Source organism: Marmota flaviventris, chromosome 19, assembly GCF_047511675.1.
Source record: "Marmota flaviventris isolate mMarFla1 chromosome 19, mMarFla1.hap1, whole genome shotgun sequence".
Taxonomy (NCBI): domain Eukaryota; kingdom Metazoa; phylum Chordata; class Mammalia; order Rodentia; family Sciuridae; genus Marmota; species Marmota flaviventris.
Genome location: NC_092516.1, coordinates 27,963,918 through 28,214,985, shown reverse-complemented (window position 1 = coordinate 28,214,985; position 251,068 = coordinate 27,963,918). Strand labels below are relative to the sequence as shown.

Sequence of the window (251,068 nt, the reverse complement as noted above, 5' to 3'; positions counted from 1 at the left end):
TCTCATGGAAAAGTGCACAGTAAACCATGACATAGACAAAGTACAGTTCACCTAACCAGTGACCTTTGAGATAGTGCTCTCTGGTGTTTTATTTCTAGGAACAGCACCATGATGAAGATCCCCACAAGTGCTGCTTTGCACAAGTCAAATATAGAGGGGAAAAAAAAGGGTAAGGATTCACACAATCATGCATTACCATATTAGCCTCCCACAGGCTAATTTATTTTCTCACCAACAAAATGAGCTGCCTGAGGGCTGGAGATGTGGCTCAAGGCAGAGTACTTGTCTGGCATGCTGAGGACCTGGATTCCATTCTTGGCACTGGGGGCGGGGGGCGGGGAAGCTGCCTATTCTATCCAGCCTCATCGGGCAATGTACTAAGAGATTTTATTTTGTGATTGAGGTTGAACATTTTATACAGTTGAATTTGCTTTCTCTACTGCTCATGTTGTCTGCCTGGGGGTTCAATACCTAGACACTGCTAAAGCCCTTCTATACTGAGAAGACTGCTTCTTTGTTTCTCGTGTTACAAATGCTTTATCCTATTGGGTTTTCTTGTTTGCTTTTTACCTTTTTTATGGTATTCTTCATGGAAATATAAATAATAATTTTACTGAGACATTTAATACTCATTATTTGTAACAAATTAGTAATTAAGCTGACATTTTTTATAAAACATTGTTTTAAGTTCAGTTGGGATACCTCTAGCCACAAATAACAGAAAATCCAACTCAACCTGGTTTAAAGGCAGGAAGGAGCTGTACAGAAGACTGGCTGTGAGAGGTGGATGGGCATCAGGCTTCTCATGGGGCTGCCTCCTCTCTGTTTGAGTGAAGAAGCAACACCACCCAAAACAGCCATGCTGATCTCTCCTACAGCAGCAAGGAAGCACTTCCCCAGAAACTTCCAGCATATGCTCCTGACTTTCAGTGGCCCACTCTAGGTCCCACATCCACTCCTGAACCAATCACCCACATGTGGGGATCATCTGAGCTGGGCTCACGTCAGCTTCTTTGACACCCTTGGCATTAAGGGCTGGGGATGGACTAAACAAAGCAGGGCTTGGTTTGGAAAAGGCTGTGGGACAGGCAACCCATGAAACCAACATGACCTGCAGAGGACTCCTGGGCTCTGACCAGGGGTGTGATGGGGTAGGCATCATGTTTCAGCCCATTACCCCAAACTGTCAGGACCTGCACTCTATCACCCACTGTATCACTACCTTTCCAGTTGGCCACCCACAATTTGATAAGCATGTGCCTACATCCTGACACCCTTTGGAGGGTGACATGTCACACAGCCCTTCTGCCTGGGCAATTTTTAAAATTTCCCATGCACTTTTTAAAATAAATATTTATTTTTTAGTTGTAGTTAGAAACAATATCTTTATTTATTTTTATGTGGTGCTGAGGATTGAACCCAGGGCCTCACACGAGCTAGGTGAGTGCTCTACCGCTGAGCCACAACCCCAGCCCCCCCCCCCCCCATGTACTTTTTTATTAGCTACAGAATGCTCAGCTCACTGTGAACCACAGCAATAAAAGAAGGGAAGATTCCAATATTTCCAGAAGTATTTTCAAAAAAAATATTGTGGAAATCTCGAATATACAGGAAAAATTATCATTGAGAATAGGTGGAAGGACTGGAGTGGACTGTGGTTAGCCTGTGTAAGACAATGAGTTCAATCCCCATATCAAAGGGCTCCTTGGAGGTGATGTCCGTGCCCTTGGAATGACCTGTCTGGTAAGACTGTGTTTGTTTGCCTGGGGGCCTTTGGCCACATGGGTCAGTCCAACAATGTGATTTACGATGTGGGCTTGGACCAGATGGCATCAGCTCGACCTCTGAAGGGACTGGAGATGAAATAAAGGTCAGCCATACAAGTGGCCACTGTGTCATATCTATGTGTCTATGTAATGGAGCCCCCAAACCCTCTGCATGGCAAGGCGTGGGTGAACTTCCCTGGTGATATTCCCCCGATGACACTCAGGGCATGTTGTCCTTGCTGGAGGAGGTGGTGCTGCCCCCCAGTCCACCGGAAGGGAAACCTAGAAATTCCGCATGGGGGACCCTCCTGCTCTCTGCCCCATGTATTTCTTCCCTGGGTTGATTTTAGTTTGTACCTTTGTCACCATAAGAAGCTGTCATCATGAATAAAGCAGCTTTTGGTGAATTCTGTGGGTGCTTCTAGAAATTTTTTTCAAAGCTGAGGATGGCCCTGGGGGGTCCCTTGAACTTTGCAGCGTCCATATATTTGTGCAGATTGCTCTCTGGAGATCAAGGAGGTCTATTTTCAGGTCCCCACCTCCCACACCCTTCCCTGACCTTGCAGTGTCCTTTGCCACTGTTATCAGCCCCTTTTATGTCACATTGCTCCTGGACTCTGATGACCTTGCAGCTGCTGGCCTCCCCTCTGCCTCCCGACTTGTCTCTTAAACTTCTCTTCCTGGCGTGTGCCTCTGATCTTTGCCCGCCTCAAAACTGACCACACTGAGCCGAGCTCCGATGCAGAGCCCTGTCACTGCCAATCCCTAGCTTGGTCCCCTACTGTGTTCTTGTGCCTTAGTTGTCCTGACCTGGATGAATTATTGAAGCCCAGGTAAACCGAGCACACGCGCCCTTGACCTGCGGGCTGCACACTGTGCAAACATTTCCTCCCAGCCTGTGGCTTGCTCCCTTCCCTGCCTGGGTCCTCATCTCTCAAATCCAGGCTCACAGGAGCTGCATCTGCCTCTCTAGGAGGGGGCTGCTCACTGATCTCTGCAGCTCTGAAGCCCAGATACATAGGAGTAATCATCTCTATTGTCATTCCACTCCCATCCTGAAACCAGTACTGGCATCCTGGACTATTCCCTTTAACGCCCTTTTCTAAGTTCATTCACATATAAAAACATATAGACAGGGCTGGGGCTGGGGCTCAGTGGTAGAGCGCTTGCCTAGCACATGAGAGGCACTGGGTTCAATTCTCAGCACCCCATATAAATAAATAAATAAATAAAGGCATTGTGTCCATCTGTAACTAAGAATATTAAAAAAGAAAGAAAGAAAGAAATGTCACTGTCATAAAAGAAGGAAAGACTGAGATTGGAGAAGATTAAGGAAAATTGATAATGACAACGTGGGCAGTTGGATTGGATCTTGGAACAGAACAGACATTAATTAGTACATGGTGAAATCCAAATGTTTAGTTAACAAAATTGTACCAATGTGAATTACTTGGCTTCAATAACTGTACCATGGTTTTGGAAAATGTTAACACTAGAAGAAGCTGGCTGAGGGGTAAATAGAAACTGTGTAGTGTCTTGTCTATTTCAAAATAAAAAGGTTTTAAAAGTGGGCAAAGGATTTGAATAAGCTCTTTACCAGAGAGAAGAGCAGATGTCCAAAAAAACTCAGCAGGCACAGCATGAGGTCCTGGGTTTAATCTCGGGCACCCAGAGCAAAACAAAACATCAAACCCACATCCTACAGGAGAAGGTAAGGACCAGAAAACAGGTGCTAAGGGGCCATGCTTCTCCAGATGTCTGGGGGATTAAACACAAATAGGACCCTACTTGTGAACAATTATAGATCTGTGTGTATATGAATAAATAAGAAAAAAGGGTAGAATTTGATCAATATTTGCCAACTCGTAGCAAGGTCCATGATAAACTGCGAAGTGAAAAAGAAGCAAGTTTATTAGTTTAAGTTAGCAAACTTAAACACCAAGAGACCCACTGCACATTCAGTAGGATGGCTAAATGACAAAGACTGACCACCGAAAGTGTTGAGGAGGAAGAGAGGCAACTGGAACTGTCACGTGCTGGAGGCAGAGATGTAAAACGGTGCGAGCATTTTGGAAAACAACTTGGCAGTTGCTTAAAAAGCTACATATGCATCTACTATACAACCCAGACATTATAATTTCAGGTATTTACCCAAAAGGAATGAAATCATGTGTTCCTAGAAAGACTACTTCGTGACTATTCAGAGCAGGTTTTTCAGGTAATTGTTAAAAACTGGGAACAGACAGGCCCACACCTGTAATCCCAGAAGTTTGGGAGTCTGAGGTAGGAAGATTGCAAGTTCAAGGCCAGCTTCAGCAATTTAGTGAGACCCTGTCTCAAAATAAAAAATAAAAAGAGCTGGAGATGTGGCACAGTGTTTGAGTGCCCCCGGGGTTCAATTCCCAGTACCAACACAAAAACAAAAAATGGGAAACAAGCCAACAGATCCTCATAGGTTAATAAATAAATTGTAGAATTTTCCTATGCTAGAATACTACTCAGCAAGGAAAAAAAAAGAATAAATAATGGATACACATGACTGCACAGATGAATTTCAAAAGAATTATGCTGGGACTAGGGATGTAGCTCAGTGGTAGAGCACTTGCCCAATATATGTGAGGCTCTGGGTTTGATTCCCAGGGGGGAAAAATCCTTAGTAAAAAAAAGTCAGAGAAAAAAGAACACATCATGTATGATTCTACGGTCAGGGGTTAGTTCAGTGCTAGAGTGCTTACTTAGCATGCACCAGAACCTGAGTCCAAGCCCCTAGCTAAACAGTAAAGAAAAAGAAAAACACAATTCTGGAAAATGCAAACTAATCACAGTGGCAGAAAGCAGATGGGTAGTTGTCTGGGCACAGAGGTTTGGGAGAGGGAGGGATGAATTACAGAAGAGCAAGAGGAAACCTTTGCGGGTGACGAACACGTTTGTCATCTTGATTGTGGTGATAGTTTCGTGTGCATGCATGTGTCCCGTGTGTGTATACATACCATATGTGTCAAAACTCATCCAACTGTATGCTTTGGATAAATGCAGCCTGATGTCTATCAATCATCTCATTAAAGCTTGTTCAAATGTACACTGGCTCCAGGAAATATAGAAATAGTGTGATCAGCTTATATATCCTCATTTAGCTGAATGCTGAACAAACCAGGCATGGAACAGGACATATTTCACCTGTTATTAAAGGGGAGTAATAAGATTTATGGGCTTCCCAAAGATTAGGAATTCATGTCCCCAAACAGGGCATCCCTGGAAGGCATGAGACAAATAGTTCCTACATTGCTGGAATTCAAAGTAGGAGCTGAGTGAGGCCCCAGAGACCTGCAGTGGGTTGGTCCCCTGGGGAGGGTTTCTCTCCATCCTTGGCAAGTGGGAGATCCTTGCTTTGAACTTGCTGAGTTTCAAGGAGGAGGTAGCTGGCTTGAGTTTTCCCTACAGGGTGCCTCCAAACCACAAATTCCTGGTTCCAGCTCTGGTTTATTCTAATAAGAATGAGGCTGATCCCTTAATCCCTGTTTGAAGGGCCAGTGTTTATTGATGCCATAAAATCTGGTCAAAGAGTCATAAATCATTCTTTATCTGGGTCTGGAGCATGGGCAGGGCTCAGAATGGGAACCTGGAGTTAAGAGGGATCGCATCTGTTTTCTCTGTTGTTCTTCCTTCAAAACACTCCCCTGTGTGGGGGACCTCTGTTTGCCCTGCAGGCCCAGCCTCCACTCTGCTCCTTGTGAAGGTGTGGGGGTAATGCCAGCTGCAACACCCTCACCCTTGATTTCCAGTTACCAGTGGCCATTGGGAGGCACTAGCAGGAAATCAGAGGACAGACTGGGGGTTCACCCCAAACCAAGCAGGCCAGACAACTGTCCCCAGTAACTGGCTTTCTACCCAAGGGAGGTGCTACTCTGCCTTGACAAGAGCCCCCAGCTGGTCCTAGGACAGCTCCCTCCTCTCCCTGTCCCTTTTGGGGTACAGACGTCCTTCCCTTCTGTCCCAACATTCCTCAGGGATTTACTTTCCCCGGTGGACTCCCTAAGCCCAGGTAACCTTTCCACAGTGCTCCTTAACTCATTACCCCTTTGAGTGTGAAATCCTCTCCCGCTACAACTCTAAAGGACCCAACTTCACAGCCCCTGAACACCACATGCAGGTATTATCTTCCAATAGGGTGCAATTTACAGACACATGTCCTCGGGGTCCCCTGGTACTGCTTTTCCCTCCTGCTCCTGGTTTGGGAGCTTGTATTCCTCCCATTCTTCTTCTTGGGTCCCTCTGTTTCCATCCATCCACCTGCACATCAGCCTTCACTATGAGGACATTGCTCTAAAATCAGTTTTCTCTTCTGAAACCAGCCATGGGGCTTCCCTTCCCCCAGTTAATGTCACCCATCTTTTTCTAGACTCCAAAGCTGGAACACGAGGTGACACAACCTCTCTCCAGAGAAACCCAAAGGGAGGTTACTCCCAACGCTCCCTCCCCCAGCGATTTACATAAAGGTGAAGACCGCCTTCCTGCTTGCCCCAGAGGCAGCCCGGAGGGAACCACCTTCCAGTCAACCAGCCGGCCTCCCTTCCCCCAGCCCCTACGCCCAAGCCTCAGTCACCTAACTTCCCCAGGGAACGAACTTTCTCTTCTCGTCTAGGCCTTCTACTGTCTCGCCTGCCGCTGGCGTTTGCCTCTTGATTCCGTTTTCTGTCCTGCAGCTGTAATCCAGTCCCCACAAGGCCAGCACCTCAAAGCACACATCTGAGCAAAAGAATTCAGCGGCTCCCTATTTCCTGCAAATGCCCACCCGCTTCTTCCCTTGTTTATTGAATGCTACCTTCCTGCGGGCTGGTAAGTGTGTCTGGTACCAGGGATCAAACCCTGAAGATCGAATGCAGGGTTTCGTGCATGCTACGCAAGAGCTCGGTCACACAGCCCCTGGAATGTGGATTTTATCAAAAACTCTTAATTAAAAAAAAAATATTGTCCAGCGTGCGCGAGGCCCTGGGTTCAATCCCCAGCACCATTAAGCTCGTAGGTAAGTAAGCATATAATAGTTCGCACCACCAAATTGCATATTGTTTAGTACTTAAAGGCGTCATGCATTCTTCTGGGCTTCAAAGATTTTATTTTATTTTTTGGTAACAGCCAAACTGGCACCGCGGGTGGGGGGACCTGTAACTCTGCTCCGCATCTTCGCCGAGGAGCACTCTCCCTCGCTAGCTGGTGCCCTCGCCGACGTCGGCACAGGACGCGCGGGGTGGCCCTCAGTTGCGTGGGCACACAGAGTCTACAGGGGCTTCTACCAACAAGTAAGCCCCGGCCGGGTTCAGACGATGCGGATCCGGGAAGAAGTCCCGGAGGTTCCCGTGGATCCAGCCCAGCGCCCCAGGACCGCGGCTCTGCGGTCACTGCAGGCCGGGTAGAGCGGGGGTCCTGCAGGGTCAGGATGCCGGAGAGAGCAAAGGCGGAGCGCGGCTGGGCACCGGCGGCCGGATGCAGCGGCCGCGGCCGCGGGTCGAGCCGGCGCGGGGCAGCGCTTCCCGGCGGTGCAGCCGTCCTTCCCGCGCTCCCGTCCCGGGCCGGAGGAGAGTAAACAAGCCTTGCCCGGGCCGGCCGGGACGCCCTGGGGAGGCCCGACTCCCCGGCGGCTACCCCGCCCACCACCGCGGTACTGCGGGGCAGCCCGGCGGGAGCAGGAGCCGCGGCGGCCTCGGAGCGCAGCGCGCCCGGGTAGCCGCTCGGCCGGCGGGGGAGGGGAGGCGCGCGCCGGGCGTGGAGGCGGGGCGAGCCGGGGCAGGTCAGGGCAACCCGCCCAGGCCCCGCCCCGCGGCGGGACCTCGGTGACGGACGGGCTTTCGGGCCAATCACGGCGCGCCTGCGGCCCCGAGGGGCCCGCCAGGCAGCGCGAGTCGAGCGACTCCGGAGGCGGGGGCGGGCGGGGAAGCCTCTCTGGAGGGGGCGGGGCTTCGGGGAGACGGACGGCGCTCCCAGCCAGTGGGAGGCGGGAGCCGTCCCGTTAGCGCCGGATCCCCGCGGGTTGGGAGGGGCGGGCGGCGCCGCGGGGATCCCGGGGCGGCCGAGGGCCCCTGACTCGGCTCCGCGCGGCGACATGGATCGGATGGCCAGCTCCATGAAGCAGGTGCCCAACCCGCTGCCCAAGGTGCTGAGCCGGCGCGGGGTGGGCGCGGGGCTGGAGGCGGCGGAGCGCGAGAGCTTCGAGCGGACTCAGGTGAGGACGGGGGACTCCGGGCATCGCTGGGACACCCCGAGAGACGCAGTGTCCGGGAGGGGCTCTGAAGGGAGCGGGGGTCCTGCAGGCCGGGTAGAGGATCGGGCAGGGCGCCCGGGAGAGGGCGCACGCTGCGCGCAGACCTGGGCGGTCCCCGGAGGTCGGGGACCCGGGCATCCCTGCTGGCCTGGGCAGCGGGCGGGAGGCGCGGGGCGGGCTCCGAGGAGCCGCGGGATTCGTGCGGCCGCGGGGAGCTGGACTCGGCGAGCGCCGCTCAGGGGGCACGGGGAGGCTCCAAAAGAGGTCGATGGAGGGCCCCTAGGCAGGGGCAGCGCACTGGGGCCACTTGGGTTCGCGATTGTGGGGGCGCTGGCCGGGGTGGGGAGGCGGGGGCCTTTCCTCCCCTCCTCCTATCGCGTCCTGGATGCGCTGGCTTCCCCCGCCCCTCAGACCCCTTCCTTGGAGCCCCTGCTTGGCTCCCGCCGGCCGCAGCTGTCGGCCTCCCGGGCCGGGCCGAAGGGGTCTGAGCAGTGGGAAGGAATGTAGGAAATGCGACGTGTGGCCGAGCCCGGCGACTGACCGGGGGCTGGGGCAGGCATGCCGGGCGGGCGCCTGGCGCTTAGCTGCTGGTCAGGGTGCGCTGCCCCACGGTGCCCGGATTCCTGACTTGGGATTGTGGGTCCCTCCCCCACCCCCCGCAAGATGTGCCTGACAGATCACCCTATTTGTCTGTCCTGACCGGGGCTGGGCGCCAAAATTCCTCAGTGTCAACAAAAAGCCACAACCCATTTTTAATGCGGGATGTATTGATGGGACTGAATAAAGCTCACACGTTCATGGTGTCCGTCCCTACGTCTGCATGTAAACCCATTTCAAAGAGTACAACCCCTCTCTGAATTCCAGTGCCAAAGTTGTACGGGCAGATTTCTTCTCCTCTTGCTCACAGAGAGGAAATCTTTGAAGATCCTCTTGGTCTCCCACTGCCAAAGGCTGGTTCCCCCGTCGTGTTCTGCAAGTAGAAAAGATAGAAAAGATATCGAGGGCCTGCCTGAGTGTTCTATAAATGGAATCTTCCAAAGAATAAAGCTTTTTACCCCAGGGACTTCATCCTCCTCTTATTCCTGAAACCTCTGGCCCCACCCACGGAAGCCTGGAGAGTGTGCAATAGGGTCATCCTCACCCAGGAGGGAGGGAGAGAGAGTCATCCACTCTGCCTCCCAGCCACCTGGGTTTGGGGCTTGTTCTCTGACTTTGGGAACTGGACTCTTGAGAAAAGGGAAGTTTTCTGTTGACCTTGGGCATTGCTGCCCTGACTGGCTACCTGGTCACGTGAGGCTTCTTCCTCCTCAAAACAGGGTGCATATATTCTTTTTTATTTTTATTTTTTTGGGTACTGGAAATTGAACCCAGGGTTCTTTACCACTGAATTACATCCCCAGATCTTTTTATTTTTTATTTTGAGACAGGGTCTTGCTAAGTTGCTGAGGTTGGCCCCCAAACGGGTCATCCTCCTGCCTCAGCCTCCTGAGTATCTGGGATTATAGGCATGTGCCACCATGACTGGCTTTTCTTTCTTTTATTTGAAAGAGGAAAAGAAACAGATGTTATTTTATAACAGCCCATTCCTTCTAAAGTCTCAGATAAGTCAAAATTGGAGCAATAGAGAAATGACACATAAGAGTTTGACTCATTATAGTGATAGAAATTAGGTTTGTGAAATTTCCAGCCATGACTGGCATGTCCCCTAGCTATCCAGGGACAGCCCAACAAGGAGAGTGTAGGTCAGTGTTTCCTGGTATTTTATATTCTGTGGTACACTTGTAATTGGCCAGATTGGCTGTGCATGCACGTGCATGTGTGTGTGTGTGTGTGTGTGTATAGGAGGTATAGACTGTAGCAAAAAGAGTTTTCTGTTGTCAACTCTTTAGGGGAATAGGAGAGTAACGCAAAAAACAAAACAAAAACAAACAAACCACATACAACAGTCTTAAAAGCTAGCATTAGTCAGTCTGCAAAATTTATTTATTTTTAATGGCTACCTATCAAATATATTAGAAGATACCAAAGTGAGTTAGAAAAAAATTTTAATGAGCTAAGAGACCAAGAGAATCATTCAAGGTATAATAATAATTGTAACTAATTATTAGTTTGGGCACCATTCCAAATATAGTACTTTATGGTATTCCTTTCTTTAATCTGGGAAAGAACTGGCGAGGTGGGTATCAGCCACATTTTGCTCTGCAGAAATGGAAGCATAGAGTGGTTAAGTGACTTGCCAGAGGTCACACAGCTGGAAGTAGTCCCAACCTTGAAGGGCTGCCTCTAAGCATGGGGCACATCATTGGCCTTGGCTAGAAGACACTGGGCATGTGTGATGTGGATGGGCTGTGACACCTCAGGCAAGTTGTCTAAACTTCCTAAGCCTCAGTATCCTTGTTGTAAAATAATAATAATAATAATAATATTTACCTTGTGGGCTTATGGTGGGGATTACATTAAATAACATGCAGAGGAGTTTGCAAAGTGGAGCATAATTCAGTGATTATTATAATCCGCCTGGGGAGATGAGGCACAAGAGAGGAAGCTGCAGCTCACTGTGCCAGTTGTGATGGTCACTTCTGGGGAGGGACAGGTAGCCGGGCAGTAACCCCAGCACAGGGATGAAGAGTGGCCTGTTGGGGGAGAGGGTGGTGCCCTCTGATATGCGACAGAGCGTGTCAGCAATGGGGAAGGCAGAAGAAGCAGCCGCAGGCAGAGAGATCCGAGTGGGCGCAGAGGAGGTTTGTGGGCTGAGACCGATGGTGAGGTGGAGAGAGGGCCGTGGTGGCCGGCCTCAGGACCCTGGACCGTCATTGTGTCTCTGTGTGGCCTACGGTAAACTCTGCCTCCCCTTGCAGGTCCCTGCATCCCAGGGCTCGAGGCTTTTGGAAAGTGGGTACTGGGCTGGGGGGTTGGGATTTTTGGTTAGCACCTGCAGGGCAGCCCTGGGCCCCCGCAGCCTCAGGAACTCGTGGGTGTTTTTTCCTACTGGCCCCAAGTTCCCTCCTGGTCAGCCTCTCAGCACCATCCTCCGACTTCATATGGCCACTGTCCCTGCCAGCATGGGGACCACCGGCCCTCCTGGTGGCTTAGTGGTTGCTGCAGCCCTGTCTCTGGCCAGCTGTCCCCTCCGCACATCACAGTCTGGGGCGCACATTCCAGTTTAGAAAGCAAGTTTTTAGCCATCACGGGGAGGGGGTGGTGGTGGCTGCATAATGGTTGGGTACGGTCATTGTCATTTTATAGAGGAGGATGTTGTGACTCAGGGCTTGGTGGCTTGCTCAGGTCATCCTATTGGTGGGTAAAAGGGTGGATCCAAGGCCAGGATTCGCGGGAGGCTCGAGTCACTGTCCTGTCCGCCACAGTGCCCTCCTGTCTGCTAGGAGGGCTCCTCTGGCAGCCAAACACCTGGCTGTGTGGACTGAGCCAGAAAGTGGTTGGCACATTCTTTCAGTGTTCATTTGGGGAGCACAGACCCTAGTGGGGACCCAGAGACAGATAAGGCATAGAGACTCTCAGGGCAGCTGAGAGTCCATAGGGAGGTGGGCTGGCCATGATGGGCACCTGTGAGGTCAGAGGACCCAAGGCCCTGAGGACTGAGTTTTGCTGCAGGGTGTTGGAACCAAGGCAGGACCCCAGGTCCACCCTGACCCACACGGGCTCAGCCTGCCTGTTAGCCAGACCCTGCAGCCTGCTGCTGCACACAGGTGAGTGCTTGGCAGGAGGAAAGGCCAGGGCTGCAGGGACATAGGACCCGGTGAGAGTCGCAGCCTCTTTGGGTAGAGCTTACCACAGAGTGAAGGGTCTTGATGCATCTATACCGGGAAACTAGGAGACTTGGAGTCTAGAGAAGAGAGAGAAGCAAGAGTTTTGTGAAGTCCTGCTGGGCACGAGGAACATGCCAGGGATTTTGATCCCTTATTCCATTTAGTAGTTCAGGTTCATATTCTTTGTGTTATTGTTATTTATCTTTATAGTTCAGGTACAGAGAAGCTAAATGACTTGTCCAAGATCACACAGCAAGTGAACAGAGAAGCCAGTTGGGCATGATGGCACACATCTGTAGTCCTAGCTACTTGGGAGGCTAAGGCAGGAGGATTGCTTGAGCCTAGGACTTTGAGGCCAGCCTGGGCAACATAGTGAGACCCCATTAAAAAAAGAAAAGAAAAAAAAGAAAGAAAGAAAAAGAAATCACCTGATCAGATGGCAAAGTCTTCTTCTTCCTGTATCAGTGGGGGTGTTTCTGCCAACCTGATCATGATCTGCAGTGGATGCCCAGCTTTAGATTCACCAGCTGTGAAGGTTTAGGCTAGGTCTAGAGGAATCCATGGCACACCTTAGAATCGTCTTGAAAGTTCTTCAAAACAAATACTATATTTCTGGGTCCTGCCTGCAGGGACTCTGTCACATAGGTCTGGGGCAATCGTTGGCCATTCTGAAAGTCCATGTAGTTCTCATGTAGAGCCAGAAAAGGTGACCGGTGGCCCTGGAACCCTGGGGGCCCTGGGTGAGAAACCAAGATGGCCCCAGGCCTGCTTTAAAACCGTGATCTTAGGTCTGCTCTCTGTCAGCACAAACACCCAGCACCAAGCTCCCTGTGCCTCCCTGACCAGGTGTGTGGCGTGCTCCGGCTCCCTGAGGCCTGGGCAGGCCCCTCCTTGCTGGGAGAGCTAAGCCTGAGTCCTGTTGCCCGTTTGCTTTACCATCAGAGGTGGCTTCTTATATTTAAGGCGCTGTTCTTCTCTGTCCCCTCCTGGTTCCATTGGTTGGGATTGGTACAGGAAGGAGGCTGTGAGCTTTCTTCGGGCCCCTGGCTTTTTCCTCTCCTGGTTTCTTGTCACTGGTGGGAAGGACGGTGCCAGCAGTTCCTGCCCGGGTGCAAGTGGTCCAGGCCTCCCGGGGGCTGAATTTTTCAATCTTTGCAGCAGATTCATGAGTTGCCCATGTTGAGTCGTACCTGAAAGGCTGGGGCCTAGACAGTTTGAAAGTTTGGACTCTGTGGTTTGTGTTTTGGATTTTGGAAATTTGCTGTGCACAATGACCGTCTTGGGGACGGGACCCCCATCTAAACACAAGCCCGTTGTTCTGTCTAACCTTGTACTCAGAGCGGGTGGGTGACTTTATGCTGCATTGTTGGTGCCGCTGTGTTGGACTGTCACCTGTGACACGAGGTCAGGTTCTGGTGGTGTTCCTGTCGAAGTTCAGAAAGTTTTCGATCTTGAATTTTTGGCCTAGGGGTGTTCATCCTGTGCTTTCTTCCTCCTCTGTCCCCCTGCTGCTGGGGACCCCTGGCAGGCTGTCCCCACCAGCTTCCCTTGGGCCTCCTCCACTCCCCTGCCCTCGCCTCTGACGGTGTCTGTTCTCACCTCTACGATGGTGCCAGTTCCCCACCTCTCCCTCCGGACTCCCTCACTCTGAACCGCTTCCCCAGATGTCTGCACCCGTCCCACCCGCCCTGCCCTTCTTCTCTCTGGTGTCAGTTCCCCTTCCCTCCGGTTGACTGGGACTTGGTCTGTCTCCTGCTTCTTTGCTCCCTGTCCTTCTCCAGGGACAGATCCTGCAGCCTGGTCGCAGCCAGACCCTGTATTCAAGTGATTTGGGGCCTTAGCCACGGTGTGGTGCCCATGTGTGGCTCCCCTTGCACGGGCAGCTCTGGGTCTCCGTGTGCAAGGGGGTGCTGGTGGGAGACAGGCCCCCATTTCTGTCTGCCAGATGGAGAAGCTGGGGGCGGGGTGCACACCTGTGCTCCTGGCCCTCGGGAAGCTAAGGCAGGAGGATCACTAGAGCCCAGGGGTTCAGGGTCCACCTGGCAACATAGTGAGACCTCATCTTGAAACAAAGAAGGGAAAAACCAAAACCAAACAAAACCCAAACCAAGGCGGGGTAACGAGCTGTCACAGGACTTCCGCTTTTCCTTTGCACGTTTTGAGATTCTCCCTCTGTCTCCTTTGGTGTCGCCAATGATGGCTCTACCAAGTGACCGGCCCGTGCCCGGGAAGCCCCTGAGCTAGGCTGGGGACATGCAGGAGAGTGTCTGCCTCTGGCGTCTAGAAGAAGACAAAGGGCCACTCCGCGAAGTGGGGCACCTCCTGAATATCCCGAAACGTGGGTTTGCTGCCAGGGCTTCCGTCTGATGAAGGCCCTGTCTGAGCTAGAAGGTCCTGCCAGGGAGGGAGATGGACTGGCCTCTTGTCCTGGGCCCCTGGATGTGGCTGATGGTAGCAGGGGGTGGAGGTCCTCAGGCCGAGCATCCCTAAATCTGGTCTGAAACGCTCCAAAATCCCAGACTTTTTAGGTACCAATAGGATGCTACGAGTGGAAAGTTCCACAGCATGAGACCTTTTTTGTGCCCCAAATGATGAAAACTATGGTGCGAAGCTGCCTTCAGGCCACATGTAGAGGCCTGCATGAAACATGACTGAATTTCGTGTTCAGCCAGAGTCCCATCCCCCACATAATTCATATGTACATGCAGCTATTCCAAGTTACCCGCCCCCAGATTCACAAAAACTAAGCCACCTCTGCCCCCAGATTCAAAATCAGTGTCTGTCCTGGTCCTGAGCACTTGGGATCGGAGCTCCCGAGGCTGGGGTCCTAGTGCACCCCGGAGAGCGAGGCCGTCTGAGTGTGCAGCCGGGTTTCTGGTTGCAAAATGAGAGGTTGGGCAAGATTCCGAAGGTCTTTCCAGCTCTCACATGTTTTAGCTCATAAACTCCCCTGAGCTGGCTTCCACACTGTGACAGGGACGTGTGTCCCCCCTGAGCTCCCATCGCTCCCTTAAGAGGAGCATCCAGCATGGGGAATGGATGACAGGGCTGTGGGACTCTCAGAAGCACCTTGGGAGGGGACGGGGACTGTGAGTGTGGCCCTGGAGAGCAGATGCCCAGCCCAGGTTGGGCAGGGGGCCTTCCTTGCCTGGCCTGCCTGCCAGGTGCTGCCGGGACCAAGTGGGTGCCCGTTACTGCAGCCCCAGGACCTGGTGTGGAGTGGCCTGGGCGTGGCGGGGCGCAGCCGTGCGCATGCAGGGAGCCAGTGGCCAGCCTGCTGCTGCATGAAGGAGCCTGGTGGCCTGGAGAGGGGCCCACTCCACCTCCCGCAGGGTGGAGGCTGCTTCCTGTTTTCCTGCCTGGGCAGGCAGGGAGGAGCCCGTTCCTGGCCCTGGGCAGCCCCGTCTGACGTTGGTGAGGGCAGAGGGACCGGCTCTGAAGGTGGCCGTGGCTCAGACTGCAAACCAGAGAAGGGCGTATTTCTTGGATTAGAAAGATTGCCGCCGCAGCCTCTGCGGAGGCCGCCAGGAGACAGCCTGAGAGACAGCCTGTCTGCACGGGCAGCAGCCAGTTTTGCTTCTGACTTAACAACCGCTACCCCTGTTTGTGGTCCCGGAGCGTGTTTATACATAAGCTCTTTGAAGCCACAGACAACCGTGCAATCCACAATTGTGTCAGCTTTCAGATATGGATACTGAGGCTCAGAGAGGTTAAGTGACTTGCCTAAGTGCACTCAGGAAGGGGCAGAACTGAGGTTTAAACCTGTGGTGTCTGATCCCAGATGTTCTGCTTTTCCCTTTAAAGCGGAAGCCTGGTCTGTGGCTGGTAACTTAGAAATGGTTTTGTTTCTAAGTCTTTTTCAATGGACTTACTTGGACATTTAAGATCCCTCCCAGAGGAAAATTTTTGTAACACGTAAGCCCATCAAAGGATCTGTATTCCCTTGGGCACAGGGGTACATGCCTGTAGTCCCTGCTACTCAGGAGGCTGATGCAGGACGATTTCTTGAGCGTAGACGTTGATGACTAGCCTGGGCAATGTAGTGAGATCATCTCAAAAAAGAAAAAAAAAAGGGGCTGTATAAAAACATAACACAACCTAATGAGGAAATAAATGATTTTTGCAGGAGATACTTCATGAAAGAGGACAAATGGCCAGGAGCATGCAGAAAGGTGTGCAGCTTCCTTAGTAATCAGGAAAGTGTGTATTGAGGTCACGGTGACATGCCCATCAGGATGGCTGAAACAAAAGTGGGGAAAAGCCCAAAGAACAATAAAACCACGAAAACCAGAGAGCATCAAGCATTTGCAAGGATTCAGAGTATGAGAATCCTCACGTCCTTGCTGATGGGGCCGGAAACGGGTGCCCGCGCCGTGCAGTAGAGCTAACATTGTCCTCAAATTGAAGAGACACACTCGATTCAGCAGGGACACTGCTACGTACATACCTAATGGAAGTGTTGTCCATGCACCAGAAGATACTTAGAAGAATATTTGTAATCATTTGTAATAGTTCTAACCTGGAAACAACCCCAAAGTCCATCCACAATAGATGGATACATAAATTGTGACATAACTGGTCATTGGAGTACTATGCACTCATGAAAATGAATAAACTCTGGTTGTACTCAACAGGATGGATGAACCTTAGAAACATACGTTAAGCGAAGAAAAGGCAGACACAAAAGGATACCTTCTGTATGCTTCCCTGTACGTTAGGTTCAAAAAACCAGGCAAAACAAAGCCAGTATTCACAATTAGTTGCTTAGATAGTAAGACTATAAAGAAAAAAGGAAGCCATTACCGTGAAAGTCCATTAAATCATTCTTGGGTTCAGGACAGGTTAGTGATGGGGTAGGGTGAGGTGGGGGGTGGAGCATTTGGACCCAGTCTGCAGGCTATTAGCCTGGCAGGAGTTTGTGATAATTCACTGTACTTTTTTTTTGTGTGTGTGTATATATATATTAGTGCTGGGGATTGAACCCAGGGCCTTCCTTGTGCATGGGAGGCAAGCACTCTACCAACTGAGCTACATCCCCAGTCCTTGTGCATATTATAATATTTCTATTATACTTTCAAAAGTTAAGAACAGAAGAAGTGCCTGGCATACTCCTGTAATTCCAGTGACTTGGGAGACTGAGGCAGGAGGATTACAATACACATTCGAGGCCAGCCTCAGTAACTTAGCGAGGCCCTAAGCAATGTAGCGAGACCCTGTCTCAGAATTAAAAAATAATACTACCAAGGGTTGGGGATGTGGCTCAGTGGTGAAGTGCCCCTGGGTCCAGTGCCCTGTACCAAAAAATAAAAGAGAGAGAGAGAGAGCACGAGAGAGCTCCTCCCAGGGCGTAGGAGCCAGTGTCTAGGAACCTGCTCTTATCTTCCCAAACCTCCTTTGAGGGCTCTTTCAGATGCAGCCTCCTGTTGGCAGTGCGCCCACCCTGGACGGGGAGCTTTGGTTTCTGTGCTGGTGCTGCTGTGACTTGTAGCCAAGCCGAGACCTGTCATTAGCCCCCCTCAGCGTGTGGCCTTGGCTCCCCTGTGTGTCCCTCGGCTGCCCTCCTTCCTCCCTCTGTAGTGTGACACCCCAGCACCTAGCGGAAGCCCCCCGCGGCCAGGACTGGGCATCTGTTCCATCAGGTGGAAAGTGCCCCGGGGAGGGCGAGGTTCCAAAGGTCCAGCTCCCGAGGCAAATGTTGGTGCCAGAAGGGCTGCAGGGAGCGGCCGGGAGCTGGGGTGTCATCAGGAACAGGGGTTCTTTGGGGTCTCTGGATGGTGGTGTCCCTGGCCCCCCCGCAGGGTGGTGGTTGGCGTGGAGGCGGCTGTGTGTGACTGCTGTGTGTGACCTGCTGTGTGTGACCTGCTGTGTGTGACCTGCTGCGCGCCTCCCCCGCCTGCCGCCCTGGGAGCAGGGCCTTCTGTGTGGCTTTCCCTGGGCGCGTCCAGTGGGCGCCATGCTTTTCCCACTTCAGAACCAGGCAACCGGCTCGAGCTCCCTGAGCAGAGTGACAGGTGGCTCAGGGACTCCACCTCTGTGCTTTTGGCTCATGTTGGGGGCTGGGGCGCAGCCCAGCAGGAGAGCATGTGTGGTGTGTGCGGGGACCTGGCTGCCGCCCCCCAGCAGTCCCCACACGTGTGCATGTGACTTTGTCACTTTGGGCCTTGAAGCTCACTATCTGGCCCCAAGCAACACTTGATAAGGGTCGTGGGACAAAGATAAAGTACTTTACATAAAGCTCTCAGTGAGCACCAGCCACTTTGGGTCCCAGTTCCGTGACCCCAACGAGCTAACCCTGAATCTGAAAGTGCGTGGAGGGTGCAGCCCCCGGAAGCCCCTGCCTGAGCCCCGCTCTCCGCCAGGCTGGGGTGTCTTCAGGGGCTTCCCGACCCCTGCTGGGGAGGGACTTGGTGATTCCAGGACGAGCCTGCTGGGCAGTCTAGACCCATCATGGTTCCTGAGGACAGTGCCTGTCCCCTGTCCCCTGAGCCTCCTGCCGCTGTACACCTGCTCCTCCCCCTCGGGCTCCGTTCTGGGGAGTCAGTTGGGGAAGCCTCCCTGGTCCTTGGAGCTGACCTCCTCCCAGGCGTCTTTTGACGAGGTGGGCTGGCCCTCCCCAGGGCCTGCTGTGCCCCTGAGCTTGCCCAGCTCAGCTGTCCCCTCCCTCTGTGGCTTCCCAGGTGGTGCCTCTTCATCCACCTGCCAGACTCTTCTTCACTCTGTAAGTCCTTCCTCAGGTCTACCTCCTCTTGGGAACCCCCCATGCCTACAGGCAGATTGACATGATTACAGATTGAGTGTCCCACCTGTACCTGGGGCCAGAGTGTTTGGGGTGGTGGAATGTTTGCATGTCCATAGGGACCTCTGGTGCCACTCGAATCTGAACAGGAGATTCACTTCCGTTTCCTATGCGCTCCACACACAGCCCCCAGGTAATTTTGTGGGATGTTTTACTGCCCCTGTATTCTGTGGTGTCACATGGGTCAGGGTAGAATTTCCCACTGTGGGTCATGTCATGATCAGAAAGTTTCCGATCCTGGAGCACTTTGGCTTTTGTAGCATTTCAGAGGAGGGCTGCCCAAGCTGCGTCTCGTACTGTGACAGTGGCTTTGTGGTCTGTGTTTGTCCGGGTCTCTGTCCCACAAGGGACTGTGGCCTTGGCTGAGCACTCGGGGACTTGGTAAACGTTTATTGAGTAAACTCATCTTGCCTGGTAGGGGCCTGATTGCATCGGATCGTTGCTATAACAAAATGCAAGAGGCCCAGTGTCCACTCTAAGGCAGGTGCCTGGCCCTTAGGTGGGCACATTTGGCCTCCTCCATGTCCAGCTGGCACAGAATTCTCAGTGGCACTGTGGGGTGAAGGCGAGTGCCTGTCATGTGGAGAACTCAGCGGGAGGGATCTTTTGAGGCGGCAGCGGCAACTTTTGTGTGTAGGCTCGCTGCCCTCAGAGCCAGTGGCCCTGGGCGCTGCTCCCGGGGTGTGTGCCACAGGGGGCTGGCGGGGGTCCCTCCGTGGCCTAGAAGTGTGGAATGGGGTGTTAAGTAGAATAACATTCCACTTCTAGCATATCCACACCCCAGTACTGTGACCTGTGAGCGTTATGTCATGTGGCAGAAGGGACACTGGATGGAGTAGGGAGAGGACCTTATCTAACCCAGTTGGGCCCAGGCTCAATACAAGGGCCTTTGAAGGCAGAGAGCCTTCTCCAGCTGCGAACACGACAGAAACTCTAAGCACGTGGACTCTTTCAGATGGCAGACTATTTGCATATACATGTGAGATTTTTTTGGAGATGGGACCCAAGTCTAAACACGAATTTCATATGTTTCACATGCACCTTACTCGTGGAGCTTGGAAATGGTTCACCACCATCGCTGCCTCTGAGATGCAGGACCCAGGTACAAGGATCAGAGAGAGGCCTCGAGTGGTGGGGGTGGCCGCTGGCCGGGAGGCAGCCAGCAGACAGGGACTTCAGGCCGAGGGCTGCAGGGAACGATGCCCCCACAGCCGACTCGGGACGTGGGTTATTCCTGGGCGTCCCCTGAGGAAGACGGCTTTGCTGCCCCTTGACCTTTGCCCACTGAGACCCTGGTGGCCTGCACCCCAGGACTGTGGGACCGATGGCATTGTTTCCGGCTGCAGAGCTGGTTTCACGCTGTTGTAACAGTGGCAGAAAAGGAATCCAGGGTGACAGGCGCCCCCGTGCTCCAGGTGAGAGGCTAAAGGACGCCGCGCCTGGCTGCGCCCACGGGCCACCCTCAGCCTGGAAGGGATCCTGCTATTTCATCTGTGCGCGGTGGCCGCAGAGCAGGACTGGCTTTCCGTCCCTGGCACTGGTTCACAGACGTTTTAGCCTGGAAGGGCAGCTCAGCAGCCTGTTCAAGACATTTTTCCTCTTGGGCCAGGGAATTCTTTGGTGTAATTCCAAGTTTGAGGATCACAGATATAATCTACTTAACCTTAAAAAAAAAAATCTTTTTTTTGATCAAGTGCTGTGCTGTTGAAAAAGGCAGATGGGAGAACTCTAATGATGGGGTGGTGACGACAGCCATGCAGGGGGGAGGAGTGGGCTGGAAGGCAGGAAGCAGAGGTGGGGTATGTGAGGGCTGTCCTCAGGCCTGGCCTCCTGGGTGGGGGGTCTGGGGCTTCCCAGTATTCCTGGGATTAGCTGCGGGGCCGCGGGGTGCTCCCAGAGCACTGGATTAAGATTTAGGAAGCCTTGCTCCTCCATGCTGTGTGTGGGTCAGCTTTCTGTTACTGTAACAAACACTGGAGATAGGAGCAATGTAAGAAGAGAAAAAGTTGATTTTGGCTCACAGTCTTAGAGGTTTCAGCCTCTGGTTGGTTGTCCCTGTTGCTTTGGGCCTGTGACTGTACAGTACATCATGTCGGGAGCATCTGGGAAGTAAAGCCACTCACCTGGTGGCCAGGAAGTGAAAAAGAGAAAGAGGAAGAGACTGGGGTCCCATAATCCCCCTTTGAGGGCTCATTCCCAGCGACATAAAGACCTCATCCTAGACCCCACTTCTTATAGTTTCCACCACCTTCCAGAAGCACCAAGCTGAGGACAGGCCTTTAACACATGGGCGTCTGGGGAACCGCGTACATCCTAAGCCAGCTCTGCGCTCTCTGTCCCCCGTGGCCCCACCCTGCGTAGGTCTTCAGCCTGGGACCCGAAGCATTGGGTGAGATTGCTCCGAAGGCTCAGGGAGTTCTCGTGCTGGAGTAGCCGTCTGTAGGAACATGGGCAGCACTAAGGGACCCTGCCCGTGTCCACTGCCTTTCCACAACTCCTGGCCCTTGTCACTCAGCTCTGCTCTCCTGGTTCCCAGCTCTGGACACTAGGTTCTGTTGGCTGTCCCTCCTCCGTGAGCCCCTTCCTGCTTCCTGCTGCGTCACCTTGGCCACACAAACCTCAGTGGGCATTTTCTTTTCCCTTCCCTGGTTCCATCCCCGGGGCCTTGTGTGTGCCAGGCCAGCGCTGCACCCTGAGCTATGTCCCCAGCCCCCTCCTTACATTTTAAAACCAAACCTGAGGGTGAGCTGCGGCCAGCGCATGGACAGTGGTTTGCCAGAGCCTCCCATTGTCTTCCACCAGCTCAGATTCATCGGCTGGCCTCCCCGTGCCCAGTGTTATCTGAGGTGTGGTCTCATTTCCTAAAGGAAATCGTGTGTCGGAAAAGGAAAACAACCCCCCCAGAGGTTGCACCTCACCTCAGAGCCTGGTCTGAGAGACCCAGACTTGGATCGAGGGTGGAGTCTGAGCCTGGCTTTGGATCCAGACGGCGCCCCTGCTGTGGGTCCCAGGCGGACTGGCTGACGGACAGGGTGGGCATGAGCGAGTTCAGTAGGCTTAGGAGAGCTCCCCTGACCACAGCCCAGGGACCAGAATGCCTGTCTCCTGGGTGTTGACAGGATTAAATGGCACAGAGCAGGCAGAGCGCTGGGCTTGGTGCCTCCTCCAGGGTGCTCAGAACACCAGCCTATTGCTGTTCTTCCTCCAGTGCTCCTGGCTCCTAAGTTTGGGGGATAGCATAGTCTTTGGCATGCAGTAGGTGCACAGATGTGGGCTGTGTGCACACATGGGCCTGGATTCCTGGTTTACTTGCTCCCTGGTTAGGCCTGAGTTAAAGGTCACAGAGACAGGTGTGCACTGGACGCCCCGAGTGTGCAGGTGCGCTGAGTCAGCTGGTGGCACCAGGACCCCGGGGGATTACCAGAGCTCCCAGGGCCCATGCGTGACCTCCTCATACAGGGCCTTGGGAGATGGCTTGCTGGGGGGGATCTGTGTGTTTCTGGATCAGTGGCCTCAGGAAGGGCCTCGTGGCTCAGAGGTGACGACTGGAAGGATGCAGAGTGCAGAGGAGCCACCGAGTCTGCTACGGGGGAGGCAGAAACTAGGTGCAGGGGACGAGGAACGTTGGCTCCAAGTCAGAAGTCTGGGGGTCAAGCCCAGCTGTGTCTGTTCCTAATTGCAAGGTCTTGATTTTTTGTTTTATGTTTTATTTTCATGAAAGTCAAACATGTATATAATCACATACTCAGATAGTCCTACAGGCTTGTTTTTTGAACCTAGAGGCACTTAACCACTGAGCCACATCCCGGCCCTTTTTTCTATTTTATTTAGAGACAGGGTCTCGCTGAGTTGCTTAGGGCGCTGAGTTGCTGAGGCTGACTTTGAACTCATGATCCTCCTGCCTCAGCCTCCAGAGCTGCTGGGATTACAGGCGTGTGCCACTGCGCCCAGCTCAATCCAGAGATGATTTAACAGTGACATGATGGAGCGTCTGAGCTGTCTAGGGTGTCCTGTGTCCTGGAGGACTTGGTCCTCTCTGACCCCCTCAGACCGCTTTTGGGAGCCTAGATAGAGATAGAACTGATCTGAGGGCATTAATCATGTTTCTGTGGGAAGAGAAAAAAATTCCTCTAAATCCCTAGAGAGACAATAACTATACCATAGGGTTGAGGGTGAGGACAAGGTCATCCCTTTGTCATCCTTTTGTCCCAGGAGCAGCCCAGAGCCTGAGAGTTTTGAAAATTAATTTCCATTTATTCTGAGTGCCATTTGAAGATATTTAGAATGTCTTTTGTTGTGGGAAAAATGGAAAATAAAAACCTAGTAATAAGAGTCTTAAAGGCCTGGAGGAGATTCCTGGCCATTGTTCTGCCTGGGGCCTCAGGGTTGGGTCAGGACTGATCAATGACTGCCTAGGGGACCCCCTAGCCTCAGTGTCTTCATGTACAAACAATATGGTGCACATTCCATCCTCCGAAATGCTGAAATACCCAAAGCCCTGAAAACCAAAAGTTCATTAGGAGCCAGACCTGCGGCTGTCTGGACCCTGCTTGGTCTTGATGGCATCCCAATCTTAGTGTGCTCGCACCACACTGCAAGGACATTACTCTCCTCCATTCAAGGGCCTTGCCCAGACCTCCAGGGTCTCACTTCTCAACACAGCCTGGTCCCCAGAATTTGAGATGAGACATTTGTTCTGGTGGTTTCTACTCCGTTGTGTTTTAGAAGGAGTTGAATGAGGCCCCTTATGTATACAAGAGGAAACACTGCTGCAGGCACATAATAGGTGCTTGATTACCACTGGCCATTGTCCTGACTTGTTGGGCTGGGGATGATCAGAGAGATGGCCCCTCTGAGTCCAGCCATCCCTGTTCAATCAAGGCCACGAGGACTGAACTAGGAAGAGTGGAGGTGGGAGCTGAGCATGCAGGAGAAAGCCCCAAGGACAGAACCGAGTTCCAGTTCTGACCGTGCCACTGCCACGGCCTTGGGCAGAGCCTTAACCTCTTTGCCTTGGTTTTCCCACTTGTATAATGGAGATAACACGTCTCATAGGGTCATCCCCTCCATCCACCGAGACCCAAGATGGTGCTGTGTTAAAATAAATGGCCCCGGGTGTGATGGCCTCAGTCAAGTTCATGGCCTCTGTGGTTTTCTTGCTGTGTCATGAGAAAAAGTCAGACAAACCCACTTTGAGGGGTGTTGCACAAAATACCTGACCACTACCCTTCAGGGAAAGGTTCAAGGTCACGAAAGCACTGGAAGGGTGAAGGAACAGGCTGGAGGGGGCCAAGCAGTTGGGCTGTGTCCTGGAGTGGCAACGTGGGAACATGGCAAGATGCAGAGTCGCTCTGTAGCAGAGCTAATAGTGGGACAACACGATGGCTTTCTCATTCTTGCGGCCTTGTCTGTGGTGACTAAGACCTGAGTTACCACGGAAGGGGGAGCTGGGCGAAGGGCGTGGGGGAACTCTGTGCTATTTTTGCAGTTCTTCTGAAGATCTAAAATTATCTCGAACCCAAAAGAAAGAAAGGATGGAGAATTCCCTGCAGACCCTTAGGGGGGAGTCAGCGTGACTCCCTGGCCCCCAAGAGGCCTTTCATCTCTGGGGACACCAGAGATCCCCACAGGTTGAGAGACCAGACAGGCACGTTCTGGGGAGGGAGATTCAGTTCCCCAGCTCTGACGGGGGCTGCCCCACCTGCCCTAGGTGAGACAGAAACGGAGGGATGGAGCTGGGGCTTTGCCTGCAGCCTGGCAGACGCTCCCGTCCCCTCCACCTGCCTCGATGGGCTAGGAGGCTCTGCAGCCAGGTGATCTTAACCCAGCTCCATTTTCCTCCATCATCCTCTGGCGCCCCGTGGAGAGCCCCTCAGAGCCCCTCGTACTCTGGGATGTTGTACTGACTTCTGGGCTCAGCGGGGGGTGGAGCAAGGGTTCAGAGCCGCAGCCATTGCTGGTTCCTCTTGTCCCTCCCCTCCTGGGGCCTCCCCATGCCTCCAGGAGAGGTGTCCTGGTTCCCCGGGGCACTCACTTTGTGCCCCTCCAAGGGCCCTTTCTGTGGTGGCCTCCCAGTCCCATGGTTGTGGGTCTCCTCCACCTTCTGACCTCGATCCCCTGCAGGACATTGGCCCCGAGGAGACAGATGTGCTGAGAGTGAATGAATGAATGAGTCGGCGATGGAGGAGAAACGTGAATGGGAGGGGGAGCCGCTGATGGAAGACGTTCGTCAGCGAGTGGGTGAGCCAGGAGTGCGGGGATGGCCGCCTGCCTCTGCCCAAGGATCGTTGGCTGATGGTTGGGTCTCCTTGTTCTCCAGGGTGACTTGGGAAATGCTCCCTTCCTCGCTCCCCCGCTGTCGTAGGTGCCAGCCCCCCATTTAGGAAAAGCAGCTGGGTCTTTTCGGACGCTGTTTGGACCCCTTGGCTCTGGGGCCATTAGTCTATGGGCAGAGTCCTCCTGGCCTCCCTCCTGGTGCTGAGAACTTCTTGCCACAGGAAATCAGGCTCATTTTGAGGGCCTAACAGTGGCTAAATATAGCCTCCCAGCACAGATATTTAAAGAGCTCTGCTGTGATGTTATGTCTGAACAGGGAGAGGGAGAAAGGAACTTTTTTCTCTTTTTTCTGTAAAGAAGAGAGTAGTTACACCAGGTTTTCTTGGGGCCCCTGCAGCAGGGCCACGGTTGGCATCAATGTTTCAATTATGGAAATGCCAGATGTTCTTGGGGCCTGCGGCAGGCAGCCTGGGCTTGGCGTTTAGATCCCTGTGGCCAGGCGGGCCTTTCTGGGTAATCCCTTCTTGTCTCTATTTAGAAATACCTCCTGTCCTGGAGACTGATGCCGGGCAGCGTCCTCCCTGCCAAGCCCTGCAGACTGTGCCCCAGCCCCAGGGCTAGCAGGGACAGGTGGGGAGCCACCCTCAGAAAGCCCCCAGCCCAGGGGTCACTGTCATTGGTGGAGAAGCAGCAGGTGACAAGGGCTGGGGCCCTGGGGTCTTTCCTGCAGATGCAGAGGCTGGGGAACAGTTCATGTCTCGGAGAGGTCTGCACGGGGGTCAGATCAGGTCCATCCCGACGGTGTCCCCTGCTCCCTCCCCTGGGCTCTGTCTTGGGCTCATGGGGTGGCCACTGTAAAACCTTTGGGGTGCTGATGTTTTTGTATCTCAAATGTCCCTTCTGGAAGTAGGATTCTCTCTCTCTCTCTGGTAGGAATTCTTCTGAACTTCCTTTGGGGCTGAACTTGTATCTCTTTGGGGAGAGAGAAACCAAGTATCTCTTTCTTAGAGAAGCTCAGGGCAGGAAGCTCTTAGCCTTTGGGTGTGACAGTATCAACATCTCACCCTCTTTTTTTTCCCTCTGTGATAATTAAGATTTTATAACTACGTTTTTTTGTGATCTGTATAGAAACATTATGAATAACTATGAATAACTAACCTAGTATTAAAAAGCCTAAGTGGTGTTAATTGAGATACTTTGCCAAAGAATCTCTTGAGTGATGTTCTAACTTAACATTTGGAGGAGTGCAAACCCTCAGAGGACATCAGAGCTCAGATGTTGAAAATGTTGCCAGCTTGTTAGTCTCTATGAGGAGTCAGCTGATAGTGCAGGATGTGCCCCATTACATCCAAACATTAACCATTTTGGGGAAATTCCAGACCTTTCCTAGCAGGATATTGCCATGGATGTACAATTCTGATAGGAAGACAAGAGACCATGTAGAAAACACAGAGACTAAAAAACAGAAGGAGGAGGAGGAGTAAAATCGTGTACTGGTTATTTAATTTCGGCAAAACTGGAAATTAGTGGGATATTTGATTTAAGGAGGTTTTATTGGATAGAAATATAACAGTCCCCTAGAATTCCTTAGACCTAGCCTGTAATCCCAGCTACTTGGGAGGCTGAGGCAGGAGGATTGCAAGTTCAAGGTCAACCTGGGCAAATTAATGAGACCCTGTCTCAAAATTAAAAAATAAAAAAAGGCTGGGGGTGAAGCTCAGTGATACTGCATCCCGAAACAAAATGAATTCCACCTACTTAAAGGGCATTACCAGAAAAAAAGGGGAAAAAAATATTCTCTAACATGATACATGACACAAATGACAGCATCCTAGCCAAACATTTTAAACTGCTCATCTGTCTTGTTTGTGTTGCCCACCTCTGCCAGCTCTGTTTAACATACTCTGGAAGTCCTGGCCAGAGCAGTTGGGCAAGAAAATAAATATAAGGCATCAGAATTGGAAAGGAAGAAGTAAAATTATCTCTGTTCACTAAAGATATGAACTTATGACATGATTCTAAAGATTCCACCAAAAAAAAAAAAAAAAAGTACTGTTGGAACCAGTACACAAATTCAGCAAAGTTGCAAGATACAAAGTCAACATATAAAAATCAGTTGCATTTCTATTTGAAATGAACAATTTGAGAAGGAAGTTAAGAAAATAATTATACTTCTGATAGCACCCCAAACTAGTAAACTACTTAAAAATTAAGTTAAACAAGAAGGTGAAAGGCTTGTACAGTGCTAATTACAAAGTAATTTTGAGGGCTGGAGATGTGGCTCAAGTGGTAACGTGCCTGCCTGGCATGCGTGAGGCACTGGGTTCGATCCTCAACACCACATAAAAAATAAAGATATTGTGTCCACCTAAAAACTAAAAAAAAAAAAAAATTAAAAAAAGTAATTTTGAAAGAAATAAAGACATAAATAAGTGGAAACACATCTTACGTTCATGAGTTGGAAAGCTTGCTGTTATCAAGGTGTCATTACTAACCAAAGAGCTCTATACAATTAATGCAATTGCTGTCAAAATCTCAGAAATAGAAAAGCCCATCCTAAGACTCCTTTGAAATCCCAAGGGACCCTCAGTAGCTAGAATAATACTGGGGATAAAAAAGAAAGAAAAAATAAAAAGGAAGGAAGGAAGGAAAGAAAGAAAAAAGAACAGAACAGAACAAAGCTGGGGACTCCCAATTTCAAAATTTACTACAGAGCTGCAGTAATAAAAAAAGCATGATCCTGCCATACAGACAGACAGACATACAGAGCAAGAAAATAGAATAAAACAAACCCTTATATATGGGATCAAATGATTTTCAACGAAGTGCCAAGACCATTCAATAGGAAAAGCCCAAACTTGTCAACAAATAATTCTGGGAAAACTGGATATATGCAAAAGAATGAAGTTAGATTTATTTATTATGATTTCTTGAAATCAACCCATAACCTCAATGTAGGACCTAAAACTATAAAACTCAGAAGAAAACAGGACAAAAGCTTCCTGACATTGGATTTTTCAGTGATTACTTGGAAATAACACCAAAGGCACAGGCAACAACAACAAACAGGAATGGACAAATTGGAGTTTTTGAAAACTAAAGATTTTGTGCATCAAAAGATGTGATCCACAGAGTCAAAACACAACAAACACAAAGAGGGAGAAAATATTTGTAACTCAAGAATCTGATACAGGATTTATATCCAGAATGCATAGCAAACTCTTAAAACTCAACAACAACCCTGTTCAAAATGAGTAAAGGACTTTAAGAGACGTTTCTCCAAGAAGATGTACCGATGGTCCGTAAGCGCATGAAGGATGCTCAGAATGACTACTTAGTGCAGTGTAAATCAAATCCACAACGAGACACGACTTTATAGCCATTAGGATTGCTTCTATTTAAAACACTAAACAAAAAATAAGTACTTGAGAAGATGTGAGAGATTGGAAGTCGTTTGCCATGTTGGTGGGAAAATAAAATGGAGTGTCTGTTGTGAAAAACGGTGTGGTGGTCTCTCAAAACGTTACAATGGAATTGCCACCTGATTCAGCAGTTTTTCTGGTTGTGTGCTCAGAAGAATTCAAGGCGGAGTGTCTGGGAGATATTCTGTCACGCCAGTGGTATTCACATCAGCTAAAACACAGAAGCCACCCAAATGTCCATCCATGGGACCAGAGAAGCAAAATGTGATTCAGCATATGTATACACAATGGAACATCATGGAGCTTTTAAAAGGAAGGGATTTGTATTGCCTGCTACAACATGGATCATCCTTGAGGACATTATGCTAAGTGAAACAAGCCAGTCATAAATAGACCAATACTGTATGATACAACATATATGAAGTACTCAGAGTTGTCAGGCACAGAGACAGACAGGAGACAGGTGGTTCTCATGGGCTGGGAGGAGGGGAAATGAGGAGTGTCATAGGATAGAGTTTCAGTTTTACCAAATGAAAAAGCTTCTGGAAATGGATGGTATTGATAGTTGTATGGTAACATGAATGCATGTAGTCACCAAACTGTATACTTAAGAATGGTTATGGTGCTAAATTTTATATTATGTGTGTTTTACCACAACTTTAAAAATTGGAAAAGAAAGAAAAAAGCCATTTGTTTTTATTTAAAGATGTATTAAAAACAGGGAGTACAATTTGCATTTCCAGAATATAGTTCATTAGGTGGCTTCTGAGCATCCGCAGGAGGGTGACCACCGCCTGAGCCTGCTGGGAGACTTGTCTGCTGGAGACTGATTTCCTGCTGCATTTGAGCCTGGAATGTTCTCATCTGAATACCCTGTTTCTGCTCCTGGTTTGCTTCAGTCCTTGCCTGATGACCCTCTTTGGTTCATTCTTTTGCTGTCCTTTCCTTTTGCCTTTTTTTGGGCAATGATTCCATTTTTTCAAGGTCACTTTCAGTGACTGCTTGCTGACCGGAAGGTGTTACTCCTTAGTACCTGTTCAGCAAAATGGACTTTCCTTTTCATTGTCTCAGCTGCAAGCGTTGGCTGTGGACACAGCTGTTGGATGGTGCCAGGCGCTCGTGGGTAACATGGTGAGAGCCTTCCCGGGGCCATGGCCTGGTCACCTGTCTCCTGCAGCCTGGGCTGCCGGGATACCAAATGCGGGTAGCAGATGAAATAGGTGCAGACGTTGCGGCTCTCTCTGCTGTGGCTCCCACATTCTGGTGCCGTTACTCCATGTCCTCGGGCATTTAATTAGCCTAGTTGTTGAACAATGACCTTTCCTCTTCCATAGCTTCTAAGAATCTTTTAATGTGGTATACTGTGGGCATCGAGTTTTTAAATTCATTAATCTTGGAACTTGGTTTAGCTTTTACTCCAATTCTGGAAATTTTTCCTTCTTTGTCTCTTCAATTATTGCTTCTGATTTTCCCCTTATTCTTCCTTTGGAACTCCTATTAAGTATGTTTTGGAACTTCTCATTCTCCTTTTTATTTTAATTTCTCTTTTCTGTCTCTTTTTCTTTCTCTGTTTTTCTTCTAGTCCATTTCCTTAGATTCAGTCTTCCTATTCACTGATTCTCTCTTTAGGTATTTCTGATTCTACTCTTTGATTTCTGGAATTTCTACCCTGTTCCTTTTAAAACCCACTTACTCTTTTTCTACAATGCCTTTGTTTTATTTTGTGGGTTGTGTTCCTTTATCTTTAATGTAAGAAATAAAGTATTATTAGTTTATTTGTTGCTTTTTTGGTACTGGGGATTGAACACAGAGGCACTGTGCCAACGAGCCACATCCCCAGCCCTTTTTATTTTTTACTTCAAGACAGGGTCTCCCTAAGTTGCTGAGTCTGGCCTTGAACTTGTGATTCTCCTGCCTCAGCCTCTCAAGTCACCGGAATTACAGGTGTGCGCCATCACACCTGGTTTATAAAGTATTATTTTTCAGATGTTTCTTACAGGAGACCGTGATTTCTTGTTCCTGGAATATAATTTCACTCTGTTGAATTTGCTCTTTGCACAGCATGTGATTTTTTCCCCTCTACCTTTTGTCATTTGGGCTATGGGTCATCTTGGTGGAGACTATGCCTTGGGGTCCTTGGGACCCTGAACTATGTCTCTTAGGACCATTTAGTACTTGTTTCTGCCGAGTCCTGCTGAGCTCACTGGTTCTAGGTCCAGTGTCAGTGGTTCTCCAGGGCAGGGCTTCTGTCTGTGCGGTGGTGGGGACCTGGCCCACCCGTGCACACCAGGCCTGGAGAGGCCCTCGCTTCTCTCCAGACTCCTGGGCCAGGTGGCTTTGGCTCCGTTCCTGGTCCGAGTCGCACACACGGGCGCTGGCCGAGGTTCCTCATGGCCCGTGTCCAGTCTGCTTATCCCAGGGTGTGTGTCTTCATGTCCCATTGGTTGTGGTGGCCTTCTGGCGCCTGGACGTGCCTCCGGCTCACCTGTGAGTTGATGCTGTTTTAAATGTTTCTGTCTCCTCCAGAAGCCCGAGCTTCCTACTGTTCCTCTGCAAAGCAGCCAGAGAGACCTTTACAAAGAAACAGATCAGGTCATTTCACTGTCCTGCCTGACCCTCTGGTGGCTTCCCGCTAGCGTAGAATGAAATGCCCTTCGTTGGGTGAGTGCCGAGGACGCCGCCCCAGCCTCGCCAGCCTCCTCTTGGACTGCACGCCTCGGCCTCCTCGGCCTTCCTGCCTCTCATTCTCATTCTAGAACCTTTGCGTCTGCTGCTTACTCAGCCTCTTTAAGGAGGTTTCCTGTGACTCCCAAAGGAGTCCCTCTGCCCTCCCCTCTGTCCCTGTACTGTCTTCATAGCATCCACCACCCGCTGGGGTCATGCTCTTTATTTTGGGGGGTGGGCAGGGTTTCTCACCATCTGCCTTCCTCCTGTCACCAGTGCCAGAGTGGGGGCTCCATGGGCCCCTTCAGAGTCTCTTACTTTGCTGGGCACAGAGGCGCATGGCCATAGTCCCAGAGACCCTGGAGGCTGAGGCAGGAAGATGGCAAGTTCGAGCCCAGCCTCAGCAACTTAGGGAGACCCTGTTTCAAAATAAACAAATGAGAAGAGCTGGTGGGGTCCCTGGCGAGGTCCCTGTGTCCAGTCCCCAGCTCCGCCAAAGGGCGGATTCTGGCTTCCTCACTGGAGTGGGCTCCGCCTCCGCCCCGGAGCAGTGCACAGACATCACTCCTGGGCTTCTCCTGTGCCTCTTCCCGGCCTGCAGCGGCAGGTGCCAGGAGCCAGGGTGAATCAGACTCAAGTTCAAGTTGTTCTAGACCCTCAGGAGTGGATGGGCCGGCTGGCCACTGCAGTGTGCCCTGCCAGCCCAGCAGCAGAAGACGAGGCCAAAAGGACGCAGAGAGCCCAGGAAGGTGGGCTGCACGGTGGCTGGCAGCCCTGGTCCCTCAGCCAAGGGGCAGAACAGAGGAGGAGCCAGGAAGGCCACCAGGGGTGTGAGGGGGGAGCGGAGCTGCCGGGCCTCCACTGTGGAGGTCGCGGCCGGGCCTTCCAGGGCCTGGATTCCTTCATGGGCTTGTTTTCTTTGGCCCGATTCATGGTTTTGAAAAACTAGAACTTCGTGTCTTTATATGGAGAACTCGCTGTGTCCCTCGCCACGGTCCCCTGCGCCCCACTGACTTCCCAGACCCGCCCTTGCTCATTTAGGGAACTAGCCCAGACCCTGCGCCGTCCAGTAAGACCCGAGAGAGTGCAGGGGAGAGTCCCAGAGGCCATGAGCAACAGAGAGCAGGGCCGCCCCGCAGGACCACCCAACTGCAGGGCCTGGGCCTCAGAGCTGGCACCCGCGGCCCCTTTCATCCCCAGCAGCATGCACACATGCTCCATGACAGCTACTGAGAATCGGCTGAGTGTTTTATTTTAAGTTTAAAATTTTATATGTATATATGTATGTAATTATTTCCACAGTGCTGGGGTGGATGTCAGGGCCTCCCTGTGCTAGGCTTGAGCTCTGACACTGAGCCATGCTCCCGGCCTTGTATTTAATTTTCCAGAACCATTCATGTGGCTCTAAAAAAAAAAAAAAAAAAGCAAGAAAAGAAAAGCCAGGTGCAGTAGCCCACACTGTAATTCCAGCAATTTAGGAGGCTGAGGCAGGAGGTTTGCAAGTTTGAGGCCAGCCTCAGCATCTTAGCAAGACCCTGTCTTAAAAAGAATGTGAAAAGGGCCGGGATGTAGCTCAGGGGTACAGTGCCCTTGGGTTCAATCCCTAGTACAAAAAAAAAAATCCACTCCCTTCCCTCCCTATCCCCCCACTGCCTCCCTTCTGCTCAATTCTATGAGAGAAAACCACCCAGTTACTGCCTCTTGTGTCCATTTAGTATTTGATTTTCACGTGCACGCAGAGAAGCATCTGCTGGAATTTCCCCCCGTAGATACAGTCATGGTTTAGCATCTTTTCCACTTGGCCAGGCATCTTGGTTGTGTCTTGACGTCAGCTCATAACAGGCCGCAGCATTCCTTTTTGCAGGTGAACAGTAAAGACACAGATTTTAGATAAGGGTTCTGGCCTCAGAGTAACACTGCCTGGGCCGGGAAGCCAGTTCTCCCTCAGTGATGAGGGCTGAGTGCTGACCTCTGTGCCTCAGTCTCTTGGTGCCTGAGGGGCCTGACAGGCGCCTTCTCCTGGTGGTCAGCATTTAGTGAGACAATGTTTAGAGAAGGGCTGGGGGCTGGCCTGGCGCCAGGGAGCCCCTGCCTCTCTGGTTCTTGTTGTGACCGTGAAGACTGTGAATGCAAAACTGTGTGTGATGGAGAAGACAAGCTTCACTGTCACAGACGTGGCAGGCGACTCAGCCCCCGGACAGGCTTTCCCCATTTAGAACTTTGGTTCTAAAATTTCTCTGGAAGAGTGATACTAATTTTTAAAAAATTGAAACAGATCATAGGGAGAGGAAACTTGCCCCACTCAGTATCCAGACACATTTTTAATGATTTAAACAGTGACCTCATTAATGGCTTAAAAAGAAACAGATCAGGAGAGAGAATAATAAATAGCCCAGACCCTTACCTTCCACACGTGTGAGTCAGGCGTCTGAATCCCCACCGTGTTGGATCCAGGGCCATCCCCCCCGGTGTGACCTCATCTCATCTCACATCTATCTGTGTGACCTACTTGTAAAGAAAGTCACCCGAGGAACTGGGGGTTACAGCTTCAGTCTGTCTTTTTGGAGGGGACATTATTCAGTTTGTATCAGGCTTCATCTGTCAAAGCACAGGACAGGACTGCAGTTCAAGTGTCAGACTGGCTCCACACCGTCATTTCCCAGGATTTGCCACAATCATAATAGTAACGAAATATGAACGATAAGGACCCAGAAGGAGCTGGCCTCGGTGACACACTCCTATGATCCCACTCACTCAGGAGGCTGAAGTAGGAGGATCACAAGTTCAAGCCAACCTGGGCACCTTAGGGAGACCCTGTCTCAAAAGATAAAAAGGGCTGGGGATGTGGCTCAGTGGTAGAGCACCCAGGGGTGTCCCTGGAGGAGTGAGCTGGAGGTGTCCTGCCTGGGCTCTGTCAGGTGGAGGGGACCCTGGAACCCTCCCCCGCCCTGCTGAATTCCAGCTGCAGGCGTTTACCTGCAGGTGTGGAGAGTGCTGGAGAAGACCCGCAGGAGCTGCTGACCCAGACGCCACATGGCAGAGGATTGCACGCAGCAGGTGCCCTGCAGCAGCAAGGGGATTAACTGGAAGTCTGGAACCTTCCCTCCATGCAGCTGAGCCAGTTCAAGTCACCCCAATCCACCTCCCAGGCGGGCAGGTCAGTAGAAGCTTCTCTGAGAAACCCAAGGCACCAGGAACCCCCCACCCCCACCCCACACACAGCCTGACATTTAGGGGGACCCCCCTCTGGGAGGACTGGGGGGGGGCCCCTGCTGTCCCTCAAACAGAGCTCCGGTGGATGAGCTCCCTCATGCAAGTGTGGAATTTCCAATTAACTTTTAAGAGCCTCACTGCTAATATAAACAGCTAACCAGGGATCAGCTGACCCGCCATGGAAGGCAGGAATCTGTAGGAACAAAAGAACTAAAATAAACAATCAGGAAAAACAGTCTGTAAGAAACAAAGACTTGCAAGTTCAGAAGAAAAAGGCAGAAGCTTAAATAGCGATCTCCGGCAGCTCAAGAGAGTAGCCATCATACAGCAAAATAGATGGTCATGGAAAGAACTCAGAATCTCCCCAGAATTTAGGGAAGATCAAGTCAAGGAAATCCCAGGAAGTAGGAAAAGCAAAAAGCCAAACAAAAAATCAGACAAGGAATTGGGAAGTTCAGAGACCAGATACAGGAAACAGAGTCAGTCCAGAAAGTTGAATATGAAAATGTTTGGAGTCAAGAAAGAGGAAACAGGCGACAGAGGTACAGAAAGAAAAGAAGTTATATGTAAGAAAATCTTCCAGGAGAAGCTGCAGACTACAAATGTCCAGCAAATAAATGACAAAAGGCATACCCAGGCACGGAACTGTGAAATTTTCAAATTCCAGGGATAATGAGAGAATTCTACAGGCTTCCAGAGAGGAGAAACAAACGTCAGAGAAGGGACAAGAATTGGCTGGTTCTGAAATCATCAAGAGCAATAGTGAGGGCGGGGTGTCCCCATTCATTTTCCATTGCTATAACAAAATAGGTGAGACTGGGTGACTTAAAAAGAAGAATAGATGTTTATTTTGGCCCATGGATCTGGAGGCTGGGTAGTCCAAGAGCATGGGACCTGCCTCTGCGAGGCCTCTGGTGAGGGGCTTCCTGCTGGATTATGACATAGCAGACCGCACCATGGCAAGACAGAGCAGGTGCACCCCAGAGAACGTGCTCTCTCTTGATGTCCTGTCAATCCATTAATGCACCAATGGAACCATTCACGAGGGCAGACCCTTAATGACCCAAACACTTCCCACAGGTCCCATCACCAAATACCATTCACATTTGGGGATTAAGTTTCCAATGTAAGATTTGGGGGGGGGGGGATGACACATTCAAATTGAAGCACTGAGTACCACGTGCCTCTAGCAACTTGGGGAAGTGACTTTCAATCTGTGGTTTCCTGTCCGGTCAGCAGCAGGTCAAGTGTGAACAAAGGTATGGCCAGAGGATGTGGGATGCATTCAGGCACTTCAGCTGGAGGAGGAAGAGGGGATCCAGGGAGAGTGGCAGAGGGCACCCAGGGGGCACCTCCCAGGAACAAGGCGCCCCACAGGGCATCTTGCACAATAGAGGGCTTGGAGAAAGAATGTGTGCGCACAAAGGACATTGTGCAGATAGAATAACAAAGGAGGTCTTGACTCCAAGAAAAACAAAAACAAAACAAAATGGAACAAGGACTCAGATGTGTTCCCCCCCCCCCCCCTGGTTTTCCACTTGGCTCTGGGTTGAGTGGCATTGGCACAGTCATCATCCAACACGGGTCATTTACTAGAATATTTGTATGACCATCGCAAAGATAGGGAAGGAGAGATGGCGAGGAGCCAAGAGAATCGGGTCTTATCCCTCACAATAGGAACCCATCAGGTGACATTAAAATTAGTGAAGAAACAGTCTGTTAATTGGAAACACTGAGTTTACTGCTTCCGGATGGAAGGAAAAGTGGTAGAAAGCAAGAGTGTGGGGTGGGGTGGGGGGCGGGGAGGATGGGGCAGGTGGGGTGCACGGTGGAGAGTGCAGGTTGCTATTAGAAACTATCCTTGACACTCAACTTCTTTTTAAAAATGGAGGTAAAATCTGTGTACCATAAAATGAATCATTAACTCTTTTAAAGGGTACAATGCTTAACTCTTTTAAAGGGTACAATTCAGTGGCATTGAATACCTTAACAGTGTCATGCAATCGTCACTTCTGTTTGGCTCTAAGACATTTTTATCCATCCAAAGGAAGCCACATGCCCACTAAGCAGTCACATCCCCCACCAACTTCTGTTTCCCCCTCTCCCTACTTTATGGCAACCGCTGGACTGGCTGGCTGTCACTGTGGATTTGCCCACTCTGGAAGTTTTATATAAACCAAGTTACTTTTTTTTTTTAATATTTATTTTTTAGTTCTCGGCGGACACAGCATCTTTGTTTGTATGTGGTGCTGAGGATCGAACCCGGGCCGCACGCATGCCAGGCGAGCGCTCTACCGCTTGAGCCACATCCCCAGCCCTATAAACCAAGTTACATAATAGCACCCTTCTGGGTTGTGATTTTTTCCCTGGGCATAGTGTTTTCAGGGTTTGTCCACATCGTAGCATGTATCAGAACTTCATCATTTTCCACAACTGAATAATATTTCATCATCACTGCAGGAGTAAGACCACCTTTGCTCATTCATTTATCAGTTGGTGGGCCTTTGGTCATTTCTGCTTCGTGGCTATTGTGAACAGTGTGACCATGAGCATTCCTGTACAAATATCAATTTGGATAACTGTTCTCAGTTCTTTGGGCACACGCTTAGCAGTGCAATTGGGGGATAGCATGGTGATGCTTGGTCTAACTCTCCGAGGAATTACCCAACTGTTTTCTCCTATAGCTACTCCGTCGCACATTCTCACCAGCTGTGTGCAGGGGTTCCAGTTTCTCTATACCCCTGCCATCACCTGTTATTTTTGCTATTTTAGAATGGTACCCGTCAGAGCAGGTGTGAAGCAGTGTCTCATTATGATTTGCATTTTCCTGGGAGCTTATGATACTGAGCATCTTCGAGTATGCTCGTTGGCCACTGGCTTACCTTTTTCAGAGAAATGTCTATTTAAGACCTTTACATATGTTTAAATTGAATTGCTTTTATTGTTGTTGATTTGCTAGAGTTCTTTTTATATTCTGGATACTAGACTCATGATTCACAAATAATTTTTCCATTCTGTAGATTTTCACTTGCTTGATAATGTCACTACTTGGTTTTTAAACTATATTCCTATATTATTTTGATAATTCTTATTAGATGATTTAAAATTATTAAGTGGCTAAAATCAGATACTAAAGAGGTAATATGTTTTAAAAAGTGATAAAAATTTTAGAATACAAAGAACTTACACCAACATCAAAAAAGATACAGATTCCAGTAGAAAACTGGACATGGATCAGTAACTCACAAAAGATGACAAGAATTCATAATCACAAGAAAAATGAGCAAGTAAAAAAATACAAATCAATATAAGATCATATTTAAAAATAAAACATCAAGATGCACAGACTAGGCATTTGTGGTAATGTTAGCACCAACAGGCGTGAGTGTGTGGAGAGCTATTTGGGCCATTGTGTCAGGATCCCTAACAATATTATTACTCAGCATTTCAACTTCCAAGACTTTCTCCTAAGAAAATAGCTTGAAAGACCCCAAACCCTCTTACTCACGAAGCCATTTGTCACCGTGTGGACGCCCTAGTGTTGTGAACAACCACAGGAGGAAGGAGGGGTAGTTTGGGATCCACCCACCTTCTGAGAGCCCTTCGGCTCGAGGGTTGGATGGACGCGCATGCTCAGGATGCAGCAGCCAACAGCCCCGGACCGCTGGTTCACGAAGCGTCTGGGTGAAGTGAAGTTCTTGATCTTTCAAGGGAGACAAGGTTAAAAATCTTATCGGGACTACAGTCTAACCACCTTCTTTTGGAAAAGTTTTATTTACTGGGACAGATAAAGGTGAAAAGAAATCAGGAAAAGGAAGGAAATGGATCAAAATGTTATGCATTATAATATAAAATATTATGTAGTAAAATAGAAAATAACCAAGAATATACTGTCCCCCCTGCTCACTCCGCCCAGCTCGGCTGGGACAGGTGTCCCTGGACTTCATGGATGGGAAGGAGAGACCAGCAGCAGGCGATGGCCACAGCTCCGCTGGCCCTTTGCTTTCCTGCCGGGTGACTTAAGCCCAGGTTGTGCCCGTCGGGCTGGGGGCATCCGGCTGCAGAGCCTGCTGCGAAGTGCAGGACGCGGGGAGTCTGTTCTCAAGCTCGTACTATTTTGCTCCAGGGATCCAGGACATGAGTACCAGAAACCTCTCTGAGTGCACATTCAAGGTCAAATACAATCCACCAGGCTGCACACCTGGAGCCGGGATGCGGGTCTCTGCACACGCTCATGGCAGAGGATGGTGCCCCCCACACTGGTGCGACCTCAGCTGACTTACCCACCCACAGCCAGGCCTGGCACACCCGCGTGCCTATGTCCACCCTCTCTTCTCCTGGTCTCGCTGTGGAGCTGACGTGGTCCCCAACAGTCCCCCATGGAGGTGCCCTGAGTGCCAAGGCACAGGCAGAGCTTGCACTTGTCTGCGTGTGCGTTTCTGTGTGTGTGTTTACGTGTGTGCATGTAGGCGTGTGTGCACCGCGCTCTGGGTGGGTCGGCGTTGCCCTTGTAATGAGAAGTCCAGAAGCTCAAGTTTGCGGCTATCCCTAGGCCCCCGCGCCCTTCCTTTCCCGTCTGGCTACCAGAGTTGTCTGCAGGCTGCAGAAGGCCCTGCGAGGGAGGGCAGGGCTCCTGAGCATGGCCCCAGTGTGGAGCCGAGCCAGGGACCTCGAGAGGACAAAAGGGGCCTTGAAGAAAGCCCTGGGCAGCTGGGCAGCGCACAACTCTGTTCCCCTGCTTGCCTTCCAAGTTAGGGACGCCCAGGTGCCACTGGGCCACTCACTGTGGCTGTTCCAGGGAGATTCCTGCAATCTGAAGGTTTCTGTGGGGAGCCGGAGCAGGGGGTCATGGTGAACCTCTGCCCACCTGTTGGTTGGTGCAGCTGTCCTGGGGAGTAGACCCAAGGCCACTGAGAAAGGGAGGGAGGGGAAGGCAGCTGCTGGTGGCAGGCACAGGGCCAGGCCCAGGACAGCGGGTGGAGGGTTTTTGCGGAGGGCCTGACAGGTGGGGCTTTGTGTCCCCGCTGCCCTCATCCGGAGGGGCAGCCACAGGCAGATCTCTCCTAACGCAGCTTCCTGTCATCTGGGCTGCTCTGGCTACCGTCCAGTCACTCACACTGAGTCCTCACACCTGCCCCTGTGGCTGCAGCCCCTGGGCTTCCCCCATCCTCGTGGCTGGGCTGCTCTGCTGGGCTGTGCGAGGGGGCTGGGGCCCTCCAGCCACATGAGGCAGTGGGTCTGGCTCCCCCCACTGCAAGCTCTGGACTGTGGCATGTACTAGGGCACTGGTGACGTGGGTAGGTCATAGTGGATCTGGGAGGAGACAGGAGACCTGTCTTTGCCCACAGTTTATTGGAAGAAAGACTCATAAATTACTAGAGGGAGTGACCTGGTGGAGGTGTGTAGGGAATGTTAAGGAGCCTCAGGGGGGACGCAGGGACTCTTTCTAGTTGGGAAAGAATCCTGCAGAGGGGACACCCTAGGGGCACAAGAAAGGAAACTCAGGGATGCAGACATCCCCAGCAAGGGCCCTGGTTCATCAGGGAGAGCCGAATTCTGCCCACAGTGAGAGATTTGGGACCTGGGTTGGGAAGACAGGAAGACGTGGGGACAAGAGGCCAGGGAGGGAGGCAGGGCCAGCCAGAGATTTTACAGGTGGACAGAGAGCCTGGTAAGGTCAGCATTGGATTTCAAAACAACAGGTTTTCCTAGCAGGGTAAAGAAGAGGTGGGGGCAGAGACAGGCCCGGAGATCATGCTGTTACTGTAGAAGATCTAGAGAAGTTGGCCCTGGGGGAAGTGGGCCAGGGGCAGAGCCAAGATGGGCTCCTGCTTCTGGGAAGGTGACTCCTGTCAGGAAGCTCAGGCGCCATGGTAATCCCAGCAGCTCAGGAGGCTGAGGCAGGAGGATTCCAAGTTCAAAGCCAGCCTCAGCAACTGTGAGGTGCTAAGCAACTCAGTGAGACCCTGTCTCTAAATAAAATACAAAATAGGGCTGGGGGTGTGGCTCAGTGGCTGAGTGCCCCTGGGTTCAATCCCCGGTAACCCCCTCCCCCAAAAAAAAAGCCCTTGAGAGATAAGGTTCTGCTTGGGACATGAACGGGAGGAGCCCGCGCAGAGACCGTGCCTCCGTCGTTCTCCATTTCTATATGGTGTGAGGTTTGGAGGCACGTTGGAGTCAATGTAAAAACACTCAGGACAGTAAACACCATATGCAGGACACTGTCACATTTGGAGAGTGAAGATCTGAGTGGGGCTGGGAGGATCCTCAGGGAGATAGCTCTGCTGTTGTGGCAGTGACACGCTGGGGACCTGGTGTCAGGTTGCAGTTTTGCATTTTAGGATGATTGGAATTAAAGGAAAAGAGGAAGATGTAGAGGCTGGAGCAAAGGCCAGGGCCGGAGGGGAGCAGGACCCGGGGAGCAACCAGCAGGCAGGGTTGAGAGCAGGTCCCCGGGGACCACACACAGGGGTAAGTAAGGTCAGTGGACCAAGAGAGGCTCTTGCAGGGGTTGGGGTGCGGAGGAGGGTCAATGGAGACAGGCAGTGTGTGGATGGGAGAGAAATTTGGGGGGAATCTTTTCTTGGGGGGTGGGGCAGTACTGGGGTGGACCCCAGGGCCAGCTCAGGTGGGGGACTCTTAAGCCTGAGAAGAGATCTTTGTACTTGGCAATGAGTTTTGGCAACCTGGGCGGCTTGGGCAGGGGGAGAGGGTGATCAGCAGAGGCAGAGGGTGGGAGGAGTGGACGGTACCAGAAACTTCTTGAAAGCAGGAAAGGAGTCCAGCAGCCAGGGAGGGCGGGGCTGGGGAAGCTGGAGCTGGCCAGTCCCCAGCGCAGACCCAAAAGCACAGAGCCTACCAGCACGGGCCTCTGCCCTCCAAGCCCCATCCAGAGCCCCGATCTGTGCATCTCTGTTCCCAGCGCTCCCAGAGACCAGGCCTGCTCAGGGGACCTAGGGCACCCGTGGTCATCGCATCCCATCCATCCTGAGTCACGTGACAACAGTGTCCCTGTAGTACTCTAGGGGCAGTGACATTGTAGCACCCAGCCATGAGGCTCCCAGGGCCTCAGTTTCCTGTAGTGATGCTGGCCCGGGTATCACGAGCTGAACAGAGATGGGGAGTGGCCACGGGGGTGGAGTGCCTCCTGCCACCGCACCCTGCAGGACACCTCTGCATTTGATTGACATGAGCTAGTTGGAGGCATCCCTAACCCTGATCTAGAGACTCAGAGTCAGAGAATGAAGTCGCCCGTTCGGTTGGCAGCCCTGGCTGGCGGTGGAGCGAGGGTGTGACCCCAGCTCCTCGGCCTCCCCCTTGGGAATCCGCTGTGACCTGCTGGGCAAACTGTCCAGGGCCGTGCCAGGGTTCGTTTGTTTCTGCTTCTTGCGTCCGAGACCAGGGCAGCCCCTCTCACAAATGGGGAGCATGGGTTCTTTTTTCCAAATGCCAGGGGGCGAGGATGGGGAGGGGCTGAGGTTCCCAGGTACCTGCGACCTCCCACCTCAGCAGGGGGCACCTCCAGACCCTAGAGTCTCCTCCTGGCCAGAGCAGGAGAGGCCCCGGTGGTCTCATTTTGAGCTGGATCTCCTCCTGCCCCCAGGTTCTTTGGGGAGCACACACGGACATGCGCACACCCCTGCCGACTGGAGGGGAAGGACTTTCCTTCCTGAAGGGCCACACCTCCTGCTGCATGTACTCAATGACCAATTCTCGCTCTTGCTTACACAGTCCCTGCCCAGAACCCCTGCGGGAAGCGTTCTGGGGTCAGGGGCGTCCCAGCCCATTTGGTCAAAAGGACCCTCGGGAGGCAGCTTTAATCCTTGCAGCGCCCCGGCCAGCATGCGACAGGCCTCACCAGGCTCCAGCGAGTGAGGACTGGCACCCTCCTGCAGGTAGTTTAGGTCCCACAGCCTTGCTCCCAAGTCCCTTGTGATGTCACGCCCTTGGCTGACAGCAGAGTGGATTAGCCAGCAGGCTGGGGACCCATGGGTAGAGCAGTGGCTGTGACCTAGTCAGAATCGTTTGCTCCTGTTCCTTGGAAGCAGCACCGTTTAATTGGAGACCTTCATGAAACGAAGGAACAACTGAGCAGAGGTCAGAGGAGAGCGCTTCTCAGGCACAGGAAGGACTATTGCAAAGGCTCTGAGGCTAGGATTAGCCTGTTTAGGAACCTGGAACAGAGCACGAGAGGCGCAGGGCAGGTGGAGTGGGGTTCGCAGCGGCCAGATCTTGCAGAACTGTGTTAACTTGACCTGCTTGACCTGCCCAGTGACTCCCTTGAAGGTCCCCCAATGGTCTTTCTTTTTCCCTCACTCAGCCTTCTCCAGCGCTGAATGCTTGTCTCCAGGGACACTGTTTGACTTTCATCTTCCTAAGACAGCTGCCTCAGGTGATGGGTGACAGAGGGACAAGCAATGGACTAACAAGGCTGCAAAGGGAAGGTTGGGGAGGGAGGTGTCTGCCCAAAGGGGACTTTGGAAAGCTCTAGATATATTCCTGGAATCCAGAAGGCTGCGTCTGTGTGTCGGCTATGTGCCAGGGAAGGAAGTGACTCCTCTACTCCGCCCGATCTTGGGACTCGGTGAGCGGAGCTCTAACTCTGCCTGGCTGGTGGAGGTGCCCAAGATTTATGCAGAGCTTCTCAGCAAAGGATGGGTGTTTATTGGTTCCAGAAGGATCTCTGTCCATCACCAGCTGACTAATAAGTTAACTGATTGAAGACTTTGGTGACCATACATGACATAGAATACAGTCTTTGCATAATAACCAGGAAAATCACTGCCCGAGTAGCCGCAGCAACAAACCCTAGAGAGGTGCAGAAGCCAGCTTCCAGAACCATCAGTTTTTATGATCTGAAATGTCCAGTTTAACAAAACTTATAAAATATGCATGCAAAAAAAGAATCCTTAGGGGGAAAAGGCGATCAATAGGAACTATCCCCAAGGAAGCTCCCTGATTGGAATTACTAGACAAATCAGCTATTCAAAATACATTCAAAGAACTAAAGAAAACCCTCCTGGACGAATGAATGGATTCTCAAGTAGAGATGATCCACAATGGGATAGAAGTTATAAAAAGGAAGCAAATGGAAAATTGTAAAGTTGAGAAGTACAATAACTAAAACAGAAAAAATATTCCCTGGGCAGCTGAACAGTGATTTGAGCAGGAGAAGCAATCTGTGACTTATTCCACTGAGACCATCCCAGCTGAGGCACAGAAACAGAAAGAAGGAGGATAAGTGGAGAGAGCGTCAGAGACCCCTGGGACACCATCAGCACCCCAACATACGCAAGCTGTCAGTTTCGGGGGAAGAAGAGACAGAGCAGAAGAATATTTGGAGAGAAAGGATGGAAACTGTGTCTAATTTAGTGAAAAACATTAGTCTACACATCAAAAAATCTCCATGAACCCCAAGAAGGATAAATTTAGAGATCTACACTAAGATATATAATCATCATAACATCCTAAGACAGAGCCGGGCATGCTGGCATTTCTATACACTAGCTTTAAAAAAAAATCCAAAATGAAATTTTAAAAGGAATAAAAAAAGGATAAAATACCTGGGAATAAATTTAAGCAAAGATGTGTAAGACCAGTGTATTGAAAACTACAAAACACTGTTGAAGGCAGAAATAGAAAGCCATCCTGTTCTTTGGTCACAAGCCTTAATGTGGTTGTGATGAAGCTATTTCCCTAGTTAATCTAGAGGCACTGTAATTTCAATGGCCTTTTTGCAGAAATAGACAAGCTGATACTAACATTTTTTTTATGGGAATTCAAAGGACTCCAAGCACCAAAATAATGTTGAAATAGAAGGACAAAGTTGGTGACTTCATACCTCCCCATTTTAAAACTTATTACAGGGGCTGGGGATGTGGCTCAAGCAGTAGCGCGCTCGCCTGGCATGCGTGCGGCCTGGGTTCGATCCTTAGCACCACATACAAACAAAGCTGTTGTGTCTGCCGAAAACTAAAAAATAAGTATTAAAAAATTCTGTCTCTCTCTCTCTCTCTTTAAAAAAAAAAAAAAAAAAACTTATTACAAAGCTGCCGTCATCGAGATGTGGTGCCCTGGCATGCAGGTAGGACCAGATCTGTGGGGTGGAACTGAATTTCCAGAAATAAACCCACAGGACTGTGGTCAACTCGTTTTTCGGCAAGTGCGCCAAGACTATGCAATGGGGAAGGAATGGTCTTCCATTTACACTGGACGCCCCTGTGTAAAAGAAAGAGGTTGGGCTGCTGTGTGCATCAGTTAACTCCAAACAGAACAAAGGCCAGCACGCAGAGCAAACCTTAGAACTCCTAAAAGGGAACAGGTGTAACTCTTTATAACTTGGATCAGGTGGTGGCTACTTGCACGCGATGTCAAAAGCATCAGCAACCAGAGAAAAAAATAAACTGCTTCATCAAAATTTAAAATGTGTGTGCTTCAAAGGACACTATAAAAAATGTGTGAAGACATATCAGAATGTGACAAAGTATTTCCAAGTCCCCTGATAAAGGAGTGATATCCAAAATAGAGAGCTCCTTTTTGTTTTATTTTTGGTTTTGTTTTGATGTAAGGCCTTGCTAAATAAGGCTGGCCTCAAACTCATGATCCTCCTGCCTCAGCCTCCAAAATAGCTGAATGTCACCACACCTAATGAGGATTCCTAAAAATAACAAAAGAGCAATAGATAAGTTAAAAAATGGGCAAAGGATTTTTTTTTTTTTTTGTACCAGGAATTGAACCACTGAGGCATTCCACCACTGAGCCACATCCCCAACCCTGTTTTGTATTTTCTTTAGAGACGGGGTCTCACTGAGGTGCTTAGAGCTTTGCCATTGCTGAGGCTGGCTTTGAACTCATGATCCTCCTGCCTCAGCCTCCCAAGCCACCAGGATTATGCGCCACTGAAAATCAAGACTCCAGGGAGATCTGATCACACCCCCTAGGATGGCTACAATCAACAAACAAACAAAAAAACGCGAAACACTGTTGCCGGTGTAGCGAAGTCGGAACTCTTGGCGCTGTTGGTGGGGATGTAAAGGGACTGCTGCTGTGGGAGATGGTGCAGGGTCCCTTAGCCACTCAAGTTCCCATTGCTGGGAATACATGCAGAAGAACTGGAAGCAAGTTTCAAAGAACTCTCTGAATTCTAATTTTCACGGCAGTGGTGCTCATGGTAGTGAAACATGGAAGTAGACTAGGCAGCACTGGCCGCTGAGTCGGGTGTGGCAGAATACAGCTACAATGGCAGGGGCGCCACCCAGCCTCGAGAGGGAGACATTGACAGGCTGAAGCGCAGCCTCACTGGAGGACGTCATGCTAAGTAAAATACGCCAGTCAAAGAGAGTGGTGCCACTTGGATGAGGTGCTTAGAGTAATTACAGCCATAGAGAAGAAAGTGCTGGGGTTGTCGTGGACTGGGGGTTACCCTTGAACAGGACGGTTTGGATGGTGGTGAGGTTGCACAGCAATGTGAGTGTCAATATCACTGAACTACACGCTTAAAAAGGGTCAAGATGCAGAGAGCTGGGGTGGGATATGGGGGCGGTGCCTGCTACCGACGTTTAAGTGCCTGGTTCTGCGCGGGAACGCCAACCTGCTCCAGAGTGAACGTGGCAGCAATTAACCGACGGCTCTACGCTAGTCTCAAGGCTTCAGTCTTTCTTTTAGTCAAGATGAGTGATAAACCAGACTTGTCTGAAGTGGAGAAGTTTGACAAATCAAAACTGAAGAAAACTAATACTGAAGAAAAAAATACTCTTCCCTCAAAGGAAACTATCCAGCAGGAGAAAGAGTGTGTCCAAACATCATAAAATGGGGATCTCCTCCCAAGAGCAAATTTCAACATTGATGGAGAGTCTTGGTTTTAGTAAACCCATGTATTCGTAGAAATTTTAGCATCTATGGCTTCTCACCTGTACTCTGTGGCTAAGAGGTCAACACTAGTCAATGTTCCCTTAAATTCATTTTTAAACTTCTCCTTGGTACATAAATAAATTCCTTAAAAAAAAGGGTCAAGATGCTAAATTTTATGTTAGGCATATTTTTACTACAATAAGAAGTAATAGAGCCAGGTGTGGTGGTGCACACCTGTAATCCCAGCAACTTGGGAGGCTGAGGCAGGAGGATCGCAAGTTCGAGGCCACCTCAGGAACTTATTGAGGCCATAAGCAACTTAGCAAGACACTAAGCAACTTAGTGAGACCCTGTCTCCAAATAAAACATACAAAGGGCTGTGGGTGTGGCTCAGTGGGTAAGTGCCCCTGGGTTCAATCCCCAGTACCGAAGAGAAAAAAAAGAAAAAATTATTTAAAAAAATGAATGCTAATACTACAAGTGACTGAACATCAAAACTTGTGAAAGAAGCCCGTCACAAATGGCCACATGTGCTTGCTTCCGTTTATATGTAACACTCAGAATAGGCGAATCCATGGAGGCAGAAGGTACATCAGCAGTTGCCAGGGCGTGGGAGGGTGGATAGGGAGTGAACATCTACAGGGGTTCTTTTTAGGATGATGAGAATATCCTGAAATTAGATAGTCGTGGTGAATTTTGTTTTGTTTTTGGTACCAGAGATTAAACCCAGGGTGCTCAACCACTGAGCCCCATCCCCAGCTCTTTTTTATATTTTATTTAGACACAGGGTCTCACTAAGTTCCTTAGGGCCTCACTTAATTGCTGAGGCTGGCTTTGAACTCACAATCTCCTGCCTCAGCCTCCCAAGCTGCTGGGAAGCAATGATGATCTCCATACAGCCTGTGAGTATACTAAAAACAACTGAAGTATACCTACTGGAATGGTGTCTGTTCTATCTTAATTTTTTTTTTTTTTTAAAGAATACATTATTCTGGCTGCTATAGTGGGAGGCTATAGGTGGCCAAGAGCGGAGCTGGGAGCTGGTGGCAGTGGTTGGGTTGGAGGCTGGCCTGAGCGGATGGTGGCCAGTAAGGTGGGCAGGCTCCATCAGGAATTGCGTGGGCAGCCCAGGCTCACAGAAGGGAGACACCTCCCATCCCCGAGGCAGGGAGGGCCAAGGGGATGTGGGAGCAGGGTCAGCATTTTAGAAAATCACCCCGACTCTCGGTCTGGTACCAGAAAGTTCATGAGCTTTCATGGGCAGAGGCCAGAGAGCTTCGGATGGTTGTGGGCTAGCTGGCAAGCCAAGACCATGACCTTGGCTCCTGGGAAGACCAGGAGCCTGGCCCCGTATGAAGGAAGCAGCCATCCTCAAAGCCCAGCAGTGACAGCTGTTTTTGAGTTGAAACGTGGGAGGAGTGGAGACACCCGTGTCCTTATCCAGGCTCAACAAGCAGTCTGAAGCCGATTTTGCATGTGGAAATGCCTCATTCTGGATTTGGAGTGTCTGCTTTCTTGAATCAAAGTGACCAATCAGTCAGGAACTGGCACTGTATTTTAAAAGCACTGTTTAATTTTGAGCTGGGTCTTTGCCCATTGTTATTGAAGGAGCAAAAGGCAAACTTAGTACTGTTGAACTCACATGGTTTAATGGCTTCTTAGGATTTTTTGGTTTGTGGTGGCTTCCTTGGTCTCTACAACGACTTTTTGAAGTGAGTTTTTTTGCTCTGAAGCTTGTGTTTGTGTAGGAACGGGAGGCTCAGGAGTTGACACTTTCTACGTGGCCTGAACCCAGGTCTGTAAGTCTCCCCTCTTCCCACAACTGCTCCTGAATTCAGCAGAGGACTGGGTGTTCATTCACATTCTCGGGGTATGTTGCCAAGACACCCTTTTCCAGAAAGTCTATTTTTATCGAATGCCTCTCACTTGCCCATTCCAGTGACTGTTTTAAATAGCATTTTTTCCTGTTAATCATATTAATGTTAATTTTAGAAAAACTACACAAATCATTTTTTAAAAAATCACCACTCATAACCACTGTTAACGTTTTATTTCATTTATTTCTGGTGTTGGCCTGTAAACACCCCGCCTGTAAGTGTGCACACAGATACACACACACATATTTATAATGTTGTCACGGAACTGTGCTCCTACTCCGTAGCTGGTTCTCGCTGGTGTGATGCTGTGAGAAGTGGCGTCAAGGTGGCGGTTACTTAGCCCCAGAGCCAGAATGCAGCCAGTTAGCTGTGTGCCCTTGTGGGTCACTTGACCTTTCTGTGCCTCAGTGTCTCACGCTGATCCCAGGGGATCTTGTCCCCGGGGTCAGTGGCTGTCTGTGCCTGAAGTGTATCTGCTTTCTCCCCACTGCCCAGTGGGGCCCTTGCCTTGTAAGCATCTTGTTTACATCCTCCAGTCCCTGGTCCTGTGACTTAGGTGACATCTGCCCTAACACGGGTCCACCCAGGTGCATCTGCTGGAGAAAACCACCCAGCGGCACGTGTGGGCGTGTCTGTTGACCGCGGGCTTCTTGTCCTTTTTCTTCCTTTGTAATTTTCCTTTGTTGGATTGGACTTATTTTTAAAATATGTAATGCATGTGTTTAAAAAAAAATCTACCACGTGGGAGGGTACTCGGGGAAGACTAAGCCGTCCTCTGTCCCGTGTCCCAGCCTCGAGCCCCCTTCCCGGGGCAGTCCCCTTCGGTCTCTGGCCCCTCCTGACACCGTCTGCACGTCACCCGGGGTGAGCCTTGGGCTCCGAGGCACTCAGCAGTACGTGGCCGGGATGTGTTCAGATCAGTGGCTGTGGCCTGCCTGGGTGTTTTGTTTGTTTGATCCAAACTGCCATTTAGGGGACGGCTTTGATGGTGTGCCATGGGAAAGGAAAAGATGTAAGTTTGACTTCGTAGAAACTAAAGGCTTCGCAGCAGAATCGATCATATAAGCAGAGTCAGAAGGCGAACGGCCTCCAGTCCCACGGGTCACCTGCATTGCTGGGTGGTCCCTGTTTGTGCCTGTCCCCTCTCTGGTGACTGTGGTAGTCCCACTGGCTGTTCTGTGTTCCAGGACATCCTAAAGGTGGCTGGGCCCTGCACGCGCTGTTCCTTCCCTGTGTGGAACCTCAGGTGCAGTTTAAGGTGTGAGTCCCGCAATGCCGCAGAGTAGCCATCGCTGATAACATTGGAACAATATGCTAGAGTAAAGCTCATTCAAAAATGTGTAAATTGTGTATTTCTGGAACTTTCCATGTACTATTTTCCGACCACCATTAACACAGGTAGTGGATGAGAGGGGGCTTCTGTGTTTCAGCCCTTCCTGCTCCAACTCGTGGCTCCTCGTCTTCTGCGTCACAGAGAAAACCCATGTCATCTGAAGGACCCGGCCTCCCCTGCTTCCGCCACAGACTTTGAGAGCACTTGAGTGGAAGCTGTCCCTTCCCGCCCGCCTGTTAACTCAGAGAGTGTCTCTCCCGTGTGCACCTGCCGCCACCTGGTGTTCTGACCCACTGTCTGGCCCCAGTGGGACCACGGCTGTCCTGATTGCCCGAGTCAGAAAGCTGGGCGTCATCGTGTGCCAGCAACCCTGACTCCCACCGCCCGTTCCTGCTGACCAGCTCCTGGCCTTGGCCTTCCCTTCCCCTGCTCAGGGAGGGCCTCTCTCCACACTGGGCTCCAGCAGCAGCCTCCCCGCGGCCCACCTGCAGCCTCACCACCTGGGGCTCTCCTCTGCACGTTGTCAGAGAGACACCTGAAGCCCAGGCCCAGCCACGTCCCCGCCAGACACCCTGAGCTGCCCTCGGCCCCCTGCATCAGTCACCAGGAGCAGCCAGTGTGCCCGGAAGCTGCCTGCTGGGGAGGGGCACCCAGGGTCTGGGAAAGCTTTCCCCTCGAGGCAGGGACTCTCAGCCTGGTCTCCCCACCCGGGGCCCTGTCCTCCGTGACTCTGCCTTGTCTGGCCCTGGTCACTCCCTGCTTGGGCCCTGTCCTGGCGATGCCAGCTCCTCCCGCACACACCCCACTCTGAGAACACACCTGCGGCCCCTTCCTTGGGGCAGCGGCCTTCCTGGCGCTTGCTGCCATGCTGAGACGATATTGGAATGACTCGCGTTGGCCTTTGCCTCCCGTCTACACCACTGGCGTCTGGAGAACAAGGCTCCGTCTGGCTCCCTTGGGTCTCCAGTGCCTTCCCCACACCTGGTCCTGCCCTCCGAGCAGCTGACCAGGAGGACTTGGCTTCTGCTGGCTGCGCTGAAGCCCTCTTGGTCACTGTGCCGAGGCAGACGACCCTCCAGGCCGTGGGACACTGATGCATGCGGATTTTCACAGTGGCCTCCGATTGTACCGGGCTTGTGGCGCAGCAGCTCCTCCCTGAGAAGGTGGAGATTTTCCCAGAGGAAGCCTGGTGGCCTGGCGAGTGGGGTGGCGGGTGGGGTGCACTGAGGCTGCAGCCTGCTGGGCTGAGACCTCGCCTTGGCATGGTGCCCATTCTCTGTCTGCTCAGCCTGTAGCATGCCCTCGTGCCCTCTAACCTTTTACCCTTTGACCCTTTGCCCATGTGCCCTCAACCCCTGAGAGCCTCTTTCCTGCCCTGCTCTTCCTGGGACCCCTCCCTCTGTGCCGTCTGGGGACAGGACTCGCTGCTCACCTCCCAGCGCCCGCTCTTATCATCGGAAACGCTTTTCCCCACCTTCGCTCCTGGGCACCGCTTTCTTTTGGGTCCTCCTTCCTCCCTTTCTTTTGGGCACCTGTCTACCTCTGGGACTGTCCACCGTGACATCGCTGGCTGCCTTCCTCTTCCCGAGGCTCTGACCTTTTTCAGGAGTTGCGGCTCCTGCTCCTCCCAGCCCTCCTGTCCAGTCCCACCTGCCGACCTTGCCCATTTCCCAGAGCTCTGCCTTCCGCATCTTGCTGCCTCCGGAGGAACCTCCTCCATCCCTCCCAAGGGACAGAGGAGTCATTTCCAGAGAGAAGGCCACCTCTCTGCTCCCCTGGTCGCTCAGCGCCGCCTGGGAGACCTGGGGGACCTTGCAGCACTGTTACTGAGTTATTTTTCTCCCTTTCTCCCCAGCTCTCGCCCTTGGGGCAGAACTTGACCTTGAGTAGCTGTGGTTCCCATTGGAGGTGTGGGCTCTCTCCTTGGCCCTTTCCCACCACCACAGTGAGCAGAGCTGGGCGTGGGAAGGCTGAGGACCAGGGGGTGGGTGCTTTGTGTTTTTTTGGTGGCATCGTTGAGTCCCTTGTCCTTGCTGTTTCGTTTGATTTGCTTTGTTTGGCAATGGCAGGAGGGAGGGTCCCTTAGGGCTCCTGGAAAGGGCAGGAAGGACGAGCCACATGGCTTTACTCCTCTGTGAGCCCCCGCAGACCTCCTCTTTGTGGTCTGGTGCTGATGGTACACTTGTCACCTGTCCCTGCTCTGAGCCTCTGCAGCATTCTGGTGACGCCGCTCTGACAGTCAGATCTCATCCTGTTCCTGGCCACGGTCCTAGTTCATTGTGTGACCTTGGGCACATCATTACTTACCTCATTATAGTAATTGTCACACAGTGTGGTAAGGATTAAAGACCACAATAGACCTCACAGGTGGGGGTTCCCTCCCTTCCTGAGCCGGAAGGAGCTAGAGGAAGGTGAGTGGTAAGCACCCCCCAGGGGACTCTAGGACATCCAGGATTTGGGGGTGAGCCATTAACAAGATTGCCCTTGTGGCAGACACAGGGTTCTTTTTGAGCAATCTATAATTCCAGCCCTGGGGCCAGCCAGGAGCAGGAGGCGGATTGATAGAACTGTCAGGGACTGCTGCTGTCACACCCAGGAAACTGGCCTGACTCTGGACTCTCTCTGCTTGTGTGGCTTGTGTGGCCCCTTTGACCTTCACATGGTCCTGCCCTAGCCTGCTTTCTGGCTGACTTAGGTTGTCGTGCCGTGTTCCTAGCCCCCTTCCCCCGGGACCTCATCACGTGCACACATGCCAGTTCCCGGACCCAGCTCCCTCCTGCGCCTTCCCCCTCAGAATGTAGCTGCCGGCAGGTTATCCAAGGGTGCTCCAGCCCTGACCTCAGTTCTGGCAGCTTCTCAAGTGGTCCCACAGCTGGGCAGATGTGCCTCCCACCTTCCAGAGTTCTTTCAAAAACGAGGAAGAGGCAGGCCAGCCAGCTCCCAAGACCTTTGGGAGTGACAAGGGTGTAGAGTTTTCTTCCTTTGGGGGAATTTTTTTCTTTCTGTGTTTTTATTGTGTATTTATTTATTTTTGTAGTTCTGGGATGGAACTCAGGTCCTCGTGCCTGCTGGGCAAGTGCTCCCTGCTCAGCTGCACCCCAGCCCTCTGCCTGCAGTTTTTGGTCTCCCACCTTTTTTTACCTACTGCATAGTACTCCCCAAGTGTTCTGGTTAGTTAGTTTCAGCAGTCTGCCATTGCTAGGGTATCTAAGTGATCTTCTCTTTTCCCTTGGAAACAGTGCTTCAGACAATGTCCTTAACCTTGGCCCTATGGGATGCCCCTATGGGAGCCTTTCCTTAGCTTTGATGCCCAGGGGTCAGGATGTCCTGTTCTTAGACTGTTCCCCCGTAGGAAAAATGTTTTTCTTTATGGCTTCATCATTTTATATCTTAACTAAGAGGGTCTTTTTTTTAGAATTTTAAGACAGGGTCCTGCTAAGTTGCCCAGCTGGACTTGAGCTTGGAAATCCTCCTGCCTCAGTTTCCCCAGTAGCTAGGATTACAGGTGCGCCACTGCGGCCAGCTCTAAGAAGATCTTTAAACCTTAGGTCTGCTGAAGTTGTAAACAGATTTTTCCTCTATGTTTCTGTGTTTGGTTCCTAAACTAGCTGGGATACTTCTCCCCCAGGGTGAGAACTTCTCCCCATTGGACTGGAGGCACCTGATCGGTCTGTCTTTCCCCTGCTGGTGAGAAATGCCACCTTTATCACCAGGAGGAGTCCCTTCAATACCCTGGTTTGTTTTCAGGTTTGCTGTTCTGTCTCACTGACCCACGCGCCTGCGTCTACGCCACCACTGTCCCGTGCTTCCCTTTTCCTCTGTCTCTTGTTTTTTTTTTTTTGGGGGGGGGGCAGGAATTGAACTCAGGGGCACTGGCCACTGAGCCACACCCCCGCCTCATTTTGGATTTTATTTAGAGACAGGGTCTCACTGAGCTGCTTAGTGCTTCGCTTTTGCTGAGGTTGGCTTCGAACGTGTGATCTCCTATCTCAGCCTCCCAAGCCTCTGGGATTATAGGCTGCACCACTGCACCCAGCCTGTCCCTTGTTTTGGCACTGGGGATTGAATCCAGGGTCTTGTGCACACAAGGCAAGAGCCCTACCACTGAGCTACACCCACATACAGCTAAGTGGGCCCCCAGCATCTGTCCCCTGTCTGACTTGTTTCATTGCCTAAGGTTCTCATTACATTGTGTCATTGTGATGTGACCCCCCCCCCACACACACACACATTTTGTCCTTGGTTCCTGGTCTGTGACTCCCTCTCCGAGGCAGGTCTCAGGAACTCTGATCTTCCCTGCCTTTCTGCCCTGAACCTGTCCGTAAGGAAGTCCTGTGATCTCCCCTGGTTGATAGCAGGTTGTAAGACCCTCCTTGTTCCAGAGGTCCTGCCCTCCCGCCTGGAGGGAAGGATGCTGTCTGGAGACGCCAGAAAGAACCAGAATAGACAGGCCCTGCTGGGCTCCCCGGCCCTGTCCATTAGTATTAGTGTGGACCTTCGTGTCCAGCCACCGTCCTCTAAGGTCGTCCAGGCAATGGAGTTTCTCGAAACCCAACAGGACTGGGTTTGGAGAGCTTCTGGTTAGTGACTCGCAGAGGTTCTTGGAAGTCAGTCCACCAGGAGAGGGCACAGGGCGCTCTTCCCCCTGGGCGCCTCTTCCTCGTCCTTTGTAATAGGTTTTATAATCAGCCAGGAAACAGGGTCCAGAGCTGGGTGAGTCAGTCCAGCTTATTAACAGGACCTGAGATGGGTCTCGCCCCAGACCAGAAGCACAGGCCTGCGTGTGGCATCTGAAGTTGGGGTGTGGTTCAGCATTGGGGACCAAGGCTGTGGGATCTGGTAGTGTCTCCAAGGGGTGGCATCAGGGCCAAACTGGCTTAGGGGACACCTTGCTGATGTCCACTGCTGCGCGGTCGCTCACTGGTGGGGAGAAATCCGCACACCCTCTGAGGTCGAGTTGATGGTGGAGGCTGAAGAGCAGAGGGAGGATGGACACTCGGTCTCTCCTGGGCACACAGCCGTGTATGGGAACTCCATTCCTTTCCACGGCTGAGTCTTGTGCCGCGTGCCCCTGGAGCACATTCTGTTTATCCATTCGCCTATCCAAGGACACTTGGTCGGTTCCCATCTTTGTGGCTGTGGTGGACGCTGCTGCATGAACGTGGGTGCCCACGTGTCCATTCGAGTCCCTGCTGTCAGTGCTTTTACCTGGACACCCAGGAGCAGCTTTGCCGGTCCTCTGGTGATCCCATCTGACTTTGAGGAGCCACCAGGCTGTTTCACACAGCCACAGAGGAAATGTTTGGTCCCCTTTTTAGAGGAAGCAGTCCCTGAGACCTGCTCTCACCTGGTTGCATTCACCGCCCCAAATGGTCCTTCCCTGGAGTCAAGCACAGGCTCGGCCCTTGGTGGTGCAGAGTGGAAGTCAGGTGGGCAGATGGACAAAAAAGCTCCGGACCACAGACCCTGGGTAGGACAGCAAGAAGCAATGTAGAGCCATCGAAAGGCCCTGCAGCTCTCACATTTGATGAGTGAGTCAGGCAAGAGACACGAGTCCCCTTTCTTAGGCCCCGAGGCAGGTGAATGAGTGGGAAGAGTGGGCTCAAGGCAGGTGGCCAGCCATGGGAATCTGCACCTCTCCTGGTGCCTCCCGTGCCCACTGAGCTGCCTTTGCTCCTCGTGGAACATCTTCATCTGTCACTTCCCCAGGGAGCTGCCCCTGGCCCCTGCCCCTGCCCCACCCACCCCAGCCCCCTCTCCGTGCTCCCTGGTGCAGGCCAAGAATGCTGTCTTCACAATCTGAGGCTAACCTGGTTGTCTGTCTTGGGAGTCACAGGATGACCCAGTGCCGTGCATACAGTAGACACTTAATAAAGGTTTACTGATGGAACTAGAAGGGAGAGGTCAATAAGTGCTTGTATATGGCGGGGCTTGAAGGGCACAGGAGCAGTCGGGGAGGCAGGCAGGTGTTGGGGAGGAAGGTCAGATTCTAGAGGGATGTGATCACCAGGTGTGTTAGGGTTCCCCAGAGAATGCACAGACAGATAGACAGAGGGAGGGACAGAGAGACAGGGAGAGGGAGGGAGGACAGGAGACAGAAGGAGGGAGTGAGGGACAAAGACAGATTAGAGTACAGGAATTGGCTCTGTCACTGTGGAGGCTGAGGTCCTACCATCTGCCACTGGCCGGCTGGAGACCGGGAGGAGCAGGTTTTAAACTCAGTCTGAGGCCTGAGATCCAGGGGAGCCCAGGTTGTAAGTCCCAGTTCAGGGGCAGGAGATGAGGTGTCCCTGCTTGGCAGTCAGGCAGAAACTGGAGGGCCCTGTTCCTCTACTCCCCATCTTTTGTCCCCTTCTGGCCCTCAGCCATTGGACGATGTCCACCCACACTGGAGAGCAGTCTGCTTTGTGAAGCCCACTCATTCAAATCTGATCCCTCCAGCAGGACCCCACAGACCCAGAAATAATGGTTCACCAAATATCTGGGTACCCATGGCCCAGTCACGTTGATGGAATTAACAGTCGCACCCGTATAGGTGATTTCAGAGTCCCCTGATGTCACCAGGTACCTCCTCTGAGCCATGCTGGGGATGTCCATTTGCACTTCCATTTTACCCCCCCCCCCCCCCCCGAGAAATGGGGATTACCTGTTTGTGGGGGAGAGATGGCATCTCTGCTACCATCCCGTCCACCCGTCCTTGGTGGTGCTGGTTCACAGGAACAACTTTATGTGCTTTCACCTCTGCTCTGCTCCAGGCCTTCTGTGGCTTTCCTCTTCAGAATCTACCCTACCCCAATACACCATTTTATTTATTTATCGCTCGTTTGTTTTGGAGACAGGGTCTTGCTGTGTTGCCCAGACTAGCCTCAAACTCCTGGGCTCAAATGATCCTCCTGCCATAGCCTCCCAAGCACCACAGGTGTGCACCACAGTGCTCAGTATTTTAAATGATTATTAGTGACATTAATAGTTAACATGCATTGTGCTTTAAGAAAAACGTAGCTAATCCTTCTGTAACACTAAGTATACTAAGCAGTGTTTTAAGTATTCTATTTCTTTATTTTTGGTACCAGGGATTGAACCTGGGGCACTTTACCACATCCCAGTCCTTTTTTTAAATTTTATTTTGAGACAGGATCTCACTAAGTTGCTGAGGCCAGCCTTGATCTTGCCATCCTCCTGCCTCAGCCTCCTGAGCTGCTGGGATTGCAGATGTGCACCCCTGCGCCCAGTCTCAGTACTTGACATATGCTAGTCCCTTCAGTCTCAGAGCAGCCCTTAGAGGTAGCTACTACTACCAGCCCTGTTTTGTAGATGGGGACACAGGCACAGAGAGGTGGAGTGAATTGTCCAAGGCCACACAGGGAGTAAGCATTAAAGCCCAGGATCTCTTCTGAGAGTCCAGAGAGCAAGAGCTGGACTTGGGGATTCCAGCTTACAAGCCGCTCTCTCTCCAGCTCCTGACTCTGCCCTTAGAATCCTGGGAGGTGTATCTTGCATGGAGGGTCCTTGAAGACCCCATCACCCTTCCTGTTCATGCAGACCAGGGGCTCACAGGTGCCCTTGTGCCATTCACCTGCACGAATAGCTGCCTCCTGCTAAAGGGATTTGTATAGAGCCCACATTGTGACTCTTAAAAAGAAATAAGTGGGATGAATGAATAAGCACCTAAAAATAACCCAGGATCAATTTTGAGGGGGAGGAGGCCATGTTTTCCTTTCTCCTCCTTCCACTCCCTCCCTCCTCTCCCAGGGCCTGGAAATTGCTGCTGGTTGACAGTTGGCCAGGCGGGCTTCCTGTAAGGCCAGAATAACATAGAATTAGGCTGGCTGCTGCCCACCCCAGGACGGGGATGCTGGCTCTTGGTCACTGTGTGCTGGCTCTTGCTCTCTGAGCCTCTCCTTCCAACCTTTGCTGGGCTCACACTTCTGGGACGCTTCTTTGCTTCAGAGATAACAGGGCAGCATCAGCCTGTGGATTTGTCCTCTTGGGCAGAAGCAGTGGCTGGCAGCGCCCACGCTGGCCCATCAAGGGTGCCCACAGCTGCTGCTCTCAGGGAGGAGCCGGCTGGGCAGGGCAGGGCAGGGGCTCCCGCAGTCTGGGCCCTGAGGCGAGATTTCCAGGCCTCTGCTGACTCAAGAGTTTGGCCAAGAGGTTCCCATTGGTCTCTGCACCTCTAACAGGCCCCCTGGTCCCTGCCAGCCACCTGCAGCCTGCCTGGGAAGACGTTGGGGATCCCCCAGAGCATTGCTGCCCAGAACTCATCTGCAAAAGTGTCATTGGGCCATGGGATGGAAAATTCCAGGTGGAAGCCTGGAAATTCCCGAGCAGGAGAGGCGGCCAGGGCGGGGCCAGCTTCCTTCCCCACCCCCACCCCTTGGCTGTGGGGGGTGGAGCCCAGCTGTGGTTGTTCACTTGTTCCCAGTCCTGGCTGCTTATCATGGTACCCTAGGGGGAGCTTTTAAGTCCTGATACCCAGGCTGCCCCCAGGCTGGTGACAATAGAGTCCCAAGTGACCTGGGCGGAGCCAGCTGGAGAACTCTGCTGGAAAGACAGCCCCGCTCCTCCACCCTCGTCTTGCTCCTTCACTTCTGATTCTCAAATCCAGACAGTGGCTTGGCTGCGCACAGTAGGTGCTTGGGCAGGGAAGTGGGGTGTCTCTGCCCCACTGTGCTGATGCTCCCTTGGGCCACACGCCAAGGGCTCAAGGCCACGGCAAAGTGCTTTTGCAGGATTTCATTTAAAATGTTCCTTAAAAGCCCTAAAGGGAAGGGATCTGTTTGGAAGTTGTACTTGCGGTCCTGGGGGTGACAGAGCCCCCCAGGGCTGAACAACCCCTCCTGGGCCTGCCTGAGTGGTTCGCATCCTGTCCAAGCTGCAGGGTGGCTTCTTTCACCTGGAGCATGTGAACAGGCCAGGCCCACTTAGGTGATAAGATCACATCTCTCTCTGACAGGGCCCCTGTCTGATTGCCCAGGATTCCTCTTAATGTTCCCACTGCCTCCCAGTGGGGTCAGTTCTGCAAGCCCGCCTGGCTCTGTCCCTCCTTCATCCCTGCAGTGGGTCCCATCTTGTCCCTCCCCAGGAAGCCATGGTCTGCACCGCAGCCTGAGTGCCCGAAGTTCCTAGCCCGGCCCCTCCAGAGCCTCGCAGGCCCCGTTGCCCACAGCTGGCCCCAAATGCTACTGGCCTGTGGATCTACAGGCTGGGGGGCCTGCAGGGGTTGTCCCCAGCCCCCTGTGCTCCTCAACTCCCAGTGAGGACCTCTCCAGCTGCCCCTATCAGCCTCTGCCCAAACCCCCAAAGCAGAGGCACCCAGTGCCGCTTGCCCCAAGCCTATTCTTGGCTGGCTCGTGGTGCACCCACAGGTGGCCTGGGCTGGAAAGCCCGGGAGGCCAGAGCTCCTGGGTCCTCCCCATGTATTCGCTCTGTGAAATGCTCTTGGCTTATGCCACTCTCTGGCCCGATCATCCCAGGCACGCTTCCCCTGACTGTCCCTAGCCGCTGGCCTCCCCTTCATAGTGCTATCCACCTGCTTTCCCGTGGGACCCTGCGGGATTAAGGTGGTGCCCGTGGTGCCTCCCTGAATGGGTGCCTGGCCAGCTGCCTGCTAAGACCACACAGGCCTGGAGCAGCCCACACACCCTGGACCCGTGCACCCCAGAACTGGAGTACTTCTGATACTCTCTGGACTTGAAACTGCCATCTGCCCACTCAGCTGGCCCAAAGTGTGTCCCTCCTCTGAAGGAAAGCACAGTTTCATGATGGCCCAGCAGCTCCCATAGCTTCAGTCCCAAGGCAGCCCCTGGGACTCAGGACTAGGGACAGATTCCTGGACTTAGAGGCTAGCAGATGCTAAAACCAAGGCCACGTTCCCCGGTTTGTGCACACTTTTGTAGGTGATGGGGACACTTGGGGCCTCTGCTCTTCCTCCTGGGAGACTCAACCCTGTCCAGAACCAGGAGGATTTACCTGGAGGCACCTCCTGTAGACTCCCGGGCTGCCGTGTGGGTCTCCCAGAGTGCCCTGGGTCCCCGCTGTGACACAGCGCTTGATCTTTCCTGGCTCTAAACAGCACATCAGGCCCCTTCTCATTTCTCATTTATGCCGCAGCTCTTGGGGTTCCCCAGGGACAGCTCTGATGTCCCCAGCTGGTGCCCAGAAAGTGCCCCGGCAGACATGTCCCAGCTGATGGCTTTGCTCGCGAAAGGCAGAGCAAAGAGCCCTTGCTGGGCTGAATCCGCACGAGGAAGGCGGCGGTGGACGTGGAGGCGAGGAAGGTGCCCAGGAATAGCCCTGCCTCTGGGAGCCTCTGGGAGTTGCGGCAAGGCCCTCCCTTCTCAGGCTCCTTGTGCACAGCCGCGAGTGTTGCTGGGAGACTGAGGACGGCACAGGCAGAGACTGCTCCCTGGCAGGTGGCACCGCCTATGGTGCAGGGCAGAGCAGGGCACAGGTGTTTACTGGGTGTGACGAAGGCTCAAGGTAGTCACTGTGCTCCTGCAACTGCGTCTTTTGCACAGGAATTGAACCTGGGCCCTTGACCGCCAAGCCACATCCCCAGCTCTGGCCCCTCCTTTTTTTTTTTTTTTTTGAGCCGGGGTCACTAGGTTACTTCCAGTCTCGCTAAATTGCTGAGGCTGGCTTCAAACCTGCGATCCTCCTGCCTCAGCCTCCCACAGCGCTGTGATTACAGGTGTGCGCCGCTGCACCTGGCTGACACTAGGTCTTTACTGGGCGCCTGGCCAGGACTTGGAAGTGCTGTGCTCAGTGCTGTCCACGGAGGGTTATGCAGATGACCACCCAGGTTCCTGTTGGGTCCCCTGTGTACACATCAACACAGGTGGGACTGGCTTAGCCAGGAGAGGAGGCTGGTCTGGTCAGCAGGGGCCTGAGGGTTCCTGCAGGCCCAGCACCTTCCTGCGGGGTCAGCAGTTTTCCTATACAAGGAGTTTTGCATCTGGAAAGAAAATTACTAGGATTCCATGTAAATCAGGAGTAAGGGAAGGCCTTCTGCTGAGCTCCTTCACCTCTAGCAGGACTGTGGGAGGGGGCGCTTGGTACCCACTCCGGTTCACTCTTCCTTCTAGCACTTTCTTAACCCTGGGTTCTCCCATCACCTTCTCTCCCTGCCTTTGCTTCACCCTGGTCCCCTTTGGTCGTGGGGTCTTCTCTGTCCTCCCCAGCATCTCGCTCATTGCTTCCTGCTGAAGCTGCACCATTTTCTTTCTACCTAGTTGGTTTTTAGTCTTTTCTGTTGTTTTGGGTACCATGGGTTGAACTCAGGGGCACTTGACCACTGAGCCCCGTCCCCAGCCCTATTTTGTATTTATTTAGAGCCAGGGGTCTCCCTGAGTTGCTTAGGGCCTCACTGTTGCTGAGGCTGGCCTTGAACTCGCGATCCTCCTGCCTCAGCCACAGCGACTGGCTGTTTTTAGTCTTTTCAATTTGTCCTTCAGATGGAGTCTCACAGTGTTGCCCAGGATGGTCTCAGACTCCTGGGCTCAAGCCATCCTCCGGCCTCCGCTTCATGAGTAGCTGCGGCTGCAGGTGTGGGCCACTGTGCTGGCTCCTGGGGCTCCTGGGGCTCCCAGGGGTAGGGATTTGGGATACCTGTGGCAATGCCAAGTGTGGGTGTGTCTGGTATTTAATGAAATCTGTGTTCAAACCACTGAAGGGAAGTCGACCACGGGCCATGAGGTGGAGCCTGTGGTACCAGGAGCAGAAGGTCAGGATGGGCCTCGCCTGTGCCCCTCCCTGGCCTTTCCACCTGCCTCAGTTTACCTTCTCCCAGGGCTGGTTCGCCTTGCTGTGGGACCTGGCGTCCAAGAACTCAGGGTCTCATCCTGTGCTGCTCCTTTTGGTCTTAGTGTGTGTGTGAGCACCCATGTGGCTGGCCCAGCCAGGAGGAGAGGTCCTGCTGGTCACTAAGGGGTCACCAAGGGGGCCAAGAGGCCAGCTAGCTGGCCCTACATTCGAATCAGGGGTTCCCTGTACCCAGCTGAGGGAATTCATGCAAATCAGGTAGGGAAAGGAGGGGAGGCGCCAACCTGCAGGGGCTCACGGGATCTCACAAGTGTTTAGAGTGAAGAAGGTCAACCCGTAAATAACAGTCCACACAATGCCACAGTCTCATGCCCGCTGCCCCTCAGGAGGGCATGTGAACCCAGAGTGGGGCCAGAGCTGGGCTCTGGAATAAGCTGCCTGTATTTCACCCTGGCTCACTGCTTATTAGCTATGGGACCCCTGCACAAGTCACTGAACCCCTCTGGGCCCCCGTTTCCTAATCTGTGAAGGAGAGGCGACAATAGCAACTCTTGCTCCATAGGGTGTTGTGGGGACTGAGACAGTTCTGGTGGAGCTCGTCATAGGGCTCGCCACCTGATATGCTGGTACGAGCTCCGTCAGTGTTATCAGTTGCTATTCTAGTCACAGTCACCCAGTGCCCTCTCCCCTGAATCCACCTTCCCCTTGCTAGGGGGCACTGCATCCAGTGTTCAGATGTATCCCCTAAGACTGGGAGCTCCTGCATTTCCTGAAGGGTTTCTTTTTCTCTTTTCCTTTTTTAACTTTAAAGTGTAACTATGCTCCCAGAAAGAGAGGAGTCACAGGGAAGGTCCTTTGACATTGAAAAAGCCACCCAAGGCAAGGCCAGGATACTCCACTGGATAGCTCCACCAGGATCACCACTCAGTCATCTGATTTTGTTACTGTAACAGACTACCTGAAGCTGAGTAACTTTGTAAAGTAAAAAGGTTGTCCAGCTTATAGTTTTTTTTTTAATTTGTTTTAATTAGTTACACATGACAGTAGAATGCATGTATGCACTTTGATATATCATAGATAGATGGGACATAATTTCTCATTTTTCTGAGTGTACATGTTGCAGAATCATATTGGTCATGCAGTCACATATATACATATATACATACAGTAGCTCATAGTTTTGGAGGCTGAAAGTCCAGACTGGGTGGCCCCAGTGGTTCATCCTCTGGTACAGAGTTAATGACGGATGGCAGCATGGCCGGAAGAGGAGAGAAATGATACAAGACAGGGAGCCAGCACAAGGGGCAGACTCCCTGCTTTTATAACAATCCTCTCCCGCAAGCTAACCAGGGGGCCCCAGGAGAATTTCCAAGACAGTGTCCTCTTGACCTCTCATGAGGTCAGCACCACCATATCAACAACTAAGGCCCCAGCACACCAACCCTCAGGGGACAAACTGTATCTGAGCCAATGCACAGGCCACGTTGGGACCTCCCTCACCCTGCCAAGGCCCTGCTGGTAGGAGTCCCCACAGGGAGAGGATTTGGAACCACCCAGCCAAGTGACCATCTGCCAGTGTCCTTTGCAGCTCTGCTCGGCATGGTCAGTGGCTCTGGGTCCTCTTTCCCCCAGATAAAACCTGCTCATTTACTGTCTTTAAATCAAAATGACTAGTTACCTCCATTTTTTGTCCTTTTTTTCTTATGATTTCAGATTTTTAAAAACATTACCTAGAACTTTTTGATAACTAGCACTTAGTAGATCAAGGGACCTGTATGTGCAGCTGGGCTTCCTGATGCACAGGGAATTCTCACGTCCACCTGGGAGGTGAAACATTTATTAGCCTGTTTTTCAGGCAAGAAAACTGAAATTCAGAGGTCGAGGAACTTAATCATATCTACAAAGTAATGGAGCCAGAATTCAACTTGAGATCTGACTCCGGGCTCCTATTTTCTTTTAATAACGACTGTTATTATGCAAGTGACATTTTATCATAGTTCCTTATAAAAATTAAAACATTGTAGGCAAAGTGAGAGACCCTCCGGCCGCCTTCCCTACGCCCAGGCTTTAGTATACATTTGTTGTTGAATATTTTTACAGTCCTTATGTGCCTTGGAATAATAGCCCTGCTTCTGCCTGGCCTGTTTTTTTTTTTTTTTAAGGGTCTAATGAGATAATGAATAAAAAGTCACTTTGTAAACATGACTGTCCTGCACCAGGTTATTTTTAGTAGCAGCAGAGTAACTTACATAATTACAGCCCTTTTGTAGAGAGTATTGTCTCATTTAAACCTTGTTACTGGTAATTACTGAAACTTAACTCCTTTGAAGTACAGTACTTTGTAATACGGCCCTGCTCAAGTGGTCATCCAGGGTCATCGTGTGGTATTTGTAGGGCCAGGCAACAGAATCCTGGTCACCAGTAGGTGTCAGCCTCCACCAGGGCACGGCCACTCATCTTCTGGATGTCAAGGAACTGGGAGCCTCTTGGGTCTTTTCTGTACTTTCTAGCTGATGTCAACTGAGGATGGGTGACGTGGACATGGCTGGAGGGAGCCCTGGAGCTGGGCCGAGTGCACGGCATGCAAAGGCCAAGCCTGAGTTTGCTCAGAGGTGAGCAGGGAGCCCAGGCCTCAGACCGTCCCGTCACAGGGAGATGCAGGCTGTGCCCAGGGGTGGTCCCTGGTGGGAAGGGACTCCCTGGTACTTGGCTGTGTCAGGATCTGAGATGGGTCCTGAAGGATGAGAAAGAATCTACCAAGATGAGGACCTGAGAATGGCTTCCAGGACCATCCTGTACAGGTTTTATGGAGTGGGAAGGGTGAGAGGACAGGAGAAGGTAGTGGGGAGTGGAGGCAGAGGAGGCCATAGTGTTGAGGGCCAAATAAACCACAAAAGGGATTAGGCTAGTGAGCAATTGCATTGAAATGTGGAGAATGAATTAGACAGGAAGAGACTAGAGGCAGGGAGGCCCGGAGGCTGTCACTGAGTCTTAGCCAGGGCAGGAGCGTCCACTCTGGGAGCAGACATACTTTGGAAGCTATTTGCAAGTAAACCAGTTAGCAGGGGGATGTCAGTGGGGAAATTAGGGCTGACTTAGAAGTTTCTAGCTTGAGAAGCTAAGTGAAGGTAGAAATGTTAGTTGACACAGAAAACACAGGAGGAAGAGAAATTTATCCATGGACTTGAGTCTGTGTGGGCCTATGGGGCTGGACCTCGCAGGAGATGTCCTGCAGTGGCATGGCAGCAGCTGGCAGGACTCTGGGTTCTGGACCTGCTGTCTCCTCTTTCTGCCTGTTCAATTTATTCGAAAGAGGCCCTGGGGCAGGGCGGCTCAAGCCTCAGTGATCTTGCGTGTTCCCCGGGAGCACCCGTGCGCTCTGTGCTCACTCACCAGGGGCTGCTGGCAGGACTCCCTCTGCATGGAGCAAGGGAGCATGCTGGCCTGCCCTTCTGTGTCACATGGGCAGCTTAGAGGACATCCCCCAGGTGGGCATCTGTCTGGAGCATTCATTGACCTTTGAGCAGCGAATCCATCTCCTGAGGCTGCTAAAACAAACTTGCCTGCAAACCCAGCTGCTAAGACGAGAATTATTTTCTGTCAGTTCTGGAGGCCAGAAGCCCCAAACCAGTGTCACTGGGCTGCATTCAATGCAGCAGATGCCACATTCTCTCCAGAGGCCCCAGGTGGGACGCCTTATCTCCTCTGAATTCAGGTGGCTGCAGGCACTCTGTGGCTTACGGCCACATCACTCTGTCTCTGTATTTAGGACTACACAGATAATCTTGGGATTCTTAACATATTTGCAGTCTAACATATAAAGCAGCATGTACAGGTGCCTGCGATCGGGTCCTCTTATCTTTGGGGGCCATTATTCAACCTCCTACAGGTAGGGCTTGGGAGGGTACTTTCTGTAAAGCAGAAAGGGCGCCACTGACCCAACATTTTCACTTGAATGTCACTGCCCACCTGGGTGGTGGGTGCCACTACCACCATTTTAGGCATGAGAAATGTTTTGGGTTTTTTTTGGCCAGGCAAGGTGCCAAGATGACATGGGAATCTTGATCTCTTGCTCAACCCCAGGCCTAAGCATTTTTTATAAAGATAAAACATAGCCACGCATATCCACATATCATATGGCAAACCCATGTAACACAGCAGCAGATAATCCCACACTCATTTGCACGTGGGCTGACAGCGGTGGGTTCACAGAGCCAGGGTGTCCCATGGCGGTGGCCCTGGAAGGTGAGGAAGCAGTGCATTGTCTTCTCTTGGCCCCCACTGCATCTGGGTCCCTCCCCACTTAGGGCCTGATCACTTGGCTCTGTGGGGGCGGGGCATGTGTCTCACCAGAAGAGACCAGAACAGCCCACCCGACTTGGCTGGCTGGGGCACAGCACATGTAGGGCCAGGCTGGCCAGCGGCAGCTCTAGGGTGGGGGCAGAAACAGCGAATCAGGCTGCAGCCCAAATTTGGGATTAGATAGAGACCTGGGCCCAGAGATCCCCTGCCTGAAGCCAAGGAACCCTTGTCTAGCCTCCAGACAGAGCCATAAAATGAAACTTGCCATCACCACAAAAGCCCCTGACATTCCTGTCCCCACTTCTGCACTCAGATAGCATCATGGTGGCCTCACATGCCCCAGGAGGCAGGAGAACCATCTCAATTTCATAGATTAGGACTCAGATCAGAAGGGGAGGGGGCTACTATCAGCCCAGCAGGCCCCCTGGATGGGGGATGGGGGTGGTCACCTGTTCATTTGAAAGAATCTTGAAAGCTGGAGGCTCCAACTGCAGAGCTGCTCCTGCCAGGTGTGTGAGCTGCGGCAGGTCACTCCTTCCCTGGGCCTCAGTTTCTTCCCTGTGTAAAGCAGTCGATCTCAGTGGACTCCGAGGATCCTGTGTCTCTCCTACATCTGACTTTTGGATGGGAGCCTTATTGAAATTACAGGTTTGGATGGTGAAGCTACTTCTGGGGACCTTTCTCCAAATGAGCATTTGCCGGGAGCCCTTTTCTGGCCATCAGCTGCAGTCTCCTGCAGACCGGAGGGCAGGTCTCACGTTTCTCTAAGGAGCGGAATTCCGGCTGGGGAGGAAGGAGCTCTGAGCTCAGAGCAGACATCATTCAAAAACCAGGGAGCCAATTTTCCCCACTCCAGGCAGGGCAGGCTGCAGCTCCCTTGGTGGGAAGGAGGGCCATTAGAGCCCTCCCGGGGATACCTGTGCCACTTCCTTCTCTTTGACCATCTGTTTGGAGACCCCAGACTCATTTGGGAGGCCCCTGGAGATTAGCCGCAGGAGGCAAACAACTGGCTCTGAATTCCCTCTTTGTCCGAGGAAGCCAAGTGGGGAGGGGCGGAGGGGACCCCCTGCCCCCGCTGGAATGTCTGATCCGGCGCCCCCACCGCTCCCCCGTCGCCTCCCCCGCGCACTTCCTGACTCCCACTGATCCCCCCACCACCGCACGCGCGCGCGCACACACGCGCACTCACACAACACTCGCTCTTCCCGGCGGGCAGGCGGCCTCCCTCCCTGGCTCGCCGGTCCCAGCGCCCGGGCTCGGGTGGAAGCGACCTTTTGTCATTCAAATCACACCCTCGCCGAGCGCCCGGAATCGGGCTGGGGAGCCCCCGCGCGCCTGGCCGCGCATCCCGGGGCTCGGCCGCGGGGCCGCGCCTCCCCCGCCCGGCGCGCGCGGCGACTCCCGCTCGGCCCCCTCCCCGCCTCCCCGCCCGCCCCGCCCCGCCCCGCCGTCATCGGGTCCTGCCGCGGTGTCGCCGCCGCGCGCCGCGGGGGCCCTGCCGGCCGCCCTGTCCGCAGCATGGCACCTCCGGGGTCGCAGTAGCCGGGAGCGGCGTTTGGGGGACGCAGGCGCTCCAGGGGCGGGGGGCACCCTGCAGCCTCGATAATGGATGTGAGCAAGATGGTAAGTGAGAGCGGGGCTCGTCCCGGCCTCCCCGCCCCCACCGGCTCGTGCCCCTCTGCCCCTCCCCGTCGGCGAGATCCATTGAAAGTTTCTGGATTGTTGATCCTGCCTGCTGGCCCCGACTCCGGGCGTGCCGGAGAGGGAGCCTGGCCAGGACGCTGAGGCGGCTGGCCCGCCGGGATGGCTCCCGGTTTCCCGCCGCGCTGCTGCCAGGGCTGCCCGGGAGAGCAGACTCCCCAGAGAGGGCGGGCGGGGGTTCGCCTTCCAGATTAGGAAGCCTGAGGGGTGGAGAGGGCATGACTGGGGACTCCTCCATTCCCCTCCAGATCTCCTGCCCGCTGGCCCTCTTGAGATCTGCAGGAAGGTTTTTGGGGCTGAGCCAGTGGCCAGGGAGGCACAGGTGGCCCTGGGAGGACTGAGGGGAAGTGAGGCTTTGGCCAAAGTGAAGGGACAGGAATGGAATCCTGGCATAGAAGGTGGAGGTGCTCGATGGGCCACTTGAGAGCCCCAGCTTCAGTGGCCTGGGGAGCAGCAGCCCCTCTGCCTGATCATCATCTACCTCCCAGTTCCTTTAGAGGTGGGCTTGGGGAGGGGGTCTGTGTCCTGCCCTGGAGCACCCTCCCTCTTCCATCTCAAACACTGGGAGCTGAAGGGGGCTTTTCATTGATTGAGACAGAGATACATCCCTCAGGAGGAGCTGGGTGTGATTTGGGGGATCTGAAGGAGCAGGGTCTCCTGAAGCACCCAAAAGCCTGGACACTGCAGATTTCCCAAGGATCTCCATTCTCGCCACTCTGAATGGAGACTAGAGGGTGCCTGTGAGGTCACTGCTACCCTGGATGGCTTTAGATCAGAGTACCCACGTCCAAGCCATGCAACCTTAAGCGCCTGTGTGTCAGGCTGGAGGAGCACCCCATGGTGGACCATGCTCCCAGGAGGGCTGTGGGGCATCAGGAGGAACCAGCTTGCCATGAGCCTGTGAGGGGATGCTGGGGAGGGGCCTGGGTCTGCCTGTAGCTTAGGAGTGAGAAGGAAATGAAATTTGGGGCTAGTTGACCCCAGCAGATGCCCTTTGGGGACAACCGTCCTCTTAGGGAAAGCAGGGGCATTCTTGGTCCTGCCTAGTTCTTGGCAGTCTTATCTTGGATAGGGGACAGTGGGATGGGCAGGTGACAGATAAGAGTGATCTCTTCTTCTGGCAGATCAGTCTCAAACTGATGGGGCAGTGCTCCGGGGTGAGGGCCGGGTGAATGTCCTCCTGGGCTTCTCTCTGTCTTTGTATGAGGAGACACCTGTCCATCGGCAGCTCCCTCTCAAAATAATCTTTCCTCCAGGTGAATGGGTGGCGATGTGGAAAACCAAGCGCTTCCTGGCCCTTTCCTACAGGTGTCTGAGCAAATACCAGAGTCACCTGTCTGGGCTTGGTTGGGGACCCAGTGGCTGCTGTACCAGATGGCCCCAGAGCTTCCTTTTGGCTTAGTACTCAGGATCCCTCAAAGTCCGGCCTGCCAGGACCGGCTCCCCCTCCTGTCTCTGTGTCCCTCGTTAATCCACAGTCTGTATTTGATTCCTACTATTTCTATATCAAGTGCTAGGTGGAGGACAGACCCCAATCAGAAGGCCACAACTCCGAGGGCCATGGGGGGCTGAGACTGGACTGTGGAGGTTGGATGGAGAACAGGATCAGGCCAGCTCTGGAAAGCCGAGTGGAATTGGCTCTGGGGGAGTAGTGACGGGCGTGGCCTGGGGGACAGTTGCTGGAAGAGGAGTGGACAGAGCCACTGAGTGAGACCATACCCACCTGGCAAAGATAACTTTGAGATCAAGAAATATCTAAATGGTTGGTTGGGGTTAGGCCAGGAAGCCTCCAGTGCTGGCCCAGAATGCTTGGACCCTGGCCTGTAGGCACTGGGTAACCTCCAGGGAATTCTGATCCAGGAAAGGTGCATTTATTGTTTCTTTCCCTTTTCAGCTTAGAGTCCAAACAAAAGTGATATTAGATTCTCATTAATCATTGAACAGCTAGGTGCCCAGCCCCGAAACCATTGTCCTCAGCTCTTTGTGAAGAGCACAGACCCTGGGGTATGTAGCAAGAGAACCTTCCCCACCTGGGGCATCGGCACCTGCTTCCTGTCCTGAAGAAGGCCCGTGGGACTGTCCGTTCTGATCATTGGGTCCCCATCTCTGATTTGAAGGCCTTGCTTAGGGGTCCTTTGGCTCCAGGGTTGACCCCAAACCCAGCATTGCAGTCACATCCTTGATAGCCCACATCAGCCTGAGGGTTTGTCCTGTTTGTCACTGAAGGAGAAAAGGCAGATTACAGTTCATCCGACTCCCTGTGTGACCTGCAGCCAGTGTCTTACCTAGCCTCTTAGCCTCTTCATACTGTAGTGTCCCAGCGAAGCCTGCAGATGATTCTTGTGAGGCAGGGGACCTGGAGCAGGGACTCCTCTGTTCAGAGTAGTTATTCTGACAGTGATGGCTTCCGAAGTCCCACCTGGCCCTGAGGTGACTGATTCTCCCACAGCCTCTAATTTGCTGATTGGCCTGAAGAGCTCAGCCTAGGTTGCACTTCTCCTGACTGCACAGGGCCGAGTCTCCCAGGTCTAGTGATCTTTCTAAACGTGGGTACAGATGACTGGAGACAGCGGATTCGCTAACTGCTACAGCTGATCAATGTTTGATGCCATCAGATACTTGCCCTCCGAAGAGCCCATTAACCCCACCCTCAGGAACACAGAGTAGCTGCCCCCTTGGGACTGATGATGGAGCCTGCCTTCCCTGTACTCAGAGAAGGCACAGGACCACAATTGGGGAATGGCGTCAATGCCATCAACCTTTACAAAAGAATGTATAGTTTACAGAACACTTCATATTTGCATCGATAGAACTTTACAGGGCACCACACCTGTCCTCACCACAGCTCAGAAAAGATCCGAGCTCAGAAAAGTTTAGCCCCGGGTCCTGTGTGCCAAGGGCAGAGCCTTGTACCCATTTCTCCTGATAACCAAACATACACCAGGTGAAGAAATAAATAGAAGGTAAAGGAAGAAAAGACAAAAGTGGGACCTTTCTAATCTCAGAAGATGAGCTGGGGATGGTGGCCTTTGGCCTCTGGGTCCTCTAGGGACCCAGAGGGTGGGGTGAGTATCTGTCTGTATGTGGTCTATGCACCTCAAATCATCTATAGCTATTTTTAAAACTTTGGGTTTCTTTATGAATCTCGTTTCTTTATGAATCCTCAGATGTGAGACTCCTGACTCACCCAGCGGGAGACTGGAGGGACACAGAAAAGGTGATTCAGATATTCTGAGTAAAGGATGATGATAGTGGTGGGCATGAAGGACTTCTGGTCCACCCACTGTCCCTGCTTGTGCATGTGTATTTGCTGGGTTGGAGGAGGGATGTGAGAAGCTGAATGGCCAGCTGGAGAGGTCCCAGTGCAGGACAATGCCAGGGACTCTGGGGCAGCCCACACTGGCCACGAGCTGCATGGAGAGGAGGCTGCCTTCCCTTCCAGGGTGTGAGCTGAGTGATTAGTTGAAGCAGTACAAACTCAGATGTATGCCTTCATAAGAAGGTAAGCATAGTCCCTCAGACTGGATTGGGTTGTATATCCAGGTGTACCCAGAAAGCCCCAGGAGGCCTTGCAAACATGCTTTTTTCCTGAGGTCATTTTTGTAATTTTTTCATGCTGCTGCAACAAAATAACCAAGACTAGGTAATTTATAAAGAACTGGAATTGATTTTTTGCAGTTCTGGAGACTGGTGAAGTCCAAGATCAGGGTGCCGGCAGGTTCAGTGTCTGGTGAGGGCTGCTCTCTGCTTCCAAGATGGCACCTTCCTGCTGTGTGCTCTGGAGGGGAGGAATGGCAGAGGGGCGGAAAGGCAAGAGGGTGCCCCCTTCCACCTGTAGCCCTTTTTATTTTTTTAATATTTATTTTTTTAGTTGTATATGGACCCAATACCTTTATTTTATTTATTTATTTTTATGTAGTGCTGAGGATCAAACCCAGGGCCTTGCACGTGCTAGGCGGGTACTCTGCTGCTGCGCCACAACCCCAGCCCCACCTGTAGCCCTTTTTAAACAGTGCTGATTTTGTTTATGAGGGCAGAGCCCTAGGACTTAATCCTGTTGTATTGGGGACTGAGTTTAATGTTGAATGTAAATGTTGAGGAGATGAAAACACTTAAATCATAGCAGTTGGAGTCCAAAGAAAATTTGTAGCCTTTCACCTAGAGAATGTCCAGAGGAGGGTGAGGACAGTGTCCAGAGGAGGGTGAGGACAGTGTCACCCTCGAAACATATAGTGCTTAAGCATGAGGAAGAGAAGGCCATACTGCCACCACACCCAGCTACTGCTGTCTTTTCTCGTCCTTGTCTCTGACTTGCTGAGGACTGTTGGGAGGAAGAGGTTGTGGGAGCTCCAGGTGGCCCCACAAGGTGGGATTTGTTGGGGGGGCAGTGGGGATTTCTACAGTCCTCTGGTAGAATGAACTCCCTGACCAAGGAGAGATCCTCTCCGGCCAGCTTGAGCTGCTTGGGGACCCTGGAGGAGGACGGCAATCCCAGCCTCCACTTCCTTGCACCTGGAGACTTTGGCTCAGCACACGGGCTTGGGAGCAGTTTCTAGAGACCTGTGGGTTCCATGGCTGAGGTCTAGTGTGGCTGGTAAAGGAGAATTTGGCCTCATGTGCAAAGGCAGCAGTTCCAGAGAAGCGAGTCCCAGTGTCCTGGCTGTTATCATGTTTTCGGAACACAGCTGGCATCACGACTAGGGGCTTGTCCAGAGTTGTAGATAACATTGGTCTCAACCAGGTGCCAGAGGAGAAGGAAGGAGATTCATTATTTATCTCCTTTAAGGATGCTTAGGAAAAATACTTTTATTAACCATATGACACCTATTATTTTATTTTGGCAGTACTGGAATTGAACCCAGGGGTGCTTTACCACTGAGCCCATCCCCAGCCCTTTTTATTTTTTATATTTTTTGAGGCAGGGTCTTGCTAGGTTGCTTATGTCCTCGATAAGTTGCTGAGGCTGGCTTCGAACCTGGGATCCTCTTGCCTCAGCCTCCTGAGCTGCTGGGATTACAGGCACCACCACGGCCACCAGGATCATTTTCTTGATGCACACATCTAGGGGTTGTTTCCTGTTCACCTTTGTCTCCTTTCTGGCCCAGAGAAGTCCCAGTCCAGTCATAGCCAGACAGGCACGTGGTCTGGCAACTGGCCCTGAGCCAGCGGATTCCAGCAGCCTGACAAAATTCACGTTGCCCTGGAGCCACAAAGAAATTAAGCCCTAGGTCTAAATTAAGGAAGGAAGGGGGGGAAATCCCAGCGCATCTCCTTCAGATTTCCTGGAGCCCTACTGCATCCTTCACGGAGGCGATTAAGTGGACCAGAGCACTTGGGGGTGGGAGCCCAGCTGGACATGCCCTGAGCATGAAGGATTAGGAAGCCTTTTCTGTGTCCTGAGAATATTCTAGATGCCAAGCTTGGGCCTCAGAGTCACAGGGCCAGAGGCTGAATCCTGTGGCCACCACCTTGAGGATTTATGGCAGCGCATTAGTCAGGTGACCTCGCTGTGCCTGGTCTCCTCAGCCCTCGGCCAAGTTGGTGGCTGCAGCCTCGCAGGGGTGGCAGGCTGTACTGCCCGTGGGGGGCTTAGTAAGCCATGTCTGTGGTTAGTAATGTTTTTGCTCATTAATTCAGGCAACAAATGAAATTGTTACACTAAAGGTAAAGGGTGGAGCACGGCTTCTTTCAGAATGATCCCTGCTGTCATTTGGATGTAGTCCAAGTGTCTCCCCAGGGTTCATGTGTTGAAGTTTAATTCCCATCATGAGACATTAGGAGGATAGAAACTCAGTGTGACCATAGTGTTAAGAGACGCCTTTGGGCTGGGCACAGCGCCACACACCTGTAATCGCAGCCGCTCCGGAGGCTGAGGCAGGAGGATTATGAATTCAAAACCAGTCTCAGCAGCTCAGTGAGGCCTTCAGCAACTCAGTGAGACTCTGTCTCTAAACAATATGTTAAAAAAGGGCTGGGATGTGGCTCGGAGGTAGAGTGCTTGCCTAGCCTGCGTTAAGCTGTGGGTTCAAGACTCAGTGGTGCCGAATTGAGGGTTGGGGAATGGCACACAGTAGGTGCCTAATGAGTGAGCAACTACATGACGAAAGGAGAAGACCTTCCTGTTGAAGTCAGAGCGGCCCTCCCTGGGGGTGGACGTGGAGTGGGTTTGCCAGGAGCGGGGGCTGGAGGAGTGGGCTAGGAGGAGTGGGCACAGGTGTGACCGCCCAGGTTAAAAATAACCGGCTCGCCTCTGGGAGAACCAGTAAGCGGCTGGGTTGTGCTATTCTGGCCGACAGGTCTCCCCCGCCTTCTGGTGCCAGTGCCTGGAGATGGTGGCCCTCGCTGGTACCCAGATCAGCGTGGGAATGGCCAACTGGGGGCTGAAGCAAAAGTTTTGTTTTTTTTTTTTAAACTGAACGCTTCTGTTGGTTTCTGTCATCATTTCTCTTTGGAGCCCTCAGTTCATCTCATTTTCTGGGACCTAAAATAGCTTTCTTTGCTGGGTTCCTCCTGGACTGAACAGACGTCTAGTAAGATCACAACCTCCACTCCTGCCAGCTACAGATGGCATCGCCAGCCCTGGCCCTTGGCACAGAGGCTCCTGTGGTGGCAGCTGGAGTCCTGGCCAGTACCTTTTGGCTCTTTAGATGTGCAGAAATTGACCCCTGAGCTGCAGATACTGAAGACCCGCCCTGGCCCTGTGCTAGCCGAGACTGTGCAAGAAGGTGCTGTGTGGGTGCTGTCACCTTCGGAGGTGGAGAAGACCGGTCATTGTGATCCAGTGTGATTAGTGCAATGGCAGAGATTTAAGGAAAGTCCCACAGCAGCTCAGAGGTGGAAATAGTTGACCCCGCTGTGGTACAATGGCTCGAGGAAGGAGACCTTTCTTTCATTTATTCTGAAAAGATTTACAGGGTGCCCTCCACATGCCGCCTGCTGTTCCAGGTCCTTGGGGTGCTTCGCAGAACCAGAGGCCCCTGTGTCCTGGAGCCGAGCTCTGTGTGCGTGTCGGTGGGAGGGGAGGCCAATGGCAATAAGTGCAAGTGAGCGTGATGTGTAGACTGAGGAAGGGGTCGGATTTCCTGGGAAGGGCTGGTGCAGAATGGCTGCGTTGCCCTGGGGGTGCTTGGGTGAAGGAGGGCGGAGGCCTTCCCTGGCTGCCCGCGTACCCAGGAGCCTGGCTCCCACCTCGTCTCCACCTGGCCCTCAGTCTGGCAGAGATCGTGGCCTCAGCCTTGGCCCCTGGCTCATTGCTGGGCTGCCAAGTCTGGACCTCGCCACCTCTCTGTGCTCTCTCCCTCCTCCTGGGGTCTGTTCGGTGGGGATCACACAGGGCGGTTCAGAGAGACCAAGAGCTTGTCCATGGGGCCAGCTTTCATAGCAGCTGGGGAGGCGCCGTGTGCCTTCTGGAGTCAGGGAGTCGAGTGTCACGTGGGCAGTTCTGTGCCGTGGCTCTGGTATGGGTTGAGGACCATCAGCAGGTCGGGAGACCTCTCAACTGGGCCCAGTAACCTCAGCCCATCCCAGGCTAGGGCGACAACACTTTGATCCCTGTCTCCTGCCATCCTACTCTCTTGTTCAAGTTGGAGACACTGAGGCTCCGGAAATGCAAATCTTCCGGGATTTCTCTTCCTGAGTTCTGGGCTCTGTCTGCGCAGCCTTCTTCCTTCACTGCTTCCCCAGCTCCTGGGGAGAGATGCCCCAAGTGCACTATCTGCCGATGCTGTATGGTGGGGGGCTGCACTGACCTGTGGTCGTTGGTGGGAATGGGGAGGAAACTGGTGTCTGCAGGAGACATTGAACTTTGGCTGTTTTTAGGAACTATGGAAAGGTGTCACGAAGCTAAGGATCAGGCAGTCTCCCACCATCTGACGTGGCTGCTGGTCCATACAGACTCAGTGCATTCCTGTGTGTGCACGCACATGTGAATATACCATAATGAACCCTATGAAAGTGCTACTTTTAGTGGTCAAAAACAGCCAAATTTTCATTTGATTCAACCAAGCTGGACACACAAACAAATGCAGTCATACTGTTAACAGAGCTTCGTATATTTGGGGTGAGGGTAGGGGCAGGTACTGGGATTGAACCCAGGGACACTCTACCACTGAGCCACATCCCCAGCCCTTTTTTTATTTTTTATTTTGAGGTAAGATCTCACTAAGTTGTTGAGGGCCTCATTAAATTGCTGAGGCTGGCCTTGAACTTGCGATCCTCCTGCCTCAGACTCCCAAGTCCCTAGGATTACAGGCATGCGCCACTACGCTTGGTGCTATATGCTTGTATTTTAGCTTTCACTGGGCTGTAGACTGAGAAACAGTATACCATGGTGGTCAAGGCCATGGGTCCTGGGGTTTAAAGTCTGTCTCCACTGTTTACTCACCTAGCAAGTTACCCAGAATCCCTGGGCCAAGGTTTTGCCTTTTGTGTTGTGAGATAGTCATGGAACCTTCTATGCAGGGCTTTGGGGGCTGTTGCAGTCACATGTTTGTGAAGTGCTTAGGTTAGTGCAAGCACTGGGTAAATTTAGTGAGTATCACTGTCTTTCCAATGAGTTCAGGTGACACGTCACCTCATCACGATCAGCCCTCTATTAATACCTTTCCCACTCCTGAGGTGAGATCCTTGTATAAATGTCTAAGACTATCATCACTTTCTGCCTTAAGGATGTAGGCGTTGAAGTGTTAGCTTTTAAGAATTCTTTTTCTGATGAGTTTTGAGCTGGGGAGTGAGTATAGGGGAAGGTTCTCTGGGCTGTTGGCCTGTAAACTAACTCACCAGTTAGTCTCAGCCTGTTCCTGCTGCTATAACAAAACAGTTTTGACTGCGTGATTCATTAACAGAAGAAATTTACTTCTCACCATTCTGGAGGCCGAGGAGCCTCTGATTGTGGGGCTGACAGGTTTGGTGTCTGGTGAGGACCTCTTCCATATGGGGTATGTTCTGTCAGCACGGAAGAGATGGAAGGCACAGGCTGCTGTCTGTGGCCTCTGTCTTGGAAGGCTCATCCTGCCCATAGGGCAGAGCCTCGGGGAGCACTTAGCCCCTCCTCAGAGGACCCCGCTGCAGGAATGACGCTTTAACTTGGATTCTGCCTTAAGGAACACAGACTTCAATCCATGGCACCCCCTTTGCTTTTCCACCCCCACAGTGACACTGGCAGCTTGGTAGTCCCTCACTTGGGGCATTGTTCACTTCCGAGCCTCGGCCCTGCTGTCCTGCTGGCTGATGTCCCTTGTGGCTCTTTTCCAGGCCAGCTCCTCTGGTGAGACAGCTCCTCCTCCAGGTGTCATTCCCATCCTTCAGCGCTGGCCACATGCCCAGCCTGTTGCCCTGTATGCTGCTCATGGGTGTTGCTCCTCTAAACATGCTGTGGACACCCTGCTGACGCCTGTCCAGCTAGACCTGGTCTTCGAAGCCAGCACTGTCTTCCCTACCTGCGAGCTGACCAGATCCAGCACTTGACACGTAGCTACCCTGTGTGTGTCGGGTGGTGGGATCTAATGAGTGAAGGAAACCAGGAGCGAGTGACCGACTGCTGGAACTCAAATCAGCGGAGGTGGTTGGAAGGGGGTGAGTCTAGGCTAGCCTCGATAGAAGGGTCAGATGATGCAGGACATGTCTGGAAAACATCCCTGAGGGACAGGAATGACCAGTAGGATTGAAAAGGCCAGCAGAAGCCAGTCCCCAAGCTTTGGTTGCCAGGACAGGAAGTAGAGCAGTTTCCCTGTATGTGGCTGTGAGCCTGGGTATCAGCCACCTTTCTGTTGCTGTAACAAGCACCAGAGTTGATCAGCCTAAAAAGAGGAAAGATTTATTTTGCTCACCATTTTGGAAGTTCCAGCCCATGATCGATCGGTTGTCTCGTGCCTCTTGTGCCTGTGGGAAGGCAGGGCCTCGTGGTAGGAGCACACGGTACAGGAAGCTGCTTGCCTCTTGGCCTCTGGGTAGAGAGAGACCCGGGGAGGCCTGAATCCTGATATCTCCTTCTAAAACGTGTCCAGTGACCCAACAACTTCCCACCAGGACCACTTTTAAAAGCTGTGCCACCTCTCAGTGGAGCCGTGAGCTGGGACCAGGTCTTCAGTGCATGGCCCTCTGGGGACAGATCAAACTGTACCATGTGGGTGGTTGGAGCCATGTTCTGTGGAAGGTGGTCTGGCAGCGTTGTGACCACCAGGAGCCGGGGACCCGCAGGCTGTCAGGCCTGGAGGCTTGATGGCGGCCACCTCTCACCCTCTGTGACCCCTCCGCTCACTCCCCTGAGGATGGTTCTTCTTTGCCCTCGAGAGACAGAGTGTGGTTCCCAGTAGCCTGGCTTTCTGGGGAGGTCATTTTGCAGCCACCGCGGAGATGCAGCCCACCTCCAGGGTCAGCAGCCTCCCTGGCCTGAGAAGGCTCTAGCAGGTCCTCTCCTGCCTGTGCTCCGGGGTCAGGGCAGGGAGGATGGAGGGCCCCTGCCTGATGGACATCCTGTGGCCTCCTGCGGGTGACCAGGCCCTGCATTGCTCACTTGCTGGCGAATTTATTTGGTTCTGACCCGTGTTCTTTCTCCGTTCCTGAAACCGAGGACTTGGCTTCGGCCTCTGTGGGTTTTTTTTGGTGGAAACGAGTCTGATCGTCCTCCTCAGGCCGGGAAAGAGGTGTCTGGGATGCATGCACTTGAACCTGCAGTGAGATCTGGGTTCAGATTCTGGCTCTGCTCCTCACCAGCTGTGTCGCCCAGTTAGCCAGGCATCGTGACTAGCTGGGCAGTTCCCTGAGCTATCCTATGCCTCAGTTTCCCCATGTGGTCAGCAGAGTTCGTCCCAGTGTTGTGATAAGGGCTCAGTGAATGATGGGAATGGATCTCGGATCTGTTATGGGCCAGGTGAGAGTGACCGACTGGGCTTCTGCCCAGTGGAGGGAAGGCTTCTCCACCTGTTTTTAGGAGGGAAATCGAGACCCATGGTGGGGAGGGAGGAAGTGAAAGACAAACCAGAGACTCTGAGCCTTTGTCCTTATGTTCCCCCCTCCTGTTGCCCAGGCCCTGCATCTTCCTCCCAGTCAGCCCATGGGTTCCCCCTCTCTTCCTGAAAGTTCTCCTTGAAGAACAAGAAGGACACCAGAGTGACCACATATGTCTGATCCCCCCGGGGTCCAGCCACTCTCCAAGCTGGACAGGCACCAGGAGGCACAGCGGGCTCCAGGGCTGGTGACCAGCACTGGGGGCAGGACTGGGGCTGGCTGCATGGTGGGGACAGCGGCCAGCTTCTTCCTCCGCGTGCACCTGCCCGCCATGTGCCTGCCGTGGCTTTGCCCGTGACCTTGCTTCCTCTTTTGCTCTGGAGAGGCTCAGTCCCTGGAAATCTTGGTTAGCTCACCCGTGGCCGCCTGTGGCTGAGCCCTGGCTGTGTAGCAGGAAAGTGCGCCTGACCAGGTCCCTGTCGCAGACACTTCCCCTCGTATACACAGAAATGCCACCATTTCTCCCATTGGCAGGGAAAGCCCTGGTCCCCTCCTTCGATGTGCTGCCCCTTTGCTCCCCCAAATGGCAGGTGCTGCAGCTGCTGGCTGCCTCCAGCTCCCTCTCTTTTCCTGGACCCCATCAGGGAGGGGGCTTCCATGTCTCCCACCAGACCCAAGCAGCCCTGCTAAAGGCCACGGCACCATCCAATCCAGCGGCCAGGTCTCGTCCCACCCGATCAGTCAGCAGTTACACGCTGATCACTGCCACCTGACTGTCCTGAATGTCGCTCTCCATGTGGCCCCCAGGGCACCCGCTGTGCTGGTTTCTCTTACCCCTGGGCTGTTCTGCATTTCCGTCCCAGGGTCCCTCCTCTCTGGGGTGTCCCAGACTCCCCATCGGCACTCACTCCTGGGGGGGGTCTTTCCAGTCCTACATCGAGTGCCCCAGGACAGAGGCTGCATAGCTGTCTGTCCCTTCCACCTCTGCCCCGTGAGACAGCATCCCTGCTCTGGGAGGGGCGCATCACCCAATTTATGAACCTAACCCAGAGCTCTCCTGAATCCCAGGCCTGGCCCAGTCTGCTGCTCCTGTGTGGCTCCGCCTGGAGTCTCCATGTACCCCGCCAGGAATGAGCCCCGACTCCCCACCCAAGCCCGCCCCACAATGGCCTCTCTGGCCCCTCAGTGGCAGTCCATCCTTCCTGTTGCTCTGGCCAAGAGTTGGTGTGTCCGCTGTGCCTCCTTCCTTCCTCCCAGCCCATGTCCATAGCCTCCCGCCATCGCATTCTGCGTCAGCAGACCTCATCGACTCTACCTTCAAAATAAGATCCAAATCCGACCGTACGCGTCACGGTCCGAGCCACGTCATCTCTGGCCTGCGTCACTACAGCAGCATCCTAACTGGGGTCCCTGGGTCCACACCTGGCACTGAGGTGTGTCTCAGCCAGAAGACTCCTTTAGCAAAGTGAGTCAGGCCATGGTAGCCCCGTGCTCAAAACCTCCATTTCCCTACCACCCCTGCCCTTGTGGCTCCTGTCATATTGGACCTCTTGCAGTCCTCATTCCACAACCTGCTCAGCATAGCGGTGGTAGTGCCGGGACAGGATAAGCCTTCAAGAAACACGTGTTGAACGGCTGCAGGCCTGCGATCACAAGTTTGAGGCCACCCTCCGCAACTTAGCAAGGACCTGTCTCAAAATAAAAAAAAATAAAAACGGCTATGGATGTGGCTCAGTGGAAAAGTGCCCCTGGGTTCAATCCCCAGTGCCAAAAAAGAAAGAAAAAGAAATATGTGTGGAAAAGGAAAAGAATTCCCAGCAGTTGTTCTGAGTTTGAAGACTAGAGATTTGGATGACCTCTAAGAAACTTAACCATGATTGGGGTGAAGCGTGGAACTGGGTGACAGAGCAAGACTGGGCCTCTCAGAGAGCGGGTGACCAACTGTACTGGACCAGCTCTATAGTTAGAGGCTTCATGGGAGGAGAGCTATTTTTTTTTTTTTTTGAGTTTTATGTAACAGATGTGGTTTTGTATAAATCACACTTCTGTAAACTGAATCCTATTTTAAATGTACTAGCGGAGATTGCTATTTAAAGGAATCTGATGCCATTTTCTTTCGTAAGATGAATAATCATCTCCTAATTTGTCCCCGGCGTCAATTCACATTTTCCATAAAGCTTTCACGTTGACTTGACTCCTGTGCCTGTCTGAGCTGTGGGACTCTCCCCGGCGCTGGGGATCCCACTGCCTCTACCACGCTGTCTCTGTGCTGTCGACTTCCCCTGTTCCGGACTCTCCATTAGCCGGGCTGTTTCCTGAGACTTGGACGTGGAGTGCTCTCCCGAGGTACGGGCGGGATCCAGGGCAGGACATGCAGCGGCCCTTGCCTAGACCAGAGAGTCCATTCTGGGGCATCTGTTCAGTGGGTCGTGCCTTCTGCCTGGGGTCACAGAATTAAGTTCTCAGGGATGTCCAGGTAGAGGCAGGTTTGGGGACCACTGAACACAGTGAAAACCCATGCTGCCTGCCGTTGGCCCATCCCAGTTGGAGAGCCGATGGAATGGGATGAGGGCTTTGCAGAAGGCAAGCTGGTGTTCCCATGGCCAGAGGCCATCCCAGAACTGGCCCATGTGTGGGCTGGAGTTCAGGGCTTGGGAATGTCTTCTCTCAGTCCCTCACTCTTGTCTCTGCTGATATCTGGGACAAGGTCAAGGTCCTGTGGCCACTCGATGGAGTCTTGTTCAGCTGCTTTCCATGGTCTGCCCACAAGGAACTTGGCTTTCACGGGCCCACTGTCCAGTCTCCCGCACACTCAAATGGGTCTGTCCGAGGGAGCGTCCTCCAGAGAGCACGTGGCTGTGCGGTAAGGCTGCATGAGCAACCCGGACTAGAATCGGCTTCCTGGAGGGTGGAAGGGAGACTTAGTTGGAGGTGGGCTGGACCTTAGGCAGGTGGCTGTCCCAGGCACCTGCTCTAGGTTTTCTGACAGACTTTCTCCTTTTGGTTCTCACTGGAACAAAAGGTTGTAATAGCTGGATGCTGTGGTACCCGCCTGTAATCCCAGCCGCTGGGGAGGCTGAAATAGGAGAATCCTGAGTTCAAAGCCAGCCTCAGCAACTTAGTGAGGCCCTAAGCAATTCAATAGATCCTGTCTCTAAATAAAATATAAAAAGGTTTGGGATGTGGCATAATGGTTAAGCACCCTGGGTTCGATCCCTGATACAAAAAAACAAACAAACAAAAATCAGTCATAGCATCTGCTAGGAGAAGGTTGAACTGTTTTGAAGATGCGAGAAATCCTCCTTTAAGGTACAAACGTGTTGAGGTCAGACAGAGGTCTGCTGAGCCAGGAGTTCAGCTCTAACCATCTGAATAATAGAACAGAGAACACGCAGCTCTAGAGAAAGGCTGTGGCCACCCCAGTGTGACTTGGCCACTGGAGCAGGCCCTGCCTCCCTTGCACGGGCTCTGCCTCAGAGGGCAGCAGATGCAGGCTCTAGGGAACAAACTGAGCAATGCTGTTGTCCTCGTCACCCAGCCAGCCTGGCATTCGTGGATCTGAATGAGCCAAACAGGTGAATGGAGAACGTTCAGCCAGAGCCAAGGAGATACCTTGGCGTCGCCATTGTGTGTGTGAAACGGGGTTTTGTGGACTTCTAGGCTGTGCTTCAGGAAAACTAGGTCACAGCTGTGTGCAGGCCACCATCTGAAGTGGGGACCAGGATCAAAAGGGGCCGTGGAGAGGGGCATTGCAGAGGCTGCATTTCTCGAGATTGGGCCCCGCTGTGGGTCGGAGCTGGGAGGGCCCTCGAGGACCTGCTCTTCCTGCTTCCTTGGGGGTCAGCGGGAGAGCACTCGCCTAACATGTGTGAGGTCCTGGGTTTCAGTAAAGGTATTGAGTCCATCTACAACTAAAACATAAATATTTTCTTAAAAAAAAAAAGAGCCCACAAGTCCCAAGTCTTGTTCTGTGGACACGACACATATTCAAATGTCATTTCAGAGTGGCCCTCTGGGGCATGTTTGTTGCTCAGGGTATGTTCTGTGGCTGTTCGTGTCTAGGACAATGGGTTCAGAGACAGAACTGGACAACGAGGGGTTCCCTGCTCCGGACCATCTGTCAGCCAGCGGCCACCCCCACCGCCTCGCGTCCTGATGGCCGGGCGACTTGCTGTGTGTTACTAAAAAAGGAGAGAAGGCGAACCCCGCCTTTGGACAGCTGGGCAGAGGAGGGAGGCGAGGAAGTTGGGCAACGCTGGTGGTTTAGGGGAGGACTCGGCCGGGTTGTCGGCTCCTGTGGACCAGCTGTCTCTCTGGAAGTTTCCCTGGAATCCTGCATGAGAAGCTCGTGAGCCCAGCTCAGAGAACACTGGGGCCAGGGTGTGTCTGAGGGCCGTCCCGAGGCCAGCTCCCCAGGCAGGTAACGCTCTGGAAGAGCGGCTGGGGTGATTGAGTCCTTTGGTGTGAGACCTGTGAACGTGACCTTGCAGTTTGGGGTGCTAGGGAAGTGGAACCAAGGTCTCTCTGTGACGAAAGCGGTGGCCTGTGGGTGGGGCTGGGGAGACGGGCCAGCTTCTCCTTTTCCCTAAGACATGGTGTCTGAGCATCTTACCCTGTGCCCTGCATTCTAGGCCTTCTGGTGGCCTAAGTGGGTACTCCACATTTGTCAGAAGTTCTGCCACAGGGAGAGAAGCAGCTGGCATTGGGGACAAGGAGTAGCTCTGAGACCCTCATGAAAACAGGTTGTTCTCCTCCCACCCCTTGCTGTCAATCTCGCTTTCCCGGCCACCGTGTGGGAGACCCCAGAGTCAGATGGTTCAGCCCACGGTCACCCAAGCACAGGGAGGGCCCTGCTCTGTGCTCATCCACCTGGAGAAGAGGGGACCAGGCCCCATTCTTTGTCACCGCCTCAGTTCTACCCCATCACCAGAGCCCCCTCTGCCTGTGTCCCATCGCAGCCCAAGGCAAGCATCACCCTGTTACCAGCAACCTTAAAGCCAGTGCCCGTGGCCTGGCCCAGGGGACGCACCTGGGTGGCCTCACCTAGTGGGAATGGCTGGGGCAGAGCCCACAGCAGGGGGAAGCAGAGGAGAGAAGCCAGGCTGCTCAGAGGTGCCGAGAGCCCCCAGGTCCTGTTCCCTGACCCCAGGTCACTAGGGCCATCTTGTCACTCTCAGTGTCCCTCCCACCCACTGGCTGCCCTTTTACAGCCTCTTTCAACTTGCAGTTGGGGTGCTAGGGAAGTGGAACCAAGCTCTGTGTGTCCCTGACTTGGTGGGAAGGTCCCTGAGCTCCATCTGGGCCTCTTGCGCTTTTTATTGACTGGCACTTCTGAAGTGATCTCATGCCGCTGGCTGGTGGCTTTGAACGCCACTACAAGCACCTTGGTAACCCCCAAGTCTGTCCAGCTTGACCCTCTCCCTGCCCTCCCAGCTGCCCGTCTGCCTGGATGCCGTCCTGTCCCATGCCGGGCTGTAACAAAACACCCCAGGCCGGGTTCATCTACGAGCAACGGGAGTTACGGAAGTTACTGCTCACATGCTGGAGGCTGGGAGTCCAGGGTCAAGGTTTCACAGGTTGAGTCTCGCTCTGTGTCATAGATGGTGCCTTGCCGTCATACCTCACAGGGTGGAGGGGACGAGCCCGCTGGTGACCCCACGGCCTCCCAGAGGCCCCGCCTCCTGATGCTCTTGCACTGGGGTTAGGGTGCAGCCCAGGGTCAGTGGGGGCACAGGCTCAGACTGCAGCAGGTGCTTATAGGCATCTCGAGCCTCCAGCCTCGTCACACGCAGACCCACACTCCAGGTCCTGCCACGAGCCGGAATCCTCCCCGGTGTCCTCTGTTCAGAAAATGCCAGTTCTACCCTCAGATGCCAGGACTTCTTGCTTCCATCTTTCTCTGCCACCGCCACACCAAAAACATCCGTAGACCCAACCGTGCTGCATTCAGGGAACACCCAGACCCTAGCTGTTGCTCTCCAGCTCCTGCCCCGCTGTCCTGGTCCAAGCCACCCGTGTGCCTGGCCCACATTATTATAATAGTCTCCTGTTTATCATCCCTGCTTCCTGTACTGTGTGTTCCCCACTCAGCAGCCAGAGAAGTCCTAAAACCAACGACAATAACAAACAGATCATTCCTCTGCCTTCAGTTCCTTCGTCTTGATCAGTTTTCTGTTGCTGTAACAGAGCTCCTGAGACAGGTTAATTTATAAGGAATAGAGGCTTGTGTTGGCTCGTGTTTCTGGAGGCTGGGAATTCCAGCAGGAAGGTTCTGGCACCTGCTCCACTTCTGGAGAGGCCACTTGCTGCTTCCACTTATGGGAGAAACTGAAGGGCGAGGGTGCAGGTATAGAAGGTGTGACACAGGAGGCCACCTGGCTTTGTAACAGTTCACTCCCATGTTCATTAACCCTGTCCCCATGAGAATTAACCCAGACCCCTGTGAAAGTCGTTGATCCCTCTTAACCTAATTGCCTCTTCAAGGTCCCACCGCCTTTCAACACCATGCCATTGGGGGTGAAATTTCAGCATGAGCTTTGGTGGCCACAGACCTCACCCAAGCCACAGGAAATGCTTTAGGAGCCTCACTCCATCCGGCTGCTTGCTGTGCTCATCCCTCTCTGCCCCAGTCCTGCCGTTCTCAAGACTTTGACTTGCTGTTCCCTCTGACATAAATGCTGTTCCCGGTGTCCTCACGGCTCCTCCTTCACTTCTTCCAGGGTGCTGCTCAAGGGGCCTCTGATCATGCAGATAAGGTGACACTCGTGTGGCGCCCACATTGCCACTGCCTGGTGCCCTTTTGGCCTCCTTTTTCTTTGCATGCTCATCTCCATCAGATCCGCGGGTTGCTTATTTAGGTTTGGGTCTCCCTCTTGCCACGGGGAAGCGTGTCCCAGGAGAGCTTCTGTCTGTCTTGCTCACTGCTGGACCCCTGTGCCCAGAACAGTGTCCAGTCCATTGCCAGCTGACAGGAAATGAAGTTGAATGAAGTTTAAGAGAAAGAGAAGCACATGATGAGGTCCCAGGATCTGGGATCAGAGGTCGCGGGGGCCTTAAGCTTTCCAGGACTGAGTACCTGAAGTCCGTGTAGTGGGGCGCCTTCCGAAGGCTCCCTGGCCACCTGTCACCAAACCTGGCTTCTCTGTTTGAATGCCAGGTCTATGGAAGTGTGATTTACATGCAGCAAAATGCACCTTGAGTTTTGGCACCAGAGCTGGGACCCTGGCTTCATCACCCCCAGACTTCTCCCCTGCCTCTTTGTGACCAGTCTCCCCCACTCCAGCCCCTGGCCCCTGATTTTTCCAGGACATGGTGTAAATGGTGTCCTAGTGCCTTTGAGATTCATCCCTCTCTGTGGGGGCATCAAGTTTGGGGGGGTTTTTTGATGTTGCCAAGTGGCGCCCTGTGGATGTCCGCCCTGCAGATGGTGTGTCCTCTGCCTGAGGGACACTGGAGTCACTTCCAGTGTGGAGAGGCCTGAGGAGAAGAGAACTGGTGTCTTTCGTGCTCACATGGGGTCCTGGTCTAGCCTGGGGGCCTTCCCTGCGCCTCACATGATGAACTGAGGTCTCTGAAGCTTTCTCTGCCCTTCTTCCCCATCACCCCTCCCCCAGCGTTTTCCTTGATTTCTCTCTCTGACCCTGAGTGGCTCGTCACCCCTGTTCGGGTCATTTGCCTATGTCCACCTTATCTGAACACACTCCCGCTGGCCCTCCGTATCCTGGGTTCCGCCTTGGCAGATTTAACCAACTGCACCTATACAACGCATGCCTAGATCTCTTTTTCTTGTTGTTGTTCCCTAAACAGAGCAGGAAAGAAACTGTTCACGTGGCATTTGCATTGTTAGGAATTGTAACTACTCTAGAGATGATTTGAAGATTTTGGGAGGGTACACCTAGGTTCTGTGCGAATGCTCCACAGGGACTTGGGCACACTCAGAGTGCGGTCTCTATGGTTTTGGAACACATCCCCTAAGGATACCGCGGGATTGCTGTATCTGGTGCCCGGCAACCTCTGGCATGTGGTGGGAGCAACCAGGACTGGCTCTTGTCCTAGGTATATAATTCAGTTCACATCACCCACAGTGAGCTGGCTTCCTAACTTTCCCCTTCCTGTGGTGGCCACATGAGTTTGCTGGCGGACGCACTGGAAGCTCTTTGTTCCACCTTGGCCCTTTCTCCCGATTCTGCTCTTCCATCATGTGCCCTTGGATGCTGGGCCCGGGAGGTCCTGTCCTCTGGTCGTCATCCACGGTCGTTCTCTTTCAGTATCCTCCAGATAAGTTGCTGTTCCTTCCAATCCATTAGCCCCATCTGTGCCCGGTACATGCTCTCCGTGGTGAGGTCAGGGAGGAGGGAACGGCCTGGGGCCAGCAGGCCTCGCCCCCATGGTCATTCTTGTCTTGGAGATGTGGTGGGAGACTTTGCCTTAGTGATGGATGGATAGTCGACACCACATCACATGAAACACTGGCTTAGAACCTAACAGGGAAGCAAGGACACTTTGACATCAGCTGCTCCATGGACACATGTTGGCTTTTTTCCTTTCAGGGATCTCTTTTATTTTATTTATTGGTTTATTTATTTTGCATTGCTGGATGGAACCCAGGGCCTCATGCATCTCCACTGTTCCCCGAGCCCCAGCCCCAGCCCTGTTTCTAGGATCCCCTGTGGTTGACGTGTGCAGTTCTATCACCTTCTCTCAGGCAAATCTTGACTGGTCTTTGGATACCACTCCCTCTCTCTACCACCCTGCCATGGTCCCTGGACTCTTTCTCCATGATCCTGCCATGATCCCCGGTCCCTTTCTCTATGACTCTGCCAGATCCCTGGTCCCTTTCTCCACCATACTCCCATGATCCCTGATCCCTTTCTCCATGACCCCACCATGATCCTTGGTCCCTTTCTCCATGACCTGCCTTGATCTCCGGTCCCTTTCTCTATCACTCTGCTATGATCTCTGGTCAATTTCTCCATGACCCTTGGTCCTTTTCTCCTTGACTCCCCATGACCCCCTGTTCTTTTCTCCACTATGTCGCCAGGCCCTGGAGGTGGGCGATGGGCTCCTCACCCTTGAGCTCCAGTTAACTGAGTCTCGGAAGCCTCTTGCTCCCTCCGCAATGTGGGCGGCCCCGTGGCCCCTTCCCTCGGCTCCACGGCCCCACCCCTCGGCCCCGCACTTCGGCCCCGCACTTCCGGTCAGTGCCTCTGCCTCAGTGATCAGTCCTACCAGATGCGAAGCAGGAGCTTGCTCAGCCGCTGGCCGAGGCCACGTGCCCGGCCTCGCCCGGCCTCTTTACTTTGTGCACACAGGAGCACTGCAGGTGTCCACTTGGGTACCCTCCGCGCGTCTGGAAGGCCCTGTCCTTCAGTGTCCCCTCCTGACTCTGCTTGTTACTCTGTACCACTCACAGACTCAGGGCAACTTGGACGCCCTTTCCAGTCTTCATGAAGTGCTTTGAGTTGCCCGGCCGGAGAAGGAAGGGGCAGGAGGAAGGCCGGCTTCCTCTCCCGTCAGCAGCCAGCCCTTTGAGGACGAGCTCCACTGGCTGGCAGCGCCTGGGAGGTCCCCGCATCCAGTTGTTCACTGTCCATCACAGCTGTCAAAGCCCCCCTGGGCTCGTGTGGCACAGTGTCTCACCAGCTGGGGGGTGGCCCTGCCCTGAATACCAAGGCCTTGTTTTTCAGTCGTAGGTGGACACAATAGCTTTATTTATACACGGTGCTGAGGGTGAGCCCAGGGCCTCACACCAAGGCAAACGCTCTGTCACTGAGCCACGGCCCCTGCGCCCCCACTTTTTCTAACCACAGTTTCTCAGTGACTCCACTGGGCTGTTCTCTGGGGAATTTACCCTATTTTAGCAACTCCCATTGTCCCCGTCCCCCAGCCCCTGGTAACCACTTTCTGACTCTCAAGAGTCCAACCACTCTAGGGACCTCTGTAACTGTCATTGTTCAGCCCTTGTCCTTTGGTGACTGGCTGATGTCACCTAGCATGGTGTCCTCGAGGTCCCTCTGTGTTGTGGCATGCAGCACAACATCCTTCTGTTTTAGAAATGACTAAGGATTCTGCGTCATGGACAGACACTTCTCACCTGTAGACAGACACAGCTCACTGTTGACGGACCCTGGTATGCTCCTCCCAGTGCCCACTTGTTTCTTTAGCTCTTTGGGGCACTGCACAGGCCTGGTCACCCTCCTCCAACCAAACACAGGTTTGCACATCTGTGGTTTCTTGGTCTTCTCCACTCTCCCAATCCACTGTCCAGATGGGGACATTACCAAACAGAGCCTGCCTGCCTTGCTTTTATTTATTTTTTTCTCTCTTTCACTGGGGATTGAACTCAGGGCACTTAACCACTGAGCCATGTCCCCAGCCCTTTTTAATTTTGATTTTGAGACAGGGTCTCATTGAGTTGTTGAGGACAGCCTTGAACTTGCAGTCCTCCTGCCTCAGCCTCCTGAGCTACTGAGATTTCAGGCATTCACCACTGAGCCTGGCTCAGCACTAACCTTTTGGGGATCTGCCTGACCCAGCTGTTCAGTTACTTATCACAAATCCAAAAGTCAGAGGATGTGCGGGCTTTAGCGAGGGAGATGGGAGACATGGTCCTAATTTTGGTAGTTCCCAGTTGATGCAGCAAGCGAAACCCTACAGTGGAGAAATGTTGTGTTAGCTGGGGGCCAAAAAAACATACCCTGGGCCAGGCCCTCGAGCAACAGATATTTATAGTCCGGGAAGCCCAAGATCAAAGTGCCAGCTGACCTGGTTTCACAGTGGGGACTGTCCTCCCAGCCTGTCAGGTGGCCATCTGCTTGCTGTGTCTCCTGACCTAGAGTCGCTTCCACAAGGGGACAGGAATCTGTGCTGCCAGGTTGTCCTGGATGGCTTCTCCAGAGGATCAGCTCCTGTTCTCCAGCCTGATCAGTACCTCAAACTGAGGGACCCACTTGCTTTTGCTTTCCACTGTGAGTTGAAGGAGCAAAAGGTCCTGGGGGACCAGGCAGCAGACTCGGGCCGGTTTGTGCTGGACCGCTGGGGGTTTCTGAGGGCAGCATGGTGCAGGTGGAGCTGGGTTTGAATTCTGGCCTCACTGGGGTTTTTGGTGCCGGGGTTGGAGGGTTCTCACGTGTGCAAAGCACAAGCTACACCGCCTGCAGCCCTGACCCTGCCTCTTGTTTTCTTTGCTACCTGGGGCGACTGGACTTGGATAATAGTGGGTCAGATTCCCTGTCCTCAAGAGCCCTGGGGGGAATCAGAAGCAAATCACAGCTGGGATGCCTAGTAGGGGGCAGAGGCCCAAGGGAGGGTCCCTGGCTGTGGACGCTGCTGCCACCACGGTCTCGTAACAGTGACAACTACAGACGGTCCCTGACGTAGAAGGGATCAACTTCAGGTGTCTCAGCTTCATGATGGCGTGAAAGTGAGCCTACGCAGGTGTCCCGCAGCGGTTCTGTAAATGACACCAGCCCTTCGGCACTTTTGTATGGAATAGGCTTTGTGTGGACCACCTGCCAGCAGAGGGCTAATGTAAGTGTTCTGAGCGTGTTGAAGTAGCCCAGGCCCAACCACGGTGTCCACTAGTGAGGGGTCGTAAATGCTTTGTGTGTGTCCGTGTGCCTGCGTGTGTGGAACTGGCATTGAGCAATCTGCAATCCCTTTTTATTTATTTATTGAAACCAGGGTCTTACTAAGTTGCTGAGGCTGGTCTCAAACTTGCGATCCTCCTGCCTCAGCCTCCCTCCTGCCAAGTAGCTGGATTACGGGCCTGCACCTCCACACCTGGCTTAATGCATTTTTGACTTAACAGGATTTCCAATGTACAGTGAGTTTTTTGGAACGTGATCCCATCATCATCCAAGGAGCCTCTGTACTCTTGTTAATTTTGACAATTTGAAAGAATTAGTCTCACTGATGCTGCAGACACCTCGCCGCCGAGTGCTGCCCAGCCTCCTCTCCCTTGCTTGTTCCCTCACTGTCACAGGTCCTCTGGCCTCGACATGGCCCCAGCCCTCTCTACCACCCCGGCTCAGGCCCGATGTCTCAGCTGTTCCCCGTGGCTGCCCACCTGTGCTGGCTGTGAGTCTCTCCCTTCCAGGCCTCACCCTGCCTTTCCCCATCGCCAGCCTTGTTACTCCCCGGGGGACTGAGGACCCCAAGGAGCCCGCTGAGCCCTGAATCTCAGGACCAGGCACCTGGGGGAGGATTTTGGTTCACGCAGCTCAGAACCAGTAGCAGGAATACGGGCTGGGCTGGGAGGAGGCTGAGAGCTGGACCAAGCCCCCTCTCCCAAGCTGTTTTCTGTAACTTTCCAAAACTAGTAAGATGAGCTGGCACCATGAGGCCCTGCTGGTTCCAGTCCCCAGTTGCCACCGTGGGCAGGCGTTGCTGAGGCCACTGGCCCTAGCCTTCCCCTGGGCAGATAAATGCTTGCTTCTCCCTCTGTCTTTGTCCATTTTCTGTTTGCTATAAGAGAACACCAGAGACTAGGTAATTTATAAAGTAAAAAAGTGTATGTAATGCACAGTTCTGGAGGCCAGGAAGTCCAAGAGCAAGGCCCTGGTGTCTGCTCAGTGCCTTTTGCTTCTTCAACTCACATTGGAAGGCAAAAGCAAGTGAGTGTGTATGAAGGAGGCTGGACACCATGGTGGAGCGCTGGCGGAGGCCGCTTGAGGCCCTGGGTTCAAGCACCAGCACCACACAGGGAATAAACCAAGGAGCTGGACAGAAGAGGCCGCCTCGCCTTGCTTTGTGGCGACCCGCTTTCCTGAGAACGAACCCACTCCAGAAAGGCATTGACCCCGTCCTTTCAGTCACCTCTCAAGGTCCCCCCTCCTAAAGACACCATGGCAGTTAGCCAATGGCAGTCGAATTTCGGCAAGTGGACCAACCAGATTCAAACGGAGGCTCCCTCCTGCTCTCTGCTGTCTCTTCCTTCCTTCCTCTTGCTTTCCCTCTTCCCTTCTGCCCTCAGGGCTGCACCCCCACCCGTGGTGCCACCCCCACCCGAGCACATCCTCCCGCCCTGCCATGAGCTGGGCTGGCCTTGGCAGCTCAAGGGCTGGGCTCCTGCCCAGAGCTGTGTGTGTGACCGGACAGGGCCCAGCTGGCCAGCCTAGGCCCCGCTTCCCACAGAAGTGAAGCCCCAAGGACACCCATTGGCCACAGCCTGACAGGGCCACCAGGCTGGGGAGGGGCAGGAGGGAGGCCGAGGCTTCGAGGGGAGGAGAGGGCCGCCCTTCCTGCGGTGCCTGCTGGTAATTGGCTCTCTGAGGCCAGCCTGCGACACCGGGGCCAGCGGGCAGGAAGTGGTGCACAATGCCGCTCTTTGAGGGGAGACTCGGCTGGTCTTAGGTCCTGTGTGACTCCAGGGAAATCTGGAGAACAGCCTGTTCCCAGAGGATGTTCTCTAGCCCAGAGCCCCCTCCAGAGGTGAGCCGCTGAGCCCCACTGCCCACCCTGTGCCCTGGAGCCCTGCCCCCACTGCCCTGGCCTGCAGGTAGGCCCCACCTCAGGCCAAGTGACGTCTTGCAGAGCCTGGGGCCGACAGGGATGGGAAGGACTTTGTCCTGTGTGGCCGTGAGCCACAGTGCATCCGCCACCCGCCACCCTCTGCCCTTTGGTCAGCAGTGGGCCTGTATAGAGGGACAAGGCTGCATCCCCTTTGTCCTTTATCCTGGTGGGGAGGAAAGGCAACATGTGTGTTGGCTACATTAAGAGAAACTAGAGTTCTTTTTAAAAAAAGAAGAAAGAAAAATAGGTGATTGGCCCCAGTAGCTTGGAAAGTTCTAGAAAATGGTAAAATGCGATCTTTGGTCTGAGACTAGGACAGGATTTAGAATGTTGGTAGTTGGGGTCGTGTGACATAGGAAGGATAGAGAGGTGGCGTCCCAGGCTTGAAGTGTTATTAAAGCAACGGAGCTGGGCCCCCAGGAACTTCTGCCTGGTGACCTCGAGGTAGCTGACATCCGAGGGTCCTGGAGGGCCTCAGGTTGACCACAAGGGCTCAGAAAGCTGAGCTCGGCCCTGCCTGGTGCCTCGGAGCCCTGAGCAGCCTGGCCATGGAAGCTGGGCCCCAGGCCTCCGTCCACAAGAAGGCCTCTGCCTTCGGGCCTTGCTGCAAGAGGAGGGCCGGGCATGCTCCTTGGATCTTTGGTTTAGTTGGCCCTAACCTAGGCCAGGCCCCATGGTGCAGTGGGCAAACATCCACACTCTCCCTGGTTAGAGCGCTGCAGAAGTCACTCCTGCTTCAGGAGGAGGAAGGGATATCTGTATCAAGTCCCCTGCTCGAGAACCTTCTGTGGGTCCCCACCCCAGGGCCTTGTGCATGTGAGGCAGGCACTCTGCCAACTGAGCCACATCCCCAGCCCCCACATCCCACTACTTCTTGCCCTGGTATCCAGGACCCTCCATCATCTGATGGCCTTTACTGTCTAGCCGTGGGAAGGGACCTAGAAGTCCCTAATCCAACTTGAGCCGGTTAAGTCTTTTTCACAGTCACCAGGAGTGGTGATTTACTGAGAAAGTGATACAGTGTCAGCCAGGAGCAGTGGTACATGCCTGTGATCCCAGGGACTCAGAAGGCTGAGGCAGGAGGATGGCAAGTTTGAGGCCAGCCTCAGCAACTTAGCAAGATCCTATCTCAAAAAGTAAAAAGGGCTGGGGATGTGGTTCAGTAGTTTGGTCCCCCTGGATTCAATCCCCAGGACCAAAAAAAAAAAAAACAGAAAATGATACAGAGTCTGGACTCTCCTTCAGAATAATCCCAGGACAGACTGGTCAGTGGCTGGTGGTATAGAATGGGGGAGGGGCAGCCTGCCAACTACAGCTGCAGGGCTGAAGCCAGCCACCACCTGGTTTTGAAAACAAAGCCTTATTGGGTGCAGCCATGATCATTTGTTTATGTATGTGTTTCTCAGAGGCAGCCTTGAGACTGATGGGGACCATGTGGCCCGCAAAGCTTAGAATATTTATTAACTAGTGCTTCCCAGAAAATGTCTGCTGACCCTGGCCCTTGGGAAGCCAGTGTGACCACACGTTTGTAAGGCTTGGTGTCAGGGCCCTAAGGCTGGTCTCTCTGTGTGTGTGTGTGTGTGTGTGTGTCTCCAGGCTTTTCCATAATGGGAGCTTACGACAGCACCTAAACCCAGGCACCCCAGTTCTCATAAGCCACCCTTGGAGACAGAAGCCTTGCTCCCTACAGGCACACGGAGGAGTGTTGACTGAGTAGCTGACCGTGGGGAGACTGGAAATGCACCGTCTCGGTGTTTCCACTCTCGGGCTGGGTCACTCAGGACACCAGCTCTGTGGAATGGCATCTCCAAAAATGAGCAACAGGTGTGCAGGGCACTCGGGGAGAGGTCCAGAAAATAGTTTCCCTGTGAGAAAAGCTAGATGTGGGAAAGTCTACAAGTGACCATCGCATGTTTAAAGCCTGCGGATGACAGCTTGGTGTGTTGTCCATGACTTAGGGGCAAATGACGTCCATGGAGGGAATGGAACAAAATTTTTTAAAAAGAAAAGATTTCTACTGAAGAAAAGTGCATCCGAGACATGATTCCTTTGAATGTGTTTGTGTCAGTGATATAGCGATGGATTTGTGCTCTGCAAAATGGAAAGAGACCAGGCCTGGCGTGGTGGTTCGGGCCTGTAATCCAAGCAGCTCTGGAGGCTGAGGCAGGAGGATCACAAGTTCAAAGCCAGCCTCAGCCACAGTGAGGCACTAAGCAACTCAGACCCTGTCTCTAAATAAAATACAAAATAGGGCTGGAGGTGGGGCTCAGTGGTAGTGTGACCCTGAGTTCAATCCCTGGTGTCCCCCAAATAAAAACAACTGGAAAGCGATATTTCTCATGTCCTCTGGATGTAATTAAGGAAAGAGAAGGGAATCTTCCGGGGGAGTTAGAAAATGCCCGAGAGAGGAAGGTGGGAGACCACAGTGGCCTGCCAGGGAAGTCCCCGTGGGAGGTTAGAGGGACTAGAGGTGATGGAGGGGCAGCAGGATGGGTTTGGGCCACGGTCACCATCCACCGGGCAGCAGCGCCCCTCCCTCCTGCTCCCTGAGGAATAATGTTTCCCTGGGGATGAAAAGCCTCCCTTTGTGCCGGCTTTAATTGCCACCTCCTTGTGCCAAGTGAGTGAGTGGCAGGCGGGCGCAGCAGCTGGGCACAGCCAATGCCAGGCAACTGAGTCCGCTCCCTTAGGACAGCCAGGCCAGCTGGTCTGGGAGCACTGCCCACCTTTGCCCCCAGCGTCCACCAAGGAGCCAGTGGCATTTTGGCAGGGGGTCAGCGGGCAGGGAGGCCATGGCGGGGGCAAGAGGGTCTCAGCCCCCCTCAGAGTCTCATTCATTTCACCCGCCTTTCCCCTCCCCCTCTTGTTTTGCAGACTGTCAGCATCAATAAGGCCATTAACACGCAGGAAGTGGCTGTGAAGGAAAAACATGCCAGAAATATCCTTTTGGATGTTGCTCCAGGCCGACCCTGGCGGGGTCAGATGGTGGGGACTGAGGTCAGGAGCAGCCAGGTTGGAGCAGCTCCCAGGGAGAGTTGGCTTCAGGGACCACGAGCCATCTGGGTGGACTGAGGCCTCCCGGGACCACCAGGTCAATGGACAGTGGCTTTCCTTTGAGAGGCCTCCTGCAGCTCAGAAGGATTATCACCTGTTTGCAAAGCCCTCCAGGGTCTCACTTGGCCCAGAGGGCCACACTGACCCCCTTAGGGGACACCACGGTCATTTCCCCTTTTCTGATCTTGAAACCAAAAAGAAAAAAAAGTCTCAGGTGCAGTTCAGCCGAGGCAGAGGCTCAGCACGGGAGTGAGAGCCATCCTTGTGAACAGGTGCAACAGATGCTGGACGAAAGTAGGAGTTCAGAATGGACCAGGGAACTGGTAACTCAAATGCCCCTCTCCAAGGTCCCCACCCCAAGCCCACCGACATGGCTCTATGGCTTGGTAGACAGGTGCAGGCCGACTTTAGCTAATGGATCCCTTGATCCATCCTGAGGGTAGAGTTTGGGAGTTTAATCCCTGAAAGCTGAAGGCAAGAGGCCCCCAGTGGGCTAAGCCTTGGCGATGTGTCCCAGGGCAGGGCAGGCAGAGTTCAGGCCTTGGATGGCCGGGGGAATCCCAGGTGCCTGGGCTCCTCTGAGTTGCTGTGCCCCAGCCACTCAGGCCCAAGGGCCTGTCCTGAGGTCAGGACAGGCCTCAGGGCCTGGGGAGGCCTTGCAGGTTCATGGCCAGGGGGCCCCAGCACCGATCAGTGAGCTTTATTGGTTGAAGTTAGGGCGGGGCTGGAGTGGGGAGCCCGGACCCACTGGGTGCCTCTAGCCGGGTCCTGCGTGAGCCCAGCCAGCTCTTGCCCATTTTCCCCAGAAGTGTTACTGAACACTTCTGATCCCTGGAAGGATGAGTTTTGCAGTTTGTTCACAAGGCAGCTGAGTGTGGAGCAGGGAGAACAGGTCTCAAATCCGCCCCTGGGGACAGGTCGTGCCGGGCGACTGGGGGTCAGAAGGGAAGTGAGGGTGATCTGCACATGGTAGTCAGTCATCAGGGCTCTGGTTGGAGGCACATTCAGAAAATGGTGGTGGTGTTGTGCTCTATGGGTGGAGTCTTAGGCCCTCTGAGTCAGAAGGTCACTCATGGACACTCTCATGGGCCCAGGTGAAGGGATTGGTGGCTTCAACCAGTTTGAGCTGCACAAGGCCACATCCAGATTCCTGAAAAACAACTTAGTGGTTAACCCTGGGGCCATCCCCAGAACTGTCCCCAGAGGGACAGCAAAACCCCTGGAGCCCAATACTTATCAGTTGGGTGGCTCCTAGAATCGCAGTGAAAGCCAGTCACTCTAGCAGTTGACGCTGGAGGGTCTGTTGGCTTTCCCCTCTGTTTGGAAAGGCCCAGGCCCCTTCTTTACTGTTCCACGCTTGATTCTTTCACCAGGATTAAAAATGTACCAAGGAAGGCCCTCGTTTTAAGTGGCCAGTTGATTCTCTCAGGGCTACTCTGTCCCCACCTCTGCCTGCAGAGAACCTGTGACCAGCCTGACATAGGGCGGGGTGTCATCATCAGGGTCTCTTCTGGGTGCCGGGGCTCTGCAGAGGGAGGCCAGGCCTGCTGTGGCAGGGCCACTCCATGCACGTCACGGCAGGCTACCTGGGGTTGGGCAGGCAGCCTCTGGAAGAGACTCCAACTCCCCTCTGGAGCTCCCCGGCCCACTCTGAGACCCAGTTAAACTAAAGAGCTGGCCAAAGATTCCAGAAGGTGAGTGTCCAGTGCTGTCATTCTGTGAATCTCTGATTGACGCTTTCTTAATGGTGGATAAATGTGGGAACCACCCATTCCCCTCAGCAGGGGTACACGGGCCTGGTGGAGGAGATGGAGACACATGTGTCTTTTATTAGCTGTCCTGGGTGCCACCTGAGTCAGCCTCAGGAATTGTGACTTCAGAAATGCTGTGAAGACAGTCATTTATCTTGGAACCTCAATGGGGAGCTAGTCGGTCCCCCTCGTGATGAGCCTGGACTGAGTCTTAGATTTTCTTTCTGTACCTGACTCAATCACGGACATAAAAAATGCCTATAAAACAAAAGAACGATAAAAGGTTCTCCTGGCTTCTTTCAAAGTCGGGTGCCCACTGGCCCGGTACCTGCTCTGGCTTCTGTTCGGGGAGACTACGCTCAGGTACTGTGACCACCACCCCCGTGCCAGGGGAGGGAGCCACCGGCTCTCCTTGTTGCTTCCTTCTCCTCTGAACAGAATCCCAAAGTTTCTATTCATAAACTATTTCAAAGATCACCCCAGCATCAAAAACAGCTCTCTGGTCCAGACCTGAAAGTACAGGAAGCCCACCCCCCTTGAGATGAAAATTTCATCCAGGACAGGGACACAATGGCACCTTCTAGCTCAGAAGCTCAGTGACCTGCATTCAGCATGAGTCATTGAGCCTGTGACCTGGGCACAGTGCCCTGCCCTAAGTAGCACTGCATTTTTTACCCAAGCCTGGATAAAGAGGGCCCACGTTCAGGGTCAAAAGCTGAACTTGGTTGAGGTGCTGGCCAGGAGAGCCGGTGGTGGCAGTTGGGCTCTGAGGGAATTCCTGAAGAGCTCACGTGGTGCGGCGTGTGCGTTCAAAAAATAAAGTTCATTCCTGCTTAATAAGTGGCTCGTGAATTGTGCCCAGCCAGACTGTGGCATTTGGTGGCCCGTATGGGGAAACAGCCCAATGAGCATTTCTGTAACTGGGGTGACTGGGCTAACTGTGATTGGTTAGGCTTCCCACCGCTTGATTGCACTCTCCCGCTTCTGTAACCTGGCTTGCTTACATTGTCTAGGCCCCCGAACATCACTTTTGCAGATTTCAGGCTTATAAGGAGTGCCCTTGCAATTGTTCAGGGCTGATCAGGGGAACAGCTTTATGTTCTGGTCAGTCGCCACCGATGTGCTTCGATAAAGGCTTGATTCGATTATTAAAAAAAAAAAAAAAGAGCTGAACTTAGGGTCAGTGGTGCCCAGTTCCTGGGTCTGTGATGCCACCCTGAACGTCACAGAAGACATGGGGAAGTCCTCTTCTGCCTCCGAAAGGGCCTGCTAATGACAGATCTGCAACACACGCTGAAAACCACCCAAGGCCAGGCCAGGTTGGTCTCCAGACTGTGGCAGGCAGCCTGCAGGCAATAGGTGCATTTGGAATTGGGTCCAGGGAGGAGCCACCCCAGGACTCCACATGCAGGAGTTTCAAGGTGTCCCAGGACCAGGGCACCCCTGAACAGGCCAGGAGGTCTGTGGAGGAGGTGGGGTGCCAGAGGCACTTGGAGTTTTAAGGAAGGGCATTTTAAACAAAACTTGCTCCTCCACCAGGCACGTGCACCCCTGCTGAGGAGAATGAGAGGTTTCCACATTTATCCACCATTAAGAAAGTTTTAATGCTTTTAGAGCATAACCTGTGAGGAGTTGGAACTACTTCCTAGAAGAGGACCCCAGAGAATCAGCCAATCAGGGTGCAGGGTTCCCTGCGTTAGCCACAGTTATTCCCCAAGGGCTCCACCACCCACTTGGCTTACTCAAGGAGTGCCACTAGGACCACTCATGGACTAGGGGATGATTTCTGCAAATTAGAAACTGACCCCTTCTCTCCAGACACATCCCTGGGGAAATTGCCTCATAAAATACCTCTTACCAGAACAAGGCGTTGTATTGGCAGATGAATGTCCAGGTCTGTGGGGGCTTAGCTGAGCAGTGTCCCCCAGGTGGAGAGGCCATGGCTGTGCGGCTGCCTGGCCCTCCATAGTGGCCAGCAGCCTCCGAGGCAGGACTCGTGCCTTTGTTTTCCATGACCCCTTCACCATGCATCCTGGGCACCCACCACGAGAAAGGCGCTCAGACCTTCTGGTCTGTGGTCAACCGGCTGCCTCTCTCCAGCAACGCCATGCTCTGCTGGAAGTTCTGCCATGTGTTCCACAAGGTCCTCCGCGATGGACACCCGAACGTGAGTCCTTGGGGCTGCAGGGGAGGCCGGGCACCCCATGGGTAAAGCGCCTGGGCCACAAGCTGGTCCACTGCCACACGGCTCCCTCCTCTCAGCCTTTGGTTACTGACGAGAGGTTGGTGGATGCCTCCCAGTGGGGCTCTACTCTTCTCCCAGGCCCAGTCTCAGCGTCCTCTGGCCGCCCCATCTGTTCGCTCATGGCTCTTCCTTTCCCTCCGCAGGTCCTGAAGGACTCTCTGAGATACAAAAGTGAATTGAGTGACATGAGCAGGATGTGGGTGAGTTTGGAGATGCATCTGGGGCCACCAGCTGCACCTGCTCCTTCCACAGAGGCTACAGAGCAAGGACCATGGGATGGACAGATTCAGGCTCTTTCAACTTGTTTAGGATTTCTTCCTGAATGTCAGGGAGGAGGTACAAGTGTCCCCAAATAGTACCACAATGTCCACTCTCTTGCCTGGGTACCAGGAAGCTGCAGAAAAGTTCCAAGGTCTGGGAGCCTCTCTTGCCAAGGGAACTCATGTCTTGAAGCTGTCCAGGTGTTGGCGTTCCTTAGCAGGGACATACCACGATTCCGACTTCTTTCCTTCTGTTGGGAATTAGCATTTTTAATTCTTAATTAATTTAATTTAATTTACTGCTAATGCCTTTTCTTTCCTGTCTGAGTGTTCTCAATGCGTTAGCATGACTGGGGAGGTAGGTGGCAATCTCAAAATCAACTGAAAGAGTGTTTGTAGCCAGGCACAGTGGCACACGCCTGTAATCCCACCTGCTCGGGAGGCAGGAGGATTTCGAGTTCAAAGCCAGCCCCAGCAACTTAGCAAGGCCCTGAGGAACTCAGTGAGACCCTGTCTCTAAATAAAATGTGAAGAAGGGCTGAGGATGTGGTTCAGTAGTTAAGAGCCCCTGAGTTCAATCCCTGGTACCAAAAAAAACCGGGTTTCTATACACACCCAGATCCCTCTGGATTCTGCTGATCAAAGGATATATGTGGGAGGGAGTCAGCATTTTGAAAAATCTCCCTGGTTGATTCTGATAAACGCTTTTACACCCACCAGTTGAGAACTACTATTTTAGCCTTTTGCTCAGCCTTATCTGTATCTCTCTGCATTCAGAAGATGTTAGTGATTGTACAGTCCAGCTTACCTATCTTAAGTGTAGGAATACAGGCTCAGAGAGGGAAGCCCCTTATCCAGAAGTCACAAGGGGAGTTACCTGAACAACCTGAGAGTGGCCCCCAGATCTCCCAAGTGCATATTGGGAAGCTCTCCCTATGGCATGTAAAGCTTAGATCCTTATCCTTTTTGGTAGAATTTGCCTGGCATATCTTTCCCCACCCTTTACTTTCAACTTTCCAATATTTTCATTTTCTTAGACTATCCTTTGTGCGTAGCATTCAGTTGGATTTTATTTTATTTTATTGGTAATAGGGTCTCACTGTGTTGCCCAGGCTAACCACAAAGGATTTTGGTGGTTTTTTTTTTTTTTTTTTGTTAATTCAAGTTGGCAATCTTTGTCTTTTAACTGGACATTTGGTACATTTACATTTATTGTAATATAAGATATAATTAGAATGGCATTTTCTAACTTTTTGTTGTTGATGTTTGGGGGTTTGGGGGATGGGGTCCATGCTGTGGACTGGACCCTGGGCTATGCTCAGGCTAAGCGTGCGCTTGGCCTCAGAGCTAAGTGTAGCTTAGCTTTCAGCCACTTCGTCTCCCAGCTTACTTTGTGCTTCCCTTTGTCCCATCTGTTCCTAGTCTGTTTTTCTCATTCATTGCTTTCTTAGGGATTGATTGGGGTTCTCTCATTACTAGTTGAGAGGTTAAAATTTTCCTCTACTTTTTAAATAATTCCGTATGTTCTTTAATAATTAAAAAATGCTTGTTTAGTTGATCGAGGTCTCAGTTTCATACCTGTACCTGTTTCCTGTGGAATACAAAGAATTTAAGACTATTTATTTTTTATTTAGTTATTGATGGACCTTTGTTTTATTTATATGTGGTGGTGAAAATTGAACCCAGTGCCTCCCACATGCTAGGCAAGTGCTCTGCCACTGAGCCACAACCCTGGCCTATTTTAATAAAATACACTCCTTTGACCCTTATGCTATTTTAGTTCTGGTTGTTTTTCTTTTTAAGCCCTATGCCATATTGTTTTACTTTGTTTCATTTTGTAACCCTCTGATCTTTCATCTGGGATCACTTTCTGCCTGAGTTACTTCTCTCAGAACTTTCTCTATCCGAGAGTCTGCTGGTGGCATACATTTTTGCTTTTTGAGAATGTCCTGACTCAGCATCATTCATGAAGATAACCTTCTTTGGGTTTGGGATTTTAGGGGGACAGTTATTTTCTCTCGGCACAGGAGAATGCTGTTCAAGCTACCCTTCCATGATTCTTGGCTTCCATTATTTTCTTGAAGTCGTCTGTGAAACTCACTGTTGCTTCTTCACAGCTAATCTGTAATTTTTCTCTGGCCATTTTTAAGACCTTAGAACGTGTTTAAGGGTGAATTTATTTTGGATTCTTTGGACCTCTTTAATCTTCAGATTAGCATCTTTCCTCAGTTATGAGACGTTCTCGATGTCGTTATAAACATTGCCCTTGCACTGTTCCGTCTTCCTCTGCGCCTCAGTTAGAACCTGTCAGTCTCTCTCCATGTCTCTGAGCTGCTGTTTTGAATTTATTTACCTATTTGTCTCTGCTGCATTCTGGATAATTCCATCCTCTGGATTTCAGTGCACTGTTCCCTCTTTAGCTGGGCTAATCTGTTAAACCTCTCCATAAGGTTTTCAGTTTTAGTGTGGTTTTTATTTCTTGAAATACTGTTTTCTTTTTAATCTGCTTGGGCAAGGTGCAGTGTCGCATGCCTGTAATCCCAGCCACTCGGGAAGCGAGGCAGGAGGATTGCAAGTTTAAGGCCAGACTCAGCAACTTATTGAGACCCTGATTCAGAGTGAAAAATGAACAGGGCTGGGGATTGGCTCAGTGTTAAGCACCCACTGGTTCAGGACTGGTTCAATCACCAGTGCTGGGAAAAACAAACAAATAAACAAAAACCCAGGAAAGCTCTGCTGGGTGCCCTTTACGGTCTCCCTTGCCCAGCGTGGACCCTCTTACTTCTTAGACATGTTAGGCGTGTTCATTTCATATCTCACATTTCATGATTCCGTTTTCTGAAGTCCTCAGAGATCTGTTCCTGCCAAATGGCATTTTTGGTGGATTTTGCGCATGACATATATTTTCTTAGTTATTTTCCACGGCGAAGTACTCATTTTCCTTGCAATCTTATTTGTGAAAATTCTTTGAAGTCAATAACAAAGGCAGCTTCCTCCAGAGAGAGCTGGTTATTTGCTCCCACTGAGATCACTGTAAATTCAATTCTCAGCTTCAGGTTTTGTGAGTTCTGGGAAGATCCCTTGAGGAATCCAATCCCCAGTAGTGGATTTTCCTTCCCTCTGATCACAGCAAGGCTTTGTCGGGGCCAGGGTTTTCTTAACAATTCACAGAGAGGACTGCCTCAGTGCTGGTCACCGGGTGTGTGTGTGTGTGTGTGTCCAGCTAACCCCCTTCCACCCCGGCTGTTTACCTTCAAAAAGAAGGTCTTCATATTTTGCCCATATTTTTGGTGGTTTTCAGTGAGAGGTCACCCTGGTACTTGGCTGCCTGGTTACCCAGCCTGGGATCCCTGAGGCCTTCTGTCATGCACTTCCATCTCTTCCCCTGAACTAAGAGCATCTGGAAGTTGGAACCAGCTTTACTTTCTGGTTCTTGTGCATTTTCATGTTAAAGCATCTCTGACAATGAGAATATTTTTGCTTCTTTTTCTACTTTCCAGTAATTTCCCATCTTTCCAAAATGAATAAACATTACATGAAAATTAATGAAATGTCTGGGCTGGGGCTCACAGGTAGAGCACCTGCCTGGTACGTGTGAGGCACTGGGTTTGATTCTCAGCACCACATAAAAATAAAATAAAGATCCAACAACAACTAAAAAGAAAAAGAAAACTTTTTTAAAAATTGAATTGATGAAGTGTGAAGTGTTCCTAGGAGATTAGGTCACGTAAGTGCTGCCATCTCTGTCATTGATGGTGACCTGTCACCTCCTCTGGGCCCTCCTGGCCCTTGGAGGCCCTTTCAGGTGCATTTCAGGGAAGGTCCTTTATTCTGAGCACCCTTGAAAGAAAATGTTGGAGTCGGAACTCATGCGGGGGCCACAGCTATTCAGCTTTAGTTTGCAGATAACCGGGAGTGGCCAACATCACTCTGCTAATTCAGCTTCTTCCCAGAGCAACTTTACTGTGCTCAGAAAGACTGAAGGAAAGAAATAGCCTATGGCTAGACTGCTGTGGGATTGCCAAGTGGAGACTTAAAATCCTTTCCTGAAAATCCTTATCCAGAATTTACCCAAAGGAAGTCCTCACATTTTGTATGGCAAACGGGGCCAGTGGTACACACCTCTTGGCCCAGCTGTTTGGGAGGCCAAGACCAGGAGGATTGCTTGAGACCACCCTGGGTGATGTCACCCCCCTCAAAAATAAATAAATAAAATGAGATCATACTGAAAAAAAAATGTTCACTGAAGCATAATTTATAACAGCACATATTTCAGCTCTTTTGAATTGGCTTCAAGTACTTCAAACATTGAGTTTGTTCAATAAATGATAGTACATGTGTATAATATACTAGGCAATCACTGAAAATGATCATACAGAAGAAAAACGGGGTGAAATCGCAGTATTATGTGAAAAAATAAATTGAGGCTGGGTGCAGTGGCACATACCAGTAATCCTAGTGACTCAGGAGGCTAAGACAGGAGGATTGCAAGTTGGAGACCATCCTCAGCAATTTAGTAATGCCCTAAGCAATCTAGTGAGACCCTGTCTGAACACAGAAAGAATGATAGGGACTAGGGATGTGGCTAAGTGGTAGGGCATCTCTGGGTTCAATTCCCTGAGTGGGAAAAAAAAAAAAAAAACAATTTGTATACGTGCTTTTCTATATTTTCCAAAATTTTCTGCCATAGACATCTGTTATTTTCATAGTCAGAGAAAGAGATTCTTTACCCTAGAAGCCCTAGCTGCGGGCTTCCCCCAGTGTGCCCGGTGCTAACCCTCTGCTCTCTTGCCTCTTCCTGGAAGGGCCACCTGAGCGAGGGCTATGGACAGCTCTGCAGCATCTACCTCAAACTGCTGAGAACCAAGATGGAGTTCCACACCAAGGTGAGTCCTGCTGGGCCTTCCTGCCACCTCAGGGAATGTTGTGGGCACAAGGGAGCGTGCATCCTGCCTCCACGCTGTGTGAGAGAAAGGTGGTCGATAGGGCCGCTACCGTCAGGCCCTGGGGTGTGACGGGACAAGGCACTGTGTGTGTCCTCTGCCCTCTTGTTCCCCGTTTTGCACAGGAGGAGGCCCGTCCATCAGCTTGCTTGTGAGATGTTAGGAAGCAGTGGTCCCACATTTCCCCACTGCAGGCTCCCTACAGAACCTTCTTAGGTGCAGAGCTGTGTGCAGAGGGTGCATCGTGGAAGCCAAGTCAGGTGCTCCTGAGGACCACAGGGGCCTGCGGAGGGCACCTGAAATAGGAAGCCACAGTGTGGGAGGGCGGGCCTTGGAGGCAGGCCTGGGGCAGACAGGTGGTGGGAGCAGAGTGGCTGCCAGGTAGGAGAGGAAGCAGCTGGGGAGCTGGAGAGTAAGGGGAACCTCCCCTGGTGCCTATCCCTGTGGTCCCCATGTGCTCGAGGGGCAGTGTCGACCCATGCATACTGTGCCATTCTCTAAAACCTGTCTGTGCGACACCCAGTCCCCACAGCAGCGTGATGGTGGGTGTGACCATGTCCTGGGGAGATGGAGCAGGAATGTGAACCAGGCCCATTGGACACCTCGGCCATGCTGTACCCAGGGGCTGCCATGGGCCAGAACAGGTCAGGCCCTGAAGAGAGAAGGGTGATGTCGTGTCCCACTTGTGCGAGTCTCCCAGTTTGCTAGGGCAGGTGACCGAGGTGGAGAAGGTGCGAGCAGTAAGACTAGAGGGGAGAGCAGCAGGAGGCAGCACCAGCGCATGGGGATGGGGACAGGGGACAGTGGCCGCGGGCAGTAAGCTGAGCTCTGTCTGGAGTGTTGGGTTCTCCACTATAGCACACGTCACCCCCTAGCTGTGTGGCTAGGCACAGCAGCAGCGGCTCCTTGACTCTAGTGTTCTCTGTGGTGAGGAATCCTGGGAGGACCTGGCTGGGTGCTTCTCTGCAGTCAATGCTGGTGAGGGCTGGTGGTGGGCGCTGCAGTGGGGCTGCTGGGGCTGGCCTGACCCCACCCTCCTGCAACAAAACTCCTCCCCCAAGACCCCAGTCTGCCACAGGCTGGGTACTGAGGTGACCCAGAGGAGAGCAGCCGGGTACTCGAGGCAGAGCGAGCCTGGAGACCCAGGGACGCAAGGCCTGAAACAACTTGGTGTCCCTGTGAACCTGCAGCAGACCTGTGTCAGGATGAAACGTGGGCAGGACAGCACAGGACCAGGGACCAGGCAGCTGCGGGAGGCCACCCCAGCCCCTGAGGCCTCGGCACCCTCCTGGGCAGTTCCTTGGACTTCTCCACACCCAGGGGAGACCTGGCTATAAAGGGCCATCTGCTCATTGTAGGGTGTCCTTCCTGGGGCCTTGTGCAAGGTGGACTTTAAAGAAAGACCCCAGCTGTCCACGTGGCTGCCGATGAGGACCAGAATTGGGACGTGGCCCCTAGAACTGACAGAGTGGCGGGGGCTGCCTGAAGATTGGGAGGGGGGCGGTGAGGAAGAGCTGGGTCACATGAAGAGAGGCCAGGCTGCAGGAGGGCAGAGGGGGAAAGTCAACAAGAGCAGGACCGGGCCAGGCGCTGGGGTTGCATGCCTGTAATCTCATCAGTTTGGGAGGCTGAGGCAGGAGGATCGTGAGTTCAAAGCCAGCCTCAGCAGTTTATCAAGGCCCTATCAACTCAGCGAGACCCTGTCTCTAAATAAAATACAACAAAGGGCTGGGGATGGGTTCAATCCCTGAAGTGAAAAAAACAGCAGAACCCGGGGGGGCTCTGGACTGGGGCTTCGTGGAGTGCAGAGGACAGGTGTCCACCTCCTGGAGTCCCCTGAGCTTCTGTCCCAGAACCGTGCCCAGTGAGACTTACTGAACGAGAGAGTGAACCAAAGCCTAGGTGGGATCTGACCCCATAGGAGGGGCCGGCCTAAGTGAGGAGAGGGTCTCTCCAAGTTGGTCCTAGTACACAGCATGTGAGGAGGGAACAGGGCTCCGGTCCTGATGTCTAGAGGGGGCCAGAGAGGCCAGGAGGAGAGCGAGCATGTCGGGGTGGGATGTCCCTGAGACAGAGCAGGAAGACCAGCTGGACATGAGGGCAGGAGAGGACAGCAGGGCCAGGACCCGGATGTTGCAGCCAGAGGGAGGGTCTGCGAGGGAGGAGTCGGTAGGGGGGCGGTTCTAGGTTATGGCTGGTCCTGACAGGTGGGTGGAGTCACAGGGATTGGAATTGAGGTGGTCAAGGGTCATATGGCAGCGTGCAGGACTCCGCACATGGGACGGCTCTGACCCAGGTGCCAGGGACTAGGGTGAGTACCGGGGTAATCGAAAACCAAGAGCCCTTTAGTGTGGAGTAGAGCCACCTGGGGACCTGGGAGGGCTGAGCACAGAGCCCAGCCCTGTTCAGTGGGGCTGAGGAAGGCACGGTGTCCTCGTGGACGGGGGCGGTTAAAGCGGAGGAGTCCCTGAAGTTCTAGGAGAGCAGCAGGTTGGGAGACAGACATGTGGGTAGCACCGTGGGAAAGGAGAGGCGACCAGCCTGAGAGCCCTGCGTACTGGCCCCCGCCATCGAGGATGGTGGCAGTGCCCCGAGGAGCCCTGGAAGCAAATCCAGGCCTGTCTCAGGGGCCTTGGCACTGCGTAGCCTGGAAGCCGAGGCCACAGTGGGGATTTCCTGGCAGGAGACGGCATATTGTGACTGTGCCACGGAACGCAGGGGGTAGGAGCCAGAGCCAGCGCTTGCGATCCAGCCCTGCTGTCCTGTCTGGCCCGGGCCTGCCCTGGCCCTTGGCAGCCCCGTCCTGCAGTGGCTGCAAGCTGGGTCTTTCTGGCAGGAGGGGAAAGATGGAAAGATGGAGAGTGGAGGTGTGGGGCACCCGCAGGCAAGCTGTCAAAAACAGTTGACGTGCTCTTCGGGGTTGGTTGGTTGTCATGGTGGGGATGGCACCCAGGGCTTCGCGCATGCCAGGCAAATGCCCAACCACTGAGCCCCTCCCAGCCCCAAGCTCAGGGTTTTAAGGTTAAGTGGGGCTGTGTTCCTGGCACAGTCAGGTGATTGCGTGGCTGAAATAGGGTCAGTTGTGAAGAAGTCCCCTGCCTGAGAGCGCCTGGACCCATAGAAACGGCAGCACTGAGCCTTCCCGGGGGACTCATGCTCTGGACTCTGTTCAGGTCTCTCTGAGACAAGACCCTGCACAAGCTCTGACTCTGCTCCCTGCCTGTACCTACAGCCCCGCCCACCTTGCTCGATCCCTGCCCTGTGTCCCCTGCACCCAGAGCAGCCCAGAGCTGACCTGGAGTGTATTAGTGGGGGCTTCTGCTCCTGGCCTAAGAGAATCCAGCTGAGTCCCGGTTTCCTCGGTTCTAAAACGGAAATCACTGTTTCTGCCTCGCAGGCCGTCGTGAAGACTGAGGAAGTTTATCCAGACCTCGTAGGGTCTGGCAGGTGGCTAGCCCCTTGCACCTCCAGGCCTCTCCCCACCTGTCACTCCCGCCCATTCAGTCACCTGAGGCTAAGGAAACACAGAGCACTGGCCTCGCCCCAGCCTCTCGGGTTCAGTAGGGGATGGGGCTGGGACCACACTAGGAGGATCGTTCCTGAGGTCTCTGAGATGAGAGAAGGCAAAAAGGACGGACTCCCAGCCCCACCTCCTTCATTTCAGGTCCGCATCTTAGCAGCCTGAAGTCTTGGCTCTGGAACTTAGAAGCTCCTTGGTGGGGTGGCCCCCCATCTCTCTGGCCTGTTCCCCTTGCTCTCCAGGTCCATCCACTCTAGACAGACCCCATGGTAGGAGAAGGATTTCTCTCAACTTTGGGGCTGCCTCTCATAGTTTATTTTACTGCCGTCAAGTTTATTTTACTACTGAGGGTTTTCAAAGGTGGGGAAGAGGATGCTGTACATCCCTGAACGGAGAGCAGCAACTCCAGGAAATGGCAAGGACAGCAGGAAGCCTGGCTTGGGGTCAGAAAGGACAGGGATGAATAAATACTCCTTCCCCGCAGATGGATGATTGACAGCAAGCGCTGTCACATTCAGGATTTCATGGGAGAGTGTGCATGGAATGTTCCAGAGCACAGATTGCAGGGAGGAGCCCTCCCCTCACTCAGGAGGGTGCAGTGGGTGCTCAGTGTCTCCGAGCCTGTCAAGGTGTCTGTGTATGGGGTCATATCCCAGAGGGGCTCCTTGATGCTGGCTCTGTTGGCCGTGGGGAGATGTCACCGCCCTCTGACTTGGTTCCCACCTCCCTCCCAGAACCCCAGGTTCCCGTGCAACCTTCAGATGAGCGACCGACAGCTGGACGAGGCTGGAGAAAGTGACGTCAACAACTTGTAAGGGGCAGTCCCCATGCCCTGGGCCCAGGAGGCGACCATATTTGTCTTTTATTACTTCCCGTTAGGGTCACAGAGGGCCTGATGGTAGGGGCAGAGGCTGGGGTGAGGTAAAGCCCCTGGGTGATGTCCTGATGGCCCCTTCCTCCCTCGTGCATCCAGAGCCACCAGCTGGCACCCCTCGCGGCCCCCTCTGCCTCACCCTCACATCCCAGCCCGGCGCGGCTCCCATCCTTCCCCTTCCCCACGTCACTGTGGACTCTCTGTCCTTCTTCGTCTTCAAATGACCTGAATGCCCATTTGGGCGAGAGCTGAGGTTGCAGCTGGGCGTGTGCGTGTGCGTGTGCATGTGCATGTGCACTGGTGTGTGCCTTGGGGTGGGGGCAGGAGCTGGGGGCGGGCAGGTCAAAGACTGGCCTTAGGGGCTGGGGTGTAGCTCAGCGGTGAAGCCTGTGCCCAGCACGCCCCAGGCCCTGGGCTCCTCCACACCCACAAAGATTGGAACCTAAGTTCTCTTTCTTCTTGGGTCAGTTTCCAGCTAACAGTAGAGATGTTTGACTACTTGGAGTGTGAACTGAACCTCTTCCAGACTGGTGAGTCTCTGCCCTTCAATCTGACCAGGCTCTCCGAGTGACCTGATTCCCAGCTTGGTTGCCCTCCTGGACCTGGGGCCAGCCCTTGTCTCCCTGTCTCATGTCACGTGTCTCTGTGCTCTTAATTCAGGGAGGGGCTGAAGTTCTTCTATGTATGTGAAGCCAGAGATGTCACATCAGAGCAGAAAAAAACATGCTGCTGGCCTCCCTCCTAAAGCCCAGGCCACCAAGACCCCAAAGACAGGTCTTACTCTCTGACAGCCAGTGGACTGTGGCCACAGCCCCGCTGTCCTTTGGCCCTATCCATCTGCCATCAAAGCTGGGCTGTGACCCAGGTGATTCCTTCCCAGGAGGAGGCCTTGTGTCTGCTGTTTAATTGGCAGCCATTGGGAAAACTGGGTCAAGCTAGGTTGTCACCCAGGACATCCTGCTCTGCTACTGGGGGCAGCTGACCACCTTGCCCAGAGTTCTGGGACCCCCAGACCCTCAGCTGCGAGCACCTCCCTCCTCTGGGTGTCTCTGTCCCCCTCACCTCCCAGCCGGGCTCCTTTCCCTGGGAGACAGAGGATGATGTACTAAAATTTGAGCTAGTTCTCAGCAGGTGACTGACAGAGGACAGGCATTCTCGCTTGGGCTTGGTAGCCTTCTCAGCCAGTGGGCATGTAGGACTTTGACTCACCTGAAGTCTGCTCCCTTCAGTGAGCTCATCTGTGCAGCATATGTGTCCCAGTGTCCTGTTGTGTCCCAGTGCTGGTCTAAGCCTGTGACGGGTCTGAGAGTCTGTGATGCTTTGACCAGTCAGCTCAGCACAGGATGTGGGCCGAGAAGCACCAGAGACGCTGGGGAGCTGGCTTTGGGGAAATGAAGGAACCAACCTCCTGGCAACGTATTTGAGCAGGGCCTTCTGTGAAGTGGGCAGAGGCCTAAAAACAAAACACCTACTAGGGAGTGTCATCCCCGCCCTAAGCCACTCCCAGTCAGGGAGGGAAGTGCTGTAGATGGACTCAGTCGTTTTTTTTTTTTAATATTCATTTTTTAGTTGTAGTTGGACACAATACCTTTTTATCTATCTATCTATCTATCTATTCATTTATTTATTATGTAGTGATGAGGATCGAATCCAGGGCCTCATACATGCTAGGCAAGCCCTCTACCTCTGAGCCACAAACCCAGCCCTCAGTAGTAATTTTTATATGCTCCATAACTATTTGCGTAAAGGTACATGAACAAGTATTAATTGCTGTGGCTAATGATTATTTAGCTTCAGGAGGGAAGGACCCAGACAGGTGATTCAAAACTCATTTACCTTTGGCTTTTGAATGTGCAAGATTTATTTTTTATTTTTATTTGTTTATTTATTTATTGTTTGGTTTTAGGGATTGAAGGGATTGAACCCAGAAGTGTTTAACCACTGAGCCACACCCCCAGCCCTCTTTAGTCTTTACTGTGAGAAATGGCCTCACTAAGTTGCTTCTGAGGCTGTCCTTGAACTTGTTTGTGATCCTCCTTCCTCAGCCTCCCAAGTGACCGGGATTACAGGCCACTGCACCAGGCTTTGAACATGCAAGATTTGAGTGTGGCTTTGTTAGTCAGCTTTTCTCCACTGTCACAAAATACCTGAAATTAACAGCTGTTCAATAAATTGCATGAGATATGCAGCACTTTCATATCAAATGGGCTCTGTATTAGATGATTTTGCCCAGCTGAGGCTCACGTGAGTGTCCCAAGCACTCCCGGCTACCTGGCTGAGCTGCGATGTTGATGGGTTGGGTGCAGCCACAGTGCCAACTTACTGTATTTTCAGCTGATCAGGAGGTAACCCCACCCTAAGCTGAGAAGCATCTGTATTTAAACTGGATACAGTTAAATAACATTTCAAAGTCAAGTCCTCAGTTTCCCAAGCCATATTTCAGGCATGTTTGGAGTGGCCATATGTGGCTGGCATATTGGACAGGGCAGCCAGAGCGTTTCTGTCATTGTGGAATTCTATCTGCCCCAGGGGTTCTGACACACCAGGCCAGCAGTCAGTTTTCAACCTTGGTCGCCTGTTAGATTCACCCAGGGGGCTTTTGAAAACTACCATTGCCCTGACCCTAGCCCAGACCAGCTGACACAGAATAGGGGCATGGGGACTTGCAGGCAGCGTCAAAGCCAAGAGCCGCTGCACATTACAAGACTCTGTGAGGCGTGCGCTTGGCATCGTTGGGCTTCACGGCGAAGCCTCTGGAGGCCCAAAGAGATTGAGCACTCGTCCTCATCCACACTTGCACTGCTGTGGTGGTGCTGGGCACCAAGGGCCATCTCAGGAGGCCTCAAGAAGGCAGCGGGCAGCCCCGGAGAGGGACCTGCTGTGGGTACTTGCCAGAGTGGAGCCTGAGGATGGTTTCCTTGCAGCGGCAGCTGCTTGTAATTTGTGTCAAGAAGAAAAGCTGCCTGCTAATTAGAACAGTTGGGGATTTTTTTTTTTTCCATTTGCCAAACTAACCCTGTTACCAGGGATTCGTGCAGTCGGAGGAGGAAGAGCACGCAGGGCTCTGGGCAGGGCCACGCTCCGTGGAGCTGCAGGGAAAGTCACGTCCGTTTCTGCCACGGCTAGCACCTGCAGGGACATGGGCAGCCTGGGCAGGAAGGAAGACCGCCAGGCCAGGGGACGAGCTGAGGACCTGGGTCAGGAACTTGGGCATAAATATGGAGGGATCTCTGGAACAAAAAGTGTGGGAGCAGCTTCCTCTCCAGAACTCGGGGGAGTCGAGGGCAGCACGTCTGCTGATGGCCCCCCATGACCCCGATGAGCCTTTGACCCCGTGGTCCATCCTGCCCCCAGACCCTTGCTTGGTGCATCTGTGTCCTCCAGTGTCTCCCTTTGAAATGGTCCAAGAACCCCTGAGGCGAGCCACTGGGAAGCCACAGCCGAAAGATTCCCTCCTTCACTTTTTGATTCCCGCTGGGCGCATTCTGCCCTTGCTGGCTACCGCCAGCCACCAGGCCTGCGGCACTTCTGATGGCCAGAGGTGTCGGGCCAAGTTCACATGCAAGCGGCTCGGCCTGATTGGTCAGCTCCTTTCGGGTTCTGAGGCCCCATGGACCCAAGAGCTCCCCGGCATAGTGACCCGTCTCCCCATTCGGCCTGACATGAGCTGAAATACTAGCTGTGCCTTTCTGATCTGACTTGGGGCAGAACTAGGAGGCTCCTCAGAGACGGGAAGAAGGGATTCCTGGGCGTCCCAGGAGCTCTCCAGGGTTGAGCAGATCTCGTCTTTCAGGGGTGTCACGGGGCTCTGCACAAAGCGGAGCCTGTTCATTGCACACCAGGCATCTTGGCCACCAGGGGCAGAGGCGCCTGGCCTAGCCGCAGGTGGCCACGTGGGCTCTCTGGTGCATGTTTAACTCTCAGCATGACACCTTGGCTTTCCAGCAATGGAGGTTCCCCTGAACGACAGGGACACCCTCTCTGTGCTGCAAGGGCTAAGTGAGTCAGCTGGAGTGATGCCCACACAGTCAGCCCTTGCTGCCTGCTGGGCCCTCCTCTGCCTCTCTGCCACCTGCCATTGCCTCACCCTGTTGCTTTCTCCCCCTTTTATTTCCAGTGTTCAATTCCCTGGACATGTCCCGCTCGGTGTCAGTGACCACTGCAGGGCAGTGCCGCCTCGCCCCGCTGATCCAGGTCATCCTGGACTGCAGCCACCTCTATGACTACACCGTCAAGCTCCTCTTCAAACTCCACTCCTGTGAGTACACCTGCAGGATCTTTCTCCATGAGCCTTGGGTGGGGAGGAGCCTCACCGCACGTCCCTTAGGGAGGTCCCTGGAGACCGCAGCCCGGCTGCATGCCCTTGGCTCCGCTTCTGTTTCAAAAGTGCCTGGAGCTCCTGGCCATCAAGAGAATGGAAGGCGCTGGGGATGTAGCTCAGTGGTAGGGTGCTTGCCCAGCACAGGAGAGTGCCGGGGTCCCATCCTCAGTACCACCAGAAAGAAAAAAAAAGAGAATGGAAGATGGAAGAACAGGGGTCTAAATTTTGGTGGGCCAAGTACAGCTCCTAACAAGCCATTGCTGTGTCCCAGGATGGTTCATCTCCATCTGTGCTGTGTCTCTATTCCTCAAGGACATCAGGTATTCTAGAACCCACACAAGGACCATATCTCTGCCCCGTATGAGCCAAGGCAGCGATGTCCAAACCATTAATGACATCATCCTTTGTACAGATGGAATTTTATGGAGAAATATGTAGAACAGAGCTGCTCACCTAAATGGAGGGCTGTCCCTCGCCTGCTGCAGATCCCTGGCGTGCCCTTGGCAGAGCATAGTTTGGAAGCTACTGTTCTTGTGACCTCCGTGCTTCTGTGTGCTGGTGGTGGTTTGCGGTGACGGGCATGGAACCCAGGGCCTCTCACATGCCGAGCTCTTGCTCCACCACCAAGCTGCACCCGGCCCTGTGTGTTTCTTGTTTGAAACTGTGTGTCTGTGCCAGGCTCAGTCTGCTTTAGGGGGTCTCCAACAGGGTTCAGTTCTGCACCGTTAAATGCAGGTCCCTATGTAACCCTGTGGCACTCGCGCCCCACTGCAGGGTGGCCACCATGAAGGATTGTATAAACAAAGTCTGTGCATGATGGAAAACCAAGAAAAGTCTCCACATGCACGGACACCAGCAAAGTGTCATGGGCCTGGGGTTTTATGTCACAGAAGGCCACATTTTAGAAGTATGGGACAAGGATGCTCCCTAACTGTGGTCATCAACAAGCACAGAGTCCAATTGTTAGGAAAAGGTCAGAGAATAGTAGCACGCGGAGGAACTCAGGGTGGTTTCCTGGGAGGGAGATTGAATTTGCACTTCTGGGATCAGAAAGGCTGTGGACCAAACCTGAAGGGAGCTCAGGGTCAATTAGATCCCAAGAGGTGAAGGGAGATGTTGCTTGGCAGCGCCGAGTGCCCGTGAGCTTGTAGTCGTCTCTGCGATGCTGTAAAACACGTCGCACAACACAGCCTCACAAGGTTCTTATAGAGCGGTGAGATAGGAGAACAGGCAAGTAATTATTGGGGTTCAAAGATCTTCTCTAAAGGCAGGGCAACGTGTGAGACCCACTTGGACGTGCAGGGGAACTGGGTGGCTGAGGAGAGAAGTAGGGACATGGGAAGACACAGGTCTTATACAGGTCTGTGTATAAGACACAGGTCTTATTCTTATACAGAATGCTCCATCCAGAAGTGTTTCAGGTTTCGGAATTTCTCGGATTTTGGAACATTGGCATGGACTACCAGCATCCTTGATCTGAGACCCGGCAGTCCTCAGAGGGCTGTGGATTTCAGGTCACTTCATTTTGGAAGTGTTTTGCATTTCTGATTTTCAACTTGCAGACACTTGACTTCTCTATACTTTAAGACATGTTTACTTAGAACTCTAGAAAAGTCATCAAGACAGTATAGAGGATTCCCGTTGACCTCATACCCAGCTTCCCCTGCTATCCCCATGTTAGCAGGATGCGCCTGTCACAACTCATGAACCACTATCAATACCTTATTAACTGAGGTCATGCTTTCTCAGATTTCCAGTTGGTACCCAGGGTCCCTCTCCTGGTCCAAACTCCCATCTAGGACACTACATAACACGGAGCCATCTAGTGTCTCGGGGCTTTTCTCAGCTGTGATAATTTCTCATCTCTCTGTCTTTGAGGACCTTGACAGTGTTTGAGTGCTAGTGAGATTTTTTGGAGACTGACCCTCAATTCCTTTTTATTTTATTTTTATTTTTATTTTCCCATGATGTGACTGGGGTCTTGGGACCAAGTGCTCTTGGGAAGAAGCCCATGGAGGCAGACTGGCTTTTCTATGCACTGTCCGCTTTGGTCCTCTTGATGGATCATGCCTGATATGTGCTCACACCTAGTGAATGTCCCACCCATTCAAAAATGACTAAAATTGATATTTTTAAAATAGACTGAAAACCAAGTTGTGGTCTGTAGCTGAATCACACAGACTCCCACAGTCTTGAAGGTGAAGGTAGCTTCGTGATGGGGAAGCTGTCCCTGAAAGGTGGCTGCTTGTACAGAATCACAGAGTTACACTGGTGGATCAAGTGTGTGCCATATCTGCCCTGGTCCACCCCGGGGCTTGGCCAGGTCAATGCTGCTTCTGTGGTCAGCCTCCTCACAATGGGCCTAGAATGGCTCATCCTTTCAGGACAAATTGGAAGTGGGAAGCTTTGGAGGATAAGGGTCCCCACACTCCTGTGGGACTCCCTTGGTCACAGACCAAAAGTGGCCCCAGGATGGCCACCCCTCCATCCGGAGCCCATGTGGCCTGCCTGCCCCCTTACAGTCCTTCCACTCTCCTCCAGGTCTCCCAGCTGACACTCTGCAGGGCCACCGAGACCGCTTCATGGAGCAGTTCACAAAGTAAGTGGCTCTAATAACAGGAGTGGAGGCAAATCAAAGTCCGCGATAAGATGGATCCAGGCCAAGCACGTGCACACTGTGAAATATGTGAGGGGCAGTGGGGCCTGCGTTCTAGGGAGATAAAATGACAGAAAATAGCTAGGACAGCAGCACACCTACCAGACCCTGGTAAATCCCCTGGAAGAGGGAGATTCACCTGCCCCATGCCAGGACTCCATCTCTCTGTCCTGTCCTTAGGTCACTTGGTCTGACCCCCTTTACTCAGACAGCTCCTAAATACATGTATCTTAGATCTAAATTCCAATCTCACATACTCAATGTGACACCTAGATACCAGATTTAAATCTTTAACTGAACTCAAGGTTTTCTCAAAAAACAAAAACAAAAACCTTCTTCCCAGGCTTTTCTGTCTCAGTAAACGCTGCTACTGTCCATTTAGCCCCCAAGACCTGGAACTCACGTGTCCTCACGTTGCCCCACTCCAGTCCACCGTTGGCTTCTGCTGACAGATAACTTCTAGCTCCATCCACAAGTGCATCCTTCAGGCACCAGGGCCTCCCGCCAGGACCCTCTGGCCTGACCAGACTCCCTCGACTCCACCCCCCTCTGTAACCCAGGCCTCGCCAGCAGATGGAACAGTATGTCCAATATCCCTCTTGCTCAAGAGCTCCCCATGGCTCTGCCTACATTAGAGTATAGCCTGAGTCCTTCTTTGTGGTCTGCAAGGCCGTGTGAGACCCAGCCCTGCCTGCCATCTTGGACCTCCACCCTGTTCCTCACGTGCTCCGGCCCCTCTGGGTCTACAGTCCTAGGGACACGCCCAGCTCCTAAGCCCATGAGGGCCTCTGTGCTTGCTTCCTCTCCTTGCAGAGCTCCTGGTCGTCTTTTGTCACCTCCTCAGGAAGGCCATCCCCAGTCCCCTCGTTCACTCCCAACTTTCCTCCCTATACCCTGTTTTTCCAGCCTCACCCCACCCCAAGTTCTCACCCTTTTGTTTCCCTCGAGTTCTTGGTGTGGCTTCCCTCCTTTTGGACCCTTTGCCCCAGTGCTCTGTCCCCAGTGCCTGACCAGCGCTGGACCGGGAAACAGTGTCTGAGTCAGCTTTGTCACTGCTGCGACCAAAAGACCTGAGGAGAACAAATAGAGGAAGAGGAGTCTATTTGGAGGCTCACGGTTTCAGAGGCCTCTGTCCACAGATGGCCAACGACATTCTTTGGGGCTTGAGGTGAGGTAGATGGTCGTGGCGGATGAGTGGTGAAGGAGAGCAGCTAGGGACGTGGCACTAGGAGGCAGAGAGAGAGAGAGAGAGAGAGAGAGAGCGCTCCCCTCACCACAGACAAAATATAACCCCAAAGGCCGGCCCCCCATGACCCATCTCCTCCAGACACAGCCTACCTGCCTACAGCCACCACTCCCCACCAAGGGACCAGCGCACTCTGAGGTCACAAGTCTCACGATCTAATCATTTCACCTCGGAACCTTCTTGCATTGTCTCACACATGAGCTTTTGGGGGACACCTTACATCTAATCCATAACAAGCACAGAGTATCGAGAAATCCTGGGGTGAATTTGCAAGCTAAGAAGCCAGATGCCTGAGCTGCCTGGTCTAGGGAAGGAGGAGCGTGTCTGGCTGAGGAGTAAATTACCCTGGTGCATTTGGGGGAGAAAATTGGTGACTAATGTAGTGGTACAGCTCATCCCTAACGTAATTATCCCAAGAAAAGGGGAAGAGGGGTCCAGAGGCAGGAGGACCCTGGAGTTGAGAAGGGTCCCCTGGCCTGGCACGGTCAATGCCAGTTCTCGCATTTTCTGGTTCACCTCTTCATCGGTGACCATGACTCCTGCATCCTGACACTGTGCTTCTCTTCCTGGCTCCCCAGGAGCAATTGAAGGCCAAGTGCAGGGCTGCAGTCACCTCTCGGCTCCCCTGTTCCACTGGGGAACACTGAGTACACATTCTGTAATGAACGACTTATGAAATCCTAGGAGACAGGCACCAGGGCCGAGTTCCTGGAATGTTAGATTCCGGTAGCTTGCAAAAGCAGTAGTCAGTATTACTGTTGGCTCCGGCCCAGGAAGACGGGGACATGGGTCAGGCCTCACTTCCTTCCGCTTTTTTCTAACTTATGACAACATCTCCCGTGCATAGACACCACGCCTCCTCTTCCACACACAGGCAGCAGCAATGTCACAGGAACACACCTAAGTCTTGGGGTCTGGAAGGCTGTCACGAGACTCCCAGGGCTTTCATCCATGAGGCTGAGCCAGGGAAAGAGTATTGCTGCTAGGTAGAGATGCTAGGATCCGAAATACCCTTTCCTCTCAGTATATATCATTCTCAGCTGTCAGGTTTCTCAGTCTTCAGTATTTAGATTCAAAATAGAGATTTGAGAATAAGGAAGAAGTCTTGGCTTCCAGTGCCAGGGCCGGAGCTCAGTGGTTGTGCGTGAGCTTGGCAGTTGCGAGGTCCCCAGTTGCACTCCAGCACTGCAAAAAATCATAAGTTGGTTTCTTCATGTTCGTGTTCTTCCAAGATTAGGGCTCTGTAAGGGCAGATCATTCTTTCTTCGCAACTTACATCCCTCTGTGCCTGGGACTTTGGTAAATGCAGCTCAGTAGGGATCAGCCCCTGCCCTCTAGAAGCTTCTGCTCTAATAGGGAGACAATGTTTAGCTCAAAAACAGGGTGCAGCTTCGTAGTAGCTTTCACTTCCCAGTAGCTTGTTGGTTTACCCTTCGAGAAAATCAGTTTATTTGTTTCTGGTACCAGAGATTGAACTCAGGGGCACTCGACCACTGAGCCACACCAGCCCTATTTTGTATTTTATTTAGAGACAGAGTCTCACTGAGTTGCTTAGCACCTCACTTTTGCTGATGTTGGCTTTGAACTCACGATGCTCCTGCCTCAGCCTCCTGAGCTGCTGGGATTATAGGCCAATTTCTTTGGATGTTACCCTTAGCCAGATATAAATCACTCTTTCCTCGCCACCAGATAACTGAGGACCGGCTGTAAATGACCCTTGTCCATAGCATCATAATTGACTCCTAGCACCACAGAGACCATCTCCTTGACAGCCTGTGCCCTTGGGCTGGGTAGGGGTAGGGAAGCTGGGGGCCGCTGCCCTGTCCCCTCCCCGGGGCTGGCAGGGACACCCAGTACCCCCTAAGGCCCTTTCCACCTCCAGGTTGAAAGATCTCTTCCACCGCTCCAGCAACCTCCAGTACTTCAAGCGGCTCATTCAGATCCCCCAGCTGCCAGAGGTGAGCACACCTGTCCATACCCTGGCACTGTGGGGTCCCCCGGTCCTGCCTGCAGCCGGCAGGGCCTGTCAGGTGAACGCAGGCTGAAAGTGTCTCTCCCTCTTCAGAACCCACCCAACTTCCTGCGAGCCTCAGCCCTGTCGGAACACATCAGCCCCGTGGTGGTCATCCCTGCAGAGGGCTCATCCCCTGATAGTGAACCCATCCTAGAGAAGGATGACCTCATGGACATGGATGCCTCCCAGCAGGTGAGGACCCTTGGGAGATAAGCTTGGCCCTTCCTGTTGCCCCCAAGTGTGGGGATGTGGGTGGGAGAGAACACTGGCTCTCACCACCCTGTTTATTTTTGAGATAGGTTGGAGGCCAACTCCTGGGCTCAAGAGATCCTCCTGCCTGGGCCTCCTGAGTAGCTGGGACTACAGGCAGAGGCTGATGTTCCCACCTTTGTTCAGCCTTCTCAGAATACAAGCAGGAGGCTAGCCTGCTCCATGGTTCCTGGGGAGGTCCCACAAAGGGAGCATTCCTGCACGTGACCATTGACCCACACGTGGGAGTCTCCTGGTCTCTGATTTCCCTCTCCCTTTTGGTCACCGCAGAATTTATTTGACAACAAGTTTGATGACATCTTTGGCAGCTCCTTCAGCAGCGATCCCTTCAATTTCAACAGCCAGAATGGCATGAGCAAGGATGAGAAGTGAGTCCCAGCCGCGTTCGGCTCATCGTGCGGGGACTAAGTTGAGCCATGCTGTATCCGCAGCACCCAACCCGAGGGATTCTTCACCCTTAGGCCTCTTAGAGAAAGAATGTCTTGACCCTTGAGGATCAGCCCCTTAATCCCAGAAGATCACTGACTGCACCTGTGGGCTTTACATTGGGCTAAGGTGACTCCTAGCATAATGCAGATACCAAGGTCCGCAGATGCGCAAGTCCCTTGTATAAATCGGGTGGTCATTGCGTAGGACCTACACATTTCCCCTGTGTGCTATAGATCCTCTCTGGATGACTTAAAATACCTGATACAATGTACGTGCTGGGGACATCACTGCCATACCATATTGTTTAGGGAAGAGTGAGAAGAGGAAGAAATCTGTACCTCTTCAGCACAGGTGGTTTTTTTTCCCCTCAAATGTTTCCAATCTGCAGTTGGTTGAATTCTTGGGATGAGCCCGCAGGTGCAGAAGGTCGACTGTGTGAGGGGCAGTGTTGAGGAAATGTTCCCGGATTAGCCCCAGCTTTTAACCCCTCCCCTCACACCAATCTCCAAGCTGGTGTTTTGGAAAGAGGGACAGAAGCACTGTCCTCCTTCTCTCCCCAGGGACCACCTGATCGAGGCCCTGTACAGGGAGATCAGCGGGCTGAAAGCACAGATGGAAAACGTGAAGGTAGAGGTAGGCACTGGGGCCTGATCACATGATGCATTGCAGTGTAAAGCTGTGTCCCCCGATACCAGTTGGACCACAGCCTAAGGCAGGTTAATTTGTAGAAATGCCAAAGCCAAAAGCACCTGGACGGCCCTATCTCCATGGCACGTGCCCTGAGGATAGCAGTTAAGCCAGGCACCAGGGTCCCCGTGAAACCCAGGGGTAGCCATGGTAACCACCTGGCTCCAGTTCCTCTCACATGGCCCAGGAAGAGCTTGGTTTGGGACTCTCGGTGCCTGTGTGTGGACCTGGTTTACAGCATTCCTGCCCCGAAGCTGGTTCAAGGGGACAGGCCCTGCATCTCCCTCCTCCTTCCAGGTCCTATGAGTGGAGCTGGTAATGGCAGGGGAATTCTGTCCTAGTTAGAGTGGCGGGGGTCAGCCCTGTTGGGCTCATGGTGACCAGAAGGCTCAATTCTCTTGAGACCTTGGGAGCCAGGTGCTCAAGGAAACCGAGGCCTCTGGGGTCCTCCCTCAGTATCCATGGCGCACTGGTTCCCAAGCACCAGAGAGCAGATACTAAGGCCTGTAGATGCTCAAATCCCTTATATGAAATGGTGTTGCTTTACATAAAACACGTGCATCCTCACCTATCCTTTAAGTCATTTCTTATTACTTATAATACATAATGCCGCATACTTGTTTTTTTAAGTAATTTTAGTTGTCGATGGACACAATACCTTCATTTTATTTATTATTTTATGTGGTGCTGAGGATCGAACCCAGTGCCTCACCTGTGCCAGGCAGGCGCTCCCACCGCGGAGCCCCAGCCCAGCCCCAGCATACGTGCTTCACAGAGTTATTAGGCTGCCTCGTTAGAGAATAATGACGAGAGAGGCCAGCTCGCATCAGTGCAGACGCTCGGCTGTTGGACACCATCCTCCCTCTGTGGTTGGTGGGAGCTGTGGGTGAGGAACCCACCATGCGGAGGCCCACCTGGTTTTCTCTGAGCTGGAAACTGCACGCCCGGCCGGTTGGAAGTGTGGTGACCAGATGGCCCACCGGGTCCCTCCCGCAGAGCCAACGGGCCATGCTGCAGCTGAAGGGCCGCGTCAGCGAGCTGGAGGCCGAGCTGGCCGAGCAGCAGCACTTGGGGCGACAGGCGGCTGACAACTGCGAGTTCCTGCGGACAGAGCTGGACGAGCTCAGGAAGCAGCGGGAGGACACGGAGAAGGCCCAGCGGAGCCTGACGGAGATCGAGAGTGAGCGACCATCCCGGCTGGGCCCCGGGTCGGGGTGGGGCGCACGGGGTCGAGGCCCACTGGGAACCAGGGTCCAGCAGAGGGCAGGTTCGGGGGCAGCAGGTGCCCCACAGGAGGCACCTCTGGGCCCACAGGACGGGGAATGCAGAAGAGGGGAGACAGGACAGGACCCCTGGTGATGTGGAGCCCAGGGACAGAAATACTGAGGAGGCGTGAATTTCTTTTGTTTTAAAGACAGCTTTCCAAAGAAGTTGATATAAGTAGGATTTTTTAAGGGAGAAGAAGGTCTATGCTCCTGGGGAAAAGGAGCCTCCTTGGGGCCCCCCAGGTTACTTGGAACAAGGGCAGAGGGCCCCAGCAGGGCAGTTGCCTCACCTCAGCCTTGACCCTGCAGGGAAGGCCCAGGCCAATGAGCAGCGGTATAGCAAGTTGAAGGAGAAGTACAGCGAGCTGGTTCAGAACCATGCCGACCTGCTGCGGAAGGTAGGACCCTCACCCCTCCAGCCACAGCCCACCCCATGGGGAGCCAGCAGCATAGGCCTCAGGCTCCTTCAGGCCCCGAGCTGCCTCCTCTGGGGAACCCCAGCCTTTCAAGGCCCCTCGCCTCTGTACCTTGAGCTCCATCTTGGGTGCCAGCCCCACATAGAATTACCCATTTCTGTTATTTTTGTAAACATTGGAGAGACAGAACCTGAAGGTGGTGGCTTGATTCTGACCCCCCCTCTGCCTGGGAAGGTGACACCCAGACCCAGCTCTCACGGTCCGAATGGGATTGTTGGTTCTGGATGCAAGATGTCCCATAGGCTCAGGAGACGCCAGTTCAGGACTCTGTTCTTCCCTTACAGAATGCAGAGGTGACCAAACAGGTGTCTGTGGCCAGACAAGCCCAGGTGGATTTGGAACGAGAGAAAAAAGAGCTAGAAGATTCCATGGAGCGTGTGAGCAGCCAGGCCAAACAGAAGGTGTGTGGAGGAGAGACGCCCGGGGGTGGGGTCACGGGGGCGGTTGGAGGGGAGGCCTCAGGCCCACCACAGATCAAAGCCATCTGTCATCCGCTCCATGGAGGCTCTGGGAGGGCCTTTGGAGACCTCACAGGACATCGGGGCACAGTCACCAGTGCACATGTGGTTTAGGAGCAGGAGGTAATGAAGGGACCCGAGTTGAATGGGGTTTCCCAGTAGAAGTTTCCCAAGGAGAGTTCCAGGGAGGGAAAGCAGGGGAGGAACGCACTCACAGATTTGCCAGCAAGAGAACTCCGTCGTGCTGGGGCTTGGGGTGGAGTAAGGTCACATGAGCAAAACTGGACACGGAGCCTTAGAGGACCCTGTGCATGAGTCTGTAATCCAAATCAAAAGAACACATCACCTAGAGGAAGAAGTGTCACCAAGCGATGCTCCCCTCACTATTTGATGACTTTGGGTATTTTCTCTTCTTTTTAAATCATTTTTTGAACATGTTAGTCATGAATTCCTACTAAAGTGCCAACTCTTTAAAAAACACCACTTAGAAAGAATTCCAGGGAAGGGGCGATTTGCGATGGCGAGATGCGCAGCCAGCTGTAGCAAGTGTTGGGATGTATCAATTTAAGGTCTGATTTTACTTTGATTAGTGTTGTGGATTCAAGTATGGCATTTGGAAATTATCCTCGGGAGGCCTCCCTTGAGGACTTAGCCAGAAGGGGTACAGTCTCAGGTGTCACCTCCCCTGCACTTTTTATCTTACATACAGTAGAGTAGCAGTCTGGCCTTGACAGCTCAGGGGACTTTCCTTACTGTGTTCCCTCCAGCGGTCACCCAGCCCAGAGACCTCCGGTTTGGCTTCTCTTTCAGACTCAAGAGCAGCAGGGCATTCTAGAGAGTTTGAAGCAAGAACTTACCACCAGCAGACAGGAGCTGCAGCTCCTCCACAGCAGCCTGGACACCTCTGCCGAGGTGAGCCCCCAGCGTCCTGCCCATGGCCACGCTGGCCTATCTGTGATTGGCGTGTATTCAGGGGGCAGTGAGCGTGAGGTGGAAGAGACCTCAATTCCTGCTCCTTGGGGCCAGGAGGTGGGTCTGGACCTGGGGAAAGGGCACGGTTTAATTTTCCCATGGTCTCCATTGCAGTCAGAAGCAAAATGGACAATGAAGGTCGCTGAACTGGAGGAGGAGCGGGTCAGCTTGGCCAACACAGTGGCTCTTCGGGAAGAGGAATTAGTAACCCTTCGAGAACAGCTGGAAGGCACACAGCTCAAACTGGCCAGTACACAGGCACGTCGTGGACACCCACCAGGGCTAAGCAACCACCAACTCACACCATGGGCCTCTGAGGAAGGGTCCAGAGGCTTTTGGTAGGCGCGGTGCCTGGTGCCAGCCAAAGAGCAAGCCCACAGTGCCCTCTGTCCTACGAGAAAGGACGCACTGGGCCTTCTCCCCCAGGAGTGGAGAGTGGGTCTCAGGGACCGCCCAGCAGTCTCCTGTGGCCATGGTTCAAGTGGTCTCTGTGTTGAGCCAACTGGCCTGGACCCCACTAGTGACCACCTGAACTGAGAGGCCAGGATCCCAGCAAGGTCCCAGGCAGATGATACTCGGGGCTCTCGTGGGGTCCATGGCTGACTCTCGCATCCCTGGGCCACTTGTAGGAATCTATGGGCCAGCTTGCTAAGGACCAGCAGAAGAGGCTCCTGGTGGGGTCTAGGAAGGCTGCGGATCTGGTGATCCAGGAGGCCCTGAGCCAGATGGAGGAGCCCGCGCTCATCAGCTGCGCTGGATCCGCAGGTACTCTTACCCCTACCCTGCCCACGGTGCCTGGTGCTACCTGTTGGCACCGAATCCCACGAGAAACGTAGCTCAGGGGTTCTCAGCCTAGCTGCACGTCAGAGTCTCTGGGGGATGCCCAGGCCCCATTCAGGTCAGTTAGGTCAGAAGCTCTGGGCATAGGGCATGGGCAGCAGTCAGTGTGTCACTCTGAGCAGATTGCTGAGACAATCAGGGTCGGGATTTGGGGGGAGGTGGAGGTCCAGGGATTGACCCAGGAGCACTCAACCACTGACCCACGTGCCCAACCCTTTTTTATATTCTATTTAGAGATGGTCTCACTAAATTACTGAGGCCAGCTTTGAACTTGTAATCCCTGTCTCAGCCTCCCACCGCTGTGTGTGTGCCAACGTACCCGGCTCCAGGGTTTTTGCTTTAAGGCATAAAAGGAGACGCAGCAGCCTGTGTCTCTAAAAAGAAAGCTGCTCATCATCTTGAAGGCTCCATGGGGGTGGGAGGGCCATGAAGCAGGCTGTGGCAGAGCATTAAAAATCCCAGCTGGGCACGGGGCACACCTGTAACCCCAGAGGCTCGGGAGGCTGAGGCAGAGGATCACAAGTTCAAAGCCATCCTCAGCAACTTAGTGAGACCATATCTCAAAAAACAAAACAACAACAACAACTACAACAAAATATATATATATAAGGCTGGGAGTGTTGCTCAGTGGTTAAGCACCCTGGATTTAATCCTTGGTACCAAAAGATAAAGAAAAATTAAAATCCATCATGATCCCAGAATGAACGGAGCCCACTGCACAGGTAGGTGAGTCCTGAGAACATGCAAGTTCAGCAGCGTCCCAAGCCTCAGGGGACTTCCCCTGGAGGACACAGGGGTTCTGTCCCTAGTAGGTGGAAGAGCCCCCAAGCACTGGAAATTTGTCAGACCACGGACGCAGCCAAGAATAGATCTCATTTTTAATCCAAAGGGACATGTTGGCAGACTGAGGAGGTCCTGAAGGACAGGCAGAGGAGGGCGGGAGCCGCTGGTGCTGGTTTGTCATCAGGTGGGAAGGCCCTGGCCGGTGACGCACAGGGCAGGAAGAGCTCACAGGAGATGCAGGAAACAGGCGACTGAGAGATGAGATGGGAGCTGGGGCTGGAAAGGAGAGACCTGGAGTAGTGGAGAGCAGCGGTGCAGGGACACAGTGCCGAGAGACCACTGGCCAGTTCTGGGCACTGCCTGTGCCAGGCCCCACTCAAAGCTCCAGCGAGCCTCCACTCAGCCTGGGTCCTAAGGGGCCCTGAGACCTCTTGTTCAGATGAGGCACCGACCAGCTGATGGGGGAGCAGGGTCAGGAGCCACACCTGGACATGTGAGAGAGCCACCGTTGTGCCTTTGAGCTGTGTGGTGTTCTGAGCTCTGTGGCCAGAGGTGCAGCTATGGGAATGACTGTGGGGTGCAGAGCAGGAAGGCAGAACCACCAGAAAGCCAAGGTCAGGCTCAACACCGCCAGATGCAGAGGTCCTTGAAGGACCTCACAGGAGAGCCCGGATGCCCATGGTGGGCCATGGAGAGGGGCGAGGTGGAGCCAGGCCGCAGTGGGGTGTCCTGGCTCTTGGCTGTGGAACCAGACAGGTTCAGAAGTGCAGCTCTTGAAGTGCAGGAGGAGGGCCACGTAGGTCACAGCAGAACCACAGAGCCACCACCTTCCTTCCCATGTCCTAGGGCAGTTCCTGCAGGACTGGGTCAGCCGTCCATTAGGTGCTCATGAAGCAGGATGTGGCTGCATGGGGACACTCCTCAGAATGCTGGTCCTGACTGCCCTGTCTTCCCTCTCACAGATCACCTTCTTGCCAAGGTCAAGTCCATGTTCAGCTGCATTGAGCAACTGGAAAAGAGCCAGGGCCAGTATCTGGCCTGCCCAGAAGGTAAGAAGGCCAAAGAATGGGCTCTGTCGTTAGGGGCAGCCAGGCTGGGCTCAGAGTGGTCAGACGTGGTGCTGTGTGACTCGAAAGCAGGGAGGGTGAATAAGAATTGTGATGCATTCCCCTGTCATATATAAATAAATTTTAAAAAGAAATAAGTCACAGGTTAAAAAAGAAAAGCAGGGAGGAAGCAGGTCTGAACAGGACACCTGGACCTGACTGAGGGACCCTCCTTCTCTCCTCTGCAGATATTGGTGGGCTTCTGCACTCAGTGACCCTGCTGGCCCACTTGACCAGTGAGACCCTGGCCCATGGCAGCACTACCAGCCTCAGGGCCCCGCCCGAGCCCGCTGACTGTGAGTACTGGGGAGGAGGGGCCACCCCTGGAAGAGGGCCATCAGGGGCCATGAGTCACTGTCCCTTGCCTCTCCAGCTCTCACTGAGGCCTGTAAGCAGTATGGCAGGGAGGCTCTTGCCTATCTGGCCTCCCTGGAGGAAGAGGAAGCCCTGGAGAAAGCAGACAGCACCACCATGAGGACCTGCCTCTTAAAGATCAAGGCCATCGGCGAGGTATCCTCAGCGTTACTGTCATGGAGAACGATTATCACTCGTAGGTGTGGAAGCTGTTGAGCTTCCAGGGGAGCCGTGACACTCCGGCCACGGCCAGTTCTTTCTGCACATACGAGTCAAGGCCAACCTCCCGAAGCACTTTCCAGCCATATTGAGCTCACTGGCTGCTCACTGAGAAGGCACTGTCATCGTCACCATGCCAGACAGTAGCACAGAAGGATAAGCAGTTTTGCTGTCTCTAAGGACTGTTATCTGGTTGGGCAGGTGACACCTACAGTGGAGACAAGAGCATATTTATACATTCAATAAAGATGGAGTTACTGAGTCCCACGTACCAGGCATTGGGTTAGGTGGAGTTACGTGGGGTCAAAAGCATGTGAACTGTATGGGAAGGAAAAGTAAGAAAAGTAGCCATTACTTTACAGTGTGGTAAGAGCTATAATAGAGATCTATGTGAAGAGTACAGTATCAGATAACATTTAATTAATTCCTAAAATGTGCCCTAAGATTAGGGAAAGAAGGGGTCGGGGCCAGAGCTCAGGGCTCCTCATCTCCCATTTGGACTCATGGTTTTGCATTTGTACCAGGGATTGAACCCAGGGGCGCTTTACCACTAAGCTATATCCTCAGCCCTTTTTATTTTATTTTGAGACAGGACCTCCCTAAGTTGCTAAGGCTGGGTTTGAACCCGAGATCCTCTTGCCTCAGCCTCCTGAGTAGCTGGGATCATAGGTGAGGGTACCACACCCTGTTTCTGTTTTTGTTCCTAGGTGGAACCAGGGTCTTGCCCGTGCTAGGCAAGCACTCCACCACTGACCACACTGACCTACATCCCCAGCCCCCACTGGGACTTTCCCTCTGATCATTTTCCTTGCCTCCTTCTTCTGCTCTCTTCCAAAAACAGAGTTTTGATGATAGCTCTTTGTTGATAACAAAAATCAAAGTATGCAGCCTGACATACAAGGATCTTATTCTCTGGCCTTTATCTCACCTTGCTGGGCCCTCTCCCCCTCCCCTTGCCCTCAGCACTGTCATGCATCTGCTTACCTTTCTGATGCTCTCCAGGTGAGTCCTCAGAGGTAGAGGCCTTGACTTTCTTAGCCTCCAGCATATCTGGCAGGTGGTAGAGACCTACAAGTGTTCTGTTGCTTGATGTCCACGTGAGGAGAGCAGACAGGGGAAGGTACGTGCTGAGAAAAGTGGGCACAAGACCCAGAGCCCTGGACTGCAGGTGGAGGGTGAAACAAACTGGCACAGGAGTGATTACGGGCACACCGAGGACAGAGGCATCAGCAGATTTATTGTCAGGCCCCTGACAGGCTGCTCTACCCAGAGAGGGAGAGAGAAAGAAGCAGCAAGCAAGGGAGAGTGGCAGGAGAGGGAGAGTGGCAGCAGCTCCCCCTTTGAGCATTACCTTTTATAGGCCAGAATCATGGCCGTCCGTTAGGGGCGGGTTTAGACCTTGTGACTGGCATAGCAAACATCACCTGATTTTGCAGATGGCAAGTTACTATTTCTTGGGAACAGAGATGGGCAACTTTTTATCTATCAAGGAGAGAACAGAGACCAGAAAGTTTCTGTCTCTTGAGAATAAGAACAGTGTGCATAAAGATGGCTGTAGTTAGGCCAACAGTCGGGAGCTGCTAGCTTCTTTCCCACCCAGATGGCATGATCACCTTGCTGCTTCAGCATTAAAATCATCTTATGGCAGTGATTAAGTGGGAGGTGGTGGCATAGGCAGCACTGGCAGAGCCTGCTGGAGAGCCTCCTCAGTGTGTTGCCCAGTTAGATAAACTTTAGGACTAAGTAAATATGGAGGACCCCATGAGGACATGAAAATTACATTAATGAAAGCAAAGAGAAGTGTGATAGAAGGTCACAGACTGGCTTCCTTTCTGGCAATAGATTGACCAGGTATTCAAATAATCTTTCCCAGGACATGGACAATGCTGGACAAACTTAAATTATTATTATTTTTTTTTTAATTGAGTGATCAAACTGGCTAAAAGCTAAGGAAGTCCTGAGGATTGCTAGAGTCAGCATTTGTCCTACAGACGTTGCCCCTCTCTGCTGACCTGGAGCTTGGATCAGCCACACATACGACACAGGAGAGAAGAAACAAGACTTAGGACTGAGTAGGCCAAAAGGTGGAGATGGAAATCCTGCCTCCCAAAAAAGGAATCCTAAATCGACCACACCTTGAGCAGTGGGGTCATCCTCAAGGCACGAATTCATGTGCCATACTTCAAAAAGCAATGAAAGTGTACCCAGAACCTGCCCTACAGAAGAGACTTCTCTCTTCCTTGGTTCTGAGAGAAGAAACAGGTCCCTAGAGAAATTTTAACCCCAAGCTACCATGGATATAAGGTCCAATTTCATACTATTTATATGGCCTGGAAAACCCCAAACAGAAAATTAACACTGTTGGGATGTGAGAGGCCTAGGTACCTGGCAAAAGATCCTAGCTATCAATAGAGGAATGTTCTTTGAATTTAGACCCCAAAGAAGGTTCACAGATAGATTTCCAAGGAATGTAAGTTTACAGTAAGTATGTTTGATGCATTTAAAGACATTTTTTAAAGGTAATAAACATGACAAAGGAATAAACTATTTTCAGAAGTACCAAGGAATATTTGGAAAAGAGCCATAGAACTTTTAGAAATGAAAAATATAATCATTGAAAGTGATAACTTGGGGGCTGGAGTTGTGGCTCAGTGGTAGAGTGCTTCCCTAGCATGCATGAGGCACTGGGTTTGATCCCCAGCACCACGTAAACAAACTAAACAAAAAAAAAAAAATCTGTAAACTAAATCATTATTAAAAAAAAAAAAAAGTGATAACTTGGTATCCAATTTCAGCAGTTGATTAAACAAAGCTAAAGAGAAGATTAGTGAACTGGATGATGGAAGTGAAAGAATTTCACAGTGTGGCAGTGGTTCTATAAATTGGAATGTAATTATTAAGAGGGAAAAAAGAATGCCTAATTAGCTTTCTAGAGGAGGATAATAGAAAAGATAATAGACCATGTCCTCTTTTTTTCTGCCTAAATAATATACCATTAGTTATAGACCTTCTATAAATGAAATCTTAACTAGGCGTGATGGCATAGGCCCATAATTCCAGATCTTGGGAGGCTTAGACAAGAGGATAGCAAGTTCAAGACCAGCCTCAGCAACTTAGCAAGACCTTGTCTCAGAATAAAAAATAAGCACTTAGGGTAAAGCACCCCTCAGTTCAATCTCTAATACCAAAAAAAAAAAAAAAGTGACCCCCCTCACCCTCCTGACCTCTGTTTATCTTGGAGTAGAGGGAGGAAGGGAGAAGAGAGAATCCAGGCAGCATACAAAGGGGATTTCAAAGGTAATGCATTTCCAAATGATAATGCTTCATAAACGAGTCCTTAAATTGAGTGGTGGGTAACATTGAGTATTTTTTCTTTTAAAAATGTATTTCTAAACTGATAACATAAAAATGTAAAAAATTGTACTTATCAATGGAATACGGAAGGTTTTCATATATGTGTACATCGCATAGTGTTTAGGAGTCCATTTTTACTCTTTAAACTATTCCTAGAATTGTGTGCTCTAGTATGGATCACACACGATGGTTCGGGCTTTGCAGCAGTTAGACATGCGATCAGACCCCTGCCTGCCCTTTGTCAGCAGTGTGACTGGTCTGGTGTTTCCCATCTGGACCTTGGCCTCCATTGTACAGCAGGAATAGGAACTGCCTCAGCGGGTTGCTGTGGAAGCAAGGGTCGGGCTTATTGGGGAACACTGTGTAAAGATACCAAGGTCTCCCATGCTGCAGGGACAGCTGTGTGTGTGAATATGAGCCTGAGGGCCCGAGCGGCTGCAGCTGAAGGAGCTTTGGAGTCAGACACTGGCTTCCTAGAAGGAGGGGTTCTGAGTGAGAGGAGAAGGGAAGGAACACGCAGTTCCAGATGGGGTCCATGACCTGTGGGGCCTCCTACCCTTTCTGTCTCAGAAGGTCTACAAAAGATCAGAGCAGAGGTCAAAGTGTCATTCTCTGTAATGCCATTCACAGGAGCTGTTGCCCATGGGCCTGGACATCAAACAGGAGGAGCTGGGGGACCTCGTGGACAAGGAGATGGCCGCCACTTCGGCCGCCATTGAAGCTGCCACAGCTCGGATAGAGGTAGGACGTGAGTGCAAGATCTTCTAAACAACACTTGCAGCTGCTTCTGGGCAACCTTGCCCCTTAGACGTGTCTTGGTCATTCACGAAGGCTACAAAGGCCCGTATAAAAGAAACCCAAACCCAAATCACTGCATCCGTGAGGGGCAGGAAACAAGAGGTCGTCACTTAAGGAAGGTGAGCAGATTCCTCACGGGTCAGGTGCCTTGGTGTCAGAATGTCCGGGGTTCAGGTTCAGGTTGCCGCTCATTAGGTTGCATGACTTGTGAGTTATGTCCACCTAGCCCAAACTCAGCCCCTTGTCTATAGAACGGCAGTGATAAGGACACCTACCCCAGAAGCATTAAGTGGCAGCCCTCATCCGTGGTAACAAATCTCACAAAAAGCTGAGTGGGCACCATTGCAAAGGTCACATATTGCCCCTTTGGTGGGAGACTCAAGCCACTTGCCCTGGTGGAAGCACCTGCCTTGAGGACCGGGAGCCAGCTCTGTGCACATCAGCCTGAGTGCCTGAAGGTCAAGACTCTTGCTGACCACAGAGCACCTGCTGCAGCTGCGCCCACCCCCACCCCCAGTAGATGAGAGGGCTGGGCTCTTTCCCCAAACCCCGCAAGGACACAAATGGGGACATCCAGATCCGGGATTCTGAGCTACCACAGCACGTGGGAGCAGGCACAGAAGGGCACTGTGGTCTCTCAGTACTCCAGAAGGAGGTGGCCCATGTGGAAACCAAGCTTCTTTTAACAGGAAATGCTCAGCAAATCTCGAGCAGGGGACACAGGAGTGAAGTTAGAGGTGAATGAAAGGTGAGTCCGAGCCACACAGCGGTGCCCAGGTGAGCAGAATCCAACTTCCTGGTGCCAGGTCATACCCTGTGTGCCCTCTAGGACTAGATCTGGGCTCCCACTGCAGCGTGGGGCCAGCAGACCCCCAAGAACCACAACCGGCTGCTCCTTACCAAATCCACAGCCAGGGGTTCTCACTCGACCTCGTCGGTGTCCCAGCAACCTCTGCTCATTCCCTGCTTCTCCTTCCCATTCCAAGTCGGCTGTAGCTTGGACTAACGAAGAGGAGAGTTTGTCTTGGCCTCTGTGTCTGACATGTTTGTTGTTCATTTTTCTCTTTTCAACAGGATCCTCGGTTCCTGCACCAGCCTGATGCAGGCCATCCAGGTCCTGATTGTGGCCTCGAAGGACCTACAGAGGGAGATCGTGGAGAGCGGCAGGGTGAGCATTGCTTGGAGCCCAGAGGCAGGCCTCATGGGCCTTGACCGTGGCTCCCCCACAGCCCCTGGAGTCCAGCTGAGCTGCGGGCCTGTCCTGTGTCCACAGCAGTCTTTTGATCTGGACAAGAGCAGGCACTAGGGGGCCTCCCCACTCACAAAAGGGCAGCCAGCCACAGCTTCCAGCTGCAGCTCGCACACCTCAGGTGGACTGGCTGTGGGAACCCCGTGCACACTGCACTCCAGGTCCTTTGAGGAGGAAGTGTGGAACCTGGGCGAACCCCAGGAGCAGGCCTGAGCCGTCACCCCTAGGTGTCTGTCGGGTATCAGGACCCTCCCCAATTCCAGAACCCTTGGGTGATCAGATCCCTTGTACCCCGTGGCACAGGGTTGGCGTGGAGTCTGCTCACACCCTCCTGCACGCTCTTGCCCTGCAGGTGACTGATGATACCTAGTGCAGCCCAGAGGCTGTGGAATAGCTGTCACACTGCATTGTTTAGGGATTAACGACAAGAAAAATATCCCTCCGTGTTTGTTCAGTACAGATGCAGTACTTTTTTAAATATTTTTTTTAGTTGTTGATGGACCTTTATTTTATTTCTTTCTTTATATGCAGTGCTGAGGGTCAAACCCAGTGCCTCCTCACACATGCTAGGCAAGCGCTCTGCTGCTCAGCCCCAGCCCCTGCCCAGACACAGTGTCTTGAAACTACTTTCCATCTGTGTTTGGCTGCACCTGCAGATAACGGAGGGCCAGCCATGCTCACCGTGCACAAGGGCGCAGCCGGCCTGCACCCAGTGGCAGAGTCAGCCCATGCTTGTGCCCCAGAGAGCCCATTGTCAGCCCCTGGCCCACATGTCCCTTGGGTTCCTTCCCACTCCTCTGCTGGGGCTGGCGCTGGCCTGTGGGCCCCTCATATGCTGTGACAGCTGCAGCTTGGGAAGCAGAGCGCTGTCTAGGGCAGGGACAGAGCCTGACTCGTCCCAGAGAGGAAGAGTCTCTCTGCCCCAGAGGTGCTGCTTCTAGCTCCGGGGTCTGTTCCTCCAGTAAAAAGATGCAGCCAACCAAGAGCCTCTGCACACTCTCAGACTCTTCCAAGGCATAAACCCCTTTTTAAAATCCAAGCAGAAATCATGTTTGAAAAGTGTTCCCTGTCTTCCATCCTCTTGGCAAATCATGGAGAGCCTGCAGACTCCCTCAGACCGCAACCACTCCTGTTACTCACAGAATGTACAGGCCCTCAGTGGACACAGCGAACTGCCAGGATCTTCCCGATGCAAAATCCAGGAACTCCAGGCTCACATATAAAATGGCACAGTGTTTGCCCATAACTATGCACATCTCCCATTTACTTTTTTTCAGGGAGTAGGTTCTGGGGGTTGAACCCAGAGGCACTTTACCACTGAGCCACACCCTCGGTCCTTTTTATTTTTTATTTTGAGATAGGGTCTCACTAAGTTGCTTAGGGCCTCACTATGTTGCTGAGGCTGGCCTCAAACTTGTGATCCTTCTGCCTCAGCCTCCAGAGCCACTGGGATAATAGACATGTGCCACCAACCCCAGTTTCCCATATACTTTAAAACATCTCTAGATAACTTATACATACTGATCTGATACCGGATTTGATATAATGTATTATAATTATGATTAGACTATAATATAATAATCTTACACCAATGTAATACCTGATTTGATAGAGTGTGAATGCTAGGGAATAATGACAAGAAAAGTCTGCACATGCTCAGTACAGATGCGGGGTTTTTATCCCAAATATTTTCAATCCCCAGCTGGTTGAATCCTTACGTGGACTCTGCAGGTACTGAGGGCCAACTACAGACACACAATGACGTTATAGAAATGCCACAGGCCTTGGTGTCAAGAAATCCCCATATTTACTTCCCCTTATTTCCTGGGTGACCTTGGGAAGAATACTTTTGCTTCCCTGCGTCTTAGTTCTCTTATCGTTGAAGTGGGAATAATGATGCTTGCTTCTCTGAGTTACAGTGAAGACCTGGTGGGACACCATAGGTAAAAGTCCCCAAAGCACAGTTATCTTTTGCTTCCACAGGGGACTGCATCCCCTAAAGAATTTTATGCCAAGAACTCTCGGTGGACAGAGGGACTCATCTCAGCCTCCAAAGCCGTGGGCTGGGGAGCCACCATCATGGTGTAAGTATGTGGGGCCAGGGCTCCTTCCCAACCCCCTTCCACTGACCCACCTCAGGGAACAGTGAAAGGAGATAGAAAGATCTGTCCCCTGATGAACGATTGATAGGACAGTGGGGCTACGAGTTTGAAAGGGACCTTGGGTCTCCTGGTGAACCCAGGTGTGGCAAAGGCAGAACCTGTCTGGCCAGGGACAGGGTTGGGCCGGCAGCGGGATTGTAGGGGTTTGGCCACGTGTGACCTTGTCTGTCCTCTCCTTCCTGACTGCCAGGGATGCTGCTGACCTGGTGGTACAAGGCAGAGGGAAGTTTGAGGAGTTGATGGTGTGTTCGCATGAAATTGCTGCTAGCACGGCCCAGCTGGTGGCGGCATCGAAGGTAGGACCCATGCTGGATTCTGCAGGACACTGAAGTAGGACTGACCCCAAGGACAGATGGGTTATACCTTCTGGGTCGGTTGAATCCCAAACAAAAATTCTGCCTCTAGAGGTCCCATACCCTACTCTTCTGAAGGCCTAAATCCAGCAAGGAGCCCTTTTTAGCTGGCCACAGGCTCTCCTGCAATCTCCTCACTCCTGTCAAGTGGCCTTAGAGGGTCCTAGCCTGGCCAGCTTCTGATTAGCAGTCCTGGCATTTAAGGAACCTCAGATAGGGAGCCAGTCAGCATAGTGATAAATCAGGTCACCTGGCGTGGCTCTGTGATTCCAAATAACCAAGTCTGCCTCTCCTCCTTGGTCTCCAGACTTGAACCCCTGCCCCAGCCAGTCCTCACACACAGCTCGTAACCAGAGCCCAGGGTCCCACTCAGTGACTGGTCTTCATTCATCCTTATTTCTTGCTGCCCAAATTGTTGGGTTCCCCCCCACCCACTTGATACCAGGAATTAAACCTACTGAGTTGCTTAGGGCCTCACTAAGTTGCTGAGGCTGGCTTTGAACTTGCGATCCTCCTGTCTAGGCCTCCTGAGCCGCTGGGATTACAGGTGTGTGTCACTGTGCCCAGCCCCAAATTGTTTTTCACAACTGGAAGAGTCGATCAATGAGCGAGAAAGCTAGAGTTTGGCCAGGAAGCCAGGAGTAATCGATTAGACTGGGGACGTACCAGGAACTGACCCCACAGACAGCAGTTTCAGAGAAGTTGATTGGCGACAACAGAGGGTCTCGAGCCCTCAGACCAGCTGTCTGATCCAGCCTTGCTGCTCCTGGTGTGGTGAGCCTAATCTGCCTTATCCTGGCAGGTGAAAGCTGACAAGGACAGTCCCAACCTCGCCCAGCTTCAGCAGGCCTCTCGGGGAGTGAACCAGGCCACCGCAGGGGTCGTGGCCTCCACCATTTCGGGCAAATCACAGATAGAGGAGACAGGTAGCCGTTCTCTACACCCCTCCTCACCGCCCTCCCACGGTTCTGTTGTAAGCTGTCATTTTCCGTCTCTGTCCCACCAGCTCACCTCCTCACCAGGTGGGGCACAGTACGAGGCTGCTTATGCTGCTGCAGCAACTGGCCCTTAAGTAGATTTCTATTCTGTCATTTCTCTGCTCTGAGTCTGGTGGCCCTGGAGAGGTCAGATCCCGGCTGCCCCACAATCTCTTCATCCTTCCTTTCCCCTTAATCCCTCCGTTACTTTCACACACATCTTGGCCAGTGGCCAGCCAGGCATTTCAGCAGAACACTGGTGTCACCACCTCTCAGGGGAGCGTCGGCCAGGGACACTGTGTGATAAGGCCTTCTTATTTCTGTCCTTGCAGACAATATGGATTTCTCAAGCATGACACTGACCCAGATCAAACGCCAGGAGATGGATTCCCAGGTGAGAGCAACCCCAGTCCTATCCCCTGGAGGAAAGCCAGAGAGACCCTTGGGCAGGGGATGAACACGGGTGCACTTTCAGCCTAAGATGGAAAATAAATGAGACTGCAGGAAGCTGGAGGCCGGGAGCAGTGGTTAGTAGATTCCAGAATTTTAACCCTTAGTGATCAGGGACCTTGGAGCAATCCACAAACTTAGTCCTACTATAGGCAGTTCTTTCAAAAACTGCTGATACAAATTAGAAATAAACTTTAAAGAAAAAAGTGGATCCACTGTAACTTCATCAAAGGTGATGCCGTTTCATTCTGTGGCTCAGTAAAGTTATGCAGCACAGCAATCAGTGGGGTCCTAGGAAAAAAATCTGACATCTTTCCACTGGTCTTGGGGTAAAATTCAGATTGGGATTATTGAAGTACTATAGATAGTCACTCAGCGTCTTACGTAGCCACATTGCCGTGTATATACTGAAAGACTTCTTGCTCAGTGGTTTTATTCCGTCCTTTTTGGCTTTAAATACCATCTTTGTTCTGAGGATTGGACCCAGGGATGCTCAACCACTGAGCACTTCCCCGCCTCGCTGGAGACAGGGTCTCGCTGAGTTGCTCAGAGACTCACTAAGTTGCTGAGGCTGGCTTGAACTCATAATCCTCCTGCCTCAGCCTCCTGAGCCGGTGGGATTACAGGTGTGTGCCACGACACCTGGCTAAACACCATCTTAACGCTGGTAAACACCAAATTCTCCTCAGCCTAGGTCTACTCTCTGCTCCCAGTTCCTGCTTGGTCTCCATTTGATGCCACATAAGTATCTCAACAGAGCCTGCAGAGCAGGTCCCCACTCCCACTGTCTCCTTCTCGGTGAATGCACTGCCACCAGCACCTGGGTGCTGACCCACAAAAGTAGGGGTCGTCCATGGTCCCTCTCTTCCCAGCCAGCAATCCTGTGACTCTGAGTCGTGAGAAACAACCTCACTCTTTGCACTGTCGCCCATCTCCCTCCCCTGGTCTCAGCCACCATCGTCTACCTGCGAGAGCAGCTGGCCCTGGCATTTATAAGTGTTTGTTTCAACATCGTCCAGTGCAGGGCCAGGTCGGGGGGCTGAGGCTGTCCGGCTGGGAGCGGAGAGTTGGTGGAGGTGGGCGGAAGGCACCGGCTGCCTCTGTCCTTCTGCATGCTTTACGTTGACTCTAATCAATTTTAATTGTAAAACAAGGAAGGAACCACTTGGCTGGCGCCAATGTGCTCCCACTCTGGACCTGCCACTGTCCACTCCTTCTCCATGTGATATTTTAAAAACACACAGGACCACAGGTCACCTCCCTGTTTAGAACCTTCCAGTGCCTTTGCTTTACACTAGGACAATATCCCGCCTGTGTCTCAGCCATCTCATGACCCTCTCCCTCTCTCGGGACCCACGCGGGGCTCTTTCCTCCTCTGGACCTTGGCCCCGCTCTCCCTTCTGCCTGGAATAGTCCTCCCTATATCTGAACCGCTGGGCTCTTCTGGCCGTGTAGGTTTCAGCTTTCGAGGGTGACCTTTGTGGGCCAAGTCGTCCTGTCATTGTGGTCCTGTCCAGTTGTTCACGGAGGACGGGGCTTCGGTCCAAACCAGACAGGTCTTGCAGAAGAAGAAAACCACTTCCCTTCCGACAGGTCCGGGTGCTCGAGCTGGAAAACGACCTCCAGAAGGAGCGACAGCGGCTGGGAGAGCTCCGCAAGAAGCACTATGAGCTGGCCGGCGTGGCCGAGGGCTGGGAGGAAGGTGAGCTGGCCCCCGTGAGACGGGGACCAGAGTCCGGGGTCCTCGCACCCGTGGGGTAACCTTCAAGTCTAAAGCGGGGTAACCCAGTGGGTGGGAAGCCCACGCTGCAGCCTGGACACTGACCAGGGACCTCATCCCGCACTCGCCCTCCCCGACGCCTTCCCAGGCCACTCGCCAGGTTGGACCCTGGGACTTTCATCTCCTCCCGGCATGGAGGCCATAGTGGATGAATAATGGTCAGGTTCTGACTGTCCACAGCCAGCAACAGGCCACGATGGCCGAGAGACGAGCTGAGGAGGAGAGACGGGGTGGGATGGGGTCTTACTTAGGCCTCCAGCCCGGAGACCACCCTCAGCCAGTGTCTCTGTGCTGCTTCTCCACACATCCAGAGTGGCCGCCGGATCTCACCAAGGCCTCTGGTTCCTGGTAGACTTGACCGACTCTGGGGACCATCTACACATACCTCCTGGGGTTTCCTAGACACTGAACTTGGGGACAGATGATTGCTCCATGGTTATGGTGGCAGTTGGGGTTGGTTCACAAGTGCCATGTTACAGATTATCACTGTCTTTTAGGAACAGAAGCGTCTCCATCTACACTGCAAGAAGCCGTCCCCGAGAAAGAGTAGAGCCAAACCCGCGCCCCAGACGTCAGAGTGTAAATGCTCGTCACCCTTCTGTGTTTGTGATGCCACAGACCCGGTCCCACACCTTCCCATTGACTAGAACCGGGGACCTGCATGACCCCCTCCTCAGGGACTCCCCGATTGAATCCATGATCTGTTGTCTCTCCCCACCTCTCAGTATCCAGGCTGGCCCACGCTGTCCACGTGCAAGCCCAGGTCCAAAGAGGCGGGGGGAGCTGGGCACTCCTGGGGAGGACACCAGCCGGTCCTGCGCTCTGCTCTACCTCCGTAGCAGCCGGTGTCCTCCTCAGAGGGACTGGGAGAGGACGAACTGATGCCTCTCCTTTTCTTTTTCCTTCTCAGTCTTTTCCGTTTCATCCTTTGCACAAACTTGCGAGCATTCAAGGGCCGGTGGATTCCAAACCAGGGCGCTGCCCGCGTCAGTGACTGGGATGGTGGGAGTATCCTGGCCGAGAAGGCCACCGTGGCGCCCCCCCTTCGGCAGTCCCGCGGATTCCCAGTGCTTCTCATGGTGGTCGTTTGGGTCTTTTGGTTTTATATTTTGAACGTTTCAGTCACTCAGCCAACTCTTCCAAAGGACACCCCTGGAGCCCCAAGCCACCGGGCCCCCGCCCCAGCAGCCTCAGCCCTGGTGCCACGCAGACTTTGCCTTGGTGCTCCAGCTCGGCCTCCTCGCTGAGTGTCCCGCTGAGCGAATGCCGGTCAGCAGAGGCCATTCACCAGGGGTGGGCCACAGCTCTCCTCAGGAGGCGGAAGCAGAGCGAGTGCCTTTCCTCCCTAAGGCTGGAGGCCAGCCGAGCACCTCTGTCCACCTTCGCAGGCAACAGGGCTCCGGGACGCCCTTCCTGGGAGCTCCCTGAAGGGGTTCACGCACCTGATCACATGCTTGAATGGAGCTGGTGTGCTAGCAACACTACTTCCCTAGAGAGGATGGCCTGTGCCATGCCGTGGCAGGCAGGCCACCTCCGGGAGACCAGGCAGGGCCCCGGGGGAGTGCAGGAGGGTTTCCAGTTCCTTCCTTCAGCGTCCTGCCTGGGCATCCTCTTGAACCTGAAGAAGAGAGTTCCACGTGCTACCTGATCGACATCTGGAAGATCAGACCTCCACTTGCTCCCATCAGGAAAGGACCCTTCGTATTTATTACTAACCTCCTTTAAGCAGCAGCGGTCCACAAAGAGATGCTTGGAGCAATCGCAGTCGCCAGTGTGGCTGAGGCGAGGCTTATCTGCTGCCCTCGACACCTGTCTGTCTTCAGAGATCACCCACAGGGCAAGGGACCATCCCTGGGCTGTTCCTGGCTTGGATCCCAAAGCAAGCAGGTTCCTCAGAGCATTCGGAGCAGGGACCGGGAGAAAGGGGGACCACTGGCTCTGGCTTCTTCCAGCTACACGTTCCCAGCCCTCGCTGCCCTGTGACAGGACCTGGACAGAGGGCACAGCCGCCTAGAGATGGGCAGCCTCACAGCACTTTTCCACTCCCGATGAACCCAGCATTAAGTGACCTTCTGATCTTGGAAACAACGGCGTCTTCCTTGCTTATCTGTAGCAGCTCATAGGTGGTCGCCAGCAGGCGCTTCCTCGGACCTGCCCCCAGGGGTGTCGGGAAGTCGGCCACATGACGGGTTGTGAGACTTCTGTTTGATCACTGTGAATCAACCCCCTTTTCCTTCCCACCCACCCCCCATGCCCTCTCCTTGCATTTTCTAAATGGGACACTCTAAAAATTGTCCCCCAGGAACTCTGATGACCGTTCTCAGGCGTGCAGCCTCTGTGCTGGGCTAAGGAGGTGTCTGTGGCAGCATCTGGGCCGTCCTGGGTTCAGTGCCTCTCTGTGCGAAATGTTTCTCCATCCCAAGACTCAGAAGGCGCCGCGTGCAGTGCCCTGGCCCACTTGTGCCAGTCAAGCTGATTGGTGCATTCCCAGTGTGGGTCAGCCTTTCCAGAGGTGGTGGACCAAGTCCTCGCTTCTGTGGTCTACATCATGCACACCCACATGTCCCAAATTAATCTATTCTGATATGCATATCAGAACAGATTAAAATTTCCTAAAATAACACTTGCTCTAAAAACAGTCATTTTAAAAACCCTCCTGAGCTCAGTCAGCCCAAGTAATAAAACAGTCAAGACGGCACTCGCCCCAGAGCACAGGCTGACCCAGTGTCACCACCTATCAGATGTCACTTAATCCCTTTTATAATAGCTCAGATGAGAAATTGTGCCATCCTCAAGCCCAAATCAAATTGTCTCTCTGGCTCTTCTAAAAAGGAGTGGGTGGGAAATACCTTGGATGAAAACAAAAATTCCATCTCAAAGCTGGAAATGAACCTCACAGCCTCTTCAATGAGTTCCTGACCTTCTTAGTAGCTGAAGTATCATGGGTGAATGCAGATGGTCCCCACACGCAGGCAGCCGCACAGTGATGGCTTAGGATTGGACAGCAGTTAACACGCACACCTGCACCTGGTATCTAATTTTGTAATTCAGTCCTCTAATACCTTTAGAGTTAGCATATTCGTGTACATAATCAACAGAAAGATAGAAAAGACCTGCTTTCGTGGGATTATTTGACATCCGAGCACAAAGTTAGGTAATAATTTAGATGACATGCTGATTCTGCTGCCCACAGCAGTATCCCTAAGATCCCACCTTGAATACAAGTCCCAGGGGCTGGAAGAACCAAACGGTCCAGAGCGTCCTCTCTTAGAGTTGTTTCCGCTACCAAATCAGACACCAAGGTTTATAACGGGCTCATAAGTACATGTCATTTTGGTCAGGCTGGTTTGCTTTGGCCTCTGGCCCCTGAGGAAGGGGGGTTCTCAGCTGGAGCCTGGGAAGTTCTCACTTCCTGGTTGGCTCCTTAGCATAGAGGGGTCTCCTGGCTCCATTTCATCCTGGTTTTTAACAGCTGGTAAGTGTCTTGCTAACTACCGCCTTTCCACGTCTCTGGAAATCCTCCCAAGGAAAGCCTTCCCAACATGGGCCTTCCAACCAGAGTGGCTTTGCCTTCTCTCTGCCATCTTGGTCCTGCAGAGACCGGACTTCCTGTAGCATAGGGATCCACCTATGGAGCCTGCCGGCCACCAGTGCAGCAAACCAAAGCAGCCATCAGCTGCTCTTTCCTTCATCTCCCAGGACCAGTGACACACAATGGTGGCACTGCCTCTCTTGTGCCCCCAGGAGCCAAAGCAATGGGAAATAATGGGTTAGATGCCATTGGATCCAATTCTGAGAGTAGATCTTTCCAGACATGTCTTTCAGGTGACCCTCAACTACCTCAGGTTTGAAAGCCCTAAAGCTGATTACCACTAACAGGGACAAACCGAGGGGGTTTGGTTAAATCTTGGTGATAACACAAATGTCTCAAACTTATAACAAACTTAACCTTTAGGTTTGCAGGGATGGGGTTGGGTCTGGTTTTCTTCTGTTTTTAACCTCTTCCCCAGTTCTCCATTAGAGTAGTCCCTATAAATAAATTTCATTTTTCACTGAGTGCCTACCTTCCCAGGGCAGGTAGCCACTGGCTTTTGTTTCCTTCCAACAATACTTTTATTATGGTATTAAGAACTTTCTTTGTATAATACATTGCATCTGTGTTTTCAATTTTTCAAATAAATATTTCAGCCTGGCAATGGAGAATACTGGTGATAACTGGCCAAGTGGCCCTGAGGTCTAGGCTTCAGTGAAAAGCCTGTCCCAAGGTCTGTGGGATCCACTTAGCTCTGCATCTTTGGGAATATGGCTTAGAAACGTGTTTCAGCTTCTTAAACATGTTCCATCCTCTGTACATGAATCTGTGGAAGGCACAAATGGAAAGGGCCAAAGGGGGCAAATGGTGATTTGGAAGGCTAGGTCTCTGCCTAAAATCTGAAGGCTCAGGCTTTGTCTGCTCCCTCCCAGACCTAGAAATGCTAAGATTGGATGTGACCACCATGTGTGATGGTACACACCTATAATCCCAGCTGCTCAGGAGGCTAAGGCAGGAAGATCATGCCTCAGCCACTTAGCATGGCCTTAAGAAACTCTGAGACCCTGTCTCTAAATAAAATACAAAAAAAGGTACCTGGGTTCAATCCCTAGCATAAAAAAAAAAAAAAAAAAGATTGGATATAGCTGGGCATTATGGCGCACACAATTCTAGCCATTCAGAGGCTAAGGCAGGAGGATTGTGAGTTCAAGGCCAGTTTGGGGAACTTAGTGAGACCCTGTCTCAAAATGGAAATGTCCAGCCAGGCATGGTAAGGCACGCCTGTAATCCCAGCAACTCAGGAGGCTGAGGCAGAAGAATTGCAAGTTCAAAAGCCAGTCTCAGCAATTTAGCAAGATCCTATAAAAAGGGCTGGGGATGTGTGGCTCAGTGGTTAAGCACCTCTGGGTTCAATCCCTGGTACAAAAAGAAAGAAAAGGGCTGGGGATATAGCTAAGTGGTAAAGAGCCCCAGAGTTCAATCCCCAGCACCAAAAAAGAAAAAAAAAATGATAGGATGTGACTAATTTAGTTGAGGGACAGAAGCTGCCAATGGAGAAGGGACAGTGAGCAAGCCAGTTGCAGCCATCAGAAGATTTGCAGAGAAGCTAATGATGGGGCTAGGCTGCAGCACAGTTCTGCCAGTGTGGACCCAAGGAGACGAGTAGGGGGGATTCGGGTTGGTGGCTGGAGGAGAATCCATAGTTGAGGAGCCCAGAGAACCAGGAAAAGGAGAACGTGTGGGAACTGCTCAGGGGAAGATGGTCCAGATAAACTTGGGAGATGGGGACTCTGACCCACAGCTGGGCTTCTCCGCCCCTTGACACAGAGTGCCAAGATCAGCCTGCCCCATCTGAAGCAGCTCTGACCTGATGGACAAGTCTTGGTCACAGAAGTCCTGCATGTCACCCCCAGAGCTCGTGTGTGAAGCTCAGGGTTCCAGAAAGCCAGGCGTCAGGGCTGCCTGGGGGAGCCCCATGCTTCAAAGTGGCTTCACTGAAATTGACTCAGTCCCCTTCAAGACCTGGGTGTGGCCTGGGCCAGCGGGACTGCCCAGGCAGAGCCTTTATCCCCTTCAGGTGCTCTCCAGCCAGGGACCCTCCCCCCACCCGCACATGGCCTTGATCTGGTGTCCTAGAGGCTGGAACTCATGCCCAAGGGGACACCACAGCTCCAGGAGGGTAGCTTGGCCAGCTGGTCACTCAGTCCAGCAGAAGATTCTTAGGAGAAATTGTGAGATCAGCCACTGAGTGATGGCTGGTGTGCCATTATACAGGCAGCGGTCAAAGTTGCCAGGGGACTTGGGGTGCTGCGAAAGTGGAAAGGAACAGACGGTGGAGATTGGCAGGTGGAAGAGGAGCCCAGAAGAAGGTGGAGTCAAGGCGTAGGGCCCAGGCTGCTGAGAACAGCTGTGAGAGAAGAAAGCCTTTGAGGTTTTTGTTGCTTTTCTTTATAGATATGTATACATGACAGCAGGATATATTGTGACATTTCATATATGAACATAGGAAAGTTCTGTCTGATTCATTCTACTGACTTTCCTGTTTTAATCCTGTTCCTCTTGGCCTTCTTCAGTCTCCAACCCAACATACGGCACCCGACGCGTGGTAGTCCTTGGGTCTGAGTGAATTCTCTTTTATGCTGTATTCTCGTTTGCCTTGCTCTGCTCTGCCTGAGCTCACAGGCTATTGAGAGAAACAAACAACATGATCCAATAACCGCAAAAAGGGCAACACTACCCTGAAGTAAGCAATAAGGATAGTGGTAGCAAGCTCCTAGAGCCTGGAAGGAGGAAGGAGGGAAAGCTCGCTCCCAGTAGGAGTTGCATGTGCAAAGGTTCTGTGGCAGGATGCTAGAGCAATTAGCTGGAGGCCAGAAGGGTAGAAAATTAATCTGGAAAAGAAGCAGTTGATCATTTAGACAATGGAAAATGGCTGGTAGACTTTAAGTAAAAGAGATGACAATATGAGATTTGCTTATTTATTTTATTTATTTTGTGGTACTGGGAATTAAACCCAGGGACTCATGCATGCTAGGTGATTTCTCTACCACTGAGCTACATCCTCAGGTCCCTTTAAAAAAAATATATTTTGACACAGGATCTCATTGAGTTGCCCAGGCTGGCCTTGAACTTGTGATCCTCCTGCTTTGGCCTCCTGAGTAGCTGGGATTACAGGCAGGCGCCACCCTGTCTAGCTCCATGCGATTTGCATTTTGAGAAGATCATTCTAGATGCAGCATGGAGGACAACCCCAACTAGAGCATGAGTAGATAGATGGGCAATCCAGGAAGGTGCTGTTGGAATAGTCCAGGCTGAGGATGCTGGGAGGTGAGACAAGATGGGGAGAGGCCATGAAGACACATGGAAGATCAAGGCAGGAGTCTGTTCATGTTGAGGAGCGCAGGAGAGGAGCTTCCGGGGAGGGCTCCCAGGTTTCTGGCATGTGGAGCCGGTAGTGCCGTCCACTGGAGGGATGCTGCAAGGGGGCCAGGCTGCACAGGGATCAGGTCTCAGTGAGATGCCCTCTGAGGCATCTGTGTGAAGATCCTAAGTGGGCCCCTGGACGATAAGAGAAGTCAGAGGGATGGCATTTAATGGTCTGGAACCACAGCCGGAAAAAAAAGGGCGGGTAGGAAGAAGGTCCAGAAGGGAGCCTGGAGGAGTTTCAGTGTTAAAAAAACCAAAGACAGGTGGCTATGTGCACCAAGAGCCTTAGAGAGGACAGCTTGAGAGGCAGGGGGACATCAGGAGAGTGGGGGATTTGGAAACCAAGGGGAAACAGTGTTGAGGGGAGCGGAACGCGTCAAGAAGTGCTGTTCCGACTGAATGGGACAAGGGGATGCTGCAGGAATGTTGGGATCATTCCCAGATGGAACATCAGGAAGGGCTGCTTTGGAACTGTCCCTAATCCTAAAAGGATAGATCTGACTTCGCCAAGTAAAGCAAGAGGATATGCCAGGTTGGGGGAAATGCCACAAAAGAAATGTTATATTTACATTATATTTATTATAATAACCTCGTCTTATGAGAACTCTTCCATTCCCAAGTAAATTAATCTAGTCTGTCAAGAAAGACATCAGAGGCTGGGCGAGGTGGTGCATGCCTGTAATCCCAGCGGCTCAGGAGGCTGAGACAGGAGGATTGTGAGTTCAAAGTCAGCCTCAGCAAAAGGGAGGCACTAAGCAACTCAGTGAGACCCTGTCTCTAAATAAAATACAAAATAGAGCTGAGGATGTGGCTCAGTGGTCCAGTGTCCCTTGAGTTCAATCCATGGTAATCCCCTGTTAGGTGCAGGAAGGTTGAACTAAGTTGTCTGCAGGGCAGGCTGAACGAATGTCAGCTGCAGGATAACCCATGTACTCAAATCCCTCTCTGTCTGGTCCTTTATCACCTGTTTGCATCAAATCTGAACACTCAACCTCACTCAAGGCTGAGCACTCGACCCCCACAGGTCTGGTGCGACAGAAACCTACATCTGACCCCTGCCCCTCTGCCTGAAGGCGGAAGATGACACTACTGTATGACCCAATCACTGTACGCCAACAAGGCAGCTTGCAGACCCAGAGACCCCATTAGATTTGGGCTATAAAAACTCCCTCCTGCCAGGCACCGCCCCCCTCTCTCTCCCTTTCTCTTTTTCTCCTCTTTTGCACTGCTGCAATAAAGATCTCTTGATCACTCCGAGTGTTGTGGTCACTTTCCTTCCACCACCCCCCCAACTCAAAAAAAGAAAAAAAGAAAAAGTAAGACATCCATCCCTCTTAAAGCCCCACCTCCAACACTACTCTCTTGTCAATCAAATTTCAACATGAGTTTTGCCAGAGACCAAACACATTCGAACAACAGCACTGGCTATAGGAAGTTTGGGGGGAAATCTGTAGGTCACAAGGATGTATACCAGAATTTCCAGTCCACACCAGGACCACAGTTCCATTAAAGCACATGGAGAGAGAATGCAGTTCCTTTCACCTGCTCTTTGGAAAATCTGAAGCTGGACTGGAGAAAACACAGCCTGGTTTAGCAGTGGGTGGAGATGGGCAAAAAGAGCAGAGTGAAAAATCACCAGCGTGAGTATGGAGATGAGTGGTCCTATGATCCAAGCCCATTTGGGGACTGAAGGGAAGCCCAGAGAGCTGCTGGGCTTTGGAACTGGAGAGAAGAGGGAAAATGCATTTTAAAGTGTCAAGGATTATAATTAAATATGGTAAGGAGGACATTTCAAGGAAGACTTTATTCACAATAGTAGAGCAACCACTATGATGGGGCATTAGTGCAGAAGAGAGAAAGAGAGAAAGATTGGGCTCGACTTCAAATACAGAACAGGCACGGAGAACTTGATAGCTAAGGAACGGAATGAGGAGTCCATAGATGGGAAATTACTAATAGAAAACCTCAGGGGTGAGGGGAATTTTTGCTTGAAACCAACCCAACAAGACTCTTGCGGAAGGCAGGCCAGGGCATCAGACATCTTCCGGGCGGGGATCGGAGGGATGGTGGAAGATGAGAAATGGGAAATACCTCTCCATTTAGATATTAAAGGTGATCAGATACCAGAACTGACCTCTTCACAGGACTTTTCCAAAATCAATTTGTGTGACTTCAGATGAGCCCGAGTAGAATCTGTTCAACTACAGAATCTCTTGTCAGAAGGAGAATTGGAGGAATGTGAACTATTCCCAATAAAATGAAGATGCAGGAGAGGTGACATGATTATCTTGCAGTAGAAGAGAGAAATTTCAGAGTTAGAAACCCACTCTAAATGCTCTTCTTTAATGCTCAGACTAGTAGAACTGGTTTTGTTGTAAGATTTGGGCCAGGGCTGGGGATGTGGCTCAAGCAGTAGCGCACTCGCCTGGCATTCGTGCAGCCCAGGTTCGATCCTCAGTACCACATACAAACGAAGATGTTGTTGTGTCCACCGAAAACTGAAAAATAAATTAAAAAAAAAAAAAAAGATTTTGGCCAGACCTGGGACAGATGATTGTGGGCAGGCCGGGGGAAATCTCCCCAACGTTTTTTTTTTTTTTTTTCTTTTCTCTCTCCTTCCTTTTCCTTCTCCTCTTCCTTTTCCTCCTCCTCTTCCTTTTCCTCCTTCTCCCTTTGAGGGATTGAATCCAGGGGTGCCACTGATGTACATCCCCACTCTTTTTGTGGGGGAAGTTCCGGGATTGAATTAAGGGGCACTCGACCCCTGAGCCACATCCCCAGCCCTATTTTGTGTTTTATTTAGAGAAGAGGTCACACTGAGTTGCTTAGCGCCTCCCTTTGGCTGAGGCTGGCTTTGAAATCGCGATTCTCCTGCCTCAGCCTCTCAAGCCCCGGAATTATAGGCCAGGGCCACAGCGCTCGGCTCCAATCCTTTTTATTTTGACACTGGGTCTCGCTAAATTGCAGACTAGCCTCGAATTTGTGATCCTCCTGCCTCAGTCTCTCAAATTGCTGGGATTATAGGCGTGGCCACCACACCTGGGTAGGCCAGGTATTTTTCTCTAGTTCTGCTACAGATATTCCAAACAGTGCTGGTGGAAAGCAAAGAGCCATGCTACGATCCCTTAACAAATGCATGCTTTTGGTTAAAAGCGGGGTGGGAGAAGAAGAAAAAAGCCAGCTGGAGTTGGCTTCAATGTAAATGTGCAGTTTTTCAGTCACTCTTTATAACGATGGGAATAATGTTCAAAGAACACGAAGGAAAACAACCCACCGTGTGACACTTCCAAGTGCGCGTGAGCTCTGTTCCTGGAAGCCCTCCCCAGCCTGACACCTGTCGGGGTCCAATCTGAGCGGAACTGGAGTGTTAAAGAAACGAAACTTTGCAGGAACTCACTACGCTGGGGGGGGGGGGGCTGCTTGGGACAGAAATAAATCCCCTTCCCGTAGAGGACAGCAGTTGGATTGGTCCTCCAGTCGGAGGTGAAGCGCCCAAACCACGTGCAGCTCTTCCAGTCCGTGGACCTCAGAGCCGCTGCTGGGAGCTGAGAGTTGACTGGCCTCGTTGCCCGGCAACTGGCCGCTTCAGCCCCTCTCGCGAGAGTTGCCCGCAGTGACGTCAGTCGCACGCAGTGCCTGTCGGGACCACGAGGCTTCCGCCTGCCCGCGTCCTTCGCGCCAGACGGAGCCTTAGGCTTCAGTGGCCTGGGAGTCTGGGACCGGCCCTCGCGGTCCGGACAGGCTCAAGTCGGGGCCTTTGGGGCGGCAGGCACCTGGCTACACTGTTGCTGTGGCTGTCACCGCGGCCACGCCGCCGCCCTCGGGGCCAGCCCGCACGGGCACGCTCGGGTAAGTGGGTGTCGTGCCCTAGCTGTCTCGACCTCGCCGTCCCCGGGTTCGACCCTCGCAGGCGGTCAGCCGTCGACGCAGGCCCTAGGTGGACTCCAGAGCCAAGCGCCTGGGCTTTGTGAGGAAGTACGTCCCAATGCAGAGGCCGAAGTGGGGGCGAAGTGGGCGTGGCCCCGCGGTGGCTCCTGGTTCCTGTGCCCTGGGTCCCTTGGGTCCCAGGATGCCAATCCTCGATGACACTTTCAGCTCTGCCCGGGCCCCCTGCCGTGGTTTCTGCTTCCTTAACTCAGCGCCGCGTCTCTGTTCCCCAGGGCTCCGTTTCTGTGCGTGGCACACTTTGAAAGGATCTTGATCATCAACAGCATCTCCTCCGCTACCACGTTTGGTTTGATGGCTTCTAGAAGCTCTTGTCTAAAGGACGTGTCTTTAGAGTTCAAGGAACAGCTTTATGGACTCTCATTCATTCCCCAGACTCTGTCTAAACCCAGTATTGGCTTTGTGTGCGGCTTTCCTCCTCGGGTGCTGCCTGGCCAAATTCACTGGTCCCTAAGGCCTGAGGCTCACAGATTTGACTCTTAACCACCTCTTCAGCCACATCATTCTGAGAAGTGCCAGATCCTGTACTGCAGGTCTCTCCATCATCCTGCTATCTCACGCCTCCCTCACTGGCTCGCCATCTGTGTCTTACTAACTTGCCTATAGCAGCATTCTCCGCTTCAGTCCTGCCTGCTATCATTCAGTCTACCCTTTGTGTGGATGGGTGGTGCTGGGAATTGAACCCACGGCCTCCTGCATGCTAGGCATAGCACTTGACCACTAAACCACATCCCTGGTCTACCCATTCATAAGAGGCTTATCTTCATAGAGCATAGATCTAAATACATCATTTATCCCCTCAAAAACTTTCAGCAGCTTTTAGTTATAGTCAGACTAGAAGACTAATATCAGACTGGGATCCAAGCCCTATAGATTTGTGGCTTTCAGGTTGGCCTTTGAGATGCTTCATGAGCTCAAACTGAATTGGGGATTTCTGGCTTTCCAGACCCTTGTCGATATTTGAGTATTGTGCTTCTCTTTGAAAAATGTTTGAAAACCATTGTAGTAAGTGGTTTAACCTGATCTATTTGGTGCCTTAACTCCCACCATGTACTGATCCCACAAAGTATTTCTTCCATATTTCCACCAGATCCTACCAGTTTCATTCAAAAGATATTTATTGATCACCAGCTGCATGCGTGCCTGGCACTGATGTGCTGTGAATAAAGCAGTAAGCAGTAAACTGAAGAACTTTAATGGCGTTTACACTTTATTGCCAGAAAAATGTGTGTGTGTGAAATGGTGACTGTTACTATGGGAGAAAAAGGAGTGCCTTGGAAGTAAGAAAAAATTTTTTTCCTTATGAAGTCAGAGAAGACCTCACTGGTAAGATACATGAGCACAGGGCCTAAGTTCAGTAAAAAAGTAAATGAGGCTTATTGAGGGTGAAAGTGAACTGCTTGCTTTCAAAGTAAGAACATTCCAGGTAGGAATGTGCACAGTGTGTTTAAAACAGCAAGAGAGCCGGCAGGGCTGGAGCAGAGTAGTCCAGGGAAAGAGGAGAAAGTCCCAGAGGGGACCGCAAGGTCTGTCTTATACTCTAAGATGGGGATCTTAGCAAGTTAAACAGAACTAACAAGAACTGACAGTGTTTTTAAAAACATGCTGGCTATGATGTTGACAATCGTCCATAGGAGGACTGTGGTAAAGACAGGACTAGTGTGAGGTAATGCTCCAGGCAAGAGAAGCCAGTGTTTTGATTGGAAGAGGTAGAAGTAGATAGCAGTCCTCACAGGCAGGGTGTGTTTTGAAAGCAGACCTGAGATTTGTAGACAGCTTGTACGTAGCATGTAAGAGAAAGAGGGGTCACAGATGGCTCCAGGATTTTTTGATGGATCAGCTCTAAAAATGGAGTTGCCATCTCTTGAGATGGGGAAGGAATCATTTGGTTCATAAGGAACCAATTTGGTGGGAGAATGGAAATTTGGGAATTTTGTTTTGGACATGGTGAGTTCAAGGCATTTGTTAGATAAAACCTCAAGTTGGTAGTTGAACATGTGGCTTAGACTTTGAGGAAGAGATTGGCATTGAAGATAGATATGAATTCCAGAGCCTATTGGAGATAATATTTAGAGCAATGAAACTGGATGAAGTCACCTTGGAGGGGACTCTGTGCTGTGTTTGTGAATCCAGTTTGTCGCCTCCTGTAGAGAGTAAGTTCTTTGAGAGGAGGGACTCCAATTGATTGATTCTGTCTCTGACAGATCCTGGCATAGTTCCTTGTACTGGTAAATACTCAGTGAGTGTTGATTGCACTAGGTAGGGACTTTATGATGCTTATGACTATATCCCCCTTACTTGGCCCAGAGTCATAGCCAGTAAGTAGTTGATGAATAAATATGTGTGTGTGTGACTAAAGTGAAAAAATGGCAACTGCCACCACACAGTGATTTCTTTTTATATTAAAGTAAAACATACTTTTTATGGTTTGAATATGAAATGTTGCCCAAAGGAGCATGTGTTACCCCAATGCAGACATGTTCAGAGGCGGGTCTTTTGGGAAATGTTTAGGTCATAAGGATTTTGGTTTTATCAGTGGATCAGTCCATCAGTAGGTTCATAATTGAATGACTGTTGGGAGGTGGTGGACACTGTAGATGGTGGGGCCTGCTTGGAGGAAGTCAGGTCAGTGGGCCATGTCCCTGAAGGTGTATGTTGTCCCTGGCTCCTCCCACCTTCTCTTTGCTTCCTGGCCATCATGAGGTGAGCAGCTCTGCTGTACCACGTGTTCCCCTTCTTGATGTTCTGCTTGCAAAAGGCCCAAAGTTACAGGGCTAAGAGACCATGGACTGAAACCTCAGAAGCTGTGAGCCCAAATTAGTCGTTCCTCCTTTTGTTTATGTCAGGTATTTTGTCACAGCAATAAAAAACTGTTATATTTGAGCACCAATTTTTCCTTCTATTTTTGAGCACCAAATTTTTATTCTCATCTCTACAGTTGTCATGGTGAAGTTGGTAATGTGGGGTGCAGCATTTCCTAAACTAACCAAGTGAGAACTATTTGACCAGTTTTCAGAATATTATAATATTCATCACCCCAAAACATACTGAGTCAGAATCTCAGGGTTTGGACCCTGAAACTATCTTTTAAAAGCTCACTAGGTGCTTCTGAGATAATCGTTAGGTGGTATTTGAGGCTCATAAGCATAGTGAAATGATTCTAGAATTGGGAATAATAAATGGACCTAAGGTCCCAGATGCTGCTTCATCACTGACTATGACTGTCATTTTGAGTGAGTCACTTAATTTCTGAGCCAAAACTGACCTATAAAAAATGAAATGGAAACTGTGCACCCAAATTTTTGGTTTGCTGTATTTTATTATTAAATAGATATGGGATCTGTGGAGATAGCTTCTCTTTTACTCCTGATTATGGTAATTTGCATCTTTTTTTTTCTAAATGGGGATTAAATCCAGGGGCACTTTGCCATTGAGCCATATCCCCAGTCCTTTTTTATTTTTTATTTTGAGACATGGTCTGGCAAAGTTGCCTGGGCTGGTCTCAAATTTGCAATCCTCCTGTCTCAGCCTCCTAATTTGCTGGTATTGCAAACAGGTACCATTGGAATCCTCATTTTTATTGATTTTTCCAAAGAACCAACTTTTGGTTTCTTTTTATTCTATTTTTGTTTTTAATTTCATTAATCTCTGCTCTCACTTTTTTTAAAATATATTTTCCTTCTTCCTGCTCTTTTACAGTTTCTTAAAATGAAAGCATAGTTTGAGATTTGATTCTTCTTGATTCTTCTCTAATGTAAACATTTAGTGCTATAAATTTTCCTATAAGCACTGCTTAGCTGCATCCCACAGATTCGGACATGTGTTTTACAAAATTGAGATCAAGACCATGTAACCATTTTATTTTATTTACTTTTTTTTTTTTTGGTACTGGGGAATGAACCTAGAGCATGTTACCACTGAGCTGTATTCCAACCCTCCCCCCTCTTTTTTTTTTTTTTTTTTTTCCAATTTTGAGACAGGATCTTGCTAAGTTGCTAGGGCAGGTCTTAACTTTAACTTGGGATCCTTCTGCCTCCGCCTCCCAAGTCACTGGGATTACAGCTGCATGCCACCATGCTTGACTCGAATAACCACTTTAATACACGTTTCAATGTTTTTTATTTAGTATATTCACAGTATCATGCAGTCACCACCCTCTACACCTCACTCTGGAAGATTTCTACCACCCCAGACACTCGTTCCAGTGCCCCATTCTTTCTCTGAAGAGGATGGTGCTCCCTTTCACTACTGTACAATTAAGTACCAGTTGCAGCTAGTCAACAGGGCTCCTGCCCACAGCCTCCCAATGCCTGGTGGGGAAGAGAGGGGTGCCACCTCTGCTTTGGGGAGGGTCTGTAGGGTTTTCCAGTTTTTGTTGCTCCTGGGAATGGGAGAATGATACTGTTTCTTTCACAGTGCTTTCCAGAGTAGGGTGGGTATAGGCAAGGATGCCATCCTACAGAGCTGCCCTTCTGACAGTCAATTGGCTAAAACTAAAACTCTCACTGGAACATTTGAAATAGGTGTAGCTCAGTAGTAGAGCTTAATGGGTATTTCCATGGGTATTTCCTGCTTGTAGACTGTTCTGACCATAAGTCTGGGTACAAAGGAAGGAAAATAAACCACCAAACCACCCGAAGAACTCACCACTCGGTCATTCCTTTGCTCTACCTTTCAAGCGTGTTTGTTTTCTGCAGTGCTGGGGATGGAACCCTGCTCTTTAGCTCTATGGCCCTTGTATGCCAGCTCACGAGACCTCCCCAGGTCTTCCTTATTTTGTCTTTTCTGTGGGCCTCCCCCATGTGACCAGCCTCAACCTTTTCACTTTCTGCTGGACTTGGAGTAGGATTATTGGGAGGAGTAAATAGACTGATGTAAGTTCAGCTTGTGGAAGGGCCTCTGGCACAGAATGAGCCCTTTTTGCACAGTGGTGATGGGTAGCCCTCAATTTTGACCTAGCCTCAGCCTCTGGTAAAAGATGACGCACGCTGTCTTGTTGACTTCCCCTGTTGCCAGGAAGCCTTATTCCTGGTAGCTTCATTTGAAGATCAACTCTTCTTCCTCATCCTTCATTCACCTACTTACCTTTAAGACAGCCTACTTGTCACTGCCTCTGGGAACCATCCCAGTCCTAAACACATGACCACTCTCACCCTGGTGTCCCCACTCTACCTTGTACAGATGATATTAATTATATCCAAATAAGCTCTGTCTAGTCTGGGGCTCTCTGAGGTGTGTGCTGTATTCCACAGCACTCACCTCTTCCCAGAGCACTTCCCAGTGCGCGCCAGGGCCTGCAGATAGACATGCAGACAAAAACCATGACCATGAGTCATGAATAAGTGTGGCAGGAAGCTCAGTGTCCACAGCCACTGCCATGTCTGCAGGGACTGAAGGTGTCTGCCTGGAGGAGCCGTGAGCCAGCCCTAATTGGCAAGGGCCTCCGTGGCTTATCTGCCCTTGACTCTCCAGTGTCGTTGTGTTTACGGTTTGGTCTGATGTGCTATGTCTACACCTGCACACGGATACTCACTATTGGTTTTTAATGACAAACCTCTTAGATCTGAACCTTGGGTCAGAACCAGCCACTCCGGATACATTTAATCCAAGGGATCAAATGGGAAAATCCACTCGCCCATAGATGGACAGCAGCACAGGGTGGCAGGCCCCTATTGAGCATCTTTGGTGCTCTGCCATGCACTGCTGGGCCTCCCCGCCTGCCCGGTGCCTTGCGCAGTCTCTCTTCACCCAGCCTGTTGGGCATCTCCAGGGAGCAGGCAGAGCAGGGGAGCTGTGGCCCAGTCCTTTTCTCCAGGCTTCCCTTGCTTTATCTGAATTCGATTGGGCAGATTCAGTTTCTTCTTCTATGCTGGGGTCACAGGAGCAGGTGGCACCTACACCCTATAACTTTTCCCCACCTTTACCAGTTGGGAAGTTGGCTGCCCCTGTCCCCTCCCACCTTCCTGCTCCTAAGACACTGGCTACTGGGGGCTGCTGCTGTTCCTAGTGGCCCAGCACAGAGGCCCAGAGCATGTGGCATCTTCCCACTCCCCTCATCACATCTCCTGGCCCTGTGTGTTTTTGTCACTTGAAACACATCATGCAAATGCCAGCCTGTTTGGGTCTACCCCTTAGCCTATTGGTGCTGTACCTGAAGCTCTTCCTATCTCTTTTAGACTCTGGCCCCTTAGCTGAAGATTTCACCTCCACCCAGAGGCCCAAGTTAAATCCCCTGTCCTGTGCTATCATGACAGCCTGTGGTACATTGTATTTTCTGAAGGTGGCCACATGGTTTTGACACATGACTTTGACACCTCTTTCACTGCATGGTAGAATATCTTTCTCTTCTCCTTAAATCTGTACAGATCTTTGTGATTTTCCTGACCAGTAAAGTAGGACAGAAACAATGTTAAGGGATTCCTAGTCTGGATCATTAAAAAGTGATGCCACCTTTTCCTGTGGGAATGCTTGCTCTTGGAACTAAGCCAGCAAGCCGAGATAGAGAGACTCATGGAGAGGCCAGGGGTATGTGTACAGCTCAGCTGAGGTTCTGGTTGACAAACAGCATCAACTACTAGTTATGTGACTCAGAAGGCCTCTAAATGATAGTCCCGGCCATCAATTGCTCCTAGCCTCTGAGTCTTCCCCCAAGAGGCCCAGAAACAGTAGAGCAGAAACAAGCCAGTTCTATTGCAGTCATAGAATCCCTGAAAGTAATAAAATGGTTGTTTTAAGCCACTGAGTTTTCAGATTGGTTTCTTGTTAAATTAGTAACTGAAACAACCTTTACTTCTCTGTAACATTCAGTACTCTTCTACCTACTTATTTAATATCTGGCTTCCCTATTAATGGTATGTTCCTGAAGGGCAGATATTGTGTCTTGTGGTGTATTGCCACACCCTATGAGGCACAAAGTAGATAGTAGGTGCACAGTGAATAGCAAATTAGTGGAAACAGTGTGTTTTCTTCTCTTTTAATTTGGGTGACAGGTGTCCATATGCAAGCAAGCATAAACCTGTTTCTTCTTCCAGGTCACCCCTGGCCTAAAATTCTGTGCCTACCAGCTTGACCCACCTCTCTCCAGGAATGCCCCTTTCCACAAATCTATTGATGAGAGACACCCCTGTTTGTTTCTGCCACATTTTTCCCTTTGGGAGGTACTGGTGATGGAACCCAGGACTGCACACATTCTAGGCAGGCGCTCAACAACTGAGCTGCATCCCCAGCCCTCCACCATGTTTTTTACTTAAAGCTGGTGCCTCTAATGGTTCACTGCACCTCTACAGGGAAAAGGGTAGGAAGGGGAAAGAAATGGGCTAGGAGTTCCAAACACAAACTTGACTCATTTTGTATAATTTTGTTAACAATAATCTGGAGAGAAGAAATGCAAATCTTAGCTTGGTCTCTTGTCTTTTAGAATAGCACTTCACTGGTGGCACTTTTGAGGGTAACAGATTCTACTGCCATTATGGACAAGCCTCAGGCTGCCCTCTAGTGGGAAGTGACACAGTAAAGTCCCACTGTATTACACCTGAGGCAACTTGGATTGCAGGAACCCAGGCACCAACTCTGGCTCCTTGACAAGACATACACACACACACACACACACACACACATATATATGTATATGTATGTGTATATATGTATATATACACACACACACAGGTACACACACATCTACATATGTGTGTACATGTATGATATCAGTGCTTACTGTTTCCTGGTATTTATTAGGAGCTCAACTAATTTTATGAACAAACTAACCAAGGTGCACTATCAGCACCGGCACATTTTCAAGAGTCTGCTGTGTTTGAGACATTAAGTCAAGGTCTATAGAGTACATAAATCAAGGATTGGGACTGGAGATGACATAAATCTGGTTGACAAGCTTTTTCTTAAAGGGCCAGGTAGTAAATATTTTGGTCTTAGAGGCCACATAGTCCTTAACACAACTACTCAACTCTGCTGGCACAGTGTAATGTGCCTGTGACCCATGATCTTATTTATAGAAGAAGGCAGCCAGCTTGCAAGCCATATGGCCCCTGGTACAAATAATAATAGGGAATTTTCTACTCAGATTCTTTAAAAAAAATTTTTTTATGATGAAGTATTTCAAATCTCCAGAGAGAATAATGAACACTCCTGTGTTTCTATCACCAGGATGTACCACATGTTTATATTTTGCTGTGTTTCAGATCTTATAAAACATTATAGCTTTAATTGAAATTCCTTGGTGTGTTCCCCATGGGTGGCATTCCTCTCCTTCTCCAGAGGTGGACATAAGTGAAGTGGTGTTTTCTTTCCTGGCTTGCTTTTGTATTTCTAATATGCTTGTAAATGTTCATTTTAGGTATATTAGTGATTAGTGTTCTTGAACTCAATGTGCATCATTAGGCTACTTTGCTTTCCTCACTCAACACTGTTTAGGAGGGATCTGACCACACAGATGTGTACATCAGTGGGTTTTTAAATAGTAAGTGCTTTTTGCATACTAAGAAATCTTTGCCTATCTCAAGGTCACAGAGATGGTCAATGTTTCCTCCTAGAGTTTTATTTTCAACTTTTACATATAATTCTATGATTCATTCTAAATTAATTTTTTGTATGTAGTGTGAGATAGAGGTTCATTTTTCCAAATGGATATGTAGTGTGGACATTTTATAATTGTCCAAAGAGTCTGTGATATTCTTCCCTTCAAAATATGGAGGCTCACTAAAGCACCCCTAAGTTCAATCCCTACTACCAAAAAAATAAAAATAAAAATGATTGAGCCTGATTCTTCCTCCTTGAGGTATGGAGTGAACATAAAAACTTGATTCAGAGAACAGAATGTGGTGGTAATGATGGCATATGACATCCAAGATTAAGGCATCAAAGTCATGGTGGCTTCTTTCCCTTGGACCACTCATCCTGGGGAAAGCCAACTGCCCTGAGGTGAAGACCTGCAAGTGTAGCTCCCTGAACTACAGCTGACAACTGGGACCTTCAGGCAGTAGCCAGCAAAGAAATGAGGCCTCCTCCTAACAGTCCTGTGAATGAGCCATCCTGGAGGCAGATCCTATGACTCAATCAAGCCTTAAGACATAGCCAGTACTATGACTGTAGCCCTGGCTAATGTCTTGATTGTCACTTCATGAAAAATCTCAAGCCTGAATCACCACCCAAATCACTCCCAAGTGCCTGACACACAGAGATAATAAATGTGTTTTACTTAAGCCAGTAGGCTTTTGGCAATTTGTTACAAGTATTAGGTAACCAACATATCCAATGTTCCAGCACCTTTCCCTACTGAACTAAGTAGTGCCTTTGTGGAGCATCAGTTGACCACATGGGTTAGTTGTTTTTAGGACTTTCTTTTATTTCCCATTGAATTATCTGTCTTTGTTGATGACAACATATTATCTTGATTGCTGTAACTTTTACTATAGTTCTAAAGTAAACTTTTATTATTTTTTCAAATTTGATTTGGCTATTCTGGATTATTTGCATATTCATATAAATTTTAAATCAACTTGTCAATTTCCACCGAAATAAGAAGTCTGCTTGGATATTGATTGGTATTACAATAAATCTATAGATCAAAATGAGAATGATGGCTGTCTTAACAATATTGAATGCTCCAATCCATGAACATGGTATATCTCTCCATTTATTTAGATCTTCATTTTCGTTCACGTGTCTACACATGATCTTACAGATCTTCCTATATTTTGTTAAATTTATCTCTAAATATTATATTTTATGTTTTATGCTATCATAACATTTTAAAATACAAAAATTAATTTGTTGCTAGATATAGAAGTACAGCAGATTTTTACATATTGACTACTCTCCTCCTCCTTTTGTTTGTACCAGGGATTGAACCCAGGGGTGCTTAATCATGGAGTCACATTCTGAGCCCTTTTTAATTTTTTATTTTGAGACAGAGTCTCATTAAGTTAATTAGGACCTCACTAAGTTGCTGAGGCTGGCCTTGAACTTGTGATCCTCCTTCCTTAGCTTCCATGCATGACCACACCCAGCTTGACTCTTTTCTTTCTGTTACCTTGCTGAACTCACTTATTGCTTCTAGCAAGTAGTTGTTTTTTTTGTTTTGTTTTGTTTGTTTGTTTGTTAAATCGCTTAGGATTTTCTGTAAACCATTATGTCATCTATAATAAAGACCATTATTATTTCTTTCTTTCTAATACCTATGTCATTTAATTTTTTCTTGCCTTTGTTGCCATGGTAACATTGAATAGAACTGATGCATGTGGACATCATTACCTTATCCCAATTAGTGTTTCTTCATTAAGTATAACGTTTGTTACAGGCTTCTTGTTTGTTTGTTTGGGGGGTTACAGGGGATTGAACTCAGGGGCACTCGACCACTGAGCCACATCCCCAGCCCTATTTTGTATTTTATTTAAAGGCAGAGTCTCACTGAGTTGCTTAACGCCTGCCGGTGAGGCTGACTTTGAATTTGCAGGCCTCCTGAGCTGCTGGGATTACAGGCGTGTGCTACCACGCCCAGCTGTTATAGGCTTTTGAACTTGCCTTTCATTAGGATAAGAAAGTTCACTTCTTTTCCTAGTTTGCTGAGAAATTTTTTACTCATGGGCGTTAAATTTTGTCAGATATGTTTTACTATATCCTCTTCCTTTTAAGTGGGCTTTTACAACTTTCCCTTTTACTGTGATTATTGACGTTATTAAGTTTGATTCTATCATGTTGCTATTTGTTTTGAATTTGTCCTATATGGCTTTTGTTTCTGTTACCCTTTTTTTCCTGCATTCTTCTGAATTAATTACTTTTTATTCTTCCACTGCATCTTTTGCTGCCTTTTTTGTTATTTTAGTGATTTTAGTTTATAGCGTCCCTCTCTAAGGCATCAGAGCCTACCTTCAAATAATAAATAGACATATAAAGTATAAGAACTTGATAATTTATACATTCACTTCTGTTTGCTACTGTTGTTTTTACTTTTATACATGATATAAACCCAACAACACATTGCTACTTTTTATTGTGGTTGAAACACAACATAAAATAAACATTTTTTTTTTTTTGTACTGAGGATCACTGAGCTACACTCTCAGCCCTTTTATTTGTTTGTTTGTTTGTTTATTTATCTAGAGACAGGGCTTTCCTAAGTTGCTGAGGCTGACTTTGAACTTAAGTTCCTCCCTCCTCAGGCTCCTGAGTCTCTGGGATTACAGGTGTGTGCCACTACACCTAGCCATTTTAACCATTTTAAAATGTTTATTTCAATAGTATTAGGATATTCTCATTTTTGTAAAACCAATCTCCAAAAATTTTTCATCTTGGGGAACTGAAGCTCTATACCTTTTAAACAACAGTTTCCCTTTTCCTCTCTCTGCAGCCACTGTTAGACACCATTCTGCTTCCGTTTCTATGAATTTGACTAGTATAGATACTTCATATGGGTAAAATCATGTAGTATTTGTCTTTTTTGTGACTGTCTTAATTTGCTTAATGCCCTTAAGATTCACCCATGTTGTAACATGAGACAGGCTCTCCTTCACTAGGAAGGTTGCATAGTATTGTATTGTAGGAAAGCACTGCATTTTGTCCATCCATCCATCCATCCATCAATGGCATTGGCTTGCTTCCCCCTCCTCACTATTGTGGAAGTGCTGTTATAAACATGGGCATACCAATATTTCTTCAAAATCCTGCTTTCAGTTCTTCCAGATATATACTCAGAAGTGGGTTTGCTGGATCATAGGTTTTTCTATTTTTAATTTTTGAGGAAAGTCTATCATATTTTCCTTAGTGGTTATACCATATTATAATTCCATCATCAATACACAAGGATTTCAATTTCCCTACAACCTTGCCAACTCTTGTTGTTTTCTGGCTTTTTAATAATAGATCTTAATGGGTACGAGATAGTTTCTCTAATGATTAATGATATTGACCATCTTTTCATATACTTGTTGACTAGTTCTGTGTCATCTTGGACAAATGTTTATTCAAGTCCTTTGCTCATTATTTGATTTTTTTGTTGAGTTTTTGGAGTTCTTTATAATAATTCTAGATGTTTATACCTTACCAGATACATGATTTGCAAATTTTTTCCCACCCTATGGGTTCCCTTATCACTCTGTTGTTTATGGTGTACTTTGATACACAAAAGTTTTTAAGTTTGATGTAATCCCATTTATTTATTTTTGTTGCCTGTGCTTTTGGTGTGTCTCATTCAAGAAATCTTTACCCTTTGGGAAAAATATCCTAGTTTGCTGTGTTGAGTTGGCATTGTACAGAAATTAACAGCATATTGGTCTGAAAATATAAAAATTATTTTTCCACTTGTACAAGGGGGGTAATGCAACTGTAATATGTAAAATCCTATCTATGTGGGTTTGATTATGGAAACTAATATTCTCTAAATAATGAAAAAAATGTTTGCCAAGTCAAATGTCATGAAGATTTTCCCCTGTATTTGTATACTTTTAGAACTTAAATGTAGACCTTTAATCCACTGTGAGTTAATTCTATACATGTGGCATTCTTTTGGGCTCATTCTTTTGCAGTAGATATTCAGTTTCCCCAACATTATTTCTTGAAGAGACTGTCCTTTTCCCCCACTGAGTGGCCTTGAAACTCTTGTCTCTTGCTGGAAATCATTTGACAGTATACACAAGGGTTTTGTTTGGAGTCTATTCTGAAGTTTCATTGGTCTACATATCTATCTTTATGCCAGTACCACACTATTTTGATTACCTTCGCTTGATCATGTTTTTTTCCCCCATTTTAAAAACAGAAGCATGATTATATGATTTGAGATTTGAAAGAATGAGCCTTCTTTTCTTTTTCAAAATAGTTTTGACTTTGTATCCATGCGAATTTTAGGATGGATTTTCCTATTTCAGGGGTGGGGGTTGGGGAGTTTGATGGGGATTGTGTTGAATCTGTAAGTCACTTTATCATCTTACTATTAAGTCCCCCAATCCATGAACACAAACTATCTTTCTGTTTATGTGACTTTTAAAATTTATTTCAGCAATGTTTTCTAGTTTTCAATGTTTAACTCTTTGGCCTCCTTATTTCATAGTGTTCTTGTTATTCTTTTAGATGCTATTGTACATAGGCAGTTTCCTTACTTTCCTTTTTGGATTATTCACTATTCATGTGTATAAATGCAACTAGTTTTTGCATGTTGATTTTGAATCCTACAACTTTTCTAAATTTGTTTATAAATTCCCTAAATATATAGTAAGGTCATGTCATCTACAAATAGAAATAATTTACATTCTTTCCAATTTGAATGCCCTTTAAAATTTTTTCTTACCTAATTGCTCTGGGTAGGACTTCCGAAACCACGCTGAATCTAAGGAGTGAGATGGGGCACAGCTGCCTTGTTCCTGATCTTAGAGGACAAACTTGCAATCTTAAACTTTTGAGTATGTTTTGAGTACAGACTTTTCATACAAGGCATTTATGATGTTGAAGCATAGGTATTATTTTATTAGACAATTATCTTTTTTCATAATTTCTACTGTGAAAAAATATGAATAACACAAATTTTTCCATTTTAACAATTTTGACCTTTAAGTGCTATTTGTTAAGAGATTCATACTCTTAGATTGAATGATGTGGCACCTTGTGCTAAGCCATAAATGAATGGGTTTATTCCTGGATATGCAATTCTTTTTCATAGGTCTCTGTATCTTGTGTGTGTGTGTGTGTGTGTGCGCGCGTGCACGCTCGTTTTGCTGGGGATTGAATCCAGGCCCTTGTGAATGCGAGGCAAATGCTCTGCTAACTGAGCTATATCCCCAGCCCTATAGGTCTATATATCTGTCTTTATGCTTGTACTATATTGTTCCAGTTGTTAAAGTTTTGTTTTGAGCTGGGTGCAATGGCACATGCCTGTAATCCCAGCGGCTGGGGCGGCAGAGGCAAGGAGGATCCTGAGTTCAAAGCCATCCTTAGCAACAGCAAGGCACTAAGCAACTCAGTTAGACCCTGTCCCTAAATAAAATACAAAATAGGGCTGGGGATGTGGCTCAGTGGTTGAGTGCCCCTGAGGGGAGGAAAAAAACTCCTTTGTTTTGAAATAAGGAAATGTGAGTTGTCCAACCTTGTTCTTTTTCTATATCATTATTTCAGTACATTAACAGTTATTCAAGCTTGTTTGATGTCCCGGGACTTGGTCGCTGTTGAACATCTTCCCATCACTTTCCTGTTTCACTATACCCCTTCTCCCGCCCCACCTAGCACTGCAGATGCCCCACTTCCTGCTTCCTCCTTGCAAATGTAGTAACCTTTCAATAGTAAGTCCACGTATCTTTCTCACACCTGAGCTTTGGTGGCATTTGTTACATCTTTTACTTCTATATTTGTTATAAACTTCACATCACATTATTCTGGTTTTAAAAAATAAGTTCTTTATATAAATCATGAGGAAACAATTTTTTTTTTTCTGCTTACCCTCATATTTACTGGGATGGTCTTCATCCTTTCTGTAGTTTCAAATTTCCATCTCCCATTACCTCCATTTGGTCTAACAGGCAACCTTTAAAACTCCTGGCAGTGTAGTTCTGAGTGATGGGCTCTGTCAAGTTGTTTTGTTTTTTCTTCATTTGGTACTAAGGATGGAACCCAACAGTGCTCTCCACTGAGATACTTCCCCAGCCCTATTTATTTCTTTATTTTTGAGACCAGGTCTCCCTTAGTTGCTAAGGCTGGCCTCAGACATGCAATCCTCCTGCCTCAGTCTCCCCAGTCACTGGGATTATAGGTGTATGCCACTATGCCTAACTATTCTTTTAATTTATCTATATTTTACTAAATGATTTGTACTTTTTATGTGTCCATGACTTTAACCTCTAAACACAAAGATGCCCCAGGGATCAGGACTTGGACCTTTCTGTTTGTTAATTCCCAGTAATCTTTCAATTTATGACATCTAGTACACTGATGACTTCATCATATATGATAATTTGAAGGACCCTTGCTGAGCTAGAGATTGTCTTCTTCCCTTATTCAGGTTTCTTGGGTGGGGAATCTGCAGTCACTGCCTCCATTCTTTATTTTGCATTGTCTGCCTATTGCTCCCAGCAAGCTGATATCTAACCCTCGGCCACACTAAAATGTCCAGAAGTCCAATCTGGTTTTTCCAGGGCGCTCCAACATTTATTTTCTATTTTGGGGACTCCTGCAGGCACTAAGCAATTCCATCTCTGGGCTTCTGCACAGTGCTTCTTCATCTGCCTTCGAGATGCACTCAACTCCAGAGGCACCTCCCCGACTACATTCCCCTTTATCATTACCTTTCTTTTTAAGCGAATATCATATTTATCAACACTGAAATGTAAATTTCTATTTACACAGCTTTCTTCCCTACTAAACTGGGAATTTGTACTGATCAGGGACCCTTTTCCTCCTTAATCTTTTTTTGGGGGGTGGGGTGGGGGTGGGTACTGGGGATTGAACTCAGGGCACTAGACCCACTGAGCCACATCCTCAGCCTATTTTTTTTTAATATTTATTTTTTAGTTGTAGTTGGATATCATGTTTATTTTAACGTGGTGCTAAGGCTCAAACCCAGGGCCTCATATGTGCTAGGCCAGCGCTCTACCGCTGAGCCACAACCCCAGCCCACCAGCTCTATTTTGTATTTTATTTAGTGTCTCACTGAGTTGCTTAGTTCCTCGATTTTGCTGGGGCTGGCTTTGAACTCTCTCAGCCTCCAGAGCCACTGGGATTACAGGTGTGGGAAAAAAAACAAAAGGAGATTAAGGAGAAGCCGGATGTGGTGGCCCACGCCTGTAATCTCAGCAGTGGCTTGGGTGCCACCACACCCAAGTCACTGGGATTACAGGCGTGGGCCACCACACCCGGCTTCTCCTTAATCTTTTTTTAAGAGAGAATTTTAATATTTATTTTTTAGTTTTCGGCAGACACAACATCTTTGTATGTGGTGCTGAGGATCGAATCCGGGCCCCACGCATGCCAGGTGAGCGCGCTACCGCTTGAGCCACATCCGCTGCCCCCTTTTTTTTTTTTTTTTTTTTTTTGGTGGTTCTGGGAATTGACCCCAGGGCCTTGTGCATGCAAGGCAAGCACTCTACCAACTGAGCTGTATCCCCAGCCTCTCCTTAATCTCTTACGTAAAATGACAGTTTAGCCCCAGGACTGCAAAGGCCCCAAAGGAAGGTTCTGTTTACAGAACCCAAAGGAAGAACTTAGAGGACTCAACAGAGAGGTTTTGGACATTTTATTGCTTACTCCTCCGTGGCCCAGGGCCAGGATGCAGTGGAGGGCAGCGCCAAGTTCCTTTACTTCACAACCATGGTCATTCATCCTGATCAAAGCACTGGAGGGGGGTGGCCAGCTCCCCCTGCCTTTCCCTCCTCACCACATTCTTTCCCGGAAACCACCTTTCGTCACTGGAAGCTTTCTGAGGCACTGTTAGCATTTAGCAGAACAAAAGAATGAGTTAAAGAATGAAGGCTGAAGAAGCTGAGCTAAACCAGTCTGGCCGGGCAGACTACCCGGGTAAAAGTTTTTAAGACATAATTCAGCAGCAATTTTTAAAATGTGGAGTTTTAAATGAGTCAGAAGTTAACAAAGTAAAGTCCAAAAAGATGTAACTCACATACCATGCGACTTTAACCCCCTCCCCAAGCCCGTGGCCCTCAGTGGCCCCCTCCACTCCACCCCGCGGCCCTGGGCACTACCAGTTTACCTCAGCCTAACAAACTTAACATTAAATTGACCACCAGGTCCTCAAAATCGACCCCTGAATCTGGACCCCACGTGCAGTTGGGGTCCCACATTAGCCACACAGAAATGCAAATTCGGGGCCTGACGCCGCAGCTTCCCGTTAGGTCCCTGTTTCATAAGGGTGGCTGGTTCGGCCCGCGATTCACCCTGCCGTGGAAGGTGCTCCTGGAGCTGCGTGTGAACGGGGTGCTCGGGCACTCAGCGGCCGGGGAGCGGTGGCGACAGGTGTCTGCTAACGGGCTTGGCTGGAGGCCGGTCAAGCACGGTTAAGAGTGCCGTGGGCAGGCAGGCGCCATTCTCCGAAGGCTGTCCTGTCTTGGCGGTGCAGAACGAGTGCGCTCCCTCTCGCGCCTCCGCGCTGAGTCGCGCGCGAGTGACGCACGCGGCGACGCGGCGCGTGGCGCGGTGCACGCTGGGATATTTAAGTCTTCTCCGCGGCGCGGAGCCGCGATGTCTCCGGCGGCTGCAGCGGCTGGAGGAGGCGAGCGGCGGCGGCCCCCCATAGCGAGCGCCCGGGACAGCCGGGGCCGGGCCCGGGGCTGCGGCGGGCCGGCGGGCGCGGCGCTGCTCGGCCTCGTGCTACTCGGCCTCGTTCTGTACCTGGTGCCCGCGGCGGCAGCGCTGGCCTGGCTGGCCGTGGGGGCTACCGCGGCCTGGTGGGGACTGAGCCGCGAGCCCCGAGGCCAGCGCGCCTTGCCGTCGTTCCCTCGCAGCGCGCGGAGGCAGCGAGCGCTGCTCGCCTCGCCCCCGGCCAAGTCGGCAGTAAACGGAAGCCTCCTAGAGCCTCGGACCCTGCTCGAAGGACCCGACCCCGCCGAACTGCTGCTCATGGGCAGCTACCTGGGCAAGCCCGGCCCGCCGCAGCCTGCCGCCGCGCAGGAGGGCGGGGACCCGCGGGAGCGGCCCGGCCGCCGCCTGCCCGCCAGCTCCTCGCCGCCCGCGGCCCTGCGCGCCCCGTACGCTCACCCGTCTCCCCCCACCCCTCTCCTGCGGCCCTCCCGGAGGCCGGCGCACAGGTAAGAGCACAGCGCGGAGCGTCGACCCCGACCCCCGCCTAATTCGGTGTAAGTCTCCTGCCCGCCTCTGCCTCGGGCGAACCGCGGTCTTAACACTCTTCCCCTCCCAGTTCCTAGGCTGCTGGACGGTAGTGCCTGTGGGCCTGGGAGAACGCGAGCCTCCGCAACGAGCCAAAATACTTCTTTGCGTTTAGTCACCGGAATGTTTGGCTGTTTTGTCTGGACCAGAGAAATGATACCAGGCTCAGGAAATGCCTCGTTGATAAAACCTGACTAAAAAAACATAGTGAAAGTGTTAAATTTTTAGAGTTTTGATAAATATATTTAGTTGAGAAAATGAACTAATGTGCATTTTTCTGATTAGCATAAACTGATCCAAAGAATACTGAAAAATTTCTCCCAGTGCAACCCAGTAGCATAGTGTACATGTGTAGACAAGGTTTTCAATTTCACTCTAAAATTGTTGAAGTCTGTGGTAGAGACAGCTGTTGAACAGCTGCCACTTTCTGCCCACAGATGGAAATTTGCCATAAAAATACTGTGTTCTGTATTGCTTGGAAAGAGATATAAACTCTCTGGAAAATGTCTGATGTTCTTTTAAGTTTCTCTGGTTCTATGGTGTGTCTCTCATTCTTCATAGGGATTGTGGGACTTTACCCAGTCGGTTTGTAATAACCCCTCGAAGACGCTATCCGATCCAGCAGGCCCAATATTCCTTGCTGGGGGTATTGCCCACAGTGTGCTGGAATGGTTGTCACAAGAAGGCTGTGCTCTCTTCTCGGAACTCAAAGATGGTGTGTAGCCCAGTGACTGTGAGGATTGCCCCTCCGGATAGCAAGCTAACTCGTTCTCCAGCGTGAGTATTATTGGAAGAGTGCTCTCCCTTTATGCCTGCTTTTTTCTTCTATAGTTGTTTCTCTGGCAAAACAATTATTAAAATGAAGAAGAAAGAAAGGAAAAGAAATGACTGCTTATTTAAATGAGAAACCCCAAGTTCTAATAAAAACCTTCGTTTATTTTTTGTCCCTGAGGGTAGCTTTCATTGTTCAGGACAGGTTCTGTGAATATATAAATGATATTTTTGCCAATTGGTTAGATTATGGTTTCCAGAGGCTTGGATCTAATGCTGTGTGGTATAGCAATTAAAATATCTTACAGCTGCTACAATCTTGTCTTTTGTTACAGACCAGAGCGGTTAATCAACTCAACACTGCCCTCACCATCGAGTAGTGTCCCAGACCCATGTGCAAAGGAGACCGTGTTGAACGCCCTCAAAGAGAGGAAGAAAAGGATTGTGGAGGAAGAAGACCAAGTGTTTGTTGATGGCCAAGAGAATAAGAGAAGGTAGCAGGCCCCACAGATGCTCAATGGGCTCCTGTGCGGATCCTGAGTGTTCAGTGAAATCTAGGTCATTCTTATAAAGGGACAGTAGCCAGCTTCAGTTTGTGAGTCTTTGAAGTCCCCTTCTCTCATGTCCTGGTAATAAGGACATTAATGTTATTCAGTTTGTAAAGACAGATTAGATAATTTTTATAGTTTTTTTCTTTCCATAAGTACTGTAGATTATCCACGTTGGGATCCTACTTCTGATATAAATATGTTAAATATTATTTGGGGAAGAGAATTCTCAAGTCTTCTCAATTTTATGTTCAATAACTTGGGTTTAAAATCATAACTACTTAAGGAAGTGCTTGTCAAAAGTGAACTAGAGTATGGTCTGTTTGTATGAAGATGAAACCAATTTCCTTATTTTGTTTATATGATTACTCAATAAATATGGAGTTAAAAACTTCCTAAGTACAGTGAGAGGAGAGGTAGTTAAGTGGCTCTTTGGGATACAGGACTATTTATGCTTACCAAGGAGTCACCTGAGGATTATTTTATTTATTTATTTATTTGTTTATTTTGTGTGTGTGTGTGTGCTGGGGATTGAACCCAGGGGCTCTCCACTTATTTTTGCAATTCAGCAAATATTTACTGAGCACCCATTGTAATGCCAGACCCTGTTCCAGGATCTATGGACAATAAACGAGACAGAATCCCAGCCCTCGTGGGACATTTTTGAGAGAGAGAGGCAGTTTTTATTTATTTATTTGTTTGTTTATTTGTTTTGTAGTTGTAGATGGGCAGTATGTCTTTATTTTATTAGTTTTGCTTTTATATGGTGCTGAGGATCAAATTTAGTGCCTCACACATGCAAGGCAAGCACTCTGCCACTGAGCTACCGCCCCAGCCCAAGACAGGCAATTTTTAAAAATGTCAAAATGAACAATGTAATCATGGATTATAAGTATATGGGGATAAAAAAAAAAAACAGGGAGATAAAGGTAACAAGAATGGGCTTCTTCATATCTAGTGGTCAGGGAAGAGCTCAGAGGAGAGAGTGAACCCCACACCTGAAGAACATGACTTTTGTCCCCATTAGCTTGACTGGATTGTTTATACCCAGCAGTTTTAAAGTTGGCTGTCCATGGTACTGTAGAAGACAAAATTAAGTAAAGGAAATCTTAATTTGTGTATATGCATTAAGAATATAGGAAAATCAGGTGATGATGACCCAGACATAGAATTTCAGTTGTGATAAATGAGCAGTTCGTGCTGATATCATCTAGGTAAGTAGAAATGGCAGAGGATGAGTAGGGCAGTGGCACTTGCCAATAATGTAAGTGACTTCAAGAGACTGAAGCAGGGGGATCACAAGTTCAAGGCCAGCCTGGGCAACTTAGCAAAGACCTTGTTTCAAAATAAAAACTTAAAAAGGGGGCTGGGAATGTGGCTCAATAGTAAACTAAATGTGAGTTCAAACATTACTGCAAAATTAAGAATGGCAGAGGGCAGGGAGGAAATAATTTTTATGGTCCAGGTAGGTGTCTCGTGTTCTCCAGGATGAAGATTTTTCTTGGCTGTGGTGCATGTACAACTAAAGATTCAGTCTTATCTTTCCCATGATTGAAATAAGCAGTGATCACATGTCATTTACATGCTCTTATATGTGATATGTAGATTTTTACCTAACCGTTTTGGCATGTTAACCTCCAGAGCACTGTGAGGTGTGTGGATTGGTCCTCGACACACTTGGGGTTTTTGTTTTTATTTTTTAAAATTTGTGGGTGTTGGGTTTTAAATTTATGATCATAATACTTCAGTGTCAAGTTAGCAAGTAAGAAATTGATATACCTGTGTAGTTCAAAAGGTCTTAAAGTATTTTCATGCTATCCTTCATTACCAGGGCTATCTCAGATAAAATTTACCTTTCAAAGACTTAGAGGTTTAAAACAACTTTTTCCTTTTCTAGAATGTAATCTATGTTCCACAGAGGTAGTATATAATCCCAGGGGTCTGAAATATGCTTTGGGTGGGGGGGGTCATGTTATTTCACTGAGAATTTTTTTGTTTATTGTAGGCGCCATGATAGCAGTGGGAGTGGACATTCAGCATTTGAGCCCCTGGTGGCCAATGGAGTCCCTGCTTCTTTTGTACCGAAGTAAGTGAGAGTTCATCTGGATGAAATAAATATCAGCTGTTGAGGAAAAGGGCATTATCACATCTGCTGCCCTAAAGATTTCTCTTTGCTTTTTGATTTGCTAAGTAGTTCAGGTTCACATTTTGAAATCAGGAAGGAACATTTTGAGGAACCTGCTACATTAACTGTCTTCTGTCCAATTTCTTTTCATATTTTTACATTAATATGAATAAATTGCTAAAGCTAAAGGGCTTGTAAATGTATATGATGACCAGGTATGTAAACAGAAGGATCACAAAGCTTGTTTAAATAGATTAAATGCAATAAGTTTCTGCATTTGAGTTTGAAAATACATTGGAGAAGTGGGCATGGTGTCACACTTCAGGAATCCCAGCTACTCTAGAGGCTGAGGCAAGAGAATCACAAATTAGAGGGCAGCCTCAGCAACTTAGTGAGACCCTGGCTGAGTAAAAAAAAAAAAAAAAGTGGGGGGCTAGGGGTGTAGCTCAGTAATTAAGTATCCCTGGGTGCAATCTCCTATAAATGTACCAAAAGAAAAAAAATGGAGGGGAAACAAAATGGAGGGGGGAAAATCAGAAATATGTGTGGAAAGGCTTAGTATAACTTACACATAACTTATGTGATGTGGCTGTCACAAAAGCTAATGTGATCCTACTCTGCTGTTAGAAGATGATTAGAATGAAGCTGGGAAGTGTGGTTAGTCCTGCTTTCCATAGTTATGCTTCGACTGTCAGAACCTCGTGTTCAGTTCAACATACAAGAAAGGATGTATGCAAACTGAGATTAATTCCAGTCAAGCAACCAAGAGATTAAGGGGATTTGTTGTTTTGGGGGTTTTGTTTTGTTTTTCCTTTTCATTGTGCATTATAAGCATACATAACTGGGATTCATTGTTGGGTTTTTCTTAATGTTTAATTTTTAAAAGATTTATTTTAATTAGATATATATGACAGCAGAATGCATTTTGATTCTCTGTACACAACTGCAGCACACCTGTTCATTTCTATGGTTGTACATGATGTGGCATCACACCTATGTGCAGTCATACAAGTACCAAGGGTAATGATATCCATCTGATTCCACCATCTTTCCTGCCCCTATACCCCTCCCCCACTCCTCCCTCCCCTTTGCCCCATCAAAATTTCTCCATTTTTCCCATGCCCCCCTCCCCCAATCATGGATCAGCATCCACTTATTAGAGAGAACATTCTGCCCTTGGTTTTTAGGGATTGGCTTACTTCACTTAGCATGACATTCTCCAGCTTCATCCATTTACCTGCAAATGCCGTAGTTTATTCTCTTTTAATGCTGGGTAATATTCCATTGTGAATACATACCACAGTTTCTTTATTCGTTCATCTATTGAAGGGCATCTACGTTGCTTTCATAGTTTAGCTATTGTGAAATGAGGTGCTATGAACATTGATGTGGCTGTGTTACTATAGTATGCTGATTTTAAGTCCTTCAGATATAGATCGAGGAGTGGGATAGCTGGGTCACATGGTGGTTTCATTCCAAGTTTTCTAAGGAATCTCCATACTGCCTTCCAGATTGGGTGCACTAATTTGCAGTCCCACCAGCAATGTATGAGTGTGCCTTTTCCCCCACATCTTCACAACATTTATTGTTGTCTGTATTTTTTTTTTTTAATATTTATTTTTTAGTTGTAGTTGGACACTATATGTTTGTTTTATTTATTTACATGTGATAGGTTTATCAAATCTATGTCTTCTGAGGAGGGTCTTTTTAGCTCCTTAGCCCATTATTGATTGGGTTGTTTGTTTTTTTGGTGTTAAGTTTTTAATGGATTTTTTTTTCATACATAGACGCAGTAACTTTATTTTGTTTATATACTCTTATGTGGTGCTGAGGATTGAACCCAGTGCCTCACTCTTGGGAGTCAAGCGCTCTACTGCTGAGCTACACCCCAGCCACCAGTGTTGTTTTTTGAGTTCTTTATATATCCTGACGGGCGTGTGGCAAAAATTTGTTTCCAAAATGTAGACTCTCTCTTTACCTCATTTGTTTCTTTTGCTGAGATAAAGCTTTTTAGTTTGCGTCCATCCCATTTATAAATTCTTGATTTTATTTCTTAGGCTTTCAGGAGTCTTGTTAAGGAAGTTGGGACCCAATCCAACATGATGAGGATTGGGCCTACTTTTTCTTACTGTTAGGCTCAGGGTGACTGGTGTAATTCCTAGGTCCTTGTTCTACTTTTGAGTTTGTGCAGGTGAGAGGGGTTTATTTTCATTTTGCTGAATATGGATTTCCATTTCTCCCAGCACCATTTGTGAAGAGGCTATCTTTTCTCCAGTGTGTTTTTGGTGTCTTTGTCTAGTATGAGATAACCGTATTTATGTAGGTTTGTGTCTGTGTTGTCTATTCTGTACCATTAGTCTACGTGTCTGCTTGGTTCCAATACCATGTCATTTTTGTTAATATAGCTCAGTAGTATAGTTTAAGGTCTGATGTTATGCTGCCTCCTGCTTCACTCTTCTTGCTAAGGATTGCTTTGGTTATTCCGGGTCTCTTATTTTTCCAAATGAATTTCATGTTTGCTTTTTCTACTTCTGTAAGAACTGACAATGGGATTTTAATTGGAATCACATTGAATCTGTATAGTGCTTTGGGTAGTATGGCCATTATGACAATATTAATTTTGCCTATCCAAGAGCATGGGAGATCTTTCCATCTTCTAAAGTCTTCGCTTTCTTTCTTTAGTGTTTGGTAGTTTTCATTGTAGAGGTCTTTCGCCTCTTTTTTGTTAAGTTGATTCCCAAGTGTTGTATTTCTTTATTTTTTTGGATGCTATTGTAAATGGGGTAGTTTTCCTAATTTCTTTCCGAGAAAATTTCTTACATCACTGATGTATAGAAATACATTAGATTTATGGGTATTGATTTTATATCCTGCTACTTTGCTGAATTCCTTTATTAATTCTAGAAATTTTCTGGTGGAGTTTTTTGGGTCCTCTAAGTATAGAATCATGTTGTCAGCAAATAATGATAGTTTGAGTTCTTTTCCTTTAATTTCATATCCCTTTAATTTCTTTTGTCTGTCTAATTGCTCTGGCTAGAGTTTCAGGGACCATGTTGAATAGAAGTGGTGAAAGAGGGCATCCCGGTCTTGTTCCAGGATTCATTGTCACGTATTCATACATATTCACCATATAACAGTCTACTTGGGTCAGTTTTACTTTCCAGTACCTCCCCTTCTCCTGCCCCCTGTCCTTTCCTCTGTTGGTCTCCCTTCTGTTTTCATGAGACACTTCCCACCCTTTGTTTTTTCCTCTCTGGCTTCCACGTGTGAGAGAAAACATACAGCACTTGACTTTCCAAGTCTGGTTTATTTCACTGAGCATGTTCTCTAGTTCTTTCCACGCACCAGCAGAAGACATAATTTAATTTTTCTTTATGTCTGAATGAAAGTCTGTATGTATGTATACCACGTTTTCTTTGTTCATTGAGTCATTGGCAGACACCTGGGCTGGTCCCATAATTGGGCTGTTGGGAATGTTCAGGGGATTTGGAAACCACCAGAAGGGGTGGTGGTGATAGGTGAGGGAGTTTTGAGGATACAGAAGTACTAGCCCAGAGGAGAATGACCTCAGGGGAAATATTGGGAAGTAAGGAAAGGAAGCAGAGTGGTCCTCCAAAAGGTAAAGAACTGTCAAGGCTCCATCTGGCTGCAGGTAAGATCTGTGGGTAAGAGCTTAGGGAAAGACTTCCTAATAATGAAGCGTAGAATGTACGGCTCATGGCTGGCACAGATCAGTCTGGGAGGTTGTTGTCTGTATTGTAGCAGGAAGGATATGTGGGGAATGTCTGTTTTGGTTGTAGGTTTAGAAACAATAGTTGGTTCCTCTTAACTCTTTCTTTTAGCAGCTTTATCGAGGTATAATTGACATATAATGCACTGTACCTGTTTGAAGTATAAAATATGCTAAGTTTTGCCACATATGCCCTTGTCACACCATTCTGATGAAGGTAATGAACACGTTCATCACCCCCAGACTCCTTCGTGCTTCTCTTGTAATCAAGCCCACCCTGCTCCAGCTGTCACTGCTTTGTCTCTATAGATGAGTGTGCATTTTCTAGAATATTATATAAATGGAATCGCACATTTGAGTTTTGAATGTTTGGCTTTCTCTACTGACTTTCTCAGATATATTTAGCCAAATTGTGAGCAATGCCAATTAAGAGCACTGTCCTCTTCCTTCCATCTATATGTAGAAAGGTATTATAACCACAGATGGACCCTTGGAAGGATGCTGCCTTCAGTACTACATCTAACCTTTTCCCTTTTCCCTTAGACCTGGGTCTCTGAAGAGAGTTCTCACTTCCCAAAGCTCAGATGACTACTTGAACAAGCGATCACGCACCTCTTCTGTGAGCTCCCTGACAAGCACGTGCACAGGTGGCATTCTTAGCTCCAGCCGCAATGCGATCACCAGTTCCTATAGTTCCACCCGTGGCATCTCACAGGTACAGTGGTGGCTCTGTGCTGCTGGGGCTGCGGGGGAAGGGGTGGGGTGGGGGTCCTGGCGTCACTTAATGAAAATGATTACCAACATTGGGATTATCTCTAAGCTAACAGAGATTCAAAGCCTTATATAATAAACAAACTGTAGACCGGTGGAATGGAATAGAAAGTAGAAGTAAATAGGGTAGAAATAGAGCTATTATTGCAAATAAATGTAAGATGGCTGAACAGGTCAGTAAATAGTATTATTTTGATCCAAAGCTTGGTTGTCTGGGTTGCATTGGACCATAGAAGAGATTTATCCTATAGGCATGTAATATTTAGAGTAAGCTTTAAGCAAAACTGGTTGATTGTTGTTGAGAAAGGGGATTATGTCGTGCAAGGAAAAAAAAAAACAAAACTCTGCTGCCAGCCAAGCTGGGGCTGAAATCTTGGCTCTGACACTTAATAGCTAAAGGGCCTTGGACAGGTGAATTATTTGAACTCTTCCTCATCTTTGACCGATTATTAAAGCACCCCTTCAGCAGTGTGTCCATGGTGGGTACTATAGATGGGAACTGCTTTAAAAAAAAAAAAAAGTGTGGCAAAAAAGGTTATTGAGGGGAGAGATTTTGAGACATGTTCATCAGTCCTGAAGCCCTTATAGCAATATCAGTGAAAGATGAAGCTGAGCCTTTAATTTCTTTTGTCTAATTGCTCTGGCTAGAGTTTCAGGGACCATGTTGAATAGAAGTGGTGAAGAGGCCATCCCCCGTCTTGTTCCAGGATTCATTGTCACATATTCATACATACTCACAATATAACAGTCTACTTGGGTCAGTTTTATTTCCCAGTACCCCTTCCCCTCCCCTTCTTCTGCCCCCTGTCCTTTCCTCTGTTTTCATGAGACACTTCCCACCCTTTGTTTTTTCCTCTCTGGAATCCATGTATGAGAGAAAACATACAGCACTTGAGTTTCATTGAGTGGTCATGGGAGCGAAAATGGCACCACTGAAACCTTTCCCTTGAGCACCTGTTCTGTGTGGGGCTCAGTGCTAAGCCGGATACATGCATTTCCTAGCTTAGTCACCACAGTGGCCCCATTAATTACATACTTATTCCTATTTTTAAATTATTTTTATTATATAAAAAATTTCCAATATAAATAGCTATAGGAAACGCCACTGTAGCTTCAGTAGTTACCAGCGTTTTTTTGGATAAGGAGCCTTAACTGAGCTCGTCACCTTTGTTACTAAACGTTTGTCTTTATTCTATAATACTCTCATATCCCCTTTTTCATGTCTTTTTTTTTTTTTTTTAATGGATCCCTTTTGCAGAATTTCCTACATTCTGGATTCAGTTTACGTCATTATAATGTCGTTTCAAAAGATGTATTCTCTCCTATTCCTTGTGAGTAGTTGGATCCTGGAGCTTGATTAGATTGAAGCACCATTATTTGAGCAGGTACTGCGTAGTGGTGCTGTGTTTCCTGACATATCTCATCTCAGCAGGCAGGCAACATCTGGTTTCCCACTTCAGGAATGCGAATATTGACCGCTGGTTTTGGTGTTGCTGGTCTGATTCATTTAAATATTCTTTTGGACTTTTCCTCTGGTGGTTTTAGTAGCCATTTGTCATCTTTAGCTAGATCTGCTGTTGTTGGGGGTTGAAAATGGGGATATTCATTTTTTATGGTTTCTGCATATATTACCTTGATAACCTGTGTGGAAGAAAACATTCTTCCTAGAAAGGGTCAGGGTAATCAGATGGCACAGCTGACTGCAGAAGGGACCATCGGAAATTTTGCTATTGCTGGTAATTATCTTTATTAACTTCCAAATTTTTGTAGACATTTCATATTTTTCAATACATTGTGGTTAATTTTTACACAGAGACTTTTCCAATGTTGGCTGGTGGGAATCCTTTCAAACTGGCTCCTGTTGCTGGGCACAGTGGCGCACGCCTGTAATCCCAGTGGCTCTGGAGGGAGAGGCAGGAGGATCATGAGTTCAAAGCCAGCCTCAGCAACTTACTGAGGCCCTAAGCAACTTAGTGAGACCTTGTCTCAAAATTAAAAAAAAAGGACTAAGATGTGACTCAGGGTTTATACCCAAGGGACTTAAAATCAGCTTGCTTAAAAATAGTGACGCAGTATGACCAATGTGATTCTGCAATCTGTACAATCAGAAAAATGAGAAAAATAGTGACGCAGCCACATCAATGTTTACAGCAACTCAATTCATAATAGCTAGACTGTGGAACCAACCTAGGGCTCAATAGATGAATGGATAAAGAAATGTGGTATGTATACTCAATGGAATATTACTCAGCTTTAAAGAAGAGTGAAATTATGGCATTTGCCAGTAAATGGTTGGAGTTGGAGAATATCATGCTAAGCAAAATAAGCCAAACCCACAAAACCAAAGGCCAAATGTTTTCTCTAATATGTGGATTCTAAGTCACAATAAGGCAGGGGGCACTAGGGAAGAATAGTATTCCCTTAGATTAAGGCAGAGGGAAGTAATGGGAGGGGAGGGGATGTGGGGATAGGAAAGACAGTAGAATGAAACAGACATTACTGGATGTATGTATGTGACTGCATGACCAATATGATTCTGCAACACGTACACTCAGAAAAATGAGAAAATATGTCCCATCTATGTACAGTATATCAAAGTGCATAAATGTATTCTATAATCATGCATAACTAATTTAAAACAAATTTTCTTTGAATGTTTTTAGTTGTAGGTGGACATTAATACCTTTATTTATTTTTATGTGGTGCTGAGGATCAGACCCAGTGCCTCATACACGCTAGGCGAGCACTATACCACTGAGCCACAACCCAGCCTCTTTAAACAAATTTTCAGGTTTCACTTTGTTTTAAATTTAAAAAATTTAAAAATGTGGCATAGTGGTTAAGTGCCCTTGAGTTCAATCCCCAGTACCCCCCCCAAAAAAAAAAAACTGCCTCCTGTATCCTTCTGTTTAGACCCCAGCAGTCTTTGATAAATAGTCTTTTTTTTTTTTTTTTTTTTAAGAGAGAGAATTTTTTAACATTTATTTTTTAGTTTTCGGCGGACACAATATTTTTGTTTGTATGTGGTGCTGGGGATCGAACCCGGGCCGCACGCATGCCAGGTGAGCGCACTACTGCTTGAGCCACATCCCCAGCCCCAGATAAATAGTCTTATTGCTTTTGATCCCTCCCCAAAATCTTTGTACATTCCCAGCTCAGACTAAAGTTGGCTGTTTCTTCAAATAGTTTTGGTTTCTTCCAGTGGAAATTCTATTAGAACCTAGTCTAGGTTCTAGCAGAGATACAGATCCTCCAAAAAGAAGAATCAGAATCATTAGTTCATAATGACATTTCAAATTCACATTTAAGATGGTAGGATTTTTTACATAAAATTACTTTGGTTTTAAATTTTTATGTATTCTTGCACAAAAAATGTTGGGTCATGATTAATTTCTTGGTTGATCATTGCGTACTGTTCAGCACCCTGTGGCCATGGTGCTTGGTGGAGAACAGGGGAGCATCTGTCTACATTCTGGCCAACAAAGTTGGTTCTCACAGTTTGGGGTTTTCATCTATAGGACAGGTGAAGAACAGTATCTGATTTTTGTCTCATGAGTGAACATGGGCTTCTTTTCGTATGTTGAATGATTTTTTTTATTCTCGTTCCATTATCATTAGTTCATAACTTTTGCCCATTTTTTTTGAAGGGCTGCTGGTCTTTGCTCATTTTCAAGAGTTTTTTCTATATTAGAGAAACCTATTCCAAATGAAATGAAGTTTTAAATATAAAATAGAAACCACAGAAATATTAGCAGAAACAGGCTTCTTGTGCGTTGCTGCTGGGAGTGTGAGTGAGCTCCTCCTCGCCGGGCCAGAAATGGTCAGTGCTGGAGGTGCTGCCCACTGACCAGCAGCGGTGCTCGCAGAAAGCTCCCTATTCAGTAGGGCAGCTAATACTTTTAGAAGAATACCTTTACTTTCAGTTTACACTTTCAGAACTAGCACTATATGATTCTGTTCCTGTTTACATCCTTACCAAAAATTTATAAAAAGCAAGGTTCAGAAGAACTCCATGCAGCGCCCTCTCTTTGGGCGGCTGGGTATGTGTGTGATTCCACAATGCTTTCTTGCCTTCTCATCTTTAATCTGGTAACGTGACTGGGTAGGTATTGTCCATATGTCCTTGTGTCATACTTTCATACAACCGGCAGTTCAGCAGAAACTGACAATAAGTATTGAGACAAAAGGGAAATTATTATTTATTTAATTCCTTGAGACAGGATCTTGCTAAGTTGCTCGGGCTGGCCTCAAAGTTACAGATTCTCCTGCCTCAGCCTCACAAGTAGCCAGGAGTTACAGGCTATGTGCTGTTGTGCCCAGTAGGAGTTTACTCTTTACTGTATATTATTATTATTTGTTGAAATGTATGCCTTTCTTGGTTTCAAAAGAATATTTAAGCATTGATAACTTTCATGTGAAAATAGAAACTGAAAGCAGTATTCCATTTTCCTGGCTCTCCTGGTCTCTGCTCCATGGCTTGCTGCTGTTAACATTCTTACTGTATATTCTTACTGCAGGTACAATCAATGTCACTTAACAAGAAATGTATCATTAGTGATTTTTTTCATCATTGAGTGAGCGCCATAGAGTTAGTGCACTCACCTGACCTAGTTGGTATAGGTGAGCCACTCAGTGTAGCCTCTTGGTGCTACGAAGGAACTCAGTAAACATGAGATGGATGAGTCTGCTGCAGATGTAGCAGGCACAGTTTTATAGTAAACCTTCTTGTATACGTAAGTAGGAATACACTCTAAATAAATATATACATCAGGAGCACAGTCTTTTATTTTATTATCCTTATCAAGCATTAGATCCTGGCTGGGCATGGTGGCGCATGCTTGTAAATGTGTCAGTGGTAGTATAGCTTGCCTGGTGTGCTCCAGGCCTGGGTTCAATCCTCAGTACCATGGAAAGGAAAGAGAAAAGGAAAGACAGAAAAAAAAAAAAAAAAAAAAAAAACCAGACACAGAGAATTGGATGCTCTACATAATTATGTGGGTTAAGCTTTTCTTTTTGGTAGTGGTAGTAGGAATGCTGGATTGAGCCCAAGGGCATTTTACCACTGAGCTGCATCCTCAGTCCTCTTTACTTTTTAATTTGGAGACAAGGGTCTCACTGAGTTGCTGAGGCTGACCTTGAACTTGTGATCCTCCTGCCCCAGCCTCCTGGGAGTACAGGCGAGTGCCACCACACCTGGCAGTGTAGCAGGTTCATACCAGCATCACTAGAAATCCCTGCGTCATGCCAGTCTTAACAGGTGTGGGAGGTCTTCGGCTCCATCATTTATGTAATGTGTCACTGACTGACGTGTTGTCTTGCAGTACCGGGCTGGCAGAGTGCCAGGATTGGGGCCTCTTTTTCATAATAAAGAGGCAGCATGTGCGCTTTTCCTTTCCAAGTGTCTTACCTGTTATATTTTTCATAACATTCTTTGTCATATAATCTTATTTTTTTAATGGCTTTTGAAATTGTAGTGTAATATACAGAGAAACACAAATCATGACCACCCATCCGCTGGTCAGGTAATAGACATTTTTAACACCTAGCGCCCCCCTGGTTTGCACTTCGCATCACTGTACTTTTTCCTCCTTTCCTTCCTGAATATTTTTAGTACCACAAATAGTTTTTTCCTTGGTTTTGAATTTGGTATAAATGGAAGCAGAGCATGCATTTGTCATTTTATGTTTTGACTTCTTCCAGTCAACATTTTACTTGTGAGGTTCGTCCGGGTATGTCACTGGGTCATTCATTATTGTTGCTTTATACAAGTCTTTTGTTTGGTGCACATATATAAAGTTTGTGTATGTTCAGTTTAAGCAGATGTTGCCTGTTTATTTTATTTTATTGACGCCAGGGATTGAACCCAGGGGTGCTTAACCACTGAGCCACATCTTCAGCTCTTTTAGTTTTTATTTTGAGACAGGGTCTGGTTAAGATGCTTAGGGCCTCACTAATTGCTGAGGCTGGCTTTGATCTCAAGACCGTCCTGCCTCAGCCTCCTGAGCCACTGGGATTACAGACATGTACCACTGTTCCTGGCACAATTTCTGGAGTGCTTTAGTTTATACTTTTAGGATCAGCAGTACATGGTCTTGTTCCTGTTGTTCCGCTTCCTCACCACTCTTGGTACTGTCAGTCTCTGGCCGTTCTTATGGATGTTAGGTGGTATTCCACTGTGGCTTTTACTTTGCATTTCCCCAATAACTGGTAAGACAGAAGTGAGAACTGTTTATTGACTATTCATATACCCTTTTGTAAGAAATATCAGTGGACTCGCTGGCCAGAGTATGTGCCTAGTGTCCGCTGTCTTTGCTGTCAGGGACTTTTCCTGGCAGAAAAGACAGATACGGATGATCTGCACATAATCATAGATGCCAGAAGTGTAGCAAAAATCACAAATGTCATGACAGCATGTTTTGAAAAATAAAGCCAGGTGTGGTGAATGGGGAGGCAGAGACAGGAGGATTGTAAGTTTGAGGCTAGTCAGGGTAACTGAGCAAATCTTGTCTCAACATAAAAAATAAAGGGGCTGGGAATGTAGTTCAGTGATAGAACATCCCTGGGTTCAATCTCCCTTATCACAAAAAAGTTTAAAACTAAACTTAATGAAAACAAGATTTAGTTTACTGGCTTATCTTCCTAAAAGTGTGTTTAAATTTACTTTTTTCTCCTCCATAGATAGTCTGGAGTAGACTTGTGCATATAGCTCTGTATTGTTACTGAATATCATCAATGCTACTACTACTTTTTAAGTATTTTTTTAATATTTATTTTTTAGTTGTAGTTGGACACAATACCTTTATTTTATTTATTTTTATGTGGTGCTGAGGATCGAACCCAGGGCCTTGCACGTGCTAGGTGCTCTACCAGTGAGCCACATCCCAGCCCCTCAGTCCTACTTCTTATATGCAAAAGGTGCATTCATTCCTTCTGTGTTTAGACTTTTCTTTCGTTTTTTGCTTCCATAATTGTAATTGCCACAATACCATAACTGACAATTGACTTTCTTTTCAGGGGTCTTCATAAAGAAATATTTTTTAGTTCCTTAAAAAGGGACTTTACATGCAGTGATGAACACAACCACAAGAGTATCTATCTCTAGGGTTGTGTGCCCAGCTGTCCCTGGTCTCAGTTGTGTAATTCTGGTTGATTTCAGCTGTGGAAGAGGAGTGGTCCCCCTGCGTCCCCCTTCTCTAGCCCAGCTTCCTCCCGCTCTCAGACTCCGGAGAGGCCAGCCAAGAAAACCAGGTGATTATCACCTCCTCCAGTGACCGTTTGCTCTGTGTGGACAGGCAGGGATGAGGAGGGAGGGGTTGGAGCTGGCTCTCGGGCATTGCATGACTCGGACTCAGTGGATCAAGAGCGTAAGACTCAGAGAAGGGCAGTGATGCGGGTGCCCACCAGCATGGCCCTCCTCCTGCGGCCTCGCACACTGGCTGCACAGGCCCTGCTCTGCCTCTTGCTTCAGCAGCCACTCGACAGGAGTGCTGAGAGGGTTCTGGGTATGCAGCCAACTGCAGCTCTGCTCCTTGGAGATCTAGGCTCGGCAGACTGCGTGGGGTTGTGGTTGGTTTAAGACAGGCTTCTCTGGGATCTTTGTTTCTATAGGAATTCTCCTTTGACCTTTTTTATGTTGACATACTAAGATCTTAAGCATGGTTAAGAATGATGTGGCCTAGGCTCCTTGGCAGTTAGAAGGGTGTAGAACATTATCAAACTGAATTCCACCTTTCAAAACCCCACAGAGAAGAGGAGCCATGTCAGCATTCCAGTTCCTCGACTCCACTGGTGGCCGACAAGGAGTCCCAGGGAGAAAAGGGTGAGTGGATGAGCAAGCAGGAGCGGTGGGTGGAGGGATGGCTGAAGGAGTACCGCTGAGAACACCTGGCGGAGCTTTGCCCTGTCTAGCTAGGGCAGCCTGGCTTCACAGTTAAAGGAGAGGGTCATACAGACAAGTCCCATGTAACACAGTCACTGGGTAGACAGCTGTACCCAGTATACCCAGTAAGCATTGGATGCTGCATTTGGAGCAATTAACTATTTCCTCTCGACTATTAGAAATAATCTTACAGATACCATCTGGGGGCCTCAGCCATGGAAGATAGCATCTTTTTAGACACACAGTGACAACTCAGTGTTAAAAGCCAAGTGGATAGAAAAGCGCTCTGCCCTGCTGGGAGAGGGAAGGAAGCCAGCAGGCCCTCTTCCTGTCTTTAGTTGCAGACACAACCTCTCGGAATCAGCCGAACTCGTGGGCTTCCCCGTCTACACCTGGCAGCTCTGGACAGCGGAAACGGAAGATCCCGCTGCTGCCCTCCAGGCGAGGGGACCAACTGACCTTGGTATGTCTAGTCACCCACGTTGGCCCTCTTGCATCTTGGGAGGGCTGGTGCAAGTGAGCTGCTGCCACTGTACGATGGCGCAGCCTCTCCATTCCTCGTTGACAGCCTCCACCGCCTCAGCTTGGTTATTCCGTCACTGCTGAGGACCTTGACCTGGAGAAGAAAGCTTCACTCCAGTGGTTCAACAAGGTCTTGGAGGACAAGACTGGTAAGGGGTGCACATCAGTGGCACATCCGAAGGCCCCATGTGTTCATTTCCTTTGGTTTTGGTTTTATTGTTCTTCTAAAGGGTTTCCTAAGAAAGAGTTTCTTGTTTTCCTTTGTTGTTCTTCTGAGAAGTCCAGCTAGGTGTTTTTGTTTTTGTTTTTGTTTGGTATGGGGATTAAACCCAGAGGCACTTTGAACTCAGGGACGATTAGCCACTGAGCCACATCCCCAGCCACCTTTCTGTATTTTATTTAGGGACAAGGTCTCACAGAATTGCTTAGGGCCTTGCTAAATTTCTGAATCTGGCTTTGAACTCGCCATCCTCCTGCCTCAGTCTCCTGAGCCACTTGGGATTATAGGCAGGCGCCACTACCCCCAGCCACCTACCTTTTCATTAAATCCTGGAGCACAGTGAGCACCGGTTTTTTTTTGTTTGTTTGTTTTTTGGTTTTGCTGCTTTGTTTTTATATTTTTTAGATGTCATTCATTTATTTATACATGGTGTGGAGAATCGAACCCAGTGCCTCCCTCACACATGGTAGACGAGTGTTCTACCACTGAGCCCCAGCCCCAGCCCCCAGTGAGCACTATTGAGGGGAACAATTTCTAGATCAAGCTGCTAGCCCTGGAGCTTCCCTGTGCCATCTTGAAAGAATTCTCCAGCAAGGAGCAAAGGTTGAATCTTGTGTCTCTCCCTCAGATGTTTCTCCAAACTCCGTCAGTGAGAACCCACCCGCCACTCAGCCTTCTTTCACTTTCACCCTGCCTGCTGTGGGGACCCCTTCCGCAGCAGCCTCCCCGCAAGCCACGGGCACCAACCCGTTGTTAGAGAGCCTGAAGAAGATGCAGAGTCCCCTAGACCCGTCCCTCCCAGGTAAGCACCGTGCAGTGTTGGCCCTCGGGATGAAGCCCAGCCTCGTGCTTCTCTGTCAGTCTAAAGTTGCTGCTGCCTCGAGTAAAACTGGGAAGGCAGCATGGGTCGGGCTCCACTCGAAGCCCAGTCTTAGGACTGCTTTGAGCCTTGCTGTCATCATCTGTAAATGAGAGGACCACCCTGCGAGGTATCTGCAGTGTGGCTTACTAGACCACAGCCCCAAATAAGATAAGTTCCTCCACGTGGGTTTCCAGGGTCAGTTGAATGTCACAGGCCCAGGCCTTCGGGGTACTGCCAGTGTGCAACCTCTTACTGCACTTCCTCAGACAGTAGTCCAGGTGTAGTGTGCAGCCTCCCGGGGCCAGGGGCAGAGAGTCTCCTCCTCGCAGCTGGTGAGTGAGCATGGTGCATCTCCATTAGACAAGACCTGTCTAGGTCAGTGCTCTGGTGATGTGGCGCCTCCACGTATAACCTCGAGTTAGGTCCTGGGTTATTCCCTTCTGTCTTGTGGTCTGGGGGATGGAAACAGGAGAACCTCTGAGTGAGCTTCATAGGCTGTGGCGTAGACTTGTCACACCTCTCAGCTGACCAAGGGAGGCACCAGAGGCGCAGACATGCTGGTTCTGTCCTACTAGAGAACTCGGGTTTCTTACTTTCTTCCCAGAATCTGCTGAAGTGGCCACCACCACAGGCCCGTCACCTCTGAAGACACCCAGCCTGCTGACCTCCCTTGGCTCTCCACCACCAGGGCCCCTGCCAGGCACCTCTTCAGACTCAAAATCCACAGCCACTTTCTTGGGGCTGGTCCCTGCCTCCTCCACAGCACCTGTCGTGGACACCAAGTCACCTCCAGCCCTTCAGACCGACACATCTGCCAAAGCCCCAGGCCCGCCTACCCCCTCCCCCACCTCCAAGCAGAGTGGGCTGTTCGGCATGTCGAGCAGCATGCCCTCTGCCCCTTCCCCGGCTGCCCCTGCCGCCCCGGCTGCCCCTGCCGCCCCGGCTTCTCCAGCCACCCCAGCTGCCCTAGCCACGTCTTCTGCTTCTCCCATGTTCAAGCCCATTTTCATGACACCACCTAAAAGCGAGAGCGAAGGCCCCTCTGTCACATCCGTCACAGCTGCAGCTGTTTCTAGCTCCACCCAGCCCATGACCACCAGTACTGCCACCCCAACTTTTAAGCCCATCTTTGGTGACCTGGGGCCACCTGCATCTGTGCCCTTGCCTGCTCCCTTTTCCTTCAAGCCAACAACGGCTGCTGCAGCCCCAGCTGCCCCTCTCTTTGCTGGCCTGGCCACTGCCACCTCGGCCATGGCTCCAACCACCACTGCCAGCACATCCACAGACTCTGCTTCCAAACCTGCTTTTTGCTTTGGGGTCAGCAGCGTGGCCAGCGCTGGTGGCAGCACAACTGGCAGCGTGACCCCCGCCTCTCAGCCCTTCCCCTTTGGAGCACCCCCTGCCTCTGCCACCAGCTTCACCCCAGCCGTGGGCTCTGTATTCCAGTTTGGCAAATCCACTGCCACACCAACGTCCACAGCAGCCACCACCTTTGGCCAGTCCTTGCCCGGTGCTGTTGAGGCGGCCACCACCAGTAGCAGCAGCAGCAGCAACAGCACTGCTGGCTTCAGTGGCTTTGGCAGTTCCCTTGCCACCTCAGCCTGCACCACCAGCAGCCAGCCCACCCTGACTTTCAGCAACACCACCACCCCCGCGTTCAGCATTCCCTTTGGCTCCAGTGCCAAGCCCTCCCTCCCAGCATATCCAGTGGCCACCCCCCAGCCCACATTCGGGGCTGCTGATGGGCAGCAGCAGGGGTCCTCCAAGCCAGCCCTTGCTCCAAGCTTTGGCAGCTCGTTCACTTTTGGGAACTCTGCAGCCCCTGCCCCGTCTGCAGCACCGGCGACGGCCCAGCCTGCCTTTGGCAGCTCAACACAGTCAGCTTTTGGCTTGAAGACCACCGCCTCAGCCTTCGGCGCCCCTGCCAGCACACAGCCAGCCTTTGGAGGCACGACGCCTGTTTTCTCCTTCGGTGCAGCCACCACCTCTGGCTTTGGAGCTACCACCCAGACCACCCCCAGTGGGACCAGTGGCTCAGTGTTTGGCAGCTCAACTCCGTCCCCTTTCACATTTGGGGGATCTGCAGCCCCAGCTGCCAGTGGGGGCTTCGGGCTCAGTGTGGCTGCCCCAGGCCCCAGCTCCACCTCTGGGGCCTTCAGTTTTGGAGCTGGACAGAGTGGGACCACAGGAACCGCCACCCCCTTTGGTGGGGGCTTAAGTCAGAATGCCCTGGGTGCACCCAACCAGAGCACACCCTTTGCCTTCAATGTGGCTGGCACACCTGAGAGCAAACCTGTGTTTGGAGGTAAGATCAGGAGTGGGTGTGGTCTGCTAGGCCTGATGCTGGGTAAAGGAACTTGTTGGTAAAGACGAGTGAATTGCAGGTGGCACTAAGTGTTCGCTAGTGCCTTTCAGGGGTCATGGAAAGCCTTTCTGAGCAGTCCATTTCTGCTGAGGGACGTCTGTGTCAGAAGGACTGGCATGTGGGTGGGGAGCTCGTGAGCCTGGCTGGTGCTAGGGCCCAGGGGCAGAGGGAGGCGAGCTTGGCTACAGATGGAAGATGGTGTGAGAGAGGTTCTGAGACAGGCAGAGGTGAGCCTCGGGCTCCAGTGATTGGATTTTAAGTATCAAGGGAATTGTAGAATTTGCAGCAGAATGAAGTGGTCTTATTTGCCATCTGGAAGGTGAATTTTTGTCCTCAGAGCTTCTGTTTCCTTGACTAAATAGAGAAATAACAGGCATGGTGGTCAACTGTAATCCTAGTGACTAGGCAGGAGGAGGGTCAGAGATTGGAGTCCGGCCTGGGCGAATACAAAAAGGGCTGGATGTGGCTTAGTGGGAGAGCACTGCCCAGCATGCATGAGGCATGGGTTCAGGCCAGTACTGCAGAAGAGAAGCCTGAACTTCAAGTCAGCACTGTATCTTTTCCAGCAGCTCTCGGCTGTTGAGGTTAAAACAGGCAGGTACTGCTGATCTCCAGCCTATGGGGGAATGCAGCAGGAGGGCAGTGGACTTCAGGTCTCTGGCAGGAGAAGGTGGAAGGTTGTTGTGGGGACCGTGAGCTGGAAGAAGTAGGTGAGGCCTGCAGTGACTTGTTGGAGCTGGAGCAGTTGACAAGTGAATGTAGGGGTGGGTGGCGGAGGTCATTGGGTTGCTGAGGAATCCTGAATCATCCTGACAGCTGGCAAAGTCACCACGGATTGTGATGGAGAGGGCAACAGTGAGCCAAGGGCCCACTGAATAAAAGAGGACATCTGGCAGTTGATAGATGTTCAGGAGCAAGACTGATGATATTGAAGGAGCATGGAAGAGAAGTGGTCTGGACACAGCTTCTGGAGAGCAGGGAAGGTCCTGCCCCCCTCCAGCCTGACCAGAGAGGCAGCTTTCTCTGGCAGGGGGAGGAAGAGTGGGCAGGGCAGCCACGCTGGGCCGATCAGGGCCCTGCAGAGGGAGTTCCAGAGCACCTGGGAAGATCAGATGGTCCAACAGGGTGGTGCGCTGGAGTGAGGTGAGTCAGGCTGTCAGAGGGCAGGTTGGCAGAACAGAAGAGGCATGGCATGCCTGGGCTGTGTGCACAGAAAGTGGGGCACTGAGGGCCTGCTGGCTCACCTGAGCTCCAGGTGTGACCGCTGCAGTTAGCTATGGTGGTGTGAACCAGGGCTGGCAGGTCCTGTGGGAAGCACCCCTGCAAAGAGCAGACCCTCTGCCTAGTTTCTCTGCCGTCTGTTTTCTTTCCTCTGACCCTGGCTCAGTCTCTACAGTCCTCTGCTGTCTGTTCTAGGCACCTCCACACCCACCTTTGGGCAGAGCACCCCGACTGCTGGAGTGGGCACAGTGGGCAGCAGCCTCTCCTTTGGGGCTTCCTCAACACCCACCCAGGGCTTTGTTGGAGTTGGGCCTTTCGGTAAGTAGCCATCTCTCCACTGCCAGTGTCATCTGCTTTTCTTCTCTGTGAGGAGGAATTGGGGTGTATGGCAAGGTTCCTGGCTCTCCAAGCCCCTGTGGAGACAGCTCCTGGGGGTCCAGCACCACCCAGCGTGGACTTGGATAGCAGAGTTGAGAAGACAGTCCCAGGACACTTGGGGAAGTCAAGTAAAAATGGATTTGTGGGCCTCCCTTATGGGACTTTTGGAGGTTTTGCATTTTAATAGCCTCTTCATGGGGCTGCTGTGGCATCTGAGGACCCTGTTCAAGTCCCCACCATCTTGTTGACTTAGAGCTGATGCCTCAAAACCATGTGCTCTGGGAGCAGCTACCTGATGAGGTCTTGTCGAATCTTTCCAGGATCAGCAGCCCCTTCGTTTTCCATTGGTGCCGGATCCAAGACCCCAGGGGCTCGACAGCGACTGCAGGCCCGACGGCAGCACAACCGCAAGAAGTAGCCTCTGTCCTGTCCCCATTCCCAGCCCTTGCCCAAATCTGGACCTCAGCACCTGCTAGGAAGAGCCTCTGACCCTTCGAGTTCCGTAAAACAGAACTATCCTAGATCTCTGGTTTCAGCCACCAAGGGAGGTGGTGGCAGCCCTGGGGCCCTTTCCCTTCTGGAGAGAGTTGGCACCTCAGGGAGGGGGCAGGCGAGGGCAGGGCTAAAGCCCGAAACCTGTACTTGAACAGTTGCACTGGTGAGGCTGGAGAACTAAAGAAACATCTGTACATACTGTCCGCTCTCTTCCCCGGCTTGTCTATTGTGTCACTTAAGTCAGATGGCTTCCCTTCCCACCTCCCCCACCCCCAGGACCATCCTTGCCAGAGGGTGTGCGATGCACCCACTTGAATCTGTTGCGTTTCATGGGATTGGGGAAAATGGATTATCCCTAAGCTTTACCTGCTTGGCTAGGCTGTAAGAAGTGGTTCTCTTCCTCTGGTCCCTTTTGGGGACTCTTATTTCCCCATTACTTGCTGCTTTGTCCCTCACTGGTTCCCTGCAGGATTCCTTTTTAAATGACCTTGAATCTAGCTTTGCCTTGGAGACCCCAGTGGGTGTTTCTCCCACTGCCCCCTTTCTCCCTGCCAGGTCTGAGTCCAGTCTCGTCTCCTGCCCTCTGCCAGTTTGGCCCCTAAAAGCTTGGTGGCTCAAGACTGTTAGTCTGGCAGAGCCAGCGCAAGACCCTTGCTGCAGGAGAAGCTCTCGGAGCAGGCAGGATGCCCACAGCTGCTTTCTGCTGCCTCCTCCCCCTGCTGGCCTCACTGGCCACCCTCTGCCTCCGGGATTGTCCACCCCATGCCTTGTCCTGTGTCACTGTCTGAAGCCCATGTCTGTTGCTCTTTGAATCGAGTTTGGAGGAAGAATTGAATTGTATGTGTGGCGGCATGTTGGTAGTGCCGGACCTAACTGTCTCAAGCCTCCTGGCCTGGCCAATCAAAGTGGCACCACTTGAGAGCCACAGTGCTGGCTCCTGGGTTTTCCAGTGGTGGTTAGACTTTAAGGGCTGGCAGCCCAAGGGATGGGGCCTTAGGGAAGCAAAGACCCTCTCCTTCCAACATTCCTCTCCCACCTCCTGACCTCACTAGGCAAGGCAACTCCCAGTATGTCCAGTGTACACCAATGAACCTTCCTTGAAGTCAGACCCTAGTTCTTTCCTAAATAGGACCCCTGCCAACCCTTCCCTCCCCTTCTCCCCTGGCTCCCAAACCACACTCCCCAGGCCCTAGAGCCTTGCTGCCACGCCCATCCTCTTTGGAAGAAGTATGAATGCGTGTGTCTAAATTAAAAGAAAATATTTAAACATTTTTTAACAAAATAAAAAATTTATTTTTGTATTTAAGCTAAATTGCCTTTTAAATTCCTTCAAGCTTGGTTCATTGAGGTGGTTAAGTATAAATGCTGTTGATTAGAATTAGCTGCATAGTTAGGTTATGCCTGTGTGAAGGAGGGGCTCAAATGCTGTCCCAGGCAGCTTTCCTGAGGGGCTGGAGCTCCTTCTGGACATGTTATATAAGTGTAATTCTTATTTTATAAATAATGTGATGTAGCTGTAGTTAGTCCCCTCCCCCTTTGTGACTGAGGCTGAATGTCTTGTGGCAGGGGACTGCCTCCACCCCAAGGAGAGCTGGGCACTTGCTGCCCTAGCTGTGTGGGGGCTGAGGAAGGAGCCAGGACCTCAAGTCCCAAATACCTGTTAGGACTGGAGGGGTGGGGGTGGGGCACAGGTCTAGGGATGGAGCGGAGCCTCTTAGTTTTAGTCTGAGCTAGTTCACCTGAGCTCCACAGCAGGCCAGGAACCCCTTGAAGAGGGGGCCTGCTCCAGCCTGGGTGTGAGTGCGTACGTGTACATGTTCTGCACTGGACAGAACAGGAGGCTGGACTTTCCATTACAAATAAAGGTGTAATTCCTGTTGTCTAGTTGGACTTTTTAGTATGAATGTGAGATTTTTCTCCTTGCTTATGTCATTACGAATAAAAAACTGTGACCTATCAGACGCCTGTGTTCTGCCTTTTATTTATGTAGGCAGCCCCCAGGGAGGGACCCAAGGGACTAACTAGGACCCTCCACTCTGTCCTTCCTGCCAGCTGCCTCTGGCACTAACAGCAGTCCTGTGGAGCCTACAGGCAGCCTGGGCAGCCTCACTTCCCACAGGTGGCCTCAACGACTGCACCTGCAGCCTGCGCAGTGGCCTTTCGCCGTCTCCTCTTTCTCTTTGGGGCTGGGCCGGGTGCAAGTTCTGGTGCCAGAGCTTCTGCCTGGGAGGCTGAGCTGGAAGGTTAGGACGGTCAGGTAGGTGTGCCCGAGTCACCCCATACATCCCAAGCAGGCCACCCCTGGCTCCCTCACCTTGGCACCTCTGCCCGTTCAAACACAGCAACGAAGAAGCCACCAGTAAGCGTGGTCTCAGGGGAGGCACGGAGGCAGTGCTCAGCACCTGGGAAGGTGCTGAGACCCCGGTGGGGCCAGGAGGGCAGGACAGGAGCTAGCCTGCAAGGAAAGAGAGGAGGGATCAGGCTCCAGGGGCCACTTGGCAACCCTTCCATGCCCTGGGGAGGCCGTCACCTGAACCCTGGGTTCTGCTGCAGGGCGTCTCGGACCACATCTTCATTCTCTTCCTGGCAAAGGGAGCATGTTGAGTAGACCAAGCGTCGCAGGAAGGGGAATGAGAGCGCATGGCACAGTGCCCGCTGCTGGAAGCCCGCCAGGGCACGCAAACGCTCCTGGCTAGGTGTGCCTGACCCCTGCTCCTCCAGTGGCCTGCTCAGCATCCCTGGGGAGGAGACCGTTTTGATCAGTTTCCCAGGCTGCTGCATCCTGTGCTGAGATCCTACTTGATAAATGAGAACATTTTGCCTGCAGGCCTAAGGTCATTATTGAGTCAGAACCAAGACCCAAACAAACTGGTGTGCTTTAGCTCTGGGGTGGGGTATCCCACAGCCACTCTCTCCCCATCTCACCAGAGCCACTACAAGAAGGATCCAGCAGGATGTACTGGACGTGATCATAACGCTGGTCCGTGGGCGAAACGGTCAGGAAGTCGATCTCAGCTAACTCACAGCACGACACACCAGCCCGGGCCAGCAGAGTGGCCATTGATGCCAGCCGCTTGGCATCCAGGTCAAAGGCAAAGATCTTTCTAGGGAAGAGGGCAGAAGGGGGTGATCTGGGAATTCACGGAGCATCTGAGGGAGAGCCAGAGCTCTGACACACCCAACAGCACCACGCACGTCAAGTCAGGACACAGAAAAAAGAATACCTAAGTGTCTTAGGGGGTCTCTGAGATAACAGGCTTAGGAACCTTATCTCACACCTGCAACCCCTGGAAAGCTTTGCCTGGGGAAACTGAACCGCCTCAAGTCTGTCCTCTCAGCCTTCAATATAGTTTTGTTTTTTTTTTAATATTTATTTTTTAGTTGTAGGTGGACATAATACCTTTGTTTGTTCTTATGTGGTGTTGAGGATCGAACCCAGGGCCTCATGCTTGCTAGGCAAGCACACCACCACTGAGCCACAACACCAGCCCAGCCATTTGAATAAAGATTTCTTTATTCCTACAAAGCGCAGGATCAGACCAGACCCCATCTGACCTTGGCACTCACCCCTGGTTCTTGAGAAGAGCTGCCAAGTGACTGGTCTTGTTGCCTGGGGCAGCACATGCGTCAATGACGTGAGAACCTGGTGGCGGTGCCAGCAGGGTGGCTGGGAGGCAGCTGGCCTGACAGCGGAGCACAACAGCTGGGTGAATATGGAGCTGGGGCTGGCCTCCCACATCCTTCCCTCACCCTCTCCCTACCTTGTCCTGCAAGATGAGGTGACCTGCAAGGTACAGAGGGTGTTCATGCAGATCTGTTTGGGCAGGAAACACAAGCAGCTCCGGCAACAAGGGGTCCAGAAGAAAGTGCTTCCCCTTAAGGGCCCTCAAGTCCTCCAGGCTGCGGGGAATGTGGATCATTAACTCATCTCCTGAATTCCTCCGTGCCAGGCTCCACTTGCACTGTTTATCACAGCCAATATTTTAAATGCTATTAAGTGCTGGGGACACAGCTCAGTGGAAGAGTACCCGCCTAGCATATCTGAGGTCTGGGTTCCATCCCCAGCGTGTGAAAAAAAGGTAGAACAAAAGTCCTGGGAGCATCAGTGGGGTGGGGCTGGCCATCAGCCCTTGAAAAGAGACAGGAGAAACTACTAGAAATAGGAAAACCCAAGAAGAGTAGTCACTGCCACCCAGCACCTCTCTTCCCAGACTCCTGATTCTCTGTGGCCCCAGACACTGCTCCTGGATGAGGGCAGCCAGACAGGACGCTGAGCTCCCACCTGGAAGCCTGGCCCTGGTAGGAGAAACCCTGTCTCTTGAAATAATCAATGGCGTCGCCACAGCAGGTCTTGAGAGTGTTCACTCGCACAAATCGAGGCACCTGGGAGACTAGAGAGCAACAGCGGTGAGCGAGCAGGGACACAGGCCTCTCCTCGGCGGCCTGCCAGTACTGCCCTCCGCGCCCCCTTGCCGCCAGCTCACCTGGGCCGGGCCTCGACCCCACCTCCAACAAGTCCTCGTTCCGGCTCACGCCCTGGCGAACCTTGAGCCTCGCCAGCTCGGCCTTCAGCCTCGCCTGGTGCCGGCTCAGCAGGGGCTTCCAGCGGCCCCCGGCCCCTCGAAAGCCCTTTCCCAGCAACAACTCATACACTAGCACCTGGGCAGGGAAGACCAAGACCCAGCATTGAGCCCGACTCGCCTCAGAAATTCACACGACTGGAGGCTAAAAGGAGGCCGCCGTCCAGCCCGCTTTAGGTCACGGCGGCTCCCTCGTCCCTCACTACACAAGACCCTGGGGGGCAGACAGAGGGCTGGAACCGGCGCCCTGCCTTCCGGGCCCCGGGAGGCGCGGCTCAGGGGTCGCGGCTGCCCTGCCCCCCGTGCGAACGACCCCGGCGCCCTGCGTCCTCGGCTCCCAGGGACGGCACCCTCCCCCGCTCACCCGGGCCAGGTGCGGCCGCAGCTTCTTCTCGGCGCGGAGGAGGCCGGCGCGGGCGATGACAGCGTCCAGCACGGCGGCGTAGCGCTGCGTCTCGCACACCAGCGCGTACAGCGGCTTCACGTTCTGCGGGCGGCGGGGCGCGCTGGGCTGGCAAAGGGGTGCCGCGCCGCGCCCAGCCGCCCGGTCCCGGCCCCCGCCCCGGCCCCGGACGGGGCGCCCACCTCGCCCGCGCCCAGCGTCGCTACCTGGAAGCTGCTCCCGTACACCAGCGCTTTAATGGAGCCCTGGCGGTTCTCCACGCCCGCCAGCACGGCCGCGGCGGCAGCGTACAGCGCCATGCTGCCGCCCCCGCGTGCCTTTACGGCTCTGTCGCAACGCGCGGCCGGCTTAGAGCCCGCCGCCAGCACTTCCGGGGTCAAAGAGCACGCGCTGCCTTAGCCCCGCGGTCGCGCGCGCCCCTCCCCGGCACAGAGGGAGGGGAAGAAAAACGAAAGGGAAGGGAGGGGACTTGCGGCCCGATGTCCTCGGGGGCGTTAGCCCGCCGGAGCTCCCCGCTCACTACAGAGGTCTTCCCAAGGCACCGCCCCGTCACCCCCGTGCCTGGTCCTACTGTGCCAGGCCGTGCCCAGGCCGCTGTCTTGGTCACCGCTCGCGGTTTGCTGTCGGGCCGCCCCCGCTCACCCCAGGGCATCTCTGTCTCCACACCGACCCAGCCGAGAGGATGCGACAGGGAACAGAAATGCAGGCCGACCCCAAAGGGTCCCAAGAAACGGAGGAGTAGGTTTTTAAAGCAAAATGGAGCGACTGCGACATCAAGACTCCGGGTTTTGTGGGGTTAGCAGGGCCTGGTGTTGCTGTGGCGGGCTCGTGTAGAGCAATAGGGCACAGTTGAAGATAGGGGTAGTTCCCTGGGGCCGTTGCTCTCCTTTTCTCCCGGGGGTGATTGTTTCCCAGCCTCCCCGCCTTCTAGACCAGGGCCTTGCTGCAGTCAAGACCTACCTACCCACGGGGTGTGGGGTGTGCACCTGGGCTCCCGGTGCCTGGGGCTCAGGCCGCGGAGTGCTAGGCAGCGCTCGCAGAACTCCCTCCAGACACGGTTCCGAGTTCAAGCAAAGGTGGATTGACGGGCAATATCCCTAGGCTGCCTTTCTGCCAGGCGCAGCAGCCTGCTGGGGGGAAAAAAATTAACTACACAGTCACCTATGATGCAGTAGTTAAAAAATAACCCCCCAGGTCCTGTGATTGTCACTTGGCGTCTTTGTTGTGGTCCCAGTGTTAAACCACGCTGCAAAGAAAAGACCACCAACCAATTGAAATAAATTAAAGCAAGCTTGTAATTCCGACCCTCTCTCCTGAAAACAGCGGGATAGAAGACAGCACCCCAGCTCTTTAGGAGCACAGCTTTATAGCACAGAAAGTTGCAAAAAGTGGGGAGGATGTCTTGAGAACTTACAGATAACAGGATTTTGACAAGCATAACACAAAGGCAGGTTGTAGGTTAATGGTCCAGCACTTAGGGAGTAAATTTAGATCCCAACATCAGAATTTATGAGGCATCACTAGAGTTTCAGAGAGGGCTGTTATCTGGTCAGGGAAAGCCAGGCATGGGTGAGTTCAAGGTAGGACAGGCATTCCAAGCAAGTTTAGAAATCGCAGTAATTTATATTAAAGCCAAAATTAACTTTTCATGCCTTTGTGTGGAGTTGGCTCCCAATCTTAGGCTGGATTTATCACCCAGGAGTTAGGGACTCTTTAGGGGTGGACCTACTGGGAAGGTCATGCCTGGGTGGGCAGGTGCTGATTTTCAAATGGAGTTACTTTGGCCTAAGGACCTAACACGGAGGATCACAAGTTTGAGGAAAGCCTCAGCCACTTAGTGAAACCGTCTAAAACGGAGTTTGGGATGCAGCTCAGTGGTACAGCACCCCTGGGTCAATCCCTAGGACTGGGGGGAAGCACATGATAACAATGTGAAAGAGCACAAACGGATCCGATATCGAACAACTAATTGCAAATCCCCTACTGCAGAAGAGTGGGCAGCGGAGGGCATGGAAGTCGAAAGGAGCCAAAGCTCATTGGCAGCTTCTGCAGATGCTTGCCTACTGCTGCATGTGGAAGAGAAAGCTCCCTGTCGTCCCAAAGGATGAGGCCTAGGGTCTCTTGCTCAGTATCGATGGGACCTCCCCTTTGGTCAAGACTGCTTTGGCTGCAAGGGACAGAACTGTAGCCAATTAAAGCAAACAAAAAGGGGAGGATGATTATTTGCTCATACAAATAGGAATTCCCGGAGATGAGGATAATTTATTTCACGCATGGCTAGATCTAGGGACACAAATGTTACCAATAAGCTTTCAAATTAAAATCTGATCAAATGTGTTTGCTTACACGTCTGTGTTAATTGTCCTATTTTCCTCTATGTGTACTCAATGGCTTCATTTTCAATGGGCATTTTCCACATAATAGCCGAGAAGGCCCTGGCAGCCCCAGGTAGCTGTGTCTCAGAGAACCTGATATTCTCTCCAGTGGGACCCACCGTGACCCCAGAGCTAGGATGTGGACCCTCCAGGTTCAGGTTGTTATGGAGCAGAGGTCGGCCACGCAGCCAAGGCAGCCGCAGAGGTCACTCTTCATCCCAGTTCTTTCGATCCTACCAGAAGGATTTCAGACACGTAGCTTTGAGTAACAGGCACAAGTTTGTTAGAGTGGATGGGAAAGGGGGACATTCTCAAGAAGAGTAGGTCCTCTCTGGAGAAAGGTGGTACACCCCACCTGCCCTCGTTTATCAGGGGTCTCAGGAAGTTTCCAGAGTCATGACCAGGCCCACCTGTCGACTTCTGACAGCCCAAAGACATCAGGGGGCGTGTCTTGTTCAAATGCCCACTGTGCCTGGATAACTAGGTCTCTTGGGCCCATGCTGACCAGTTCTAATTGGAATCTGTTCACAGACTATGGTAAGGGGAGATTACCCTTATCTCCCCGAGTTCTGGGATCTGGTCTGTGTGTCACAAAAGTCTCCCCACTTTGGGGTCACTTAAGTTCCTTTTTTTTGGCATTTTGGGCCTGCATTTCTCCTGCAGATAAAAGGCTGTTTGCTGAGGAATGGAACATCCTGTGGACTCAAACCAGGCAGGGCTGCAGGTGAATTGCTTTAAAAAAAAAAAAAAGCACGTGGCTAGGCATGATTCCAGCAACTAGAGAGGCTGAGACAGGAGGAATGAAAGTTCTGAGGACATCTTCAACTTAGGGAGACCCTCTCTTAAAAATATAAAAAGGGCTGAGAATGTAGCTCAGTGGTAAATCACCCTGGGTTAAATGTACAGCACCCACAAAACACAAAAAAGAAAAAGACTTGCGCACTTGGCAATACGCACGACCAATACAGCCCATTTAAAGAGAGTGAGAAGAATTTATTATCATTAATAGATGCTTTAAGTTCCCGCAGATGATGAAGCGCTTTCGCCCTCTGCTGGAGGAGTACCGGAGGGACAGCTGCTCAGTGGGACTCATGGACTCCCAGGCTGGCCTTGATAACCCTGGATGACAGGGAAGGGGCCACGACCCCTCTACCTTCATGCAGGCGTGAAGATCTTCCAGGAAGCGAGGGGGTCACCGCGTGAACCCAGTCTCAGGGCCCAGCGAGATGGGCCTGTGGGCAGGGAGCAGCAGGGCGGCCCTGCGTCTTGGGGGGCCGCTGCGGAGCGAGGTGGCCAGGCCCGCTGGGTGGGGGCAGCACCAAGGGGAGGGAGTTGCTGCCCCGCTCGTGCCAGCGCAGGTCCAGGATGGGGTAGAGCTTGCCCTGGAAGTCGGCCTGGAAGGTGTAGAGCGGCCGCAGGTCCTCCGGGCGGTCGGCGTCGAAGAAGGTGAGCTCCCCCTGCTCGTAGTGCAGGTAGACCCCGACGCGGTGGGGCTGGCCAGCCACGGGCAGGGGCACGCGCGGGCAGCCGAAGGCCTCGTACAGCCGGCCCTCCTTCAGGCCTATCAGCCACACACCGTGCTCGGGGGACTTGATCAGCTTGCCCTTGCGGCTGGCTGTGCCCTTGATGACCCCCAGACGCCAGTCGCTCTTGCTGCCCACCACCACCTCCCAATAGTGGCCGCCACAGGAGAAGCCCCGGCTGGCCAGGACGCAGGTGCTGTAGTCGAAGCGCTCAGGCTGGCTGGCGCGCCGCTGGGCCAGGAGCCCACACTGCACCACGGTGTTACCCTTGGAGAGCTCCAGGAGCGGGTGGGCGGTGGCAGGGTCCAGCTTGAGCGACTCCGGGGCTGGAGGGAGACCAGAGAAGGCCTGAGGTTGAGCCACACGGGAAGGCCAGGCAGGTGCTGAGCTCCCCAGACAGCAGCTGAGCCCGCCCCAGGCTGTGCAGTGATCCCGGCCCAGAGGGGGCTGATGCGCCCGCCTGTCTCGCCTATCCCAGGTGGCCTCTGGGAGCCAGGGAGTCTGGTGAGGGAGAGGAGCTGTGGGAAGGGCCTGGAAGGCTTGGAGCAAGCACCAGGAGGCGGTGGCCGCCTCCTCAGTGGGCCCCAGGAGGAGCCCCCACCAGCCCATCTTTTTGCTAATGACCTGCTAATCAGCTTTCCCCCAAGTGTGCAACCACACCTGCTGTCCAAGGCAAGATTGCTCTCCTTTACATAAGCCCTGTCTTTGCCTTTGAAAGGATAAAATCAGTCTGACTGAGCGTCCCTACACAAGAGCCTGCTCTTATAAAAGGATTCATTAAGTGACTCTAAGCTGTTTGTCAGAAACAGCCACCACTCCTTAACACCCCCACCCTCCACGTCCGTTCCGCAGCCCAGCCAAGTGGGGTCAGCAGCCCTTCTTCACAGATGAGGGCCCTGAACCCGGAGTCCGGGCCAGCTGGGCTCCCGCTCACCAGTGCCCCACCAGACCGTCCCTCAGCTCTCTGGAGCACAGGTGCTCTCAGCTGCAGTCAGTGCACTGCTGCCAGCCCTGGTGGAAGTCCCAAGGGAGGACAGGCGAGGGCCTCACCTGGTAGAACTTTCCGGAAGAGCCTTTTCCACACAGTCAGTTTGATGTCGGCCTGGTGGAGGCCCGGCTTGAAGGAGATGGGGCTGAAGGAGCCTTCCAGGGGCCGGGCCTGCTGGAGCTCTGCTCTGTGAGCAACAGGTCACAAGATGGGCCTACCCTCTGTCCAGTGTGGGAAGCCCCCAGGCGAGTCCCTCACAGTGCTGTCCCAGTTCCCCTGGGCTTGGATAGAGCCAGAGTGGGCAGATGCCTACAGGGACACTGGTCATACTGAAAGGGATCCAATGGAGAGGAGACGCCCATCCCGCAGCCACCACACCCTGGCTGACATCTCCCACAGCTGTCCCGGTTACCTGGAGGCCACGGAGTGGTACTTCTGGAAGACAAAGAGGGGCAGGTGCTGGATATGCAGAAGCCAAGCCAGGCTGTCTGGAGGGGAGGCCCCAGGACACTCCCTGACACTCACCCGGATGAACTCATGGTGGGTCTCGCTGCCCAGCTGCTCCAGCACACGCTCCGCCTGTGCCAGCCGCTCACGCGCACCCCGGACCTGCTCTAGCTGCATGTCGAGGGAGGCCACTAGGCCACGTGTGTGGCCCTCTACCCCCTCCAGGCAGCGGGCCTTCTCCTCGTCCACCAGGTGGTGCAGCTCCTGGAACTCGCTGCGGATCACCCAGCTGAAGACATCCGACTCATTCTGGGACAGGGAGAGGAGGTCACAGGGAGAGGAGTCGCAGCTCAGCAGCCTGGCTTAGCTGGCTCAGTATCCCCAGGACCTTCCTGGGCCTTCCCAACTGGGGCCAGCCTCGCAGGCCACGTGGATTGACCCCTGCCAGGTAGTTCACGGTGTGCCCGGGACCCCTAGAGGTGGCTGATGGGGAGAGCAGCTGCTGAGGGGAGCCCCAGCTCCCATTTCAAACACAGGGCTCCACTCCCACCTGTTCCTGGGGTTCTGGGTGGACCCAGGGCCTCCTGCATACCAGGCCAGCGCCCCACTACTGAGGTCACCCTGGCCTACTTCTGCCTGTTTTAATCATTACATGTACACACAACTTCACCACGGGGTCCACATGAGAAAATGGACCCTGCATTCTCCCACCAGCGAGGGCACTCCTCTCAAGGGCAAGGAGGAAGGAGATTGCGTCTGCCCTCCTGCCCCTGCTCCACCCCCAGCCCCAAGGGCCCGTAGTTTAGGTAAATCAGAGCCAAGGCTCCTGGTCTCTCCAGGTCTCTGCTCCCAGCTACCGGGAGGGCACAAATGACAGACTGTCAAGGTCAAGCATCAGGGGACAGGAGAGGCATGCCAAGCTTTGGGCAGTTTATCTCAGGGGACTCAAGCCCTGGGTTATCTCAGCCCCAAGGACACAGAGGATGAAAGACAACTTGGAGCCAGGCCTGACAACTGGGCAGAATTCCTCCAGAAGGATTTGCACTTTTCCCACCCCACCCTGGAATGCTTTGAACTTGGCTTTGTGTGGCAGGTATGGGTTTCTGTAAAGGACAAAGAATTAGAACTGGGCTCACTGGGGTGTGGCTCAGTGGTAGAACACTTGCCTGGCATGCATGAGGCACTGGGTTAAAAAAAAAAAAAAGCCTGTCATTCCAGCAACTCAGGAGGCTGAGGCAGGAGGATTACAGGTTGGAGGCCAGCTCAGCAGTTTGGCAAAGCCTTAAGCCACTGAACTTAGTGAGACCCTATCTCAAGAAAAGGGATGTATGGGGCTGGGGTTGTGGCTCAGTGGTAGAGCGCTTGCCTAGCATGTGTGAGGCACTGGGTTCTATCCTCAGCACCACATAAAAATAAATTAAAAAAATAAAGGTCCATTAACAACTAAAAAATATTTTTTAAAAAAGGATGTAGATCAGTGGTAGAGCCCCCTGGGTTCAATCCCCAGCACACACACACACACACACACACACCCCAAAAAAAGAGAAGACTGGCTCTGCAGAAGAGGAGCCTGGTCCCAGGCCAGGGCAAGGGAGAGGTCACTCACAAGGATGCGGGTCCTGTTGTTCACCAGTTTGGCAGTGTGTTCATCCACCTTCTTCTGTTCTTGCTTCAGGTCAGAGAGGAGGGTGGCGAGCTCCTCCTGGAGACAAGGAGCCCAGGCCTGTGAGCAGCTGGCCACCACCCTCCCTGCTCCTCGCCCCGCCCAGGGGCTCTCTTCCTGGGAGGACCAATGACCACCAGCGTTCCCAGTGGGGCCGGAACAGGGGCTCACTGGATGCTTTGACTATCTCTTGTCACTTTTTAACTTACATGTTTTTTTTTCTTTTTCCCAAACTTCTCCCTGACCTTCTTCTCCCTGATCTTCTCTCTGATCTCTTCTCCCTAAACTCATTTTCTTTGAATCACCTCTTTAAAAATCCCCTGTTGGGCTGGGGATATGGCTCAAGCGGTAGCGCGCTCGCCTGGCATGCGCGGGGGCACTGGGTTCAATCCTCAGCACCACATAAAAATAAAATAAAGATGTTGTGTCCACAGAAAACTGAAAAATAAATATTAAAAAAAATTCTCTCTCTCTCTCTTAAAAAAAAAAAATCCCCTGTTCCCATGCTGGGCAGAATCACAGCCTTTGGGACAGGAGTCCCCTTGCTTCTCCTTTGCTAGCAAAACAATAAACCTTTTTCCTTTTCCTCAAAACCATGTCCTCATTATTGGATTGGCATCAGCGACAAGGCCAAGGTTTTGGCACCAGGACCAGGGATAGCCAGGTACCTTGACCCCTAAATAGGTAAGAGTATTCAAGAACACTCCGCAGCAGCAGCAGGAATTCCCCGGGTGGAGAAGATCCGAGGGCTCTCCTCGCTGTGACCCGAAGCTTCTCTCTGAGACAGTATAGCTACCCAAAGTCACTGTACCCCATCTGAGAGCGTCAAGGGCCAACCCGAAGCCAACGCTCCTTGCACTAAACACTGCCTGCTGGGGAACTACCAGTAAGTTCCTGGTCACCAGCATGTCCAGAAGTAGCCCTGGATCAAGAGTTGTCACAAAGAGGCTGGCCCCAGTGAGACCAGCTCTAGGACCAATGGTGCTCATATGGCCCAGGTTGAACCTGGGGACTCCCACACCCTGTGGGCTCCAGAATCATCCCAGCAGCCTTGGGCCAGCCTAGATTTGGGGCTAACACACACTCTTCTGGGCTGTACTGGCTCAGCCCTGTGGTGCCAACCAGGAACCCTGCACCACTGTCTGGATCCTGGTCTGTGCCCAGGGGCCACACAGGGCCTTTGGCTTCCATCATTCCCAAGCACAAGTAAGAATGAAGCAAGTGTGTGGTGCTCAGATAGTGTCCTTTCTCTGGATGACAAGTCCACAGAGTTCTTGGTGGTGTGAGAAGGCAGTCCAGTGGTCACCCTCCTGAGGCAGAGAGACTGGGCCAGAGGGGGAGGACACAAGGCAAATCAGTAACTGCAAGGATCAAAAGCAGGAGAAACAGAACACCTGAAGGGGTCAGGTGGGCACCACCAGGTTGCACCTGTGCTGCAGGAGGAGTCTTGGTAGTGGAAGATCCCACACCCACACCTGGAGCTGAGCTGGGCTACCCTGGCCAGGGAGGACCCCCGCCCAGCCCATTTCCTTCCCCACGCCCATGCTTGCTCTGTTGACCTCAACAATTCCCACCCCCAGGCTGCAGGGACCCCAGGCCATCTCACCTGGGCCCTCCACCCCCAAGCTGACCTCCTCCTCCCCAGGCCACATTCAGCCTCCCGCCTACTCCTGTCACCTCCTCAGGGCCCTCATGCTTTCTCCCTGACTCTTAAGCCCAGGTGTGCGCTGGGCACTCCCTCTTCAGTCTCTCCTGGATTGGCCTTCTCCTCCTCAGTGGCTGCAGCTGCCACCCAGATGTGGACCACTGCACATCTGTCACCCCAGCACGTCACCACCCTGGGCTCCGACTCCTCTGTGTCAGAGGAGAGCAGGAGCTGGGTCCAACTCAGCTCCTCCCCCACCCACCCAGGCCTCAGGCCTCGTCCTTCTGGCCTCCCAGATGCCCTCCTGCCGCACCCACACCGCCAGCTGCCCCCACGTCCTCCTGTCCCTCAGCCTCACACTCCCATCTGCCCTCCAGCTGCAGGTGTCTGGCCTTGTCACCACCCTGCTTCAAACCCCAGGGCCACCCATGACAGCCTCTGAACAGACTCCAGGCTGCTCTCCAGGCTCCACCCCCCGCCACCCCCTCACGCCCCCTCCAGCTCTATGGAATGACTTCTGTGGCCTCTGGGGAGCCCCGGGATACACCTCCTGGCCCTCTGGATGCGTCCTCCTGCCTGGGATGCTCCCTCCTCCTCTGCCTGGCCTTGTGGTACAGGTCTCAGGTCAGCAGTGCACCTCCTCCAGGAAGCGCCTGCCACGAGACCACAGAGCTCTCCGCAGACCCTGATGGGCTCCCAGGCAGAGGCCAGCGCAGCTCCGAGCACAAGTAGGTGGACTTGTGACCAGTCAACATGAGGGGGCAGAAGGGGCTGGCAGACACCTGACCAGTCCTGGACACGTTTCCCATTTGTCTTCCAGGGTTGAAGAAGCAAAGAAACGCTGCCCGGAGCAGCCAACCTGGATCCCCGGCAGCCCTCAGGCATCTGCCCCCCCCCTCACTCCCAGCCGCTGTGCCAAGCGCCCTCCTTCCTGCCTATTCTTAGTCTACCAGCACTGGAATGAAGGCCTGGGCTGGGAGTGGGGTTGGGGGCAGGGCACTTGTCCAGCATGAGTGGGGTCCCAGTTCCTGGGGGAAACCTGACCTCGGTTTGGTCCTAGACTCACAGTTTACAAGCTGCGTGACCTTGGGTAGCCCCCTTCCCTCCTCTGATTCTCAGTCGTAAATACAAGAGAATCCCTCTAAGGAGCGAGGGAGCCGGGCAAAGAGAACTGCCTCTGATCAACATAGTGACCTAAGATGCTACTGTCATTACTCATCTCAAAGACGGTCTGCAAATCCAGGGAGAGGGTCCACCAGGGCTGGAATTCAGATTCAGTAAACACACCATGAGCATCCGTCACATGCCAGGCACGGTACACACCAGGGAGGAAACGGTCTCTGCCTGCACGCACCTGGGCATGCAAGCAGAACACTCTAGAAACAAACCAGGGCGCAGAGGAGAAGCGGAGAAACGGGCTGCACGTGGCAGCTGGGGGCTGCGATCCCCAGGGCAGAGCTGCAGGGGACTACGTCCTGACCATGCCAGGTGGTGGCACCAGTGAGCACAGGAGCGGGGCTCCTCAGTCCCCCCCCCCCCACCACCCCAGCAGCCTCCCCTCGCACCTTCATGCGGCTGTAGACAGTGGAGACGGGCGTGACCCGGTGGTGCTGGTGGGAGCCCAACAGGCCACAGAGGCCACAGATGAGCTCCTGGTCCTTCTCGCAGAAGAGGCTGAGTGGGTTTCGGTGGTGGGGGCAGACGGTGGGCTCCGGGTTCCCTGGGAGCCGCAGGGCTTCAATGACTCGAGCCAGGGAGACGTTGAGGGGGGAGCTGCTGCCATCCACCGCCTGGCGGCACACGGGACAGCGCAGCTCCGAGGCCAGGTGCTGGGACAGGGACAGCAGGCAGCCCTGGCAGTAGGAATGGCCACACTGCAGCACCAGGGGCTCCTTGAAGACCTCCAAGCAGATGGGACACTGGAGCTGGTCCTGCAGCGCGGGCACACTCACCTGCCACGCCACGCACGCTGCCCGGGCTGAAACACAGCAGCCACACTCCACTCGCCCTCCGCCTCCCAGTGCCACTGACCCTGCAGGCTGCTGGGCTCTTAGAGGGGCGCCAGTCCTGCATCCCAGGCTGACCCACTAGCACCTCAGGCCTCCGTTTCCCCGTTTCACATGTGAAACAGGGGCTTGAACCAAAAAGGTCACTTGGAGAGACAGGTTCGTCGTCTCCACTGAGATCTGAGTAAACACGGGAGGGGCTGTCCTGCTGGGTCCCACGTACCTGGACTAGAACCGGATGGCAAAGCAAACTAAGTTCCCTCCCACCCCTTGGGTCAGTTCTGGAACTTGCTGGTAAGAAAGCTGAGTTACACTAGAGGTTCCCGAGCCCCAGGTCCAGGGATTCTGTTTCAGGGGTCTCCAGGGTACCCAGAAAGCTGCATGTATAATGGGCGCCCTCAGACAATTCGAGAGCAGACCGCCTGGTCTCACAACAGCACTGTTCCTAAGAGCTGGGGACCTAGAAGGGCTCTGTCCCCACCTCATATCCACCCCCCAAGAAGAGTGACCAGCAGAGGGCCTAACACTGCCCACCTGCTTTCTCACCGGCCACCGGGCTTTCCATGAGGACCTCACGCCAGCAGCAGCGGCTGATCACGGCTCTCTTCTCCCCAGAGACCCGGGGCCACAGCTGGACACCGGCTCCCCTGCCTGGTCTCTGCCCCTGCCCTCCTCCCCTCCTCCCCTTTCCCAGCAATACTGGGAAATGTTGTCCCAATGTCTCCAAGGTCACTCAGAATCAGGTGGAAACTGGGTCACATCACGAGACTGGGGAGTCAGCCTCTGCCGGCCACTCCGATAACCTCAGCTTTCAGGTACTGCGTTGGCCAGGAGCCGGGAGGAGTGGAGATGGAGGAGGGCGCACCTCCACACCCACCAGTCCCAAACAGGGACAGACACACGCTGTGACCGGCTGCTTTCTGAATGTCCCTTTCGTAGCCTTTTGAAAGTGTTTTAATTTGCTTAGATTTTTAAAGTGAGGTGTAATTTAATAAAATCCTAACCAGCAGTTTGCTGTACATCTCGCACACATACATTTACTCGGAAGATCAAGGAGACCATTCCCAATACCCAGGGGCTCCCTATGTCTCCTCCTGGCCAGCACCTGAACAAGGACAGCCCCATCCTGACTCGTACATATCCTCTTGGGGCCCGTTTCTGAATTTCATAGACAGAGTCACACAGGATTGTAGTATTTTACATCTGATTCTTTCAATATCACTCAATTATGAACCTATAAAATGTGAGGCCTTCCAAGGTTTTAGAAGCTCAGTGATTTTTTTTTTTTTTTTGGTACTGGGAATTGAGCCCAAGGACATTCTATCACCGAGCTACATCCCAGTTTTTTATTTTGCAACAGGGTCTCACTAAGTTGCCCAGGCTGGTCTTGAACTTGAGATCCTCCTGCCTCAGCTTCCCAAGTGGCTGGGATTCCAGACATGAACCACCACACCAGCAGAAACTGATATTCTATGATGCAGTTAATGAATATTATGGTTACCATATGTATTACGTGGGTATGGGGGAATGTTAATTGGAAAAGACAGGAAGAACAGACTCAGTCTCAACAAGGTCTGAGCTCCAGGTTTGCCAGTGGGGTGAGGTCTCCCCCTGACCAGCAAGACCAAGGCCTGGTACAGGCAGGAGAAGGCTCATTTTATTTAACTCAACAAATATTTGTTGAGCACCTGTGATGTATCAAACGCTGATCCGGGAATTCAGGATTTAGCAGAAAGCAAGACCTTCTGGAGTGTCTCATCCAGAGGGCGGGGGGCTATAAGGCCATAAACACACCATCTAGGAGCGAAACGCCACGCAGGAAGTAAACAGTGGTGAACACAGGGAATGAAGAGGCGCTTGTGGGAAGGACTATTTTAGAAAGAGGCAGGGCGGTGTCTTTGAAGAGGGGACAGTTGAGCTTGTTGAAAAGAAAATTCCTTAGGCCAATTAACCTTAGTAGAATTCACCCGAGCAAACCAAAACAAAAACAATTTGTGAACCCAGTGTCTCTCAGAGCAGGTTCTGGGAACTCCAACCACCAATGTCATCTGACAGCATTTATGGGATAACACAGAAGTGAGACTTAGAAAACAATGGGCTACTCACCTGGTCACAGCTTATCATGTTAAATCTGTACACAGCTTTATTAATTAAAATTGGCTGCAGCACCTCCTACAACCAACCAAAACTTGTTACTATGACTAAATTCAACGTTGGTTTGGTCTTATGGCCTAGAGCCGGTGCCCAGCTCAAGTTCACAGCCTCACACAAGGAGGTGAAGGATAAAAAGAAGCCAGCCGCCTGAAAGGCTGCAGGAGTGCAATCCAGGCAATGGGTTAGAAAGTGCAAAGGCCCTGAGGCCACAAAGAGCTTGGTATTTGTGAGACACATGATAGAGGGAATCGGTAGCAAAAGCATAAGGCAGAAGGAACCTCAGGAAATGAGGTCAGAGGAGTCATCAGGAAGGGTCAGGGCAAAGGTTTGGATTTCACATTAAGGGCAGTGGGAGCTATTGGATAGATTTTTGTTTTGTTTTGTTTTGTTTTGTGAGTGCCAGGGATTGAACTCAGGGGCACTTGACCCCTGCGTCACATCCGCAGCCCTATTTTTTATTTTTTTAAGAGGGTCTCACAGAGCTGCATGGTGTTTTTTTTTTTTTGGGGGGGGGTTCTGGGGGTTGAACCCAGGGGGGCTTAACCACTGAGCCACATCCCAGTCCCTTATTTTTATATTTTATTAGAGACAGGGTCTCATTGAGTTGCTAAGGGCCTTGCTAAATTGCTGAGATTGGCTTTGAACTGGTGATCCTCCTGCCTCAATCCCGAGCCACTGGGATTACAGGTGTGTGCCACCTCGCCTGGCGAGATGTTTACTTTTGTAGTGATTTATACTTTCAAAACAGCATGGTGGCTGCCACACAAGATACTGGATCACAGGGCCTTGAGCACCTGGTGGGTGGATGGTGATGTCAATGGCTGATAACAACATTGGATGTAGAGCAAGCTGGGCACGGTGGTACACACTTCTAAGTCTAGTGATTGGGTGGCTGAGGCAAGAGGATCACAAGTTTGAAGCCTCAGCAACTTAATGAGACCCCGTCTCAAAAATAAGGGCTGGGAAGTAGCTTGGTGATAGAGCATCCCCTGGGTTCAATCCCCAGTACAAAAAGGAAAAGAAAAAAAAAAAAGAGGAGACGGGGAAATCTGGGGTCAGATGCCTGAGTAGCTCAGTGGTCTGCAGACAGCCGGCCAACAACGGAATCACATACAGCCTTAAAATAGATTGCTGGGTCCCGCCCCCAGAGGGTGTTTCAGGAGTACCCGGATGGGACTAAAAATGTGCATTTCCAAAAAGTTTCCTTGCAACACCGATGCTGCCAGTGTGGGGATCACACTTTGACCTCACACTTCTGTCACTGAAACAGGCCACTGGAAACAGAATCCTGGAACTCTGGAGTTCGGAAGAGGCCCTCTTCTGGCTGGGTACCTATGGTTAGGAACATATGTTAAAAATCCATGGGGGGGCTGGGGATGTGGCTCAAGCGGTAGTGTGCCAAGCGTACGGCCCGGGTTCGATCCTCAGCACCACATACAAAACAAAGATGTTGTGTCCGCCGATAACTAAAAAATAAATATTAAAAATTCTCTCTCTCTCTTTCTTTAAAAAAAAAAAAAATCCATGGGGATGGTTGGAATCCCTCAGAGATTGAAAAAATAGAATGGATGGCCAGGAGTCCAAGGACTGGCCTGAGGTTGTTAATAGTTAGAGGTCAGGAAGAAGAAGAGACCCAGGAGGGTGTGGTGCCCGGGAAACTGGGGGAGGCAGTACGGCCCCAAGATACCCACGCTCTGATTCCTGTAGTCTGTGAATGTTACCTTCTATGGCAAAAGGAACCACCCTGCAGAGGTAAATCAGGTCTATAACCTGGGCCCAGTCTAATTACATCAGCCTTTAACAGAAGAGAACTTTGAACGGCTGAAGTCAAGAGAGAGATGCAGAAGAAAAAGAGGCAAGAGCCCAACCATTGTAAGAAGTGGTTGCACTGTTGCTGCTTCTGAAAAAAAGCCACACACATCATGGGACTGAAGGGAGGATTCTAGCAGGGATCTGGATTCTGCCAACTATGTGAAGGAACTTGGAGGTGAACTCTTCCCTGGGTGTCCAGTAAATAATGCAATCTTCCTAACACCTGGATCTCAGCTCAAGGAGACCAAACTCAACTACTCAGCCAAGAGATGTCTGATGCATCTGGCCACAAGAGCATGTTTTTTGTTTTGGTTTTCCTTGCTGGCTGGGTCTGGGTGAAAGTGGTATTAAAAAGGATTAAAAAGAAACCGCAGGATGAGGATGAGATGGTAAGTGAAAAGACCTTTACAGCCACTCTTGGAGTAGTTATTCCCCAAAGGGCAGTAGGAGGGAACAAGGGGACAAAGGCTTTGTTCACGTTTCCCCCAACTCCTGGGATAAAGAAGGCAAGAGGGAAAGGACCCAAGGAATGAGGATCAAGGGTCCATCCTCCTTTATGCCGCGAAAGAGATTTCGAGGACTCTGACAGCATGAGAAATTATCACACACACACACACACACACACACACACCCCGCCAAGAACCGGGGGTACTCCCTTAGTCTTGGCCAGGGCCTGAATTTCTCCAGAACATGAGGCCATATTTCTGGAGCGCCCTCCCCAGCCTGCCCTGGCCGTGTGCACCACCCATGCTCCCAGTTGCGTCCTCCATCTTGTTTCCTGTGCTCCCCCACGTGAGCCGCCACCCACCTCCACTAAGTGGTCCACCGAGTTCTTCCCTGCGGCCCGACACGTGCCCCACCGCGTCCCCATAACCTGCTCCTCTGGGCTGCGCCCAGTCGCGCCAGGTGCCTCTGCCTAGCTCTGTGCCGCCCACCACGCCCCCCATGCTCCGCGAGCGCTGTCACATTCCTACCAAGTCCTCACGAGTTCCTGTCACGTGCCCCGTGGTGTTCCGCGCTCTCCGTCACGTGCCCCACGCCCCGCGCGCCCTTATCGTGCGCCCGTCGTGCTTTGCGTGGCTGTCACCCTCCCTCCAGGCCCTCGGGCGTCCCCTGCCCGTGAAGTTCCTGCCCCGTGCAGGCCTTTGGCGGCGGTTGGCCCCAGGCGATGAGCACCTTCACGTGGCCCCAGAGCGGAACGCCGCCGTCGGGAGCGGCCTGCCGGGTATGAGGGGGCAGTGGGCCGCCCTCGGAACCTCCGGAACCTAGGAGCCCTGGCCAGCGGGCAGCCTGGGGTGGGCTGAGGGCTCGCGCAGCGCGTAGGGCTGGCGGCGCGGACATGGGGGGCAGCGCCCGGAACCCAGGAGGCCTGGAAGGGGACGACGCCCCTGGCCAGGTAGGGCCTAGGACGCCGCATCGGGGTCTAGGGTGGCCTGGGGCTCTGAGGTCTGCCTCTCTCACTCTCCCAGTCGCCCTACCAGCGCCTGAGTCAGAGGATGCTGGACATTACCGGAGACCAGGGCGTGCTGAAGGACATCATCCGAGAGGGCACCGGGGACCTGGTGACACCTGACGCCTCGGTGCTAGGTACGGGGGCAGGGCTGTCCTGTGTTCTTGGACTGCATTTCCTTTGGAGAGAAGGAGGCCACGTGTTTTTTGTTGTTTTTAATTTATTAATTTTTGAGTGCGCTCTCTAAGGTGACCGTGAAGGATGCCATGTGCCCTCTGCGTCATGCTGCCCTGAACGCGGAGCGCGCCAAGGCGCAAGAGTGCAGCTTTCGAGCCCCGGGGCCCAAGAGCCGCGTCCACAACGCCAAGAGTCCCCTGTGGCTCTGGGTCTCCAGCAGCTCCAGTTCACGCAGTCCTGTGTTCCCGTGGAGTAACTCTGCACACTCAGGGTCATGCTGGTGAGGGTGTCTTGCGGGTTTTCCTCACCACTCTCTTCTGTCCTAGTGAAATATTCTGGATATTTGGAGCACATGGACAAGCCTTTCGATTCTAATTGTTTCAGGAAAACTCCGAGGCTAATGAAACTTGGAGAAGGTAAGTTCAGGCTGGGAGCAGGAAAAGAAGGCGCACAAGGTTTTAGGAATGGGAAACTGTCCAAAGCCCAGGTTCTTACAGTTGGTTTTTCTGAGGCTGCGTTTTAGTGAACCAGCCATGTTCTGTTTCCCATTTCCCCTGAAGACCCGGCTTCCTGGGTGGTGGCTTACCTGGCGAGATTATCTTTGAATCCTAACCTACCCACTTACCCATTGGGCATTTATCCTTGTTCATTTGTTAAATAAATGAACATGGGATGCTTGCTTGCCACCACATGTACCAAAATAAATAAATAAAAGTTTGTACTCAGATAATGAGGACATTACTGCCATTAAGAACTTCCGTGGGCTGAGGGCCTGGGAGGTATGTGCAGTGTTGTGGGTGCGGTTGATGAAGGCATGAGTAGTTTCAGCTGGGAGGATCACAGAAGGATTCATGGAAGAGGGGATTCAAAATTAGCTCTTAAGTTTGAGTAAGTTAGGGGTAGAAGCTGAACATGGGGTGAGGAGGCAGACACAGCAGGAAGAAGGAGCCAGATGGAAAGGTAGATGCCAGAATACTGCTGAGTGAGGAGAAGCTGGAGTTTGGGAATGGGAGGGTCACAGGAAGCAAGGCTGACCAGTAGCTGGGACCACAATGCAGAAGGCTTGGGGTATGGACTTGGAAGGGGGAAGAGATGATGGTATTGAACAGGATGATGGGTGAGCTTGAAGTGAGTTCTCTGTCCCTTCTTTCAGACATTACCCTTTGGGGTATGGAACTGGGTCTTCTGAGCATGCGGAGAGGGGAGGTGGCCAGGTTTCTGTTCAAACCAACCTATGCCTATGGAACGCTGGGCTGTCCTCCCCTGATTCCCCCCAACACTACTGTCCTGTTCGAGATTGAGCTGCTTGACTTCCTGGACTCAGCTGAGTCAGACAAGTTTTGTGCCCTTTCAGCTGTAAGTTCTTGAGTACAGGTGTCAACACTTTCCGGAAGGAGGGATGAGTTTGTTTGGGTGGTCCTCCTAGCTAGCCTGCCTGCCCTTGATTTTGGGAGTCCAGATTCCCCCAGGCTTCCTGCATGGTGGTGGTGTGTTGAGAGCCACAGCCAAAGGGGCCCCAGCAAACTTCCAGCTGATTGGCTCACTGTGGCCCCAGCAAACTTCCAGCTGCCAGCTGATTGGCTCCTCTGTGGTGATGCTCATTGGGCTATTTCCCCCGCCCTTTCAGACCACGGAGCTGCTCATTGGGGGACTCTTTTGGCTCCACCCGTGCGACCCAGCCAATCGTCCTCAAGACCAGGAGGAGTGGGGATTTGAGAGGCTCCTGGGAAGCCGGTGTTGGCAGTTGGGCTCTGAGGGAATTCCTGAAGAGCTCATGTGGTGCAGCGTGTGTGTGTTCTAAAAATAAAGGTGAATTGTGCCCAGCCAGACTGTGGCAGTGGTGGAAGAGGACTTCACCTCCTAGTCTTGTCTTTCTGAGATAAATGTTCGGGGCCAAGATATGGCTGTGGGTTCACAGGTTGAGCTGATCACTCATTCACCCTTTGCCTGGTTTTCCTTAAAAGACAGGGAATGAGTCAGGCATTGGTAGCTTATAACTAAGGTGACTATAGTTTATGATCCTGTTTAGGGCACTGGAGAGTGAAAGGCACTGGTAACTGGGCAGGATACCCTGGATATCAGGCGTAAGCTGGGATGAGTGGTCACTGTCCTCGTAACTTATCTTTTTTTTTGTTTTATTTTGTTTTTTAAGTACCAGGGATTGAACTAAGGGGCAGTGGACCACTGAGCCACATCCCCAGTCCAACTTTGTTTTTTATTTAGAGCAGAGTCTCACTGAGTTGTTTAGTGACTTTTTTTTTTTTTTCTCCCTGAGGCTGGTTTTGAACTCCTTCTGCCTCAGCCTCCTGAGCCGCTGGGATTAACAGGCATGCACCACTACGCCCAATGTAACTTAAGTCTTGACCTTATCCTGTAGCCTTCTGTTTACCCCTTCTGGTAGATGCTGGGCTTAGGTCCCGTAAGCAATCATACGCAATGTCTTTACCATGTGGCACACTGCATACATGCCCTTAGATGTCCTTCCCAGGCTTTGCGTTTCCATATGATATGGAATCTCCATAAACTGTCAGAGCTCCAAGTAAGAATTTCACTTTTTCTCATCTTCCACAGAGTATAAGTTTTTGGAGGTGCCTAGGACCCACCTCAGGGTAGTGATGTAGGATCTCTGGGGGGGCCTGGAGAAGAGGCTTTGCAGGTGATTTTGTGTGTGTGTGTGTGTGTGTGCACACGTGGGCGCTGGGGATTGAACTGAGGGGTGCTCTACCACTGAGCCACACCCCTATCCCTTTTTATTTTTTACTTCGAGATAGGATGTCTCTAAGTTGTCAAGACTGGCCTTGAACTTGCTCACCTCCTGCCTTAGCTTCCTAAATTGCTGGGATTATAGGCTTGTGCCACCACTCCTGGCTTCTGTGGGTGATTCTGACACTTGGGATCATGACCACAAAGACCACCAGAGCTCTGAGCAAACCAGGAGCTGGTGAAGCTTGCTGGATAGGTGCTGCTGTGAGCCCGAGTCCGTGCTGGGTGAGCTCCGTCGGTTCTTAAGGCTGTGGATGCTGTTGCCTCAGTAAGCGTCTTGAGGTCAGCTGCTGCGGTTTCCCTCTGGCTCTAGCCTGGAAAATTGGCCAGTGGTGATAGTAACCTCTCGCAGCCTCTGTTGGGATGACTTCTGTGCACACGGAGGAGTAAACAGGGTTCACAGTTTCCGTGGTCCCAGCTGCAATGCACTTGTATTGTAGCATTGTGGCTTTTGACTTCCTTACTGGGGATTCTTTTCTTTGGATCCTCAGGAGCAGCAAGACCAATTTCCTCTTCAGAAGGTACTCAAAGTGGCAACAACTGAAAGGGAGTTTGGCAATTACCTTTTCCGCCAAAATCGCTTCTATGATGCCAAAGTGAGGTATAAACGGGTAAGGATGCTTTGAAAGTTAAATGTAAATCTCGAAAACTTCATTGCTTAAAAAGCATAAAAACGTGTGTCTTTCCCTGCTCTTTGTGAGCAGCTGTTAAGAAAAGTCTTGAAGAAAGTCCTCGTGCCGGGGGTTAATGACTGGGAGATGTGGTGATATTGTGTGTTTTGGTCTCCCTCTGGCACATGGGTGTCATTAGGTCATGAAAATTTGTTATATAACTATCCACTTATTTTTGCACTTACCTATGGGTACACTTTATTTAGAAGTTGAAAATATTCAATCCCACTGTCTAAAAAAACTAAAGTCAATTAATTTTTAAAAATCTCCTTCCCAGTTTGCCATCCTCCCACCTGGCTTCTGCACCCTGGTTGCCTTCTGCACTTCCTGTCCCTCTGTTGGTGGAGATGGCACTGCTCTCTGGGCTCATTGTCTTCTCACCAAGCTTCTGATGATGATGCTCCCCGTGCAGGTTATACTGACAGCAGTTTTCTGCGACCTTTTCTGCTTCATTCATTCAACAAACAGTAGGAGCACTTTCCATGCACCAAACTGTACCCCAGTCTCTGAGGCAAACAAGACAGTCTAGGCATTCTGACCCTGTCCGTTGGCATACTGAGCCTAGGCTATGAAGGATTTGCATCCAGTGGAAAGTAACAGAATTCTGAAAAACAGTACTTTGAAAGCTGGAAACTTAATTTTTATGTAAGGGAATTGTGAAGGAGGCAGTGCAAGGCTGGTGTAGCAGTCACATGGCCTCAGGGTGCCAGCCGCCTCCGTGTCTTTGCCTACCCTCCTCTGTGTGCTTACCCACCTGGAATGTCTTGGTTGTCTTTTTCCTCTTAAGAAGGTCACTCAGTCTTCAGGTCACATGGTCATGGCGATTGTAAGAAGGGAGGGGAGGAGAGTATGGTGTGTATTTACCTTAAGAGTATTTATTCCAGGGGTTGGGGTTGTGGTCGGTGGTAGAGCATTAACCTAGCACGCACGAGGCCCTGGGTTTGATCCTCAGTACCACATTAAAAATAAAGAAATAAAACAAAGGTATTGTGACCAACTACAACTAAAAAATGAAAAATATTTTTTAAAGTATTCCAGAAATCTCCCCAAGACTTCTGTCTCACTGCCTGCCTGGTTTGGTGGCACACACCTATAATCCCAGCCACTCAGAAGCCTAAGGCAGAAGATTCACAAGATTCACAAGGGGCGGTAACTCCTTGATAAAGCACCCCTGGGTTCAACCGCCAGTTCTGCACACAAAAATAATAAATACAGTGAAAATATACCTCTGGGGTTGGGATTGTGGCTCAGTGGTGGAGCACTTGCCTAGCACCTGTGAGGCACTGGGTTCTATCCTCAGTACCACATAAAAAATAAACAAATAAAATAAAGGTATTGTGTCCGTCTATAACTAAAAATGTATTTTAAAAAATATCTCTCTGGCCAGACCCATGTTACATAGACCCTCTGTATGGGAACTGGGAAACTGCAGTGATAGGGATGGAATTCAGGGCCTCGTGCATGCTAGGCAGATGTTCTAACACTGAGCTACGCCCCTGGCCCAAAATGTTTTTTCTTTTTTTAATATTTATTTATTTTGTAGTTTTAGGTGGACACAATATCTTTATTTTTTTATGTGGTGCTGAGGATGGAACCCAGTGCCTCATGCATGGCAGGCGAGCGCGCTACCACTTGAGCCACATCTCAAGCCCCCCAAAATGTTTTTTAATTAGCATGTTGTTGCATGGAATGAGTTGGCAGTGTCAAACGTGGGGAAGTAGATATTGGGCAAAATCTGCCGCATCAGGCATATGTGAGTGTACCCCAGTGAGGGGAGGGAAGAGCACATCACATGCTGCCACTTTAGAGTGTGAGGTGGACTTGGAAGGTCCAGGCAGCCTTGTGGAGAGGTCGATGCAGGTGCTGTTACTTGGAAGCTCCTTGAGCCACCTACTTCAAGCAGCCCCTCCTCCCGAGCCTGACCTCTGAAGCTTCCCTGGTGACGCTCTGTATTGCCTTCTCCATGGTCTGCGCTGGTGAATGATCTCTTGCCTTCTGACGTTGGCTTCTCAATACAGAAGTTGAGGCCGTAGTCCTCGCTGTTGGTCTCCTGATGATGGGTTATCTTTTCAAAATTGGCATTGGATTTGTGTTGTTGAGGGTGTATAACTGTTCCCTCTTGCTGAGCTGAGAGGTTTCTTATCTTCCGTCCAGTTCTTCTGCAGCCTCCCCTCTGTGTCCCTCAAGTCGCCTCTTTGTTGCTTGGTTCTCTATCTTCCTTTCACGTCTTTTCCCGAACTCTCCTGGCCGTCCCTAGCCACAGGGAAGGCCAGCAGATGCACTCTGTGGTGTTCCAGCAGAGGATCTGCTGCTGTGGAAGGAGGGAGGATGGCTGCCGGAGGGCTCCTCTCCCTAGAGGCTGTCCTTGAGTGGCTGCTGAAATTTGAAAGAAGCATCTGGAAGCTGATGGACTCCAAGGCCTGGCGGGGCACATTACAGTCTGGCCAGTGGCAGCTCCACACCTAATGTGTGTAAAGTGCCACAGCTTCTGCCTGGCACACATGCCTAGCCGCAGTGCTCCAGGTGGGAGTGAGCAGGGGAGCAGGTCAGAGCCTCACCATCTACTGCTGACTGTCCTGTCCATCAGCCACCTGTCACCTACATCACACCTGTCCCAGCTCCTTCCTGTTCCTGGATCAAGAGCCTCTTTTGTTCCATTTCTTCAGAAAATAGACCACCCGATTCCTGAGGTGGTAACCACCTGGATGGATAGGAAGCGAGAGGGCCCCATCCGCCCTTTCTCAGCTCCATCTCTGTCCCCTCAAAAGCTCTGCTTCCGGTTCCATCAGTTCCCTGCTCCTTGGGCTCTGAACTGCGGGTCGGCCACTGACACCCAGCTGTTGCCCCTCTCCTGGCCTCTGCTCTTGGTGGCACAACTTCCTTACTCCTCAGAGTTGGACGAGAGTAGAGGACGTGTGCTGCCCTCCCTGCTCATCCAGAAGTTTGAGCTGCTGTTTCTGTTAGAATTTCCTGACTTTTACTCGTGGACCTCTGTGTCCTGCAACCTTGCTGAGCTCCTGATTTCAGCTTCTGGGTTCTAGTGTGTGAGATGCTCCTCCTCCCCCTGCAGGCCTTGTTGCTTCTCCACCGGCGCCTGGCTCCCCCTGAAGAGCAGCACCTGGTGGAGGCGGCCAAGCTCCTTGTTCTCCTTAACCTGTCCTTTGCCTACCTGAAGCTAGACCGACCCACCATGGCCCTGCGCTACGGAGAGCAGGCTCTGATCATTGACCAAAAGAATGCCAAGGCCCTCTTCAGGTGTGGACAGGTGAGCTGGGGACAAATGCCAAGAAAAGGAGCAGCGTGCTCAGCTCAGTCGCTGCCGGGAGCCCCCCTTCCCAAGCGCGCTCTGAAAGCTCTGCGCTGTCCCACAGGCTTGCCTCCTCCTGACCGAGTACCAGCAGGCCCGGGATTTTCTAGTGCGAGCCCAGAAGGAACAGCCCTTCAACCATGACATTAATAACGAGCTGAAGAAACTGGCCAGGTGAGACTCTGTCAGCAGGAATGTGACCACAGGTGGAGTGAGATGGAGCTACCTTTCTGGTCCAGCCACCTGGGTGGAGGACTGGCTGGTGACCATTTGGGAGGCAGCCCCATCTAGAGCTGGTTTTCTGAAGTGCTCAGTGCCCTACACCAGCATTCCCTGGTGGGAAGGGGGACCAACTGCCAAATATGACGTCTTCATTTCTTACCTTCCTGTGCCCCACCTTGCAAATAAGCGCCCCCTAGAAACATGGGGCAGTATAATTTTTTCTCTGGGACTGGGGATTGAACCCTGGTGGTATGTAACCAGTGAGCTATGCCCCCAGCCCTTTTTATATTTTATTCTGGGACAGGGTCTCACTACATTGCTAATGCTGGTCTCAAACTTGTAATCCTCCTGCCTCAACCTCCAAAGTCACTAGGATTACAGGCATGTGACCCTGTGCCCAGCAACCAGTATAATCCTTAGTGTGTCCCATGCTTTAGACTAACTGCCCACACCGCCTGAAACTCACCCACTGTTCTCAACAGACTGTGGCATTCCGTGGGATCAGAAATGAGTCTATCAGGTCTGATTCTCACCTGACTTTTGGCAACATAATTTTTCTGACTCTGGAAGTTGTGGGTTCATTTTGGAGAAAACTTCAAAAATATTCTCTGATAAATGAAGTCACCTAGTAAGACAGTAGCTGTTTTCTAAGGTATATTCCTGTTCCTCTGCGTTGGTCAGATTCTCTACTCCTCTTAACATTCAATAGTCAACCCAGCTACTCAAACCTTTCTTGGCATTGAGTCTGAGGTGTGTGCATCTCTTATATTTGGATTAAATTGTTGTATTTTAGGCCTTTTAAGACCTTCCAGAAATTGACTTTCTGAAGCATAAAAATATCCTCTCTTGTTAGATGTGGAAGTTTTGGACCCTGACAGTTCCTTAGCAGAAAATCTCAAGATAAGCTAGAAGCGCTGAGTGTGAGGGGTCGCGTGGCAGGACTTGGCCCAGATCCCCATGTGGAGTGGCTGCAGCCTTCATGGCTGCCATCTTTTCAAGTGGTGGCTTTGTGTCCAAGGCTTCTAGACAGGCTGTGACCCAGCCCCTCCAGCCTCACTTGCACCCACCCCTGGTTCAATTTAAGGCCTGTTTTCAGCGTTTCTGTACCTGAGCAGAGAATTCCAGCCACCAGGTGTCACCTCTTACAAACTCTGTATTCTCTGTACAGCTATTACAGGGACTACACGGACAGAGAGAAGGAGATGTGCCACCGGATGTTTGCCCCTTGTGAGAACAGCTCCACAGCAGGAGAGCGCTGAAGGTAGTGGAGAGGACTGGACGCGCAGTCACCTCGGCTCTCCCCCTGTGCCCCCCAGGAATGGTGGCCATGCACCGTTGAGTGTGGAGGGGGAGGAGGAAAGCACCTGTGGCAGCTGAGGACAAAACACACCGTGGTGAGCCTTCTCACAGAGACGGTCACCCTGGGAAGATTAGCAAGACTTGGAGGTTAAATCTGTAGGTTTATTTGGGAGGCTGTGAGCTTTAACACTTCAAAAAAAAAACCTTTTTTTTGTGATGGGGGGGACACTGGGGTTTGAACTCACTCAACCACTGAGCCACATCTCCAGGCTCTTTTGTATTTAAATATTATTTAGAGATAAAAGTCTCACTGAGTTGCTAAGGCTGGCTTTGAATTCCCGATCCTCCTGCCTCAGCCTCCTGAGCTGCTGGGATTACAGGCCTGCGCCACCGCACCTGGCATAAGTACATTTTTTTTCATGTTTTATGTTAAATTCTCCTCGTGGAGATAAAGTTTTATTAATGTGACAATTTTGCTGGGCTTCAAAGCAAAGAATCAGGCTTTTCATCTGATTTTTCCTAAGAATTTGAAAACCTCCAGTCTCACTTTGCCTCTGATGCAGCTCTAAATTTGATGAAATCTAGGCATTGAGGTGGGTAGGGTCGCGCTGTGCCTCTTAAATTCTAACAGAACTGGAGATTGGGAAGGTGCTGGAACCAACAGCAAAATCTGTCCCAAGCACAGAGCTCCTGACGTAGCAGCCCAGGGTAGGTGGCGCCATGGGGACATGAGATACCCTTCAGGGCTGGTCTGCTGTTACTTAGGAAACTTGATGGAAACAAAACCACCTGCCTTTAACATCTGCTTAGCTGGGCAGATACCTCCCTCTCTTGAGAGAAGTTAAACAAGAGCAAGAGAACAGCTGTGGAGCGGCTCTGCGCGGTGGATCTAGCCTTTGTCGCTGCCTCCTCCGTCTCTACAGAAGCAGCGAGAGAGGGGAGGGCGGAGAAGAGGCCCCTTCACCCTCCACGCTCGCATGCGCTCCGAGCCGCTGGTCTACCCTGTGAGGTGCCACCGCAGGCCTCGGGTAGACATTGCCTTCCTCCTGATATGCCCTTGTGACCCCAGCCTGCAGGTCTCCTGGGAGAGAGGCCAGAAGATATTTGGCTTTGTTAATGTCCAGGACAGAGGTGGCCGTTTGCCAGATAGTGCATCGGGATCCAACAGGTCCTGCCATTAGTGACTATCCTGTCCTTCCAGGGCCCAGCCTCAAACCACATCTTTGGATACCCACCTGGGCGACATCCTTCCTCTCCATCTTCTGTACCTGCCACGGCTCCTTAGTCTAAGAATTTGAGGCTGGTGCTATTTAGGTGGTTTCTTAGGTGTTGCTTTTTGTGTGTGTGTGGGGTGGGGGTAGGATGGATACCAGGGATTGAACCCAGGGCTTCTTAACCTCAAAGCCATATCCCCAGCCCTTTTCATGTTTTGAGACAGAGTGTGAGTTACTTAAGGGCTCACTAAGTTGCTGAGGCTGGCTTTGAACTTGCGATCCTCCTGCCTCAGCCTCCTAAGTTGCTGGGATTGCAGGTGGGCCACCTCACTCTTGGTATTCCTAACTGAAGTGTTTTATCTTGGCAGCAAAGTGACCATATTTATGGCTGAACTGGCAATTGTCACATGCCCATTGTTGTTAAGGTTGTGACTTATGTCAGCTTTTGTTGTTGACAGTCTCCCTGCTCCCTGTTTTCTATTGTACTTGTGGCCTTGCCAGTCATTTAAAAGAGGCTAAAACCATGATCATCCTGATGGCCTTGTCTTAGCTGGGCCGTTTTCAGTTGTGTCGTCGTCTCTGATGCTGGGTGTTCCTGACTTGGTGAGGTTCCTTCTGGTGGAGTGAGTGTCCTCTCAGGTGTGATCTCTGAGCCTCTGATTGAAGAAGGCTGGTTTTTTTGAGAACAGAGACCATGTCTTTTTGTCTTTATATTTTGTAGCTCTGGGAATGGTGCCTGTGACGATTGGCCCTGGTACGTGGTGGTTGCACCAAGTGTAAGATGGTCAGAATGGTGTGCCCCTCCTTTCCAACATATCCCGCAGGCTGCAGATTCCCATGTCAGCTGTCAGGATTCTTGGTATTGCCAGTAATTCTCCACCGTCATCCAAAAAGAGGGTTACTGAAGGGCACCTGGGAGCAGCTCACAGACTCTAGGCAGGAGTGTGCATAGTACCCGGGCATGTGGAGGCCAGGCAGTGCTGAGGGCCTCGGGGACTCGGCCCTTCTCTCTGCCTCCTCCTCACCCGCAGCTAGGGAGGCCCAGCTGTGCACACCCCACACCTCCCTCCTCTTTCTGTACCCACCACAGCTCCAGTTGGGAAGCCCCGAGGGGGATCTGGCCTGGCCTGGGCAGGTGGAGTCCCAGGAGCGTCCCCTCCCCAGGACCAGTGTGGGTGGGAGTGACAATATGCAACACGGTGGCACAGGAGTGGAGGGCATGGGCAGATAGACAGAAAGCCGGCCTGCTCTCCAGGCAGCACCTGGTCTTGCTGGGTCTGGCAGGGGACCGTCTGCCAGCTTGTGGTAAGGAGTCTGGCCACTCCTGGTGCTAGGAGCTGAACAGTGGCAGAAACAGACGAGTCCATGGTGGTGGCCCTTTGTCATCTCCCTCAGGACTCGAGGCCCTGGCACACACTGCCAGCTGGGAGCTGGCTTTGGGTCATCACAGCGGTCAACCTAAGGGGGTTTTTCTCAGAACATCAGAAGACCTAGAGGTTTATAGTGGACCCAGAGCAGCTTTTGATAAGCTGCTTAAGAGTTGCTTTTCCTATGGTTTGCGAAGCACTGAAGGTGGGGCTCATGGGTTTGTGGGACCATGGGGAGACCCGCCAGCAGGCATTGCCCAACAGCAGAGCTGCCTTCCCCACAGCAGCCTTGATTCTTTCTGGGCCCTCAGAGCTGCCAACAGAGTTGGAAACACTTGGAGTGGTGGTTAACATTTGTTCTAGTCCTGTTTCTGTACCTGTCACCATCTGCAATTGGAGTTTGTGTGATACTCTTCCTGTCCTAATGTGCTAGTGTCTGAGACCTTCACAGTCATTTAATTGTGTTTGGAAAAGACATAAAGGATGCACCATAGCTATTTTCATCTAAATGGTGAGATTTGTTTTGTGGTTTCCCAAGGTCAGAGCAGTAAGCAAACACCATAGGAAGACGAGCTTGGCCTGCTCAGAGGGTTTACTAGTTAAACGTCCTACCATGCACGGGGGGCACTTCCCAACATGGGGAGCACTCAGAATTGGACCCTCCACTGTGCTCTCCCAGGGTCGGTCGTCTCAAGAGCACCTGTTAGGTCTGTCTGAACAGAGCTAGAGGTCCCCTGTGAAGTGGGTGATGTGTGAGATTAGATGGCCTTTCCGGTCATTTCCATTGAACATTTTACTGTCAGGTTAACTTTGAAGGTGGAGGGTGGCAGCTTTCATCCTTAAAATCCTTCAAGCAGTGGTGCTCCCCTGCAGTCCAGCTACGTGGGAGGCTGAGGCAGGAGGACTGCTTGAGCCTGGGAGTTCAAGGCCACTCTGGGCAACCTAGCAAGACCCTGTGTTGTGGGGAAAAGTCACACCAGAAAAGGAAATGGGAGAATCCTGGTTTGAGAGCAGGTGGGATTTGTTGCTGCCTGTTCACGAGGCACAGCTGCAAAAGGATCTTGGTCTTTCTTGCTTGGCCACCAGTGGTAAAGCCATCAGTGACCTCTTCCGCTGTCTGTGGAGCTGGCTCTCTTCAGATGCTGTCTGGAGCTGTGTGACCCATAGAGAGAGGCCCCGTGCTGCGCCTGCAGTCCTGGGGTCTTATAGGACAGAACCATCAGCTAAATCACAGGGAATGCAGGAGGAGCCCCGTGAGCTGCTGCCCTGGTGGGAGGGAGACTCTGCTTGCCCATCAGCAGTGCAGGCGTGGCTGCCGTGCCCAGGGCCTGGAAATGGCCTGTGGTAGCTGGGGGAAAGAACTGGAGCTAATTTTTCTGGGAGAGAGAAGCTGTAAGGTATAGGTTAGCCAAGAGCTAACGGAAGGCAGGCGGCACAACTAGGAGCCCAGGGAGGCGCTGCTGCACTAGAAGTGACTTGGGAAGCTTTCCGAGGAGCCGCCAGGGCTGCAGCCCTCACAGGCCACCCTGTGATGGCCCCACGGCTCACCTGAGCCTGGCTTTCATTCTTTGGGTTTGTCATATTTTGTTTTTGTTCTAGATTGCTTTGAGAGCATTACTACAGGTTCATTAAGGTTTTTCCCCAGTTTATTTTTATTAACTTTGGTCAAAATTTTTACGTGTCATACTTTATGTGCCAGGGATTCTTTTGCACGTGTCATGTGGATCAGTGTTTTAATATAATAGCTCCCTGATGCAGAGGAGGGTCTCTACAAGGATGAACTAGACACGAAGGGGCCAAGTAACGTGCCAAGGTGACAATGGCCAGTAAGCGATAGAACCCCTGAGCCAAGCCCTGCCCATTTGGCCCAGAGCCAGCAAGCTAAAACTCCTGTACAGAAGGGAGACCAGATTTGCCTTGTAACTGTCCCTTCTGGGGAGTCTTCTGCAAAGCTAAATACTGTGTTCATGCTGACATTTTTTGGTTTATTGGTTTTAGGTGTTATCTGTTGACTTCCTGCAATCACATCGTACCATCTCTTTCCTTCTTGCCACTCTTGGATTAGTACAGCGCAAATTACATTCCCATCCTGATGTTTTTAGTTCATAAACTAAGATTTTCCTGTGCTCTGCTCTGTATGAGAAGATTATTACTAACTTAAACAAAAAAAGCTGTAGTTTCTAAAGAGTTTGTTTTTCCAATTACCACCCCCCCCCAACTGTTTGCCTTTATCGTACGTAGCCTTATCTTTTTGAAAACCCTGGGGCCATTCCACCTGCGAAGCCCTTCCTCCCAGGACTTCTCTCCTGCACTCTCATATTTGTCTAACCTGCAGACGGTTCTCCAAGCAGAGGCCCAGCTGCTGTCCACCACTGCTTTGATCTCCTGCGTGGAATCCACTATTTCCTGGATCCCTTTTCTTGATTTACTTCCTTGTTCTGATACTTCGAAGCAACTTTGGAAATTGGGTATATATCTGAATCTGTATATCCAAGAAATTGTTTATTTTTTTATCCTAGAAATTAAACCCAGGAGTGCTCTACCACTGAGTCACACCCCTACCCCTTTTTATTTTTTATTTTCAGATAGTCTGGCTAAATTCCTGAGGCTGGCCTCAAACTTGCCATCCTCCTGCCTTGCTGGGATTACAGGCATGCACTACTGCACCCAGCTCAACAAATGATTTCTTAGGCCTTCACACGTGATTAAAAACATAGAGCTGAAAGCTGAGGATTGTCTCCCGTGGCAGCACACTTGCCTTCCTCGCACAAGGCACTGGGTTTGATCCCCAGCCCTGGGGAAAAAAAAAAGTGTGTGTGGTGTGTGTGTGTGTATATATATTTATATATGCATATAGATATACTTGTGTGTATATAGGGAGAGTGCACCATGAGAGCACAAAATAGGCTTTGGGGTGGAAAGAACCTTCCTTCCACTTAGAATAGCCCCCCATTTCCCACTCAGGCCTCCCCTTCAGGTGCCTCCTGCTAAGGGCGCTCAGGCTTCTTCCCTGCTCATGGTTCCCACGTTTTCCCTTTAGACCTTCTCACTGAGGACAGTCTGTTTCTGGGTAGTAATCTGTAAGGAGCCTGGTTCCCCCCTGGAGTTCCTTACTGTCATGTTCTGGATGTTCTGTCACTTTGCGGCAGTGCACGCAGCTCCTCTAGCTGAGGACCTGGCTTCCAGGGGTGCCTCAGAGCCAGAGGCTCTCCAGTCGCCCTTTCTAATCGGGTTTTGTTTATCCCTGTCCTCTTGTCCTGAGCATCTGTTGGCAGATGTGGCTCCTCTGCGGATCCTCTGTTCTCTTAAGTTTTCTGAAAATATTTCCATGCCCTCGCCCCAGGAATCGTACTTCATTTTCCAGGTCTTCCAATTTTCATTTCAGCAACCAGTTCTTGGCTCCGAGGGCTCTTGTCACTTTCCTTGTACATGGTCCACTCTGCCTCCTCCTAGTACTATGAAAAATCTCAGTTTGCAGCCGCAGAGAGTGAGGTGAGCAGTTGGCTTAGCGACTGTCATGTAAAGCCAGGGTTCCTGGCTGTGACCCCACCCGTTTTCCTCCCTGTGTAAGAAAACACAAAAGTCCCTGTTCCGTGTCCCAGGGTCAGCATTGGCCCTTGGGGAACACCTGGCTCCTGACACAGGCTGTCCCGCGCGCTCAGCGCTGGCTCTGCTCCCCGACTCCAGGCAGTGCAGGCTGTCCCCCACAGACCCTTGCATGGCCTCAGTTGTTGGCCAGAAGAGCTCACAGAGCTGCTGTTACCTGAGTTCGAGGCTTAGTGTAAAGGGTGGGGCGAGGGCTGGCGGAGGGGTGGGCAGTGTGGGCGGGTCCTGGCACCTGCGTGTCCGCTGCGCTCTGAAGCCCGTTCTTGGAGGTCTGTGGTGTCTTCCTGCAGTGGAGTAGATTATTGGCCATTGGTGATTGACTCAGCCTTCATCCTGTCTCCCCTCCCTAGGTACATCCCTCACTAACCACGTGGCTGGTTCCTTGGCAACCAGCCCCTAACCCGAGGTGTCCAGGAATCCCCAGCCACCAGTCGCCTCATTTGCAAACCAAAACAAAACCCTTTATTACCTTGGAGATGCCAAGGTTTTCAGGAGCTGTGTATTAGAAAACGGGGATAGATCCTGGTGTGGCGCACCCTGCAGTCCCCAAGGCGGGAGGATCACAGGTTTGAAGCCAGTCTCAGCAATTTAGTAAGGCTGTAAGCAACCTAGTGAGACCCTGTCTCAAAATAATGTGGCTCAGTGCTTCAGTGCCTTTGGTTCACTCCCTGGTACCCAAAAAAGAAAAAACAGAAATGGAGACCAATTTTATTTATACTTTGAGTTAGGGTCTTGCCAGGTTCCTCAGGTTGGCCTTAACCCCTGGGTTCAAGTGATCCTCCCACCTCAGCCTCTCAAGTAGCTGGGACTATAGATGTGCACCTGCGTACCTGCTGAAACGTATCACTTATTTCTTCTGTCACATCCCACCCCCAGGCCCTAGCTTTGGGCTGCTTAACAGCGAAACAGGGACAACTCAAGCCCTGTCCCTAGTCTCCCATTCCGTAGGTGGCGATTAGGCTGGTCTTCCCTCCACTGGTCAGACTCTAGGAGCAAAGTGGCCTCCAAAACCCACCTCCCCCTTTCAGACTGTAACTGAGCTGACGCGATGTCATCTCTGGCTCTGAGCCTCGGTGCAGATGCTATGTGATTTCTTTCCATATAAACTCTCATGCGTCTCTCTCCCCTCAGCTACTGGTCCTCTCTTCCTTCTCACCCAACAGCGCCACCCGTTGAGGGGTCGCTGGGTTCCCCCAGGTGCGGATCCACACTGCAGGCCGCAGGGCCAGGCCAGCAGAGGCCTCCCCTCTGTGCTGCTGTTGAGGTGGTGGGGTTGTGAAGGTGCAGAGGGTCCAGGCCACCTGGCTCTGGCTCGTTCTCTGCAGACAGGGTGGAGACAGCCGGCCTTTAGGACTCTGGCGTGAGGCTTAAAGACACAGGGATGGACTTCCTGCTTGGAAATCACTGCTGCCAGCCCTAGGTGTTATGGTTTAGACCCAGTGTCCCAGCAGGACCACAGCCCTGGTCCTGTGCCGGCTGTCTCTAGTGGGATGGGGGTGAGGTGACTGGGGACGAAAGAGGAAAGTAGTCCCTGTGGGATGCTTCCTGTTGGGCAGCCACCCAGCAGGCGGAATGGTTCCCGGCATTTGTGCCTCAGAGCACAGAACAGGGTCCAGCGCATCCCTGCGTCGCTGCAGTTCCCCACGTCCTTGTTTCCCAGGCCCAGGTGGCACCTCACACAAACATGGGGCGTTGCTGCTGTGGCATCCAGTCGCCTTTCAGCCCTGGGACTGCTCCCTCGGGCACCAAGCTACCCTGTGTGCCCGCACCTCATCTTCCCATGGCGATCTCCTCCTGCCTGTCCATGTGGCCAGGGCCACAGGTCACTGCCCACCAGTCCGTGAAAACCCAGACTTAGAACGCATGGCGTGCCATCCAGCTCTCCTGTCACTGCTGGGAAAGGGGACTCAACAAGCTGGCCGCCGGCTTGGTTTGGCCTTCCCCCATGGACGCTGGCCCTCCCGACAGCGAGCACCTGCAGCCCTTTGTTGCTCAGTGCAAGCTGTTTGTAGGGCACTGGTGATGCCAGAAACTGGCAGCTCCTCAAGTGCTCCCGAGTCAGTCCTGGCAGCACGGGCACTCTGCTCCTGAGTCCTCCTCGCCCTCGCAGGCAGCATGATCCTGCAGAAGCCGCTTGAGTTCTCTAGTCCAAGACCTGATCGTTGTCCCTAGAAAACCTTAGGAGTAGTCTTATGCCATAAGTCCCAGACTGCTCCACATAGGGGTGCAGCAGAGTTTGTCCTCACGGGGTGCCAGCTTCTGTGTGGGTTTGGAAGGCTTTCTGGTTTGCATTTAGAGAATCCAGTTAATACTGCCTGAAGGACAGGTCTACAGTGCCAGGTAGGGGCCCATCCCCTGGTCAGATAGTGCCCGTCCCTGTCACACAGCTAGGTCAAGAAGGACTCAACCGCTTAGCTGACAGTTCCCCTGCAGACACATCCCTCAGCCCCGCCCTCACAACTTAGCCCCGTCAGGACTTTGGTAACAGGTTTACAGTAGAAGTGATCCCAGGCAGAGGGGCAGAACCACCCCCCCACACACAAACACACACTCCAGCTTCCACATCGACACAGATCTGATGTCCCTCCACCCTGCCCCACACTGCTGGATTGACTTAAAGCCGAGCTCAGTAATGATTTGCATCCATGAGCACTTCCCTAGGTGTTATGGTTTAGACGAGGTGTCCCCCAAAAGCTCATGTGTCAGATTATGCAAGAAAGTTTAGAGGTGAAATGACTGGGCTCTTGGAGCCTCAACCTGATCAGTGCATTAACCCACTTGAACGGGTCAACTGGGTGGTAGCTGAAGGCAGGCAGGGTGTGGCTGGAGGAGGTGGGCCACAGGGGGCATGCCTTTGGGTTTGTTTTATTTTTGGTACCAGGGATTGGATCCAGGGGCCTTAACCACGAAGCCTCATTCCCAGCCATTTTTATTTTTTATTTTGAGACAGTCTCTCTGAGTTGCTTAGGCTTTATTAAATTGTTGAAGCTGGCTTTGAACTTGTGATTCTCTTGCCTCAGCTACTGGGATTACAGGCATGGACCACTGTGCCCAGTGTGGGGCTTATGTTTCGTCCTTACTGAGCAGAGCTCTGCTTCCTGATTATCACATCCTGAGCTGCTTTCCTCTGCCACACACTTTTGCTGTGATGTTTTTTCTCAGCCTGGGCCTAATTTTTTCCTCTTCTAAGATTGTTCATGTCCAGTCTTTGGTCATAGCAATGAAGAAGCTGACTAAAACGCCAGCTCTCCCTGAGGACCTGCCTGCGTGTTTCCTCCTGTTCCCCTGAGTGCCTGACTGTTCTGTGTGGTGGGCTTCTGCCAGCGCTTGCTTTCTGCTGCCATCTCACTTTTAGAGAAGGAACAGGAAAGTTGGGCAGCAGCTCTGCAGACCTGGGCAGGCTTCTCGGCAGAGCGCCCAATGCTGAGCAGGTGGGAGCCAAGCAGAAGTTCTGTTTTGGGCTCCCAAAACCCAGGAGGAAGGAGCTTGTTTTGAGTGGCAACCGCTATGCCAGCTGCTGTTTCCCCAGCTGGGTTTTGTTCCTAGAGCAGTGGGTATGGTGCTGCCTGACCTCATCTGCATTTTGCCCCTTCCTCGTGGAATTGCTGTGGCTTTGTTGGCACCTGTGTTCATGCAGATCACCTGCCGGGACTGTGCCCTCTTACCTCTGTTTGCTCCAGAAGCCCTTGTCTGTGAGCGATGGATACCTTTTACGTGACTGTCTCACCTTCCCAACAGCTGATTTCTCGCAGGTGGAGGAAGAGACTCAAGAGACTGAGGGCCTTCCCTCTGGTGTCTCTGCACAAGTGTAAACAGTGGCATTGTTTTCATTAGATTTTTAAAGTATTTGGAGCTTTAAGTAGCCTCAGCTGCTTCGCTGGGCTGCATGACCCTGCTGGCCGGGCCTTTACTCTTCTTTCAGATATTTAGGGATCTCCCCTCCTCTCAGCTTTCCATACTTGAAGCCGAAGCCTTGGTACTACATAGAGTTAAGAAGAAGGGCCATGTCTCGACAGCCTAGGGGAAGGGCCATCTGAACAAACTGTATAAAAAACATGTTTTCTGGGAAGTCAGAACAGCTCCCCAGACGCCCAGGTGGAAACGAGGCCAGGCCGGGGAGAGCCCGTTAGCTGAGATTCTGGAATGTAGTCCTGGCTGGGAGTCGGCCCAGTGTGAGCGCGGGAACAGCGGACCCACAGAGCCGGAGGCCTCTGGGGCCAGGTTCTCCTGTTCCAGAATGGCCTTCCGGTGTCCGGCCTCCTGGCCAGTTGCCAGGAGCCCCAGGGCAGATCATCCTGTCACAGGATGTGATTGGATCTAGATGGGGAATCTGTTTTATCCCCTTCTTCCCGAAAAGATTAAGAGAAAACTCTGAAACCTGCTATTGAGCCTCTGAAGATGTTCCGGTATGCAGTTAGGCTCGTCTGTGTCCTTACACATAATGACTTGCTGGACGTGTTTCTGCAGCGTGACCTGTGACCCCCACACCTCCACTCTCCTCCTCACAGTGCAATCCTCCAGGAGAGCTGGCCAGGCCACTGCGTTGCCAGGTGAAGGCCACTCTGTTTCCCTGCACGTGTTAGACATGGGCTCTTGATCTTCGGAGGCTGGGAGAGGCCTTTTCTCCAGCACCGGAGGTGTCCCCAAAGTCATCCCTTTGTTGTCTGCTCTGAATGCCTGCACTTAGCAGGCTGCCTCCGCAGCGGCCCTTCCTGGGAAAGCCTTTCCGAGGCGTTTCTTTGGCCCTTCACCTTGCTCCTGCTCTTGGCAGCCCTAATGGGCCCACAGCCCACCTCCCACTGAGCCGTGCTTTGTGGACCTTGGTTCTTTGTGGGTGAGGGATCAATGAGGCCATTATTATTTCGGAAGATGACTAGGTTTCCTTTCTGATCTTCAAAGTGAACAATCACGGAGGTGTCCTTTGTGGTTTGTGGCAGGGTTGAAAAACAGGGAACGTGGATTCTCAGTCTTAGGTCTCTGGCTGTGACAGTAGCCAAGTCATTTCATCTTTCTGGGCCTCGGTGTCATCATCTGTCACTCAGGGTCATGCATGCTTGTTTAGGGTGTGCTTCATTAAGGCCATCAGATGTCGGCTTGGTCTGTTTTTAACTTCGCGAGTTTGTTGTCAGCTGCCAAGCCCTGCCACCAAGCATGTGTGACCAGTCTGGATAAACCGGCATCTGGGTAAGTAGTGGAAGGAGTAAGCCTCTGCAGTAGGAACTCACCAGCAAGTGTTGTGGGGTCGTCCAGGGGAGACTGTCCTAGCTGTCCCGTTCTGCAGGCTGTCAGCTGTGCCCTTGTGACTTCCAGTGGTAACATTACTGGCTGCTGCCTTGCAGGCTCCCCCGCAACCCAGAGCAGCCACAGATCCAGGAAGAAGCTGAGGTGACCAGAGTGAGCCTGAGAGTCCCAGGAACCCAGAGAAGGTTGCAGGTCCAGCAGGCTCAGGGGTGAAGAAATCCTCTATGGACAGACGACAGGCATGTGCTCACCAGGCGGAAGGGATGCGGTCTGTGACAACATCCACAGCTGTCACTGCTGGCACCCCAGTCTGAGAGAACAGGAGGGAAAGATGTGGACGCAGGCCTCTCTGTGCAGTGCCCTTGGCCCTCCCGAGGCCATGGGGCTTCAGCTCTGTGCTGAGCTGGGTAGAGTGAGGTGAGGCCGCTGCGATCCTTGGCTCATGCCCCTCGTCTTCAGGCAGCGCCTTCAGTCCCGTTTCCCTCCCTCTGTCCTCTCTGTTTCTGTTGAGAGGGCTCCTTCTCTTCCTCCGACACTCTCACCTCTCTTTAGAAGGGTCTTCCTGGTCACATTGGCCTACCAAGGTCACCTAGGGTGAGTCTCGCCTCACAGTCCTTAGTCGCACGCTCTTGCTGTGTTGGGTGGCACGTTCAGAGGGCAAGGCCGTGCCATCAGTGGGGCAGACCCTGTGCCGCACACCCACTGTGTGCCGCTGTCCACTGGGAGCTAAAGGTGCATTCTCAGCTGCCCCCACTTGGCCGGCCACGGGGGGGCGCCATGGCGTGGCGTCCACACTCTGCCTCCCAGCCAGGATGTGTGGGAGACAGGCCAGAGCCAGGCGGGCGTGCTGCTCACAGGCAGGACAGTGCAGACAGTGGGCAGGGGCCAGGGGCTGTTTTGGGTGACAGACTCAGATATGTTGGGGTGGCCATGTGAGGGAAAAGGATCCAGACACCCCAGACTTCAGCTTTGGCTGTTCGTGGAGCTGCTACCAACAGAGGGGGGTTGAAACAGCAGCTTTCACTCTTGGGCCTATTGAACTTGAATGCCTGTGGGCCACGTGGGTGGAGGTGACCATCAGACAGTTGGAGAGGAGCTGGGGGTCAGAGAAGGGGGCTGGCTGGGAGGAGTGGGAGCCCAGAGGAGGACCAGGCATAAGCTCCCGAGAGCGAGCGCCACACGGGCCCTCACAGGTGGGAAGAGCCAGGGGGCTGAGGATGCGCCTGGGTGTGCTGACACAGAGTCAGAGGGGACCAGAGCCAGGGAGAGCCACCATGGACACTGAGAGACTGGAGCAAGGGTGTAATTGGGTCTGCTTGGTGGGCCTCAGGGGACACATGGGCCACTGACGCGGTGCTGTGACTGCCATCAGCCTCCCAGTGGGGCCTCCGCAGCTGAGAGAAGGACAGAGGGAGGTCCTGGGGCTCTACAGGGTGTCTTGCTTGTGACCTCGGGGCAGTGTGCGAGGTGCTGCTGGGCTGAAGCCTCCCGATGCCTGTGGCTGGCCGGCAGCCCGAGGGCCTACCAAGCCCCGTGCTGTGGACCACTGTCTCGAGACCCTGTCAGGAGGAGAAAATGGTGGGCGGCAGCTCGACACATGTTTTAAGTGACAGCCGTTGGGGTGAGCTCATGATGCTGTGGTTTGAGGACCGCAGGGCCATGCCGTGGGCAGCATGTTGATGCCAGAGGGTGGCTCCAGGGAACCACTCGGAGGTGGCTGGCTGTGCCTGGGGTTCTGGTGCCCGACTCCAGGAGAGGCCAGGGCTGCAGCCATGGGAAGACCACACTCTGAGCGGAGAGGGCCCCAGCAGGGAGGCTTCCGGACCATGGCAGGCAGACAGTGCAGAGCAGGCCACCAGGGAACCAGGGCCACGCTGTGAAGGTGGGCTGAGGGGGACCCAGCAAAGAGAGCTCTGGGACCACAGGCCAGAGCGTCCATGAGAGTGCAGGAGAGGGCCCGGGCGCCAGAGGCTCCCCCTCAGCTGGGATTATGCCCAGAGTCTTGGGATTTGACTGGGTAGGCCGTTTTGGGAAAGGGGACCTTAAATGGTTCAGCGAGGGCCTATGATTCTTCAGGTTTTTGATTTTTTTTGTTTGTTTGTTTTGTGTTTTTTGGTTGACATTTATTATTTAAAATGTTTATTTTCTGGGATTTTGAAGAGGGATTCATGACTTTCGTCTGTATTTGCGAAGGGCTGAGTGGCCCTAAAAGGTTCCAGCGGCATCTCACCGGATGTCATGTGCCTGTGCTCTCTGGGCGGCTGTCACAAAATCGCAGGGAAGTGGTGTGTCCACTGACCACTGTGGGAACAGAACCCTGCCCCCTGCCCTGATCCTTAGCTCTCTGTCCTCAGATTTCCAACTTGTGGCTCCAGGTGACATCACTTCTCTGCCATCTCTGTTACATTTTCACACTCTTCTTTGATTACTGCTCATTATTCTGTGCGATGACTGCAGACACTGATCGTATCACTGCTTGGGCTTCTGTGTGGCCTCCTCTGTGCTTTCCTGAGCCCTGGACGGCTTGCCCAGCCTCACCCTGTTCAGCTGGAGCCCCCGATGGGCCTTTGTCTGCACCCCGTCTCCTCCCATTGTCTTCCAGGTCTCTGGGCTCCTGGTGACCTGAGCCAAGGCAGCCTTTCTCTCTGACTCTCCGCCTCTTTTGCTCTGTGTATTGGGTTTGCAAAATGAAATGCGAGCTTTTCTGCTTTGATGCCCTCTCATTCATGCTAATGTGTTCCTTTTTATCAGCTCTAATTTGAAAATTCAACTAGTGGAACCTGGTAACAGATCCTGGCATCTGCAGGAACCTCATAGGTTACCTTCCCCACCCACCTTCACGCGCCTAGAGCTTATTTCTAGAGTCATTTCAAGGGACACAGACTAGATTGAAACTGTTTTCCTCTTGCCACTTGTGGCCATTTTCAGAGCTCTCCAAAGGTGAAGGGGACAGCCTGATTGCGTACCGTGTACTTGGGAGCTCTCTTTGGCAATATCAGCTTTTTGCTGTGCTCTTATCTCCAGGGTTTTTGTTTTGTTTTGTTTGTGATACTTAAATTGAAATTACAAAATTATTGCTTATAATTTAAAGCAAACAATCAACAAAGAGACAGTGAGTCCCGGCCCTGGCCCAGGCTCCAGAGGGAAGCACCAGTGACTTTTCAGATGTACCCTTTTACAGTCTTCTGGAAAATACTCAATAATGTTGAGTGTACATTTAATTTTCTCCACAAATAGAATTGTATTCTTTTTTGTTTGTTTTTGGTTCTGGGAATTGAACTCGGGGGCACTGAGCCCCATCCCCAGCCCTATTTTGTATTTTATTTAGAGACAGGGTCTCTCTGAGTTGCTTAGCGCCTTGCTTTTGCCAAGGCTGGCTTTGACCCTCCAATCCTCCTGCCTCGGCCTCCTGAGCCACTGGAATGATAGGTATGCGCCACAACACCCACACGGGGCCATGTACTTCTAAGTTCATGAAGATGTGAAGAATGAACTCATTTTTCTTTTCCTTTTTTTTTTAGTACCAGGGATTGAACTCGGGGTGCATTACCAATGAGCTGTACCTCAACCCCTCCTTTTTTTAATTTTTTTTTTAAGAGAGAGAGAATTATTTATTTTTGAGTTTTCGGCAGACACAACATCTTTATTTGTATGTGGTGCTGAGGATTGAACCCAGGCTGCACGCATGCCAGGCGAGCACGCTACTGCTTGAGCCACATCTTCAGCCCCCTCTTTTTTTTTTTTGAGATTAGATCTCACTGAGTTGCTGAGTCTGGCCTGGAGCTCGCCATCTTCCTGCCCCAGCCTCCCAAGTTGCTCTGACTCCAGTCAATCACCACCACAGCTGGCTAAGAATTCTCTACCTCGTTTTTAAGAAGTTCGGTCCCTCTCTCTGAGGGTATCCTAATACTTCAGCAATGATTGGTTGATGGGTGAGACACTGTAGTGATCATCCCCACGCCTGAGTGTTGTCGGGTGTGTGTTCAAGGTCTTGTGACCAGGTGACAGTGTGTGAATTTCCACCTGAAGCAGGCATTTCTCAGTCTATCTTGCCAGCACTCATGGTGTCCAGCGTTGTCACCGTCACCAGCATGGTGCATCTGGAATAGGGTCTCATTAACAGCAAGGCACATCCCCGAGTGAGCACCTTGTCCCTTGTTACGGAGTGAGGTGTGCTTTCTGTAAATTGCCTTATCTCTGTAACCGAGCACCTCTCTGGGTCTTTTTTCTTGAGAGTTGTTGGGGTTGCAGCAGCAGCTCCCCTGGGCTGCCAGGGTCTGAGGCAGGCAGGGGAGGTGGGCCATCGTCTGCCCATGGCTGGCATTTGTTGCTTTCTGCGGATCACGAGCTTGCAGAACTGCAGCTGATGGCTCTGGTCGCACAGCTCTCATGACTGCAGGGCTGCCACTTGTCACACAGTAAGCATGGTGCTGGCCTCTGGTTGAGAAGAGTTCTGTTTAGAAATCATGTTAAGGCTCTCATCAGGATGGTTTCAAATGCCTTCTCGCCACAAAGACGAGGCTTTCCCTTTTCTGGCCTGCTGTTAGGGGTCAGCTGTGGGACACTGTGCATCTTCCACTGCTGCCCGGGCGGAGCAACCTCCCTCCTCCGAGCCCCACAGGTCTCTCCTGACCCCATCCCTGGGGGACTCTGGAGGGAAAGGCCTCTGAACTGAACCGAGGAGGAAAAACTGAGGCAAGGGAACCACACCTGCCCTTTCTCCTCTGGCCATTTGGTATGGGGGGCGGGTTTCAGACTTGGAGAGCAAATGAAAGGGGAGCCAAAGAGAGGGGCAGCGGACAGAAGGGCAGGTGGGGCTGAGGTCAGAGGACCCCCTGGGCAGGGCTGGGGGTGGAGGCAAAGGTCGCTTTGTTCAGGCTCACATTACCTTTCCTGGGACTTCTGATCCAGTTTGTGGAGGTCGGGTGGTGAGATGCGGGTGTGAGGGGCCTGGTTAGCCCTTCAGATATTTTCATTTGTGTTTCCTTGATTACTAGTAAATCTAAGCATCTTCTCATTAATTTATTTTCTATTTGCATTTTTCCTTTTTAACTGACAACAAATGTCTTCTGTTTTAATACTTTTAAAATTTTATTTTTTGTTAAGATCTTTAAGATATCAGCAGTTTACTTTCAGTCTTAATTTGAAACCACAATTTAACTTTTATTCAAATGTCTAAAAATGTGGTACCAAAACGTTCTGTTTACTGACTTAAAGTAGCACATCTCGCCCTGTTAGCCAGCTTTGCATTGCTATAACAGAACAGCCCAGAGGAGAAACTTGTAAGGAGGAAAGGCTATTTGGACTCAGTTTTGAAGGATTCATTTGGTGGTCTGTTGATCTGTTGCTTTTGGACTGGTGACAAGACACATGGTTGGGAGCACATGGTTAAGGCAGCCTGTTCACTTCGCAGTGGCCGGGAAGAGAGGAAGGGGCCAGGGGCCCGATACCCAATTCAAGGGCCTGCCACCTGCAACCTCATGTCCTCTCACAAGGCTCCACCTCCTACCAGGAGCCTCACAGGCTGGGATCAAGCCTTCAACACAGGGACCTTTGGGGAACAATCAAGATGCAAACTGTAGCCTCCCCTGACAGTGGCTAGGGCAGTGCAAGGCAAGCTGGTCACCCTCACTTGATGCTACAGCAACTCTTGTGCATCCGCACAGCATAGCCCCGCCGTGGGCAGTGGTATGATCCAGCGCCATTGGTGGTACAGTAATCAAGTTGCCCTGCATTCATGTGCCGCTGGGCCTCCCACTCCCTGGGTTGGGCTCTGTCACTCAAGCTCCCGTCCTGAATGCTACCAGTCCCCCTGGAACCAGGCTGGACCACAGTTACACGTGATCAGAGGGAACCTGAGTTTGGTTTGGGCCCCCAGGCTGGTGGTTTCACTGCGTGATTGCACCAGACAAATTGACGTGAGATGACTGTCGGCATGTTGTTGCTCCGACTACTCAGGGTCACAGGAAAGGACTGACACGTCTGCCCTCTGGCTCCCGGGTGGTCCATCCCCATCCAGCCACTCTGTGGCTCTGCCCATGCCATTCTCTTCTGGATGCCTAACCACATGGCAGATGCAGCTGGCTTCATGGCAAGGTGGCCCTTGTTCCTGCCCTACCATGTCCTAGCCATCCCCACTCAATGGATGGGGACTCTGATGACCTGGAGCATGCTATATCTTCTGGGACCCACCGAACTCAGCACCCTGACTCACAGCTACTCCCAGCGACACCCAGGGAAGGCTCGAGAGGCCTTGGCAGGATGAAGACCTTGTCTCCAGAGCAGTGTGGTCTGGAATCACACTCCTGTGACTCAAGGAATAAGTCTAGGGCAGGAAGCAACCAAACAAGCTGGAGTCAGCGGCTTCAGAAACTTGGCCGTAGGGAGGTGGGTAGGTGTGCCATGTTAGCAGGAGGGACACCAGACGCTGGCCACCAGCAGAGATGGGGGGCTTTGCTCTGCAGGATGCTCATGTGTGTGGCCTCATCCTTCTCAAGATTTCGCAGACGGGGAGGCGGAAGGTTTCATGTCCTCATTCACTGCAGTGTCCCTCAGCACGCAGGGCGGGGTCTGGCAGGCAGAAGGCCCTCAGGTATTTGTTGAATCAATGTTGGGTCGTGTGCAGCAATTTAATTGTTATGGAAGTTAATTCAGGACTTGATGGGTTTGGGGTTTTTTATCTTGGGCTCTACCGGGGATTGAACCCAAGGGTGCTTTACCATTGAGCTGCATCTCTAGCCCTCAAGTTGTTGAGGCTGGTGTCAAACTTGTGACCATCCTGCCTCAGCCTCCAGGCTGCTGGACTATTGCAGGTGTGTACCCCTCGCCCAGCAGGTGGATACAAAGCTTGGAGGTAGGTCACATGGCCTGTACGCCACCGTGCCGAAGGCCGTCTTGGGTGCCTCTGTACAGTTGACACTGAACTGTTCAAGGAACGTGACTAGTTGCTTTCTGGACATGCCACTGTCCATCTACTTCTGGTGCCTCCCTGACTCCTGGGCAGTGCTGGCGCTGCTACGTGGCACCCGTGCGCTCTGGTTGCTTTGAATGAACCACGCGTCTACCTCGTGCATCTGCAAGCCCAAGCTTCCCCATCTGGTCCCCGGGAACATGGCAGGGTGATGCTGTCCTCCTCTCCCAATCCTTGCTCCTCGAGGTCTGTAGGCAGCACTGCTTCTCCACTCGGCTGTAAGTAGCATGAAAAAAGGACCGAGGCCAGGCTGCCAGCGTCCATTCCTGTTTTTTACTGGCTACTTGTAAGTTAAAATTCAAACTGCCACTTGTTACTACAGTGTCTACATCTGCTGGCGATGGCTTCTGAATTGCAGTGGCTGCAGCTATTCTGTATACAGAATGTCATGTCCAGATTTCTTGGCCTGTGCCATTTCTGATTTGCTTCTGTGCTTCTGCACCAGGCTTACTAAGGTTGCTTTCCTCCAGTGCCTGGTGCTCAGCTGTGCTGTGCTGAACCTCAGCCTGCGGGCAGCAGATTCTTCTACAGCATCGCAGACGCCTTCTGTCCTGGTCACTGTCATTTCAACACATAGGACCCAATCCTATTGTTCTGAAAAACTTGACCCTCAGGGTGTGCTCAGACTCCCACTGCCTGTCTCTGGCAGTTTGCACAAGAGGGATCCGCTCGCCCACCCCTAGGTCCACCTCTTCCTTCACCCCACCAGCTGCTCTGGTGTGCTGGGGAAGGAGAGCAAGGGGAGAGGGCGCTCTTCCCAAATGAAGCTGAGTCGCGCTCTCAGTCAAGATTGCCCCACGGCTCACAGTGAAGGGCCCTCTGCTGAGGTCTCCCTGGGGTTCATCCAGGTGGTGGCTCTAATCAGGGGCCTGTGAATGAAGCGAGCTCTTCTGAACTCCGGAAGGGTTCCCTTGCCTAGCTCTCGGCCCCTTTCAGGGAGCTGTGGAGGTTGGCAGGGTGATGCCACCCTGTAGAGCCCCGCTCCTTGCCCGTCAGCTGGCTGTTTCTCCCCAGCCCCTCTGCCCTCTGTGGGCTGGCGTGCTCATTCCTCTGGGTGGTCTTCAGCCTGCTCCTGCTGGATTGCTGACATCCCCCACCCCGTGTCGACTGTTCCCTTTGTAATGTTACTTGTGGGTGTGTTATTTAATTTCAAAATATTGGGAGATTTTCTGCATTTCTAATTCCACTGCGGTCAAAGGATATAATCAGTGTGGTTTCAGTCCTTTTTAATTTACAGAGGATTGCTTTATAGACCAACATATAATCTTATCTTGATTTTTCTATATGCACTTGAAAACTATGCACTCCAGAGTTGTTGGTTATGAAGTTCTGCAAATGTCACTTGGGGTAAGTTGGTTGATAATTGTTCACATGTTATATATCCTTTTTGAAACAAAATTGTAGTTGTAGATAGAATGCCTTTGATTATTTTTATGTGGTGCTGAGGATCGAACCCAGTGCCTCATACCTGCTAGGCAAGTGCTCGGCCACTGAGCCCTGCCCCAGCCCTGTATATCCTCTGTCTGCTTGTGCTTTCAGGTTGACAGAGGAGTGTTAAAATCTCCAACTCTGATTGTGCTTTTGTCCATTTTTCACTGTTCTGTTAGTTTTGTTTCATGTATTTTGGAGCTCTACTGTTAGATGCAGCCTTAATGTTATCATCTCAGTGAATTAACCCTTTTATAAAATGTCCTTCTTAATCCATGATGACATTACTCTACCGCTGATAGATAAGACCATGCAGCCAGGCTTTGATCTGAAGGGAGCCCCTCTTCCATTCCACTCTCGTTGTTTGCGTTGTACAGCTTTCTCCAGCCTGTTAACATGTGTAAGGTTCATCTTATGAACAACATGTATGTGCATCTTGGGTTTTTTTAATCTCAATCTGACAATCTCTGCCTTTTAATTGAAATGGTCAAACCATTTACACTTAGTACAAGTATTGAGTGTAAGTGTGAGATCGTCACAGCTTTCTTTGTCTACATCTGTCTTTTGTTCCTTTTTTCTTTTGGATTGAACAGTTTTGGTTCATATTTGTTTTCAGTATTCCATTTTCTTCTGTTGCTTATTAACTATAGCATTATGGATGTTTTTAGTGGTTGCTCCAGAATTAACAATATGAGACTGTTTTTTACGATAGACATCTTTAACTTTGCACAATCTGACTTCAGAAAATGTGACTCCATCTCTCATATGACATGAAGACCCTTACTAGAGTGTTCTTGCTTCCATTTCCCCCATCCTGTTGATCTGTTGCCTACCCCAAAATTTAGTGACTTAAAACATCCATTTTATTCTCTCTTGTGATTTTGTAGGTTAGCAATTTGTGCAGGGCTCAGTGGGCCTGGCTCCTTAGTGTGCTGTCATGAGCTGGGTGAGGCCGTCACCAACCCGCTCCCCGCGCTTCTGCTCAGTGCCCCTGCAGCCAGTCCTCCTCAGAGCTACTGGGGGAGCCTTACAACAGCGGCTTTCTCCATGAGAGCCCAGAGAGAGCCTGAAGTCGTTCCTCATGCCCGCGTGCTCCTCGCGCTCCTCATGCTCGCCTCTGTCACTCCAGTTTGGTTTCCCAGCTTTCTTGCCCTCTTCACATGTTCCCAGCGTTTGACCTTGGCACTGGACGCTCCTATAGCCCAGCGAACTCTTCTGACTACTCAAGGCCCAGGCTGCTATGTCCCCCTCACCAGGATGTCTTTATGGTCATTTTATATTCAGTGGCAGCCATGCTACTCTGCATCCCACGTCCTGTGTATTTGTCACCTCACGTGTGTTACGGGTTTGTCTCTTCATCTCTCTGTCCCCCTAGAAAGATCCATAAGGTGGTGGTGACTTTGATACTTGCACATTTCATTTCACTGGGGTGTATTTTATAAACTACTGTGAAGGCCCTTTAACGAAGTCTTAGTGGGAGCTGGAGCTTACCTTACGGAGGACCAGAGGAGCATGGCACTGAACACAGGGACCTCCGTGATGCTGGAGTTCAGTGAGAAGCCACATGGAAACTCTCAGTGACTTGAGAGGCTGAGGATCACAACAAGTTCAAATCAGCCTCGGCAACCAAACGAGGCCCTAAGCAACTTAGCAGACCCTGTCTCAAAATGAAAAATAAAAAGGACTGGGGGTGTGGCCCAGTGCTAAGTACAATTCCCAGTACCCAAAATGTTTTAAAGATGGAAATAAATGTGAGTGTGCGGGGGAAATCATCTGGAACAGTTTCCTCTCCTCACCTCAGAAACTGCCCTTCTGCGAGAAGGGAAGGAGGACAGCACTTTCTTTACACTTCCCAGCCCCACCCCAGCACAAAGCCAGGGCCCAGACACCAGCGCGGGAAGGGAGGGGCGGTGGAGCAGCGCTGTGGGCACCAGCGCCCGCAGGGCTCAGGGAGGTCCAACCTGGGAGAGCGGGCAACAGCACCCGGAAAGTTCAGGTGTGCTGGGGTTTCACTTGCCTGCCCTGCACGTGGCTGCCAGATGGGGTCAGGGGTCCTGCACTTAATAGAGGAGGAAGCCAAGGACTACGACTTGCCCAGAATCAGTCTTCAGGTGGGTCCAGGAAGTGGCGTTCCTGGGGGCGGTTGAGAAAGACTAATGAGTCCTGACCGCAGCAGAAAGCAAACACTGGTCAGTGAGGAGACTGACCTGATGACCTCCAGGGGTCCTTGCTGTCCTGGTTTTCTGAAAGCGGGTCCTGTGATGGTGTTTTTTTAAGCTGTAGATGGACATGACACCTTTATTTTAATGTGGTGGTGCGGCTCAAACCCAGTGCCTTACACAACGGTGGCCCCTAGGTCCTGTGGTCTTGAGCTGGGGTTTCAGAGCCACCGAGTCCGTCCATCGGCAGCTGTTTCTGGAGCCATCGGGTGGGCTATACAGTGAGAGCTTCTGACTCCTGCCTCCCGACCAGCTGGCATCGGCCATGCACGTCCCTGACCCACGACCTGGTTCCAGCTCCCTCCACACACGGGCTGGGACATCTGGGAGTGTCCCATTGTGGCTGTTAGTCACGGGATCGCTGGGAGCTGTCTAACTGCTGTGTTTGATTCCTAGACCCTTCAACCGGTGCAGGAGGAGGGTGGCTGCAGTGGTGTCACCGCTGGGAGGCTCCTGAAGACGACCTGGGCTTCCACAGGCCCCAGCGCAGCGCCCGCTCCTGCCAGTGGAGCATGGCAGCTCCGGACAAGTAGAAACGGCTGCTTTTGGAAAGGCAGCTTCTTGTTTTTTTCCAGTAGAGTTGGTCCTTGGCCCTTCTCCAGCCCCAGCCCCTTCCGGCTGGCCATGTCCCTGGGTATATACAAATAGAGATGGCTTTGTGTGTTTCGTTAGGTTCTCTGTTTTGAAAAGAGAATTATGTTACAAATGTTTTTGTTGTAAATAAATAAACGCTTCCTTGTCCTGGCAAGATCCAGTATGAATTAATGGTGCCAGCGCAGCTCGACTGCTGAAGCCCCCCCGGGGCGCGGGGAGGCCACTGCAGAGACCGGGGAGTAGGGATGGGGGTGTTTCTGAGGGCCACCGCCACTCTCGATTCTCCCAAGAATGAAATGCATGCACTTGGGTTGGGGTCCCTTGACATCTCTCTCTGGAGGAACTGTTGCAAGACTAATTAGAAACCAAAGCTAATTAATCCTCTTTTTGACCACCCGGGTTAGGCCTCTCTGGCTGGGCCTTAGTGTCACACCTGGGGCCAAGGTGCCCCCTCTAGGTGCTCTCCCCTCCCTCTCAGTCCCCCCCCCCCCAGTTCTCTATTCCCATCAGCACACACGCTGCCCTCGGGTATTTCACATGTACTTCAGACATTGCTCTCCACAGTGAGCAAGCACCCTCAGCACCGTCCAGCTCTGCACTTCCTGGCAGAAACCTCATCGCTCTGGAGAGGGCCAGGTAGACTGTCTGGAGACGGGGGACAGGCAGTGCCAGGGTGCCAAGAGGCTCCCAGAGACTCCTGGCACTTCCCCCCACCCTGCTGAAGTGGAAGCCACAGGATGGTGCTGCACACAAGAGGCCCTGGGGACCCTGGGGAAGGTCCCAGGTCTGTACTCCTGACCATGGCCTGGCCTCATCTGCATCAGAAACCTTGTCCCTACAGACTCGGGGGCCCAGCCAGACCCATGCTCACCCCAGCCTGCTCTGTCAAGCTGGGCAGCACCTAGCATGGCCGTCTGCCCCACTGGCCTTCTCTGGCCTTCCTACTTGGTCACATAGCCAAGTGGCCTTTGTAAGAGCCCTGCCAGCTGAGTGGTGCTGGGGTAGTCTCTGCACCTGGGCCTTCGTCGACCTCTGCCTCAGTGGTGGCTTTGCTATGGGGTCCCCTGTGTCACCCAGGTGGTCTTGAGCTCCAGGCTTAAGTGGTCCTTCCGCAGCCTCCCGGGTAGCTGGGACCACAGACGTGTGCCGCTCAGCCAGCTCCATCTTAGAGCTGCCCTTTGTCAGAGCAGTGCCTCGATGAGCGTGGCCCCGCAGGCGACTCTAGAAGCTGTGGGCAGTTTAGAAATGCTGGAAGCTTGAGACACACTCTTTAGTGCCCCTTTGGGGACCCTGACCTTTGAAAGCATTTACACTGCTGGACTCGATGGACATTCCCCGCAGCTGGGATGTGGTAGAGCACCGGACATCTGAGAGTCCTCCAAAGGGAGCTTCGAATCAGTCCTCTGAACACGCTGGCTTTTAAAGAATACGACGGGTCCAGGTTGTTGCCAGGCTACTCTCCACTATGCTCTCGCTGTTCCCTGCAGAGCTGCTGCTCAGCCACACCCCTCACAGCACTGCGGAAGCCCACACTGTCACAGTGGCAGGCCCCAGAGGTGAGGCGCGTCCTAAGGTTCCCCCAGGGTGTCTCTGCTGCTCGGCGTCTGCCCCCAGCATCAGTGTAGTTCAAAACCCAGAGGGAAAGCAGGTGGCCCCCGCGCAGGCCAGGTAGGATGGCCTGCAGGGGCAGGTGCACCTGGTCCTTGGGCTCAGGTGAGGTCACTCTACAGGGACACCAGCCCGAAGGCGAGCCTGAGTGAGACAACACTGCCTGGCATCTCTGCCAGGGACACGCGGTCTCTGAAGAAGGAACCCTTCACACCGGAGCAGGGCTCCCACTCAGGTGGGCATCACAGAAGTTTTGGTGGCACTGGCTGGTCAGTCTCCACACACCACCTCTCACCTGGGTGGGTCCCAGGGCTTGAGCCCCTTTCCATCCTGAGGCGTCCAGGGTATGGCCACTCCCACCCCATCCTGGGGTGTTCCCCACCCCCACTCTGTGCCCGGCAGCTCCTCCTGCTCACCCCACTCTCTGTCCAAGGGCTGGCACGCCATGGGCCCCACGTGCTCTTCCTGTTGGAGTGTGCTCATTGGGCTTCGTGCAGCCAGCCTCCCTGTGACCTCAGGGACAACATGGTGTCCAGTGATGACTGCGAGGCGCAGGCCTTGCATGGCCTCAGCTCCATGTGGCACTGATTGGCCACTGACCGCTCTGCACATGCCAAGGGCAGAAAGGGCTGGAGCAGAGGCAACTTGCCTTCCCCACAGGTCCTCGATGGCTGCCCTTCCGACCTCTCAGGATGGCAGGGACCCTGTCTACACAGGGCCTCTGTCCTCCCCGTGGTCTGGGGCACAGCCCTTCCTGGGACCTGTGTCACCCAGCCTCCCTGTAGGGAATCTCCACAATCTTTCAGGGAAGAACGGGCTTGCCCCAGATGACCCCCCGGTGACCCCAATATAGCTGAGTCAGCCACTAGGTCGAGGCCCTCCCGTCCCTCTCCACCGATGGTCCATTTCTGTCTTCCAAAAAGAGAATTTGCACCCCCTTCCCTATGGACACAGGCCCAGAGGAACCAGCTGACTTTCACTGAGCAAATCAGGCAATAGGTGGCGACATAACCCACTTCATGCTTCTCCCCTCAAGCCTGGTGGCCCCAGGGACACTGTGACATCCACCTTGGCCACACCTGGAAAGGCCAGCCACTGAGCCAGCACTCAGCCACCCTGCCCACCTTCTGACTGCTCACACAGCCACCCAGCAAAGGCTGAGGGGACCTGGCTCAGACAGCCCTGCCCTCTGGATTGGACAGATCGAAGCACAGAGCTACAGGGTCAGGGAAGGTTAGCAGGAAGGGGCAGAGTGTGTGAGGACACGAGACTGACCCCAGGTGGCAGGAGGTCTGGACCCCTCTGTCAGCTCTGTGGCTCATCTGCCCAGGTGCACCTGCTAGAAGGATGCTCAGTGTCCCACAGCCCGAGAGCTGAGCTGGCCACAGGCCAGAGGTTCCTGCCTTCTCCTGACAGTTAGGAAGGGCCTGATGCTCTAATTGCTTTGGTAACAAGGGCCATCAGTCAGACCCACCCCAGCAGCAGTTAAGCAGAAGTGCCTCTGTGTGTGCATGCGTGTGTGTGTGTGTATGTGCGCGCGCGCAGGTGACGTATATGCATCCTGGGAGCCTAAGAGGCAAACATTCGAGAAAGGGAAACATCACAGGTGCACCCATATGAGATTCTATAAACATTATATAAGTATTATAATAAACAAAGAAATGTATCATTTTTCTTCCAAATGTGATTTTCTTAATTCACAACCCAAGAAAAACTGCCGGGTGGGGGGTAACACATGACAAACAGGGAGTGACCTTGGGTGACGATGACTCTGTAGCTGCTCTGAAAAGAGCCCAGAAGACAAGAGCAGCCCGTGGGGACAGGCTCCAAAGATCCCAGAAAGAGCCTCAGCTTACCCCTGGGGGGCTGCCCCCGAGCCTGCAGGACGCTATTGCCTAAGAGCATGCTCGCACAGTGCTGGGTACACAGTGGTGCTCAGTGGATGCTGACTGAGTCTTTGGCTGTAGCACCACTCTGAGGTAAGTCAGAAGGCAGATGAGTGAGTGGAGGTGTCTGGAGGAGTGTTCTGCTGAGATCCTGCCTGCATGGGAGTGACCTCAGCATGTCACTGTCCCCATCATCCGTGGGCCTCCGTGAGCCTGGGCCACTCTCCTCTCCATCTGCCTTCCCAGCCTGGATCCACGCTGCCCTCAGTCACCTCCATGCCATCAGATGGCCTCCTCTCCCCACTGTCCCTTATCCTGCCCCAGCTGCAAGTCCTGCATCTCCGGGACCTACAGATTCCCTAGTGTCCTATGAAGGCCTGGCCCCTCCTGTGGCCTCTGCCTCCCGGACGATGCTCGTCCCTCAGCGGCTCTGGGAGGCCAGCACCCTCCTTCCCGTCCACATGGCCACCAAACCTGGTGCCCCTCCCAGGCTGCACCTCCACCCGCCCTCACCTCTGGTCCCCTGCAGGGGTCAACAGCACAGTGTTCCCCCAATGAAGAGCCCTGCCCCAGCCCCGAGCTGGTGTGACGTGCTCACAGAGGTGGAGGTGCATGGAACCTCAGAACTGCTGGGGCCTCCTGGCTGCAGGGCCACATCCGCTCCTTGGCTGTGGCCTCCCCAGGCCAGGGCCGTGTCTCCTCCTGCACCTGGAAGAGCAAGGCCACCCCGCGGGGCCATCCCGCTCCTCCTACCCTGGTCCAAAAATGAGACAGGACACATCCCGAGGTTCACCCCGCCGCAGGATGTATGACGGGTGGGATGGGGGGGCCCCGGGGGCCCCGCCAGTGGGTTGTGGAGCTGCGCAGCCCCCACTGGGCTCATTCTGGACCATGTTCATTGCCCCCGACACCACTAACCTGCTCTCCGTCTCTGGAACTGCCTTCTGGGTGTTCCCTAAAGTGGAATCCCAGTCCTCAGACTTCTGTGTCCGGCTTATTTATTTATTTACTTACTTACATACTTATTTAGTACCAGGGGTTGTACCCAGGGGCGCTCAACCACTGAGCCACATCCCAGCCCTTTTTTTTTTTCTTTTTAGTTGTAGATGGACACAATACCTTTCTTTTATTTATTTATTTTATGTGATGCTGAAAATCAGACCCAGTGCCCAACACATGCTAAGCAAGCACTCTACCACTGAGCCCCAGCCCAGCCCCTCCCAGCCCTTTTTATATTTTATTTACAGACAAGGTCTCACTGAGTTGTTTAGGGCCTCGCTAACTTGCTGAGGCTGGCCTCAAACCTGTGATCCTCCTGCTTCAGCTTCCTGAGCCATTGGGATTACAGGTGTGAGCCACCAGCCCTGGGTAACTTCTTGAGGGACAGCCACCATGACAGATGACCATTCACATTCCTACCAGCAGAGTTCCAGACTTGCTCTCCTCATATCCTCCACAATTCTAGTTCTTCTTCTTTTTCTCCTTCTTTCTTTACAGCCATCTGGGTGGCTGTGAAGTGGCCTCCCCTTGTGATTCTGATTGGCACTTCTGTGCCCTGGAATGAGGCGGAGTATTGCTTCCTGTACTTATTAGCCATTGGTACATGTTCTTTGTAAAAATGTCTTCTTAGATCCTTGGCCCATTTTCAAATACGTTGTGTTTTTATCGTTGGATTGCAAGAATTCTTTATATATTCTAGAAATTAATTTCTATCATCAGACTGATGGTTTGCAAAAATGTGCTCCCTGTCTGTGCGTTCTCTTTTCCTATTATTGATGATATCCTTTGAAGCACAAAAGTTTTCAACTTTGAGGAAGTCCAAATTTATTTTGCTTCTGTTGTCTAAATTGGTGTGGGGTCTAAGAATCATTGCCAAATGCAGGGCAATGGGCTTACTCCCAAGTTCTCTTCTAAGAATTCACAGCCTTAGCTCTTACATTGGGTTGTTGATCCTTTGAGTTAGTTTTTGTGTGTGGTTCGAAGGGCCAGCTTCCTTATGTGGATCTGTGTCCCCAGCACGATTCTTGGAAGAGACTGTTCAAGACCCACTGAACGGTCTTGGCACTTGTCAATCCACTCACTGCAGATGAACAGGTTTATTTCTTTTTCTTTTTTTGGGGTGGGGGAGGAAGTACTGGGGATTGAACTCAGGGGCACTGACCACTGAGCAACACCCCCAGCCCTATTTTGTATTTTATTTAGAGACAGGGTCTCACTGGGTTGCTTAGTGAGTTGCTGAGGCTGGCTTTGAACTCAGGATCCTCCTGCCTCAGCCTCACAAGCTTCTAGGATTATCTTGCGCTGCCACCCTGCCCCACACACAGGTTTATTTCTGTACTCGGACTCTGCTCCAGTGATCTCTACGGTCTCCTGTGCTGGTGCCATGCTGTTTGGTTCACTGTAACTTTGTAGTAAGTTAAGTTAGGATTGTGACTCCTCCAACTTTGCTTTTCTTTTGAAGTTTCTTTTCAGCTTTCCTGGGTTCCTTCTGTGTCTCTATAGGAGTTTGGGGATCCATGTGTCCCTTTCTGGAAAAAAGGCACCCGGGGTTTTGATGGGATTTGCTTGGAATCAGAGGCCCTTCTTGGGAGCATTTCCCTGCCAACAGCACCCAGCCAGCTCTGAAGGTCTCCCTCCCGCCTATTTTCATCCCCCCTCATTTCCGTCAGGACTTCCCGATCATCAGCCTCTCTTCCTCCTCCTTGTTAAGTGATCCCGGGTTTTGGCCATGTTCTTGGCGCCTGCCTCCTCAGCCTCTCCATCAACCGGGGTCCCCTTTCCCTCAGCCTCAGCATCACCCCTCCATGGACACTGCCCTGACCTCAGCCCCTCTGACCCCCTAGCTGACTGTCCAGTGCACACCTTCCTTCTAGAAAGGAGTCTTCTTCCCACAGTGTCCTTTCTGAACGGTCCTTTCTTGAAATTCCTCCCCGGGTGGCTTCCGGGTTCTTCTGTTGGCTTGCTGACCTTCTGCTCTACTGCCCCCTCTTCCTCCGCCTGTCCCTTAAATGATGGGGTTCTGATCCTGGGCATCCTTCCTGCTCCTGGTGGTTTGCCCTGGGACTCACTGATCCCCCCAAGGCTCAGCCTGCATGTTGACCTCACAGCCTCCCAAACATCCTCCTCCAGCACCCCTATCCCCCATGCCGGGGGGCCTCAGAACCCCTGCCTCGTCCCTCCTGGGCAACCTGGGCCTCCGCTCACCCTCCTGGCCTTGGCTAGTAATAAGCAGAAACCTTGAGGTCACTGTGCTTGATGCCTCCGTGCCCTTCCAAACAGAATCTCATCAGCTGTCACAGCCTGTGGCTTCTGCCTCCGATATTCAAAGAGGCACCCTGCAGGGTCCTGCCTTCAGCACACTCTGCAGCAGGGGAGGAGTGGGGGTGCAGCCCCAGTCCACAGCCTCCAGAGGTCCAGCAGCAAAGTCCAAGCCCAGTCAGGCTCAGAGGAGGAGGAGGAGCGGTCTTCAGGGGCTGCTGCTTCCGAGCTGCCAGGGACCGAGGTGGGCAGAGAGAAGAGCTGCCCGGGCGGCTTCAGGGCTTCAGTCCTCCCACAAGGCGAAAGCCCTGCTGTGGTCTGAGACAACTCCGCCTCAAGTTCACCCACATCCCTTTCTGTGACCTGGGCTCCACCATTGCATTCTGCCCTTATCTGACACCTGGAGTGTGGTGGGATCACGCTAAGTGGCCAAGTGTGGACTCGTGGGGGCGGGCAGGGCAGAAAGGGAAGCAGGTCATATATTGTCTAGGCCAAGCCCAAGGGTCGTGAAAGGGAATCCGGTGGGACTCTCAGGTCCGGTGGACAGAAAGCCACCTTCAACTAGCCTGGCTGTGGTCACGGTGTCCAGGGAGGCTGCCCTGCAGGACGACTCCCCCTGCCACCGCCCCTTCTCCCTTTCCCTCTTTCCTCTGCTCTCTCTGTGTGGCCGTCCCTCCTGCTCCCAGCCCCAGGTCAAGGACATTAGCAGCCTCCACCCTTCCCCTTCCAAGTCCTGAGGCCAGAGTCTCCCTTGGGCTTAGCAGGAAAAGCCCAGGGAAGCTTTTGATTGGCCCAGGCTGGGTCGCTGCTCATCCCTAAGCCAATCAGGAAGGGGGGTGGTGTTCCTGCTCCACCAACTGGGTTACGTCTTCGGCCTTGGGGGTGGAGCCAAGTGACCAGGTCCTGGGCTTGGTGGGGAGCCGGCTGCGGAGGCAGGAGCTCCTCCTCCAGGGGAGGCAAGGCCTTGGGGCGGCGGAGGAGGGCGGATCCAGAGGGGATCCAGAGGGGAGCCCTGGCCAGGAGTGAGCCTGGTAAAGGACGGTCCACCCGCCTTCTGGAGCTGCCCTTTCTTCTTGCTACAGCTTGGCGTGGTTAGCCCCCCAAAGCTTCGTGTTGGAGCGTGGCATCGGGTCGTTAAGAGGTGGTGGGACCTTGAAGAGGTGGAGCCTGCCTCGGGGTCATTGGGTCATTGGGAGCCCTTCCTGGGAAGGGACTGATTGGGGGTGCTTCTAGGGCCATGTTTGTGCTTCCCAGAGTGGATTGTTATAAAAAGAGCAAGAGGGGGTCCCTCCTGCTCCCCAGAGTCATTTTTTACCATGTGATCTTTTCACGGCCATTGTGGTGCCATCATCCTCAGGAGGCTGAACGACTGGGGCTGTGTGCTCTAGGACTTTCAGCCACCAAAACTGTAAGCTCAATAAACCTCTTTTCTTTATAAAGGAACCAACTTCAGACATTTTCTCATAGCAACGGAAAACGTCCGGATACACCTCCCCACAGCCTCACTCCGGTCATGAGCTGTGGGGCAAATGATTTGAGGTGCCTGCCCATATTACAGGTGAGGTTAGATGACTTTCATAGGAGCTGGAGGCCCGATAACAAACCACCCGGCCACCCGGCCTCCAGAGGGAATGGCTCCAGGGAGCCAGCCTGTGTATCCAGACTTTCTTGGCCCCACCAATACGTTTGGGGGGGCTGCAGGAGGAGCACGAGTTGCAGGGGGCCAGGACCCAGCTGCCTCCTACCGGGGTCCACCCCGGCGCGCTTCTTGGAGGAGGCGCGTGGCCGGGCAGTGGCTGCCCTGCGAGGACAGGCCGGCGGTGGCGCGGTCGCAGGGACCCGCCGCGCGAGCCCCCGCCGGCCCTCGCCGCGATTCCAGGCGTCAGCAGAGCGGAAACGCGGAGCGGAGCCAGCCCGGGGCAGGGACGCGCTGGCAGCGCGGCCGGCGCTGCGCGGTTCGGTTCCGCCCGCGTTTGTGTTGGCAGCGGCCGCGGCGCCGTGAAAGGGGCCTCTGTCTGCGTCGCGGGGAAGGAGCGGAGGTTCCCGGGACGACCCTCCTCCCGCGCGTGCAGCAGGCCCTGCCCCGGAGGGTCAGCCGAGGCGCCTGGGCACCCAGGGCCTTCCTTCCCGCGGGGTCCCACCGTCGTTGCCCCGGCGCAGCCCCCTCCGCCACGTCCACCCCAGGAGGAGTGGGCTGTGGGGACATTGGGACCAGCGGGCAGGGGAGGGTCCCTACTGCAGAGGTCCCTGTCCCGAGCCAGTCTGCAGCACTGTCACCAGGAGTGGGCAGGCCGGGCCCTCCCAGTAGAGCCTAGGAATGGACACAGGACTGGGCTGCCCAGGTCTTGGGGATCGTACTGTGCACGAAGTACCTGGGTGGACTTGGCATACGGAAGCCCTCCGTTCACCTGGCGGCAGGCAGGTGCGGACACCTCGAGGGATTCTCCAGGTCCAACCAACAGCGGTCTTCTGGAGAGACCCGACCCCAAACATCACAGGGACACAGCTTTCCATACTCGCTTGGAGGCCGTCTCTTGTGGCCCCGGGAGTCAGGTATAGTCATCCATGCAGAAGCAGCAAAGGAGGCTCAGAGAGGTCGAGCAGAGCTACTTGTTCCATGTCACAGAGCAGCAAGCTGCAAGGGCTGGAACGGAGCAGCCTGCCTGGGAACCCCAAGCTCTCCTCTAACACAGCCCTTTCCAGGTTGTGTTCCCACATCAGCCCCTGGGGGCTGGGGTGACTCTGTGGTAGAGCACTTGCCTACACTCTCGTGGCCTGTGTCCAGTCCCCAGTGCCATAAGAAAAAAGAAAAAAAAAAAAAAAACAGTAATGATTTTGATTCTTTTAAAGAAACTAATTTGTAGATTTGGACTTCTGTTTTGAACAATGCACAGGATAGATTAGGATTTGAAAACGTTGCTACTTTAAACACCCCGGGAAGTTAGGCTAGAAAGGACACCAGCAGCTCATCCTTTAAATCAAGAAACAGAAGACAACTCCAAGGGGTGGACATGGACAAGTTGGCCACAGCTGCCCTGGGCGGTGGGGAGGGGACTAGTGGAGCCCAGACTACCTGATCCACCGGGGAGGGGGGGGGATGAACCCTCCCTGAGGGCGCTGCAGCTGGCCAGGTGGGGGCGGCATTAGATATAGGAAGACCAGGAAGAACTTGGTCTATACCTGGGCTTTAAATATCCATCCCCCCCCCTCATTTTTTTGGTATTGGGGACTTACCCATGAGCACTGAGCCACATCCCCAGCCCTTTTTATGTCTTATTTTGAGACAGGGTCTTGCTGAGTTGCTTAGGGCCTCGCTAAGTTGCTGAGTCTGGCCTTGAACCTGTGATCCTCCTGCCTCCGCCTCCCAAGCTGCTGGGGCTATAAGTGTGCACCCATCCCTTCTAAAGGTTTGTTGCCTTGGGCTGGTGCTTGCTGGCTTCAGAATCTACCCTTGTATCCCCAAAACTGATATTAACAAAAGTATCAATCCCACACTAGTGACATCTGTGGGGCTCCCACTAATACCACCCTGCTGGCGACCAGCGCACAGTGCACAGAAGGAGACCGTTAGCCATGATGGAGGCTCGCAGATGCCGCGTGATACCAGAGAGGCTGTGACAGCATACTTGCAAAATGACAAAAACAGGTCTGCCAGAGAAAGAAGACACTGGGGGATAATAGATTTGAAAAAGATCAACTGGAACTTCTAGAAATGACAACACAGTCATTTAAGTTAAAAATTCAACAGTGGGGGTGGGGATGTGGCTCAAGCGGTAGCGCACTCACCTGGCATGCGTGCGGGCCGGGTTCAATCCTCAGCACCACATACAAACAAAGATGTTGTGTCCACCGAAAACTAAAAAATAAATATTAAAAATTCTCTCTCTCTCTCTTAAAAAAAAAATTCAACAGATGCCAGGTGGGGCACACCAGTAATCCCAGCAGATCCGGAGGCTGAGGTAGGAGGATGTGAGTTCAAAGCCAGCCTCAGCAACAGCGAGGCCCTAATCACCTCAGTGAGACCCTGTCTCTGAATAAAATACAAAATAGGGCTGGGATGTGGGTCAGTGGTTGAGTGCCCCTGAGATCAATCCCTGTATCCCCCCCAAAAAAAAAGAAACCTTGAGAAAACAAGGAGATCCCCCAAATAGTGTCAGGACAGTGGGAACTATTCACACACACACACACACACACACACACAAAATCAACAGATGATTAAGCATCATCTTGGCCATAGCTGAAGAAAGATTTAGTGAAATAGA

The 251,068-nt window shown here is 51.6% G+C and overlaps 6 protein-coding genes across 12 annotated transcripts; 4 read left to right on the top strand and 2 right to left on the bottom strand.

The window, feature by feature from the left end:
* Positions 1–7,802: 7,802 nt before the first annotated feature.
* Positions 7,803–141,507, top strand: Hip1 (huntingtin interacting protein 1). 4 transcript variants are annotated; one of them, XM_027948757.2, is made up of 32 exons: positions 7,803–7,983; positions 94,320–94,383; positions 98,275–98,417; positions 98,639–98,695; positions 103,561–103,641; positions 107,953–108,029; positions 108,561–108,622; positions 112,210–112,350; positions 114,955–115,012; positions 118,198–118,273; positions 118,381–118,521; positions 118,870–118,967; positions 119,589–119,661; positions 120,712–120,895; positions 121,290–121,378; positions 121,741–121,857; positions 122,725–122,826; positions 123,001–123,144; positions 123,516–123,651; positions 125,472–125,558; positions 125,804–125,911; positions 125,989–126,125; positions 130,173–130,283; positions 131,030–131,088; positions 131,415–131,508; positions 133,573–133,673; positions 133,942–134,047; positions 134,907–135,030; positions 135,414–135,475; positions 137,125–137,233; positions 137,809–137,890; positions 138,222–141,507. In XM_027948757.2, the coding sequence occupies exons 1-31, from the start codon at positions 7,864–7,866 to the stop codon at positions 137,859–137,861; spliced, it is 3,114 nt and encodes a 1,037-aa protein (XP_027804558.2). In that variant the 5' UTR covers positions 7,803–7,863; the 3' UTR covers positions 137,862–137,890; positions 138,222–141,507. The 4 variants fall into 4 exon arrangements, with proteins under 4 accessions (XP_027804558.2, XP_027804557.2, XP_027804559.2 ...); XM_027948756.2 differs by having other exon boundaries at positions 137,809–141,507; XM_027948758.2 differs by lacking the exon at positions 7,803–7,983 and adding an exon at positions 66,807–66,908 and having other exon boundaries at positions 137,809–141,507.
* On the top strand, positions 45,764–46,064 carry LOC114103142 (thymosin beta-15A). Its single transcript, XM_027948759.3, has one exon. The coding sequence runs from the start codon at positions 45,830–45,832 to the stop codon at positions 45,965–45,967; it is 138 nt and encodes a 45-aa protein (XP_027804560.1). The 5' UTR covers positions 45,764–45,829; the 3' UTR covers positions 45,968–46,064.
* Positions 141,508–165,398: 23,891 nt separating the features above from the next.
* LOC114102944 (nuclear envelope pore membrane protein POM 121C-like) lies at positions 165,399–189,891 on the top strand. The gene is made up of 13 exons (XM_027948434.3): positions 165,399–165,964; positions 166,605–166,820; positions 167,150–167,308; positions 169,368–169,448; positions 173,761–173,932; positions 181,145–181,236; positions 181,734–181,807; positions 182,206–182,330; positions 182,436–182,538; positions 183,238–183,411; positions 184,076–185,776; positions 187,253–187,375; positions 187,756–189,891. Exons 1-13 carry the CDS (start codon positions 165,399–165,401, stop codon positions 187,851–187,853), a joined length of 3,684 nt encoding a protein of 1,227 aa, XP_027804235.1. The 3' UTR covers positions 187,854–189,891.
* Positions 189,887–193,236, bottom strand: Nsun5 (NOP2/Sun RNA methyltransferase 5). 4 transcript variants are annotated; one of them, XM_071605580.1, is made up of 10 exons: positions 193,120–193,236; positions 192,875–193,021; positions 192,415–192,589; positions 192,213–192,321; positions 191,692–191,830; positions 191,498–191,613; positions 190,856–191,034; positions 190,461–190,668; positions 190,245–190,385; positions 189,887–190,166 (listed from the first exon to the last, which is right to left on the bottom strand). In XM_071605580.1, the coding sequence occupies exons 1-10, from the start codon at positions 193,210–193,212 to the stop codon at positions 190,037–190,039; spliced, it is 1,437 nt and encodes a 478-aa protein (XP_071461681.1). In that variant the 5' UTR covers positions 193,213–193,236; the 3' UTR covers positions 189,887–190,036. The 4 variants fall into 4 exon arrangements, with proteins under 4 accessions (XP_071461681.1, XP_027804236.1, XP_027804237.1 ...); XM_027948435.2 differs by having other exon boundaries at positions 192,875–192,997; XM_027948436.2 differs by having other exon boundaries at positions 189,887–190,161; positions 192,875–192,997.
* Positions 193,237–196,499: 3,263 nt separating this feature from the next.
* On the bottom strand, positions 196,500–208,473 carry Trim50 (tripartite motif containing 50). The gene is made up of 7 exons (XM_027948698.2): positions 208,335–208,473; positions 203,120–203,532; positions 199,853–199,948; positions 198,325–198,555; positions 198,212–198,234; positions 197,862–197,986; positions 196,500–197,137 (listed from the first exon to the last, which is right to left on the bottom strand). Exons 1-7 carry the CDS (start codon positions 208,471–208,473, stop codon positions 196,500–196,502), a joined length of 1,665 nt encoding a protein of 554 aa, XP_027804499.2.
* Positions 208,474–208,865: 392 nt separating this feature from the next.
* On the top strand, positions 208,866–239,932 carry Fkbp6 (FKBP prolyl isomerase family member 6 (inactive)). The gene is made up of 9 exons (XM_027948699.2): positions 208,866–208,922; positions 208,996–209,113; positions 209,480–209,569; positions 210,307–210,509; positions 212,408–212,527; positions 215,658–215,852; positions 215,959–216,068; positions 217,285–217,377; positions 239,857–239,932. The coding sequence occupies exons 1-8, from the start codon at positions 208,866–208,868 to the stop codon at positions 217,373–217,375; spliced, it is 984 nt and encodes a 327-aa protein (XP_027804500.2). The 3' UTR covers positions 217,376–217,377; positions 239,857–239,932.
* The last annotated feature ends 11,136 nt before the right edge of the window (positions 239,933–251,068 follow it).

Excerpts from the sequence above, each read along its gene's own strand:
- LOC114102944 (XM_027948434.3), top strand. The coding sequence starts at position 165,399 with ATGTCTCCGGCGGCTGCAGCGGCTGGAGGAGGCGAGCGGCGGCGGCCC. Across the intron at positions 166,821-167,149 it reads AAGCTAACTCGTTCTCCAGC|ACCAGAGCGGTTAATCAACT; the intron begins GTGAGTATTATT and ends CTTTTGTTACAG. Across the intron at positions 181,237-181,733 it reads AGGCCAGCCAAGAAAACCAG|AGAAGAGGAGCCATGTCAGC; the intron begins GTGATTATCACC and ends AAAACCCCACAG.
- LOC114103142 (XM_027948759.3), top strand. The coding sequence starts at position 45,830 with ATGAGTGATAAACCAGACTTGTCTGAAGTGGAGAAGTTTGACAAATCA.
- Trim50 (XM_027948698.2), bottom strand. The coding sequence starts at position 208,473 with ATGGGGGGCGTGGTGGGCGGCACAGAGCTAGGCAGAGGCACCTGGCGC. Across the intron at positions 203,533-208,334 it reads CGGTGGACCACTTAGTGGAG|CCCGGGCAGCGTGCGTGGCG; the intron begins GTGGGTGGCGGC and ends GCTGTGTTTCAG. Across the intron at positions 198,556-199,852 it reads ACAACAGGACCCGCATCCTT|AATGAGTCGGATGTCTTCAG; the intron begins GTGAGTGACCTC and ends TCCCTGTCCCAG.
- Hip1 (XM_027948757.2), top strand. The coding sequence starts at position 7,864 with ATGGATCGGATGGCCAGCTCCATGAAGCAGGTGCCCAACCCGCTGCCC. Across the intron at positions 112,351-114,954 it reads CCTCTTCAAACTCCACTCCT|GTCTCCCAGCTGACACTCTG; the intron begins GTGAGTACACCT and ends ACTCTCCTCCAG. Across the intron at positions 115,013-118,197 it reads TTCATGGAGCAGTTCACAAA|GTTGAAAGATCTCTTCCACC; the intron begins GTAAGTGGCTCT and ends TTCCACCTCCAG.
- Nsun5 (XM_071605580.1), bottom strand. The coding sequence starts at position 193,212 with ATGGCGCTGTACGCTGCCGCCGCGGCCGTGCTGGCGGGCGTGGAGAAC. Across the intron at positions 192,590-192,874 it reads TGCGGCCGCACCTGGCCCGG|GTGCTAGTGTATGAGTTGTT; the intron begins GTGAGCGGGGGA and ends TTCCCTGCCCAG. Across the intron at positions 191,614-191,691 it reads ACCTCATCTTGCAGGACAAG|GCCAGCTGCCTCCCAGCCAC; the intron begins GTAGGGAGAGGG and ends CTCCGCTGTCAG.
- Fkbp6 (XM_027948699.2), top strand. The coding sequence starts at position 208,866 with ATGGGGGGCAGCGCCCGGAACCCAGGAGGCCTGGAAGGGGACGACGCC. Across the intron at positions 209,570-210,306 it reads GCTAATGAAACTTGGAGAAG|ACATTACCCTTTGGGGTATG; the intron begins GTAAGTTCAGGC and ends CCCTTCTTTCAG. Across the intron at positions 210,510-212,407 it reads AGTTTTGTGCCCTTTCAGCT|GAGCAGCAAGACCAATTTCC; the intron begins GTAAGTTCTTGA and ends TTGGATCCTCAG.